The 288,358-nt window shown below is 38.5% G+C and overlaps 5 protein-coding genes, 1 long non-coding RNA gene, 1 other non-coding gene and 3 pseudogenes across 14 annotated transcripts in view; 7 read left to right on the top strand and 3 right to left on the bottom strand.

The window, feature by feature from the left end:
- The first annotated feature begins 55,920 nt into the window (after window positions 1–55,920).
- On the top strand, window positions 55,921–56,007 carry LOC143870655 (small nucleolar RNA Z159/U59). Its single transcript, XR_013245488.1, has one exon. It is a non-coding gene; the product is annotated as a small nucleolar RNA Z159/U59 (small nucleolar RNA).
- A 52,810-nt stretch (window positions 56,008–108,817) lies between these two features.
- On the top strand, window positions 108,818–110,208 carry LOC143861398 (mediator of RNA polymerase II transcription subunit 32 pseudogene; annotated as a pseudogene).
- Window positions 110,209–113,076: 2,868 nt separating this feature from the next.
- On the top strand, window positions 113,077–115,167 carry LOC143875571 (universal stress protein A-like protein; annotated as a pseudogene). Its single transcript, XR_013250218.1, has 4 exons — window positions 113,077–113,260; window positions 113,512–113,612; window positions 114,511–114,632; window positions 114,791–115,167. The product of XR_013250218.1 is annotated as a universal stress protein A-like protein (transcript).
- Window positions 115,168–117,429: 2,262 nt separating this feature from the next.
- Window positions 117,430–135,642, top strand: LOC143848690 (chloroplastic import inner membrane translocase subunit HP30-2-like). Of its 3 annotated transcripts, none has more exons than XR_013235843.1 (8): window positions 117,430–117,781; window positions 124,746–124,861; window positions 129,828–129,954; window positions 133,650–133,799; window positions 133,918–133,979; window positions 134,060–134,126; window positions 134,896–135,036; window positions 135,211–135,642. XR_013235843.1 is itself a non-coding variant. In XM_077357998.1 (6 exons), exons 1-6 carry the CDS (start codon window positions 117,506–117,508, stop codon window positions 134,088–134,090), a joined length of 762 nt encoding a protein of 253 aa, XP_077214113.1. In that variant the 5' UTR covers window positions 117,432–117,505; the 3' UTR covers window positions 134,091–134,342. The 3 variants fall into 3 exon arrangements, 1 of the variants encoding a protein (XP_077214113.1); XR_013235697.1 differs by having other exon boundaries at window positions 134,899–135,036; window positions 135,211–135,641; XM_077357998.1 differs by lacking the exons at window positions 134,896–135,036; window positions 135,211–135,642 and having other exon boundaries at window positions 117,432–117,781; window positions 134,060–134,342.
- A 2,626-nt stretch (window positions 135,643–138,268) lies between these two features.
- On the bottom strand, window positions 138,269–140,034 carry LOC143847869 (beta-glucosidase 3-like). Its single transcript, XM_077356953.1, has 4 exons — window positions 139,949–140,034; window positions 139,749–139,863; window positions 139,536–139,641; window positions 138,269–138,703 (listed from the first exon to the last, which is right to left on the bottom strand). Exons 1-4 carry the CDS (start codon window positions 139,985–139,987, stop codon window positions 138,490–138,492), a joined length of 474 nt encoding a protein of 157 aa, XP_077213068.1. The 5' UTR covers window positions 139,988–140,034; the 3' UTR covers window positions 138,269–138,489.
- Window positions 140,035–141,751: 1,717 nt separating this feature from the next.
- On the bottom strand, window positions 141,752–145,665 carry LOC143847025 (beta-glucosidase 31-like). Its single transcript, XM_077356051.1, has 9 exons — window positions 145,216–145,665; window positions 144,682–144,745; window positions 144,502–144,560; window positions 144,334–144,409; window positions 144,071–144,142; window positions 143,798–143,885; window positions 142,624–142,879; window positions 142,311–142,426; window positions 141,752–142,182 (listed from the first exon to the last, which is right to left on the bottom strand). Exons 1-9 carry the CDS (start codon window positions 145,660–145,662, stop codon window positions 142,092–142,094), a joined length of 1,269 nt encoding a protein of 422 aa, XP_077212166.1. The 5' UTR covers window positions 145,663–145,665; the 3' UTR covers window positions 141,752–142,091.
- A 586-nt stretch (window positions 145,666–146,251) lies between these two features.
- Window positions 146,252–179,797, bottom strand: LOC143860915 (uncharacterized). Its single transcript, XR_013239938.1, has 3 exons — window positions 179,349–179,797; window positions 178,687–178,804; window positions 146,252–147,045 (listed from the first exon to the last, which is right to left on the bottom strand). It is a non-coding gene; the product is annotated as an uncharacterized LOC143860915 (long non-coding RNA).
- A 1,286-nt stretch (window positions 179,798–181,083) lies between these two features.
- On the top strand, window positions 181,084–232,673 carry LOC143874164 (uncharacterized; annotated as a pseudogene).
- A 4,032-nt stretch (window positions 232,674–236,705) lies between these two features.
- On the top strand, window positions 236,706–267,672 carry LOC143892425 (endoribonuclease Dicer homolog 2-like). 4 transcript variants are annotated; one of them, XM_077353649.1, is made up of 22 exons: window positions 236,706–236,969; window positions 237,079–237,256; window positions 237,400–237,513; window positions 239,472–239,606; window positions 244,753–244,837; window positions 245,012–245,076; window positions 246,088–246,228; window positions 254,425–254,544; window positions 254,633–254,765; window positions 255,036–255,135; window positions 255,478–255,670; window positions 255,768–255,928; window positions 256,963–257,181; window positions 257,292–257,524; window positions 257,772–258,046; window positions 258,145–258,587; window positions 258,713–258,816; window positions 261,965–262,161; window positions 262,582–262,791; window positions 264,930–265,343; window positions 266,648–266,926; window positions 267,033–267,672. In XM_077353649.1, the coding sequence occupies exons 1-22, from the start codon at window positions 236,809–236,811 to the stop codon at window positions 267,378–267,380; spliced, it is 4,308 nt and encodes a 1,435-aa protein (XP_077209764.1). In that variant the 5' UTR covers window positions 236,706–236,808; the 3' UTR covers window positions 267,381–267,672. The 4 variants fall into 4 exon arrangements, with proteins under 4 accessions (XP_077209764.1, XP_077253532.1, XP_077210431.1 ...); XM_077397417.1 differs by having other exon boundaries at window positions 254,416–254,544; XM_077354316.1 differs by lacking the exon at window positions 246,088–246,228 and having other exon boundaries at window positions 254,416–254,544.
- A 12,466-nt stretch (window positions 267,673–280,138) lies between these two features.
- Window positions 280,139–288,358, top strand: part of LOC143859581 (hsp70 nucleotide exchange factor FES1-like) — a 13,591-nt gene continuing 5,371 nt past the window's right edge. Inside the window, exons 1-3 of one of the 2 annotated variants that reach the window (XM_077370402.1) lie at window positions 280,139–280,398; window positions 281,679–281,770; window positions 284,247–284,403. In XM_077370402.1, coding sequence (XP_077226517.1) covers window positions 280,158–280,398; window positions 281,679–281,770; window positions 284,247–284,403 — 490 coding nt within the window. In that variant the 5' untranslated portion in view covers window positions 280,139–280,157. The remainder of the gene's footprint in view (window positions 280,399–281,678; window positions 281,771–284,246; window positions 284,404–288,358) is intronic. The other variant, XM_077371018.1, reaches the window with a different exon arrangement.

Genomic DNA, 288,358 nt, shown 5'->3' with positions numbered 1-288,358 from the left:
TGGGAGATTTGGGCTTCAATGGGTTTTTACTAGAGGGTTGACATATTTTCTTAAAAGTTGGATGATTGACCCTTGGAGGAGGAGGGGAGGATCTTACGAAGTGTTGTGATGCTAGCCACGATATGGGCTACCTAGAAGGAAAGCAATGATATAATTTTTAGGGGCTTAGTCAAAAGCTCATAAAACTTGTCTATGAAAATCATTTATCTGACTATTACCTTGGTCAAGATCCACAATTTCTTTGGTTTATCTCGAGAATAAGGAAGTCCCCGCTCCTCGGTGGACTCCTCCTATGCAAGGGTATTTGATGCTCAACTTTGATGGATCGAGAGCCTGGGTAATCCAGGGCCAGTAGGTGTGGGAGGAGTTCTTAGTATGGTTGGAACTTGGGTCGGACGGGTCGGGTTTTCTAGAACCCTACCCTACCCAAGAAATTATCTCGGGTCGGGTCGGGTTTATTTGGAGAAAACCCACGATTCATAAACCCGGCCCAACCCGAGATAATTTCTCGGGTCGGGCCAGGTCGGGTCGGGTTTTTCTATACTGTCGCATTGAGCCTCATGCAAAAGTATATTTTTCACTCCAAATTGTCCTAATTCACCCTATACCTGCTTTAAATCTAATTTAAACGTGTTGATTTAAACATGTTTAGCTATATTGTCGCATTAAACATGTTGTTTACATTATTTACAGTTTACAGTTTGTATTTCCTCAACCACCTAAATGAACTTTTCTTCAGTATTTATCCACAAGTAGAATCTTGGAATTAGCTCATGTCACATCTGATGCCCAACATGTAACAATCTCTGTTACTCAAACTTATAATGTCAAAGAAGATACCTCTTTTCAGACAAGGATACTACTTGTCCACATACGGAGATTGATTTACAAATACCATCATATTGATTCACAAAAATGCTATAAATCATACAAATTGATGCAAGAACAATGAAACATATAAAGAAAGCCTTGTATAGGATATCCATAAGTATGCTATGCAAAAGAAGCGAAACATCATACAAACATCCAAGAAAAATACTCCAAAAAGTGGACAGGGTTAAAAAGAAGGATACTCCCTAGCCACTGAGAATCCTACAAAATTATTCAAGTACACATTAAAAAATCAGAAGCCAGAACAGTATAAAGGGATCAAACTTCTCAACAATGCTAAGGCCCTGTTGTGGATAAATAGAGAAGAAACAGATGCAGGGGAAGATACATATTAGATCCTCAAATTCTCATAAGCATCTCCTTTATCTTAAACCTCAGAAATGCCAGAGAACATATTTGAAAAATAAGAGACTCCGACGAGTGAGGTTTGAAAGAAAACCTAAGAATAAGAGGAAGATAGAAAACAAGAAAAAGAAAGAAAAAAAAACAGAAAAATAATTTGAATCTTTGATACCCCAAAAGCTTCGATAAATAGAAGATATTGGCTGGAGAGAGAGAGAGAGAGAGAGAGAGAGAGAGAGAGAGAGATTTCTGCATCAAATAGAGTTTTTTCAACCCATAAATCTCCATTGCGGAGTTTTCTAACCCGGAAAAGTTTTCTAAACACCATGCAAACATTCAGATCTCTTTTTTCTCACATTTTTACTACTCTCTTTTCCCCTCCTCGTTGAAAAATCCCGTGGTAAAACAGTAAAAACATGCTTCAGCCATTTATCATCTTTTCAGTAACCAATCCTCCTTCAAGATCTACTTTCTTCAGTAAGTAACAATGAATCCAAGCCCTAATTTTCGTCTTCTCACTCTTCTTCCATCTCTTTCCCCTTCGAACTTGCACTTAATTAATAAAGATATTACATTAAGAGAAACATTGGGGCGGTAACCTTGGGAAATCCCTTTCATCTGATGTTGATAAGCATTGACAAAGAGAGACAAAGAGAGAAGGCAGCGGAGAGAAAAGGAAATTTGACGTGTAGATGAGATCCAGGAGCGTGTGACAAATTTCCATGTACGGTTTCAGAATGTGCATAGATCAGCGAACAATGATGCAGATAGTCTCGTCTGAGTGGGAGCAGGGAAAGAGGCTCTTCAGATTTTTTATTACTTCCCCCCTCGGGGGCCTAGTTTATTTTCACGTGACAAATTCAGCAGTCCAGATCGTCGATCCGTTAGAAATTGTTGTGAATGAATGCATCCCGAAAGCCAATCATCAGAGGGCAAGGAGAACACATCAGCATCTAGATCAATGGCCGGCGTGATTACTACACTTGAAGAAATTAGCTAGAGTTTTAGTTTTTGTAGGATTTTATTTGTGATCTTTTTGGGGTTAGTTTTAGAGAAGTTTTAGGAAATAGTAGAGATACATTAGGATTTTAAAATTGATTTTTAGTGTGGACGAAATTCTCACCTTAGTAGTTCGTCCAAGGAGATAAGTTGGAGAAATTTTATGAATTTATTTATTTCCTAGTTCTAGTTGGATTAGCATAGTGGTTTAGTTTGATTAGGATTTTTATTTTCAGAAGTTTATAAATAGCTATTGCTGTAAACAATTTCATTATCTTTTATTGGAATTAAAATTTGAGTTGCTTTGTTACAGATCGAAAACAACTTCGGTAGAAACAGTATGGAAAGACTTGGTAGCTAGGAACATAACAGAGAACATGACCTTTGATATGATAGAATGGAAGAAAATGATCCACGTAGAAGAACCCAACTAGAACCAGGATTAGAGCTGGGTAGTTCCTTTTATCTTCTTCAGGAATTTTTTTCTAAAGGATTCATTTAGCCGACCCAAACTAGTTTGGGACAAAGGCTTTGTTGAGTTGAGCTGAGTTGAGTTTGTTGCCTTCCGAGAGTTGCCTAAAGGAGCCATCTACTGCTCGTTTTGCCGCATCAAGAAGAGCCATCTGCTGCTCTTCTCTTTCATTAAATTCAGCCCACGTATCCAGTGGTGGAACCACATATAGCGTGGGGGGCCACTCCCCCCCCCCAAATTTTTAGTGTAAATTCCAAAGTGATATGGCCCTAAAAATCGTAAAAAATTGATTCTGTCTTATCCCATAATTGAGTTTTCCGGAATTGCCCTTTTACCCCCCTTTAATTTTCCATTTTTTTGGAAGAGGGCAATGCCCTTATTGGTATTTCTCTAATAACTCTCTCTGTGCAAGTCCAAATATTTGGGATTTCCTTCCAACAATATGCTCTGCTTCTCTCACCCTATCAGAATATCTCTCTTTCTTTCCCACTCTCCCTCAATCTTTATCTCTATCTCTCTCTCACACTCCCAACCTCCACCTCTAATCCCACAGAGACCTCATCTACTCTTGACTCTTCTCTATTCATCTTTTTCTAAGGTTCCTTTTTTTACTTTCTGGCTGTAAAACAGGGTATCTAAATTGTGGAAACAAATTTTTTTTTCCAGAGAAGCCACGGTGCCACCATCAAGTAATGCATATACTTGCACCCTATTTAAATCCCCTTCTTTTGGTATAATGCGCGTATCTTAAATTAAAGTCCTTTATAAGCTACTAGCCTACTAAAATGGCTCATCAAGTCATCTTGCAGAGTCCAACGACCAATGAGCTATAGTAGAATTCTAGAATGAAGAGGTACACGGTATAAAAAACAAGGGGGTGTAAATATCAGTCACTAGATGTGGATATACAAACAAACAAGGGAAAACTAAATATTAGTGGCAAGTTTCTGCATCTCTGTTGAGATCTTCAATTAATATTTATATTTATTTCTAAAATTTGTGCATGATGCAAAGAACAGACATATAGAGAACATTTTGATATTATCTTGTGATCATCTTTATCGAAGACTCCATCTAATTTTTTTCGTGGTCTTTATCTAATGAGGAATGCTAGACTCACATGAGCCCTTGCAAAAAATGAGGGAAGGGCGCCCTCATTGGTCAAAATCAATTTAGGATGCACAGAAAATCACGGTCATAACTACCATAAAAGAGTTTTGACCAATGAGGGCACCCTTTCCCTGATTTTTTGCAAGGGCTCTTGTAAAGTTATTTTTCACGAAAAAAAATTCCAAAATAAAAAAATTGCAGAGAAAATTACAATTTTCAGACAATTAGTGTTTAGTTAACTAAATATTTTTTTAATTTAGTGTATATCAATTGTAATTTGAGAGCCAAGTTGTATATTATCAATTTAATAACACCAATCAGATAAGATTCAAATAAAACATGACATTAATTTCAGCAACAGAAGTCCATTTAAAAAAAAATAAAAAAATCAACACAAGTCAAAACTAATGCATAAAAGAATCACAATTGATAATCATTAAATTCCGGGTACTGTAAATATATAATTTTTTGCCCCCCTCCAACACCAATGACCAATGCAGGCAAAGTGTAAATTAGTCCCCCCAAGTGTAAATTCCTGGCTCCGCCGCTACCCCCGATCACCACCTTCTAATTGCAACCCCAAGCCCTTTAAGACCACCCTTGTACCCAAGCTGCTCCCTTTATGACCTTTAAGACCACCATTATCGTCAACCTTAATAAATCATAATTAACCATAATCTCTCTCTCTCTCTCTCTCTCTCTCTCTCTCTCTCTCTCTCTCCCCTTTCTAATGAGCTCAACAATCAAAGCTAACTCAACTTCCTAGATTGAACACTTACCAACATGCTCTACTCATGAGATGAGGTGATCTAAGCTTTGTTGCCCGGGATGCTACTTTACACCAAAATCAGCCATCCTCTTTTTGTGGGAGGCTAAAATTAATAGCGGAAGGTATCATAGGTTGTGAATGAGACACAATATTCCTTTCTTGATTTATATATTTGAAACTTTCTTATGAACTGATGGCAAGTTTGTACTTTGATTCCCAGAGTGAGGCAGAGAAAAAAGTGGGGTAGGCTTTAAGTAGTAAAGCTACAATTTGTACTCATCACGTAAGTTCTAAGAGTGATTTATGGATTAAGTATTTACAATATGTAGCCCCCATCCCCTGGGCTAATTCCTGTATTCCTTGACTCAACGTTGGCTTAAGCACGGTACTATGGCTAAATTCTTCCCTCCTCTCATTAGAGGGCAAGCTGGGAAGCTCGTCTCTGAAACCGAAGAATATGAGAAGATGCGCCCTCTTGCTACCCATATGCTCCCTGAGCACCCTCCTGCTGAAATCGAAGAACATGAGAAAACTGACAATCTCCCTCACTGCTAGGTTAATATATGAGAGAAGAGAAACCTGGTGGCGAAGATTACCATAGGGAGGGTAACAGAGATCCTGCGAAAAATAAAATCGAACGAGGCGTGTTTCGATCCAGAGGTGGTCTCATTAGGTTCCTACCACTTCGGAAAAACCCATCTCAAGCGACTTGAAGAATACAAGGTCACGGCAGTGCATCTATATACTGAATCCAATGGCAATGTGAAATTGGTAGAGCCATTCTACAAGGAATTGTTAAGGGTGGTGGATCAAGTTAGGGAGTGTTATGATGAGAATGTCAAGATATCATCGGATGAGGAATTCGCATGGATGATGTTGAAGGATGGTTGCTTTCTTCTGGAGTTCGTAGCAGAAACTGTAGAAAACAAAAACAAGTTATTGTTGAGCAAACATGACCAGTCTTTAGTGGTGAGGGTCATGATGCTATTGGAAAACCAGCTCCCATTTGTGCTTCTTACAACACTGACGTCAGTAAAGGAGAAGGTCTGGAAAGAAGGAAGAAGAGAACTGATGCAGGACCGTTTGATCGGATCGTCGAAGCGAACGCTGCGTGGTTGGACCATCCCAAGAGGGCCCACAACTAGTGCTTACCATGCTGCATGGACGTTCTATGTGTTTCTAATATTAGGAGCATCATTTAGATTCAAATTGATTCCTACAAGGCCATCGGCTGTGCTTGCTAATATTAGAACCGTTACCACTACGAAGGTGCATGGGAGAAAAGCAAGTGCGTGCACGTGAAAAGGTAAGTGCATGTGAAGGGGCAAGATTTCTACACGACACTATTATTAGCCTTCGTGTCATCAGCAACATTCTATATTAGTTTTGTCAACTTTACAAAACAAATTGGTGTAATGGTCTTATAGGATAGCTTCTAAATTATTGTTTTGGTATTTTAGGATAGCTTCTAAATTATTATTTCTTGTTTTTCTTTACTTGGCTAAAATAGAATTTATGCATTGTAAAGGGTGGGACGGCTGCATTTTGGGGTAGTTTTTTGAACGTTGAATGAAGTGAATGTTTTATGAGAAAAACATTGTTCTTGAATCTTGGAGTTTCCTCCAAAATGTGGTTTGCTGCTAGCACCATGATTACTTTTATTCATACTCTCTTTGCACAAATCTCGTGTTGCTACTTGTATGTGGTTCCGACGTTAGTTGGTATCAGAGCAAAGGATGCCACCGAAGCGCTGTACACGACGTTTGGAGGAGATCGCCACTCCTGCAGGATCTCAACCTGATCTAGCTATGGAGAACGATCAACTTTGACTACAAGTAGAAGATTTGACGCAGATGATTATGCTACACGAAGCCAGCATCCAAAAGGACGATGCCTATGGGTCCGAGGGTGTCTTCGAGAATCCACTTTATGACAAATTTCCTCGGAGAGGACCACAAGCACAATATGAAGATAGGAGTATGGATTATCGCCGATGGGAGATGGGTTTGAAGATTGAAATGCCCGAATTCTATGGCGGCGTTCAACCTGAAGATTTCATCGATTGGTTGTAAACCGTGGAGCGGATCTTTGATTTAAAAGATGTTCCTGAAGATCGAAAAGTGAAACTAGTTGCAATCAAATTGCGTGGCCGAGCATCTTCCAAGTGGGAACAACTCAAAGTGAATCGCGAATGACGAGGAAAGCCCAAAATTGTTGAGTGGGAAAAGATGAAGAAGGCGATGAAGAAGACATTCCTCCCCTTCAACTACATGCAAACGATCTATGATAGCCTTCGAAATTTGAAACAAGGGAGCCATTCCATGGTGGATTATACGAATGAGTTCTATCAACTCATCACTAGGGCTGATTTGATGGAGACTGAAGAACAACAAGCCTCACGCTACATTGGAGGCTTGCGGCAAAACATCCAAGACATGCTTGCCCTCCATTCACTTTGGATGGTGGAGGAAGCATATCCTCGAGCTATTGCAGCAGAAAAATAATTATCCAGGAGAGGAACCGGGGTTGGGGGATCGTGGGACGGTAAGCCATGGCCAGCCCCAAGAAAATTCCGTTCAATCCACAACTCGGCCAACAAATGGTGAAAGGGGACAGCAAGCTTCACGCCCCTCCCATGGTGCTACAACCAATTCTGGAAGTAAGTGGAACAATTTTGGCCCAAGCAATAGTGGTCAAAGGGCGAGATCGGGTCATTGTTTTAGATGCAATGAGCCATGCCACCATGCATCGGAATGTCGCTCCAAAGCCAAACAATTGATGATTGAGGACGTTGGGGATGTCGTTTATGATGAGGAGGAAGATGAGGTTGATGGAGATGATCTTGTCTATGGAGATACGGGAGAGGCCTTGATGATTCGAAAGATCCTTTTGGTGCCCAAGCAAGATGTGGATGAAGATTGGCTACGTAGTAACATATTCCATACAACTTGTACAATCGGCGGAAAGGTGTGCAAGTTAATTATTGACGGAGGCAGCAGTGAGAACATCATCTCACACGAGGCGGTAACAAAGTTGAATCTCAAGCCGGAACGACACCCCAGGCCCTACAAGCTTTCTTGGTTTAAGAAAGGAAACGAGGTAACCGTGTCGACTCGTTGTTTGGTCACTTTTTCAATTGAAAAACGTTATTTCGATAATGTTTGGTGTGATGTAGTTGCCATGGATGCTTGTCATCTTTTATTGGGTAGACCGTGGCAATTTGATCGTAGTGTTAATCACAATGGGAGAAAAAAATACATACACATTTATTAAGGACAATGTAAAAATCACTCTCGCTCCCATGAGAGATGGTAGCTCGACCAAACCCGCAATGGGGGAGGCCAGTAACTTGCTATCTATAAACAAATTCATGGAGGAAGTAGAGGAGAGTGGAGTGGTGTATGCATTGATCGATAAAAATGGTTCCTCACCCCAACCACCACATGATGTGGTAAAGCCCTTCTTAACCGAGTTTGTTGATATTATGCTAGAAGAGCTTCCATCAGGCCTACCTCCCATGCGTGACATACAACACCAGATTGACCTAGTTCCAGGTGCATGCTTACCGAACTGACCTGCATACCGTATGAGCCCACAAGAACACCAAGAGTTACATCGGCAAGTAATGGAGGCCATGAGCAAGGGACTAATTCGAGAAAGTATGAGTCCTTGTGCCGTGCCGGCTTTGCTCACACCAAAAAAGGATGGGTCTTGGCGCATGTGTATTGACAGTTGTGCCGTTAATAAGATAACTGTGAAATACCGGTATCCGATTCCTCGACTTGATGACATGCTTGTTCAAATCGCGGGTGCAAAGGTCTTTTCCAAGTTGGACCTAAGGAGTGGATATCACCAGATTCGGATTCGCCCTGGAGATGAATGGAAAATTGCTTTCAAGACACGTGAGGGCCTTTATGAATGGTTGGTGATGCCGTTCGGGTTGTCGAATGCGCCTAGCACCTTTATGAGGTTTATGAACCAAGTGTTGCGTCCTTTTGTTGGACGGTTTGTCGTTGTCTACTTTGACGACATCCTGATTTATAGCCCCTCAACGGACTCCCACATGCAACACTTGCGTGAAGTGCTGGATACTTTGCGACGAGATAAGTTGTACCTAAACCTTAAGAAGTGCACTTTTATTGCTAATCAAGTGCTCTTTATTGGTTTTATCATTTCAGATGCAGGTGTGAAAGCTGATCAAGACAAGGTGAAAGCCATTTTAGAGTGGCCAGTGCCGCGTTCACTTCACAAAGTCCGTAGTTTTCATGGACTCACTTCTTTTTATCGGCATTTCATTCGTGATTTCAACAGTCTTATAGCACCTATCACCGACTGTATGAAGACAAATAACCCTTCACTTGGACATCTGCAGCTGATGATAGCTTTCGGCTTATCAAAGAGAAGATATCTACAGCTCCAGTTCTAGCATTGCCAGATTTTGAGAAAGTCTTTTAAGTGGATTGTAATGCTTCCCATGTGGGCATTGGAGCCGTTTTGAGGCAAGAAGGAAGGCCGGTTGCTTTTTACAGTGAAAAACTGAGTGGTGCAATATTTAATTATTCTACTTATGATATTGAGTTTTATGCTATTGTGCAAGCATTGAAGCATTGGCAGCACTATCTAGTGCATCGGGAGTTTATCTTGTTTTCTGATCATGAGGCGCTCAAACATTATCAATGGCCAACAAAAGCTCAATCGAAGGCATGCAAAATGGGTTGGGTATTTACAGGAGTTTGCATTTATCATCAAGCACAAGGCTGGCACTAGCAATAGACTGGCCGATGCCTTGAGTCGTCGAGTGGCTCTACTTATTACGATGCAGGTCGAGGTACATGGATTTGATGTTTTTCCTGATCTTTATGCCGACGATCCAGATTTTGAGCTAATTACATGGAGAGACTAGCAGGAAAAAGAGATGATTATCACATCCATGATGGATTTCTCTTCAAGGGTGTTTGATTATGTGTTCATGATTGCTCTCTACATGAGAAGATTATCGTCGAGCGTCATGGTATGGGACATTTTGGACACGACAAAAGCTACGCTATGATTGATTCCCATTTCTTTTGGCCTAAGTTGCATCGTGGTGTCACCAGGTTCGTTGAGAGGTGTTATGTTTGCCAAAAGTCGAAGCGTGTAGTTACTAATGCCGGGCTTTACACTCCTCTTCCCGTGCCTACTGCTCTGTGGTTAGACGTGAGTATGGATTTCGTTCTTGGTCTTCCTCGCACACAAAGAGGAGTTGATTCCATCATGGTCATAGTCGATAGATTCTCAAAGATGGCACATTTCAACGCGTGCCGCAAGACCATGGATGCATCCAACGTGGCGAATTTATATTTTAAGGAGGTAGTTCGTCTTCATGGAGTTCCCAAATCAATCACTTCAGATCGAGACCCGAAGTTTATTAGCCATTTTTGGAGGACTCTTTGGATGCTCATGGGAACTAAGTTGTGTTTCAGCAGTGCATATCATCCTCAAACGGACGACCAGGCTGAAGTAGTCAATCGAAGCCTAGGCAATTTGTTACATTGCTTAGTTGGAGACAAACCAAAGCATTGGGATTCCGTACTTCCTCAGGCAGAGTTTGCGTACAGCAGCTCGCCAAATAGAACAACCAACCGTAGTGCATTCGAGGAAGTATATGGCACTAATCCGACTATTGTACTTGATCTTGCCCTTATCCCTAATCAGCGGAAGATACATGCGAAAGCAGAAGAAGTGGCCAATCATATCAAATCAACGAACAAACAAGTACGACTTCAGATTGAGAAGAGCAATGCAAAATATAAAAGCGCAGTTGATTTACATCGGCGAGAAGTGGTATTTGATGTCGGCGGTTATGTTTGGGTTGTTCTTTCGAAGGAGCGTTATCCGGCTGTAGACACCCCATTTTGACCGTGCCCTAAACCTCTTTGTGTAAATAGAAAACCCTTCAAATCAAGGAATTAGGGGACAAATTTCACCCTAGGATAGGTTAGGGTCCTAACTATGTCCCTGCAAAATTTCATCAAAATTCTAGCAAAAATGCCTAATAAGACGAGCCGAATTAGAATTGTAGTGCGAAAGGGGAGTGAAATATCCTGTAAGGCAGCCAGTTTTTATACTAGAGCAGAAAGGGGGGCGCATTATCCCTGTAATGTCTCCCATGAAGAGTTTTATTTGAAAATATCCCTCATTTAGTTAAAATACAACATATACATGAATAGGGGATTGTCCAAGGTAACTTAAGGGGCGAAAAATTTCTTTTAGTTAATTTTCATTAAACTTTTTTCCAAATGACCACCCTTTTGCAACCAAAACCAAAGCAAAATTTTTGAAAAGGGCTTGTCCTATAAACTAATGGGTGACAAAAAATTAAGGAAAAACTCTATAATATCTCAAAATTACGGTTTAATAATGTTTAGGGTAAAGAGACCATAACTCTCTCAACCCATTGAATTTTTTGATGAAGTTTTTTCTATGGAAAGAGAATTTGACGACCTCCGAATGGTAGAAATTTTCCCACTTTGGCACTTAAAATGAGAGAGTTACTGATGTTTTATCAAATAACTAACTATATTATCTCAAAATTACGGTTTAATACTGTCTAGGGTAAAGAGGCCATAACTCTCTCAACCCATTGAATTTTTTTAGATGTTTTTTCTGTGGAAAGAGAATTTGACGACTTTCAAATGGTAGAAATTTCCCCACTTTGGCACTTAAAATGAGAGAGTTACTGATGTTTTATCAAATAACTCCCTACATTATCTCAAAATTACGGTTTAATACTGTTTAGGGTAAAGAGGCCATAACTCTCTCAACCCATTGAATTTTTTAGGATGTTTTCTTTTCTGTGGAAAGAGAATTTAACGACCTCAGAATGGTAGAAATTTCACCTGTTTGGCACTTAAAATGAGAAAGTTAATGATGTTTTATCAAATAACTCCCTACATTATCTCAAAATTATGGTTTAATAATGTTTAGGGTAAAGAGACCATAACTCTCTCAACCCATTGAATTTTTTGATGAGATTTTTTTCTATGGAAAGAGAATTTGACGACCTCCGAATGGTAGAAATTTTCCCACTTTGGCACCTAAAATGAGAGAGTTATTGATGTTTTATCAAATAACTCACTATATTATCTCAAAATTACGGTTTAATACTGTATAGGGTAAAGAGGCCATAACTCTCTCAACCCATTGGATTTTTTTAGATGTTTTTTTTCTGTGGAAAGATAATTTAACGACCTCCGAATGGTAGAAATTTCACCACTTTGGCACTTAAAATGAGAGAGTTATTGATGTTTTATCTAATAACTCCCTATATTATTTAAAAATTACGCTTTAATACTGTTTAGGGTAAAGAGACCATAACTCTCTTAACCCATTGAATTTTTTGATGAGATTTTTTCTGTGGAAAGAGCATTTGACGACCTCCAAATGGTAGAAATTTCACCAGTTTGGCACTTAAAATGAGAGAGTTATTGATGTTTTATTAAATTGCTCCCTATATTATCTAAAAATTGCGGTTTAATACTATTTAGGGTAAAGACACCATAACTCTCTCAACTCATTGAATTTTTTGATGTGGTTTTTTTTCTGTGGAAAGAGAATTTGACGACCTCCGAATGGTAGAAATTTCACCCCATTGGCACTTAAAATGAGAGAGTTATTGATGTTTTATCAAATAACTCCCTATATTATTTCAAAATTACGGTTTAATACTGTTTAGGGTAAAGAGACCATAACTCTCAACCCATTGAATTTTTTGATGAAGTTTTTTTCTATTGAAAGAGAACTCTGAATGACAGAAATTTCACCACTTTGGCACTTAAAATGAGAGAGTTATTGTTGTTTTATCAAATAACTCCTTATATTATTTCAAAATTACGGTTTAATACTGTTTAGGATAAAGAGACCATAACTCTCTCAACCCATTGAATTTTTTTATGAGGTTTTTCTCTGGGGAAAGAGAATTTGACGACCTCCGAATGGTAGAAATTTTACCACTTTGGTTCTTAAAATGAGAGAGTTAGTGATGTTTTACCAAAAATTTGAAATCGGAAGTTAATGAATGTTTGGGAAGAAATGAAAAATTAAGTCATTTGAGCAAAATTTTGATAAATAAAAATGATTACTTAATTAAACAGTGCAATATCCTTGGGAAAGAAAAAGCCTTGCAAACACAAACAATGAATTAAATGAGAAATTCAAACTTATTTTTGAAAATGAAGAAAAATTAAAAGCTAATTTATCTCAACAAACAAATCGCTTTGAAAGTCAATTAAATAAGATTAAATTAGTTAATAAAGAACTCTCATTAAAGAACCAAAGATTACAAGAAAATAAAGACAAACATATATGTTCCCATATGTATTCTTGTGGTTCTAGTTGCTCTTCATCTACCCTACTTATTCATGTTCATATTGTGGTAGATTAGGGCATCACAAATGTCAGTGTAGGCTTAGATTTATGAAATCAAGCAAGTTTATTTGGGTAAGAAAAGATGCACTCCCGCAAACAAACTTGGTCGGAACCAAAGTAATTTGGGTTCTAAAATCCTCCACTCAACTCATTGTTTGAAATCATTAATATATGGGATTGTGCTTCAATTGCTATATCATATGAATTCTAGATATTTTATTCTTATGCAATATAATCTTTATACAACAATATATATTTTGATAAGAACAAAAGACAGTACAGACTTGACAATCGACGGGTTTCCCGGGGTACTGTATCCAGCACTTCGTATTGTATCTAACATGGATGTAAAAGGTAAACTTTCCGAATTTTGAGGTACTACAATTTAATTCTCTTTTTCTTTCAGTATTTTTACAATTTGAAAATTGCATTTTCTATATTTAAATATATGTATGGATGAATTAGCTCATCAGGCATCTTGGTATATGACAGTGACAAACCTTCGTGCATTCAAATTAAATAGCTAGAAAAAGAAAAATGATGTGACAAATCACCTGTTATGCAACATTCCTCTTGAAGAGCCCATACGAATTTGAAACAATCTTGCAAGGCTCGACAATTTGATCCTCAACATTTGTAGGCATGAGACAAGTTGATAAGGATCCACCATTACCCGACGACCACTCAAAGGTATCACGTTTCCTTGAAGACTCGTTTTAACGGATGAAATGCGAGAGTACGTGAGCCTGTAATAGCAAATAATTGTAGCTCACATAAGATGAACAGGAGTTTTATTGGATCCAAGTGTAATTGGAAGCTAAAACTCACATTGCAAGCTGCTTTTAGAATGTCATCGGACTTAGCTTGATCCTTGAACAATGCATACACATTACCCTTTGAAGGATTATATGTGACTATGTATCGTTCTTCTTGTAATAAAAATAATCATATAAATGGTAATGTTAATGGTCTCTAAAGAGGCCTTAATGTCCCATTTGCATATAAGATTAAATAACAATAATCTTAAATGAAAATACGAACAGATTCCCTAAACTACAACTCTGTTTAACTTTTAAACAATAGTACATGAGAATTATACCTTAAACAAGGGTTCTATGGCAAGGAATGAAGCTGGCTCCTGGAATGCATCCCTAAACCTCGGTCCTGCAAAACAGTTAATACAAGCTTCATAACTCTAGGCCTAGAAATCATCACTAACAATAACCTCTTTCTTACATACATACCTAGAATGATAGGCCTATCTTGTGACCATGGAAACGTGAAGATATTTTCCTTTGAATTCCCATCTTTCAATGAGGGAACACATCCTACAAAAACAGATTAGATAGGAAAGAGAGTTATCAGAAATAGAAAATCCAAAACTAAATCAAATCCACATGACTGCAATCCCCACGAGATAATCAATAAAATAATAAAGGAATGATATGCTGTTTTCAAAGTTGAACATGGCAGAAAATAATAGGGCCATTCAAAAAAACATGGCAGAAAATATCAAACTTCAAACTTGAAAAAAGAAGAAGAAAATACCAAATTTCAATCCTGAGAATATATCATAAAAAAATGAATGCCTTTTTGTGCTTATTTGTGAGGCCTTCCATCGTTAATCACTTTCCTAAATGAAACTCAAATATTTTAACCCATTTCTAGTTCTGAATTATCTTCAGAAGCCAATTAGCTAGCCTAGTAGTTGAGTTACAACCTCAGTAAACCAAAATACAAATCATTCTTTAAACCGCCCATAAACAATTCCAAAATGAAAGTTTCTCGAACCCATCTAAATCATGTCATAGGTGCAGTTTGTATTCACCTAAATTCTTATCAATGAAAAAAAGCAACTGTTTAAAAAAAATTTCTCCAACTTGAGGCTTGCCAATCCCTTTGCAACATCACCAAGACTTCACCAGAGGGTATTTTTTGGCCCTATTTACTCCATTTTTCCGGTACCAATTCTTTGATGTAGCTGCTGTAGGAGTGGATTGTTTGTCGCTTATTTAGGGGCTGCATTAGAAGTCTAAATTAAGGGAGGGGTGACTGCCACCAAAACAAAAGGGGCATAAATCTCAGCTCAATAGGCAGAAATGTCTCAAGAATTGTATTTAGGTAAAATAGGAATAAATCAATATTACATAAACAGTACAAGAATAAATTCTAGAAGTGAGAAATCTAATAAAATTAATGTTTTCTCCTAATAACCATTTCAACATGTGTTCAGCATTGCAGTTCTTTTAAGATAGGGATGCCCCTGTTATTTAGGCTTCTGATGTCAATTATACAAGTACATGGAACTTAAAAGACCGAACCTACCTGTCTTAAGGAACGATTCCACTGCCATAGTGAATCTTGCCCGGTTCAAAGTATGCAAAACAACCGACTTAACCTGGAAAAAAACATGGAGTGACAATTATGAGCAGGTTTTAATCTAAACATTTTCATCAATAGACTTTCAATAAAATATAAGAGATAAAGAACAAAAGAGAACCCAAATAAGTAGATGGACAAACCTCCTGATATGAGCTGAAAGCATATCCCCACGACAGGAGTGCAAAAGTAGTCACCAAGGAAGGATTTCTTTTCGAGATCATGATACTCAGTCCAGTCCCCAACTTTGCATGACAGAAATTTCAAGATGGAATCACTACAGTAGCTACAACTGAGTAATAGATAATATTTTTTTGAAAGTTCATAATATTGTAAGCACCCCATTTTGACCAAACCCTAATAGAGTCGTTAGGGTGGAAACCATATCAAACTAGTGTTTTAATGTCCCGAGCTTGTTCCTAGAATAGGTTATGGTCTCATTTAGGTCCCCGTAAATTTTTGTCCGAATCCGTCGCGGTTTGCCTAGCAAACGGACGAGGTTTGTAGTATAGCGTGGTGTAGGAATAAGGGTGGCGATTTAGCCAGAAATAGGGGTGCGCTGGAGCTTGGAAAACCAGTTCAAACTTTCCGTAATGGGTTGTCCAGGGAGATATAGGGGGCATACGGATTAGTGTGTAACTTAATTAGGGGGTGTATTATCCTGAACCAGAGCAATTTCGTAAATAGTGAAGATTCTTTTCTTCCTCTCCAAGTCACCATTAGGCCCTAAGCTAGGTTAGTGAGAAGTTTAGGACTTTGATCCCAACCCTCGAGCAAAAAGGTGATTTGAAGGGTCGGGATCAAAAGAAGGAGAAGATATTTTACAAAGATTTTTCCCCAAAAATACATAGATAGGGGCTGTCCAAAGGACAAGGGGGCATATATCATTATTTTTAGAGGTCCATCTCTTACTCAAGCCCCCCTCAGCTGGTATAAAAAAGTTTCAAAAATGCACTAGAATGGGCTGTCCAGTAGAGATAGAGGGGGGTTCGAATTTATGTTTTTCTCCATTTTATAAAGCCCCAACCGATTAGGGTTTGAGGGGAGGTTTTCATTTTACAAGAAGGCACAGAGTGAGAGAGAGAGAGAGAGCAAAGGGAAGAAGAAGAAGAGAAGCCTTTTCTCCGACCACCCCCTACCGGAATCCGACAACCCCCATCCCTCTACCTCCGATCATCTTCTCGGACCCCACCCTTTTCTCTGTCTTCATCTTCATCTCTCATTACCCACACCCCCATCTCCATTAATTCCGGCCGGCCGCCATTAAATCCGGCAAGCCCCATCCAACCTCCACCCCATTCCCATTTCCCTATTTAATCCGGTCCTCTACCCATCCAAATCACCATCCCCTTCTACCCTCATCTCCATTAACTCCGGCCGGCCACAAACTCTATTTTCTCTGGTGGGAAATCCCAATCTCCGGCCGGCGAACTCCCATTTCTCATCAACTCCGGCCGCACCTCTATCAAAACCCCTCTCTCAGCCACCTCCCAAGCTGCTATCCGCGCCCATCTCCTCCCTCAAAACCCCATTCTCGCCACCTCATTTCTTTCCCCAAATACCATCAAAACTCACTTCAAATCCCCCCATTTTCGTGAGAAGCAGAGAGGAGGGATCGAATTTTTCGCCCAAAAATATCCTAGCAGAGGGAGAGGTAGAGAGGAGAAGAAAGAGAGATAGACCCCCAACCTTTTCTTCTCCGGCAACCCCATCGGAGCTCCGGCCAAATCCGTGCCCCCATCTTTTTCTTCTTCTTCATCTTCTACCTCCAGCCACATCCCCCATTTCTCTTCAACCCACCTCCACCATTTCCTTCCTTCACCTCCATTTCTCTTCACAACTACCATAAAGAACCCACATATACTAAACCCATCTCATTTACCACACCATTAATTCCGGCCAACCTTTAACCACCTTCATATTCATCTCCATTTTGTTTAGAAAATCAGAGAGAGAGAGAGAGAGAGAGAGAGAGAGAGAGAGAGAGAGAGAGAGAGAGAGAGAGAGAGAGGTCAAAGAGGAGAGCTTCAAAATCAATTGGGGTTTCTCCCGTTGTCTTTTTGTAAAAAAAAATGAAAAAAAAAATCTGTTGTTATAAGCGAGAGAAAGGAGAAGAAGAATCAAAATCAGTCGGAGATTGAGTTGCAGATGCCTTGGTGGTCTGAAATTAACTGAAAGATAAAAGGTTTTGCATTAGTAAGGTATTTCGTTTGAATTAGATCCTTGCCAATTACTCTTCCATTTCATTTCTAACAGCAGTTCAGGTAACACTCTTTTGTTGTTCATGGCATATGGCATGTTGATTACTTTGTATAGAGTTTTGCTACAGGTTAAAAGAATTTCATGGCATGATGGTTTGTGTCAAGAACCTTGAAAAGTTAGGTATATATTTTAGACTTTAAAAGAAAAATGTAGCTTTCGGTGTTATATTTCATCCATCCCTTGAAAACCGTGAGATATACACGACTTAAATGCATGGATTTAAAAGAAGTTTGTTGTCTTTTGATCTCTTGGGAGAAGTGATACCCATACTACCATATTTCGATATTGGAGCTCTTACTATTATCACTCTCTTTCAATTTGCTTTCCCAAAGTCAGTAGAATAATCAAGATACTACTATCATTTTTAAGGATCATTAAATCAGTGGGTTGTAGCAAACCAATCAAAGGGTTGATGAGTTGTTATTAATTTTCTTGTCAAATTTTAGTAGGCATCATATGAACCGATTGATTTTTCTCATAGGTTAAAGAGGTTTTTACCTATTATGCAATCAATAGAGACAAACAAGGTGAGTGAAAATATTAGAAGGTTGGAATAATTTTGAAGGTTGTTTGGGTGGTGTGAGCTGAGATGGTTTGGATGTGAGTATTGAAGCATAGTGTTACTGGTATTGACACTACCATGTTATAACAATTACACCAGTTCAACTTGTACTATATAAGGTAGGGTAGGGCAAGTTTCTCTTTATTATCCATTTGTTTTAAATGATACTATTATGTATGTATTTGATTTTTCTTCCTTCCTAAATAGTTCGTGACAATTTCTCTTAGTTACTACTTGATGAATCAACTAATTTACTTTGTTTTCTTTTGGGACCCTTCTATGTTTGTCTTTAAGATTTTTATCGGAATATAAGATTAATATCATTGCTGCAATTATTTGTTAATTTTTGAGAATTTCTTTGGGAACATGTCTCTTTATTATTTCCCCTACTCATTAAAGGTTAATTTTATCCTTTTCGTTACCCAATTTATTTTTATTGCCGGGCGATGAAGGCGCTAGCCCAAGCCCATCCTGTAGAGACTTGCTCAATCCGAGTTGAGTCTCCCCTCTTTACTTGGTGGACTTTCGAGTCTTTTAGACACCTTTAGATAGATTTTTTTCCCTCATTTAGGGGACCATTGTGGTCTCATTAGCAAGTTCCATTAGGAGCCATGCTTTGTCTCATTAGGCCATGGTCCTTTGGAATTAAGCCTCATTTAGAGCCTACCCTCAAGGAGGTTGCCTTGATTTTGACAGATAGTGTACCCATAGGAGGCATGCCTTGCCTCATTTATGGAGCCCCTATTTGGAGACAAGCTTTGTCTCATTTAGAGGGTTTCCATTTTTAGAAGGCTTACCCAGTCTTCTTCAGGTAGTGTTATTAGAGAGTCTTTGACTCAGTTGTCTTTAGGTGGTTATTAGATTTGCTTGACCCTGAGTTTTATACTATATGGTCTTTAATAAAATAGTAGGATTTGATCATTTGTTTTTTTTTTTTTTTTTATAATTTTGAATACTGTACAATAAGATGGTAAAACATAGTTTTGGTTTAAAAATTATTCTTAGGGCCCCTCATATGCCTATTCGAAGGTAGGCTCATGTCATATGTTGATTCCGAATCATAGGTTTGAATATCTAACTACTATCTGTATAGAGTTTGACTTAGAATTTGTCATGTCATAATTTTTCCCATTCTTGATTTACTTAGGACTACATGTTTGATTTGGTCAGAATCTTCAAGAGAGTCTAGATTAGTCATTAATATAAAACATATCATTGCAAGGGCAATGATAGCGCTAGCTGGAGCCTACCCTTTTAGGAGACAAGCTATGTCTCAATAGAAAAGCCCATCTTTAGGGGACTTGCTCTGTCCAAGTAGTGCTCCCCTCCTTTATCTTTAGACTTGCCCAGTCTTTAGAAACCCTTAGAAAAATCAAACCCCTTTTAGGAGACGAGCTATGTCTTGTGTAAAAATGTCACACCCTTTAGGGAGACATGCGTTGTCTCATAAATTTAGTCTGTCAATTACCCCATCTTATTTATCATTACAGGGCAATGATAAGGTTACTTAAAGCCCTCCATAGGAGACATTCAGTGTCTCATTAGAGTTAATTGTTCTTCCTGTAGGAGACAGGCTTTGTCTCATTGGTCATAGATATCCCTTCTTTTACGAGACTTGCCCAGTCTCACAGACATCATTCTTTGTTTCTTCTTCTTCTAGAAGACATGCTTTGTCTAGATAGCACCCCTCTCTTAGAATTACCGATAATTCATTAGCATAGGAGTCTGTCCTTAGCCAAAGAGTCAGTTTTTTTAGCATACGAGTCAGTCATATAGGAGTCTGTCCTATCACCATAGGGAGCTAGGTTGCTGTCCAACCTTTCATCAAGTCACGTGGTTCTGTCCAATCATTGCAAGGCATAGGATTCTGTCCAACCCTTGCAGAGTCGTGATTCTGTCCAAACCCTCCGCAAAGTATATGATTCTGTCGAACCTTTGCGCGATATTAGAAGTCTAGTCTACCCTTATGATGATAGGATTCTGTCATCTTGAGTAAAAAACATAAAAAACACATTAAAAACATCTGAAAAATTCAAAAATCTCAAAAATCTTGAGTCATTAGGAATAGTTAGGGAAGTCTTTTTTGAACTACGTTTGCTTGATCCCTTTCCACAAGGTACGTAGGCAGCTTGGGATCCTTATCCCAAGTTCAGTCAAACATTCGAAAATAAACATTCAAAAAACAACAGTTTGTTCATTCTTTCCATCAATGTCTTATTGAGGCATTTGCGAGGCCAGAAAGGTTTTAGGTTTTATTTTTATTAATTCATACAAACAAAAATCTATTGACATGACAAGCTTTGTGATGTTAAAGAAAAATTTAAACATTTGATCCCAAAACCAGAAGGTTAACCTTTAACAATGGAAATATGAATGCTACCTCTTTATCTTCTGTAGCTCCTTCCATTTTCTTTTCAAGTTCCTTGCGCTCTTGTTCAAAATTTCTTTCGAGAACTTCTATCTGTATTTTTAAACAGCCAAAAATGATATCAGCATAAATGCACCATACGTGTACCAAGTTGAGAATAGTTCAAATCAAGATAATTGGACAATGCATAGATAAACAAAAACTCCAGATATTTGACAACTCATGTCAGTAATAGCATTCAGATTAAAATAAATCAGCATATAGAAACCATCTAATACCTTTTCTATTTTCTTCTTTAGCTCTTCATTCAAATCATTTAGTTCTTCTTCCTATTTGATCATTTGTGCCACTGAACAAATACAAAACAAAGAAGAACATTACCTTTGTAAGTTTGAAGTCATTGTCAAATTTGATGATGTTAATGTTCTTCTTTGCTTTGTATTTGTTCAGTGGCACAAATGACAAAAAAACAAGAAGAACTAAATGATTTGAATCAAGAGCTAAAGAAGAAAATAGAAGATGTATTAGATGATTTTTATATGGTGATTTATTTTATTGTAAATGCTATTACTGACTTGACTTGTCAAATATCTGGAGTTTTTGTTCATCTATGCATTGTGCAATTATCTTGATTTGAACGATTCTCAACTTGGTACACGTAGGGTGCATTGATGCTGATATCATTTTTGGCTGTTTAAAAATACAGATAGAAGTTCTTGATAGAAATTTTGAACAAAAGCGCAAGACACTTGAAAAGAAACTGGAAGGGGCTACAGAAGAGAAAGAGGTAGCATTCATATTTCCATTGTTAAAGGTAAACCTTATGGATTTCGGATCAAATGTTTAAATTTTTCTTTAACATAACAAAGCTTGCCATGTCAATAGATATTTTGTTTCGATGAATTAATAAAAAGAAAACCTAAAACCTTTCTGGCCTTGCAAATCCCTCAATAGGACATTGATGGAAAGAATGAACAAACTGCTGCCATTTTTAACAAGCAGGGTAAACGGTTGGTCGAGCTAGAAGCTCTCTACAAGGAAGAACAAGTCCTTAGGATGCGATATTTCAATACAATCGAAGGTTGGCATTTACAGTATAAGTTTATTCATATATGTATTATTGTTTATCATTCTGCATTTGTACGTCATACTTATGTACATCATAGCTATTTTTCCTATGGCTTACCCAATGCACGTGATTTACGGGTGATTGCGTGCATCCATAGGGATTAGTCCTGCCCTAACTGCGGTAGGGAAATCCTATGTCATAAAAAAAGTTATTTTCCCATTTTTGTCAGGACAGAGTACTTATGTTTGTTATCTTCATTCTCACCTTTAACATATTTGGGCCACATTCCTGCCGATCTGAAGGGCAAAATCAGAGTTTATTGTCGCTTGCGGCCTCTTAGTGAAAAAGAGATTGCACACAAGAAAATGAATATTCTTTCAAGTATTGATGAGTTTAGTGTCGAACATCCTTGGAAGGATGATAAGCCAAAGCAACACCTCCTCTATGATCATGTTTTTGACAGTGGTGCTTCTCAGGAAGATGTTTTTGAGGATACAAAGGTAAGACCTATTGAGGGTGTGACTTTCTATGAGACAAAGCATGTCTTTCTAAAGGGTGTGACATTTTTACACAAGACATAGCTCGTCTCCTAAAAGGGGTTTGATTTTTCAAGTGTCTTGCGCTCTTGTTCAAAATTTCTATCAAGAACTTCTATCTGTATTTTTAAACAGCCAAAAATGATATCAGCATCAATGCACCCTACGTGTACCAAGTTGAGAATAGTTCAAATCAAGATAATTGGACAATGCATAGATAAACAAAAACTCCAGATATTTGACAACTCACGTCAGTAATAGCATTCGGATTAAAATAAATCAGCATATAGAAACCATCTAGTACCTCTTCTATTTTCTTCTTTAGCTCTTCATTCAAATCATTTAGTTCTTCTTCCTATTTGATCATTTGTGCCACTGAATAAATACAAAGCAAAGAAGAACATTACCTTTGTAAGTTTGAAGTCATTGTCAAATTTGACGATGTTAATGTTCTTCTTTGCTTTGTATTTGTTCAGTGGCACAAATGACAAAAAAGCAAGAAGAACTAAATGATTTGAATCAAGAGCTAAAGAAGAAAATAGAAGATGTATTAGATGATTTTTATATGGTGATTTATTTTAATGTAAATGCTATTACTGACTTGACTTGTCAAATATCTGGAGTTTTTGTTCATCTATGCATTGTGCAATTATCTTGATTTGAACTATTCTCAACTTGGTACACGTAGGGTGCATTGATGCTGATATCATTTTTGGCTGTTTAAAAATACAGATAGAAGTTCTTGATAGAAATTTTGAACAAGAGCGCAAGACACTTGAAAAATCAAACCCCTTTTAGGAGACGAGCTATGTCTTGTGTAAAAATGTCACACCCTTTAGAGAGACATGCTTTGTCTCATAGAAAGTCACACCCTTTGGAGAGACTTCCATTTTCTCATAGAAAGCATACCCTTTGGAGACATGCTTTGTCTCATTAGTGAGTCAACCCTTTAGGAGAATATCCAAGTCTCAGGTAAAACACCCATTATTAGTGGAAGACTAATTTAGTCTGTCAATTACCCCATGTTATTTATCATTGCAGGGCAATGATAAGGTTACTTGGAGCCCTCCATAGGAGACATTCAGTGTCTTATTAGAGTTAATTGTTCTTCCTGTAGGAGACTAGCTTTATCTCATTGGTCATAGATATCCCTTCTTTTAGGAGACTTGCCCAGTCACACTGACATCCTTCTTTGTCTCTTCTTCTTCTAGAAGACATGCTTTGTCTAGATAGCACCCCTCTCTTAGAATTACCGATAATTCATTAGCATAGGAGTCTGTCCTTAGCCAAAGAGTTAGTTCTTTTAGCATATGAGTCAGTCATATAGGAGTCTGCCCTATCATCATAGCGAGCTAGGATGCTGTCCAACCTTTCATCAAGTCATGTGATTCTGTCCAATCATTGCAAGGCATAGGATTCTGTACAACCCTTGTACAGTCGTGATTCTGTCCAAACCTCCTGCAAAGTATATGATTCTGTTCATCCTTTGCGGGGTATTAGAAGTCTGGCCTACCCTTATGATGATAGGATTCTGTCCTCTTGAGTCAAAAACATCAAAATCACATTAAAAACATCTGAAAAATTCAAAAATTTCAAAAATCTTGAGTCATTAGGAGTAGTTAGGGAAGTCTTTTTTGAACTACGTTGGCTTGATCCCTTTCCACAGGGTACGTAGGCAGCTTGGGATCCTTATCCCAAGTTCAGTCAAACCTTCAAAAATATAAAAATTCTTCAAAACCTTTTCAAAAAGATCTTCCCCTAGAGTTAGGAGTCTGTCCTAGATGTTTGGGGTGTCTTAGAGTTAGGAGTCTATCCTGATTGTGTTTGTTCTAGAGTTTGGAGTCTGTCCTAGCTAGGAGTATGTTACGCCTCTGTCCGGTCAGTTGGCGATCCACATCGCTGATTGATGACTAAACTAGGATGCGCTAGTGAACCCATTGTTTTCCCTAGGGACACAGCCTAGTTATACATAGGATGTAGGACCCACCTGCATTAGACTAGGTTAATTTGTATGTAGTTACGGCATATATGGTGTCCTAAAAATCCACAATTCACTTGAATCTAGATAATTGCAAAAGAAGCTTTAAGAACAGGTCAAGTCTTCTAGGTCGAGTATAGGATAGCAGTCCTAGATTGGTTAGGCATCATAGTTTAGAATAGGGCGAAGAACTACGTTGCCTTGATTCCTGTAAGAGGCGGGGATACGCAGGCTTATTTGGATGAACATCAGATCATTTAAAGACTCGGGCTTAAGCATTAGAGTCTGAAGGTCTGTTGTTAGCACTTTAATGTTTGTGTTTGTATATTGATGATGATTTTTGCATAGGATCATTATAGTGTGTGTTCATTTCTTGTTTTACTTACATGCTTAGCTGTCGAATTTTTCTGCTTATTTGTTTTACTCACATGCTTAGCTGTAGCTTTATCCTGCTTTCTTGTTTACTTACATGCTTAGCAGCAACACTTACCTGCTTTCTGTCATTTAGTTTATTCTTTATTTCATTTACTGTATTCTTAATTCATTTTATGATTAACTGCTAGTTTTAGATTTCTCATCCTGTGCAGACTTTATACTTTTAGCTGTAGCATGCATGTGTTTGCCCATCATAACTTAGACACCAATTAGGCATGACATTCATAACCTAGCTATTCTTAGGTGACATTTCTTTCATTCATTTTGTGTGTGTTTATTATTCATCTCCGAGATAGACGTCTTCTCGGAGATATATGTTCCCATTTCACATGATTTTCACCAAAAACTCTTTAAAATCAATAAATAAATGGCATAAGAGACCAGCTGCTTGCACTTGGGCGGATGAGGTGCTCTTCGGACCTTCCAAATTCGTAACCAGGCACGAACCTTTTGTATCTCTGGTTATCCATTGCAACAGAGCATAGTATGGGATCCATGGCTAACTTCCTTGGATGACGACTCTTCTTTGTTTAAGGGACGTCTCGAATCCGGGCAAATTCCCGAATCGAGAGGTATTTCACTTTACATCGCCACTCATGCTGTGAAGGACATTCTTTCGAGAGTTCCTTGGTAAAGCTCTCATTCACGTGGATGATGTAGAGACTTTCTGGGGTCTCGTTCCCCACCTCTCTCGGATCGGGGTCCACAGTGACGTGACACAACATATAACTATAGAGAACAAAGTTTAAAAAAAAACTCTGCAGATGGTTTAAACAAAGTACCTTCAAAGGGAAAGAGAATTTATTGTGTCACGCCTTGAAATCTTGAAGCGCTGATAAGTTGCTCTAGGAGCGAGTCCTGGATTATTTTCTGACCTATAAATTGTGAATGTCTTGCCTGAACCAGTTTGCCCGTATGCAAATATGCACACATTATATCCATCAACAGCTGACTGAACTAGATACTGCACAATATTTACAAGAAAAACATAGCCCACTCGATGTCGTGTGTGTGTGTGTGTTGGGTTGGTGGCGGGCAATAATGGAACATAGCCCACTCGATGCTTAAGTGAGCTTTAATTTGATTTAGGCCTTTACTTGATAGGAACTTTTGAGGCATGAACAAGCATTTCTATTATTACTTTCTAGAGCTAGTGCTAGGCATAAAGTCCCTAGTTCAGAATATAATTGCAGGGTACATACTGATCCCTCCAGCACAATCTGTCAAAATAAAGCAATTGTTGATAATTTATATCAACCAAGTAATCATTCTACCTGTAGACAGTGTCTAGCAAGAAAACAGCTTCATATAATGTAGACATTTATATGTTTCTATGGTTGCTACTGAGACTAGTAAAAGACATTAAAGAAAAAACCACTTCCGACTTTAGTGACGTAACACAACATATAACTACAGAGAACAAAGTAAAAAAAAAAAAAAAAAAAACTCTGGAGATGGTTCAAACAAAGTACCTTCAAAGAGAAAGAGAATTTATTGTTGTCAAAACTTAAAATCTTGAAGAGCTCATAAGTTGCTCTAGGAGCGAGTCCTGGATTGCTTTCTGACCCATAAATTGTGAATGTCTTGCCCGAATCAGTTTGCCCGTATGCAAATATGCACACATTATATCCATCAACAGCTGACTGAACTAGATACTGCACGATATTTACAAGAAAAGCAATCTTCAGTTCAAAATTGGTTCAGTTACTATCAATAGTAGTGAACAAGAAGGCCTGGCAAAATTTTGAACTGGGAAGGATATTACTCTGATGTCAGTGAATTGTTGAACCACAGTAGGTCTTACCTTTGTATCCTAAAAAACATCTTCCTGAGACGCACCACTGTCAAAAACATGATCATAAAGGTGTTGCTTTGGCTTATCATCCATTCAAGGATGTTCGACAGTAAACTCATCAATACTTGTAAGAATATTCCTTTCCTTGTGTGCAATCTCTTTTCCACTAAGAGGCCGCAAGCAACAATAAACTCTGATTTTGCCCTTAATATCGGCACGAATGTGGCCCAAATATGTTAAAGGTGAGAATGAAGATAACAAACATAAGTACTCTGTCCTGCCAAAAATGGGAAAAATAGTTTTTTTATGACATAGGGTATTCCTACCCCATTTAGGGCAGGACTAATCCCTATGGATGCACGCAATCACCCGTAAATCACGTGCATTGGGTAAGCCATAGGAAAAATAGCTATGATGTACTTAAGTATGGCGTACAAATGCAGAATGATAAACAATAATACATATATGAAGAAACTTATACCGTAAATGCCAACCTTCGATTGTATTGAAATATCGCATCCTAAGGACTTGTTCTTCCATGTAGAGTGCTTCTAGCTCGACCAACCGTGCACATTGCTTGTTCAAAATGGCAGCAGTTTGTTCATTCTTTCCATCAATGTCATGTTGAGGCATTTGCGAGGCCATAAAGGTTTTATATTTTTTTTTTTATCAATTCATAGAAAGAAAAATCTATTGACATGGCAAGCTTTGTGATGTTAAAGAAAAATTTAAACATTTGATCCCAAAACCAGAAGGTTAACCTTTAACAATGGAAATATGAATGCTACCTCTTTCTCTTCTCTAGCCCCTTCAAATTTCTTTTTCGAGTGCCTTGCGCTCTTGTTCAAAATTTTTTCGAGAACTTCTTTCAGTATTTTTAAACAGCCAAAAATGATATCAGCATAAATGCATCCTACATGTACCAAGTTGAGAATAGTTCAAATCAAGATAATTGCACAATGCATAGGTAAACAAAAACTCCAGATATTTGACAAGTCAAGTCAGTAATAGCATTCAAATTAAAATAAATCACCATATAGAAACCATCCAATACCTCTTCTATTTTGTTCTTGAGCTCTTCATTCAAATCATTTACTTCTTCTTCCTTTTTGTCATTTGTGCCACTGAACAAATACAAAGCAAGGAAGAACATTAACATCATCAAATTTGACAATGATTTCAAACTTAGAAAGGCAGAAAAAGAAAATTACCAATTTCAGATTCCCTTATCTCTGCAGATTTTAATGTTTTTTCAAACCCTTTGGTACAAACCCTAAGTTTCTTTATATGCTGAGTCATTTTCTCACATTTCCCCTATAAAATTAATTACAACCATATAAACGGAAGAATACAAAGCAAACAGAAGGCACATTAAAAAAATAACAAAAATCTGACATTCAACCTTGTGATCAAACTTGTTCTTCCCATTCATCTTTTCATTTAAAAGCGATTCAACATCATTTGTATTTTCATCGCTTCTGCATTATGAAGTCGTGCCAAGATCTGGACTAGCATCAAAGGCCCGGCGACTCCGGGTGTTGTTGGCCGGGCCGGCCAACAAGATTCCTATCTTTCTCCGCTTTGGTAGCGGAGTCTCAAATACCTTGGCATCGTTCTTTTCTGCCCCAATCTCTACGAGATCTTTCTTCTTATCACAGTCGCCCGATGTTGGATTTGGTAAAGCCGAAGAAGATAAGGGTATGTCTTTCTTCAAAGAAGTGGGGATCGGGAGCTCCATATGTGGTGCCGTGAAAGGGTTTTTTCTGTGGTGGTGGAATTTTTGGGACTAAAAGAAATCAGAGGTGGGACTGGAGCAGAACGTGATCTCCGGCGTGAGACAAATCTTCTTAACTGTGGTTCTTTGTAGCTCCCGTTTCATGTTCCCACAACAGAGGAATGGGTCGGAGAAGAGAACCGCTTCTGAGCACCCACAATCGTCTCAAATAGGGTTCATCATGTGGGATAAAAGACGACAAAAGACCAGGTGGGTTCCTCTGTTGTGGGACAAAAGACCAGGTGGGTTCCTCTGTTGATTTTTGCAGTTCGTTGTAGCTCCCTTCATCTCCTTTATGTCAGGGACCGATTTCTTTTAGTCTCAAAAATTCCACCACCCCAGAAAAAACCCTTTCACAGCACCACAAATGGAGCTCCCGATCGCCTCTACTTTGAAGAAAGACATGCCCTTATCTTCGTCGGCTTTACCAAATCCAACATCGGACGACTGTGATGAGAAGAAAGATCTGGTAGAGATTGGGCAGAAAAGAACGATGCCAAGGTATTTGAGTGTGGGACATGATCCCGCGAGAGGGGCGTGGGGCGCGAGCCGCCGCGCGCTCTCCTTTGGTCTCTCGTTCCCACGCGATTGGCGTGTGCATTTTAATTATTGATTTGAATTCGTCTTTCCTGTGAACTTGGGATCACTAAGGCAATCCGAATTCCACACGAAAGAGATTGACAGAGTCGCCACCTAGATGTGGGATCTAGGACCCATAATTAACCAGAAATCTAGACTCGCTACCTGGTTACGAGAATGGAAGGTATGGGGAGTTATCCACCACATGCACCATTCTTGTCCGATAATCGGTCTTCGATTCCAAAAGCTAACTCTTTTAAATTTATTTTAAATGGCTCATTCAACTCTATGTTAATGTGCGAACTAAGTGACATGCATCCTAGAATCTAATTTCAATGTGAATCCTAGATGTGTATCTTGATTTATTAATTTGTCTGGATTCATTCTAAGTGAAAGTTCTCCTAGAATTCTAATTTCATGGAAAACCCTAACTGATTTGATTAAGTATTTACAAGAAAATTAATATACAAAACACCACAATTTGTTGTGGTGCCGACTCGCGGGTGGTATGCCGTCAGACATCCAAGCTGCCTACGTACCCAAGCCTCACTGGGATCAGAGTCGACGTAGTTCGGTGCACCTAAGCTAAGCTACATATGCCTAACTCAACTAGGACACCGACTTAGACGGATTTGACTGTTTCAACAGTTTTAAGAGGAATTATTTAATTCAAGTTGAGGATTTTATTATCTTAGGATTTCATCTAAGATGCTATATGATTCTTATCTGAATGCAAGTTGTCCCTTAGACTAATGCAGGTTTTGCCTACATCCTAGTTTACTAGGCTTGTCCTAGGGAAAGATCGGGTGACTAGTGTAACTAGACCTATGGTACGGTTGCTATTCATAGCAAGCGTCCGTGATGAGGCTGGAATCCTAACTCTAGGACTCCCTAAAACCTAGGACACGGCACGACACCAGTGTTCCTAAATTGGGCTCTAATGGTTCTTAGATTGGAAACCATAATCCAATGGTTCCGAAAGACACAAGATAAATCGATTTAAGTTCTCGAGGTTAATGAGTTTCAGATTTCGAAGATTTTCAGTTTCTAGACATTTAAGGATTACCAATGGTTCTAGGGTTCACCAATTTCGGCCTTGAATGGCATCCAAAGGAGGGAATCGTGCGCTCTTTCCTTGTGCAATTTAATACTTAGGTTATAGCATCTTATTGCCTGGCAGAATCTCAGGATTTCCGTGGACACTAACCTCGGAGCCAACAACATGCTATAACTTAAATATTCAAATTGTCAAAGATCAAGTTGCAATTGGGATACGATTATGGATGCACGGGCCATTTTTCCAGGAAAATCTAAAGATCCTAAAATTTCTGTTTCAATGGATTAAGGAGTGAACATGTGACAGAATTTTAAAGTTCTTTAGGAATTTTTATATGATTTTCAATTAATTTCGAATTTTCCATGGATTTTATCAATTTTAAGCATATGAGCGGTTTTACAAGTGAAATTGTTGTAAATAAATTCGAAATGATTTGAAATTTCTACAGCAGCAAGATGAAAATGTATGTAGCTTACAGGATGAGTTTTGCATATTTTTACATTAAATTCACATTTAATCTTGATTAAACCATTAAATGTCCAGATTGCACAATTAACACATAAACTAGTAGAAATATAACTCTAAATTCTATGAAATTTCTACAGAAATACTATATGAATCAAAATAGCATGCAGTGAGATTTTCATGAATTTTAGAAATTATTTACTACCAATTTCGGATTTTACAATTTCCAGACCAGATTATAAATTAACACTACATCCCATATTAAAACAGATCCAAATCACACGAAAATTTTACAGTAACAAGTAATATGGAAGATAAGACTACTGTAAAAATGTTATGAATTTTAATGATTATCTGATGTTAGTAAAAATTCTCCTAAAATCTGATAAGTTTCAAAGAAAATATTAAATAATATACCAAATAAACTCCAAAAATCTTTACAAATTCATGGTAAAATGAATCAGTAACATATTATGTTCCCACGAAATTTCATTAATTTTAGAATCTGTTTGGTATATAATTTAATTTTTCTTCGTCAAAAGATGTTTTTTGAAGAGTTTTCCATTTTTAAAACACAATTTGCGGAAAAAATCAGAAAAATTCGGAAAAATACAGAAATATTTTGAGAACAATGCACCTACCTGTGGTGAAGATCTCCGCCCAATCCAAAAAAATATAAAAAATCCTGCCGCCGCCGATCCGCTCCGCCGTCTTTCGCTTTCTCTGGAGTGTTTAGAGGGAGTGATTGAGGGAGTGAAGAGATAATGGAAGAAGAATATTAGGGAGAGGGATGGAAAAATATATTGAGGAAAGGGATTGGAGGGAGTGATTAGAAGAGATAATGGAAGAGAAAGAGATAATGGAAGATAAATTTCTTTTTTTTTTTCCTCTTCTTATGGATGGGAAGGGAGATATATATAGGGAGAGAAAGAGAGAGAGAGAGATATGTTGGTGGAGAGCTCATCATGTTGTCCCTCTTAGTGGAGAATCCATCATTATTGTTCTTAGTGGAGGGCCCATCATGTTTCTTAGTGGAGAGTCCATCATTATTGCTCTTAGTGGAGGGCCCATCATGTTTCTTAGTGGAGAGTCCATCATTATTGCTCTTAGTGGAGGGCCCATCATGTTTCTTAGTGGAGAGTCCATCATTATTGCTCTTAGTGGAGGGCCCATCATGTTGTCTTAGTGGAGAGCTACCATCATTGCTCTTCATAAGAGGCCTCACAAGAGGCCCCACTGAGGCCCCACAACGCGGGCCCCACAATGTGGGCCCTCGGTTGATTCGATTTTAAACAAATGTTCAATGCGGGCCCACCAAACGAGTCCAAATTTAATCAAAATGCATCATGCGGCCCCACCAAATGGGTCCAACTTTCTCGATCCAAATTTAATCGAAGCACCCAATGCGGGCCCACCAAACGGGTCCCAATTCTCTCTGGTTTAGATTTTTCTGAATAATCATTCTCAACATTTAGCGGGAAAATACGAAACACGACGGAAACGACCAAAAATATTTAGAAATGTAACAAACGGATGCGGGAAAGAAAGACATTGGAAAACCGACGGAAAACAAACCCTAATTTCTTTATCGATTAAGGTAGAGCAAAATGGGGTGTCTACAGATGCCCCTCTTTGGTAGAGATGACGTAGTCATCGAATACCAAAGTCAAAATGACAGAGCCATTTTGCGTAGCTTTAATCGACAAAAGACTCTACACAAACGGAACTTAGACGCAAACATTTACTACCTAATGCAAGGCCCTAAATGAAATCCTAGAATTAGAACATAATAAGAAATCCTGATGCGGTGCCGTTCACAAACGGGCAACGAGAGAATGAGATACCACTTTCGAATGGATTCCGAACAGAAAGAACAAAGATCGTTCTCAAGCGGTTTTTTTTTTTTTTTTTTTTTAAAAAAGAAAAAAGAAAATGAGACATCTTTCACAAGCGGGCTCAAGGAGGATAAGAGACCATTCACAAATGGATTCAGAAAATGAGGTACCGTTCACAAACGGGCTCAAGGAGAAGACGAGACCATTCACAAATGGACTCGAAAATGAGGTACCGTTTACAAACGGGCTTAAAGAGAACACATGACCATTCACAAATGGACTCGAGAAACGAGGCACCGTTCACAAACGGGCTCAAGGAGAACATGAGACCATTCACAAATGGACTCAGAAAATGAGGTACCATTCACAAACGGGCTCAAGGAGAATAAAAGACCATTCACAAATGGGCTCAGAAAATGAGGTACCGTTCACCAACGGGCTCAAGGAGAAGACGAGACCATTCACAAATGGATTCGAGAAACGAGGCACCGTTCACAAACGGGCTCAAGGAAAACATGAGACCATTCACAAATAGACTCAGAAAATGAGGTACCGTTCACAAACGGGCTCAAGGAGAATAAAAAGACCATTCACAAATGGGCTCAGAAAATGAGGTACCGTTCACCAACGGGCTCAAGGAGAAGACGAGACCATTCACAAATGGATTCGAGAAACGAGGCACCGTTCACAAACGGGCTCAAGGAAAACATGAGACCATTCACAAATAGACTCAGAAAATGAGGTACCGTTCACAAACGGGTTCAAGGAGAATAAAAAGACCATTCACAAATGGGCTCAGAAAATGAGGTACCGTTCACCAACGGGCTCAAGGAGAAGACGAGACCATTCACAAATGGATTCGAGAAACGAGGCACCGTTCACAAATGGGCTCAAGGAAAACATGAGACCATTCACAAATAGACTCAGAAAATGAGGTACCGTTCACAAACGGGCTCAAGGAGAATAAAAAGACCATTCACAAATGGGCTCAGAAAATGAGGTACCGTTCACCAACGGGCTCAAGGAGAAGACGAGACCATTCACAAATGGATTCGAGAAACGAGGCACCGTTCACAAACGGGCTCAAGGAAAACATGAGACCATTCACAAATAGACTCAGAAAATGAGGTACCGTTCACAAACGGGCTTAAGGAGAAGACGAGACCATTCACAAATGGACTCGAGAAACGAGGCACCGTTTACAAACGGGCTTAAAGAGAACACATGACCATTCACAAATGGACTCGAGAAACGAGGCACCGTTCACAAACGGGCTCAAGGAGAACATGAGATCATTCATAAATGGACTCGAGAAATGAGGCACCGTTCACAAACGGGTTCAAAGAAACAAGATAGCTTCAACAACGAAGAATTTAGAGATTTTTCATAAACTTGAATTTGACGTAGGATTGGATTTGATGAATTTTTGATTTTTCAGAAATAAGACACCGTCCACAAACGGGCTCAAGGAGGACATGAGACCGTAAATGGACTCAGAAAAATGAGACACCGTTCACAAACGGGTTCAAGGAGAAGACGAGACCATTTACAAATGGACTCGAGAAAAGAGGCATCGTTCACAAACAGGCTCAAAGAAACAAGATAGCTTTGATTGATGAATTCAATAACGAAGAATTTAGAGATTTTTCATGAACTTGAATTTGACATAGGATTGGATTTGATGAATTTTTGATTTTTTTGAACTTAATGAAATCGAGGATGTTATAGATCGTGCCTGACAAAGATATCGGAAACTAGGACTTTGACGAATGATGAAACGGCAAACCGAAGAACCATTACTAACAAGAATGGATTAGAAACACTTTTATGAAACTTCAACAAGATTTTTCTCAAAGAGACTGCTGGTCTTGTCTTTGGGGATTTGGATGACTGAAACCTTGAACAAGACACTTGAAATTGGTAATCTAGAACAACGGCTCTCTTGGATATAATCATGGAAAAGTGGGACTTGCCTCTTGATAGGTGTTTAGATAAACATTTCTTGACCAGGAAAGTATTTAACTAACTGGAAGGAAATTCTGAATTTTAACGGTTCATCTTTCTGAGAAATTGGCTCGACCATCATTGCATCTGAGGCTCTTCCAAGCTTAAGATGCCTTCCTAGGGTATGATCTTTTTACGGAAGCTGGGCTTTCTGATGTTTCTACTTCTGAATTCTTCTGGGTTGATCATCTTTGAAATATAGCTGTTTGACTAGATTCTCGAACTTTTTCAGGTACAATCGCAGGGAGCTGACAAAGCCGGGCCTCCTTCACCGAGACAGTTGCATCATTTTGGACACAAGGACGACGATTGACTCTTTTTAAAGAGAAAACTTAGATAAAAGACACTACTCAAAGGATTGAGGAGCTCTGAAGGAATGAACATAGAATAACAACGATTGATTAACTACACTGACAGACACAGTAATGCTTCTGACTTAGTTAACGTTTTATTTGGTAAGTCTATCCTTTCAAGGAATATTTTTTTCAATTGGTAAACACTGGACTTTTTCCTTAAAACAGTAATGCCTCAATGATTTAATTACAACTCCTAGGATTGCTTAGCTCCAATGCCCCCAGTTTTGAGGATGTCACTTGAATTTGTTTGAACTTCAATTGATCTTCAGTCCTGATACCGGCTGTAACCTTCTTATAAATTTGCTTGAACTTCAGTTGATCTTCAGTCTTGATACTGGCTGTAGCCTTCTTATAATGATTCTCTTACCGTGACCAAGTCACCTCTTCAGGGTTTTTAACTTGGCGGACCGTGGTAGCCTTAACTTTTGCCTGAACCGTCTTTCTAGGTTTTCGATTCAGCAGGCTATCCCCTTAGCTTTTGCCTAAGCCGCCCTTTCGGGTTTTCAACTTAACAGGGGAATGATCTTAAATTTTGCCTAAACCGCCCTTTCAGGTTTTCAGTCTAGCAGATCTTCAAACTCCATTTTTTTTTATTCATCATCATTTTTTTTTTTTTTTCGGGACCTAGATCATTAGTTCTGAACACCGGAAGGACTTTATAGGTAGGATAGGGCTTTTCAAAGAATGGCTTAAGGTTCAACAAAGATTTTGACCGAACCTGTGAATAGGTTGCCTACATATCCCAAGGTAGGAATCAGGTCGTGTATAGTTCAGGGCGAATGCCCCTAGTTTGAAGATAAATTGTTCGAAAGTTTATTGATTTTTCTTTTTTTTTCTTCTTTCTGGAATAATTGACTTCTCTTCTTTAGGAACTTGTCCCCTTTTTTTTTTTCTGAAAGGATTGAATTTCTTTTTTTTTTTTGGATTGATTGAATTGCTTTTCTTTTTTGAATTGACCGAACTCAGTTTAACCGAGCTGCCTACGTACCCCAGTGTAGGGATCAGGTCTCGCGTAGTTCGGGGCGAATGCCCCTAGTTTGATGGGTTTTCAAGAAAATTTCATTTAGGCTCGAAGGGTTTGCAAACCAGTATTCTTTTGACGTTGGGTTCTGATTTTGGGATTTATTCGGCCAAAGGAGGCCTTCCGATGTTCAGATTGGGAGTCGATCTAGTTTACTAGAGTCCCTCTGGTACTGATTATTTATTTTTTTATTTTCTTTTTCTTTTTTTTACGGAGTTTGACGGCATTTCCAGGTAAGAGATAATAAATCTTCTTCTTTCAAGATTCTAATACGTGCCTTCGACTTTCATAGAGCGAAACTTGTTCTTCGACATCCTCCATCTATGGATTTGTAACTCTTGATATCTGATGATCACTTTTCAATGCTTGCTCTTGAACTTCTTATCTCGAATTTGATGGCTTCATGTTATGAATTTGAGAACCAAGGTCATTGATTGGTAATATGAAAGTTGTTTCCACTCCATGCCCCTTGCATAGCATATGATATTCACTTCATTCTTTCTTGAACCTTCTATCTGGGTCTTTCTCTTGGCATTAATGGTAACACTTACCGGACCATCTTTTTATCCTCAAAATGGGTTTACCAATTCTTCACACTCTTCAGAGGGTAATGTATTTTCAATCGGCATTTACTGGATCAAGGTTTCAGTGCCAGTGTTTACCACTTTAATTTCATCTTTGAAAGGCTGAGATTGGCGCTCCTCCTCTTGTTCAAGTAATCGTTGTGACTCAAGTGGAGTTTCGTCAATTTTGTCCTCATTTGATGAGGGAGTCTTATTTTAAGATCAGAAGCACACTTAAGAAACAGACACCAATGAACTTTTGGAACTGAAATTTTTATTTAAAGAAATGGCTATTACATCTGATGACCTATCCTGAACATTCTTAGGATTCACAACTCTAAATAAAAAAGAGAAGCAGAAGATATCTTGCCTGGACTAGGCATTGACCTTGAAATGTAAGACCGGACTCAACAATTGTACTGACCATGATTACTGATTCGCATAGGGGAACGCCCCTAGTTCAAGGATTATGATAGTGAACTCTGAAGGACTTAGCAAAATATTCTTGAAAAAGGTTGCCCTTAGAGTAAGAAAAGACCAAGGGTACAAGCAAGATTGGATCATCTGGACCAGGCATGATCAGATCATGAGATTGCATAATCGAAAGATTGTGAGATTCTGCTCCTGCCAGTTAGGGGATGGCATGAAGATACGATCGAATCGTATGACAGAAGAATGAAAGACGCACGATCAAGAGATTAGATGAGATAGTATAAGATTGCTTTCAACGGATAGATCATGAATGACTAATCCTATGAGATCTTTGGAAATGATGGGATTTATATCCTAACCCCAAAGGAAAAGTTTTTAGTCTTCGCACATTTTAACAGTGTTACCTGAAGGCATCAACCCTAATCCTAATCTAGCGGAGTGGAGAGAGGATCTCGACTCATGACTTTGTTTGTGTACCTAGGACCGATCGTAGCCATTAGAAGATGGTCTACGGCCTAATCTAGACACAAATAGGTAAGATATCCTAAACTAGGCTCACACATGTGGTGCACATGTGTTCGTATACTGCATGCATGTGTGGGTTAATCTAGGGGTAAGGCCAAGAGTCCCCTTAGCGCGAATCCATGTTCGATATACTGTACCAGTGTCCGGCGTATCAGTACGTGAACAAGAGATCCGTTTACGCACCATAAAGGTACTAGGCTAAGGGTGGAATGCTTCTCTAGCACAGAGGCACCAGGTGATGAAATCCCAGTCAACCATGCTAGATAACACTCCGGGTTCCTAAAATAGGACGTGTGTGCATGTGAAATGCAAGGGTTTAGATGCAAGTGATGTAAGTGTGTGCAATAAGTTCGCGCAATCTATGATGCCTTCAGGTTTTGTTAAATTAAGTTCGAGTAAAATGTGATGAGAAAATAAAACGAGACAAACTAATCTAACAAGTATAGAGTTTTTATGAGCCAGTTAAATTAAATTCAAATGAATTATCTTTTGAAATTTTAATGAAGTTAGGTGGTCCCCAGCAGAGTCGCCAGACTGTGGGACATGATCCCGCGAGAGGGGCGTGGGGCGCGAGCCGCCGCGCGCTCTCCTTTGGTCTCTCGTTCCCACGCGATTGGCGTGTGCATTTTAATTATTGATTTGAATTCGTCTTTCCTGTGAACTTGGGATCACTAAGGCAATCCGAATTCCACACGAAAGAGATTGACAGAGTCGCCACCTAGATGTGGGATCTAGGACCCATAATTAACCAGAAATCTAGACTCGCTACCTGGTTACGAGAATGGAAGGTATGGGGAGTTATCCACCACATGCACCATTCTTGTCCGATAATCGGTCTTCGATTCCAAAAGCTAACTCTTTTAAATTTATTTTAAATGGCTCATTCAACTCTATGTTAATGTGCGAACTAAGTGACATGCATCCTAGAATCTAATTTCAATGTGAATCCTAGATGTGTATCTTGATTTATTAATTTGTCTGGATTCATTCTAAGTGAAAGTTCTCCTAGAATTCTAATTTCATGGAAAACCCTAACTGATTTGATTAAGTATTTACAAGAAAATTAATATACAAAACACCACAATTTGTTGTGGTGCCGACTCGCGGGTGGTATGCCGTCAGACATCCAAGCTGCCTACGTACCCAAGCCTCACTGGGATCAGAGTCGACGTAGTTCGGTGCACCTAAGCTAAGCTACATATGCCTAACTCAACTAGGACACCGACTTAGACGGATTTGACTGTTTCAACAGTTTTAAGAGGAATTATTTAATTCAAGTTGAGGATTTTATTATCTTAGGATTTCATCTAAGATGCTATATGATTCTTATCTGAATGCAAGTTGTCCCTTAGACTAATGCAGGTTTTGCCTACATCCTAGTTTACTAGGCTTGTCCTAGGGAAAGATCGGGTGACTAGTGTAACTAGACCTATGGTACGGTTGCTATTCATAGCAAGCGTCCGTGATGAGGCTGGAATCCTAACTCTAGGACTCCCTAAAACCTAGGACACGGCACGACACCAGTGTTCCTAAATTGGGCTCTAATGGTTCTTAGATTGGAAACCATAATCCAATGGTTCCGAAAGACACAAGATAAATCGATTTAAGTTCTCGAGGTTAATGAGTTTCAGATTTCGAAGATTTTCAGTTTCTAGACATTTAAGGATTACCAATGGTTCTAGGGTTCACCAATTTCGGCCTTGAATGGCATCCAAAGGAGGGAATCGTGCGCTCTTTCCTTGTGCAATTTAATACTTAGGTTATAGCATCTTATTGCCTGGCAGAATCTCAGGATTTCCGTGGACACTAACCTCGGAGCCAACAACATGCTATAACTTAAATATTCAAATTGTCAAAGATCAAGTTGCAATTGGGATACGATTATGGATGCACGGGCCATTTTTCCAGGAAAATCTAAAGATCCTAAAATTTCTGTTTCAATGGATTAAGGAGTGAACATGTGACAGAATTTTAAAGTTCTTTAGGAATTTTTATATGATTTTCAATTAATTTCGAATTTTCCATGGATTTTATCAATTTTAAGCATATGAGCGGTTTTACAAGTGAAATTGTTGTAAATAAATTCGAAATGATTTGAAATTTCTACAGCAGCAAGATGAAAATGTATGTAGCTTACAGGATGAGTTTTGCATATTTTTACATTAAATTCACATTTAATCTTGATTAAACCATTAAATGTCCAGATTGCACAATTAACACATAAACTAGTAGAAATATAACTCTAAATTCTATGAAATTTCTACAGAAATACTATATGAATCAAAATAGCATGCAGTGAGATTTTCATGAATTTTAGAAATTATTTACTACCAATTTCGGATTTTACAATTTCCAGACCAGATTATAAATTAACACTACATCCCATATTAAAACAGATCCAAATCACACGAAAAGTTTACAGTAACAAGTAATATGGAAGATAAGACTACTGTAAAAATGTTATGAATTTTAATGATTATCTGATGTTAGTAAAAATTCTCCTAAAATCTGATAAGTTTCAAAGAAAATATTAAATAATATACCAAATAAACTCCAAAAATCTTTACAAATTCATGGTAAAATGAATCAGTAACATATTATGTTCCCACGAAATTTCATTAATTTTAGAATCTGTTTGGTATATAATTTAATTTTTCTTCGTCAAAAGATGTTTTTTGAAGAGTTTTCCATTTTTAAAACACAATTTGCGGAAAAAATCAGAAAAATTCGGAAAAATACAGAAATATTTTGAGAACAATGCACCTACCTGTGGTGAAGATCTCCGCCCAATCCAAAAAAATATAAAAAATCCTGCCGCCGCCGATCCGCTCCGCCGTCTTTCGCTTTCTCTGGAGTGTTTAGAGGGAGTGATTGAGGGAGTGAAGAGATAATGGAAGAAGAATATTAGGGAGAGGGATGGAAAAATATATTGAGGAAAGGGATTGGAGGGAGTGATTAGAAGAGATAATGGAAGAGAAAGAGATAATGGAAGATAAATTTCTTTTTTTTTTTCCTCTTCTTATGGATGGGAAGGGAGATATATATAGGGAGAGAAAGAGAGAGAGAGAGATATGTTGGTGGAGAGCTCATCATGTTGTCCCTCTTAGTGGAGAATCCATCATTATTGTTCTTAGTGGAGGGCCCATCATGTTTCTTAGTGGAGAGTCCATCATTATTGCTCTTAGTGGAGGGCCCATCATGTTTCTTAGTGGAGAGTCCATCATTATTGCTCTTAGTGGAGGGCCCATCATGTTTCTTAGTGGAGAGTCCATCATTATTGCTCTTAGTGGAGGGCCCATCATGTTGTCTTAGTGGAGAGCTACCATCATTGCTCTTCATAAGAGGCCTCACAAGAGGCCCCACTGAGGCCCCACAACGCGGGCCCCACAATGTGGGCCCTCGGTTGATTCGATTTTAAACAAATGTTCAATGCGGGCCCACCAAACGAGTCCAAATTTAATCAAAATGCATCATGCGGCCCCACCAAATGGGTCCAACTTTCTCGATCCAAATTTAATCGAAGCACCCAATGCGGGCCCACCAAACGGGTCCCAATTCTCTCTGGTTTAGATTTTTCTGAATAATCATTCTCAACATTTAGCGGGAAAATACGAAACACGACGGAAACGACCAAAAATATTTAGAAATGTAACAAACGGATGCGGGAAAGAAAGACATTGGAAAACCGACGGAAAACAAACCCTAATTTCTTTATCGATTAAGGTAGAGCAAAATGGGGTGTCTACATTGAGACTCCGCTACCAAAGCGGAGAAAGATAGGAATCTTGTTGGCCGGCCGGCCAACAACACCCGGAGTCGCCGGGCCTTTGATTCTAGTCCAGATCTTGGCACGACTTCAGAATGCGGGAGTGTTGAAAATACAGATGATGTTGAATTGCTTTTAAATGAAAAGATGAAGGGGAAGAACAAGTTCGATCACAAGGTTGGATCTGAGATTTTTGTTATTTCTTTTATGTGCCTTCTGTTTGTTTTGTATTATTCTGTTTATATGGTTTTAATTAATTTTATAGGGGAAATGTGAGAAAATGACTCAGCACATAAAGAAACTTAGGGTTTGTATCAAAGGGTTTCAAAAAGCATTGAAATCTGTAGAGAAAAGGGAATCTGAAATTGGTAATTTTTTTTTTACCTTTGTAAGTTTGAAATCATTGTCAAATTTGATGATGATCTTCATCTTTGCTTTGTATTTGTTCAGTGGCACAAATGACAAAAAAGAAAGAAGAACTAAATGATTTGAATGAAGAGCTAAAGAAGAAAATAGAAGATGTATTGGATAATTTCTATATGGTGATTTATTTTAATTTGAATGCTATTACTGACTTGACTTGTCAAATATCTGGAGTTTTTGGTTATCTATGCATTATGCAATTATCTTGATTTGAACTATTTTCAACTTGGTACACGTATGGTGTATTTATGTTGATATCATTTTTTGCTTTTTAAAAATAGAGATAGAAGTTCTTAAAAGAAATTTTGAACAAGAGAGCAAGGCACTTGAAAAGAAACTGGAAGGGGCTACAGAAGAGAAAGAGGTAGTATTCATATTTCCATTGTTAAAGGTTAACCTTCTGGTTTTGGGATCAAATGTTTAAATTTTTCTTTAACATCACAAAGCTTGCCATGTCATTAGATTTTTGTTTCTATAAATTAATAAAAAGAAAACTTAAAACCTTTCTAACCTCGCAAATGCCTCAACAAGACATTGATGGAAAGAATGAACAAACTGCTGCCATTTTGAACAAGCAAGGTGCACGGTTGGTCGAGCTAGAAGCTCTCTACAAGGAAGAACGAGTCCTTAGGATGTGATATTTCAATACAATCGAAGGTTGGCATTTACGGTATAAGTTTCTTCATATATGTATTATTGTTTATCATTCTGCATTTGTACGCCATACTTATGTACATCATAGCTATTTTTCCTATGGCTTACCCAATGGACGTGATTTACGGGTGATTGCGTTCATCCATATGGATTAGTCCTGCCCTAAATGGGGTAGGGATGCCCTATGTCATAAAAAAACTATTTTTCCCATTTTGTCAGGACAGAGTACTGATGTATGTTATCTTCATTCTCACCTTTAACATATTTGGGCCACATTCGTGCCGATATTCAGGGGAAAATCAGAGTTTATTGTCGCGTGCGGCCTCTTAGTGGAAAAGAGATTGCACACAAAGAAAGGAATATTCTTACAAGTATTGATGAGTTTACTGTCGAACATCTTTGGACGGATGATAAGCCAAAGCAACACCTCTATGATCATGTTTTTGACAGTGGTGCGTCCCAAGAAGATGTTTTTGAGGATACAAAGGTAAAACCTACTGTGGTTCAACAATTCACTGACATCAGAGTAGTATCCTTCCCATTTCAAAATTGTGCCAGGCCTTCTTGTTCACTAATATTGATAGTAACTGAACCAATTTTGAACTGAAGATTGCTTTTCTTGTAAATATTGTGCAGTATCTAGTTCAGTCAGCTGTTGATGGATATAATGTGTGCATATTTGCATATGGGCAAACTGGTTCGGGCAAGACATTCACAATTTATGGGTCAGAGAGAAATCCAGGACTCGCTCCCAGAGCAACTTATGAGCTCTTCAAGATTTTAAGTTTTGACAACAATAAATTCTGTTTCTCTTTGAAGGTACTTTGTTTGAACCATCTCCAGAGTTTTTTTTTTTTTTTTTTTTTTTTTTTTTTTTTAAACTTTGTTCTCTGTAGTTATATGCTGTGTTACGTCACTAAAGTTGGAAGTGGTTTTTTCTTTAATATCTTTTACTGGTCTCAGTAGCAACCATAGAAACATATAAATGTCTACATTATATGAAGCTGTTTTCTTGCTAGACACTGTCTACAGGTAGAATGATTACTTGGTTGATATAAATTATCAACAAATGCTTTATTTTGACAGATTGTGCTGGAGGGATCAGTATGTACCCTGCAATTATTTTCTGAACTAGGGACTTTATGCCTAGCACTAGCGCTAGAAAGTAATAATAGAAATGCTTGTTCATGCCTCAAAAGTTCCTATCATGTAAAGGCCTAAATCAAATTAAAGCTCACTTAAGCATCGAGTGGGCTATGTTCCATTATTGCCCGCCACCAACCCAACACACACACACACACACACATGACATGAGATACACGAAACTAATATTTTGACCTTCTTCATTCACCATGGTTTTAGATTTCGACCGAAATATGAAATTTCGGGTTTTGGTTGAGACCGACACCGAAACGGCCAATACCGGAAGTGGTACTTTATTTTACCTAAATTTCGAGAATTTCGGTCAAAATTTCTGTTTCCTGCATTTCTGTCCAAAATTTTAGGAAAATGTTATATTTTATTCATCGTGTCCATCTTTTTTTTTCATCGTGCTATTCTTTCCTCTTCTCTTCTGCTCTATGTATAGCAGAAGAGAACAGGAAAGAATATTTTGAATTATTTGAAAACTCTCTGGATTTAACACATTGAGTATTGCCATATTTACCGTTTAGCACCCTCCTAGATATTTACCTATATTGGTAAAATCGTCCTTTCTTAGGGTATTTTTGCCCTTTCAATAGCTTTCACTTCAAGTTAATCTGATTTATAATTTGGCAGAGATTTTTTAAAGATTTTTTAGGCCCTGTCCGACTTAACAGAAGACGTGTCCTTATCTCTCTTCCATCTGTCCCAGAGAACCCTCTCTCCACAATACCCATGAAACCCTAGCTCTTTCTCGATTTCTCTCGTCTCGCTCCTTATCTTTATCCCACAGCCATTGTTAGTGCCCTCCTTTGTCTTCCCTCTTTTCTCCTCCCTCTATATAAGACAAAATGGCCTTTTGAGTATAGTCAGTCTTTTGAGTATCCCGGTTCAGGCATGAAATCCGGCAAGAGGTGTGGTTGGGCGTTGGCTTTGCCCTCTTTCTTCTAATCAATATGCAAGTTGCAAAACCCTAAACAAAACTTACTGTAGACCGCATGTCCTGGCCTCTCTCTCTGCCGATCACTAGATTTTTTGACAAATAAGTCCTTAGACCCAGCCGGGCTGAACAAATAAGGTTTCTCCATCATGATCTCTTCCTCTCTTTATTCACTTCCTCATTGGATTTAGATTTTCTCCTCTTTAATCGCTCCATATATGTATCTAGATTTATTCTTCTTTTTCTGATGATTCATTTATATCTTCTTCGTATCGTTTTCCCATTTTTGTTCACTTAGATGTAGGTCATGGTGCGTTACTCTCTCCCTCTATATATATGGTAAAAAATATATGGACTTGGTGTTCTTAATGGTCTCTCATTTAAATATAGACACTGGAAATCAAATTTGTTATAGAATTGGTAATATCTGCTTGATCGAATCTCATAAAAATATAGACGCTGAAAATCAAGGGAATAATAACAATTTTACTTGACTTCAATTACAGAGACTGAAGAAACTCTTGGTCTGATAATCATCATTATCTGGCAAGATGTTCATCAGTCAAAATGTATTGAGCAATAACAAATAATGCTCTGGTTTTAGGGCTTTCTCAAGCATGAATTCTGTTGTGTCCTAGGATTTAAGACATTGTATGTTTGGCCCTGTTTAGTGTATGCACAATAAAAAAGAAAAGAAAAAAGAACTTAAATATAACTGTTCTGCTGATGTAGTTTTTCAAGGTACACATGAGCCTTGTGTAGAGGTTGTCACAGATTATTGTGGTTGTTATATGTATACTTAATTGATTCTATGCTTTGTTAGTCTTTCTTTTGGTGCTTTTTACATGGGTTTGTTTGATTTCTCCTTCCAATGGCATAGATAAGGGTGGAAGTCTGATGTGTGTTTTCAGAGCATATAGATATATTAATATGCTATAGGGGATTACACTACTTTGTTCCACTTCCTGAAAGTACAACGATTAAGGCCAGAACTTAGAAATTACATTTCTTTTGTACAATTTATTGAATTATCATCAAGGTATTTTTCATCCCACAAATGGAGAACCTAGGCAATTATCCTTGATAAGTTAATTGTCTTGATTTCTGTGAGTACATTGTTTATTTTGACTTGAATCTGTATGTTGGGTCTGTCTTTTTTTTTTCTTTTGATGTTCAGACAATTCTTTCTATGAAATTTATATTTATACGAGTCATGTTTTCTTTGAAAAACAAAAAATTCATCAGAGGGTCAAAACTTATGACCTTAAACTCTTCATAGGTTCTAAGTGCCATTTCCCTATTTCTCTTTCGGCCTTTAGTTTCAGATTTTAGTGAAGGTCTATATATCGGCACCCTACATCAGGAATATCTGAGAACATTTTGGAATATTGCCTCACATACTGGCATTGGGTCTTATATAACAAATATATCTGGACATTCAAACCTTGGTTAGAGCTTCATTCATTTAGATCCCCATCTCCTTTTGTTTTGTTCTCAGATATTGATTATTATTTAGAGGTAAAAAGCGCCTTTGGTATTTTCTATATTGGATAATTTGAACTCTAATTTCTATAATGGTCATCATCAGTTTTTTTGCATTTATTTTTATTCGGGGCCAGTAGAGGAGACCATTTTCAATCTCTTATTTTCTAGAGATTTGTATATTAAAAGTTATGCATCGCACGGGGTTTTCTACTAGTGTGTGTGTGTGTGTGTGTGTGTATATGCCCATGCCCACAAACTATCATCAAGTCCAATGCATGGGGACATGTACTATTTTGGTGTTTAGAAACTCAATTTCGAATCTTGGTTTATAAATTGAATAGCAAAACTTCTCCTGCCTGCAGCTTAGTTTTGTGGATCTTGCCGGCTCAGAAAGGGTGAAGAAATCAGGCTCTTCTAGTAATAAACTAAAGGAAGCTAAAAGCATCAACAAGTCCCTCTCAACCCTCGGGGATGTGATCTGTGCTCTGTCCTCCGAGGCAAAACATATACCTTACAGGAACCACAAGTTGACGATGCTATTGAGCGACTCCCTTGGAGGCAATGCTAAAACTCACGTTTGTGAATGTCTCTCCAGCGGAGTCAAACTTGGACGAGACCCACTATGCACTGTTTTGATCTTCTCGTTAAATAGTTGTTGCTCAATGTTAGATTAATAGTTTCTTAGATCTAATGTGGCAAAGTTACGTAGGTTTTAAAAAAATGTCTTCTCATGTTGGTTTAGGTACGCATCAAGAGTTTGCTCCATCGTGAATGATCCGAGCAAGAATGTCTCATCAAAGGAAGTCATCCATCTAAAGAAGTTGCTTACTGGAAGGAACAAGCAGGAAAGAGGGGCGACAATGAAGAGCTAGAAGAAATCCAGGAAGAACGGCCAACGAGCTCGAAGACATAACCGTCACACCATGTAACTAAAAATATTCCAAAGCATTCGACATTCTATTAAGTCATGCAAACATGAGGGGGACATAAAAGGTTTCGAAGTATGTCTAGAGTACAAACACGCCCAAAATATCTCATTTCCAATATGAGACGATATCATAATTTTTGGTTATGATAAGGTAGAGAAAGTCTACATTCTCCAAGGTATTTTAGATGGTTTGAATTTTGAAGTGTTTAGAGACTAAGTTGAATACGTGGAATTCTTTTCAGAAAAGAAGCTGAATATGTGGCAGAGTTTTGTGGTGGGAGTCAATCTAGAAGACGTAAAAATCAAGGCCCTTTCCAATAGGGTTTGGTGTGAAGTTGGTGGACTTTCGATCATCAGTCTTAGTTTGCCCCTTTCCAATAGGGTCGGTGTAGACACCCCATTTTGACCGAACCCCAAATAGCTTGGTTCAATTAGAAACCCTATTAGACTAGTGTCTTAGAGTTCCAAATTTGTTTTTAGGATAGGTTGGGGTCTCATTTAGGTCCCTCTGAAGTTTCGTCTGAATCCGTGAGCGTTTGCCTAGCAAACGAGCGTCATAGTATCGTAGTGTAGCATGGGGTAATATGGGGAGTGAGTTGTCGCAATAAAGGTGTGTCATTACCAATTCCATGTCCGATTGCAATAAAGGTAATATTCATCTCCGTTTTTTACATGGGATCACCCCTTTGTATAGTTGAAAATAGCCTTGAATATGCACATAAGGGGGCTGTCCAGGTGATTTTTGAGGGGAGGTTAAACATATCATTTCATGCATATATTAATTGAAAGGGGGGTGGATTAGCCCGTCTGGGCAGCGGCTAATTCGCGCGCCCATCAAGATCTTGTGCGCCCATCAATTTGAAAGTGCCAATATCAATAACCACAACTAGGTATAACAGCCGGCGAAGAAAAAAAAATGGGGTGGATCTCATTTTCGTTGGAAAATTTTGAAGGAAAATGAGAGTGAGAAATTTCCAACATCTTTTAAACCCTAGCTTTTCTCCTCTAAATCTCCGGTCAGATTTGCCGGATTCCGGCTGGTTTGTCAACAATCATATGTGAATCTCAAAGCTTAAACTTGCTTTCTCTAGTTTTGCTTCCTTTAAACCTTAGAAAAAACCTTGCGAGTTGCGAAAACCTTGTTCCCTCCGATCATTCACCATTTTTTCCGACCATCCAAGGTCAGATCTGCTACTTTGCCATCTCCCTCTCAACCATCATCGTCATTACCACTCTCAAAACCTCATTTCTTTCACCTCCAAGCTCACCACCATCAAAGCCCTAACCAAATATATTGTCTAAGACCCTATTTCTCAGATCCGATCATTTCTTTCTCCTATCACCATCATTTCTGAGATCGGAGCGCCGTTGTCGCGTTCGTCTTCTTTGTCAAATACTTCACGATCTTAGTCGGATCTAGTGATTCTACAGAATCCGATCACCTCCGAGATTACTGTACTTCATTTTCGTCAGATTCCGGCAGCATTCATCTCTTATCTAGACAGAGCAGATTACTTGCACTTTGATCTGTGCATAGCTTCGATTCTCACTTGATCTTTCCAATTAATTTTGCCGAAGCACAGGTAATTGTTTATTAGCTATCATTTTGTAAGGATGTTGTTTTGATTATGTTTGATTTTGCTGGATGAGGTATGAAGTATATTGATGAGTGGATAATAAGGATCTACAGATTTTAATGAATTCTGTTAGAAGTCATACTGTTGAAATGGTAATTGAATGTGATCCTTTTAGTTTTGCGTTGATAGAAACATTGTTCAACGTTGAAAATATATTGCGGAAGTATGTTTATATGCTTTGCTCTTGATTTCTATGAGCTTTCTCCCTATATTCAGGGCAGGTATTTCTTAGTGTATATAGCTATTTAAAATCTCTCTTGTTTTGTCTTTTTCTTCTATTGACACCCAACAAATGGTATCGATTCATCTATATTTTGACATGCAGGTAGGTTCTCTTATTATCCATAGGCTTTAGGTTATGATGTCCATACCACTGGTCTTTGTCTTTTCTCTGATTAATATGTGTGGAATGATACCAGGATGGCTATGTTTAGGTGTGAATAATTTATTTGGTTTATTTCCTGTGGATATATGTGAACTGATATTGAATTGATCAGATTATTTTTATGGACATACAATCTATCTAGTTTGTCTCTTATGGATGCATTTGGAATAACATCAGATAAATAATGCTTGGGTCTATATAAAGCTTGTTGGTTTATCTTCTATCACTACATGTTAAACGATATTAGGTTGGCTATGTAGAGATATGTATACAGGTCATTTGATTTCTCTTTTACTGATGCGTGTGAGATAACATAAGATGGACAATACTTTGAACTATATAAAGTGTTTGTCTAGTCTTTTTTTTATCAGTTTGTATGGACTAATATCCTTTTGTTGAGCATATAGTTTATATGATTTCTCACTTGTTGGTGCATATGAATTGATATGAGAGATATTTCACATAAGAATTAGTGATGCTTATATTGAGCTTTAACAGTTTAAAGGTTAGCCACTTGTTTTGTATAGCTCATAGTGACTGATTTTTTTTAGAGTCTCTTTTGGCATCCTTTGGAATAAGATCCTAGCTTGGCTGTTCTATATTAGATAAACTTTAGGGCCGGATCATGGTTTTCTATTGCTATAGTGGTGCTGAAAGAATTTGCTCAAAATGGATTTATCCGATTCCTGATATTCGCGTTCTCTTGGCTGCTTATTTCTTGATTTGAAAATGGAATTATTGAGTGGATATCTTGGATGTTTCCTGTTATTTTTATTGGATGTTGTTTTTGGGTACCTATACCTCAACAGGTTACTTGTGTGGTCATTTCCTTTGGGTATGCAAATTATTTTCTCCTCCACTTATGGTGGAAATGATATTCACTCTTAATTTTTTCATTAGGCCAATCATTTCTCATGTGTCAATACCTCATTTTGTCATTTTGTACTATCATTGGGTGGCCCAAATGAGAAGGTGAGGCAATTGTTTCATAGCTTTATTTTAGCATTTTTATCAATTGGGTGCCAGTTCCCTTAGCTCCAAGTATCTCAACTTGTTGATGCCATTACCTTGTTCAAATGGTCTTATTGAGTCAGCTTCTCTTCTCTGCCCAAATTAATTCTTCATTATATTTGGGGTTATAGCGGTTTTTGACACTTGAACCTGGTAGTATGTGAGTTCAGAATTTTATTCTTTGTAAGTTGAAGCCTTGGATTTGGAGCCTTCTTTATTGATCCCTGCCTGTTTGGATTGTTCGGGTGAGATAAATCCATTAAGAGTTAAATTTCTTCCCATTTAAACCCATGCTTATTGGAAAAATGGCAGTAATTATTTTTATATTCTAAAACTGTTAGTAATAGTGCTACCATGATTAATTGTTGGATAAGCTCGGTCTGCAAATTTCGTACTATATCTTAGACCATAATGACCGTGTACTTAGGCCATGGCAAAGGGTACAAAGGCTGCTGTGATGAGGAAAATCTCAATAACGTATGAGCAGATTGAGTTTCTATTCCAGGGTGCTAGCACATGTGTTCTGATAGTTTATATATTTGTTTGGCTCCTTAAATGGAGTGGAGTTGGATCAATTGTCCAAATAAAGTGTGGCCTACAATAAGTGTCGATGTTTTTACTAATGTTTAGAATAATTGCATGTTCTGATCTATTAATTACCTTGTTTATATAAAATGGCTATATGTCTCTATTTATTCATAGTATATATGGACAGATGTGATTGTTTTATATCGTTGTTTGAGAGAAAGAATGGTGTATCTTATTAAAAGAAAAGTTGACATACGTTTAGTATAACTACATATTGATGTTCGGCAGTTAAGGGAATCTAGGTGAAAAATAATCATTATAGGGGATTTATTCAGTCTTTGTAGTGTTTCCCTTTATTCTTCTTTGCAAGGCTTGTTTCACCTCTTAGATAGATATTTCTAGTCATTAGATTTTTTTTATTGCAAGGGCGATGAAGGAGTTATCCCAAGCACATCCTTAGGGGACTTGCTCAGTCCAAGTAGTGTTCCCCTTCTTTGTATAGTAGACTTAGTCTTTTGAAGACCCTATCCCGGGCCCCATCTTTAGGGGAACTTGTTTAAGTCCTATGTACCTTATTCTTTACTCATTTTAGGAGACTTTCTGAGTCTTTTAGATATCCCGTTTAGGTATTAGATTCCCTTGTCATTTCAAGACAAAGGCGATGAAGGCATTAGCCCAAGCCTATCTCAGTCTTTTAGAAACTTTTTAGACATGTAATTTTAAAAACCATTAGTCCCTGTCATTGCAAGGGCAATGAAAGAGTCATCTAGAGCCCTCACTAGTAAGGCAAGTCTCTTTGGGAGACAAGCCTCATTTAGAGCGTACCCTTAGGAAGGTTGCCTTAGTAGAGAGTACTCGTAGGAGGCATGTCTTGCCTCATTTATAGAGTCCCTCTTTGGAGACAAGTCTTGTCTCGTTTAGAGAGTTTCCCTTTTAAGAGGCTTACCCAGCCTTATGTTAGAGCAGCTCCTTCTAGCGAACCTTTGACTCATTTGCCCATCATTCTTTGGTAGCGTTAATAGTGAGTCCTTGACTTATCTGTTCCCATACTTTTTATAGTGTTATTAGGGAGTCTTTGACTCATTTGCTCATTCTTTAGAGTGTCTTTGACATACTTATACTCCATCTTTAGTGTGCTTGTTTAGGAGTTTATCCCTTAGTTTTAGAGTTTATCTTTTAGATAGGTGTTTGTCTTTAGTGTTGTTGCAACAATCTAATGCTAGAGACTATCTTAGTCATATTAGAGCTTTGCTTGTTTGGGATCTTAGATCATTTTCAGTGTTCTTGGGATACTAAATTACCCGGTATAGGGGTTTTCCCTGTTAGCCCTAGGGTGTTGCTTTGTGTATTCCCTTAGGTCTTTGACCAAAAAGGTGAAAACATTTAAAAATCCAAAAACCATCTAAAACATTTAAAAGTCCAAAAACATTAAAAACATTTGAAAATCAAAAGCGTTTAAAAACCTTAAATCATCTAAGGTGTTGAGTGTTTTAGGAGTGTAGTTTAGGAAAGTTTGTTTCCGAACTACGTTGGGTTGATCTTCTTCCACGAGGTACGTAGTGCAGCTTGGGATTCTTATCCCAGGTCCAGTCAAACTTTGTAAATAGACTTTGTAAATCTTTCAAAAATCATTCAAAAAACTTTAAAACATTATTTTAAAAAAGTTCTTCCTCTAGAGTTAGGAGTTTGTCCTAGATAGAGAGTTTTGGAGTTAGGAGTTTCTCCTTGATATGTTGTTTGATTGTTGTGGTTGTTGTATGTTTGTGTTAGAGTTAGGAGTTTGTTACGTCTCCGTCCGGTCAGTTGGCAATTCACATCGCCGACTGATGACTAGGTCTAGGATGCGTTAGTGATCCCATTGTTTTCCTTAGGACACCAGCCAAGTCACACATAGGTTATAGGAATCACCTGCATTAGCTTAGGGCTAACCTGCATTTAGTTAGGGCATATAAGGTGTCATAAAATCCATAATTCACTTGAATTTAAATAAGCGTCTAGAAGCTTTAAAAATCAGCGTAGCCTTTTAGGTTGAGTCTAGTTTAGTGGTCTAGATGTCTTAGGTATCATAGTTTAGAATAGGCACGAAGAACTACGTTGCTCTGATTCTCGTGGAGGCGGGAATATGTAGGCGGCTTTGGATGAATACCAGACCATCTAAAGAATCGGGCGAAATCGTTTAGAGTTTAGGGTTTGTTGTGTTGCGTCGTGTGTGGTATCAAGTTGTATTGCATGTTTTGTTGTGTTTTCTTACTTTCATGTACATACTTTATATCTTTAGCTGTTGCATGCATGTGTTTACTCACCAGAACTTAGACACCAGTTAGGCATGTCACTCATAACCTAGCTGTGATTAGGCGACACTTTTTTCATTTATTTTGTGCATGCTTATTATTTTGCCCCCGGGTCATGCATGTTTAGGTAGACATCCACTCGGGGATATTTGTTCCTATTTTACATGATTTTTGCCCAAAACTCTTCAAGGTTAATAATAAATGGCATAAGAGACCAAGTGCTTGCACTCGGACGAATTGGGGGTGCTCTTCAGACCTTCTCCTTTCGTAATCAGGCACGAGCCCATATATATTTCTGGTTATCCATGGTATACAGAATATTTGTTTTTGGGGTTCCATGGCCTATCCATGGATGGCGACTCTGAGTTTATTTTAGGTACGTTTTGGTTTGAGGATTTTTTCTTGGATCATTTATCGCTACTCGTGCTATGCTATGAGGGTGGCATCTGTTTCGAGAGTTCCTTGGTAGAGCTCTCATTCACACGTGGATGATCCAGAGGCCGCTGAGGGCTCATCCCCCACCTCTCTCTCGGATCGGGGTCCACAGGCTCTCTGAGTGTTTGGATTTGTGCTTGTCTTAGACAAGTTACAATGTGGTTAAAAAACAAAAAAAAGAGAGAACTCTTTGAGTCTATGATTCATCCTTGTTTAAATGAATAGTTTGATCTGGGTGGTTTTTGCTTTTTGAGCAGTTGTTATGTTTGCTTTGGTTTAACCTTGGTTTAAAAAAAAAGGAAAGTGTGTTGTGTTTTATGAGTGCTTACTTGTAATAATAGCCCTTGTGGATTGGTTTAGATAGTTGAGTCACGAGTATTAGAGAGAGGCTATCTCTTTGAGATGTTATAATTGCCGTGTCAAGAGTCAGTGAGAGGCTATCTCTCTTTTGCTTGCAGTCTTTGAGTTCTGTAGTGTCATTTTAAGGCTTTGCCCTTGTGAATGTTGTTCTTAGAACCGAAAAATCCAAAAATTTGTTTGCTTTATTTTCAGGTCGATCAAAATGTGTTGTCTTTTCAGCTTTGGCATTTCCGTGTCAAGCACGCTCTGCCAAAGAGGGGCATCTGTAGACACCCCATTTTGACCGAGCCCTAATAATTTGGTTAAGGTTGAAACCCTAGTGAATTAAGGTTTTTTGAGTTCCAAATTCTACCCTAAGCTAGGTTAGGGTCTCACCATGATCCCCATAAAATTTTGTCGAAATCCGAGCGCATTTGTATAGCGAGCGAATTGAGACAATGAGTTAGTGTAATAAACTAGAAAAGGGGGTTGTCCATGGGAAAAAAGAGGCAAATATATCGTTTTTGCATAAAGGGGAGGTGAATTAGCCTATCCGAATCCGAGCCAATTTCGTGCGCCCAGTACATTTTGTGCGCCCCTCAAATTCGGTGTGACAATATCCGCAGCCATTTTCGAGTATAAAAAAAAACAACGAAAAAAAGGCGGAGGATCTCATTTTTTTCTAGAAAATTTGAGAAGAGAGAGAGAGAGAGAGAGAGAGAGAGAGAGAGAGCCCCAAATCTACCAAAACCCTAACCCTTCTTATCTTCATCTCCGGCTTAATTCTTGCCGGATTCCGGCCAAATTCTGGCCGGCAATCTCCATTCCTTGCTACTATTTCATCCTTGACATTCTCTCCCCTACAAAGTTGATCTATTTAAAGCCCTAACTCGTTTTTTTTTAGACTCTTAACCTCTAGATCCAAACCTTAACCTTGTTATAAAACCGAATCTTGAGTGATCTTTCATCATTGTTGATCATCTATCAGGGAGCAAATTTTAAGGAAGAAGAAGGTAAATCAAAGCAAGAATCACTCCTCTGAAAATTGCAAGTGGATCTTGTTTTAATCTTCTAAAAGAAGAAGGTAATGGCATTTAAATCCTACTGGACTTTACAATTTTCATGGTATATAGTTATTTTCTTTTATGGATTTACTCAATACTGTGTGATTGGAATTTTCCTTTGAGGTTATGTTAATTCTTCCACGCTCTGTGGTTATTTTGGCACTTGATGAAGCATTTGATGAAATTTAGCTATGGCCGGTCTAGAATCAGTGCAAGAGCTTCGTGATCTATAGAAATACTCTTACTGGGCATTTCCTTTGAGGATTTATAGTCATGGTTTTGGATGGGATGTCGATTACTTAAGAACAACTAATTTGACTTCTGATTTTGTGATAAGATATTCTTATTTGGGCTGTTGATGTGGCACTCTCTTTGTAACAACCCACTCTATGGTGTATGTGCTATAGTTGCGAAGTAGTTATCAAGTAGTAATTTATATAGGATTGTGGATGTTAGTTTTATTATGTGTCATGTTAGTGGGTAGAGTTTGTGGGTTAATGGGCTGTTGATGTGGCACTCTCTTTGTGCTTGTATTTAAGTTCTTGTATTTGAATGAAATGAGAAGACGAGAATTTTAAAGCAAAGGAACCTTTGTAGGAGAGTCATCGTTGTTGTGCCCTTGTAATTTTCTTAACTTACCAAAATATCCCATTCTCTCATATTGTTGTGCCCGTTTTGGTATTCATTCATAGTTGTTGCCCCTCATCCCAATGCTACTTATATTTGCTCAATATACATTACATTATATTTTTTTATGCATATCGCTCTAAACTCTACTGAACTAGCTTTGCTACTTATATTTGCTCAATAAACATTACATTATATTTTTTTATGCATATCGCTCTAAACTCTACTGAACTAGCTTGTGTTTCTCTGTTGTTCTGTTATAGTGCCATATAACAGAAATTGTACAATTCTACGCAAGTTTCAGAGGGATATCTATTTATAATGCATCATACTGTTTACATCATTGTACTAACAAAGTACAGCTTTATAGGGCTGTTTATTTCAAGAAAGCTCTATTTTCTGTAGTCATTGTACAGACTAGAGGCACAACAGGACTGCAGTCAAGAACCCAACAGCAAATTGCAAACACGAGAAAAGTCTTGAGATGAATAACTACATCAGTGGCTTAGAATTCCTAATTGTATATTGGATCTCAACAACCACTGAACCACTTAAAGCCTTACATCTAATCTGATTTGGGATTGGTAACACTAACTTTAATTGATAAAGTAAAAGGCTCTAAATTTAAAAAAAAGAAATACAATTAGGAAAAATAAAAAAAGCATTAACCATTCAAAAAAAAAAAAAGCACTAAATTTAATTGAAATTTAGACCCTTTATGCTCCTACAAGTTCTCCAAGGAACTTGTGAACCCTAGGTTTGCACCAATTTCATAGGCTCTAGCTAAACTCAACCCACACTAAAATATAGAAACTCATCAGGTACTCTTCCCAACCCAAGAAAGGAACATGGGCCGAGTACCTGCATTAAACTCATCAAGGTACCAATATTTAGGTCATTGGAATTTTGTCTCTTGGACCTAGACTACTTATCTTTTTTCTTTGTCTTTCATTTCAATCCATCAGATAGACATGTAGGATTGTCTTATGATTGTGCCATCTTTTTTCCGTGGCTCATGTATTATAGGGGTTTACCATGTGGATACCATTAAAAAACACGGAAGGGTTTACCATTCGACTGCAGAAAAGTACAGTGGATGTTAGGCTCTTCCCTAACAACCACGCAGTTGGCCCCGCATGTGGCACATGGGCATTATTGGGCCCCATGTGGATTTATTCAGTTTTATCTTGTTATTGATTGACTTTTGATTTGAAGACAATATAGTGATATTTCTGAGTTCACTTGACTTTCTTAACACTATAAATAACTGTTAACTTTGTTTCTCTACGAGGATGACACAGAGAGAATTTTAGTTCTTCCGTGGTAATCCATGCGGAAAAGCGTATGGAGACTTGAACTGAAGAGGTTTAAAATAACGATGTTGTGATGTTTTCCTTCTATTTATTTTTAGAGTGGTTGTCTATCAGTGAGACTTGATATGTATGCCTGATTTCCATTGATGACATTTTTTATTTTTGAAATAATGACATGATCCTCTCAGCTCTTGAAATCTTAACTGATTCTTTTTTGTCATTCTTCTCCCTATTTTCCTCAATGCTCTTTGTATATTTTCATAATATTTAATTCTTGGATTTTCATTGCTCTCTTGCAATCGTTTGTCAAATTCGCTTCATTCTTGAAATGATGAAGTGATCCAATCATCATCTTACCCATTAGATTTAATTCTTTATGAGAATATTGGACATGTGTTATTTGTATTTAGCCTAGATGTGAGGATATCCACACCAACATATGTTTTTTAACCTTTTACCATGACCTACTTACCTAACATCCCCATCCCCCCCCCCCCCCCCCCCCAAATTCTATCATCTTTCCCCTTTTCCTCCATCTCTTTTTATCTCATTGTCCCGTTCTTTGTCCTCTTCTCTTCTACTCTTTCTCCCTTACATTTTCGCTTCCCTCTCTCCCACTTGCTCCTTTGTTTCCTTTCAATTCTTTTCCCCTCTTACATCCGTGCATCCTTTTCTGCCCTGCTCTTAACTTTTCTCACCCCCTTCAATTGGGTTCATAAACCATTCCCCTCTCTATTGGGCATGTAAATTGTTCTCCCTCAGGTGGGCTTATAAATTGTTACCCTCTTCTACTTCGATTACTCCCCTCATGATCTTGACCTTGATCCTCCATTGCTTTATTTTCATTGTATTAACTAATTTCAGCCCATTTTCATCTCTACTCTAGCTATCTCTCTTCTCTCTCTTAGAGACCACTGCAACAGGACAACTTTACGCCCGTTGCGACATCACAGATACGGATCCATCATATTCTTTCATTAGCCTACCCATATTCCTTGTATTTTTATTTTTTGAATCTTTCTGTCCACCCTTTCTTTCCTATCACATCTCCTCGTACATCCATGCATCATTTTCCCCTCAGGTGGTTGTTTAGAGTGGTCGTTTATCAATGCGACTTGATATGTATCCCTGATTTCCATTGATGACATTTTTTATTTTTGAAATAATGATGTGATCCTCTCAGCTCTTGAAATCTTAATCATCACCGGGGGACGCCACTGATTCTTTTTTGTCACTCTTCTCCCTATTTTCCTCTATGCTCTTTGTATATTTTCATAATATTTAATTCTGGGATTTTCATTGCTCTCTTGCCATCGTTTGTCAAATTCGCTTCATTGTTGAAATGATGATGTGATCCAATCATCATCTTACCCATTAATTTAATTCTTTATGAGAATATTGGACATGTTTTATTGTTGGCATTTCCATTCAATGAGCTGATCTCTATTGGTGACTATTTTTTAAAAGCTATGGATCTTTTTGAATTTTCTAGTTGCCAAATGATTATTATGTACTGTTGTTTCATTGTGGGAATATATCTTACTATGAAACTGAGTTAGAAACCTTTTATTGCTCCCAAGTTTCAAGAAAATGACTCTTAAACTTTAGGTTCGCACGAAATGAGAAGTTGAACATCACATTAGTTTCAGCCTTGTCTGAATATGATGTTGAAATCCACAAATAGTTCTGAGGGAGTTGGTTTTCTCCTTTGTATTGCTAATCATAACCCATAGTGCCCTCAAAAAAAAAAAAAAAAAAAAACACTTGTCTCGTTTTGTCCTTTGTATTGCTTATCATAACCTCCTGTACACCTTTTCATTCATCTATTGTTTTCATTTGTTTCGTCAATAGTGAGGCGTCGTGGGTTGAAGTTGGCTTGTTTCTATTCTATATTATAGACATGCTTAGAATTGTTGTCCTGTTACGCTCGTCACCTTATGTACCACTTTGGGAAATTTATTCACTCCACTTGCTTTTTACTGCCATAACGTGTAGTAGGAAGTTCCTGGCCCTTGCTGAGTTGCTTCCCCGGTTTACCTCTTAACTTTCTCCACATTTATTTTTTAGTTGGTAAACTTGGTACAAGTCAGCTGCCCCAAGTTTGTGACACACACTTCCATCTAGTTTAGCCTCTCTCTGCACTTTGGCTGTAAGAATTACTTGCTTTGTCAGGTCCTCTAATCTTTGTTGAACAGCTTCCTTTAATTTTAGAGTCCTTTATTTTCAAAGAAGTTTTCTTTGAATGGTGAAGGGTGAGAATGGAACTATACCTAGTAATTATGGTGACAAAAAAAGAAAAAAAAAAGTACAACAAAAAATTTCTCTTTGGCGCAAAGAAATCTATGCCTACTTGCTTTATGAGGTCCTCTAATCTTTGTTTGACAGCTTGCTTTTCTTGGAGAGGCCTTCTTTATTTCCCAGTGAAGTTTTGTTTGGATGGTGAAGGGTGATGATAATGGAACTATACTCATTTTATGGTGGCCCAGAAAGGGAAAAAAAAGTCTGTAGTTATGTAGGATGCTGAAATGTCTGTTTTATTACTCACTCAGTTCTTGCAACTGCAGAGCCAAATTTATAGAGAAAGACGGGTTTCACAACACCGGAAAATCCTCTTCTCAAATAGTGAAACCAAAGTTTACACTAGCCCAAGAACAACAACCAAAGTAGAAGAAGAACAATGCCCAAAAAAAAATGTGCTTCAATATATGAGAGAACAACAAAACATACAAGATAAAGAACACAAAAAGAAGAAAGCTTCAAGAGGAAAGCTTGCACACAAGAGCGCTTCAATGGAGCTGCAATAGAGGTCTAGGTAGTGGAGAATCTCTACAAAAGTGAAGTAAATGAGAATTTTGCTTGGTCAAGGAAAGTAAAGAGAAGATAACTTAGGTAGGAGATAGTGGGTATGAGAAAGTGGGGACTTTAATGCAAGGGAAGTAGTGGGTTTGGAGTTCCAAGTAAAGGTTTGAATTTGAAATAGGTAGGCAAAAAGACCAACATGCCCATGGACACAAAAGTACATATTTGCCCTCACTACAACACTCAAAATAAAAAATAAAATAAAGCTACCCAAAAAATACACTTTAAAATTTAACACTCCCCCTTAAAGTAATTTTTTGGAAACTACTCGAAGCTTATCCCGGAGTAGCTGAAATGGTCCTTTGGAAAGTGACTTAGTAAAGATGTCGGCAATATTCTCTTTGCTCCTCACTTCCGCTATACCAATTGTACCATCTAACACCTTTTCACGAATGAAATGATGCTCGATCTCAATATGCTTTGTTCTTGCATGACAAACCGGATTTGTGGCAAGTTTGAGCGCACTTTGGTTGTCACCAAGAATAGTCGTCGCCTTGTGGATAGGTAAATGGACATCTTCAATCAACCGCCGCAACCAAACACATTCTTGAGACGCAAGAGCGGCGGCCTTATATTCCGCTTCCGTTGTTGAAAGAGACACCGAGTCTTGTTTCTTACTACACCAAGAAACACCCGCCGATCCACACAAAAACACATAACCGGAAGTAGATCTCCGGTCATCCAAGTCCCCTCCATAGTCGGCATCGGTAAATCCATTCAACACAAAATCAACCCCTTTCTTGTAAAGCAACCCAAACTCAAGGGTAGAATTCACATACTTCAAAATTCTCTTTGCCGCTTCCAAGTGTGGTTTCCGTGGCGCTTGCATATAGCGACTAACAAGCCCAACGGAAAAAGAAATGTCCGGTCTTGTGATAGTCAAGTAGATGAGACTACCCACAAGAGCACGATATAGCCGTGCATCCGGAAGAAGCTTGCCTTCTCCCCGCCTTATCTTTATGTTGGAATCAAGAGGAGTAGAGGATCTTTTACTTTGATTCATCCCAAATCTTCCAACTAATTTCTCCGCATAGCCTTTTGTAGACACCCCATTTTGACTAAGCCCTAAACCTTCCCGGCTCATGCCAAATTCATCCGAATCTCAGCATTAGGGTCCCCAAGCTTCACCCTAGGCTGGATGAGGGTCTTTTCTAACCCCCTGCAAATTTTCATCGAGATTGGAGCTCGTTTGCCTAGTAAATGGACCGAAATAGAGTGTGTAGTGCAAATGAGGGGGTGGCCCACTAGGTTTTTCATTTTACCCCAAAATCCGTGTATTTGAAGGAAGATTCTAGTCATCCAAAGACCCTAAGTGCCCATGAATACATTTTTAGAAGCCTTAAAGCCCTAGAAATGTCCCGGCAAAATTCCAGAAAAATCCGCCAAGAAATTGCACAAAAGACAAGGCAAGTTAGTGCAGTTATCAAGCAGTAAGGGGTTGAATTAGCCAGTTGGAATCGCGCATTTGTGCGCCCATCAAGTGGTAGTGCAAATATCAATTGCCAAATTTTCTTATAAATAGCATTTTTAGCCTCATTTGAAAAGAAAAGGAAAAAAAAATTGAAAAATCGCAGAGAGAGGGCGAGATCTGTGCGAAAACCCAACTCCCTTCTCCTTCTCCGATCTCCTCTTCTCCGGCCAATCCACCTCCTCCAGCGAGCGTAAAATCCGGCCGATCCTCATGAAATACGGCAGATCTCCACGTTCCGGCTGACTATCTCTCTCAATCTCTCCAAGCTTCGGTCAGCCAGATCTACAGGAACTCGGGCAAGATCTTGTGAGTTCTTCTTCATTTTTTTTCGATTAACCCTCTCTTCATCTTCTCCGGCAACACCCTAGCTCCGGCCGGTCATCGTCAGAAGCATTTCCTTCAGTTTCTCTCTCTATTTTTGTCTTTTTCCAATCGGATCTCATCCAAACTCCGACAAGATCGTCGATCCGAGGAGATTCTGGCCGGAATCAGATCATCTCTTACCTTCTGCAAGTTTTCAATAAGCTTTTCATTTTGTTTACTAGTTCAAACCAAAAGAAAGAGAGATATCCCCCAAAAATTTTTTTTCCACCTCAAACCGTAATTTCGGCCATTTTTTTTCGATCATTCTCCGGTAGGTAGACTTTTCTGATTTTTCTTTCTTATTCTCACTGTTTCTCTTATCCTCTTGAATGAAACCTTAGCTAAGCTTTTGAATCTTAGATCCATCGCTATTTCATCTCCATTAGCAACCCTAACCTTTTCCCTTAGCTTCTAAACCCTATTTCTTCATTTTTCCTCGGAGGATTACACGATTTTTGTGGTGGATCATTATTCTGTAATAATCAAATTGAAGAGAATTAACGAGGGAAAAGAGAAGGGGAATTGCAGTGATTAGAGAAACTAGAGAGGAAAAGCCTTCCTCTCCAGTTGATTTGTCGGATATTCAATAGATCTACCTCTCATAGTCATCAATACTTTCAGCAGGTTTGTCTTTAATGTTTATCATCCTTAATTTTCATTAAAACCTAATGGATTACTGGTTATTTCAATTTGTTGTTGGAATTTCTATACATGCATGCTTCTATTATCTCCTTTCCTTTGAAAAGTCTTGAAAGAAGATTCAAATTTAGCTTTTATTGTCTCTGAATTGAAAACTTGATCTGTTTCTGCATTTGAAGTTCCTTGTGTTAGTACAATGGTCTTCTCTGCTTCAGTTAAATCAGTGGATGGGTTTATTTGAAAGTTAGGATATCTGCTATAAGCCTGGGTTATCATTTGCACTTAAAATCTATTGCATGCTTGATCTTTTAAGTTCCTGTGATCTAAAAAACAGCAGTCATGTCTTATATATATATATGTTATGTAAGTCAGTTCTATTGATTTAATGGTCACATGTTTAGCTTATTTTCTTTATTTAGAAAAATGAGTTCTAATGATATTATCTGACATGATAGCTGAATTATGATATTGTCTGAGTTGTTAAAGTAAAAAAAAAAAAAAAAGCTTGTCTTGATATGCTTATCAAGTCATAAGGACTTGGTTTTTGATCTAAGTACACAGATTTTTACTTGAATTTGTATCTTTGAATGGTGCAGGATAGGGAGCATAATAGTATTTTCATTATCTCCTCTTAATTCAATGATGGTTTTCCTGCTTCAATCCCCACTGTGCAACAATTTTTTCTATTGTTTCAGCCTTGTTATTACACCGTAATACAGCCCTTGTTTATGTATAAGATCAACCCATGAACTTACCTTTGTTTGTGTGCAAGATCAACCCAGCAATCAGCCCTTGTTTGTTCACCAAATCAGCCCTGTTTTGAGCATAGTTCAGTTCGTTTCAGCCCCAGTTTTTTTTTTATAGTTTAATCCGTCTTAGTCCAGTTTTAATACAAAATCTGTCCACATTTTGGCCCCACTGTTGGCACAAATCTGCTTATATTTCGCTCTCACAGTTTTTACATTTGAATCTGCACAAGTTGATGCCCTGTTATGTATAAATTTGTACAAATTGAAAATAGTATTTAATGTGTTTCTATAATCTGTTGGAAATTTAATACTTCTCTTTCATATCAAGCTTTGAGTTAGGGTTCGAAGACGATAATAAATGGATTTGTTTAGGTGAGATTATCTCAAAGTTTATTATACTCATTTTTTTTATTTAAATAAATTGTTTAATAGGAAGAAGGAAATCAGATGACTACTCTATTCGATATTATCGACATGAGTACTGTCTGATTTCAAGGAGGGATATGGAAATATTATCATGTGTATTATGATATCAGATGATTACTTTAGCATCATCTGATTTCATCCCCATATTGGGGTGTGTAGACACCCCATTTTGACTAAGCCCTAAACCTTCCCGGCTCGTGCCAAATTCATCCGAATCTCAGCATTAGGGTCCCAAACTTCACCCTGGGCTAGATGAGGGTCTCTTCTAACCCCCTGCAAAATTTCATCAAGATCGGAGCTCGTTTGCCTAGTAAATGGACCGAAATAGTGTGTGTAGTGCAAATGAGGGGGTGGCCCACTAGTTTTTCATTTTACCATAAAAACCTGGTATTTTAGGGTAAAATGAAAGTTATCCAAAGACCCCAAATATCCATGAATACATTGTTAGAAGCCTTAGAATCTCAGGAATCTCCCTGCAAAATCTCAGAAATTTTCGCCAAGAAATTGCACTAAAAGACAGAGCAAGTTGGTGCATTTATCAAGCGATAGGGGGGTGAAATAGCCTGTTAAAATCACACATTTGTGCAGATATCAGCTTGGAGTGCCAATATCCGCCCCATCCTTTTCTTATATAAAAAAAAATTCGTGTAAAATGAGGGAGAGAATTTCATTTTCTAGATCAAGAGAAGAGAAAGAACGAGAGAAAATCCCAAAATCCTTCCTCCGATTATTTTCTCCGGCTTAGCTCTAGCCAAATTCCGGCTATCATCTTCTCCGGCCTGTTGGCCGAAGTTCCGGTAAAGGATTTAAGCTTCAGAGAAAAGAAGAAAATTGGCAGAGAAAGAGAGATTTTTTTTCCCAAATCCCTTTCTTCTCCGGTGAGTCTCCGGTCAACCTCCGACCGAGCTCCGGTCCATCGCTGATCTTCTTCGAATTTTGATTTCTTCCTTGAATAAACACTAGATCCGTTTGTTTTCATCTTTTCTCATCTTTTAAACCCTAGCTCTCCCTTCTTCTTCTCTGATCTGCTCCGGCTCATGCTCCGGCCAGCTCCGATCTTCGTCTTCTCCGATCTGCTCCGGCCAGATCTACCGGAATTCTGATTTTTACCTTCATCATCACCGGATCTTCATCAAAGAGAGAGAAATCAGAGAAAAATTCATTTTCTAGAGAGAGAAGCTCTCGGTTTTCTAGTGAGAGAAAACAGATCTCGCTCATATTCCGGCAATCTTCTCCGATCAGAAATCATCTCCTCCTAGCTTCAATTGATCTCTTTCATACATAAGGAGCGAGGATTTAAGATCCAAAGAGGAATTCACTTCAAGATAGGTCTTTATTTTTTATATTTTGATTGTGATTATGATCTTGTTAATGTTTAGCTAATTGAATGTTTACTTGTGATTTTTTTTATGTTTGATAAATTATGCTTAAGTGATAGTCTGGGGAATGATTTGTAAAAAAAAATTCCTTCAATTTCATACTTGTTTCCTTCAATAGTTTTATAAGGTTATTGTTTTCTTTGAGTGAGTTCTGTAGACTTATGCTATAAGGATTTCATCTTGATAATCTACAGAGGAAGTTGTGTACGTAGTAAATCCATTCATTAATTTTGGATTTGAATTTTAGTATGAGATTCTATGTAGTTCAGAGAGTAATCACTAAACATATGTTAGAAAGAGCTGGAATATCATTTTTTATGGAAGTGTTTTGTTTAAAATGAATTTTTGATATAGGAAAGTGATAGGTTCTGTGCTGTAATGTTAGGTTCTGTATTGTAGGTATGTGAATGATAGTTTTGAATCCTTGAAGTGTAGTAGAATGTTAATATTGTCCCTGTTCTGGAATTTAGTTCTGACGCCTGATTTAGTATAATGTGTTAAAAAAAAAATCATTTGATGTTTCAATTAACCTGGAATCTTTGATTGTAGAGCTGTGAATGTAATAAGGTGTGAGTGTAGTAATATAAGAATATGAGATTTTAATTCAATTCCCCAACCTGTGTTCACTATTCAAGATATTAGTATGCAAATGTATAAGCTTTGAGTGTTTATTTCTTGAGAAAAATCTGGTCTCAAGTTTGGTTTATGTCTCAGAATTTCACATTTATTCATGCATATATTCTGAATCAGCCACTGTTTTGTATGGCTCATATACATGATTCAACTCCTGTTTTGTATGGCTCAAGAACATGATTTAGTCCCGGTCTGTTTTGCACATTTTAGCCCACGGATATACTCCCAGTTTTGGCATATTTCAATCCATGAGTTAGCTCATTTTTTTTTTTTTGTTTTTTTTTTTTTTTAACTCTAGATTACCTTTAAGTCTTGAAATTTGAACCTAGACAACTCACTTATGATGGTAATATTGTGATTGAATTTCTATTCATTTACCATTTCAGTTATAAAGAAAAGGGTTGAATTTGTTTCATCATGAGAACATGGCTTTGCAAATATTCATAGCCTTTCCCATTGTTTGCATCAAATCTTGCGTTCTCATTTTACCTATATTCCAAATGGGAGTATTCTATTGAAGCCATACTTTATAAGTTAATTGTATCATATATAAAGAAGCACTTCACTTCCTCAGGCAACACATTTTTAGTCTTTGTAATATTCACTATCTGAATGCATTTTCATCTTGTGTCTTTCATATTGTGAACCCAAAAATTCCTACATGCATAGCAAAACTTGATTTGTAGAGTCATCATTGGAAGAGAACAACATAAGGTGGTAGAGTCATCATTGGAAGAGAACAACATAAGGTGTTGCCAATGATTGAATTCACTATGGAATTCTTTTACCAACTCTCTTCCTCAATTGAAAGATATCTGATGCATAATTGGATTTCAAGTAGGTGTATTTTCTTTTGGTTTTGGCTTTGGTTACAAATGGATTTAATAATTAGTGTTCTATGATTTTAAATGATTACACTTTGTCTATCATCGCAGAGGCGATGAAGGCGCTAGCCTAAGCCCATTTTTAGATGTTTTTATTTAAATAAATTGTTTAAATAGGAAGAAGGAGATCAGATGACTACTCTATTCGATATTATCGACATGAGTACTGTCTGATTTCAAGGCGGGATGTGGAAATATTATCATGTGTATTATGATATCAGATGATTACTTTAGCATCATCTGATTTCATCCCCATATTGGGGTGATGTGTGTGGTTGGGAATAGAAGTGTTTGCTATTGTTTATTTTTTACTTTATTAGGCTATCCAGCGGCTGGTCTGGACTAATTAATGTTGTTTACCATCTTATGATTGCTATGTTCTTGAAAATTCTTCTTTGATTAACATTTGATTTATTTTTATAAGAATAGAATGAAATTTACAACTATCTGGTAGCCTTTTCTTCTCTCTTTGATAGACTAACACAGTCTTTTTAGATTTTTGTTAAATTTCTTTAGATGCTAGAATCTCCTATCATTGTAAAGGGCGATGAAGGCGCTAGCCTAAGCCCATCATTAGGGGACTTGCTCAGTCCAAGCAGCATTCCCCTCTTCTTTTGAAAAGACTTGACCAGTCTTTCATTTGTGTGTCCCTTGTACATTAGGAGCCTTATCATTGCAAGGGCGATGAAAAGATCATCTAGCGCCCTCTTTTAGAAGACAAGCTATGTCTCGTGCAGAGAAAGTCATCCCCTTTAAGAGATAGGCTTTGTCTCGTTAGGGAGTCGCACGTAGGAGGCTTGCTCAGCCTCATCGTTAGAAACTCCTTTCTTAGTTGAAGACCAACTTGGCCTGGTAGTTGTCCACACCTTTATTATCATTGCAAGGGCAATGGAGCCCATCTCTGTGTTTAGAAGACTTGCCTAGTCTCATTAGTACTCCTCCTTGTCTCCCCTTTTCTCTAGAAGACATGCTTTGTCTATATGTCATCCCCTCTCTTAGAGTCACCAGTTTGAGAGTCAATCCTTTAGCATAGGAGTCTGTCCTTAGCTAGAGAGTCAATCTTTCAAGAGTCAGTCCTATCATCATAGGGGTTAGGATTCCATCCAACCCCTCATCATATCGTGTCTTTCTATCCGCTCCTGCAAGGTATAGGATGCTGTCCAACCCTTGCAGATTTGTTATTCTGTTCTTCCCCCCCCCCCCCGCAAAGTATAGGATGCTGTCCGACCTTTGCGGGATTTCAGGAGTCAGTCCTGCCCTTATGATGATAGGATTTTGTTCCTCTTGTGTCAAAAATTCCAAAAATCCAAAAACATTTCAAAAATACTTAAAAATCCAAAAAAACATTTCACAAATACTTAAAAATCCAAAAACATCTCACAAAAATATTTAGAAATGTCAAAAACATCAAAAACATCTGAAAAATCGAAAATCTCAAAAACCTTGAGTCATTAGGAGAGTAGTTAGGAAATCTGTTCCGAACTACGTTGGCTTGATCCTCTTCCACGAGGTACGTAGTGCAGCTTGGGATCCACATCCCAAGTCCAGCCAAACCTTTAAAAGTAAACATTTCAAATATTCCCAAAAACATAAAAAACTTCAAAACCTTTTCAAAAAGATCTTCCCCTAGAGTTAAGAGTCTGTTCTAGATATTTAGGGTATTTTAGAGTTAGGAGTCGGTCTTGACTTGTATTGATATGGTGTGTCCTGTCGCGTGAGTGTCCCTAGAGTTAGGAGGCCTCCAGTCGATCGGTTAGACATTTAGTCGAACCGATGGCTAGACTAGGAAGCATATAGCCAGTCCCTGGTTTTCATTAGGTTGCATGGCCTAGATACACATAGGATGTAGGGCCCACCTGCATTAGCTTAAGGCTAATCAACTTGCATTAGTTAGGGCATATAGAGAGTCCTAAAAATCACAATTCACTTGAACTTAAACAATTGTGCAAAAAGCTTTAAAAATCAGTCGAGTCTAGTGGAATCGAGTCTAGGATAGCGGTTCTAGATGGTTAGGCATCGTAGTTTAGAATAGGGCATCGAACTACGTTGACTCCGATTCTTCCCGAGGCCGGGATACGTAGAGCAGCTGGGATGGACGGCCATCTTGGTCCGAGTCAAGTCCTGCATTAGAGTTTTAGGATTTGTCTTGTCTTGTTGTGTATAGAGTTTATTTGTGCTGTGTGTTTTGTTGTGTTTTCTTACTTTTACGTACAGATCCTATACCTTTTGCTGTAATATGCATGTGTTTGTACACCAGAACTTAGACACCCATTAGGCATGTCACTTATAACCTAGTTTTGCTTAGGTGACACATCTTTCATTTATTTTGTGCATGTGCGTATTATTCATCTCCGAGACATGCATGATTTGATAGACGTCTTCTCGGAGATATCCGTTCCCATTTCATGTGACTTTTGCCCAAAACTCTTCGAAATTATTAAGTAAATGGCATAAGAGACCAGGTGCTTGCACTTGGGCGGATGAGGTGCTCTTTAGACCTTCCGAATTCGTAACCAGGCACGAACCCTCCTTTTTATCTCTGGTTATCCGTTGCAACAGAGCATAGTATGGGATCCTTGGACCATTTTCCTTGGATGGCGACTCTTCTTTGTTTAAGGTACGCCTCGAATCTGGGCTAGTCCCCGAATCGAGAGGTATCTCCCTTTGTATCGCCACTCATGCTGTGAGAGGCACTTCTTTCGAGAGTTCCTTGGTAGAGCTCTCCATTCACATGGATGATCCTGAGACCGGTTAGCGTGTGGGGGATTCGTCTCCCACCGCCACCTCTCTCAGATCGGGGTCCACAGGCTGGCGACTCTGCTGGGGATCTTCTCTTTCGAGATATTGTCTAACTCTGTTAAAATGCCATTTTTTATTAATTTTGAAGACATTTGAGCTAAAATCATTTTAAATGGGAACCTTTTCCGTTAGAATGCCAGGGGCACCAAATAGATACAAAATAAAACAAGGGCTCACACACTCACTTTCATCCCTTGCATATATTATCTGTTTTGTGGTTACTTTTATGTTGTGTGGATCTACTATCAGGTTACTCTCGGAGAGATACTATGAGTAGGAGCCGTGAGGGCTATACCCGCCTTCTAGTGCCACCGCACCAGTAGTATCTCAACACCTGGACACCTTGTGTGTAAAACGGACATAGTTCGTATGCTGGGCGATAGTCACAACATACAAGTAACTATGCACCCGGCCAGGTGGACCTCGCGACATTATTCTCTCTATATATTGCATGGTCCTTTTGTTTGCATTTATGGACGAACATATGTGTTGCTTACACATGTGGAGCCTAGAGTTAGGGACCTTATCCTATTTTTAGACTAGGGTAGCTCACTTTATGTGGCTACAGACGCAGTCCTAGTACACTCACATGTATGTCATAAGTCGAGACTCTCTCGACTTCACTTGATTAGAATTAGGGCTGGTGCCCCTGGTTAGGATATATATGTATATATGTATATATATCTATATTTTGATTATTAGATTAAGGCCTTCATATTTAAAGAGGTTTCCCTATCTAATTCAAATCGATTATATCAATCTAGTTTTCAGATTTAGACCTAGCCTGTGACTCTTTCTTTGTCACTCTTTTGGCTATGGTTTATCTTTTGATCCATCGATGGTAAAATTTGATCCTTAGACTCGAACCTACTCATTTTGTGAGGATTCTTGGTCTAAATTTTACCTTTGATATCAATTCATTTTTCAAAATTTGGACCTGGTCAGTGGCTTCTATGTTGACACTCTTATGGCCACGGTCTATATTTTGTTCCATCAATGATAAATTCCATCCTTGCATTCCTTGATTTTTAGACCAGAACCTACTCTTTAGTAGGAGCTTCTAGTCTAAGATTGATCAAATATATATCCATCCATCATGCAGATTTTAGATCTAGTCCTTGACCATACTTTGTCATTATTATGGCCATGATCTATCATCTTTTGACTAACTGTTTGATCCATATCTTTTCACCCTTGTATCATATCGAGATCATTGATGGAAGAGTTTGATCCTGTTCATATCCTACCTGTATCCTTTGAGTATATGATTATTTGTCAATACCTTTCTTTTCGCAACTTAGCGTTTAGGGTTGACCCTATTCTTATCCTATTTATTTCCTTTGATTATCAGGTGAATCATCATGTCTAATGATAAATTGAAGAAGTGGTTGAATGATGAAAGAGGATATCGTTATGTAGAAAACCTTGCTGGTCATAACCTTGTTGCACTCCAAAGCTTACCCTACATCAAAATTGATTGGAATTTCCTCAATGCAGCCGTCGATTTTTGGCAACCCGATCTTCACGTATTTCGCTTTGGCAAGCAAGAAATGTGTCCAATCATTGAGGACTCGTATCATTTGTTAGGCTATGATTGCAAAGGTCCCCTAGTCAGGCTTGAATCTAAATTGGGATACAATACTAGTTTCAAGAAATTGTTTCCTGCGTCGCCTAACCCTGTCAGTTTCTTTTTAAATGATAAGGGCTTGTCAATTCCTCAAATGGTTAAAGTATTTTTTGATCTGGGGAAGTGCACTCGGGAGCATCAAACCAGTCGCATTCATGCTCTAGTCCTTTGTGTTTATGCCAGGTGGCTCCTTTTTCACCAGGGTGACAACACTTCCCCTGCACTTCTAGACTTTGTTGATCAAATTTCTAGAGGAAGTGATCCAGTGCCAACTATTCTCGCTGAAACCCTTAATGGATTGGACGATATTGCCAATAAAGTTTCTACTTCTTTCAAGGGTTCTCCAGTTCTTTTATACGTCTGGCTCTGCTTGAAACTTCGAATTCTCATACCTTCGACACACCATGAAATCATTTTATCCAAGCATAGGTCATGGGAGCACAAGACCTTCAAATTTACCAAATCGGAATGGACTGATTGGTTAAGTTCCCGTCAAGACGACCAAATTACTTGGAGGTTCTTCCTGAGTCATTGGGGAATAATCAAGACCAGAGCCAGTAGGGGTGTTCAGTTTCTGGGTTTAGAGAAAACTTCTTTCTATCTCCCAGATCGTATCTTCCGTCAATACGGAGGACTCCAGACTGAATGTCCTTGTTTGGGTTTTAAATCAGAGTATTATCGTCTGACACCAGTCCTTCCCTTTGAAAAGTTTAATTGTCATCTTACCAAAAGCATTTGTGAAGATTTGGTGCGTAAATCTGAAGATCTTTTGCATAGTATTCGAGATAAGACTCCTAGGGGGACAATTGGAGCAACAACACCTGGAGGAGGAATACATGCTGGAGTGTCCCCGGGTTATTATCAGTGGTTGATTGAGGAAATTGAAAATCGTCAGCTTAAAAGGGCCAGATTAGAGGAAAGAGATGATTGAGAATTTTCATCTATCTTTTGTCATGAACATCTGTTTATTCAGAGTTTCATTTGTCATGGCATCATATCTTTTATTTTACCTGTTTTTATCTTTGTAAATCGTTCGAACATCATCAATGAAATTTGTTTTTTTGCTTTATCTTATCTTATTGAACCAAAGTATATTATCTCGATTATCAATGCTTTAATCTAGTGATTATACTTCCATTTCAGGATTCCCGAGTAAGTAATCATTGCTTCTAGGAAATCCCGAATTTCAAAACCAACCTGGTCCCGTCAGACATCTGATTCCAGGCTGAGCCGACAATCCTTGTCACCCTTTTCTTTTACTTCTCCTCTATCACCTTCCTTGAATTTTCAAGAAATACTTTCACCAGTCCAACCAACCCCTGAAACAATGGCAGAGAATGGGCAAAATGGTATGGACACCAATGAGATGATGAAAGCTATCCTGTTACAACTGAATACCCTCAATGAGGAGATGGCCAAGTTGAAAAGTGACAGAGAATCTACTTCCAAAAATCCTGCACCTCAGCAAACCCCAATCATGCCTCGCCCACCTCCTGCGATGGCTCAACCTACTGTGTTGCCAGTCTATGACAATTCTGATGACGAACAGTATGAAGAAGAGAACTGTCTTCCCCATCTGGATAAAGGCAAGGGAATAGTCGATAGGTTGGATAAGATGGCCCAGGAGATGGAGAACATGAAAATGCAGGGTCCGAAAAAATTAAATATGGCTGAGTTTATGATAATACCGGGAATCGTGCTACCTCCTAATTTCAAGATGCCGGATCATGATAAGTATGATGGGACAAGATGTCCCAAGAGTCATCTGAAAGCCCTTATTCCTCTCTTACAGCAGCATGGGCTGACTCCAGAGCAGATTGCTCTTCTTTTCCCTAGATCTCTTACTGGAACAGCAAAGAAATGGTTTTTGAGCTTGAAAACCGAAGAGATCAGAACCTTGGAAGATGTTGCAAATCGATTCGTCGAGCAGTTTTCCATGGAAGAAGGGATAGATGTAACTAAGAGAGACTTGAAGGCATTGAAGCAAGGTCACAATGAGACCTTCACGTCATTCATTCGCCGATGGAGGCGAAAGGCAGCGCAGATGACTCACCGTTTGCCTGACTCAGAGCAGATCAAGATTGTTATGAAAAACTTATCATCTCAATATTATCACCACATGGCAATCCAGTACTTCATTGATTTTGATTTTCTAATCAAAACCGGAACTCAAATCGAGGATGCTTTGTCCAAGGGACTAAGATCAAGACCTTCGTCTGATGTGAGAGAAGGAAAAAGACCTATTGTGGCACCGAAGGAGGTGCACAATGTTAACTATGCCAGGCCTCCCAGTTATGCCAGACCACCGGGTTATGACCGACCGCAATCAAGAGCAGTGACCGAGGTCAGAAGGCCGATGGAAAAGAGGGTTTTTCGTCAGTTCGACCCCCTCCCTTACTCATTATCAGTGGCTTTGAAGAAGTTACTGAGAGATAAAAAGATTACTCTGTTGGAACCCAGAGAGCTTCCCAACCCTTTGCCCAAGTATTGGAGGAAGGACCAGTACTGCGATTATCATCAGAATTCAGGGCATTTGACTGACAAATGCATGGCTTTAAGACACAAGATCCAAGACATGATAGACGCAAAGGATCTTGCCGTTGAAGCGCCTAACGTCACTCGAAATCCATTACCTACACATGCAGTCCCTCCCCCGAACGTGTATGCCATTTTCACTGAAGAAATCCTCTTAGATGACTCCCGTATTTGTGCGGTTATTTCTGATAGACCGTATGTTTTGAGATGGGATGATGAAGATGAAGCGACCGAAAACAAGAAACCTTACATACTGTCCGCTCTAGATGAAGGATTAACAGGATCCTCTGAGTGTTCTTGTTCTTATGTCCTCGGGAGTGAAGAGGAGGAAGAGATGAAAGAAAAGATCCCTTATGTTTTAAGATTGGAAGAAGAAGACTTGTTGCTTCCGGAAGATCAGTGTGACGAGCTCCGCCATGTCACACGAGGTGGTCGTGTTTTCAAACCTGCAGAACTCAGAGCTGAAAATCCTGCCGAAGTTTTAAGAGCTGCAGAGAATCTGAAACAGAAGCAGACTGTGGATGAAGGGGAAGAAAATTTGTTGAAACAACTGAAGAAGACACAAGCTAATGTGTCCATCTGGGGTTTACTAATGGCATCACCGAAACACAGACAGGTTGTGCTTCGAGAATTAAATGCCTCTCAAGTATCAGTTGAAATTACCCCCGATGAGTTGGTCAATCTCGTGGCGATGGCCAGGGTTTCTAGAACGTTGTCATTTACTGATGAGGATCTGCCTCCAGAAGGAAGAGATCACACAAGACCTCTCTGTATCACCATACTGTGCAACAAGAAGAGGATCCCCGAGGTATTAGTGGATAATGGGTCAGCTTTAAATGTATGTCCTTTAAGCACCGCCACTACCCTGGGATTTGGGCCAGCCGATTTTATCCCGTCGGAACAGGGGATATTGGCATATGATGGAACCAGAAGAGATGTCATCGGGACACTCGCCACAGAAATCGAAATAGGAGGTGAATCTTTCGAGATAGAGTTTCAGGTTCTTGACATCAAAACATCTTTCTTTCTTCTTCTTGGCCGGCCGTGGCTTCATAAAGTTGGAGTCGTTCCTTCCACACTTCACCAAAAATTGAAATTCGTCCGAAACAATCGGGTGATCACAGTGCGAGGCGACCCTGAGCCGGAAATTGGTCAAATAACATCTGAATTGAGCACTGAAAAATCAAGAGATGTTAGTTTAACCGGATTTTCATTAGAAGTCTCTACTATCACCTTTAAGGAAGCAATGAATGAAGAAATAATGTTTCTCTCAAGCACAAACACCCAAGTAGTAAAGATAATGAGAAAATATGGTTATGTCCCAGGAGCTGGCCTGGGAAGAAATCTGCAGGGCCCAACTGAGTGGCCACAGTTGAAAGCAGTTGATGGCTTATTCGGGTTAGGATATCAGCCAACCCAAAAAGAGGTTCAAGAAATGAGAAGGTATCTGTTGAAGTGGGCTGAGTGCCGTCGTCGGGGTATAGAATTTCTGACAGGACCGTACAGCATGGTTATGAACGGCCGATTCAGAAGAGAAGGGGCAGACTGTCCGTTCTATGGTTTTCCTGAGACCTGGTGTGATGAGACTGGGAAGAGGCTTCCAGGGTTAGAGATCTTCTTCACAGATGAGTTATCAGAAGATTTCTACAGTGAGCAGATTGCCTTGACAGCGATAGCAGAAAAACCAGCTACAGATTGGGCGGAAAATTTGGAGCCACATCTCCTAGACTCCCTGTATCAGGTTGAGGCCCCAATCATCGCTATGATTGGAGGAGATGTGCCTTTCGTGAGCCCCAAAGATTGCATTACTCCAGCTACTGGACCTTTAGACAATTGGACCGCACAGGTTATACCCCGAGTAGTCCTCCAGTATAGCCCAGTTCTTTCAAAAGAGTCAGTCATTTCAAAATATGTGTCAGTTTCTGAGTTCAACCCAAAGGCTGTCATTTCTAACTTTTCTTTTGATGCAGGTACCATAGGAGTTGGAGTGGTTCTCGGAGATGGTGAAGAGTCAGTCCCTGTCGAGTCTCAGTCAGAGGATGTTTTCGCTGATTCTTCATTTGTACATAGTCCTGTCTATGTTGATACTGATGTCGACATGTCATTTCATTTGAATTCTGAGTCTGTAACGCCCGCTGTGGGTGAATCATTCGATGTAATCATCAATTCCGCAAAAGAAATAAAAGATTCATTTGTGTACGATCCTGTCTTTATTTCTAATTCTGTTTCTAATTCTGCTTCAAAGCCTGATCAAGTAATTAATAATAAACAAGACTCCCTCTCGAACGAGAAAGCCGACGAAACTCCCCTTGAAATCAAATACATGATTCAACAAGAGGAGATTCGCCGAGCAAAACCACTCGAAGAAGAAATTGAAACTGTAAATATAGGTGATGAAACCTTAATTCGGGAGATTCGAATTGGCAAAACTTTATCTCCTGAAGAGCGCGAAGAATTAATCACCTTGCTAAAAGAGTTTAAGGAGGTCTTTGCCTGGTCTTACGATGACATGCCGGGATTGAGCGAAGATATCGTCCAACACAGATTACCTCTAATCCCTGGTATCAAGCCGAAAAAGCAAAAACTCCGAAAACTCAAGACAGAATGGGAGTTAAAGGTTCATGATGAGGTGAAGAAACTGCTCGAAGTAAAATTCATTGAAGTAGTGGAATATCCCGAATGGCTTGCAAATATAGTTCCTGTGCCCAAGAAAGATGGCAAAGTCGGGATGTGCGTTGATTTCAGAGATCTGAATAAGGCGAGCCCAAAAGATGATTTTCCTCTTCCGAACATCGATATCCTGGTAGACAACACTGCTGGACATGCTCTGTTATCCTTCATGGATGGGTTTTCAGGCTATAATCAGATCAAGATGGCGCCTGAGGATATGATGAAGACGGCATTTATTACTCAATGGGGTACGTACTGTTACCGAGTAATGCCGTTTGGTCTCAAGAATGCTGGTGCTACTTATCAAAGAGCTGCGACTACTCTTCTTCATGACATGATTCATAAGGAAGTCGAGGTCTATGTAGATGACATGATTGTCAAAGGCAAGACTCGGCCAGAGCATACAATTGCTTTGAGAAAATTCTTCGAGCGAATCAGAAAGTATCAACTTCGTTTGAACCCAAATAAATGTGTATTTGGGGTTACATCAGGAAAGTTGCTTGGTTTCATGGTCAGTGAAAGAGGAATTGAAGTGGATCCTCAGAAGATCAAGGCAATCCAAGAAATGCAGCCACCAAAGACAGAAAAGCAGATCCGTGGATTCCTTGGCAAGGTACAATACTTGAGGAGATTCATATCTCATTTAACTATGACGTGTGAACCCATCTTCAAATTATTGAAAAAGAATTCTTCCAAGAGATGGAATGAAGAATGTCAGGAAGCATTTGAAAAGGTCAAGCAGTGTTTGTCCTTGCCTCCTGTCCTATCCCCAGTCATTCCTGGTCAACCATTGTTGATGTATTTATCCCTCACGGGTACAGCAATGGGTTGTATGCTTGCTCAGCAGGATGCAGGATCGAAGAAAGAAAGGCCCATTTACTACATTAGCAAGAAAATGCTAGAGTACGAAATCAAATATACTGTTTTGGAAAAGACGTGTCTAGCATTGGTGTGGGCAACTCAAAGGCTAAGACATTACCTTTTGTCGAATAAAATACTTTTGCTCTCACGGATGGATCCGTTGAAGTATTTGTTCGAGAAACCCGCTCTTACTGGAAGAACAGCCAGATGGTTGCTATTGTTATCTGAGTTTGACATCACATACATCACTCAGAAATCCATCAAAGGACGGGCTATTGCTGAGCAGCTAGCTGATGCTCCTGTTGAGGAGAATGCTTTTCTGAAGGCTGAGTTTCCTGATGAAGAGATCATGGGACTTGAAGAAGAGATTCCAAGTACCAGATGGACAATGTACTTTGATGGAGCTGTTAACAATCGAGGACAAGGAATAGGAGCAGTGCTTGTATCTCCCAAGAAAGAATACATCCCGATATCCATCAAATTACAATTCAAATGTACAAATAACATGGCAGAGTATGAAGCTTGTATCGCAGGACTTGAGGCAGCTTTAGCTTTGAAAATCCGAGAGATAGATGTATTTGGAGATTCTATTTTGATAATTTGCCAAACCAACGGTAATTGGAAGACAAGAGAATCAAAATTGATCCCATATAATTTCTATCTCGAATCTCTGGCTAAGAAATTCAAAAGTATCACGTTTACTCATCTGTCGAGAACTAAGAATCATTTTGCAGACGCCTTGGCTACCCTAGCCTCGATGTTGGATATTTCTGAGACAATGGAGGTCCAGCCTTTAGCTGTCAGGTTGCAATGGGCTCCCACGCATGTAAATGTCATTGAGATATCAGCACGATGTCCAGATGGAAAACCGTGGTATACAGATATCAGAAATTTCATTTCAGGCAAGGGGCATCCGCCTGAAGCTTCCAGCAAGGAGAGGAAAACCCTTCAGAAGTTTGCTTCCAACTTCATCATCTGTGGTGAAGAATTATACAGAAGGTCATTTGACGGGATTCAGCTTCTGTGTGTTGATGAGGATCAGGCTGCAGAGCTCATAGAACAAACACATGAAGGTGTTTGTGGCCCTCACATGAACGGTAAGATGCTATCAAGGAAAATCCTTAGACTTGGATTTTATTGGCCCACAATGGAAGCAGATTGCTTCGCATTCGTGAAGAAATGTCATAAATGCCAAGTCTATGCGAATCTTATTCATGTGCCTCCGTCAGAGCTGCATTCAATGACCTCGCCGTGGCCATTCTCAGTATGGGGGATTGATATCATTGGCAAAGTCTATCCTAAATCGTCAAGTGGACACAAGTACATCTTGGTGGCCATTGACTATTTCACGAAGTGGATAGAGGCTGCTTCGTTCGCTTCCATAACTTCCAATACGGTTGCGAAGTTTATCCGTATGAACATTATCTGTAGATATGGGGTACCTCATGAGTTGATTTCTGACAACGGTTCTCATTTCAAGAAAGAGGTAGTACACCTGTGTGAAGAGTTCAAGATAAAGCATCACAAGTCATCTCCTTACAGACCGCACACAAATGGTGCTGTGGAGGCAGCTAATAAGAACATCAAGGTTATTATTAGCAAAATGACAGAAACTTATAAGGATTGGTCGAATAAACTCCCGTATGCTTTGTGGGCTTACAGGACTTCGATTAGATCCTCTACAGGTGTAACTCCGTACTCTCTAGTTTATGGAATGGAAGCTGTCCTCCCTGTTGAGTTGAGAGTCCCATCTCTAAGGGTTATGATGGAAGCAAATCTACCAGAGTCTGAGTGGGCCAAAGCCAGACATGATGAATTGCAGATGATTGATGAAAAGAGGCTCAGAGCCTTATACCATATCCAAGGGTATCAGAGAAGAATCGAAAGGGCATTCAATAAGAAAGTCAAGGTTCGAGACCTGAAACCAGGAGATCTCGTCTTGAAATCTCATCGAGCACCGGTGTTCGATCCCAGAGGAAAATTCAGGCCAAACTGGTCTGGTCCATATATCGTTGATGAAGTCCTGCCTGGAAAAGCCGTGAGACTCCTCAACGAAAATGGTGAAAAATTAACAAAACCTACAAACCTGGATCAACTAAAGAAATATTATGCTTGAATGCACCAGGAGGCCATCCTTGATCGATCAGAGCCAAAAGCTAACAACCCAAAAGTCAAATACCATTTGCAAACACCTTGGGTCTAAAAAAAAAAAAACCCTTCATTCTTTGATAAACTCAAACCAGGGGCATCTTTTATGACATAAAAGATATTGAACTTGAACTACGTCATGACCTGATTCCTTTTTACAGGATACGTAGGTAGCCTGATCAATTCAGGTTCGGTCAAATCCTTCAAATCTTCAAAAAAGAAAGAAGCAACTAAACAATCCTTACAACCCTTAAAGGGCGAACTACGCGGACCTGATTCCCATTTTCTTTGGGGATACGTAGGCAGTCTGGAGGGCCAGATTCGGTCAAATACATAAAAGAAACCAAAAGTTTAACATGTTTGAACCCAAGCCTACCTAAAAGCCCTTCTAGTGTATTTTAAGTCCAGTTTTGTAGAGAAACAGAAAGAAAGAAAAAATGATGGAGTTTTAGACCTGCTAAGTTGAAAACCCGAAAGGGCGGCTTAGGCAAAAATCAAGGTGCAGAGCCTGCTGGATAGAAAATCTGCAAGGGCAGACAGTCCAGGCAAAATATAAAGCATGCGGTCTGCCAAATCAAAAACCTGAAAAGGCGATTTGGTCATGGCAGTGACTTCAAAAGGACAAAACCTCTGAATGCCAATAAGACTTTCCTTTCTCCTGAGACATTACTCTGAAGTCTGAATAAGCGCCAGTAGAGATTCTTCTGACACTCTATAAGCTAAGGAGTTAAGACTAAGCAAACCAAAGGGATAATAACCATGACGGAAAACCTGAAAAGAGGGATGAAATACCTTTAAATACGGTTTTTGAAAGATTCTAAGAAGTGGTAGACTATACCATTTTAAAATACTTATCAGGCTGAAAAGCAGATTCAGTTTCTCTTAGAATCCAAGTCATATCATGGTCAAAGTCCTCTTTTGTTGTTAGCCACAGTTCATTCCTTATCAAGTCAGGGTTAAAACTCCAAAAACCTTGTAGGGGGAATCCTGTGTGGTCCCTTTAAGGTTGGAGTAATGAAAAAATGATTAAGTTGTGGATCCTCGAAAGTGATACAGAGCAGAGCAGAGCAGAGTTCAGAAGGATGGTACTCAGACCATTCAAAGTATTGGCAGCTGACGAAGAGAGAAGAAAATTATCAGATTCAGTCTGTTACATATAAAAAGATTTGTAACTTCAAACTTCAAAAATTCAGGAAATGAAACCCCTTTTTACCTTTTTCCCTGTGTTTGCTCTCCTATGAATTTGTCATGGAAGTAAATTCATACTAGGGGCATCTTTTATAACCTGTTCAGGTTATAAAAGATATCAAGTAAACTCTGATAATTGAGATAACTATTTTCATTAAATGAAGATAAGAAGAGCTTCAGTAGAGCTTTAGTCAAATTCCTCTGAGAGTCTTTCTTATCATCTTATTGAAAACCTATCTCATAAGCCCCAGTGGAGTGTCTATCCACAAAATATAAATAAATCAAGCATTCAGATTAAATCATCTGCATCTGTGCATAAACCAATCAAGCCTCCGAGCTAAAAATCAAGCTTTTATGTATAAATTCTTTGCCTCCGAGCATAATTCTCTGCCTCCGAGCATAAATTCCTTGCCTCCGAGCATAATTCCCTGCCTCCGAGCATAAAACCTTGCCTCCGAGCATTAATCCTTGCCTCTGAGCATAAAACCTTGCCTCCGAGCATAATTCCTTGCCTCCGAGCATAATTCCTTGCCTCCGAGCATAAAACCCTGCCTCCGAGCATAAAATCCTTGCCTCCGAGCATAAATCCTTGCCTCTGAGCATAAAACTTTGCTTCCAAGCATAAATCCTCGCCTCTGAGCATAAAACCATGATTTTGAACATAGAAACAAGCCTCTGTGCAAAAACTCAAGCCTCCGAGCTAAAATTCCCTAGCATCTAAGCTAAAACCTTTCAACCTCCGTGCATAAACCATTTGCTTCTGAGCATAAAACCATCCGCCTCTGAGCAGAAAACCAACATTCCTAACAATACAACCCTCTTATAATCCAACCTTCACCAAGTCATTTTCTCCCTCCCGTTCTATAAATCAATTTTGGGGCTAGTCAAAATGTGACGTCTGTTCAACTTTGACATCCGCGCGACAAGCACGCTCTGCCAAAGAGGGGCATCTGTAGACACCCCATTTTGACTAAGCCCTAAACCTTCCCGGCTCGTGCCAAATTCATCCGAATCTCAGCATTAGGGTCCCAAACTTCACCCTGGGCTAGATGAGGGTCTCTTCTAACCCCCTGCAAAATTTCATCAAGATCGGAGCTCGTTTGCCTAGTAAATGGACCGAAATAGTGTGTGTAGTGCAAATGAGGGGGTGGCCCACTAGTTTTTCATTTTACCATAAAAACCTGGTATTTTAGGGTAAAATGAAAGTTATCCAAAGACCCCAAATATCCATGAATACATTGTTAGAAGCCTTAGAATCTCAGGAATCTCCCTGCAAAATCTCAGAAATTTTCGCCAAGAAATTGCACTAAAAGACAGAGCAAGTTGGTGCATTTATCAAGCGATAGGGGGGTGAAATAGCCTGTTAAAATCACACATTTGTGCAGATATCAGCTTGGAGTGCCAATATCCGCCCCATCCTTTTCTTATATAAAAAAAAATTCGTGTAAAATGAGGGAGAGAATTTCATTTTCTAGATCAAGAGAAGAGAAAGAACGAGAGAAAATCCCAAAATCCTTCCTCCGATTATTTTCTCCGGCTTAGCTCTAGCCAAATTCCGGCTATCATCTTCTCCGGCCTGTTGGCCGAAGTTCCGGTAAAGGATTTAAGCTTCAGAGAAAAGAAGAAAATTGGCAGAGAAAGAGAGATTTTTTTTCCCAAATCCTTTTCTTCTCCGGTGAGTCTCCGGTCAACCTCCGACCGAGCTCCGGTCCATCGCTGATCTTCTTCGAATTTTGATTTCTTCCTTGAATAAACACTAGATCCGTTTGTTTTCATCTTTTCTCATCTTTTAAACCCTAGCTCTCCCTTCTTCTTCTCTGATCTGCTCCGGCTCATGCTCCGGCCAGCTCCGATCTTCGTCTTCTCCGATCTGCTCCGGCCAGATCTACCGGAATTCTGATTTTTACCTTCATCATCACCGGATCTTCATCAAAGAGAGAGAAATCAGAGAAAAATTCATTTTCTAGAGAGAGAAGCTCTCGGTTTTCTAGTGAGAGAAAACAGATCTCGCTCATATTCCGGCAATCTTCTCCGATCAGAAATCATCTCCGCCTAGCTTCAATTGATCTCTTTCATACATAAGGAGCGAGGATTTAAGATCCAAAGAGGAATTCACTTCAAGATAGGTATTTATTTTTTATATTTTGATTGTGATTATGATCTTGTTAATGTTTAGCTAATTGAATGTTTACTTGTGATTTTTTTTATGTTTGATAAATTATGCTTAAGTGATAGTCTGGGGAATGATTTGTAAAAAAAAATTCCTTCAATTTCATACTTGTTTCCTTCAATAGTTTTATAAGGTTATTGTTTTCTTTGAGTGAGTTATGTAGACTTATGCTATAAGGATTTCATCTTGATAATCTACAGAGGAAGTTGTGTACGTAGTAAATCCATTCATTAATTTTGGATTTGAATTTTAGTATGAGATTCTATGTAGTTCAGAGAGTAATCACTAAACATATGTTAGAAAGAGCTGGAATATCATTTTTTATGGAAGTGTTTTGTTTAAAATGAATTTTTGATATAGGAAAGTGATAGGTTCTGTGCTGTAATGTTAGGTTCTGTATTGTAGGTATGTGAATGATAGTTTTGAATCCTTGAAGTGTAGTAGAATGTTAATATTGTCCCTGTTCTGGAATTTAGTTCTGACGCCTGATTTAGTGTAATGTGTTAAAAAAAAAATCATTTGATGTTTCAATTAACCTGGAATCTTTGATTGTAGAGCTGTGAATGTAATAAGGTGTGAGTGTAGTAATATAAGAATATGAGATTTTAATTCAATTCCCCAACCTGTGTTCACTATTCAAGATATTAGTATGCAAATGTATAAGCTTTGAGTGTTTATTTCTTGAGAAAAATCTGGTCTCAAGTTTGGTTTATGTCTCAGAATTTCACATTTATTCATGCATATATTCTGAATCAGCCACTGTTTTGTATGGCTCATATACATGATTCAACTCCTGTTTTGTATGGCTCAAGAACATGATTTAGTCCCGGTCTGTTTTGCACATTTTAGCCCACGGATATACTCCCAGTTTTGGCATATTTCAATCCATGAGTTAGCTCATTTTTTTTATTTTTTATTTTTTTTTTAACTCTTGTTTTGATACAGTTCAGCCCCAAGAATTGGCCCCTGTTTTGCATAAGTTCTGTTCATTTGTTCTTTGTTAATGAGTGAGTGCACTGTATTGATTCAAATTTATTGTGACTCTAGTTTACCTTTAAGTCTTGAAATTTGAACCTAGACAACTCACTTATGATGGTAATATTGTGATTGAATTTCTATTCATTTACCATTTCAGTTATAAAGAAAAGGGTTGAATTTGTTTCATCATGAGAACATGGCTTTGCAAATATTCATAGCCTTTCCCATTGTTTGCATCAAATCTTGCGTTCTCATTTTACCTATATTCCAAATGGGAGTATTCTATTGAAGCCATACTTTATAAGTTAATTGTATCATATATAAAGAAGCACTTCACTTCCTCAGGCAACACATTTTTAGTCTTTGTAATATTCACTATCTGAATGCATTTTCATCTTGTGTCTTTCATATTGTGAACCCAAAAATTCCTACATGCATAGCAAAACTTGATTTGTAGAGTCATCATTGGAAGAGAACAACATAAGGTGGTAGAGTCATCATTGGAAGAGAACAACATAAGGTGTTGCCAATGATTGAATTCACTATGGAATTCTTTTACCAACTCTCTTCCTCAATTGAAAGATATCTGATGCATAATTGGATTTCAAGTAGGTGTATTTTCTTTTGGTTTTGGCTTTGGTTACAAATGGATTTAATAATTAGTGTTCTATGATTTTAAATGATTACACTTTGTCTATCATCGCAGAGGCGATGAAGGCGCTAGCCTAAGCCCATTTTTAGATGTTTTTATTTAAATAAATTGTTTAAATAGGAAGAAGGAGATTAGATGACTACTCTATTCGATATTATCGACATGAGTACTGTCTGATTTCAAGGCGGGATGTGGAAATATTATCATGTGTATTATGATATCAGATGATTACTTTAGCATCATCTGATTTCATCCCCATATTGGGGTGATGTGTGTGGTTGGGAATAGAAGTGTTTGCTATTGTTTATTTTTTACTTTATTAGGCTATCCAGCGGCTGGTCTGGACTAATTAATGTTGTTTACCATCTTATGATTGCTATGTTCTTGAAAATTCTTCTTTGATTAACATTTGATTTATTTTTATAAGAATAGAATGAAATTTACAACTATCTGGTAGCCTTTTCTTCTCTCTTTGATAGACTAACACAGTCTTTTTAGATTTTTGTTAAATTTCTTTAGATGCTAGAATCTCCTATCATTGTAAAGGGCGATGAAGGCGCTAGCCTAAGCCCATCATTAGGGGACTTGCTCAGTCCAAGCAGCATTCCCCTCTTCTTTTGAAAAGACTTGACCAGTCTTTCATTTGTGTGTCCCTTGTACATTAGGAGCCTTATCATTGCAAGGGCGATGAAAAGATCATCTAGCGCCCTCTTTTAGAAGACAAGCTATGTCTCGTGCAGAGAAAGTCATCCCCTTTAAGAGATAGGCTTTGTCTCGTTAGGGAGTCGCACGTAGGAGGCTTGCTCAGCCTCATCGTTAGAAACTCCTTTCTTAGTTGAAGACCAACTTGGCCTGGTAGTTGTCCACACCTTTATTATCATTGCAAGGGCAATGGAGCCCATCTCTGTGTTTAGAAGACTTGCCTAGTCTCATTAGTACTCCTCCTTGTCTCCCCTTTTCTCTAAAAGACATGCTTTGTCTATATGTCATCCCCTCTCTTAGAGTCACCAGTTTGAGAGTCAATCCTTTAGCATAGGAGTCTGTCCTTAGCTAGAGAGTCAATCTTTCAAGAGTCAGTCCTATCATCATAGGGGTTAGGATTCCATCCAACCCCTCATCATATCGTGTCTTTCTATCCGCTCCTGCAAGGTATAGGATGCTGTCCAACCCTTGCAGATTTGTTATTATGTTCTTTCCCCCCCCCCCCCCCCCCCCCGCAAAGTATAGGATGCTGTCCGACCTTTGCGGGATTTCAGGAGTCAGTCCTGCTCTTATGATGATAGGATTTTGTTCCTCTTGTGTCAAAAATTCCAAAAATCCAAAAACATTTCAAAAATACTTAAAAATCCAAAAAAACATTTCACAAATACTTAAAAATCCAAAAACATCTCACAAAAACATTTAGAAATGTCAAAAACATCTGAAAAATCGAAAATCTCAAAAACGTTGAGTCATTAGGAGAGTAGTTAGGAAATCTGTTCCGAACTACGTTGGCTTGATCCTCTTCCACGAGGTACGTAGTGCAGCTTGGGATCCACATCCCAAGTCCAGCCAAACCTTTAAAAGTAAACATTTCAAATATTCCAAAAAACATAAAAAACTTCAAAACCTTTTCAAAAAGATCTTCCCCTAGAGTTAAGAGTCTGTCCTAGATATTTAGGGTGTTTTAGAGTTAGGAGTCGGTCTTGACTTGTATTGATATGGTGTGTCCTGTCGCGTGAGTGCCCCTAGAGTTAGGAGGCCTCCAGTCGATCGGTTAGACATTTAGTCGAACCGATGGCTAGACTAGGAAGCATATAGCCAGTCCCTGGTTTTCATTAGGTTGCATGGCCTAGATACACATAGGATGTAGGGCCCACCTGCATTAGCTTAACGCTAATCAACTTGCATTAGTTAGGGCATATAGAGAGTCCTAAAAATCACAATTCACTTGAACTTAAACAATTGTGCAAAAAGCTTTAAAAATCAGTCGAGTCTAGTGGAATCGAGTCTAGGATAGCGATTCTAGATGGTTAGGCATCGTAGTTTAGAATAGGGCATCGAACTACGTTGACTCCGATTCTTCCCGAGGCCGGGATACGTAGAGCAGCTGGGATGGACGGCCATCTTGGTCCGAGTCAAGTCCTGCATTAGAGTTTTAGGATTTGTCTTGTCTTGTTGTGTAAAGAGTTTATTTGTGCTGTGTGTTTTGTTGTGTTTTCTTACTTTTACGTACAGATCCTATAACTTTTGCTGTAATATGCATGTGTTTGTACACCAGAACTTAGACACCCATTAGGCATGTCACTTATAACCTAGTTTTGCTTAGGTGACACATCTTTCATTTATTTTGTGCATGTGCGTATTATTCATCTCCGAGACATGCATGATTTGATAGACGTCTTCTCGGAAATATCCGTTCCCATTTCATGTGACTTTTGCCCAAAACTCTTCGAAATTATTAAGTAAATGGCATAAGAGACCAGGTGCTTGCACTTGGGCGGATGAGGTGCTCTTTAGACCTTCCGAATTCGTAACCAGGCACGAACCCTCCTTTTTATCTCTGGTTATCCGTTGCAACAGAGCATAGTATGGGATCCTTGGACCCTTTTCCTTGGATGGCGACTCTTCTTTGTTTAAGGTACGCCTCGAATCTGGGCTAGTCCCCGAATCGAGAGGTATCTCCCTTTGTATCGCCACTCATGCTGTGAGAGGCACTTCTTTCGAGAGTTCCTTGGTAGAGCTCTCCATTCACGTGGATGATCCTGAGACCGGTTAGCGTGTGGGGGATTCGTCTCCCACCGCCGCCTCTCTCGGATCGGGGTCCACAGGGTGTTGTTTGTGGTTGGGCATAGAAGTGTTTGATATGATTTTCTTTTGCTTTATTAGGGTATCCAGCGGCTGGTCTGGACTAATTAATGTTGTTTACCATCTTATGATTGCTATGTTATTGAAAATTCTTCTTTGCTTAGCACTTGATTTATTTTTATAAGAATAAAATGAAATTTACGATTATCTGGTAGCCTTTTTCTTCTCTATTTGATAGACTAACACAGTCTTATAGATTTCTGTTAAATTTCTTTAGATGCTAGAATCCCCTCTCATTGTAAAGGGCGATGAAGGCGATAGCCCAAGCCTTTTATTAGGGAACTTGCTTAGTCCAGATAGCACCCCTCTTCTTTTCAAAAGACTTGCCCAAGTCTTTTAGATGTGCATCCCTTAAATATTAGAATCCTTTCTCATTACAAGGTTAATGTTAGTGCTAGTTGGAGCCTTCTTTTAGGGAGACAAGCTATGTCCCAGCATTAATGTCAAATCCATTTAGAGACAGGCTTTGTCTCATTAGAGTGCCAACCTTTTTAGGGAGACAAGCTATGTCTCACGAAAACATAATCAAATCCTTTGGAGACAAGCTTTGTCTCATTTAGCGAGTCATACATAGGAGACTATCCAAGTCTCAAATAGAACGCCCCTATTAGTTCAAGACCAACTTGGTCTGTTTGTTTGCCTTACCTTTCTTATCATTGCAAGGTAATGGAGCCCATCTCTGTGTTTAGGAGACTTGCCTAGTCTCACTAGCACCCTATTTATATCCTTTTCTTTTAGAAGACTAGCCTAGTCTCATTGGCACTCCCCTCTTAGGGTTGTGCATTAGGAATCAGTCCTTTCATATTTGAGTCAATCCTTTAGCATAGGAATCTGTCCTTAGTCTAGAGAGTCAGTCCTCTTGTATCAAATTCTATCATCACAGGGGTTAGGATTCCATCCAACCTTTCATCATATCGTGTCTTTCTATCCGCTCTTGCAAGGTATAGGATACTGTCCAACCCTTGCAGAGTCGTGTTTCTGTCTTTTTCCCCCGCAAAGCATAGGATGCTGTCAGACCTTTGCGGGATTCCAGAAGTCTACCCTACCCTTATGATGATAGGATTCTATTCTCTGGTGTCAAAAACATTTCAAAAACACTTAAAAATCCAAAAAACATCTATAAAAAAAAACACTTTAAAATTCAAAACATCTAAAAAACCAAAAATCTCAAAAATCTCGAGTCATTAGGAGTAGTTAGGAAATCTGTTCCGAACTACGTTGGCTTGATCCCTCTCCAAAGGGTACGTAGTGCAGCTTGGGATCCATATCCTGAGTCCAGCCAAACCTTCAAACTTAAACATTTCAAACACCTTTCAAAAATACAAAAAACTTCAAAACCTTTTCAAAAAGATCTTCCCCTAGAGTTAGGAGTTTGTTCTAGCTATTTAGGGTGTTTTAGAGTTAGGAGTCAGTCTTGATTTGTATTGATGTGGTGTGTCTTGTCGTGTGAGTGTCCCTAGAGTTAGGAGGCCTCGAGTCGATCGGTTAGACATTTAGTCGAACCGATGGCTAGACTAGGAAGCATATAGTCAGCCCATAGTTTTTCTTTAGGTTGCATGGCCTAGATACACATAGGATGTAGGGCCCACCTGCATTAGCTTAAGGCTAATCAATTTGCATTAGTTAGGGCATATAGAGAGTCCTAAAAATTACGATTCACTTGAAGCTAAGCAATTGTACAAAAACTTTAAAAATCAGTCGAGTCTAGTGGATCGAGTCTAGGATAGCGGTTCTAGATGGTTAGGCATCTTAGTTAGAATAGGTCATCGAACTACGTTGACTCCGATTCTTCCCGAGGCCGGGATACGTAGAGCAGCTAAGATGGACGGTCATCTTGGTCCGAGTCAAGTCCTGCATTAGAGTTTTAGGATTTGTCTTGCTGAGTCGTATATATAGTTGATTTGTGTTGTGTGTTTTGTTGTGTTTTCTTACTTTCATGTACAGATCCTATACCTTTGGCTGTAACATGCATGTGTTTGCACACCAGAACTTAGATACCAGTTAGGTTTGACACTTATAACCTAGCTACTTAGTCGACACTTTTATTTCTTTTGTGTGTGCTTATTAATCATCTCCGAGACATGCATGATTAGATAGACGTCTTCTCGGAGATATTCGTTCCCATTTCATATGACTTTCGCCCAAAACACTTCAAAATTAATAAATAAATGGCATAAGAGACCAGGTGCTTGCACTTGGGCGGATGAGGTGCTCTTTAGACCTTCCGAATTCGTAACCAGGCACGAACCCTCTTTTATATCTCTGGTTATCCGTTGCAACAGAGCATAGTATGGGATCCTTGGACCCTTTTCCTTGGATGGCGACTCTTCTTTGTTTAAGGTACGCCTCGAATCTGGGCTAGTCCCCGAATCGAGAGGTATCTCCTTTTGTATCGCCACTCATGCTGTGAGAGGCACATTCTTTCGAGAGTTCCGTGGTAGAGCTCTCCATTCACGTGGATGATCCTGAGACTGTTAGCGTGTGGGGATTCGTCTCCCACCGCCGCCTCTCTCAAGATCGGGGTCCACAGGCTGGCGACTCTGCTGGGGAGTTCTTGGAACATTGCCTAACTCTGTAAAAATGCCATTTTTTACTAATTTTGAAGAAATTTGGGCTAAAATCATTTCAAATGGGAACTTTTTCCCGTTAGAATCCAGGGGCACCAAATTGATACAAAATAAAACAAGGGCTCACACACTCACTTTCATCCCTTGCATATATTATCTGTTTTGTGGTTACTTTTTGTTGTGGATTTGCTATCAGGTTACTCTCGGAGAGATACTATAAGTAGGAGCTGTGAGGGCTATACCCGCCTTCTAGTGCCACCGCACCAGTAGTATCTCAACACCTGGACACCTTGTGTGTAAAACGGACATAGTTCGTATGCTGGGCGATAGTCACAGCATACAAGTAACTATACACCCGGCCAGGTGGACCTCGCGACAATTACTCTCTCTATATATTGCATGGTCCTTTTGTTTGCATTTATGGATGAACATATGTGTTGCTTACACATGTGGAGCCTAGAGTTAGGGACCTTATCCTATTTTTTTTAGACTAGGGTAGCTCACTTTACGTGGCTACATACGCAGTCCTAGTACACTCACATGTCTGTCATGAGTCGAGACTCTCTCGACTCCGCTAGATTAGAATTAGGGCTGGTGCCCCTGGTTAGGATATATATATATATATATATATATATGTATATATATCTATATTTTGATTATTAGATTAGGGCCTTCATAGTTAATGAGGTTTCCCTATCTAATTCAAATCGGTTATATCAATCTAGTTTTCAGATTTAGACCTAGCCTGTGACTCTTTCTTTGCCACTCCTATGGCTATGGTTTATCTTTTGATCCATCGATGGTAAAATTTGATCCTTAGACTCGAACCTACTCATTTTGTGAGGATTCTCGGTCTAAGTTTTACCTTTGATATCAATTCCTTTCTCAAAATTTGGACCTGGTCAGTGGCTTCTGTGTTGACACTCTTATGGCCACGGTCTATATTTTGTTTCATCAATGATAAATTCCATCCTTGCATTCATTGATTTTTAGACCAGAACCTACTTCTTAGTAGGAACTTCTAGTCTAAGATTGATCAAATATGTATCCATCCATCGTATAGATTTTAGATCTAGTCCTTGACCATACTTTGTCATTATTATGGCCATGATCTATCATCTTTTGACTAACTGTTGTCAATACCTTTCTTTTTGCAACTCAGCGTTTAGGGTTGACCCTATTTTTATCCTATTTATCTCCTTTGATTATCAGGTGAACCATCATGTCTAATGATAAATTGAAGAGGTGGTTGAATGATGAAAGAGGATATCGTTATGTAGAAAACCTTGCTGGTCATAACCTTGATGCACTCTAAAGCTTACCCTACATCAAAATAGATTGGAATTTCCTCAATGCAGCCGTCGATTTTTGGCAACCCGATCTTCACGTATTTCGCTTTGGCAAGCAAGAAATGTGTCCAATCATTGAGGACTGGTGTCATTTGTTAGGCTATGATTGCAAAGGTCCCTTAGTCAGGCTTGAATCTAAATTGGGATACAATACTAGTTTCGAGAAATTGTTTCCCGCGTCGCCTAACCCTGTCAGTTTCTTTTTAAATGATAAGGGCTTGTCAATTCCTCAAATGGTTAAAGTATTTTTTGATCTGGGGAAGTGCACTCGGGAGCATCAAACCAGTCGCATTCATGCTCTAGTCCTTTGTGTTTATGCCAGGTGGCTCCTTTTTCACCAGGGTGACAACACTTCCCCTGCACTTCTAGACTTTGTTGATCAAATTTCTAGAGGAAGTCATCCAGTGCCAACTATTCTTGCTGAAACCCTTAATGGATTGGATGATATTGCCAATAAAGTTTCTACTTCTTTCAAGGGTTCTCCAGTTCTTTTATATGTCTGGCTTTGCTTGAAACTTCGAATCTTCATACCTTTGACACACCATGAAATCGTTTTATCCAAGCATAGGTCGTGGGAACATAAGGCATTCAAATTTACCAAATCGGAATGGACTGATTGGTTAAGTTCCCGTCAAGACGACCAAATTACTTGGAGGTTCTTTCTGGGTCATTGGGGAATAATCAAGACCAGAACCAGTAGGGGTGTTCAGTTTCTTGGTTTAGAGAAAACTTCTTTCTATCTCCCAGACCGTATCTTCCGTCAATACGGAGGACTCCAGACTGAATGTCCTTGTTTGGGTTTTAAAACAGAGTATTATCGTCTGACACCAGTCCATCCCTTTGAAAAGTTTAATTGTCATCTTGCCAAAAGCATTTGTGAAGATTGGGTGCGTAAATCTGAAGATCTTTTGCATAGTATTCGAGATAAGACTCCTAGAGGGACAATTGGAGCAACAACACCTGGAGGAGGAATACATGCTGGAGTGTCCCCGGGTTATTATCAGTGGTTGATTGAGGAAATTGAAAATCGTCAATCTAAAAGGGCCAGACTGGAGGAAAGAGATGATTGAGTTTTTTTCATCTATCTTTTGTCATGAACATCTGTTTATCCAGAGTTTCATTTGTTATGGCATCATATCGTTTATTTTACCTGTTATTATCTTTGTAACTCGTTCGAACATCATCAATGAAATTTGTTTTTGCTTTATCTTATCTTATTTGACCAGAGTATATTATCTCGATTATCAATGCTTTAATCTAGTCATTATACTTCCATTTCAGGATTCCCGAGTAAGTAATCATTGCTTCTAGGAAATCTCATATTTCAAAACCAACCTGGTCCCGTCAGACATCTGATTCCAGGCTGAGCCGACAATCCTTGTCACTCTTTTCTTTTACTTCTCCTCTATCACCTTCCTTGAATTTTCAAGAAATACTTTCACCAGTCCAACCAACCCTTGAAACAATGGCAGAGAATGGGCAAAATGGTATGGACACCAATGAGATGATGAAAGCTATCCTGTTACAACTGAATACCCTCAATGAGGAGATGGCCAAGTTGAAAAGTGACAGAGAATCTACTTCCAAAAATCCTGCACCTCAGCAAACCCCAATCATGCCTCGCCCACCTCCTGCGATGGCTCAACCTACTGTGTTGCCAGTCTATGACAATTCTGATGACGAACAGTATGAAGAAGAGAATTGTCTCCCCCATCTGGATAAAGGCAAGGGGATAGTCGATAGGTTGGATAAGATGGCCCAGGAGATGGAGAACATGAAAATGCAGGGTCCGAAAAAATTAAATATGGCTGAGTTTATGATAATACCGGGAATCGTGCTACCTCCTAATTTCAAGATGCCGGATCATGATAAGTATGATGGGACAGGATGTCCCAAGAGTCATCTGAAAGCCCTTATTCCTCTCTTACAGCAGCATGGGCTAACTCCAGAGCAGATTGCTCTTCTTTTCCCTAGATCTCTTACTGGAACAGCAAAGAAATGGTTTTTGAGCTTGAAAACCGAAGAGATCAGAACCTTGGAAGATGTTACAAATCGATTCGTCGAGCAGTTTTCTATGGAAGAAGGGATAGATGTAACTAAGAGAGACCTGAAGGCATTGAAGCAAGGTCACAATGAGACCTTCACGTCCTTCATTCGCCGATGGAGGCGAAAGGCAGCACAGATGACTCACCGTTTGCCTGACTCAGAGCAGATCAAGATTGTTGTGAAAAACTTATCATCTCAATACTATCACCACATGGCAATCCAGTACTTCATTGATTTTGATTTTCTAATCAAAACCGGAACTCAAATCGAAGATGCTTTGTCCAAGGGACTAAGATCAAGACCTTCGTCTGAGGTGAGAGAAGGAAAAAGACCTATTGTGGCACCGAAGGAGGTACACAATGTTAACTATGACAGGCCTCCTAGTTATGCCAGACCACCGGGTTATGACCGACCGCAATCCAGAGCAGTGACCGAGGTCAGAAGGCCGATGGAAAAGAAGGTTTTTCGTCAGTTCGACCCTCTCCCTTACTCCTTATCAGTAGCTTTGAAGAAGTTACTGAGAGATAAAAAGATTACTCTGTTGGAACCTAGAGAGCTTCCCAACCCTTTGCCCAAGTATTGGAGGAAGGACCAGTACTGCGATTATCATCAGAATTCAGGGCATTTGACTGACAAATGCATGGCTTTAAGACACAAGATCCAAGACATGATAGACGCAAAGGATCTTGCCGTTGAAGCACCTAACGTCACTCGAAACCCATTACCTACACATGCAGTCCCCCCTCCGAATGTGTATGCCATTTTCACTGAAGAAATCCTCTTAGATCACTCCCGTATTTGTGCGGTTATTTCTGATAGACCGTATGTTCTGAGATGGGATGATGAAGATGAAACGATCGAAAACAAGAAACCTTACATACTGTCCCCTCTAGATGAAGGATTAACAGGATCCTCTGAGTGTTCTTGTTCTTATGTCCTCAAGAGTGAAGAGGAGGAAGAGATGAAAGAAAAGGTCCCCTATGTTTTGAGACTAGAGGAAGAAGACTTGTTGCTTCTAGAAGATCAGTGTGACGAGCTCCGTCATGTCACACGTGGTGGTCGGGTCTTTAAGCCAGTTGAGCTCAGAGCTGAGAATCCTGCTGAAATAGCCCGAGCATCAGAAAATCAGAGGCAAAGACAGACTGTAGAAGAAGAAGAAGACAACTTGTTGAAACAATTGAAGAAAACACAAGCTAATGTTTCAATTTGGGGTTTGTTGATGGCATCCCCAAAGCACCGACAAGTTGTACTCCGAGAGTTTAACGCATCCCAAGTGTCAGTCGAGATTACTCCTGACGAACTAGTCAGTTTAGTTGCCATGGCAAGGGTCTCCAAGACTTTATCCTTCACTGATGAGGATTTGCCTCCGGAGGGTAGAGATCACACTCGACCTCTCAGGATTACCATACTGTGCAACAAGAAGAGGGTCCCCGAGGTATTAGTGGATAATGGGTCAGCTTTAAATGTATGTCCTTTAAGCACCGCCACTACCCTGGGATTCGGGCCAGCCGATTTTATCCCGTCGGAACAGGGGATATTGGCATACGACGGAACCAGAAGAGATGTCATCGGGACACTCGCCACAGAAATCGAAATAGGAGGTGAATCTTTCGAGATAGAGTTTCAGGTTCTTGACATCAAAACATCTTTCTTTCTCCTTCTTGGCCGGCCATGGCTTCATAAAGTTGGAGTCGTTCCTTCCACACTTCACCAAAAATTGAAATTCGTCCGAAATAATCGGGTGATCGCAGTGCGAGGCGACCCTGAGCCGGAAATTGGTCAAATAACATCTGAATTGATCACTGAAAAATCAAGAGATGTTAGTTTAACTGGCTTTTCGTTAGAAGTCTCTACTATCAACTTTGGGGAAGCGATGAATGAAGAGATAATGTTTCTATCAAGCACAAACACCCAAGTAGTAAAGATAATGAGAAAATATGGTTATGTCCCAGGAGCTGGCCTGGGAAGAAATCTGCAGGGCCCAACTGAGTGGCCACAGTTGAAAGCAGTTGATGGCTTATTTGGGTTAGGATATCAGCCAACCCAAAAAGAGGTTCAAGAAATGAGAAGGTATATGTTGAAGTGGGCTGAATGTCGTCGTCGAGGTATAGAATTTCCGACAGGACCGTACAGCATGGTTATGAACGGCCGATTCAGAAGAGAAGGGGCAGACTGTCCGTTCTATGGTTTTCCTGAGACCTGGTGTGATGAGACTGGGAAGAGGCTTCCAGGGTTAGAGATCTTCTTCACAGATGAGTTATCAGAGGATTTCTACAGTGGGCAGATTACCTTGACAGCGATAGTAGAAAAACCAGCTACAGATTGGGCAGAAAATTTGGAGCCACATCTCCTAGACTCCCTGTATCAGGTTGAGGCCCCAATCATCGCTATGATTGGAGGAGATGTGCCTTTCGTGAGCCCCAAAGATTGCATTACTCCAGCTACTGGACCTTTAGACAATTGGACCGCACAGGTTATACCCGGAGTAGTCCTCCAGTATAGCCCAGTTCTTTCAAAAGAGTCAGTCATTTCAAAATATGTGTCAGTTTCTGAGTTCAACCCAAAGGCTGTCATTTCTAACTTTTCTTTTGATGCAGGTACCATAGGGGTTGGAGTGGTTCTCGGAGATGGTGAAGAGTCAGTCCCTGTCGAGTCTCAGTCAGAGGATGTTTTCGCTGATTCTTCATTTGTACATAGTCCTGTCTATGTTGATACTGATGTCGACATGTCATTTCATTTGAATTCTGAGTCTGTAACGCCCGCTGTGGGTGAATCATTCGATGTAATCATCAATTCCGCAAAAGAAATAAAAGACTCATTTGTGTATGATCCTGTCTTCATTTCTAATTCTGTTTCTAATTCTGCTTCAAAGCCTGATCAAGTAATTAATAATAAACAAGACTCCCTCTCAAACGAGGAAGTCGACGAAACTCCCCTTGAAATCAAATACATGATTCAACAAGAGGAGATTCGCCGAGCAAAACCACTCGAAGAAGAAATTGAAACTGTAAATATAGGTGATGAAACCTTAATTCGGGAGATTCGGATTGGCAAAACTTTATCTCCTGAGGAACGCGAAGAATTAATCACCTTGCTAAAAGAGTTTAAGGAGGTCTTTGCTTGGTCTTACGATGACATGCCGGGATTGAGCGAAGATATCGTCCAACACAGATTACTTCTAATCCCTGGCATCAAGCCGAAGAAGCAAAAACTCCGAAAACTCAAGACAGAATGGGAGTTAAAGGTTCATGATGAGGTGAAGAAACTGCTCGAAGTAAAATTCATTGAAGTAGTGGAATATCCCGAATGGCTTGCAAATATAGTTCCTGTGCCCAAGAAAGATGGAAAAGTCAGGATGTGCGTTGATTTCAGAGATCTGAATAAGGCGAGCCCAAAAGATGATTTCCCTCTTCCGAACATCGATATCCTGGTAGACAACACTGCTGGACATGCTCTGTTATCCTTCATGGATGGGTTTTCAGGCTATAATCAAATCAAGATGGCGCGTGAGGATATGATGAAGACGGCATTTATTACTCAATGGGGTACGTACTGTTACCGAGTAATGCCGTTTGGTCTCAAGAATGCTGGTGCTACTTATCAGAGAGCTGCGACTACTCTTCTTCATGACATGATTCATAAGGAAGTCGAGGTTTATGTAGATGACATGATTGTCAAAGGCAAGACTCGGCCAGAGCATACAATTGCTTTGAGAAAATTCTTCGAGCGAATCAGAAAGTATCAACTTCGTTTGAACCCAAATAAATGTGCATTTGGGGTTACATCAGGAAAATTGCTTGGGTTCATGGTCAGCGAGAGAGGAATTGAGGTAGATCCTCAGAAGATCAAGGCAATTCAAGAAATGCAGCCACCAAAGACAAAAGCAGATCCGTGGATTCCTTGGCAAGGTGCAATACTTGAGGAGATTCATATCTCATTTAACTATGACGTGTGAACCTATCTTCAAGTTATTGAAAAAGAATTCTTCCAAGAGATGGAATGAAGAATGTCAGGAAGCATTTGAAAAGGTCAAGCAGTGTTTGTCCTTGCCTCCTGTCCTATCCCCAGTCATTCCTGGTCAACCATTGTTGATGTATTTGTCCCTCACGGATACAGCAATGGGTTGTATGCTTGCTCAGCAAGATGCAGGATCTAAGAAGGAAAAGCCCATATACTACATTAGCAAGAAAATGCTAGAGTACGAAATCAAATATACTGTTTTGGAAAAGACGTGTCTAGCATTGGTGTGGGCAACTCAAAGGCTAAGACATTACCTTTTGTCGAATAAAATACTTTTGCTCTCATGGATGGATCCGTTGAAGTATTTGTTCGAGAAACCCGCTCTTACTGGAAGAACAGCCAGATGGTTGCTATTGTTGTCTGAGTTTGACATCACTTATGTCACTCAGAAATCAATTAAAGGACGAGTTATCGCTGAGCAGTTGGCTGATGCTCCTATTGAAGAGAATGCTTTTCTAAAGGCTGATTTTCCTGATGAGGAAATCATGGACATTGAAGAAGAGACTCCGAGTTCCAAGTGGCTTATGTATTTTGACGGAGCTGTCAATAATCATGGTCAAGGAATAGGGGCAGTTTTGGTATCTCCAAAGAAGGAATACATCCCGATATCCATCAAGTTGCAATTTGAGTGTACCAATAACATGGCAGAGTATGAAGCTTGTATCGCAGGACTTGAGGCAGCTTTAGCTTTGAAAATCCAAGAGATGGATGTATTTGGGGATTCTATTTTGATAATTTGCCAAACCAATGGTAATTGGAAGACAAGAGAATCAAAATTGATCCCGTATAATTTCTATCTCGAATCTCTGGCTAAGAAATTCAAAAGTATCACGTTTACTCATCTGTCGAGAACCAAGAATCATTTTGCAGACGCCTTGGCTACCCTAGCCTCGATGTTGGATATTTCTGAGACAATGGAGGTCCAGCCTTTAGCTGTCAGGTTGCAATGGGCTCCAGCGCATGTAAATGTCATTGAGATATCAGCACGATGTCCAGATGGAAAACCGTGGTACACAGATATCAGAAATCTCATTTCAGGCAAGGGGCATCCGCTTGAAGCTTCCAGCAAAGAGAGGAAGACTCTTCAGAAATTTGCTGCTAACTTCATCATCTGTGGTGAAGAGTTGTACAGAAGATCCTTTGATGGGATTCAGCTTCTGTGTGTTGATGAAGATCAGGCCGTAGAGCTTATAGAGCAAACACATGAAGGTGTTTGTGGCCCTCACATGAATGGCAAAATGCTATCAAAGAAAATCCTTAGACTTGGATTCTATTGGCCCACAATGGAAACAGATTGTTTTGCATTCGTGAAGAAATGTCATAAATGCCAAGTCTATGCGAATCTTATTCATGTGCCTCCGTCAGAGTTGCATTCTATGACGTCGCCGTGGCCATTCTCAGTATGGGGGATTGATATCATTGGCAAAGTCTATCCTAAATCGTCAAGTGGACACGAGTACATCTTGGTGGCCATTGACTATTTCACGAAGTGGATAGAGGCTGCTTCGTTCGCTTCCATAACTTCCAATACGGTTGCGAAGTTTATCCGTATGAACATTATCTGTAGATATGGAGTACCTCATGAATTGATTTCTGACAATGGATCTCATTTCAAGAAAGAGGTAGTGCACCTGTGCGAAGAATTTAAAATCAAGCATCACAAGTCATCTCCTTACAGACCACAGACAAATGGCGCTGTAGAGGCAGCGAATAAGAACATCAAGGTCATAATCAGTAAGATGACCGAGACTTATAAGGACTGGTCGAACAAGCTTCCTTTTGCCTTGTGGGCTTACAGGACTTCGATTAGATCCTCTACAGGTGTAACTCCGTATTCTCTAGTTTACGGAATGGAAGCTGTCCTCCCTGTTGAGTTGAGAATCCCATCTCTAAGGGTTATGATGGAAGCAAATCTACCAGAGTCTGAGTGGGCCAAAGCCAGACATGATGAATTGCAGATGATTGATGAAAAGAGGCTCAGAGCCTTATACCACATCCAAGGGTATCAGAGAAGAATCGAAAGGGCATTCAATAAGAAAGTCAAGGTTCGAGACCTGAAACCAGGAGATCTCGTCTTGAAATCTTATCGAGCACCGGTGTTCGATCCCAGAGGAAAATTCAGGCCAAACTGGTCTGGTCCATATATCGTTGATGAAGTCCTGCCTGGAAAAGCCGTGAGACTCCTCGACGAAAATGGTGAAAAATTAACAGAACCTACAAACCTGGATCAACTAAAGAAATATTATGCTTGAATACACCAGGAGGCCATCCTTGATCGATCAGAGCCAAAAGCTAACAACCCAAAAGTCAAATACCATTTGCAAACACCTTGGGTCTAAAAAAAAAAAAAAAACCTTCATTCTTTGATAAACTCAAACCAGGGGCATCTTTTATGACTTGCGTCATAAAAGATATTGAACTTGAACTACGTCATGACCTGATTCCTTTTTACAGGATACGTAGGTAGCCTGATCAATTCAGGTTCGGTCAAATCCTTCAAATCTTCAAAAAGAAAGAAGCAACTAAACAATCCTTACAACCCTAAAAGGGCGAACTACGCAGACCTGATTCCCATTTTCTTTGGGGATACGTAGGCAGTCTGGAGGGCCAGATTCGGTCAAATACATAAAAGAAACCAAAAGTTTAACCTGTTTGAACCCAAGTCTACCTAAAAGTCCTTCTGGTGTATTTTAAGTCCAGGCTTGTAGAGAAATAGAAAGAAAGAAAAAATGATGGAGTCTTAGACCCGCTAGACTGAAAACCCGAAAGGGCGGTCTAGGAAAAAAATTAAGGTCTTTCACCTGCTAAGTTGAAAACCCGGAAGGGCGGCTTAGGCAAAAATCAAAGTGCAGAGCCTGCTGGATAGAAAATCTGCAAGGGCAGACAGTCCAGGCAAAATATAAGGCATGCGGTCCGCCAAATCAAAAACCTGAAAAGGCGATTTGGTCATGGCAGTGACTTCAAAAGGACAAAACCTCTGAATGCCAGCAAGACTTTCCTTTCTCCTGAGACATTACTCTGAAGTCTGAGTAAGCGCCAGTAGAGATTCTTCCGACACTCTATAAGCTAAGGAGTTAAGACTAAGCAAACCAAAGGGATAATAACCATGACGGAAAACCTGAAAAGAGGGATGAAATACCTTTAAATACGGTTTTTGAAAGATTCTAAGAAGTGGTAGACTGTACCATTTTAAAATACTTATCAGGCTGAAAAGCAGATTCAGTTTCTCTTAGAATCCAAGTCATGTCATGGTCAAAGTCCTCTTTTGTTGTTAGCCACAGTTCATTCCTTATCAAGTCAGGGTTAAAATTCCAAAAACCTTGTAGGGGGAATCCTGTGTGGTCAATGTCTCTTTAAGGCTGGAGTAATGAAAAAATGATTAAGTTGTGGATCCTCAAAAGTGATACAGAGCAGAGCAGAGCAGAGTTCAGAAGGATGGTACTCAGACCATTCAAAGTATTGGCAGCTGACGAAGAGAGAAGAAAATTATCAGATTCGGTCTGTTACATATAAAAAGATTTGTAACTTCAAAAAATTCAGGAAATGAAACCTCTTTTTACTTTTTTCCCTGTGTTTGCTCTCCTATGAATTTGTCATGGAAGTAAATTCGTACTAGGGGCATCTTTTATAACCTGTTCAGGTTATAAAAGATATCAAGTAAACTCTGATAATTGAGATAATTATTTTCATTAAATGAAGATAAGAAGAGCTTCAGTAGAGCTTTAGTCAAATTCCTCTGAGAGTCTTTCTTATCATCTTATTGAAAACCTATCTCATAAGCCCCAGTGGAGTGTCTATCCACAAAATATAAATAAACCAAGCATTCAAATTAAATCATCTGCATCTGTGCATAAACCAATCAAGCCTCCGAGCTAAAAATCAAGCTTTTATGCATAAATCCTTGCCTCTGAGCATAAAATCTTGCATCCGAGCCTAAACCCTGCCTCCGAGCATAAATCCTTGCCTCCGAGCATAAAACCTTGCCTCTGAGCATAAATTCCTTGCCTCCGAGCATAAAACCCTGCCTCAGAGCATAAAATCCTTGCCTCCGAGCATAAATTCTTGCCTCCGAGCATAATTCCCTGGCCTCCGAGCATAAATTCTTTGCCTCCGAGCATAAATCCTTGCCTCTGAGCATAAAATCTTGCATCTGAGCATAAACCCTGCCTCCGAGCATAAATCCTTGCCTCCGAGCATAAATTCCTTGCCTCTGAGCATAAAACCCTGCCTCCGAGCATAAAATCCTTGCCTCCGAGCATAAATCCTTGCCTCTGAGCATAAAACTTTGCTTCCAAGCATAAATCCTCGCCTCTGAGCATAAAACCATGATTTTGAACATAGAAACAAGCCTCTGTGCAAAAACTCAGGCCTCCGAGCTACAATTCCCTAGCGTCTAAGCTAAAACCTTTCAACCTCCGTGCATAAACCATTTGCTTCTGAGCATAAAACCATTCGCCTCTGAGCAGAAAACCAACATTCCTAACAAACCAACCCTCTTATAATCCAAGTCATTTTCTTCATCCCGTTCTCTAAATCAATTTTTGGGGCTAGTCAAAATGTTACGTCTGTTCAGCTTTGACATTCGCGCGACAAGCACGCTCTGCCAAAGAGGGGCATCTGTAGACACCCCATTTTGACTAAGCCCTAAACCTTCCCGGCTCATGCCAAATTCATCCGAATCTCAGCATTAGGGTCCCCAAGCAAAATTCTTGATTGGAGCTCGTTTGCCTAGTAAATGAACCGAAATAGAGTGTGTAGTGCAAATGAGGGGGTGGCCCACTAGGTTTTCATTTTACCCCAAAATCCGTGTATTTGAAGGAAGATTCTAGTCATCCAAAGACCCTAAGTGCCCATGAATACATTTTTAGAAGCCTTAAAGACCTAGAAATGTCCCGGCAAAATTCTAGAAAAATCCGCCAAGAAATTGCACAAAAGACAAGGCAAGTTAGTGCAGTTATCAAGCAGTAAGGGGTTGAATTAGCCAGTTGGAATCGCGCATTTGTGCGCCCATCAAGTGGTAGTGCAAATATCAATTGCCAAATTTTCTTATAAATAGCATTTTTAGCCTCATTTGAAAAGAAAAGGAAAAAAAAAATTGAAAAATCGCAGAGAGAGGGCGAGATCTGTGCGAAAACCCAACTCCCTTCTCCTTCTCCGATCTCCTCTTCTCCTGCCAATCCACCTCCTCCGGCGAGCGTAAAATCCGGCCGATCCTCATGAAATCCGGTAGATCTCCACGTTTCGGCTGACTATCTCTCTCAATCTCTCCAAGCTTCGGTCAGCCAGATCTACAGGAACTCGGGCAAGATCTTGTGAGTTCTTCTTCATTTTTTTTCGATTAACCCTCTCTTCATCTTCTCCGGCAACACCCTAGCTCCGGCCGGTCATCGTCAGAAGCATTTCCTTCAGTTTCTCTCTCTATTTTTGTCTTTTTCCAATCGGATCTCATCCAAACTCCGACAAGATCGTCGATCCGAGGAGATTCTGGCCGGAATCAGATCATCTCTTACCTTCTGCAAGTTTTCAATAAGCTTTTCATTTTGTTTACTAGTTCAAACCAAAAGAAAGAGAGATATCCCCCAAAAAATTTTTTTCCACCTCAAACCGTAATTTCGGCCATTTTTTTTCGATCATTCTCCGGTAGGTAGACTTTTCTGATTTTTCTTTCTTATTCTCACTGTTTCTCTTATCCTCTTGAATGAAACCTTAGCTAAGCTTTTGAATCTTAGATCCATCGCTATTTCATCTCCATTAGCAACCCTAACCTTTTCCCTTAGCTTCTAAACCCTATTTCTTCATTTTTCCTCGGAGGATTACACGATTTTTGTGGTGGATCATTATTCTGTAATAATCAAATTGAAGAGAATTAACGAGGGAAAAGAGAAGGGGAATTGCAGTGATTAGAGAAACTAGAGAGGAAAAGCCTTCCTCTCCAGTTGATTTGTCGGATATTCAATAGATCTACCTCTCATAGTCATCAATACTTTCAGCAGGTTTGTCTTTAATGTTTATCATCCTTAATTTTCATTAAAACCTAATGGATTACTGGTTATTTCAATTTGTTGTTGGAATTTCTATACATGCATGCTTCTATTATCTCCTTTCCTTTGAAAAGTCTTGAAAGAAGATTCAAATTTAGCTTTTATTGTCTCTGAATTGAAAACTTGATCTGTTTCTGCATTTGAAGTTCCTTGTGTTAGTACAATGGTCTTCTCTGCTTCAGTTAAATCAGTGGATGGGTTTATTTGAAAGTTAGGATATCTGCTATAAGCCTGGGTTATCATTTGCACTTAAAATCTATTGCATGCTTGATCTTTTAAGTTCCTGTGATCTAAAAAACAGCAGTCATGTCTTATATATATATATATATATATATATATATATATATATATATATATATGTTATGTAAGTCAGTTCTATTGATTTAATGGTCACATGTTTAGCTTATTTTCTTTATTTAGAAAAATGAGTTCTAATGATATTATATGACATGATAGCTAAATTATGATATTGTCTGAGTTGTTAAAGTAAAAAAAAAAAAAATGCTTGTCTTGATATGCTTATCAAGTCATAAGGACTTGGTTTTTGATCTAAGTACACAGATTTTTACTTGAATTTGTATCTTTGAATGGTGCAGGATTGGGAGCATAATAGTATTTTCATTATCTCCTCTTAATTCAATGATGGTTTTCCTGCTTCAATCCCCACTGTGCAACAATTTTTTCTATTGTTTCAGCCTTGTTATTACACCGTAATACAGCCCTTGTTTATGTATAAGATCAACCCATGAACTTACCTTTGTTTGTGTGCAAGATCAACCCAGCAATCAGCCCTTGTTTGTTCACCAAATCAGCCCTGTTTTGAGCATAGTTCAGTTCGTTTCAGCCCCAGTTTTTTTTTTATAGTTTAATCCGTCTTAGTCCAGTTTTAATTCAAAATCTGTCCACATTTTGGCCCCACTGTTGGCACAAATCTGCTTATATTTCGCTCTCACAGTTTTTACATTTGAATCTGCACAAGTTGATGCCCTGTTATGTATTAAAATTTGTACAAATTGAAAATATCATTTAATGTGTTTCTATAATCTGTTGGAAATTTAATACTTCTCTTTCATATCAAGCTTTGAGTTAGGGTTCGAAGACGATAATAAATGGATTTGTTCAGGTGAGATTATCTCAAAGTTTATTATACTCATTCCTTTTATTTAAATAAATTGTTTAATAGGAAGAAGGAAATCAGATGACTACTCTATTCGATATTATCGACATGAGTACTGTCTGATTTCAAGGAGGGATATGGAAATATTATCATGTGTATTATGATATCAGATGATTACTTTAGCATCATCTGATTTCATCCCCATATTGGGGTGGTGTTTGTGGTTGGGCATAGAAGTGTTTGATATGATTTTCTTTTGCTTTATTAGGCTATCCAGCGGCTGGTCTGGACTAATTAATGTTGTTTACCATCTTATGATTGCTATGTTATTGAAAATTCTTCTTTGCTTAGCACTTGATTTATTTTTATAAGAATAAAATGAAATTTACGATTATCTGGTAGCCTTTTTCTTCTCTATTTGATAGACTAACACAGTCTTATAGATTTCTGTTAAATTTCTTTAGATGCTAGAATCCCCTCTCATTGTAAAGGGCGATGAAGGCGATAGCCCAAGCCTTTTATTAGGGGACTTGCTTAGTCCAGATAGCACCCCTCTTCTTTTCAAAAGACTTGCCCAAGTCTTTTAGATGTGCATCCCTTAAATATTAGAATCCTTTCTCATTGCAAGGTTAATGTTAGTGCTAGTTGGAGCCTTCTTTTAGGGAGACAAGCTATGTCCCAGCATTAATGTCAAATCCATTTAGAGACAGGCTTTGTCTCATTAGAGTGCCAACCTTTTTAGGGAGACAAGCTATGTCTCACAAAAACATAATCAAATCCTTTGGAGACAAGCTTTGTCTCATTTAGCGAGTCATACATAGGAGACTATCCAAGTCTCAAATAGAACGCCCCTATTAGTTCAAGACCAACTTGGTCTGTTTGTTTGCCTTACCTTTCTTATCATTGCAAGGGTAATGGAGCTCATCTCTGTGTTTAGGAGACTTGCCTAGTCTCACTAGCACCCTATTTATATCCTTTTCTTTTAGGAGACTAGCCTAGTCTCATTGGCACTCCCCTCTTAGGGTTGTGCATTAGGAATCAGTCCTTTCATATTTGAGTCAATCCTTTAGCATAGGAATCTGTCCTTAGTCTAGAGAGTCAGTCCTCTTGTATCAAATTCTATCATCATAGGGGTTAGGATTCCATCCAACCTTTCATCATATCGTGTCTTTCTATCCGCTCTTGCAAGGTATAGGATGCTGTCCAACCCTTGCAGAGTCGTGTTTCTGTCTTTTTCCCCCGCAAAGCATAGGATGCTGTCCGACCTTTGCGGGATTCCAGAAGTCTACCCTACCCTTATGATGATAGGATTCTATTCTCTGGTGTCAAAAACATTTCAAAAACACTTAAAAATCCAAAAAACATCTCAAAAAAAAAAAAACACTTTAAAATTCAAAACATCTAAAAAACCAAAAATCTCAAAAATCTCGAGTCATTAGGAGTAGTTAGGAAATCTGTTCCGAACTACGTTGGCTTGATCCCTCTCCAAAGGGTACGTAGTGCAGCTTGGGATCCATATCCTGAGTCCAGCCAAACCTTCAAACTTAAACATTTCAAACACCTTTCAAAAATACAAAAAACTTCAAAACCTTTTCAAAAAGATCTTCCCCTAGAGTTAGGAGTTTGTTCTAGCTATTTAGGGTGTTTTAGAGTTAGGAGTCAGTCTTGATTTGTATTGATGTGGTGTGTCCTGTCGTGTGAGTGTCCCTAGAGTTAGGAGGCCTCGAGTCGATCGGTTAGACATTTAGTCGAACCGATGGCTAGACTAGGAAGCATATAGTCAGCCCATAGTTTTTCTTTAGGTTGCATGGCCTAGATACACATAGGAGGGCCCACCTGCATTAGCTTAAGGCTAATCAATTTGCATTAGTTAGGGCATATAGAGAGTCCTAAAAATTACGATTCACTTGAAGCTAAGCAATTGTACAAAAACTTTAAAAATCAGTCGAGTCTAGTGGATCGAGTCTAGGATAGCGGTTCTAGATGGTTAGGCATCTTAGTTAGAATAGGTCATCGAACTACGTTGACTCCGATTCTTCCCGAGGCCGGGATACGTAGAGCAGCTAAGATGGACGGCCATCTTGGTCTGAGTCAAGTCCTGCATTAGAGTTTTAGGATTTGTCTTGCTGAGTCGTATATATAGTTGATTTGTGTTGTGTGTTTTGTTGTGTTTTCTTACTTTCATGTACAGATCCTATACCTTTGGCTGTAACATGCATGTGTTTGCACACCAGAACTTAGATACCAGTTAGGTTTGACACTTATAACCTAGCTACTTAGGCGACACTTTTATTTCTTTTGTGTGTGCTTATTAATCATCTCCGAGACATGCATGATTAGATAGACGTCTTCTCGGAGATATTCGTTCCCATTTCATATGACTTTCGCCCAAAACACTTCAAAATTAATAAATAAATGGCATAAGAGACCAGGTGCTTGCACTTGGGCGGATGAGGTGCTCTTTAGACCTTCCGAATTCGTAACCAGGCACGAACCCTCTTTTATATCTCTGGTTATCCGTTGCAACAGAGCATAGTATGGGATCCTTGGACCCTTTTCCTTGGATGGCGACTCTTCTTTGTTTAAGGTACGCCTCGAATCTGGGCTAGTCCCCGAATCGAGAGGTATCTCCTTTTGTATCGCCACTCATGCTGTGAGAGGCACATTCTTTCGAGAGTTCCTTGGTAGAGCTCTCCATTCACGTGGATGATCCTGAGACTGTTAGCGTGTGGGGATTCGTCTCCCACCGCCGCCTCTCTCAAGATCGGGGTCCACACCTTTTTGAGAAACTAGCACATTATCCTTCAAGGTCTCCACCTCCAAGCCAAAAAAGTGACTTAGCTCTCCCAAGTCCCTCATCTCAAAACGAATAGATAGCTCCTCCCTTAGCTTTGCAACCTCAACATCATTGTTGCCGGTAACTATCATGTCGTCGACGTAAAGAAGCACAATAACAAGCAAGCCTTGGTCTTTCTTCACAAATAAACTAGAATCGGAGTTAGATGCAAAATAACCACAAAATTGCAAGTATTCGACAATCTTACCATACCACGCCCTTGGAGCTTGCTTCAACCCATAAAGAGCTTTCTTGAGCTTGCAAACATGAGTCGAATGATCACTTGAATTATAACCCGGCGGTTGCTCCATGTAGATGTCTTTGTCAATCTCACCATACAAAAATGTATTTTTCTCATCAAGTTGAAATAATTTCCAACCATGACAAGCGGCCAATGAAATTACAACTCGAACGGAAGTCATCTTGGTAACGGGACTAAAGGTCTCCTCATAATCCTCTCCATACTTTTGAGAGAACCCTCTAGCCACCAACCTTACTTTGAATCTATCCACACTCCCATTCGCTTTCCGCTTCAATTTGTACACCCATTTACATGCAACTGGATTCACATCTTTGGGCTTAGGAACAAGATCCCAAGTCTCATTTTTCACAAGTGCCTTCATCTCCTCATTCATAGCATCTTTCCATTCTCTCACCCCTTTTGCTTCATCAAAGCAATAAGGCTCATTATCATCAAATGGACCGGAAAGAAAACAAGAATAAGTGCTCACCATGTTTTCATCCCGATACCGTGCCGGCTTGATAATCTTTCTTTTTGATCTTCTAAGATGTGATGCACTACACTCTTCTTCATTAGTTTCTTCATTTTGCTCATCTTCTTGAACGTGACATGCAACATCACTCCCCCTATCACCTTGCTCCCCCATCGGCAAAGAAGAGGAAGACCAAAATTCCAATAGAACATTTGGTGTCACCGGCAAGTTCATTGTTGCTTGAGGCTCAACCTCAACAAGGATGTGCTCAACTACACCCACACCATTAGTGGAACCACCATCCAAAGCATAATAAGAAGAAACTTCATCAAACACAACATCTCTTGAAACAATGGACTTGTGAGTTGTAGGATCCATGCACTTCCAACCTTTCTTCCTTTCATCATACCCAATGAAAATACACTTCTTCGCCTTAGCATCCAACTTGGTTCTCCTTTCATCCGGCACATGCACATAGCAAATTGAACCAAAAACCTTGAAATGCTTGACACTAGGCTTCACTCCAAACATCAACTCATAAGGAGACTTCATATTAATCGGACTAAGAGGCACCCGATTAATCACATAAGTTGCACATGCCATACCTTCCGCCCATAAGGCCTTGGGTAAGTTCTTTGCATGCAACCAACTTTTACAAGTTTCCACAAGATGCCTAATCTTCCTCTCCGCGACTCCATTTTGTTGAGGCGTATAGGCACAAGTGAGATCCCTTTGTATACCATGATCACGACAAAATATAGAAAAGTCATCAGAAGTAAACTCCCCACCATTATCGGTTCTCAACCGCTTGATCTTCTTGTGAAGTACACCTTCAATGGTCTTCTTGAACTCAACAAACTTAGGCAATGCATCGGATTTCTCCCTTATAAAATATTCCCAAGTGAATCTAGTAAAATCATCAACAAATAATAACATATAGCGGAAGCCGGAAAGTGAAGGTGTCCTACAAGGTCCCATTACATCACTATGGATAAGCTCCAAGGGAGCCTTGCACCTTGAAAGAGACTTGTCAAATGGAAGATGATGTGCATTACCATATTGACAACCCTCACACACCTTTCCACCACCAAAAGAATTCAAATTTGGTAGCCCATTCACTAGATTCTTAATCACCATGACCTTCAATTTATCCATGCTAATATGACCCAATCTAGCATGCCAAATTGAAGCGCCATCATTTGTACTCATTTTATCAACATATAAAGTTGAAGCCCATAAAACAAATAAATCTTTAACTCTCTTACCGGTATAGACAACATCCGCCTTCAAGCTTGAAATATTCCGAAGAAATTTCATCTCCTTAGGCCCGAACAAAACATAATTTCCCTCATCAACCGCATTTGCGACCGAGAAAAGATTCTTCTTCATACCGGGAACATGAAACACACTCTTAAGTGTAATAGGATCCTCATTTGCACCACCAATAGTAATGACCCCTTCTTTCTCTACCGGATGTATAGTGTTGTCCGCCGTGATAATAGCATCGTTGCCTTCATATTTTCGGAACTTTGAGAACTTAGATTCGTCGCCGATCAGATGATGCCCACAACCAGAATCAACAATCCAATCATCCTCAAAATTGATGGATGCCAAAGCACCCACCGTAGTAGTTTCCGCCACGAAACATCTACCCCAATCTTCTTCATTTTTTCGGTCATCAACTTTTTCGGCTGCATTGCCATCCTTCAATTTTACACGACAATTCTTTTGTATATGCCCAAGTTTACCACATCGGTAACACATAATACCCTTTCGATTTCCATTACTCATAACAGATGATCCACCTTCCTCTCCACCTTTACTTGGAATATTTTTCTTCTCTTTATATTTGTTGGAAGGCTTCTTGTTGCTTGAAAATAATGCTTCTCCTTCACTCCCGGATATTGAACAACCCGCCATTTGTCTAGCTAAAGACTCTTGTGAAGCAAGAAGATTCTCAAACTTCACCAAAGAAGGTTGCCGATCCCACCCTTGAATCGACGTAACATAAGGAATATACTCTCTTTTCAACCCACGAATAATATGCCGCTTCATTCGTGCCTCCGCAATAGGCTCTTCCGGATCCAATAAAGAAATCTCCGAACAAAGATTCTTAATCTTCAAAAAGAATTGAGAAATAGAGAGACCACCTTGTGTAGTATTTGCCAACTCATTCTCCAACATTTGTAGACGAGCCATATTCTTCTTGTTAAGCAATCCATCAAGGGTAATCCAAATCTCACTTGCCAATTTACACCCAATGATGTGCTCAAACAAGTCATGCGAAATAGACCGCTTCAAAAGAAAGTCGGCCTTATCATTCTTCATCCTCCACGCCTTCAATACATCGGCATTTTCTTGTGTATCATCCAGAGCCACATTTGCATCTCCACAAACAACATCCCATAAATCTTCTCCCACAAGATAAGACTCCATACATGTTCTCCATATCTTGTAATTTGATTGATTTAGCAACTCAATGCCGAGTCCGCTAGCCCTTCCACTCATATCCATCTTCAAAGCACCGATTGAACTTCTTTACCAAGGATATCTTAACAAGCACCAACTTCCACCCTTGTGGCTTTGATACCATATAGAGAAAGACGGATTTCACAACACCGGAAAATCCTCTTCTCAAATAGTGAAACCAAAGTTTACACTAGCCCAAGAACAACAACCAAAGTAGAAGAAGAACAATGCCCAAAAAAAAATGGGCTTCAATATATGAAAGAACAACAAAACATACAAGATAAAGAACACAAAAAGAAGAAAGCTTCAAGAGGAAAGCTTGCACACAAGAGAGCTTCAATGGAGGTCTAGGTAGTGGAGCATCTCTACAAAAGTGAAGTAAATGAGAATTTTGCTTGGTCAAGGAAAGTAAAGAGAAGATAGCTTAGGTAGGAGATAGTGGGTATGGGAAAGTGAGGACTTTAATGCAAGGGAAGTAGTGGGTTTGGAGTTCCAAGTAAAGGTTTGAATTTGAAATAGGTAGGTAGTGGGAAACGATGGAGCAAACATGTGTGGCTCACACATGTGCAAGCTAGGCAAAAAGACCAACATGCCCATGGACACAAAAGTACATATTTGCCCTCACTACAACACTCAAAATAAAAAATAAAATAAAGCTCCCCAAAAAATACACTTAAAAATTTAACAAAATTATCCGTTTCTTTGAATGAGCTAGGGGCCCAGGAAAAAGCCAAAGCTAAGACAAAATATCTGCAATCTCAAATTGCAATTAGCAAGGCGTGGATCATTTGATGGAGAGCACTGTAGATGCACTGAACAGTGCATATCAAGAGTTTGTGGGTACTGCAGCGGGTGTGCTTGAAGCCAAGGAGCTATCAGGTGGGCAAACAGCAATAGATGCTGCTCTAGAGAACTTCAAGCAGCGGTGGGAATTGTTTAGGGTTGCTTGTGATCACACGGAAGAGTTTGTGGAGTCTGTGAAGCAACGCATAGGCTCAGAATGTCTTGTGGATGAAGCAACTGGCTCTGTTGCTGTCAGGCCGGGACAGCCTACTGCTGGTCTTCCCCCAATCAGTGTGGTTCATTTGGAACAGATGAGTAAAGCTGTGCAATGGCTTGTTATACAACTCCAGAATGGCTCTGGAACTGCCAATGGGCCACTCACTCTCTTACTTCTGTTCCTTTCGATGCCAGATTCTCTGAAGATGCACCCCAGTAGGTAGGTATGTACCTGTGCAATTTAGTGTTCCTTATTGTGATAGTACATGTAATTGTTTGAAATCATTAGTTTTTGATAATATAATAAGTTTCCTGTTGTTTGTATAAATATCATGACAATTTTCTGTCTCGTATTTATTGCAATGTAAGTTTTGGTTTTATCAGCATAAGACTGAAATAATGTTGAGTGGCACACCATCTAGGGAATTAAAATTTTAAAGTGGTTCACCATATAGGAAATTGAATAACTTTTGAATTGTAAAGATGCATAATGAAAACAGACTTATTGGTTATTTCCACAATTTCTTATATTTGAAAGTATCGTTTAGTTAGTAAAACTTTCAAATTTTGTTATGGAACTGCTAGGAAGACGGGAACCTGTTTTCCCAGAAAAGATTATGCTCAAAATTTTGACACTTGCGCCACACTACAAGGAAGTAGTGTGGAATCCCTCCGCCTGAAGCGAGATACTTCCATGCTGGTCTCACACAGCCTCCAATGATGACATTTATTTACAAACATAATCATTATGTGGGGGTATTCCAAGCATTTTAACCTTTTGACATCATTTCCAAATTGGGTCTGTTTTAAGTCTTTTCTTTTGTTAAAAATGAATTGTAGCTCGTTTATTGAAATGATTTAATGTTATAAATTGTGTAGGAAAGGCTTAGAATTCTGCATAAGGAAAATATTTTGGAGGTTAAAATAGTCTATCTATATGATGTAAATACATTTTTTGCTGTTTGTGAATAGTAGGTGAGTCAGTTATGAAAATTTAAGGAATATTACTCTTCCCTTTGCTGTTTTCTGCTTAAGACAACACTGTATATCTTGCTCTCCCCTTGTATCCCATGAGAGAGCTTTTCCTAGGCAAGAAACCACTTCAAACCATTTTAGGAGGATTTTAATTCCCTTAATTTGCTCTGCCTCAGCCATGATGAAAATGAATGTCGTTTGTGAATAGTAGGTGAGTCATGTTTCCAACTCCTATGGAGACGCATTCAATCACCTCAGGATTTAATTCTTTTTTTTTTTTATAATGGCAATGGGATAATTTTTACTCTCTTATTCATATAGATTTTAATTTTAATGTTAAATTAAAGAAATAAAAATAAAATAAAATCCGCACAAGTTATATTTGAAATTTAAGATGAGTTTTTAAGCTTAGAAAATTACACTAGTGTGCTCGTTAAGTAAGATGAAGCCTGTGGGAAGCACATTTCCCTAAATTTGGGAAGTAAAGAAGAATTTAGCTTCCGAAGTGAGCTTCATACTGTGGCGTGCTTTTGTTTGTCAAACGTGACCGCATCAACTGATAAAATTGGGTAGCTTATGTAGTTGCTATGCCGAATGTTTTTTTCGAAGCAAATTGGATAAAGCCTGGTAGATCATTACTTTTTTAATAACAAAAAAGATCCCGGTGGATCACAACTTTTTCTAATACCAAATTGGTGCAAGGATTCACAAAGCTGGGTTGGAAATTGAGAAAACTAACTAATATTTTTCGAAAAGAGGATTCTGTTTCACCTCTAGTCGCGATGGGAGGTGTGACCGTGTGAGATAGGCCTTTTTTTTTGATCGGTTGAGATGGGCCTTGCTTTTTGCTAAACTTATTTCAAAGATTTAAGTACTATACGCGGTGTTTTCTTTTGCGGATTTGTTACATGCAAAAGGGAGGAAGACAACGGCCTCGAGCTTGGGAGATCAAAACAGAACTATAGGCTATTCTCCCTGCGATGAAAATCTAGAATTTTTTTTTTTTTTTTTGAAATATGACAGAGTTATATTATATTATAATTCATACGGAATTGACATAAGATAGGGACCAGGAGTTCCCTCTGCTTTACACTGTATGGGACCCAAAATTCTAGAATTTCATTTACATGTCTTGCTAAATATTGTATGACTTTTTTAATAACGAGAAAGATTATGAACAAGCTACAATTGCTTTAGAGCTAAAGGCCTTCCGGAAGGAAAAAACAGGTAGGAGAAGGCCCATCACAACTGGAGGCAGAAAGAAGTGCCTGGATGAGGCCCACCACAACTGAACTAGTCCTGAAGCCCACCAAGCAGGCTCATTTCATTTCCTCTGTTTTAATTATTTCCCTGATGTGTAAACACCTGTGCCTATACATTAATAGCAAATCTTGAGGTGGCCTGTTGTCCAAATATGTAAATGCAAATAAAATATGACATTAATAGTTGAAGAAAAGCATACAAGTACGTGTCAAATTGAGTTAGTAGCTAGGGAGTATGCATTTTGATGTGGTTCTCTATACTCTTTAAATACATAAGCATAGAAGAACATGCACTGTTTTTGGTTTGATTTCATATATGTTATCACTTTGGCTTGCAAATGTAGCCATCAAACGCAGTTACAAATTATCTTGATAGTCTTCCCGCCATACATTTCATGGCCCACTGTTATTTGTCTGGTTGTAGAGAGGGGGCTTACAAGTGAATGGTTTAGAGATTTTCCTGGCATTTCTAAATGTTTAGTCTAAGAGAAAAGTCCCCTATCGAAGACAATGTCATTCTCTCTCCCTTGAGTGTGACTGGGTCTTCGTCCAAAAAATAAACATGCGTAGAAACAGAAAAGAGAGAACCACCCACTACCCCACTCTCCGCAAGAAGAAGAAAAAAACAAACCATTCTCTCCGAAACTGCAAAATTACAACAAACAGTTACTGTTGAACGAACTTTTACTGCAAAAAAGGTAAGAAGAAGCTCAAAAACCATCACCGGGACATCTTTGACTTTTTAAACACAGACGTGGGTCTGCTTGCTCTTCCCAGTTCCAGTCCTTGAAAGCCCATAACAAGATCTTTAATTTGTTTTCCCTTGTTTCTAAAGATAAAAGAGAGTGAGAATGGAGGGATCGAGGAAGAAAGTTATTATGGTGGGAGTGGATGACACCAAGGAGAGTTTCTACTCCTTGGAATAAACTCTCGACAATCTCCTCTTGCCCTTGTGCAATGATACCTCCCACTTCAAGCTCCTGTTGATCCATGTCAAAGTCCCAGCTCTCTCTGTCCTCCGATTCTCCGGACCCGGTAAGATAGGGGTGCTAATATCAAAACACCAGGTGTAGATATCAATTCCTTTATTCTCATTTATTCGGCAGTTCAGTTATATATGAAAACTAAATGATTTCGAATGTGTGTACAATATTCCATTTCTTCCCCTTAATTTCAAGGCAAGCCCTATTCATTTTTTCTGACTTTTTTTTAAAAATTAACTAAAATTACATTACAGAAAAAAAGAAAAAGAAAAAGAATTTAATTACATGCAATGTATGTAGCAGCAACTGGATTCGGAGACGTTGTTACAAGGGTTGAAAATGATATAAAGAAAGCTGCTGTCTCCATCGTAGAAAGAGCTAAGGAGGTTTGCCGTAAGAGATCAGTAAGCTCTTCTTCCTCTCATCTTTGCATGTAATTTGATTAGTTTAAAAATGACTAAACATTTTCAATTTGGATATATCTTGTATCATTCCCTGTTTTAGTAATTTGATTATGTTTGGCTGGTCAGGGAGATGTCATAGCCTAAAAATTACAGTTGTAACCATTAGAATGGAGGAATTAAACATCGACTGGCAGCTTCTTAGTATCGGTCACAAATATCTGTATTGGGAATTTTTTCGGAAAGGATGTATATGGGGATGTTTTATCACTCCCCTAAATAATAAATATAAGGCAGTGATAAATCGACCCCTTTTTAACGTAAAACGTTAGAGGATTGAATAAAGTTGCCATCTTCTGTTAAGCACCGTACAAGTGTACAACTCACACACCCTAACATTTTACATTAAAAGGGGTCGATTTAAGATATATGGGGGTCGATTTATCACTCCCCTTAATATAATATAATTTATAAATCAATGCATGTGAGCTTGTGCAATACGCGTCTAGGCATTTTCACTTGATGATCATCACCATCACTGATATCTGATCAAGGGTTGATGGCTACACGATCCCATAAATATCGATCACCTTCATACAAAATATCTAATGCCCATGCACTTTTACACTATTAAAACAGGGAATACTATCTGCACTCCTTTGTGTTGATAATGAGACTCCTCCCTTAATTTGTTTTGCACTTCTCTGATCTGATGCTATAGCTATTTGGTAGTTGTATTAGCCTCCAACATCCCATTAGAAAGTTTAAATGAAAAAAGAAGTGCGGGGATTGTTAAAAAAAAGAGTGTATAATTCCCAAAGGGGGCATTGTACTAATATTATATTTGCCTCCTTGCTATTATTGGTACCAGTAACAATATAATGGGTGTTTTCTCTTGCAGATTTCGGACTTTGAAGTGATAACCGGCGAGGGGGATGCCAGGAATGTGCTTTGTGATGCTGTGGAAAAGCACCACGCAGACATGTTAGTCATAGGCAGCAATGGCTATGGTGCCTTCAAAAGGTATGCACTTACTTTTTCGTTATATATAGCTTGGAACAAATCAAGGTTTGAAAATGGTACTTAGCGACTAAACGGAAGGACCCAGAAGCATCCACAGTTGATTAGGGATTACTATCTTAAGAAAGAGTAAATCTTGATTATTGGCTTCTCTTTTGTAGGGCTATTCTGGGGAGTGTGAGCGACTACTGTGCTCACCATGCTCATTGCAGTGTCATGATTGTGAAGAAGCCAAAGCATCACACCAACCAGCATCACACCCACCATTGAGAACATACTCGCTCTCAAGTATCTGTTCAATGTATGGCTTTTGAGTCTCCCTGGCAAGAGAAGCTCCAATAACCCATGGAGGCATAATAGTTTTCTTCTCTATTACTTCTCTTCTTAATTTATTTGATTTGTAAAGCATTGTTAGGATTTCTCTATTATTAACTAATTTGGTATGAGGAGTGCTCTAAAACTGAATTTTGTTTAAGAGCTTAAGACTGATGGCCATTACAATGCTTAATTATATTTAATTATGATGGAATTTCGATAATATGAGAGGGACGCTTGAAAGATAAGGTTTAATTCTTGGAAACTAGCATAACTCTACATTACTTAATTATATTTAGAGAATGGGAAGTGATATTTACGCCCCTTTTGATTACTAGGGACACCCAATGCCGGTGTATCAATGACTGAAGGGGGGCTAATGTACTTGACGTTAGAAGAATCCAGTGGGTTTGATTGATTGCCACGTTCACTGGCGCTGGGTGTCCCTGGTGATCAAAAGGCGCGTAAATATCACTTAGAGAATATGTGAATTTTGGGGTGGCACAATCCAATTATATTTAGAGAATATGTGAATTTTGTGGTGGCTCAAATCTTTGGATCATGTCTGCTATCAGTGCTTGTTTACTCGACATGGTTTGACTAACTAAAGGAATAGCATAAAAAATATGCTACTTAATACATAGTTTCAAAACTCATCCATGTCATTGTCAACTCGCCTGAGTCAACTCCCTTTTACCTTTGGCCACCTTCTGTTTCAAGTCCACATTTTGCCCTACAAAATCCATCAAAGCTAGGGCTGCAACTCGAGCCGGGTTTTACCCGACCCGCATTGACCCGACCCGAAAATAACCTGGGTCGGGTTCAGGTTTCATGGGTTTCGGGTCGAGCCGGGTTTAGCATTCAAAAGCCCGCATGAATCTCGGGTCGAGCCGGGTTTGAAGGGGCCCGATCCGACCCGACCCGAGTTACATAAGTTATAGTATGTACATTTTTTCTATTGTTAGTTACAAGTTAAAAGTGAAAACCCACGCACGCACTGTTATTGTATGTGAGTGTAATTTCTGCTTCTATGAGTTGAGTTGATTCAAGCGTTTGATTCAGCATTGTTTGATTGTAATTACAACATTGTTTGATTACGGCATTGCTTGATTCAAGTGTAATGTGAGTGTAATTACATCATTGTTTGATTCAAGTGTAATGTGAGTATAACTTCTTCTATGAGTTGAGTTGCCTTGCCAAACAAGAATTTTCTTTAAAAAATTGCGTCAACGTGAAAAAACCCGACCCGACCCGACCCGACCCGAGATTTATCATGGGTAGGGCCGGGTTTGGGAATCGTGGGTTTTCCGAAAAAAAACCCAACCCGACCCGACCCGAGATATTTCTCGGGTAGGGTTGGGTTCTCCAAAACCCGACCCGCCCGACCCGAGTTGCAGCCCTAATCAAAGCTCCCTTGACTCTTTCAAGTCCACATTTTGCCCCACAAACCCATCAAAGCTCCTTTGATTCTACCGTCGTATCAACCTGAATACTTGATTGCACCGTACTGGGTCAACTATAATATTCTTTGGCCGCTTTAGGGTTAGCATCCGCGTTTTAAAACACTAGACTTAATATATTCATATTTCTATCTTTGAAGTCGAGTATTATTTGAGTTCAACTCATGGAATAAAAGAATAATCTCCTATAAATATGATCATTTTAGGTTCATATTTGTCCTTAAGAGAACGATAGTATGGGTACCTGCAAGGATGACATGCACAAGTCGAGAAATGATCCAAATATTTTTGTCAGGATTGAGTCTTCTTGCCCAATGGTCAAGGACTCAAGGCTTCGTTCTTCAACTTGGAGGCCGAAGGTTCAATCCCAGCTTATCAACCAAAAAAAGAAGGAAATTAAGTCTATGGAGATGGGTACTAACTGTTTTTTTTTTCGTGTATCTAAACGAGTCCTAGTACCACTTTGTCAAAATAAAATGAACTGGAAAGGGTTCATTTTAGATATGACTTGAAATAGTAATGAAGCAAGCATCTTTTGAGTAGTTTAGAAATATGTAGAACCAATGGGCAGTGCACATGGCTTGCCATAACTAGCTGTTCGAGTTAATATTCTGGTTTGGTTTACTTAGGTGGACCGACCGATCTGCTAGCATTCTAAAGTATCTACAAAACTATTGCATCTAGAGTATCTACAAAGCTAAGTTATAAGAAAACATTATAAAACAAATTGGATACCCCCACGTTTCTTTTAATCTATTTAACCATGGACAACCTTCCGGTATAAAAATAAAAATAAATAAATAAATTGTAATCAAGGAAATGGTTTTCTAGGAGATTAACAGGTAACACATGATTGGGTTGTTAATCTTGTGGGACCCATGAGTCAGATGATCTTAATCCCTTATCAAACCCTGTGTCGAGAAAATTCAATGGTAGATCGTTTGTAGATTTGTGACGCATTATGGACCCATCAGATAAACGATCCTCATCATTCTAGTGTAAGAGTGAATTTAGCCTGAACCCCAATTTCCCCAAACGCTTTAATCCATTTACAGCCAGCGGTAGGATAGGAAGAAGAGGTTGTTGTTGTTGTTTGGAGGCATGGAAGGGAGAGGGGGTGTGGTGAATAAGAGCATGCCTCCTCCTCCTCCGAACCCAATAGCCCAAGTGCAAACCCTGTTCAAGGAGTTGGAGAATGGGTTCAGGACGTGGCTTGCCAAACAGTCGTTGCCGGTGGAGGCCGCGGTGGTGACCGCCACCAGCGCCGCTCAGGGCGCCGCCATCGGAACCTTTATGGGAACCCTAACCCCCGACGTCTCACCTCCACTACAGCCCGCCCTCAATCCGCAAGCCATAGCTTCTCTCAAGCAAGCCCAGGTTAACAATTCCTTTACTCTAACTTCTCTTATTATTATTATTATTTTTTTTTTTTTGGTCTTCTTATGAGAATTTGAGAACATGGGTTATTCTTGGTTTTTGCTTTTATCTTTGAAGATGTAGAAGAAACAACAACAACAATGAAATGTCAGCTTGTTAGTTATTTGACCGTGGATTGTTTGCTACTTCTTGTCTCTCTGTTTCCCCCCTTTTTTCATGTAAATGCAGATATTTTATTTTTTTCCCTCTTGAATGATTGGATTAATGAGTTTATGATTCACAATTCCTCGGCTGTGGACAATTGAACATCCATCTCTTATTTAAGAATGGGATTGTTTTAGCGCCAATTTTAAATATTTTGTTACTGAGTGAATTTTGAGGGCATAGGTTCCTTTAACTGCATATCAATATCTAGTTTTAATATTCATCTTGGACAAAATGCATGAAATGAGACTGGTGATGTGGGTGAGTGACCTGTGTCAGATTCAACTTAAGTTGAGGATACAACCAGTAACTAGAATTGTACTTGACATTATTTTCTAATCACTTTGTAGATGTGCGTGAACAATTCACTGGTGAGGGGGTCATGTTGTTCCCTCCTGATTCTCTTAGCAAAGCCCTCAGTATCTTTTCAAGAGAATAAATGTGCACGGCCCGAGTATATAATTTTACTATCTCGTATAAAGTCCCAGCTCTCTCAATTTTGAGGGATTCTAAATCAGACATATGATTATGTCTCAATAGACTATTACAATGCGCTTCTTGAGGGGCCATGTTGTGCTCTCTCTATTCTTTTAGCAAAGCTCTCGGTATCTTTTCAAGAGAATAAATATGCACGGCCCGAGTATAGAATTTTACTATCCCGTATAAAGTCCCAGCTCTCTCAATTTCGAGGGATTCTAAATCAGACATATGATCATGTCACAATAGAGAATTACACTGCGCTTATTGATTGGAAACGCAAACATTTAGCAGAAGTGATATGTTCTAAGGCCAAAGCCATCTGATCCTTGTCAAACAGCCCTCATTTTTTTTCTAAACAAAAAATATTTCCATGTCAGTTACATATTGATGTGGTTATCAATAAATACCATAGTTATTCTTTAGTGCTATACTTAGTTATAAATTCCGTTCCGGTCGCCGTTCCGTTTTGGCTACCGGAACGGAACGTTTCGGTGTTCCGGTCGAAACTTTCCGTTCCGGTCAAAAAAAATAGTTAAAAATGCCCTCTGTAATTTTTTGGATTTTTTTTTTTTTATTTCGAATTTTTTGGAAAAAGACGAAAAATGCCCTCCCAACAACTATAAAACGGTCATAAAACGAGGGCAAATCTGTAAAATACACTCCCCAACAGCCTTAGTGGCATTTTTGTAATTTTTTTGAATTTTTTTCGAATTTTTTCGAATTTTTTTGAATTTTTCTGCATTTCCGGCCGGAACAGGGAATTCCGCCCATTCCGGCCGGAATTCCACCGGAAACCGGAATTCCGACCGGAACGACCGGAACGGACCGGAATTCCGGCCGGAACGGAAAATATGCCCATTCCGTTCCGGAATCCGGTCCGGAACCAGAATTCCGGTCCGTTCCGGCCGGAACGGAACGGAATTTATATCTATGGTGCTATATGTAGTTCTAATCTAGATTGTAGTTTGGTTTGGTTTCCAAAGAATAGTATAACGAGATTCTTTTGTTTCGGTCATTTGTATATGGTATGCATGTGTAATAGAGTTTGTTTCTTTACATTAAAAATAAAACAGTTTTGGAGCACTATTGCGGTAGTATTCTTTTTAAATATTTGTGTAGGAGTCACTACACCTAAGGGGTAAGAGTGGGGGCTTGCTTGATCTATTATCTTCAAAAGAGACCTTAAAGGGAGCAGTCAGATAGAGACATAGAGTCCTTTCTTAGGTTGTTTTTCCTACATGAAAGATCTTCTTCCTAAAGAGATTCGATTTAGAACTATTATATGTCAAAGGTCCAATATTTAAAGAATTTCAGAGGATTTCCCTAACTATGTCCGTGTCAACAAACAATTTGAAATACTATCACACCCACTTTTAGGTCTACATAGGGTTATTTTTTGTTGGGCTGTAGGACTAAAGCATTCTTACGATGGACCATCTAAATGGTTGGAGTCAACTCGTTCTTAGTATATACATCATGTGGTACTCATGTACACGGTTTTAATTGTCAGTTTGGACCCGAATGAAATAGAAGTATTCCGTGGAAGTCTATGGAAATCCTGTAAAATTCATAGAAGCTTATGAAAGTTCAAAGAAATAATGAAATTTTAAGATAGAACTTTAGGAAATGTTAGAATAAGCACAAAAACACACCTCAAAACCATCACATAAGCAAGACAACCATCCATAATGGTTTAGCAAGATCTAAGTTATAGAGAGCAACTATGGGTACATTCCTAGTAACTTGTCATCCGACGGACCATCTAAATAGTTGGACCCAACTCATTCTTAGTATATACATCATCTGGTACTCATGTACAAGGTTTTAATTGTCGGTTTGGACCCGAATGAAGTAGAAGTATTAGTAGAAGTCTATGGAAATCGTGTAAAATTCATAGAAGCTTATGAAAGTTCAAAGAAATATTGAAATTTTAAGGAGGAACTTTAGGAAATGCTAGAATAAGCACAAAGACACACCTCAAAACCATCACATAAGCAAGACAACCATCCATAATGGTTTAGCAAGATCTAAGTTATAGCGAGCAAGTATGGGTCCACTCCTAGTAACTTGTCCTCCAATGCCAGGTTCTAGTTTGGAAGAATGACAGTTTGGAGGGATATCATCAAGCAAAACTACAACTTCCAGATGGGGATATTGAAAGTTTATAAGGGTGACAGAATCAAGTTTTGCCACGACACCTGGTGCTGAGATAACCCTCCTTAGTGTCTCCTTCACTGACATTATATTGGTAGTTGTTGATAAGGATGCATTTGTTAAAGACTACTTCAACTGGGAGGGAGGTCGTATAGCATGGTCAAGGTCGTATATAGAAATTGATCGAGTGGCAGCACTCTTGGATCGGTTGTATTCCTGCTATATCAAGAAGAGTAGAAAGGATAAACAGGTTTGGATTTAGGACTTCTTAGGGATCTTCTCGATTGCTCTACCATCACATCTCTCGTTGCCCTCAATCCTCGCACTTGGTCAGAGTGTGGCACATCCTAGCCCTTCTTAGAGTTCGTGTCTTTGGGTGGACGGCCTTTCTAAACAGAATTCTCACAGCGAATCGCCACAATTTCCCTTTGTGCATTGAGGCAGGGGAGTCAGTGGCCCATATTTTTATTCATTGCAGGTATGCTAGAGCTATCTGGTGCCTTATTCTCAGGAGATTTGGGATAATGTAGGTCTTCCCCTCTAGTATGGCCGATCTTCTAGGTAGTTGGGCCTTGTCCTGTGGAAAAGCAAATGTAAAATCCTGTGAACCTATCTCTTCTAGCTACTATTTGGGTGATTTGGAAGGAAAGAAACAACAGAGTTTTTCGAATCTCTGCTAAAAGCCCGTTCTTTATGTATTCTAAAGTTATTTCTCTATGCATTTTCTGTGCAAAGTCTCTTCCGTGCTTTAGGTTCATCACTAGTACCGACTTATGGCGTCGATGGCAGGAGATTTGCTCTAGTGGAGAGCTTAGAGATCCTCCTCGCCCTAGGTGGTCGCCCCCTCACCTTAGTATGTTTAAGTTAAATTTTGATGGCTCCAATTTTGTTAGTCAAGGTCCATCCAGTGTTGGTGGGCTCCTTAGCGACGAGTAAGGATTAAGTGGGATTTTTCTGGTCCGATCGGCCGTGCAAACTCTAATGAAGCCGAGCTATGAGCAGTCCTTCATGGTATCAGGCTTGTGGATGAGAGTGTCATGCCAATCTTGGTGGTGGAGGGGGTCTCCCTCAATGTTATCAGGTGGTTGCTGGGGAGTCATACCCCTCCTTGGAGGTTCGCGCACCTGATGGATGAGATTCATGATCGAGGAGTCCGCCCTTGCTCAAGAGGGGGTTGGTAGGCCTCGTCTGGAGGTTTTTTTATTTTCTACCCTCTTGAGGCAGTGCAGCGTTATTATTTGTTTGTTCTCCCTTTACGTTCTTTGTGACCTTGTCACGGTCTTCTCAGTCGTGTCTGTATTTTTGCTCCTTGTCAATTTATCTTGCCATTCACAAAATATTGGTTTAACCAAATCAAACACCTAGTGACATGCCCTATTGCGCTTGTCGAGAATAGCAAAGCTCATTCTAAATATAATGTTTTGAAAGTTGATGATCACGCCATTTCTTTTACTTTTCACCGCACACATCTTATTAATGGAATGACATTAATATTTCATGGATATATGGGTTTTTTTTTGGTTATGTGGGTGCACCGCAAAGAACCAAACTTCAGACTTCGGTTCGGACTTCCACTTTGGTCCGCACGAAAGTCGACATGTGTCGGTGGAAGTTTAAAACCATGTTCATGACAGAATTCCATTCGCCACCAATTTATCTATTGTTCGATTAATTTTATCTTCTCCACTTTTCATATTCAGTATGTGATATGGTGCTTCATTTTTGTTCTATCAGAGGCGCATGCCAAAGGATCCTTTTACTATTTAGATGTCATATTCGGTTCACCCCCAACTTAAGAAATCAATTTTAACAATCTCCCCTAAAGTGTACGAGGGGAGCTTTGCTTCTGTATAGTATAGTTACTTGTGGCACACACATTTCAATGAGCCAGTCTAAAAACTGCATTGTTTGGACTACCACGTCTGTCTGATTAGAGCTGATGGGTCATTGTCTAAAATTGTATTGATTGAGACAATCCTAACTTTACGACTGAAGAACTTGTGCCTATTAAGTATGAGTTGTTAATTGTTTTAGGTGCAAACGTACAGGTTCACATAGTTTCTTGTAATGTAGGAGCAATATATGGGTCTTAAGCCCACAAAACAACATTGATTCCCGAATCAGCATAAACTTATCATAAATAGTCAAATATAACAATTATTTTTAAAGAAATGCTAAGCTTAAGAGTTCAACCATCAAAGAAACTAAATTCATCCAAATCATGTTCCATACAATAATTCTTCAAAAGTGACAACAACTATGTAATGAAAAAACTCAGATGTCAGTAAAATCTGTCCTAGAAAATCATATCTGAAATAAAATACTAACTATAACCCAAACAATGCTAATGGGGTAAGTAAATAAGGGGGTGGTTAAAGGATCAAGGTAGGATGTATGGTGAGAAGGGAAAGGCTGATTAGGTTAAATCGGGGTGTAAAAAGTGATAGAGAAAATTGCTTTGAGAGGCGGCTGTCAAGGAGGCTACCCTTGAAGGATCTTTTTCCAGGCTTGTTTCTAGTGACCATCTCGGTCATGGTCTTTCATTTTAGTAATAAAATTATCTATCATTGAAAAAAATGGAGAGTTGACTCCCTCCTTTTAGACACATCCAGAAGTGCAAATGATTTAGCAGATACTTGCAACGGAAGAAGTCGGCCTCATGGATCTTCGCATGGGGATTCCTTTCTCATTTTATAAATGAGGGTATTTTTTGTAGGGTGGACTATTTTTCTAATGTGACAATATTTTAGTCTGTGGCATGTTACAACAACTTTTGGCGTGGGGTCATTTCAACTCGGGGCTTGTGCTTTAAATTTCAAGAAGTATGTGTATGTGCTTGCGTGCGTGCAGGGATGTTGTTCGTGAGCTTGAGCTCGTCTATGCTTATATGAGCTTGAGTGCCCAAACGCATGGGTCCCCCATTTTTTGTGGTGATCCAAACCATTCATTTGCAAGGCCCCATCATAGATAGGGTGTGTACCAAAAATCAAGTCCATTGGATCATCCTAACCGCTCCAAAAGTGGAGGGCAAAAATGGGGAGATTTGTCGACAAACAGTGTCTGTCAATTTTCCCCTTCATTTTGGATGGGTTAGGATGATCCTATGGACCTGATTTTTGGTACACACCCTATCTACATAAAGTCCTTCCAAATGAATGCTTTGGATCACCCCAAAAAATGTGGAACCCATGTTTTTGTGGCACCCTAGCTCATATAAGATATATAAGCTCAAGCTCACAAACAGTTTTCCCATATATGCGTGCGCGCGCGTGTGTGTGTGTGTGTGTGTGTGTGTGTGTGTGTGTGTGTGTGTGTGTGTGTGTGTGTTTGTGTGTGTGTGTGTGTGTGTATATATATATATATATATATATATATATATATATATATAGAGAGAGAGAGAGAGAGAGAGAGAGAGAGAGATGGCGCATATAGCTTATATGCGCTTTGAGTGCACAAAACTCATGTGGGCCCACATTGCTAGGATGATCCAAAGCATTCATTTGAAAGGCCCTTACGTAGATAGGGTCTATACTAATCTGTCCATTTTGAGCTCCAAAAATGGATGGGTTAGGATGATCCTATGGAGCTGATTTTTTGTTGACTCCCTATCTATTTAAGGGCCTTTCAAAAGAATGCTTTGGATCATCGGAAAAATGTGGGCCACACTGTTTGTGCACTCAAGCGCATTTAAGCTTATATGCGCCTGAGCGCACAAACGTTTTTCTTATATATATATATATATATATATATATATATATATATATGATGCCCGACCGTCAAAATGTAAAAGGCGGAAGGAGACAAAACCTGCTGCCTTGGTTTTTTAACCAAGGAAAAGTAAAAAACGGTGCTTTCCCTTGGATTAAAAATCAAGGGAGAGAGGGTTTGTCTCTCTCCGCCCTTTATTTTGACGGTCGGGCATCATATAATTTCTCTCTCTCTCTCTCTCTCTCTCTCTCTCTCTCTCTCTCTCTCTCTCGCTCTCTCTCTCTCTCTCTCTCTCTCTCTCTCTCTCTCTCTCTCTCGCTCTCTCTCTCTCTCTCTCTCTCTCTCTATATATATATATATATATATATATATATTCCTTCTATTGTACATTTGAGTATCATTACTTTTTTAATTGCAGGCTCTTGCATATGGTCCCTTGGTGCAAGCCCGCAACTTTGCTGTCATGATTGGTGTAAATGCAGGGATATCTTGTATCATGAAGAGAGTAAGAGGAGTGGAGGATGTCCAAACTAGGTAGATGACTCGTAATTCTCCTATTATATTTTTCTCTTCCATTCAATTTGTCTTTTGTTTTTTGGGTACTGAAGTCGATTAAGGAAGGTCTAACCAGTTACACATAAGATGCTGGACAAAATTAGGTCTCATTACCTCTTTCATAGAAAAGGTGTTCATTGCCACTTGGGATGAGGGCATTGCCCATTCAACATGACTAATCCTTTAGTAGTCTGTAATAATTTGTTAACTTACCAACTTCTCCAAAAGCTTAAGCTGTTGGAGAAAGGCGTTATTTATCTTTTATACTTTAACACTCCCCCTCACGTGTGGCCCACTTGGCAAACACGTGGCAGATGTGGTCCCACTTTGGGCCGACCATCGCATGTGGATTTTTTGCTATCTGGGAGGCTTGAACTCGAGACCTTTGGCTCTGATACCATGTTAACTTGCCAACTTCTCCAAAAGCTTAAGCTGTTGGAGATGGCGTTATTTAATCTTTTATACTTTAACATAATTAAACTAAAGCTTTACATAAATGGAAGAAAATATTTTTAAAGAGAAAGGTTAACTAAAGTCTTGGATGGGAGTATACAGTGGATGGGAGAAAGGTTAACTAAAGTCTTTAGATGGGACAACAATCAAAACCAAAAATTGCTACTTATTGTTTCTAAATCTATTGTGTAGTGAAAGTCGTAGGAGTACAAAGATCTTCATTGGAGACTGTCCAAACATGAGATAACAATCAATGGAAAAATTACTATTAAAAAAAAAAAACAATCAATGCCAAACTTTGTCTTTTATTGCTTTGCTGTGTAAGTCTTGAGCTTTCAATTTTTCCAATAGAAAGACTTTGAACAGGAGAAATGGATGGTCTAGCATTTGTGACCCTTTCCATGATGGGGGTAACCTTAGAACAGTGATGTTTCCAGAATTGCATGGACTTCGTGGGGCTGTTTGATTGTAGGATAGGATAACCCATATAAGACCTTCTCCTGGATTGCCTTCAATTCATAGATAGGTTGTTCTGTATAAGATCTTTCCAATGCAATTTATGTCCCTATCCTTATTTGTTTGGGACAAATTATTATTCTGGGGTAGATCTTATCCTTGTCCAACAGTGGATAATTCATATCCTGGAATAGATCTTATCTAGGAGAACCTGTCTTACAATAAAACAGTCCTTTCAAATTAGTTACTTTTTATGTCTAGACACTACTCATGGTCTTCAGCATCTTGGTGTCTAGCATTTGTTTGAAGATATATAGTTGCGAAAAAAGCCATCTAGAGTTGCTTCCACCAGTTGAGATTTTATTGACTATCAAACTTGCTATCCCAGATTCTATGTATAACATGTCTCTTTCATCACTTGAGATTTTATCAAATATCAAACTTTGCTATCCCTAATTCTATGTATAACATGTGAACTGTGAAGCTTTGGCAGCTGGCTTGGCCCACTTGTTGATGGAAAATCACTAGGTGCAATATTGATGATGTGGGCATTGCATATGAAATCTTTATTTTATAAATTACAAGAACATAATTCAGTGACATGTACAAAAATAGGGAAGACTTCATGCGAAAACTGGATTTCACCCAAATGATATATTGCCTCCTGTTCAGAAATTTTACTTTGTGAATCAGAACTTTAGTTGTTCAGATGGCAGAGTTTACACCCAATGACTAAACCGGAGATATTTATACAGATTTTAGGTATTGGAAGCAATACTTGAATTATACAGCTTTCCCAAGTTATTCTCTATAGCTAATTGTTGGACTCGAAATTTTACAAAAAGGGTATAATAGTAAAATCCCTTATTAAAGTAAGAAGAGAGAGAGAAAAGGGTTGGTTACGCATCACGTTATTCCCTAAAGTAAAATGATAGGGAATGAAATAACTCTCGTGAAGGAAAGAGTGAGTCATCCAGTTTTCAAAAAGGAAGAAGTTACGTAACTCCCCACAAAAGAGGAAGTGGAGATCATGAAGATAAGGGGTGAGGCGGCAATTGCCAACCACTTCAAGAGAATTCTATAAATAGATAGAAGATCCTTTAGCAAAGAGATCGGATCTTCTGGGAGAAAAAGCTACTCAAAAGGAGAAACAGAAGAAAACGAAGAGAGAAAGGTGAGAAAAGATTTGGGGCTAACAATTTCTTTTTTTTCCTCTTTCTTTCTTTTGCAGATTTTCTTCGGCGAAGAAGACATTTCTCTTTCATGAGAAGGATGGAGAAAATTCCTTTAGAATCTCTTCCAGAGACTTTCTGAAGGTCCCTTTAGGATCTCTTCTCTGAGACTCCCTAAAGGGAGAAGACCTTTCTCTTCCGGGAGAAAGATGATAAAGACAGTGGTTTTCCCAAAAGAAAGAAGACATTTCTCCTTTGGGAGAGGAAGAAAATCCCCTTAGAATATTTTTCCAGAGACTTTCTAAAGATGATAAAGACGGCAGTTTCCCTCAAAAGATAAAGACGGTGGTTTCCCCAAGCGAAAGAAGACCTTTCTCCTTCTAGAGAAAAAAGAAAATCGCTTTAGAATCTCTTTCCAGATACTCTCTAAAGGTCCATTTAGGATCTCTTCCCAGAGACTCCCTAAAGGGAGAAAACCTTTCTCCTCTAGGAGAAGGATGATGAAGATGACAGTTCCCCAAATGGAAGATGAAGAAAGTTTAGGAAGATGAAAAAAGTCGTCAGTATAAAGAAATACCATCCGAAAGGATCTGTCAACAAAAATCAGATCTTTTTGAAAGATAATTAATTAAAAGTTGTATTTAGATAGGAAACCTCTTGATGGATAATCAGAGTTATTTTATTTCTTCAAGAAATGTAATTAACAGCCAATAAAGCCGGAAGTGTACGATCCCTACCTCAACTCAACTCAACTCAACAAAGCCTTTGTCCCAAACTAGTTGGGGTCGGCTAAATGAATCCTTTAGAAAAATTTCATGAAGCAGGTGAAAGGGATCTACCCAGCTCTAATACTGGCTCTAGTTAGGTTCTTGTACGTGGATCATTTTCTTCCATTCTATCCTATCCAAGGTCATGTTCTCTCTTATGTTCCTAGCTATCAAGTCTTTCCTCACTGTTTCTACCCAAGTTGTTTTTAGTCTGCCCCTACCTCTTTTTACTCCAATTTGGCACGAGTCGCCTCTTCTCACTGGAGCATCCAAAGGCTGGAGCATCCAAAGGCCTACATTGGATATGTCCAAACCATCTTAAGCGGTGCTCTCTCATCTTCTCCTCAATTGGTGCCACCCCCACCTTTTTACGAATGTCTTCATTTTTAATTCTATCTAACCTTATGTGGCCACACATCCATCTAAGCATTAACATCTCCGCTACACTCATCTTATGCATATGCTGCTTCTTAGTGGCCCAACATTCTGAGCCATACAGCATGGCTGGCCTCACAGCTATCTTATAAAACTTTCCCTTCAACTTGGTAGGGATTTTATGGTCGGCTAAATGAATCATTTAGAAAAAAAATTTCATGAAGAAGGTGAAAGGAATCTACCCGGCTCTAATCCTGGCTCTAGTTGGGTTCTGCTACATGGATCATTTTCTTCCATTCTATCCTATCCAAGGTCATGTTCTCTGTTACGTTCCTAGCTATCAAGTCTTTCCTCACTATTTCAACTCAAGTTGTTTTCGGTCTGCCCTTGCCTCTTTTTACCCCATCAACTTGGCACGAGTCGCCTCTTCTCACTGGAGCATCCAAAGGCCTACGTTGGATAAGTCCCTACCAAAATTAATTTTGGTACGATCCCTACCAATTAATAAAACCTCTTCTCGCAAGAGGGAAATTTGATCTCAATGCATTTTATGTGTGTGATTTTCTTTTTCATGCATATGAAATTTGTTGTGAACACTAACTGATACTGGTAAGCTCACTATATATTTGAAAATTTGGTAGTTTGGGCACCAAGACAAGTATTGCACATGACAGATTTGGCATTATTTATAGTTTCGTATCTGTCTTGTGAGAAGAGCAAGGGAAGCACACAACAATCCATGTAAAAAGATAGGATGGGGAATGCGGTACCCAACTTCCCAGGCCCTGCAGGGTGTGACGCTATTTTTGTCAGATTACTAGAGACTACGAACAATATGGCATCTGTCTGTATCACCCTCTTAACTTTATACAATATTTTAATAGTATATTGCTTTTTTTTCGATGATCTATACACTTTCTGTATCTTGTGCTTTAATGAAATAATACTTGCTTGATAATGTGACAATTAATATACTTGTATATGATAATGTAACTATTAATGCGAAGAGATGACTGTACAAACAGGTTAGATTCCCATGTTTCAACAGCTGCTCTGCCTGACCCCTTATGCCCTTCTCCAACCATGGTCCACAACATTTTGTCCATGTATAGCACGCCAGTCACTTGAATAAACCTATAGGCCAGTTCAGAACCAGTATCAGAACGAAGATCCTCCTAGTTTTTTGCAGCACAACATAAATTTTTGTGTTTGTAATGGGTTAAAGAAACAAGTCGGTCGATAGATCATGGATCACCTGCGACTCAGAACCAATCTTAGCAAGAATCTTCTCTCGCGGTGCCCGCCCCCGCTCCCGCCCCCGCATCCCGTGCACAGTTGAAGTTGTTCCTTCGTACTGTGCACAAGGACAACGGCAATTGGGGTTTGGAGGCCTCTACTTGTTGGGTTCAGGCATTTGAGTTGGAGAAGTGTCTCCATGTGTGCTATTCATCTACATAGTGTTGAAGTCCTGTTCCGCAGAGACTGCTGGACATAATGAATTAATGTTTCAATAATTTTATTGCATGGAATTAATTACTATCTACTGCTCCTTTCAATAATATATGTCTGTGTGTGTGTGTGAGACACTGTGTGTGTGTGTGTGTGTTCAGGGTCACCAAGTATTCCCTGTAGTTTAGAATTTACACTGGTGAAATTTAACTTTGTCAGCTTAATTTCTTTTTATTAAACTCATATAATTGCTTCATAATATTATTATTGCAGTATGGTGGCAGCTTTTGGTTCAGGAGCCATGTTTTCACTAGTCAGTGGCATGGGAGGGCCGAATCAGGCAGCCAATGTCATCACATCAGGACTTTTCTTTGCACTTGTTCAAGGTGGCATTTTTAAGGTCAGCATTGTGCAATCGCATTTCCAAGTTTCAAAAAACATAATTTAGCATCGCAAGTCTGAATGTGTCTTCTTTTATATTTTCAGAGAGGGCCTGAACTCTTCCTTCAAAGAGGTCCATCCCCTCTAGTAAACCTGCTTTAGATGGGAGCTTAGATGGTGCTCCTCCTGCTGAGGAAGAGCCCCCAAGAGTGGGGCTCTTTTCATCCTCGTCTGGCCTAAATCTTCTAGCCTGAGACTAGAGCCTTGGTAAACATTGGCACAACTCGTAACTTTGTATCGAAGGAGGCCCAAGCCATTAGGACTTCAACTTGCAAAGGAGACTACATCAAAAAAGAGGTTAGAACAAGCTCCCGAAGATGAAGGGTGACTGGAAATGCTTCAATTGCAAATACCTTAACTTTAGATGGAGAAACAAGTGTCGGTTCTGCAATACTGGAAAAGATTATGGGAGATTTTGGAGACCTAAATAGGAGGAATGTTCTGGGGGACAGTGGCCGGACTCGGGGGTATCACAATCAGCTCCATAAATGGGATTTCGACTCTCACCATCTCAGGCAATGAGGTGGTGGAGCGAAGTAACCTTTTAAAATCTTGCTTGGTTGGGAGACCATTGAACGACAAATGGAGTCTCTTGGACATTTGGAACTGAGCTAGGTTTCATTGGAAAATCCCATCCCTTCCAAAACCAGGGATTTTTGGGCATAACCAGATACTATTTATGTTTACCAGTGCAAGGATGGCATCCAAAGTTTTGGAGATGAATACAAATGCTTGTGGATCCTTTCTCTCCGCTATTTCAGCGTGGAGCCCGGTTATTAAACATGAGAAAAAGGCGGTCTGGATTAATTTCTCAGGAATCCCTCTCCATGTATGGGCGTCTTCAACGGTAGAGGCTTTGCGTGGGTTATTTGGAAAAGTTTTAAGAGTTAAATTGGATGGAATGACTGTGGCTTCGGCACTGATCCTCCCCTTGGATATAATCAAAATAGGATCTTTTGTCCATATTCGGGTTCAGGAAACCGTTTTTAGAATTGAAGTAGATCTTCGGGACATCAAATCCCTCCAATCGAAGTTACCCTTTCAGGTTCCATCCTTATCTGAGCCCATGGCCATGGAGCCGGTAAAGTTGGCCGTTCGAGAAACCTTAGGGGAGTGTAGGCGTTCCAGTAAGCAATCCAATGTTGACGAGTTAGGAAATCGGTTTGAGATTGTTGGATCAGGATCAACTCAGTTGAGTAAACTCGGAGACACTCCTTTGCAAGGATACAATCAGTTTTTGAATTCCAAAATTCAAAACATAGAGTCAGTCCGAAGTGGATATGATGAAGCTTTAGCTGATGTCAAGGCCAGAAATCGCTGTGCGAATGTCACCTCCATCTTGAAAAATCGAAAAAGCAATAAAGTACAGAAACTGCTACAAAATCTTTTATGTAATCTCTTGGGTCATGACTCTATCCCCCCTAAGCTTCCAAAGTTAGGCTTTTCCCGCACGTGTCAGTACTTAAAGATTTTGATGGGATGCCAAGCTTGGAGAAAAGGCCTCTCTCTCCAGGTGTAGCTTCCGTGGGTATTTTCGAAAACATATTTTATAGCCAAATTTAAGCTAGATGCATGTAAGGTTAGTTTTCTTGAGAAGGGTGTTCGAGGTGAGGAATGAATATTACCTCTTTTTTCTCATTTAGGTTGTTCCAGCCGCCAACTATTGGCGGTGGGCTCTTATACCTAGCTCCAGGTGTATTGTTAAGTCTCCTTGATTGCTTTTTAAGTCAAGGTTTAATAGGTAAGGTTTTAGGCAACCTTAGGCTGAGAATTTTAGGGGTGAATTTTGGGCTTTGCTCTCTAAGGTGACTTTTGAACAAAGAAAAGAGGAATGAATGATGAAGAGCCTCTTGAATCGTGCCCTGGTAATTGAGGACGCAATTTTTTTTTAGAATTAATGGTGTTGCACTCCATTATTGACAAGATGAGAGGAATGACTTACGTTGATGAAGAGGCAATTGGCAATTTTTTCCTCAACTGCATTGGTCGCCGACCAGAGGATAGAAGGCATCGAAGCAACGTTTGGCACGCCGTTAGGGATACGGCCCCAGCCATAGTACAAAACATGATTGAATCACGCTCATCCCCTGGATTTCTGGAAAGGTCAGTGGGAGAAGACGAAGAGTTTTTTCCTTCCTCTTTTCTTCAGGGATTTCTGGATGGGCTTCAAAAGGCTTCGCGCTAAATGAAGGAAAGGATTTTAAGATCTTTGTTGAAGATCACAAAGTTTGGTATTTTGTTTTGCCTGGTAATTTGAAGGGAAGATAAGGGGGAATAGGTTTGGTTCTTTTGTTACTACCTGGAGTTATCTCCTAGGCCTTCATACGATGTAATTTCATGGGGGCCTCCTGGTCCCTTTCTTATGTAATTCTCGTATAATCTATCAATATCTTTTGTCATCTTTCAAAAAAAAAGTTTCAAAAAACATAATTGAATGCATTTTTTTTTTATTCATTAATATCTCGATTATTGGCCTGGACAATGAATTTCACCTGTTTATAATCTACTCAGTCTCTTTCTAAAGCCAGGGATTGCTCTTCATAAATAATTCCAGTCAAGGCTCTAATTCCAGTTAAACTTGTATTTTACATTTAAACATGAATTTTTCCTTAATGTTATTTCAATTTACATTTTTCCTATACGATATATAAGCGGAAATAGTGCTTAGGTCGGCATATTTCATGAATTTTTCCTAAACGATAATTCAATTTACAATTATAATTTCTAGCATTTCCCAGATTAAACCCGTATTTTACATTTAAACATAAGTTTGACAAATAATTCGTCAATTTCTCATATTATTTGATTCAAAATTGCTGAAAATACGTTGTAGTAAAAACTGAACTCACATCCTAAACTAGCAAACGCATGCACTTAGCCATCCTTCCATGATTTTTGTTGTGTTGTATTGTGAAGAATAAGTATATATGTATATATAATAGACATGTTGTGAATAGAAAAACACCTGCCATTTCTCTGAATTTTTCACAAAGAGTTCTGAAGCATTTCCCATATTTTCAGATAAGTTGCCTTGCTGAATTATTCCCGAATCCAAGCTTTGTAACTGTGGTTGTGCTTAATATATGATGTTCTGTTATGTGTGAATTATCACTACCCAGTCATTTTATTATTATCAAAGAAAAATGATCCTTACATTTGAGAGGGCTCTAGGTCCAAGGGCCAGCCCAGCAAGACTATTGGTTCCTGTCCTCAATAACAAGTAATATGAAGCTCCCTGGCTCTGTTTCTTCTCTTTTTTTTCCCTGGCTCTTTTTCTTTTACACCCTTAATCAGCTTTTGTATGTATGTCCTACTTTTCTACTTTTTGGCACCTCGGATGTTTCAACAGTAGTTTAACTTGGGCTTATTTGGATGATTTTTTAAATAGGCATTCCTGCAATTTTCAACAATACCTACATTTAATTTTGGCATGCATTTCTGTAAAACCTCAATCTAGAACTCGAAGAGTGGCATTAGCATTCTTGAAAATTGTATTACTTGCGAAGGTGCTTTATATCTTAATTATTATAAACTTTGAGCCCCCCTTTCTTTTACAATCTGATCTGTTGCTCTCAGATCCTCTCGAATCATCCAATTGGCAAACTTAAATTAATGATATCCATATGAAAATTGATTCTCTTTTCGGTTGCACAGCTCGGTCAGAATTTCTCTCAGCCACCTGCAGAAGACATGTTTTATGCCAGAGCTAGATGCATGCTGACTAGCCTTGGCCTTCAAAACTATGACAAGAACTTCAAGAACGGGCTGCTGACAGACTCTCCTTTACCACTGCTTACAGATAGTTAAGTGAAACTCTCCTTGTTTCGTTTAGTCTTTTACCATGTAGAATAATCCGAGTTCTTTACCAGTCACAAAGAGAAGGCAAAGCTGAGATCTTTTATCTGCCTTGATCTGTTTCAGTGCTCTCAGAGAAGTGAAAATCCTACCTGGACCTAGGCTTCTCATTCTCGATCACATTCAAAGGTGGGGCATGCATCCTATATCTGTTACTCCTGCTTAATCTTTTTCCCTTTTGATTTTTGTTGACTGTTCTGCATCCTCAGGGACCCAGAGCTGTCAAAAGAAAGGCGGTGAAAAGCTTCTGGTCCTACTTACCTTGTTCACATCTGGGTTTGTTTTCCATCAACTATTATTTTGTATTGAGAAATCTTTAACATTTTATCCGATTGCTCGCAAACTAAAACGCAACCCTGAAGCCTGGATGGGAACAATTCAAATCCTAACTTTGGCTTCAAACAATTCAGTAGTTCCTAACTTCCTATTGCTATATGGTAAATATTTCAGCTTAAAAATCATTCAAAAAACAATATTTCAGCCTAAACGAAATTCCGTACTTCATTATATATGTAGCAGGACTCCTTTCTCCGATGAAGAACAACAAAAACTTGGAAAAAACAATATTAGAAAACTTGGTTTCTCTATTCTGGTACTTAGCATTTGGCCTCCTTGAGGCCATATGCAAAGTATAGAAATGTCGGATCAGTGGAGCCTTCTTTCCGGTATCCAAATACCATGGTCCTGTCATCATGAATGCTCTCGCCAATGAAGCTGAAAATTTCAAAAACACAATGACTAGATTTAGTTACCGCAAAGCCTGATTTATTAATAGAAACCAGACTCTACAAGGAAAATACTTACAATTGAAGGCCCTTTAGCATGCAAAGCAAGTACTTAGTTGCACCCTCGTTGTTCTTGAACCTTTCCTGTTTTCCCTCTGATCACTTGGGTGTAAGAAGCTCAATGTAGCGCTTGACATATGACGAGAACTGCTTCCCAACACATGAGATCAAACACTTCTAATCAATCCCTACACTACAAACAAAATCAAGCAGCGTAGGGAAAATGGTTGATTTATTGTTTCTGTTGTTATTGATTATAGCAGATAAGTGTCTGCAAATGTCGACCACTTTAACTGCTTGGTCATCAACACCTCTGTCTTCAGCTCCTTCTCCAAATGGGTTTGAACCAACATTTACATCTATGGACTATGGCTACTTGGACAACCCACTTCTTATTAAAGGTACACTTGTAAATTGCAAATCCAAAATATATTGACACAGCTTGTTTGTTTGTGCTCACTCTTAGATCTATAGAAAGCAGAACAGGAATGAATAGATATATCCTACATTAGAAGTGAACACAGACCTTTTCTTGAATCTCCTATAACATCCCATTTTTGGATTTCTTTGAACAGAAACGAATCCGACAGACGCGCGTCACCTGAGATGGCTTATGATTTGTTCATCCTTTGTGTAGCTTATGATTTCCCAATCGGCCAAGTTATATCAATATGTAGACAGATGGGCCTTCAATCCACAACCTGCCCAAAATGCAGCAGCATTTCCGTTCTCTCGTGGTGATGTGTAACAGAATTTTGATAAAAACCGTTCTGAGACAAAGCTTCTTTTTTTTAAAAAAAATAAAATAAAAACAAGTGCCGTATCCATCATCACAAAACATGGTGTGCGGTAGAAAACCATAGATAGAATATTCAGTGTATGATGATAATAGAAATGGCACTGAGATTAGACATGCCACTATATCCGTTTGTCTTAGGCGTGAATAGCGACTCAGATAAAGACAAATGACATAGATGGCCCGCTTGTTTCAGAAAAGATGGTTTAGTTAGTGCTTTTTTTACAGCTCGTGTGATTACCATTCTTCAACGGTTCAACCAACGTACCTCATTCTGTACGTGGACAGGTGGAAAGGTATTTCTCTTCGGAAAGCCTGTTCCTTTACATTTTGTTTCTTAGAAAAGTATTTCTCTGGTTTTGATGATTGTTACCCGAATAATAAAATTAAATACATCCTTTATGGTTAATTGGGCCCACATGTATGCTAATGACTTGCATATTAGTCATACAGAGATGGCATCATATCAATGAGATTTGCTAGGCAATTTCACAGAGAGCCATTTCGCTTTTCACTTTTGCAAGAAAGAACATGCGCCTCGTATAGAATTGAGCACGTGGGGCTGTTCTTTCCTGCAAATGTGAGCTGCGACATGGCTTTCCACAAAATTGCCCAGCAAATCCCAACAAAAAATAATAATGAACCTTACACATCAGTTAACCAACATATAAATTAAGGAATTGCTAGCGTCTATTGCAAAAGGCTTTTCGGACCAAAAGACAATAGACCTGACCAGCCACCTAGTGAATGATGTTTGTCTTCATTCATGAGGTGGCTGGCCTGATGCATGAAAAGCCTTTTGCGATGGAGCTCAGCAAATCCCATAAAGTAATTAGTTGTATACTAGTGGAACTCCATAGAACCAAAAGACAATAGACCTCACACATATACTAGTCAATGATCTGCTAGTATGCATAATATGTAGGTCTTATTGCCCGAAAATTAATCAGACCCATGTGTATGGCAATTAGTTATATATTAGCGTGTCTACATTGAGGGCCTGCTGACCAAAAAAGTATGGACCCCATGTATGGTAATCACTCCCCTAATTTATTAGTCGGGCTACGTTGAAGGGCTCACCAAATATCTCCTCTGTGAGCCTCACCAGTAACTCATTACTCTACCTATTAGTAGATTATTGATCCGTAAAATGTGGTTTCCATAAATAGTCCTAACTTTGCCTACACCCTGCCATCCGAAAGGTTAGGATCCTCGTGTGGTCACTGTTTTTTGGGGGACAGCCTATCAACATTGGGGATTGAAAAAAGGAATGGTTTATAGATCATACATTCATGCCGGGACCACTGTACTTTAATCATACAAATTCTCCAATATTTAAAAAAAATTGGTAAATAGCCACAAATAACAAGAGAGCAAATTTAGGCCCAAGTCTATCAAGCAAGGCCCAACAGGTTAGTAAATAACGGATCATTATGTTCCGATATGGATGTCCCTTAATGATCCCTTTGAAACATTGAACAAATTAGAGAATGAAATGCTATGTCGGGGCTTGAAAGGTTACTCAAATTGGACAACCTTTCCTAAATTTTACGTTGTTGGGAGTTCTTTGGTGGCTGTGACATAGAAGTTGGTAAGGTCATATAATTCTAGTGCTTTCCGTTCAGTTTTTGGCATGAATTTCAGTGCTAACCGAAACTGAAATTTCCACTGAAATCCCAAAATTTTGGCCAAAATTTGGTAGAAAGGCGTGAGATGTTGGTTTTCGGCTGAAATTCTGTAAACAAATTTTTAAAAAAATAATATTTTAACTAAAATTTCTCTGAAATTTCGGCCGAAATTTGGTACATTTCGGCCATTTCGGCCATTTCGGTTTCGGTCTTGACCAGATCTCGGTCGAAATTTAAAGCCTTGACTATGCCAACCCGCAATAGTAGAGAAGATATATTGATTCAAGTTTTGTTGTCTATTTTAATGCATGAAAAATTGAATCCAAATGCTGGATCCATGTGCTGTTTTTCTCCTAGTTAAAACTTCTAAAGCAACAATTTGACATGCAAACCATTTAATCTAAAAGCCTAAAACTAGGTTCTCAATAATTTTTAACTTTTATTTTGGATTTTTGGCAAGGAACCTTTTTGTATGCCATTTGACAAGGTTCAGCACATCACAGTTTATTAGAATGTTAAAATGTTTGTTTATCTTTTATTACTGAAAATTATAGATTCTTTACTTGGTCCTGATAAATGGCATCAGAGATTAGTATAATTGATTGGAGAATCCATGTTACTTAACTGGAAAAGCTTGAGCTGAGGATATATATTGGCATGTGCTCTCACCGCCTGAGCGCTTCCTCTGGAGACGCCTTTTCTCTGCATTTTCTTTACTAAACTCTACTGTCACTCACAAAAGGATTTAACTCTAGAACTGAACCTTGCTTAAAAGGCAAAATTGTCTAATTTTGTTCTTCAGATTTTCATAATTTGGGGAGGGAAATTTGAATTTTTTATGGGGTTCTACCACCTACCAAATTCATTAAGAAAAACAGGACCACAATAAAACTCAGTAGATTTCCTTTGACATGATCTTTGAGTGTTTTCATCATTTTAGTAAGAATAACGGAACATAAAGCATGTACAAGTATGAACTTTGCACACGCAGCTGTGTTCAAAAGCAGCATGCACCGGTTCAGCCAAAAATTGCACTTAGAGGTAAATTCTACAACTGTCACTCATAAAAGGATTTAACTCTAGAGCTGTACCTTGCTTAAAAGGCGAAAAAGCCTAATTTTGTTCTTCAAATTTTCATATTTTGGGGAGGGAAATTTGAAATTTTGATGGGGTTCTCCTACCTATCAAATTCATTGAGACAACAGGACCGCCATGAAAACTTAGTAGATTTCCATTCACATGATCTTCGAGTATTTTCATCATTCCAGTAAGAATAACTCACACATACAGCTGTGTACGAAAGCAACATTCACTGGTTTGCGCTTTGAGGTCTTGGCATGAAAAGTACCATCTCTGCCTTTTCACTACTTATTACTCTGTGCGTTCACTTTTTCTAACATTTATTGTACCGACTGAAACGGTAGAAATGTCTAGGAACTGTATAAGTAACTGGATTTTCTCGTATCAAGTCCGGTCTTTTCAAGGAAGCTTGAATACCAGTGAGCAGACAGCCTGGGGTACCTCTTACGATCCTTGTCATGGAAGTCGACTCCATAGAGACCGTAACGAGTGGTGTATCCAGTTATAAACTCAAAACAATCCATAAAGGACCAAATGAAGTAAGCCCTCGCATTTGCTCCATTCCTGCACATAAATTTTCATTCATAAACAAATAAGAGTTACAGTAATAATTGACAACTAGTTCTGCTTTCCCTTTTGTGTGACTGAAAAATGATAGTGGTTTTCTGTGATCCAAATGACATATAATGTGCCTTTTCCAGAACAGTTCACTTATGGAAAGAACATCCAATATTCCACAAAGCTAATCATGGTAAGAAGATTGCAAGAAATTGTTTCATGCATTCCTTCAGCAGTAATTCAGATATAGGGTTTTTTGTGAACTGTGAGTATAACAGAGAGAATCAATGGAGCTGGAAAAGTACAAGAGTGTTTCCACTCGCAACCAAGAGCTAGGAATTTAATTAACTGCTCTTTAAATGCTTCTTCCAAGTTACACTTCTACTATTGCACAGTTTATATTTTCCTATAATACTGTTTATAAGGTGTAGGCTACTTAACCCACCGAGGCGTTGGCTCTTCAGCATAAAGTCACGGGTTTGCTCCCTGTTGACGAGTGTTTGAATCCCGCCCCCGACTTACCTTATACACGTGGTGAGTGGGTCGTTGCGTGTATCCGTAGGGACTAGTCCTACTCCCGAAGGGGGTGGGGACATCCTACGTCATCAAAAAAAAAAAAAAAAAAGGTGTAGGCTACTGGTTCAACATGATCTATGTTACCTAGTTTTCTGATGAAGTCTAGTAGAAACCAATTTCAATAGAAGAGATTCAAAACAAAAATCAAACTATTAAAACAAAGCAATTCCTTGAGCTAGTTCAACATTTCTAGAAAAAAAACTCACAGCAACTCTAGTTTCCCTAGATCATTATTGGAGGTCTGGGATAGGGATGAAAATACCTAATTGACAGAAGCAAGCTTTCAATGTATGCTTGTAAGTATTCAGATCGCTCAGTATCATCACGGGCGTTAGAGGGAGTGGAAGAGTCGCTAAGCTCCATATATCCTGATTGCCATAATAATCTCAATCAGGACCAAATTTAGCTTTACTATTGGTCAGTTTCAGTGTCACCATCAGTATCTTTATATTCTCAAGCATTTTTTGCAGATTACCGTTTTCATGGATTACAACTGTAGGATTTCCGTAGTGCAGTTTTATATATTCCAGCAATCTTTGCATAGCCCATGGAGTTACAGGCGCCTCAAAGGCTTTCAGTCTGCGAAAATCCTGTAGAGGAATTCAATTGTGTCAGTCTGCCACCCTAAATTCGAAGAAACACAGCTGCTAGCAATCATTGATTCTATGATCTTACCTCCCAAAGCAACCCACCCGCCACTGCATAAAAAAACATGATTTTTAATCACCTGTTAGTTCGTGATTTAATGAAAGCAACATAACTCCAACTAAAATTTACTAAATGCAACACCAAAGAACCACACAGGTATTAGGATCCCAAGAAATATCAGTTTGCTATATGATCTGTTAATGGCCTGAAAACAATCCTATTCAATCCACCAAAATTATATTACTTGTCGGGTAAAAAGAAAAAGAAAAAGGAAAAGAAACTCTAATTGAAGCTAAAAAACTCAGGGAATGAAATAACGGAAGGGAACTGATAAAAATCATTGGTTTTCGACATGTTTGGATGTTTGTAAATAATAAAAAGTAAGACTCAGAGAAATGTAATTCTATTCTTCTCTGAAAAGCTAACCAGCTATCCATCTCTAAATGACACAACAGCAGCGGCAGCAGAAGAGCTAAGAAGCCTTTAGTTCGCTAAATAGAAACTTAACATTTCCTTCAACAGTATCTTTATAGAACGAGATCAAGAAATCAACGAGTCTTAAAGAAAGTCTTTTTCATCCCAAGTGTTGGATATTGCTCAGCAGTTTTCAGAGGCGAACTTTCTCGACGGGTAGTCCAGAGGCCATCAAAACCTCTCTTCCTTCAGATGGATCTTGATGTCCTCTTTTTACACATCATGAGTGGAAATCAGATTGAACCGCTACTACAAGAAGGGTCTGTGGCCCATGGGGAAACCGCCCCTTTAGGGAAAGTGAAGCTGAATTTTAATGGCTCGAGTTTCGATAACCCTGGCCCGACAGGTATTAGTGGTCTTCTGAGATCGGCAAACTGGGGTACGATTTGGGGTCTCTATGGTTCATCAGGTATCAAACTCTAACTAGGCTGAGGTGCAGGCAATCCTTTACAGTGTAAAGCTCGTGGAAAAATCACAGTTGGATCAGGTGATCGTTGAGGAAGATTCCCTCAATGTGGTCAGGTGGCTGAGAGAGGACATCAAACATCCATGGAGAATTGCAGACACTATTGAGGAGATACAGGATATTATGGAGGGACATGGTGCCATGATCACTCATATTTGGCAGACAGCTAACTCAGTAGCAGCTCTAGCCCGTGAAAGGGTGAGCAGGGAGACAATCCAGCTACTTGATCAGGCCAACTGAGTTGGAGTTCTCCACAGTTGGCATCCTTCCCTTTGACTACCTGCTGTATTTTTCTTTCCATGTCTTTCTTTTCTTTTATTTTCTTTTTCTCACGTCAATTTTGTAGCTGATCACCTCGGTCACAGGGTCTCCCCCCCCCCCCCCCCACCCTTTATTAATAAAACTTCATCGTCCAAAAAAATTTAATGAGAAGCTCCAAGAAATTATGAACAATATGGTGTGTTGCTGACGGGAACATTAAAAATTTCTTGAAACAGTACTGTCATATTAAAATATAAAAAAATACAAGAAATTACAAACGATGGTGGGATGCTGAATCAAAATTAATAATCTTAAAAATTGGGTTCTTGAGTCCATATTTACCAACATGGGAAGGTAGATGAACAGAATAATGTCTGGTATGAATGTGAGAAACCAGGAAGATGTCAAAAGGGGAAGTAAAAAATGCGTCAAACAGCAACCAGAATGCCTTGAAACTGCAAGTGATTACTTAAAAAAAGCCATCTCCAAAATGTGTTTATCTCCTTTTACGAGTGAAATGACTGAAAAATGCGAGACATGACTCCTTAAATAAAAGATAAAATGATAATTTTAGAAACTTATTCGTCTCCATTTCACATTTCACCTTGAAAGTGTACCTTACTATGAAACTGGTTTCCTTACCATTTGTGTCCAAGTCCATTTGAGATAATCCAAGATTGGTGTCAATGTCTTAACAAGAGGGCATGGGTATGAAATAGATAATATTACCTTCTGACTTCATGCAAAGAGTAAAATCTCAGAATTATATATCAGAACAGTAACTCAATTATCAGAAGTTTCAACAAGAAGTACAAAAATAAGCCATTTTAGGACCCAAAGCGTCTCACAGGATCCTCAATCCCAAACATAGTCTCGCTCTTTCTTATCTGAGTCAGCAGGCGCATCTTGCACATATAATGCCCAATAGTGATTTAAACCGATAAAATCAAGTGATCCCTTCAACATTTTTTATTCATTCTCACTGAATGATGGCAATCGAGATCCTACGATTGTTCTCATAGTGTCAGGGTAGTCCCCGTAGATTAGTGGATTCAAAAACCTGGTCCAATGAGTTAGACAACATATATGAGTAATAGATTTTCTACATCGCCAGTTCAATATCTATGTTTCCATCAAAAAAAGAAAAGGGAAAGAAGAAAATTTATGGTTCATGATCATTATACTCGCCAACCAATATGAAAATCCATCAATCTTTGTCTCGCAGCAATGTCCTCTGATGAGTCTGTGAGTGGTTCAGCCCACAATCCCAAAAGTGTAATCCCTATGTAGCCTTTTTGCTTTTCCTACATATAAAACATTTCTCTTTAAAAGCTGCCTTCAAAATTCGAAGGGGAATTTCAATATGTAACATCAAGTGCGTTTGTATCTTCCAAATTGTTGAAATGTTTAAGTCGAATACTGCCACACAAAGTTATAGAAGCAGAAGACTGGGGCATAAGAAGGGTAGGACAAAGAGATGAATGATTGAAGATGTTCTAACCTGATATTTTTCTCTATACAGTTGGACCGCCGCTGCATGTGATAATAAGATATTATGAGCAGAAGTATATACTTCCGTTGATGAGTTCCCCTTTGAGCAATTGAGACCAAAAGGATAAGAACATCGCTCTGGTGGAAAGATTCCAATATCATAACCAGCTATAGTTTGTATGTTGGGTTCATTAAAAGTGCTCCACGACCTCACCCTATCCCCAAATTCTTTGAAACAAATATCTGCATATGCTGTGAAATCCTGGCTGGAATAAAACGACAAACATCATCACCAGTTATGAACAATAATCAAGTCGAAAGGCCATGAATATTTTGTTTGATGTAATTCAAATTTTTGGATGTTCCAAACAAGTCTCCAAAAGATGCAAAATATATTCAGCAGAAATTAGTGAGACTTGTAGCTTCTTCTTTGGATTTTCAAATGGTTTCTGTTTGTCTTTCTTTTGCTCAAGTTGATGTAATGTAGATTTCAATTTTATCAGTCCATATGGTGGGGATTGAATAAATCTGTTTTCTTTTAGTTCCCACCACCAACCCAGTGTAGAGCAATCAAAATCTATGTTAGAAGAATGTGAGGATTAGGAGGTCACATTAGAATTGTTGAGGCAATGCAAGATGACGGGGCGGGTAGGGAAATTGATGAGTGGCAAAGTTTTAGTTGTAGAGAGAGAGAGAGAGAGAGAGAGAGAGAGAAGAGAGAGAGAGAGAGAGAGAGAGAGAGAGAGAGAGAGAGAGAGAGAGAGAGAGAAGGAAGGAAGGCTCCTGCCTGTCGGGGCTGAGGTTTTTTGCGAGGCAGCGTGTTGACAATTCTGGGCTTTTATGATTTCTTCTTTCGAGTGCTGTATATTAGTTGAGGGGAGCTTCCAACAGGTTTCTATTTCCTTTTCTTTCAAAGAAATTTTATATCAGTTTAGGTTCTTTCTCACAATCTCCAGTTCAATCTTGTTGTGATTATCTAAAAGGATATTACAACTGTGCTAGTTCAGTAAATCTTATTACTTAGGCCCTGTTCATTTAAGATTATGACAACCGATTGTGAGTCCAAAACCAATTATTGGACTCAAAATTACGTTTAAATTTGAGTCAAATAATCAGTTTAGCACTCACAATCGGTTGTCATAATCTTAAATGAACAGGGCCTTAGGTAAGAGGCAGCAGATTACATGAATTTTGTGCTCAGATATCCCCCATACTCATCTTCTAGTGCTTGGGGAAGATCAAAATGATTCAAAGTAACATGAGCCTCAATTCCTGTAAAATCCGGGAACACAAGCACTACCATTAGTACTAGCTTCAGGGATATTTGATCATAGTAAAATTCCAAAGTTGAAACTGTAGCAGAGACATACTATCTGAGAGCTATCAGATTGCTAATGAAATAACGAGGGATTGTAAATGAAATATTAGGAAAGAAGAGTAATGCTGCTATGAGGTACCATGGATGATAAGTTCATTGATGAGATTATTGTAGTACTGCAAGCCTTTGGGATTGACAGCTCCATTACCATCTGCAAGTAATTTGGCATGGAAAAGATCAAATGGGAGATTTAGCTACGTTTCTATGAATTGAGAATTAATTTTGGCTTTAGAAACACCAGCTCCTTGTTGGAAACAATTTACACGTCCATCAATCCAAACAAAAAACTAAGGGTACCTTAAAAAATTCATTTATAAAAAAACCAGTTGTAACAGTCCATACCAGGAATAAGCCTGGACCAGGAGATGGAAAATCTGTAGGCGTCTAAACCCGTCTCGTACATGAGCTTCACATCATCCTGCCATGATTAATACCAAGAATTCTTTTGAGAGATGATTTTTCTTCTCAATAGCTAGCTCATGAGGAAATCAACATGCTTTATTTTTTTACCTTGTACTTATGATACTGATCAGCAGCAACTTCTCCTGTGCTCTTGTCCAAAATTTTTCCTGCGAAGAAGCAGGACAAAAAAAAAGGAGGACTTGTTACAGGCAGTTTATGTTATTTCCAATTGAATTATCTCAGTAGCTGAAGACGTGCTACAGAGAAAGTGAGAGAATAAAGAGTGACCGGCGTTAGCGTAAGTGTCCCAGATACTGGGTTTCCTTCCATCCTCTGCAGCTGCTCCTTCAACCTAAAACAAAATCAAAACACATGCACGTCAGAAGATAAGAAAATGAAAAGTTAAATAGATTAGACCTTCCATTGAACTTCTCGAACTTGTGAGTTGAATGTCAACCATTGCCCTTTTTTACTTTAACTGTGTTTGGCCTGATAATTAATCAGGTGGTTAGGATCATCTGGGTGGGTGAGACTGTGCAAGAGCATCTTTGTATACCTCTAGAAATTATTTACATATAATCATATATCCAAACGGTTATGAAGTTAGGCATGATTATTTGGAATTAGTGCTAGAAATTATTTAATTAATGGGTTCCAAAGAGGCCTTAATGTCCCATTTCCAAAGAAGATTATTCTTATTGATCATCTATGATGTGGGCGGTGTTGAAATTGGGAATTGAGGGACTGCTTTGTCGTTATCTCAAATGGTCTCTAATGATCCTGGTGTAGCCTTTATGAGACGAGTTGTGGGAGAGAGAGGACCTGGTAAGCAGAGGAACCAGCACCGAAGATAAAGCCTGGTGGGAAGTCATGTCTGCTGATGCCAATGACGTTGCCATAATTTACTGCTACTGATACCACAAAGAGAAGCAGGTGGCGGCCAAGTCTCACCACATATGCTTCCACCTTGCTACTGCTCTGCCTCTCTCTCTCTCTCTCTCTCTCTCTCTCTATAAGAGGGAAGGAAACTTGGAGATGGTTGAGGCAAGAACGTTTATTAATTAGATATTTGCTGAAGGGAAGAAATATTGGGCCAGTAGATCGATTAGATATTTTTGTTGAAGAGAAGACTTTAAGGAGAAAACACCAAACTAATGATATGAATACTCGTACCAACCCACAAACAAGAGGAAGAAGGTCTAACGAAGGGAGCATCCTGTAATTACGTGACACTTGTTTTGGATTGACTATTGGTTGCCCTTTGCCCATTTGTTCTTGCTTTCTTCTTTGAAATTACAGGCCAGTCACCCTTCCAATCACACTATTTTTCTTTACTTAATGATTTGGATTGATTGATCTGTCTGATCCATGCTGTGGGACCCATTGCTGAGGTCACAATCGAACCAGACAAAAAGAAGTACAAAAAAAGTGGGTTTTGTAATTTACCTACCTCCATGAGTTATTGTAATTCCTTTTTTTCCTCTTTGTATCTCTTCATACCATCTCGGTTCTATTTTTTATATAATTCTGTCTTATTAAAAAAAAAAAGGAAAAAAAGTGGGTTTTGTCATATTTAATCTGTCATCATGAAGGATCTAGAAGCCATATGGAATCTGACTTCTCGCATGATTCTTCCATCTTCAATAGAATGCCATTATTGGTATCCACACTCCCTTGTCTCAATAATGGCATTCCACTCTTCATGCCAAGCCTTTTTAGTTAGCTTTTAGGAGAAATTAGATGGTGCCCGACGTGTAGGTGGTACGATAAAAGTACCACCCTTGATGTTTGATCCAACGTCTGACTCTTAAAACAATTTGACTGAAAAGATAGATGATAAGAGAGACATTTTTGGTAATCTCCATGTATGCTGATGAGCACAAGCACATCAAACAACTGGAACTTTCTTCCTCCAAGGGAAAATTTAAATATGGCTTGGAAAATACATTGCCATATCAGAGAAGATCTAGTTTTGATGAGAAAACAAACATAATCAGTCTCGCCTCTGCACTTCTGATCACTGACATCCGCAATCTTCTCTAGTATCAGGACAAGATTATCGAAGAATTCTGTTTGTTTCACCGCAAATATGTCTGAAAATCGATCAAAGCTCACACCAGCCAATTAGAAAAGAAAAGACAACGTGAGTTAGGCCATTATCATGGTAGTGCCAATATGAGCAGCCTCAATAAATAGCATAAGCATTAAGCAATGTAGCTCTTTAGCATTCTCTCCTCTCAACTACTGCCCAGCACCCACAACATGGCCTCAGTATTTTCATCATTCCATGAAGAAATTAAGGACCCATGATGCATGTAGAGGTATGGAGTATGGACATTGTGCACAGTACATGGGTAATATCTCATAAAGAACCATGTCCAAGTGGTAGGTACTTCCAAGGTGTTAACTTGACAGATAAAATGGAACATTTGAAATGTTTAGGAACTGTATAAGTAACTGGATTTTCTCATATCCAGTCTAGTATTTTTAAGGAAGCTGGAATACCAGTGAGCAGACCGCCTGGGGTACCTCTTACGATCCTTGTCATCGAAATCGACTCCATAGAGACCGTAACGAGCACTGTATCCAAAAAGAAGCTCAAAACAATCCACAAAGGACCAAACAAAGTTAGCTCTGACATTTGATCCATTCCTGCACATAAATTTCCAATCAGAAACAACTAAGAGTTGGACAACAGTAATTGACAACTCTTCTGCTTACTTTTTGTGTGAATGAAAAATGATAGTGGTTTGCTATGATCCAAATGGTATATTATGTGATTTGTCTAGAACAGTTCAGTCATGGAAAGCATATCATGCTTGCAGATTGCCTGAAATTGTTTCATGCATTCATTTCCTTCAGCAGTAATTCAGATGTTTGTATAATTTGTGCATTTGGAGTATAACAGAGGGCATAAAAGACTCTGGAAAAGTAAAATAGTGTTTCCGCCATCAAACAAAGAACTAGAAATTTAATAGACATTCTTTAAATGCTTCTTCCAAGTTACACTTCTAATATTGCACAGTTTGTATTTTCTCATTCTAGTGTTTATAAGGAGATGGCTACTGGTTCTTTTCAGATGAATTCTAGTAGAAACCAATTTCAACAGAAGTTATTCAAAAACAAAATCAAAGGATTGAAACAAAGCACTGCCTTAAGGGAGTCCAACTTTTCTGGAAAAACAAATTCACAGCAATTCTAGTGTTCCTAGAATAGAGAAATTATATGGTGGCTAACTGTGTAAAAACAAGGGCGGAGAGAGAGAAAATCTACCTAGAATAGGAAGGGGGGGGGGTTCTCTCTCCGACCTTTACATGTAAAGGTGTAAAGGTCGGCCACCATATAAAATCTCCCTATAATATTATTGGAGATCTAGAATAAGGATGAAAATACCTAATCGACGGAAGCAAGCCTTCAATGTATGCTCGTAAGTGTTAATTTTAAAGTGTATTTTTTGGGTTGCTTTATTTTATTTTTATTTTAAGAGATGTAGTGAGGACAAAATTTGTATTTTGTGTCCATGGGCATGGTGGTCATTTTCCCTAGCTTGCACATGTGTGAGCCACACATGTTTGGTCCATCTTTTCCTACTACTCACCTATTTCAAATTCAAACCCTACTTGAAACTCTAAACCCACCACTTCCCTAAGCATTAATGACACCACTTTCTCATACCTACTACCACTTACCAAAGCCCTCTCTACTTTCCTTAGACTAAGCCTATTCTCATTTACTTCTTTTTGGTAGAGATTCTCCACTAAGCAATAGACCTCCATTGAAGCTCAATTGAAGCTTTCTTGTGTGCAAGCTTGTAGTTGAAGAAGAGAGTCACCCTGCCCATATTTTCTCCTAGTTTTGAAGCTTTCTTCTCTCTTTTTGTTCTTGTCTTGTATTGTGTTCTTCCATCATATCTATTGGATTACATCTTGTTTGGGCATTGTTCTTCTTCTACTTTGGTTGTTGATTTTGGGCTAGTGTAAACTTTGGTTTCACTATTTGAGGAGAGCATTTTCTGGTGTTGCGAAATCCGTCTTTCTCTATATGGTATCAGAGCCACAAGGGTGGTAGTTGGTGCTTGTCTAGATATCCTTGGTAAAGAAGTTCAATTGGTGCTTTAAAGATGGATATGAGTGGAAGGGTTAGTGGACTCGGCAATGAGTTACTAAATCAATCAAACTATAAGATATGGAGAACATGTATGGAGTCTTATCTTGTGGGAGAAGATTTATGGGAGGTTGTTTGTGGCAATGCCGTTGTAGTTCCGGAAGATATACAAGAAAATGCCAATGTATTGAAGGCGTGGAGGATGAAGAATGCCAAGGCCGAATTTCTTTTGAAGAGATCTATTTCTCATGACTTGTTTGAGCACATCATTGGGTGTAAATCGGCGAGTGAGATTTGGATTACCCTTGATGGATTGCTCAACAAGAATAATATGGCTCGTCTATAAATATTAGAAAATGAGTTGGCAAATACTACACAAGGTAATCTCTCTATTTCCCAATTCTTTTTGAAGATCAAGAATCTTTGTTCGGAGATTTCTTTATTGGATCCGGAAGAGCCTATTTCGGGGCACGAATGAAGCGGCATATTATTCGTGGGTTGAAAAGAGAGTATATTCCTTATGTTACATCAATTCAATGATGGGATCGGCAACCATCTTTGGTGGAGTTCGAAAATCTTCTTGCTTTGCAAGAGTCTTTAGCTAGACAAAAGGCGGGTTGTCGAGAAGCATTGTTTTCAAGCAACAAGAAGCCCTTCAACAAATACAAAGAGAAGAAAAATGTTCTAAGTCAATGTGGAGATGAAGGAGGATCATCCGTTATGGGTAATGGAAACCGAGAGGGTATCAAGTGTTACTGATGTGATAAACTTGGCCATATACAGAAGAATTGCCGTGTGAAATTGAAGGATAGTAATGTAGCCGAAAAAGTTGATGATCTAATAAAACATGAAGGTTGGGGTAGATGTTTCGTGGCGGAAACTTACTACGGTGGGTGCTTTGGCATCCATTAATTTTGAAGATGATTGGATTGTCGATTCCAGTTGTGGGCATCATCTTACCGGCGATGAATCTAAGTTCTCAAAGTTCTGAAAATATGAAGGCAACGATGCTATTATCATGGCGGACAACACTATACATCCGGTAGAGAAGGAAGGGGTCATCACCATTGGTGGAGCGAATGAGGATCCCATTACACTTAAGAGTGTGCTTCATGTTCACGGCATGAAGAAGAATCTCTTCTCCGTGGCAAATGCGGGAAATTATGTTTTGTTCAGGCCTAAAGAGGTGAAATTTCTTCGGAATATTTCAAGATTGAAGGCGGATGTTGTCTATACCGGTAAGAGAGATAAAGATTTGTTTGTTTTATCGGCTTCAACTTTATATGTTGATAAAATGAGTACAAATGATGGCGCTTCAATTTGGCATTGTAGATTGTGTCATATTAGCATAGATAAATTGAAGGTCACGGTGATTAAGAATCTAGTGAATGGGCTACCAAACTTAAATTCTTTTGGTAGTGGAAAGGTGTGTGAGGGTTGTCAATATGGTAAGGCATATTGTCTTCCATTTGATAAGTCTCTTTCAAGGTGCAAGGCTCCATTGGAGCTTATCCATAGTGATGTAATGGGACCTTATAGGACACCTTCATTTTCCGGCTTCCACTATATGTTGTTATTTGTTGATGATTTTACTAGATTCACTTTGGTGTATTTCATAAGGGAGAAATCCGATGCATTGTCTAAGTTTGCTGAGTTCAAGAAGAACGTTGAAGGTGTACTTCAAAAGAAGATCAAGCGGTTGAGAACCGATAATGGTCGGGAGTTTACTTACGATGAATTTTCTATGTTTTGCCATGATCATGGTATCCAAAGGGATCTCACTTGTGCCTATACGCCTCAACAAAACGGAGTGGCGGAGAGGAAGATTAGGCATCTTGTGGAAACTTGTAAAAGTTGGTTGTATGCAAAGAATTTACCCGAGGCCTTATGGGCGGAAGGTATGGCTTGTGCAACTTATGTGATTAATCGGGTGCCTCTTAGTCCGATTAATATGAAGTCTCCTTATGAGTTGATGTTTGAGGTGAAGCCTAGTGTCAAGCATTTTAAGGTTTTTTGTTCAATTTGCTATGTGCATGTGCCGGATGAAAGGAGAACCAAGTTGAATGCGTAGGCGAATAAGTGTATTTTCATTGGGTATGATGAAAGGAATAAAGGTTGGAAGTGCATGGATCCTACAATTCACAAGTCCATTGTTTCAAGAGATGTTGTGTTTGATGAAGTCTCTTCTTATTATAGTTTGGATGGTGGTATTCCTAATGGTGTGGGGGTAGGTGAGCACAATCTTGTTGAGTTTTAGCCTCAAGCAACAATGAACTTGCCTGTGACACCAAATGTTTCAATGGAATTCGGGTCTTCCTCTTCTTTGCCGATGGGGGAGCAAGGTGATAGGGAGAGTGATGTTGCATGTCATGATCAAGAAGATGAACAAAATGAAGAAACTAATGAAGATGAGTGTAGTACATCACATCCTAGAAAATCGAAAAAAAAGATTGTCAAACCAGCACGGTATTAGGATGAAAATATGCTAAGCACTTATTCTTCTTTCTTTTCTGGTCCTTTTGATAATAATGAGCCTTCTTGCTTTGATGAAGCAAAAGGGGTAAGAGAATGGAAGGATGCCATAGATGAAGAGATGAATGCCTATCTGTAGCTCCTAGTTTCCCAAGGATGGATCTTACAGCCGCCGCCTTTCTCTCCACCATTCCTCATCTCAATCTCCTCATATTTAGTTCAATTGTTGTTACAGTAACTTCTCACCTCGTTACCCATTTTCCTCCTCCAGTTCTCTGGCAGAGAAGCTTGATGTTCTCTCTGTTTCACCACTTATTTAGCAGTTGTCATAACAGTATTTCACCCCATTTTACTATCCTCCTATGCATCGAATTGCAGCCTCCACTTCTCCTCAATCCTTTCCTTTGCCGTATAATCTTTTCCCCAAATCAAACCCCTAATTTCCTCGCCTGAACTCTCTCCTGTGGCTGGAACAGACCCTTTGCCAATCAGTGCTGTATTTATTTCTCTAGCATCTCTTGGACACTCCTGGACCAAGAGGCCGTTACATGGTCAAAACTTACACAATCAAGCTAGGGGTTCCAATACATCTTTACTTCATTCAGGCCAACCAAATTTCTATCAAATTTATATAACACTAATTTGGTTATACCAGACCCCATCTTTATCACCCTTAGCTCCATACCCTACAACAAACATCTATTAAACATACAAATCACAACCCCTACCTTTCATGGCATTGATAAGTATTTTACAATGAATTGTGATTTGTTTGACAGGATAAAATACCTACATATGTCCAAGAAAGCTAGGGGTTGTGGCTTGTGTGTGGATATATGGAGAGTATGAGACTAAGGGTGATGAAGATGGGGCTGGTAAAAGCAAATAAGTGTAGAAACTATCAAATGTGAAAGTAGGTTCCAAAAATGAAATATAGATGAAGGGGAACCCGTACCTTGATCATGCAAGTTTCGATCATGGTCTTCTTCGTAAAGGAGTTTCAAAGAGATGCTAAAGAAATAGCTACAACAACGATTACAGTTTATGAATTATTTCACTAAGCATGCCTGACGGGTGATTAAAAAATATTTCACTACGCCCATCGGTTACGGGATGATTTAAAATTATGGGTAAGGTCGATAGGTCCCTTTGAGATAATTAGTCGAAGACCTTCTGAAATAATCTAGACCAATCGATCTTATTTGATAGATAAGAGTGTAGAACATTTTCAGACAATCGGCATAACACTCCCCTATCTATAGCTCCTAGTTTCCCAAGGATGGATCTTACAGCCGCCGCCTTTCTCTCCACCACTCCTCATCTCAATCTCCTCATATTTAGTTCAATTGTTGTTACAGTAACTTCTCACCTCGTTACCCATTTTCCTCCTCCAGTTCTCTGGCAGAGAAGCTTGATGTTCTCTCTGTTACGCCACTTATTTAGTAGTTGTCACAACAGTATTTCACCCCATTTTACTATCCTCCTATGCACCTGGTCTCTTATGCCATTAATTTATTGATTTTGAAGAGTTTTGGGCGAAAATCATGTGAAATGGGAACATATATCTCCGAGAAGACGTCTACCTAATGTTTTTGGATTTTGAAATGTTTCAATGTTTTTGATATTTCGAATTACTGCTGTTTTGGGTTTTCAAGAGATTTAACCCTTTTAGCCAAAGGGAAACAAGGAAACAACTAGAAAGAAAAAGAACACTCCTATGATCCATAGCCTGGAGAAGTGTCAGATGAAACGACGGAACCCTTTTAGCCAAAGGGTTGTCCTAAACAAGCAAATCGGTGTCTCAAATAGATGATAGAATGGAAGGAATCCCAAGAAGGTGTGAAAACCTAAGAAGACTGAGCTAAACCTTGAGAGAAAGGACAAGAACTAAATCAGAAACGAATTCTTGCACTGCTCTTCTCTGAAGGAGTGTGCAGATGAGACCAAGCCTGTCTCTCAAATGAAAATGACTATTACGATTAATGAGACATAGCCTGTCTCCTAAAAGAGAAGAATCGACAAGAGAATGAGACTGGGCGAGTCTCCTAAAAGAAAAAGATAGGACTGGGAGAGTCTCCCTAAAAAGAATGATCGTCTAGTGAGACAAAGCATGTGTCCCTAAAAAGATGTGACGAGTTTACATGAGACATAGCTCGTCTCCCAAAGGGTGCGACTTTGTATCAAGACATAGCTTGTCTCCTAAAAGGATGGGCTTTTCTGCATGAGACATAACTTGTCTCCTAAAAGGGTGGGCTCTAGATAACTCTTTCATCGCCCAAACTCCCCTCAGACCAAAACCAATGCTCCCAACAAAACTAAATAAACAAACTTGAGCCCTCTCTCTTTTTGTTCAAACATACTTCGACATGAAAATCATGATAAGAATGCAACCCTAGAAGAAACCAACCTCAAGGTTTGTTTGAGTCAATATACTCGCACAAAATTTCCAGGTTGAAGTAACAGTAGATAGGATCCAAATTATACCTCTTAGATCACATATATGCGCATTCAAAGACATGAAAATTGAAATGGAACCAAAGTGGCAAAGTAACTACTAAATCCCACCCTGCGCTACCTTAGTATAGAAAGGCAGCGATTTCACTGAAACTACATAAGGGCTCTGACATGGAGATATTGACAAGATTGTACTGGGATGAAAGTTACCCAATAGCACATGAAATTTGTCTAGCATCCTCCCTGCAGAGGTGATTCAAAGATCATTTCCAAGAGGGTCCTGAATGGGGGAACCATGATTCTTATATCTAGACTCATTTGTAAAATATCCGACTATAAAGCATTAGTGATCACTCGAGTCATTTGATATGCATAAAAAACCGTTAATTGTCACTGGACATAAAAAACTATGGAGGTTTGGATTATCCCTAAAAAGAAAAAAAAAAATGAAACAACCGAGCTGATTCATACGATTTCTTATGAAGAAATGATATCGGCATACCTCTGTTTTAGCATCTCATGACTCACTTTGCCTTTTGTAGGGACTGTCAGAATACAATTGCTATTCTATAAAGAAAAACCCATACACACCAAAGAAGTGATCTGTTGTGGCCATAAAACATCAAGGCATGCCAATACCATTTTTCACAAGAAATAGAAGAGGGAAAATCTCTTGCGTGTTAGAAACATTAGTACTGCCACATTTTCCTAGTTACCCAAATTCACCTTGTATTCTCATTGCAACAGTTATGTGGATTCAAATACCATACAACCTAAAATGAACATGGAATCGACAAGCAGAGTTTGTGGAATTCACAAACATGATTGAGCAGCTATCAATATCAACAAGACACTAAGCAATAAACATGGCTGCATGGCATCAAACAATGGGACGAAATTTGTTGGGCACACGTATCTGTGAAAATCTAGTACTATCAAAACATCATTAGATCAAGGAAGACACTAGGACCAAGCAATCATAAAAGATTGTAATCACTGAAGCATTGGAACAATACAGGTGGGGAGTGTAAGAAGGGACATTTGGCATAACCATGTTCAAATAAGGACTCACATTCAACTTGCTTTAGCTTCTCCCATTTTTATTTCCCGAACCATCAACTTGCAGTATGAAAATGAAGTTGTGGATACCCTTTTATCTGAAAATTGAATTGAACTCTGCGTCCTACCTCCACACAACCTATTGGAGACCCTTGCAGTTCTAGAAGAATATTTGAAAGGGGAAATTCCTATAATGAAAAGAACACCCTGACCTCATTGGATCTTTGGATATGTCAATGTCAAATGAAGAGGAAACCAAAACCATGAATGCTATTTAGGTCTAGTATCTCAATACACATAATGCATTAGCTAGAAGTCCAATTGTTTTGCAATACTCTTTTAGATCAACTAAAAAAATTAATGAACATACTGAAATTCATTAGGATAAACATACAGAATTCTAATAATGTATCTAATGATTTGTCGACCTCCATATGATCCAAAAGAAAAAACAGCGAGTGAAATTAACTATCTCCCTGTACTAGAAATATCCAAACAATGATAACTATTTATGACCATAAACTAATTATGAAATGACCCTTGAATGCCTGTGCCATGGTTTATTTCTGAAAGCTGAACCAGATCAGTTACCCGAGGATGGAAATCCCATGTCTAAAAAAAACGCTCAATGTACAAGATCATGCCTGTTTCCCTAATTGATGTAAATGAGGATGTTTGTAAAAAAAAAAAAAATTATCAAACCTCATCTTGTAACTTCAACACTTAGACTTCACACAGGAGATGAAAATCCAAGTAACCCAAATCCTTCAAAAGACCAGAACCACAGTAAAGCCTTGGGGAACCTATCCTACTTCTTGGTTCAATATTGAGACTCAGAAATCATCAAACTGAAACCGGAGCCAAAGGCCAAGCCTTAACACCATCTTTTGTAAAAAAATAATAGAAATCAAGATGATATTGGTCCATGAGATCAAACATCAGGAAGACTCTAGAGGCTGAAAGAGAATAAATGAGGGGTCCAAAGCTGCCACTAATTCCACTTGGTAAAAAAAATCGAAAACTAGGCCCTCTTGATAATTTGCTGGAGAAGGAGCTACCTATGAATCTGATAATTCTATGCCAACAAGATTACATGTACACAATCGTGAGACTAAAAAAAAAAAGTTTGTGTACAGCTTCAAAATCTAGCAGATCAATCAAAACATGCGGACACAGAACTAGAGGAAACATGTAGATGGCCTCAAATTGAAGTGAACCAAATGTGATTTCTCAATAGATTAGAAAGTGACATTCTCACAGACCGAGTGTATAGAATCAAAACCTCGAAATTGAGATGAGGGCCAAGATTATAAGAAAAATCTTCATGTTAATAAAAAAAAATAGCACTGAAACATCCACCAGAGGACATGCTCACCAACAAATCTCATTCCAATGACTGTTAAAACTAAGATGCTCATCTGAATCTAAGGATCGAAGCAGCACAAATGATAAAACCAAAGAAGATGGGAAAATCATAATAAAAACATACCTTCTCTGGACAATGATATGGCCTCTGGATCGTATCTTGTCATCGCCCTTCTTCAACAAAACCTTGATCAAAGGTTAATGGCGCGAATAATGCTGATTGGAGCCACGGCAACGGCCAGAGAAGAAACTCTCTCTCTCTAGCTATGTCTCCTATCTCAATTTCAGATCTCTCTCCTCTAATTTCTGAACAAAATTCTCTCCCAGCTTTCTCTGATTTTTCTCAAATCCTTCTATCTCTTATAGCTCCACCGAAACCCTAGCTTACCTCCTAGATTTTTTGAAACCCTCTCTGCAATTTTCTTACCAAAAGTAACAGATGACATTGATGAAAATGATGAAAGAGACGAGTAGGTCTAGAATTTATAGATCAAAGTTAAGGTTTTGACTTAAAAAAACAAAAGAGAAATGAGAGAACTGATGCTAAAGATGATGGCAATCAAAGGAGATCTTGTGTATTGAACAAGATAGTGATGAAAACAAATAATCGGAGCTTGACCAAAGCACCGGCGAGCCTTGCCGGAGAAGAAGATGAATAGAAGAAAATAAAAGAGGGTTAGGGTTTCAACTTGGCATCTCTTTCTCCCTCTCTTTGATTCTCTGAAAGTTGATGATCCAATGATGGCTGCAACCTCGAACCTCGAAGCCCTCTTCTTCTTCTTCTTCTTCTTCTACTTCTTCTTCAGAAATCAAGATTCGACTCAAACCCTAACAGATCAGCCTCCTTCCTTTCACAAAAATTCTGAAAACCCTCTCCCACTCTATAATTTTTAATTAAGAAATCTCCCCAGCTCTCTCCCTTCTCTCTGATGCTCTCTCTATCTTACTAAGCTCTCTGCTCCTTTTCTTTGCTCTCAGATCAAAGATCTATGATCTGAGATCTCTCTCTCTAGCTGCTGAAAATTAGAAAATAAAGATTGGAGAAAAAGAAAGAGAACAAGATGATGGAGGTGATGTAAAACTATGAGATGATCGGAGCTTAGATCATGATTTAACGGAGGAGGGTTTGAGGATATTTTAAGAACAGCAGGCCTTGGATCCTAGGGTTATAAAAAACTAAAAGTAGCAAAGCAACTCGCGAAAATGTTTCTCCGGAAGCCGGCCGGAGTCTTGCCAGAATCGGACCGGAAAGGAAGGTTAGGGTTCTTATGGCTCTTCCCCTCCCCCTCTCTCTTGCTCTGTGAAAACGAGAATGAGCCCTCTTCCTTCTGAAACGAACCCTCTTGGCTATTTAAAGAGAAAGTGTAAAAAATTATTACCCTCCCCACATTCCTTGGACAGCACTTCTAGTAGTGAATAATGACTACTCTTTTTACATCACAGGGGTGGCTCGGGTAGGAAGGAGGTGAATGAAAAGACATAGTATATTTATACCCCTTATTTTCATGGACAGCCACCCTAGATATCTATTTCACCCCCCTTGACATGCATTTAGGCCCCTTTTCTTCTACTCTGGACAGCCCCCTATTTAAACCATTTCACTTTCCTTTTGACCTTAAGAAAACACCATAAGGACAACAATACTTTGCTAAAAGCACATACCAAATTGTCTTCCCTTATTAACCTGATGTATGGTTGATAATGACACCCTTCTTCTCGATAATACAACTTCTCTTTCTTTTTCATCGAACAACCCATTCTAGTGTATTTATCATTACTCTTTTGCCCTTCAGGGGCGGTTTCGGTTAGCAAACGGGCCTTAAAATGATGTTACATGAAATATTTTCTACACTCTCACAGACAAGGCGACATAGTGAAAACATCAAATAAAGCTTGCAGGTACACATTAGAGCTTAGGGGTATAGATAAAGCAATGCCAATACCAAAAAAAACTCAACGGTGTTTCGTAACTTTTTCCAAATTTTGGGAAAATCAAAAGAAGCTTAGGGCTTTCAAACAAAAGGGTACAATTGGGGCCAGGCATCATTTGGGCTCCAAAAAGGCTACAACAATGGTCTGCAAATGGACACTTTCGGGTACTCTTATATTTTAGGACTCAATTCATCAGAAGTTTTGGATTTCGGATCAAAATTGGTTCGGGAATCCTGAAACTTGATTCCGGAAATTTTATTTGATTTTGGGGAATTAGGGTTCGGTCAAAATGGGGTGTCTACAGGGGTTCCTGTACATCTTTACTTCATTCAAGCCAACCAAATTTCTATCAAATTTATATAACACTAATTTGCCTATACCAGTCCCCATCTTTATCACCCTTAGCTCCATACCCTACAACAAACATCTATTAAACATACAAATCCCAACCCCTACCTTTCATGGCATAGATAAGTATTTTACAATGAATTGTGATTTGTTTGACACAATAAAATACCTACATATGTCCAAGAAAGCTAAGGGGTTGTGGCTTGAGTGTGTGGATATATGGAGAGTATGAGACTGAGGGTGATGAAGATGGGGCTGGTAAAAGTAAATAAGTGTAGAAAGTATCAAATATGAAAGTAGGTTTCTAAAAATGAAATATAGATGAAGGGGAACTCGTACCTTGATCGTGCAAGTTTCGACCATGGTCTTCTTCGTGAAGGATTTTCAAAGTGATGCGAAAGAAATAGCTTCAACAATGATTACAGTTTATAAATTATTTCACTAAGCAAGTCTGACGGGTGATTAAAAAATATTTCAATAAGCCAATTGGTTACGGGAGGATCGAAAATTATGAGTAAGGTCGATAGGTCCCAATGAGATAATTAGTTGAACACCTTCTGAAATAATATAGACCAATCGATCTTATTTGATAGATAAGAGTCTTGAACATTTTCAGACGATCGGCCTACCACTCCCCTATCTATGGCTCCTAGTTTCCCAATGATGGATCTTACAGCCGCTGCCTCTCTCTCCACCATTGCTCGTCTCAATCTCCTCATATTTAGTTCAATTGTTGTTACAGTAACTTCTCACCTCGTTACCCATTTTCCACCTCCAGTTATCTGGCAGAGAAGCTTGATGTTCTCTCTGTTTCGCCACTTATTTAGCAGTTGTCACAGTAGTGTTTCACCCCATTTTATTATCCTCCTATGCATCGAATTGTAGCCTCCACTTTTCCTTTGTTGTATAATCTTTTCCCCAAATCAAACCCCAAATTTCCTCGCTTGAACTCTCTCCTGAGGATGGAACAAACCCTTTGCCAATCAATACTGTATTTTTATCTCTAGCATCTCTTGGACACTCCTCGATCAAGAGGCCGTTACATGGTCAAAACTTGCACAATCAAGCTAGGGGTTCCAATACATCTTTACTTCATTCAAGCCAACCCAATTTCTATTAAATTTATAGAACACTAATTTGCCTATACCAGTCCCCATCTTTATCACCCTTAGCTTCATACCCTATAACAAACATCTATTAAACATACAAATCACAACCCCTACCTTTCATGGCATAGATAAGCATTTTACAATGAATTGTCATTTGTTTGACACGATAAAATACCTACATATGTCCAAGAAAGCTAAGGGGTTGTGGCTTGAGTGTGTGGATATATGGAGAGTATGAGATTGAGGGTGATGAGGATGGGGCTGGTAAAAGTAAATAAATATAGAAAGTATCAAATATGAAAGTAGGTTTCTAAAAATGAAATATAGATGAAGGGGAACCCGTACCTTGATCTTGCAAGTTCCGACCATGGTCTTCTTTGTGAAGGAGTTTCAAAGTGATGCTAAAGAAATAGCTTCAACAATGATTACAGTTTATAAATTATTTCACTAAGCAAGTCTGACGGGTAATTAAAAAATATTTCACTAAGCCCATCGGTTACGGGAGGATCGAAAAGTATGAGTAAGGGCGATAGGTCCCTATGAGATAACTAGTCGAAGACCTTCTGAAATAATCTAGACCAATCGATCTTATTTGATAGATAAGAGTCTAGAACATCTTCAGACGATCGGCCTACCACTCCCCTATCTATAGCTCCGAGTTTCCCAAGGAAGGATCTTAGAGCCGCCGCCTTTCTCTCCACCATTGCTCGTCCCAATCTCCTCATATTTAGTTCAATTGTTGTTACAGTAACTTCTCACCTCGTTACCCATTTTCCACCTCCAGATCTCTGGCAGAGACGCTTGATGTTCTCTCTGTTTCGTCACTTATTTAGCAGTTGTCACAGTAATGTTTCACCCCATTTTATTATCCTCCTATGCATCGAATTGCAGCCTCCACTTCTCCTCAATCCTTTCGTTTGTCGTATAACCTTTTCCCCAAATCAAACCCCAAATTTCCTCGCCCGAACTCTCTCCTGAGGCTGGAACACACCCTTTGCTAATCAGTGCTGTATTTATTTCTCTACCATCTCTTGGACACTCCACACCCAAGAGGCCGTTACATGGTCAAAACTTGCACAATCAAGCTGGGGATCCAATACATCTTTACTTTATTCAAGCCAACCCAATTTCTATCAAATTTAAAAACACTAATTTGCTTATACCGGCCCCCATCTTTATCACCCTTAGCTCCATACCCTACAACAAACATCTATCAAACATACAAATCACAACCCCTACATTTCATGGCATAGATAAGTATTTTACAATGAATTGAGATTTTTTTGACAGGATAAAAAACCTACATATGTCCATGACAGCTAAGGGGTTGTGGCTTGAGTGTGTGGATATATGGAGAGTATGAGACTAAGGGTGATAAAGATGGGGCTGGTAAAAGCAAATAAGTGTAGAAAGTATCAAATATGAAAGTAGGTTTTAAAAAATGAAATATAGATGAAGGGGAACCCGTACCTTAATCGTGCAAGTTTCAACCATGGTCTTCTTCGTGAAGGAGTTTCAAAGAGATGCTAAAGAATTAGCTACAAGAACAATTACAGTTTATAAAGTATTTCACTAAGCAAGTCTGATGGGTGATTAAAAAATATTTCACTAAGCCCATCGGTTACGGGAGGATCAAAAATTATGAGTAAGGTCGATAGGGTCCCTATAAGATAATTAGTCGAAGACCTTCTGAAATAATCTAGACCAATCGATCTTATTTGATAGATAAGAGTCTAGAACATTTACAGACGATCGGCCTAGCACTCCCCTATCTATAGCTCCTAGTTTCCCAAGGATGGATCTTACAGCCACCGCCTTTCTCTCCACCATTCCACATCTCAATCTCCTCATATTTAGTTCAATTGTTGTCACAGTAACTTCTCACCACGTTACCCATTTTCCTCCTCCAGTTCCCTGGCAGAGAAGCTTGATATTCTCTCTGTTTCACCACTAATTTAGCAGTTGTCATAATAGTGTTTCACCCCATCTTATTATCCTCCTATGCATCGAATTACAGCCTCCACTTCTCCTCAATCGTTTCCTTTGTCGTATAATCTTTTCCTTAAATCAAACCCCTAATTTCCTCTCCTAAACTCTCTCCTGTGGCTGGAACAGACCCTTTACCAATCAGTGCTGTATTTATTTCTCTACCATCTCTTGGACAGTCCTCGACCAAGAGGCCGTTACATGGTCAAAACTTGCACAATCAAGCTACGGGTTCCAATACATCTTTACTTCATTCAAGCCAACCCAATTTCTATCAAATTTATATAACACTAATTTGCCTATACCAGTCCCCATCTTTATCACCCTTAGCTCCATACCCTACAACAAACATCTATTAAACATACAAATCACAACCCCTACCTTCAATGGCATAGATAAGTATTTTACAATGAATTGTGATTTGTTGAACAGGGTAAAATACCTACATATGTCCAAGAAAGCTAAGGGGTTGTGGCTTGAGTGTGTGGAAATATGGAGAGTATGAGACTGAGGGTGATGAAGATGGGGCTGGTAAAAGTAAATAACTGTAGAAAATATCAAATATGAAAGTAGTTTTCTAAAAATGAAATATAGATGAAGGGGAACCCGTACCTTGATCGTGCAAGTTTCGACCATGGTCTTCTTCGTGAAGGAATTTCAAAGTAATGCTAAAGAAATACCTTCAACAATGATTACAGTTTATAAATTATTTCACTAAGCAAGTCTGACGGGTGATTAAAAAATATTTCACTAAGCCCATCGATTACGGGAGGATCGAAAATTCTGAGTAAGGTTGATAGGTCCCTATGAGATAACTGGTCGAAGACCTTCTGAAATAATCTAGACCAATCGATCATATTTGATAGATAAGAGTCTATCATATTTTCAGATGATCGGCCTACGACTCCCCTATCTATAGCTCCTAGTTTCCCAAGGATGGATCTTACAGCCGCCGCCTTTCTCTCCACTATTCCTCGTCTCAATCACCTCATATTTAGTTGAATTGTTGTTACAGTAACTTCTCACCTCGTTACCCATTTTCCTCTTCAAGTTCTCTGGCAGAGAAGCTTGATGTTCTCTCTGTTTCGCTTAGCAGTTGTCACAACAGTGTTTCACCCCATTTTATTATCCTTCTATGCATCGAATTGCAGCCTCCACTTCTCCTCAATCCTTTCCTTTGCCGGACAATCTTTTCCCCAAATCAAACCCCAAATTTCCTCGCCTGAACTCTCTCCTATGGCTGGAACAGAACCTTTGCCAATCAGTGCTGTATTTATTTCTCTACCATCTCTTAGACACTCCTCGACCAAGAGGTCATTAGATGGTCAAAACATGCACAATTAAGCTAGGGGTTCCAATACATCTTGTACTTCATTCAAGCCAACCCAATTTCTATCAAATTTATATAACACTAATTTGCCTATACCAGTCCCCATCTTTATCACCCTTAGCTCCATACCCTACAACAAACATCTATTAAACATACATATCACAACCCCTACCTTTCATGGCATAGATAAGTATTTTACAATTAATTGTGATTTGTTTGACACGATAAAATACCTACATATGTCGAAGAAAGCTAAGGGGTTGTGGCTTGAGTGTGGGGATAAATGGAGAGTATGCGACTGAGGGTTATGAAGATGAGGCTGGTAAAAGTAAATAAGAGTAGAAACTATCAAATATGAAAGTTGGTTTCTAAAAATGAAACATAGATGAAGGGGAACCCGTACCTTGATCGTGCAAGTTTCGACCATGGTCTTTTTCGTGAAGGAGTTTCAAAGTGATGCTATAGAAATAGCTTCAACAATTATTACCGTTTATAAATTATTTCACTAAGCAAGTCTGACGGGTGACTAAAAAATATTTCACTAAGCCAATCGGTTACGGGAGGATCGAAAATTATGAGTAAGGTCGATAGGTCCCTATGAGATACTTGGTCGAAGACCCTCTGAAATAATCTAGACCAATAGATCTTATTTGATAGATAAGAGTCTAGAACATTTTCAGATGATCGGCCTACCAATTTCCTATCTATAGCTCCTAGTTTCCGAAGGATGGATCTTATAGCCACCGCCTTGCTCCCCACCATTCCTCATCTCAATCTCCTCATATTTAGTTCAATTGTTGTTACCGTAACTTCTCACCTCGTTACCCATTTTCCTCTTCCAGTTCTCTGGCAGTGAAGCTTGATGTTCTCTCTGTTTCGCCACTAATTTAGCAGTTGTCACAACAGTGTTTCACGCCATTTTATTATCCTCCTATGCATCGAATTGCAGCCTCCGCTTCTCCTCAATCCTTTCCTTTATCGTGGGAGGATATATGGATATATGTCTAAGAAAGCTAAGGGGTTGTGGCTTGAGTGTGTGGATATATGGAGAGTATAAGACAGAGGGTGATGAAGATGGGGCTGGTAAAAGTAAATAAGTGTAGAAAGTATCAAATATGAAAGTAGGTTTCTAAAAATTAAATATAGATGAAGAGGAACCGTACCTTGATCGTGCAAGTTTCGACCATGATCTTCTTCGTAAAGGAGTTTCAAAGTGATGCTAAAGAAATAGCTTCAACAATGATTACAGTTTATAAATTATTTCACTAACAAGTCTGACGGCTGATTAAAAAATATTTCACTAAGCCAATCGGTTACAGGAGAATCGAAAATTATGAGTGAGGTCGATAGGTCCCTATGAGATAATTAGTCGAAGACCTTCTGAAATAATCTTAGACCAGACGATCTTATTTGATAGATAAGAGTCTAGAACATTTTCAGACGATCGGCCTACCACTCCCCTATCTATAGCTCCAAGTTTCCCAAGGATGGATCTTACAGCCACCGCCTTTCTCTCCACCATTCGTCATCTCAATCTCCTCACATTTAGTTCAATTGTTGTTACAGTAACTTCTCACCTCGTTACCAATTTTCCTCCTCCAGTTCTCTGGCAGAGAAGCTTGATGTTCTCTCTGTTTCGCCACCAATTTACCAGTTATCACAACAGTGTTTCACCCCATTTTATTATCCTCCTATGCATCGAATTGCAGCCTCCACTTCTCCTCAATCATTTCCTTTGTCGTATAATCTTTTCTCCAAATCAAACCCCTAATTTCCTCGCCTGAACTCTCTCCTGTGGCTGGAACAGACCCTTTGCCAATCAGTACTATATTTATTTCTCTAGCATCTCTTGGACACTCCTGGACCAAGAGGCCGTTACGTGGTCAAAACTTGCAAAATCAAGCTAGGGGTTCCAATACATCTTTACAGCATTCAAGTCAACCCAATTTCTATCCAATTTATATAACACTAATTTGCCTATACCAGTACCCATCTTTATCACTCTTAGCTCCATACCCTACAACAAACAGCTATTAAACATACAAATCACAATCCCTACCTTTCATGGCATAGATAAGTATTTTACAATGAATTGTGATTTCTTTGACACGATAAAATACCTAGATATGTCCAAGAAAGCTAAGGGGTTGTGGCTTGAGTGTGTGGATATATGGAGAGTATGAGACTGAGGGTGATGAACATGGGGCTGGTAAAAGTAAACAAGTGTAGAAAGTATCAAATATGAGAGTAGGTTTCTAAAAATGAAATATAGATGAAGGGGAACCCGTACCCTGATCGTGCAAGTTTCGACCATGGTCTCCTTCGTGAAGGAGTTTCAAAGTGATGCTAAAGAAATAGCTTCAACAATGATTACAGTTTATAAATTATTTCACTAAGCAAGTCTGACGGGTGATTAAAAAATATTTCACTAAGCCCATCGGTTACAGGAGGATCGAAAATTCTGAGTAAGGTCGATAGGTCCTTACGAGATAATTAGTCGAAGACCTTCTAAAATAATCTAGACCAATCGATCTTATTTGATAGATAAGAGTCTATCACATTTTCAGACGATCGGCCTGCGACACCCCTATCTATAGCTCCTAGTTTCCCAAGGATTGATCTTACAGCCGCCGCTTTTCTCTCCACCATTCCTCGTCTCAATCTCCTCATATTTAGTTCAATTGTTGTTACAGTAACTTCTCACCTCGTTACCCATTTTCCTCCAATTTTCTGGCAGAGAAGCTTGATGTTCTCTCTGTTTCGCCACTTAATTAGCAGTTGTCACAACAGTGTTTCACCTCATTTTATTATCCTCCTATGCATCGAATTGCAACCTCCACTTCTCCTCAATCCTTTCCTTTGTTGTATAATCTTTTCCCCAAATCAAACCCCTAATTTTCTCGCCTGAATTCTCTCCTGTGGCTGGAATAGACCATTTGCCAATCAGTGCTGTATTTATTTCTCTAGCATCTCTTGGACACTCCTGGACCAAGAGGCCGTTACACGGTCAAAACTTTCACAATCAAGCTAGGGATTCCAATACATCTTTACTTCATTCAAGCCAACCCAATTTCTATCAAATTTATATAACACTAATTTGCCTATACTAGTCCCCATCTTTATCGCCCTTAGCTCCATACCCTACAACAAACATCTATTAAACATACAAATCACAACCCCTACCTTTTATGGCATAGATAAGTATTTTACAATGAATTGTGATTTCTTTGACACAATAAAATACCTACATATGTCCAAGAAAGCTAAGGGGTTGTGGCTTGAGTGTGTGGATATATGGAGAGACTAAGGGTGATGAAGATGGGGCTGGTAAAAGTAAATAAGTGTAGAAAGTATCAAATATGAAAGTAGGTTTCTAAAAATGAAATATAGATGAAGGGGAACTCGTACCTTGATCGTGCAAGTTTCGACCATGGTCTTCTTCGTGAAGGATTTTCAAAGTGATGCGAAAGAAATAGCTTCAACAATGATTACAGTTTATAAATTATTTCACTAAGCAAGTCTGACAGGTGATTAAAAAATATTTCACTAAGCCCATCGGTTACAGGAGGATAAAAAATTATGAGTAAGGTCAATAGGTCCCTATGAGATAATTAGTCGAAGACCTTCTGAAATAATCTAAACCAATCGATCTTATTTGATGGATAAGAGTCTAGAACATTTTCAGACGATCGGCCTACCACTCCCCTATCTATAGCTCCTAGTTTCTCAAGGACGGATCTTACAGCCGCCGCCTTTCTCTCCACTATTCCTCATCTCTTTGCCAATAAGTTCAATTGTTGTTACAGTAACTTCTCACCTCGTTACCCATTTTCCTCCTCTAGATCTCTGGCAGAGAAGCTTGTTGTTCCCTCTGTTTCGCCACTTATTTAGCAGTTGTCAAAACAGTGTTTCACCCCATTTTATTATCCTCCTATGCATCGAATTGCAGCCTCCACTTCTCCGCAATCATTCCCTTTGTCGCATAATCTTTTTCGCAAATCAAACCCCTAATTTCCTCACCTGAACTCTCTCTTGTGGCTGGAACAGACCCTTTGCCAATCCGTGCTGTATTTATTTCTCTACCATCTCTTGGAAACTCCTCGACCAAAAGGCCTTTACATGGTCCAAACTTGCACAATCAAGCTAGGGGTTCCAATACATCTTTACTTCATTCAAGCCAACCCAATTTCTATCAAATTTATATAACACTAATTTGCCTATACCAGTCCCCATCTTTATCACCCTTAGCTCCATACCCTACAACCAACATCTATTAAACATACAAATCACAACCGCTACCTTTCATGGCATAGATAAGTATTTTACAGTGAATTGTGATTTGTTTGACAGGATAAAATACCTACCTATGTCCAAGAAAGCTAGGGGTTGTGACTTGAGTGTGTGGATATATGGAGAGTGAGACTAAGGGTGACGAAGATGGGGCTGGTAAAAGCAAATAAGTGTAGAAAGTATCAAATATGAAAGTAGGTTTCCAAAAATGAAATATAGATGAAGGGGAACCCGTACCTTGATCGTGCAAGTTTCGACCATGGTCTTCTTCGTGAAGAACTTTCAAAGAGATGCTAAAGAAATGGCTACAACAACGATTACAGTTTATAAATTATTTCACTAAGCAAGTCTGATGGGCGATTAAAAAATATTTCACTAAGCCCATCGGGTACGGGATGATCGAAAATTATGAGTAAGGTCGATAGGTCCCTATGAGAGAATTAGTTGAAGAGTCTAGAACATTTTCGGACGATCGGCTACCACTCCCCCATCTATTGGTCCTAGTTTCCGAAGGAAGGATCTTACAGCCGCCGCCTTTCTCTCCACCATTCCTCATCTCAATCCTCTCTTATTTAGTTCAATTGTTGTTACAGTAACTTCTCACCTCGTTACCCATTTTCCTCCTCCAGTTCTCTGGCAGAGAATCTTGTTGTTCTCTCTGTTTCGCCACTTATTTAGCAGTCATCACAACAGGACTGAGGGTGATGAAGATGAGGCTGGTAAAAGCAAATAAGTGTAGAAACTAGAAAGTATCAAATATGAAAGTAGGTTTCCAAAAATGAAATAAAGATGAAGGGGAACTCGTACCTTGATCGTGCAAGCTTCGTCCATGGTCTTCTTCGTGAAGGAGTTTCAAAGAGATGCTAAAGATATAGTTACAAGAACGATTGGAAAAGGGACTCTTCGTCAACAAGAGAAAAAATTCAGATGGGGAAATTAGGAGTGAGATTAGGGAAAAAGATGGGGATAAAAGACAAGGAGACAAAGGGGAAATATTGGGCTAATTATCCAAGTTCTGAGCAAGGTCATTAGGCAGTTACGGGATATTTCATCCAGCCCATAGATTACCTAAGAATCTGAGTTCCAAGCAAGGCATATAGTTCGTTACTAGATATTTTATCAAGCCAATCAATTACCTAAGGATCTGAATTGTTAGTAAGGCTTGTAGGTAGTAATGAAATATTTTAACTAGCCCATGGATCACATTGAGTATATGAGTTATGAGTAAGGTCGATAGGTCGTTACGCGATATTTCACCCATCTCATCGGTTAGTTGAGGATCGAAATTCTTAGTAAGAATGTAAACATTTAAAACACAAAATTCTTTTAAGACGCATACTTTAAAGGTTGGGTTTGAATTTTGTATTTTTATAATTTTTATAATTTATAATTTTAATTTTTATAAAATAATTTTTACATTTTAATGAGTTTTTTCATTTTTTTAATTTTATGACATTTGCAAATTTTTTGGAGTTATTTTTTAATCAAATATTTTATCGTTTATGTCCGTATTTATATTGAGAGTTTTAATTTTGGGAGATGATTTTTTTCTTCCCCTGTACGATTATGTGCCCCCTTTTTAACGTGAATTGTTGCAGACTTTAACGCTGTTTGATGTCAAATCACGTCAAAAGGGGGAGCATAATCCTACGAGGGTGAAACAATCATCTCCCTTTATTTTTTATAAATTCAATTTAACATTTTTAACGAGTTTTTTAATCGTTGGCCATTAAAAGCATTTTAGATAAAAAATTTCTAAAGAAAATTAAATCATTGTTTTCTAACAAGACCAAGTTATAATAAATAATCCTAAAAATAACAAAAAAATACAAAGAATGAAAACATAAAATTGAGAAAAATCATTCAATCATTAAAACACGAGAAAAAATTAGTAAAAAAAAACATGAACTCAAAAAAATTGAAATAAAAAAATAAAATGCGAGATTAAAAATAACTAAAAAAATCTACAAATACCGTAAAAAAAATTTAAAAATTCCAAAAACAATCACAAGATTCAAATTTAATCTAAAAAGTTAGACGAAATTAACACAACAAAGAAATAAAATTAATTTAATTACAAAAAAATAATAGAAAATTTGTTGTAAAAGGCCAAAAAAAAACTAAAGCCATTTGAGTACCAAGAACTTAGAAAACGAAAACGAAAACAAAAATAATAGAATAATAAATGAACAATTAAAAATTAAGAAAATATAAGTGGAAGGAAAAACGCCCAAACAAGATTGTAAAATGCTTTAATTTTCAAAAACTTGGAAACTTTGTTTTAAAAGGCCAAGAAAACAAGTAAAGCACTTGAGTGTTAATAACATAAAAAAGGTAAAAAAAATAGAATAAAGAAATTGAATTTAAATATTTAAAAAAAATGGAAACAAAAACATCTCTATAGAATTCACCATAAAAACTTCGAGAAATGCCTTCTGCGATGGTTGTGACGAGTGAATTGTGAGATAGAAAGGTTATTTAGAATATTATAAATTTAAGTTTTCCTATATCTGTTAAATATCTTATAAATGTATTATAAGGGATTTTCCTTTCTCCAGACTTAAGTTTTTCATTTTAAAATCGTTTGCTTGCGACAATTGTCACATTTTAAAATGGTTGGCTTGTGACAACTGTCCATACTTCACTTTAGAAAAATATATTGTGGTAGTTCATTCATTTTTAATCTTGGATTAACTTATGAAAAATATGAAAAGATTATTTTTAAAAGCTATAATAATTAAGGTCAGAAAAATTGTATGTTTAGGCAAGTGCAGTATCAATAAATGGTAGCAAATGTTGCAACAGTAAGCCTATGTATCATATTTGCTAGCTTTCATGTTATGTATTTTTTTTCACTGGAAGTCTATTCACCATGTAGCATTCAAGCATCTAAACAAATATGTTCAATTACCACTAAACAGACGTCATACATAGACTGACATACATATACACACAGCCACAAGAAAACATGCATATAAGGATATGAAGAAGTAAAGTATAACCTAAGCAAGTGTGTTCGATTACCACTAAAAAGAGTGGCATACAAATATACACAGCCACAAAAAAATGCCCATCTAAGGATATCAAGAAGTAACGTATGGATACCACTTATGAAGAAGTAACGTATAGATACAATAACCAATACAAGTATATGATACTAGGACATGTTAATCGAATTGAAATAGGGAATATCTGCCTCAGAATCTCAACTCAACAAAGCCTTTTTCTCTAAACTAGTTGGGGCCGGCTGAATGAATCCTTTAGAAAATTTTCATGAAGAAGGTGAAAGGAATCTACCCGACTCTAATCCTAGCTCTAGTTGGGTTCGTCTACCTGGATCATTTTCTTCCATTCTATCCTATCCAAGGTCATGTTCTATTTTATGTTCCTAGCTATTGCCTGAGAATCTCAGATGGCATATAAATGCAGACTATGCACATCCATTTATGAACAATTAAAATTCACATAAAGTGAAACTGATGGATCAAATCAATAAAGAACTAAAAGATAAAACAGATTCTGCACACCTGTTTCGTTGATGTTTTAGTAACTACTAAAGGGCATCTTGGGTTATAAGATACATGGATTTTATAAAATGTTTGGCAGCCCTTGCACTTGCAATTCAGATGAGTTCCTATCTTGCTATTGCTAATCTTGAGAATTTACTACACAGCCCTTGCACTTGCAATTCAGAAGGAAAATATTCAAATCAGTAATAGTGAAGATACATTATACATGTGCAGAATATGATAAAACATACACAAAAGAAAGATTACTATGCACTGCTCGGCCAAGAAAATCATGCAAATGACATTCAATAATTAAATTAAGCAATTGATGAACATTCAATGATTAAACTAAGCGCATACATGGAAAATTTAGTACAAACTATGAAAATACATGAAAAGATTTTAGTAAAAACTGAGAGGTCATAGAAAATTTAGCAAAATCAAACAAATTACATGGAAATTTAGTAAAAAACTAACAAAATATATGAAAAAATTAGTAAAATCAAACAAAATGCAGGGAAATAAATTAAAAGAGATTTCTGACAGTTAGGACGGGCATGAGGTCGTCTCCTCTAGTCGCTCATCTGCTTGCTCATATTGGTTCCTTTTAGACCTTCATCTTTGTAGTGTGATGTTACCGCTTATATAATAGGGTTCTCCATCCTTTCTGTATTCGCGCTCTGAATCTGGCTGATTTTCCAGTTCTGCCTAGGTGCTTACATGACTATACAGAAAAGAAGAAAGCAAGGAAAGACTCGGTTTCTGATCTACCCTACAAATAACAATTTTGTTCACTTGTAGCTCTTAGACTTGAAGCAGCTTGAATTGCCCTCCTGTACTCGCAAGGAAAGACTTGGTTTCTGATCTACCCTACAAATAACAATTTTGTTCGCTTGTAGCTCTTAGACTTAAAGCAGCTTGAATTGCCCTCCTGTACTCGCTTCGTGAAAGAATTCTCTTCGATATGATATCCCGGTTCCGGCCCAAGAAGGCTAGCATCCATCGCAGAAGGCAATTCACGGATGCTCTGTTGCATGTCAGAGCAGCCCACCTCATGAATTAAGAAAAAATCTGCTGAAAAGTGAGCCTTGGTACTCGCTTCGTGAAAGAATTCTCTTTGATATGATATCCCAGTTCCGGCCCAAGAAGGCTAGCGTCCATCGCAGAAGGCATTTCACGGATGCTCTGTTGCATGTCAGAGCAACCACCTCGTGAATTGAGAAAAAATCTGCTGAAAAGTGAGCCTTGGTGGCTACTCTGACATGCAATTGCATTCGCAAAATGCCTTCTACAATGGATGCTAGCAAATCCCATATTAAAAACTAATACAATACAAAAACTGACAATATATATATATATATATATATGTGTGTGTGTGTGTATGTGTGTAAAATTTCGTAAAAACTAAGAAAATACATAAAAATTAGTAAAAACTAAGAAAATACAGATAAAATGTAATAGAAAATAACAAAATACATGAAAAATATTTTGTAAAAACTAACGAAATATAGGGAAAATTTTGTAAAAACTACATACATGGAAAATTTGGTAAAAGCTAACCAAAATATGTAGAAAATTTAGTAAAACTAACAATAGAAAATTAAATAGAAGACTTCAGCAAGTATTGTCAAAATACATGAAAAATTTAGTAAAAACTAACAAAATTCAGAAAAATTAGTAAAAACTAAAAACATACATGAAAAATTTAGTAACAAAAAGGTCATCAGTTTAGTGCCTTATTATTAGTAAAAACTAACAACATACATGAAAATTTTAGTAACAATTAACAAAAAGGTCATCAGTTTAGTGCCTTATTATTAATAGGGGAGAGTGCATGTCAAAAACATTCCATTTTCTATGGTTCATGACGAAATTATTAATGGAAGATCATTTCCCAAATAAAATATTTGAAAAAATTAGTACAAAAAACAAAATAGATGGAAAATTTAGTTAAAACTAACAAAAATAAATGAAAATTTTAGTAAATTCTAATAAAAAAATGGAAAATTTAGTTCAAACAAACATGCATGGAAGAGTTAGTAAAATTAAAAAATAAGTAAAAACATATATGTACATGGAAATTTTAGTAAACACTAACAAAGTACAACAACAAAATAGAAAAATCATAAGAACTTAACAACATACGTGGAAAAATTAGTAAATACTAATAAAATGAGTGTAAAAATTAGAAAAAACTATTAAAGTACGAACAAAAACTGAAATGGAATAGAAAATCTAGCAAAAACTAACAATATACCTAGAAAATTTACCAAAAAATAATAAATTATAAAAAAAACCAACAAAATAAATCAACAATTTAGTAAAAGCTAATAAATTAATAAAAAATTTAATAAAAATCTACAAAATATATGATAAATTTAGTAAAACTAGCAAAATACGAACAAAAACTAACATTGTATGTGAAATGAAATTTTTTTTAAGATAACAAAATAAATGAAAATTTTAGTAAAAACTAATAAAATACCAGGTGAGTTAAGACTTAAGAACTTAAAATACCATTAAAGTAAAAAGGGAATGAAACTACAAAAAAAATCCTTCAATAATCAAAACAAATGGCAAAAAAAAAAACCTTTTACCATCAAAACAAATGAAAATTTTTTGTTAAAAAACAAAAGAAAAACATGCAATATAAATACGGACATAAAAGATAAAAAATTAGATTAAAAACTTACTCCAAAAAAGTTGCAAATGTCACAAAATTAAAAAATGAAAAAAACTCATTAAAATGTAAAAATTAGTTTATAAAAATTAAAATTATAAATTATAAAAATTGTAAAAACACAAAATTCAAACCCTTTAAGAATGTAATCATTTAAACAAAGACGCATAATTATATGCATCTTGATCTTTAAACACTTACATGTTTACCTTCTTAAAGGGTATGAATTTTGTGTTTTTGCAATTTTTACACTTTTTAATTTTAATTTTTATAAAATAATTTTTACATTTTAATGATTTTTTTTTATTTTTTATTTTGTGACATTTGCAAATTTTTTGGAAGTTATTTTTTAATTTAATATTTTATCTTATATGTCCGTGCTTATATTGAGAGAGTTTTAATTTTTCATAATTTCATTATAACATTTGTAACGAGGATACCATTCAAAAAAAAAACATTTGTGACGAGGTTTCTAATCGTTGCCAATTAATAGCATATTAGATAAAAAAAAAATTCTAAATGAGAATTAAATCATAGGTTTGTAACAAGACCAAATTATAAATAATCCTAAAAATAACAAAAACATACAAAGAATAAAAACATAAAATTGATAAAAATCCTCCAATCATCAAAACAGGAGAAAAAATTAGGAAAAAAAATCAACTCAAAAAAGTTGAAATAAAAGAATAAATGTTAGATTAAAAATGCCTGAAAAAATCTACAAATACCATAAATTTTTTACAAAATCCAAAAACAATCACAAGATTCAAATTTAATCTAAAAAATTTAAACAAAATTAACACAACAAAGAAATAAATTTATTTAATTAACAAAAAAATAGAAAATTTGTTATAAAGGCCAAGAAAAAACTAAAGCCATTTGAGTACCAAGAGCTTCAAAAAGTAAAACAAAAATAACAAAATAATAAATAAACAATTAAAAATTAAGAAAATATAAGTGAAAGGAAAAGGCACAGACATGACTGTAAAATTACTACTTGAGTGTTAATAACTTAAAAAAGGTTATTTAGAATAGTATAAATTTAAGTTTTCAAAAGCTACTTGAGTGGCTGCTCTCTCATGCAATAGCCGGCTCGAGAATTGCCTTCTACGATGGTTGTGACGAGTGAATTCTGACATAAAAAGGTTATTTAGAAGAGTATAAATATAAGTTTTCCTATATCTGTTAAATATCTTATAAATGTAAATTATAAAGGATTTTCCTTTCGCCAGACCTAAGTTTTTCATTTTAAAATTGTTTGCTTGCAACAACTGTCTCATTTTAAAATGGTTGGCATGTGACAACTGTCCATACTTCACCTTAGAAAAATATATTATGGTAGTTCATTCATTTTTAATCTTGAATTAACTTATGAAAAATATGGAAAGATTATTTTTCAATGTTATAATAATTAAGGTCAGAGCCGACCCCAACTAGTTTGGGACAAAGGCATAGTTGAGTTGAGTTGAGTATAATAATTAAGGTCTGAAAATTTGTATAACCGGGCAACTGCAATATCAATAAATGGTAGCAAATGTTGCAACAGTAAGCCTATGTATCTATCGTATTTGCTAGCTTTCATGTTATGTATTTTTTTCTCTGGAAGTCTATTCACCATGTAGCATTCAAGCACCTAAACAAATATGTTCCATTACCACTAAACAGACTGACATACATATATACACAGCCACAAGCAAATATGCATATAAGGATATCAAGAAGTCATGTATAACCTAAACAAGTGTGTTCGATTACCACTAAACAGAGTGGCATACAAATATACACAGCCACAAAAAAATGCCCATCTAAGGATATCAAGAAGTAGCGTATAGATACCACTTATGACGAAGTAACATATAGATACCAATAACCAATACAAATATATGATACTAGGACATGTCAATCGAATTGAAATAGGGAATATCTGCCTGAGAATCTCAGATGGCATATAAATGCATGACAGACTACGCACACCCACATATGAACAATTAAAATTCACATAAAGGGAAACTGATGCATCAAATCAGTATAGAACTATAAGATAAAATTGATTCTGCACACCTGTTTCCACGATTGATGTTTTTAGTAGCTACTAAAGGGCATCTTGGGTTATTAGATATACATGGATTTTATAAAATGTTTGGCAATCTGTCTGGATCATTGCAATCATAAATGGTATAAAGTGTTTTAATTCAGAGGAGTTCCTATCTTGCTATTGGTAATCTTGAGAATTTACTACACAGCTCTTGCACTTGCGCAATTCAGAGGGCAAATATTCAAATCAGTAATAGGGAAGACACATTATACATGTGCAGAATATGATAAAACATAGAAAATAAAGATTACTATGCAGTTGCTCGGCCAAGAAAATCATGCAAATGACATTCAATAATTAAATTAAGCAATTGATGAACATGTGTCATTCTCATATTACACATCCAATCACCAAAACGGAGACCGTTAGCAAATAACGTGTGCAAAACAGAGACCGTTAGCAATCGAAACCAAATAATAAAAAAATTGAAAAGAAATTGATACCTCAACCAAATAAACAGCCAGTCATTGACTATCTGGAATGCAAATAACGTGTGGAAATCAAAATATATTGCAACATCAGTGCAAAAAATCCAAATGAAAAATCTAGTCAGCGACACAAAAATGCGAGCAATTTAATATTTGAACAAAACCCCAAATGAAAAATATACTCATTTTCATCAGCACTAAAATAGAGCAAAGCGAAAAAATTATAGAACTTCCACTCCCATTCATGAAACGAAAGAAAAGGATAAAATATTCGCTAAAAGAAAGTATAACAGAGCAACTAAAGGAGACAAAATAGAAAAAACCTAACAAAATGTATGAGATCTGTTATCGATAAAAAAAATGTTCCTTATGATGATGCTTGAAGAAAGGGTTTTTCTTAGAACTTGGGAGAATAAGATTGAGATGTTGAAAAGTCAGCAACGAAATGAAGACAACCCAGGAAACACTCCATGCTCTTGTAATAAAACCAATTATAAAACACTCATTACTCATTCGATCACCAAAACGGAGACCGTTAGCAATCGAATACAAATAAAACAGATATTGAAAAGAAATTGATACCTCAACCAAATAAACAGCCAGTCATTGACTATGTGGAATGCAAATAACGTGCAGAAGTCAGAATATATTGCAAAATCAGTTCAGAATCTAGTTGGTGACGCAAAAATGCGAGCAATTTAAGTATTAAAAGGAGAGTAACACCAAAAAATAGAAAGAAAATCGGATGAAAAAGTCTGTTAGGGGTGAAATTCGTCCATCCACTAAGCAATAGACATGTGGCGCCTAGCCTAATTTGGCAACCGAAATTGCCTTTTAGATAGAGAGGGCAAGAAGGTGCCCTAGGGAAAAGGCCGAACCTAGAACGACTCCTCTCCTAAAAAGCTTGGTGGTTCAAGATAGAAACCGGTTCCCATGAGGAAACTCGGTACTTATCAAGTTAAATAGGGAAACCGATTCCATAGGAAAGTTGATCAATAGGGAGAGACTCCCACATAGGGAAGTATCTTAAACTACCTAGGACTCCTCGTCTACAAATAAGACCCCCACGCTCAAGGCCAGGTATGCTCTCACACCCAAGTACTGTTACACTACAGAGCGGATTTTGGCACAAAAAAGCCCAAATGAAAAATCTACTCATTTTCATCAGCACCAAAAAAGAGCAAAGTGAAAAAATGATAGAACTTCCACTCCCATTCATGAAACGAAAGAAAAAGATAAAATATTCATTATAAAGAGAGCAGAGCAAGTCAAGGTTCTGATTACCATTCCAAAAAAAAAACAGAGCAAGTAAAGGTGACAAAATAGAAAAAACCTAATAAAAAAGTATGAGATCGATTATCAATAAAAAATGTGTTCCTTATGATGATGATTCAAGAAAGGGTTTTTCTTAGAGCTTGGGAGCGCAGAAGCTTGAGATGTTGCAAAATCAGAAATGAAATGCAATCCAAAAGGCACTCCATGCTCTAGTAAAACCCCAACAGGAAAAAAAAAAGGCATGAATAAACACAGAAAAGCATCCAATCAAAAGGTGAAACTATCTCCATCAGAGTCTATTATAACCTCCTCCCCATCAGAATGAGGTTGGGATTGTTCAATGGTAGCCACATCGGTGCAAGCCAAGTCTGATCACAGGAACATCAGAATATAGTCCTAGAAGCCAAATGCAGGCAACCCAAAAAACACTCCATGCTCTTGTAAAATCCTGCCTTCAACAGGAAAAAGAAAATAAAATCAAACGTTCAACATAACGGTAGTGGTACACTCCAGGTATTGGTACATCCCCAACTATAAGTAGGCTAAGAGAATAGTTTTATATAGAAGCCTCTAAGAAGATAAGCTGATAAGCATAGGGAAAAATTGAAGACAAACATGGACCAAAAAAATTTCATTCACTAGAATGAATTTCTCTGTGAAGAAAATAAGAAAACATTAAATAGATTCAAAGAAGAAGTGATCCAAAGGAAAGCTGAAAATGGCCTACAGGTTATAAGATTGGGGGTGTTTCTTGCTTGGACGAAGAAGAGTGGTTGAAGGAAGGATTGGGGGACAGAGATGTGAAACCTTCATGCACACCCCCAAGCTTTGGATAATTGGGGGGAAAACAAAGAAATTCATACGTGGGTTAAACTCTTTTTAAGAAAATGAGAATATAAGTAAATAAGTACAGAATAAGCGTATTCAAAGAAGAAATCCAAACAAAAACAGAAAATCCAGAGTCGTCCATCTCAGCGAGAGTTGGACTCAAAATCAAATCATAAAATATAAAACAAATAGTACCTAATTCATATACAACTTCAGGAATTGAACTGAATCCAAGAACAATTTACAACAACAATCACTTACCTTGAGCTATCCGAAATCGCCAAGAGAATCAAAAGAATTGCAAGACCGGACTCTTTCCGAGTCTCTTTATCTTAAGTGCCCGGTGAGCATCAATAAAGAATAAACATAGAAATTCATTGGGGGAAAACAAAGAAACTCATACGTGGGTTAAAATATTTTTTAAGAAAATGAGAATAAATAAAGAATAAACATATTTAAAGAAGAAATCCAAACAAAAACAGAAAACCTACAGTCATCCACCTCATCAATATTCAACTAGAGGTGTAAGTGTCCGATGGTGCCATCGTTCTCAAAACCAGTAAATACAATTAAAACAATAACACTCTGTTCAACACAAAACTATGGTTCTTTGAGAACCATGAAAACACCCATTTCCGGGTATCTGAAAAAAAAAGTGATCTTATCAGGTATTCCACAATCGTACATTCTCTTTCCAGTTTCCAGAGGAAAAATAAGAAGAGAGAGAGAGAGAGAGAGGTTTAAACCCTATTTTATACTAAGTATTGCAAATCCCTGACCAATGCAAACGGGTTTTTACAAGAACTCATGTGGGTTTTCAACGATTCCTACACCCTGGTAATCAAACACATGACTCTCTTAATGGATTACATGCATAACTCAATCAGAATGAAAATCAAAGCTCCAAATAAGATTTATAAATGGATTACAGTCATAATAATAATAAAAAACAATCAGAGTTTCAAATAATCAACCAACTATCGCAAGGGAATCGAACAGAGGGAAAAGAGATAAACGAGGGATATATACCAGAACTGAAAGTTTCTTCCTCTAGCTAGAGCATTCGAGAACTGAGAAGAAGCAATCTCCTGCACTTTCATCTCCGTTTTTGTGTTCGACTCAGGGCAGGGTTTTGGCAGCTGGAGGGCTAGAAACCAAATAAATGAATTCATGTAAATACAATGGACTTGTATATGGAAAAGGTGGAGATTCGAAAAGATAAATTATATAAAAAAATCCTTATTGAGTGGGATAAAGCTATAAAAGAGAAACGAAATTCGAACAGAACCCAAAAGGCAAGCGAATCCTAATAGAATTAAATTCAATCCGGAAAAAGGGGTGGGTTTTTTTTTCATTTCATATTTTTTTTTCTCTTCATAAGGAATACAAGGTTGAGGGAAGGGCGCCAAAACAGTAATATAAAATCAGATCGAGATCCTTTAGGGCGAGAAAATTCGAATAGTAGATTTTTCAGGAGCAGATTTAAAAAATAATGCTGGAATCTGTTACTAGAAGAGATGAGGTTGTGTGTTTGTAGAAGTCAATAAGAGAAGCGAGATCTTAGAAGAAGAAAAGCAGATCTGAGAAATTACAGTCTCGAGAATGCCAATTCAAATGACAATGATATTAAACAAAGCATTTTTTTGCATTAGTAAAAGGGCATCAAGAAAAAGAGAAGCAGAGGAGATTACCTTCGAGTTTGAGAAGCAGATCTTCAAATATTCCAGTCTAAAACCGAGTTACCGACAATAGTTAGCAGAGATCCTTCAGCTCCAAATCTTCGAGAATGATGAGGCGAAATTTTATGAAGAAAGTGTTTGGCGTGGGGTTTTGTTGGGTTAGGGTTTTGAGGGAGGGGAAAATGGGTGATCGGGGTTTTGTTGGATTAGGGTTTTGAGGGAGCGGGAAATGGGTGATCGGTGGTTTTGTTGGGTTAGGGTTTTGATGGAGCGGGAAATGGGTGATCGGGTTAGGGTTTGACGTGGGTTTTTTGTGGGGGGTAAAAGAAAGGCCGAGCTAGGGTTTTGAGGAACAGCATTGATGCAGATAGGAAGAGAGAGTGAGGGGAGTAGATTTTCTTCTCATAGCAAGGTTTTTGAGGAACACCATTGTTGGCGGGGCTTTTATAGGTTTGTTGAGAGAGAGGACACGAAGAAGCAGTACCGTTACACTATCCTTTTTTATGATGAAAAACCACGTCAACCTAAGTGCCAACTCAGGAACAACGTTCAGTACGGAAACGATAAAATTTCTAAAACGACAACTAAGAGTCGTAGTAATTACCGATCAAAAAAAAAAAAAGAGTCGTAGTAAGAACTGTTGAATTCCAATTTGAAATGAATTGTGTCCGTTGAATGTCTGGTAGTCGATCGATGAATGGTCTGTAATACTCCACGTGACAGAAACTTTCCTTTTACGCAAGTGCCAGCTCACCCGAGAATCGACGAACCCACATGTTAAGCGGGGTAAAATGATGATTGGTTCCAGCCCTTAAATTAGTGGTGAGTTAATAGAAAAGATCCAGCCTCCTTAAATTAATGGCAAGTTAAAAGACAAAAATCCTATCTCTTAGATGGGAGTCAAACAGATATGGACCCAATCTCTCATGCCATTCGTAAATAATTCCATTCACAATATAAAATACTGTGGATCCAATTTTGAATGACTTGAGCCATCCATTTCATAGGCTATAGGAGTAAGCAATATTTTTTATCCGGTCCATGACCTTACAATCACTTGCAGTTGGGCTATCAACGGACCCAATTAGATCTACATACATCTATGTCACATTACCCAAACCCCAATGACTAATGCATGCATTGTGTAAATTAATCTTGCCCCCCGTGTCAATTCCTGGCTCCGCCACTGACGGCACCTACTTGGGATACCACATAAAGTCATTATTCACGAAGGGGCCATTTGGATACGCTGATTTTAGAATCCATGTCTTTAATTTGAAAACAGTGTAACAGAGGGTTCATGATCAAGCTGCTGGATGTTGTCCTGACAGCGTTTCTTGGATTTTGAGTGAGAAATTCAGGTTTTAAAAATCCCTCCCGCATCCTACAATTTAAAAAACCGGGAAATATGAGAGGATCTGCTACTCTCATGCTAATGGAAAGAAGGGCGAGAAGTAAAAAACAAGTAAAAAACGACGGCCGGTCCTCTTCTTCTCTTGTCTCTTAGCTACAATTTTGAAGAAATCTTGGGTTCTAAAATCTGTGTATCCAAACGGCCCCGAAGGGTATTTTAAGAAAGCCCAACCAACTTTTTCAAAGATCCAAACCATTCATTTGTTGGGCCCCAATGTAAATAGGTCCTGCATATAAAATGATCTTCATGAGATAATGAGACAATCCTAACCCTTTGATCTATAAACAAAAGGCACCATATAATAACAGATCAAAGTAGGAAAACCTATTAACAATGGGCCAACAAATGGATGGTTTGTATTTTCGAACAAGCGCTGAAGCTGGCATTTTTGAGAAAAAAAATCCTTAGCGAGCGAATTTATCAGCTGCCAAACTTTAAATAAGAAGTTCGTGTGGTGCGCACAGGAGAAAGAGAGAGATGCTCACTCTACCGAGCGATTCTCTACCCGCCCAACTCGTTACTCGTTGCCCACTCCTCCTTTTTCCTCTCTCAGGGATTTTCCCAACTTGTCTCTGACAAGTAAGAAACCTCGTCCCTCTCTATCGATCTCTCTTTTTTTTATTCTCCAATTCTCTCTATTCTACTCCTTCTTAATTGAAAAAGATGTGAAATTTGACCTTTAAAGCCACGATTAAGCCTTTGTTACAAAAAATTGGAAAATTCAAAAGTAGAATATAGTGCCTATGCAATGGAAATAAAAGATAACTGTAAGCCCAATGGTTCCCACCTTGGCAATTCCCATCTTATTTTGATGATTCCAATACACAAGTGATTTATGATCACTAATGTGTTTGATTGTCTAAGTTGTAGATCACATTGGTGCTAAGACAACATTGCTTGGATTGAGGCCAAGAAGATCTCATTGAACCACATTATGAAGGCCAAAGACATCGGAGATCCAAGACGAATAAAGACTTGAAGAATCCATTGAAGATTAAAGTCCATTTAGATTGTATAAGATCCAATCTTAATTTAGATTTTAAGAGGCATAATTAAGTTAATCTCACACACCCTAAATGTTTATGAGATTGTCTTTGTGATGTTCCAACACTTTGGAACCCTTATAACTTAGTGTAAAGTTGGAAGCCCAAAAACAAGAATTGAAAAACTGCTTGTCATAGGCTTCTCGAAACTCCGAGACATTCCTCGGAGCTCCGAGAAATGATCCAGTAGCTTTTTTCATTTTCTGTTTGTATTCTCGGAACTCCGAGAAATATTCTCGGAACTCCGAGAACACTATAAAGGTCGGAAAAATAGCCATTGGGAATTTTCGCTGGAATTACCACAATGCCCCTGAACGGTCATATTTGGTGTTTTCTATAAATATGGCCATTCTAAACTTCAAGACCATCAATCCTAACACTCAAAAACTAAACTTGAACATCTTAAGAGTGATCAAAGCTTGTTTATGCCTCTCATCCTCTAAGATTAGGATTTGGATCTTTAGGCTCAAATTTGTACATCTTCTACATTTTGTAACCCTTGTGAGGGATTGTTTTTTAGTTCTTTCCTTCTTTATCAAGATTGTATTCGTGAGAGTGTTCGGAGAAGCGTAGCCCACTCTCCATGGTGAAGATTGCCACCAAGGTTAAAGGCGGTCGGAATTGTAATCGGCATTGATCTTCACCGAAGTTAAGAAGATCACATAGTGAAGCCATCAACGGGTTTGGTTGGTGGAGTGGAGTAGGCCTCGCGTTTTGAGGACCGAACCACTTTAAATCTCGGGTGCACTCTCTCTTAAACTCTCGCTCTTTATTTGCATTGCACCTTTAGATTTAACTTGTGTGCTTGAATTTCATTTGTGATCTCTTAATTTCCAAATTAGGTTTGAGGTTTTTAAAAGGTTAAAACTTGCTAGCAACCTAATAATTTTTCACTCCTCATTTGTTGCCAATTCGGGACCACCCTTGGATTTTCAATAACGACATCATATGCTTAGAGCAAGGCTCTGAAAGAATGATTTCTATTTTGGTGTAGGACTCATAACCCTAACCATAACTCTTTGATTCACTTGAGATTGTGATTACTATTTTCGTGTAGGACTCATAACCCTAACTCTGTTAATTCAATGGTTTAGATGAGATGAATGTGAAACAACCAATTACTCCAAAAGCTCAAGCTGTTAAAGTCATCATTTATACTTCACCACTCCCCCCTCACGTGTGGCCCCTCTTTTTTGGGTTGGCCATTCACTTGGCACATGTGGCCCCTTTTTTAGGTTGACCATACATATAGATTTTTAATATCAAGGAGTTGTTGGGTTTTGAACCTAGGACTGTCGTGAGGCAATAGGTCTTATACCATCTGAAACAACCAATTACTCCAAAAGCTTATGCTGTTAGAGTTGGTGTTATTGAACCATTTTTGCTTCAACACCACCCTCACATGTGGCTCCTCTTTAGAGTTGGCCGTACACATGGATTTTTAATATCAAGGAGTTGTTGGGTTTTGAACATAGGACATGTCGTGAAGCAATAGCTCTCATACCATGTGAAAAAACCAATTGCTCGAAAAGCTTAAGCTGTTAGAGTTGGTGTTTTTTAATCATTTATGATTCAACACCACCCTCACATGTGGCTCCACTTTAGAGTTGGCCGTACACATGGATTTTTAATATCAGGTAGTTGTTGGGTTTTGAACCCAGGACATGTCGTGAGGCAATAGCTCTCATACTATGTGAAAAACCAGTTGCTCGAAAAGCTTAAGCTGTTATAGTTGGTGTTATTTAATCATAATTTAGGCTTATTTATAAATGAGGAAGTTAAGGAATGCACCCTTAAGTTGTGCAATAGTATGTGAGAGGAAACTTTCCTTCAAGCACAGTTAGTTACGCCGTGCTCCGTACGAAAACTGCTTAAAATGAATTCATGTCATTGTTGAAATTACTTGCAGGTCCTACTCGGTAAGGCAGTTGGCAGCAACTGCATATGGTTCTCTGTGTTCTGTAGTGTGTTCCAGCCCTTTGGCAGCAAATGGGCGACATAATCATGTTATAGCAGGGGGTCTGGTCGATCGATTCATTGGTTGGGCTTTGCCCCTTCTTAGGGATGTTAGTACTGGAAATGGGACGGTTGGATTGGCATTGGAAGGCCTCCGGGAATTTCTTAATATTGGAGATACAGGTGGAATTGAGCGATATGTTTTGCCAATCCTCAAAGCATGCCAAGAACTTCTTGAGGATGAGAGAACCTCCTTGACCCTGACTTTAATTTCTTTCAAGTTTAGCCGGTGCTTTCAGCCTCATTTTGTTGACATTGTTGACCTGCTTCTCGGATGGGCATTGGTACCAGACCTTTCGGAATCGGATAGGTCCACTATAATGGATAGTTTTTTGCAGTTCCAGAAACACTGGTTGACTAACTTGCAGTTTTCACTGGGTTTGCTGTCAATGTTTCTGGGTGACATGGAGGTTCTACTTCAGGATGGAAGTGTTGGGACCCCACAACAGTTCCGACGGTTGCTTGCTTTACTCTCATGTTTTCTGACAGTTTTGCTGGTCACAGCTTATGGTATGCTAGAAATGAATCTACTTGATCAAATCCGTGAACCCCTTGCCAGGATGCTCCCTCAATTGTTGGAATGCCTTTCTATGGTTGGCAAGAAATTCGGGTGGTCAAAATGGATAAGAGAATCATGGAGGTGCTTGATTTTATTGGCTGAAGTAATGTGTGAAAGTTTTTCGACCTATTATCCTGCGGCCGTTGATATATTGTTTCAAAGCTCAAGGGAGGACATTCCATCCTTTCAGGTGCATGGAATGCTAAAAACAAATCTGCAACTATTGTCCCTACAAAAGCTCTGTCTCCTCCCATCGTCCGTTCAGAAGATACTGCAATTTGATTCGCCTTTATCTCAGCTGCGTTTGCATCCAAATCACCTTGTGACAGGGTCTCTCACTGCCACTTATGTATTCTTGCTTCAGCATCGGTGTAATGAAGTTGTTGGACAGGCCATGGATTTGTTAATTGAGGAGCTGCAGTTATTAAGGGGCATGCTTGGAAAATTTAGGGATCGTGTTAAGAGTTGGTCATGACAGTATTCGGGTCTCTAGTGTGATATCTGGTGAATCAGATGTGTATTCAGTTGGTGGCCAAGGATGCTCAGAACTTGAGTTGCTTGCTCTGATTAAATTTGATTTAAAAGTCTTGTTAGCTCGTGTGTGTTTGGGTACTGGTGGAAATTTGCTGAACCAGATAGACATTTCCACTTCCCATTATGAGAGATCAGTAAAACTCGCATCTTTTGTTTGTGAAAAACTGAATCCTTTTGATTTCCCCGTTCAAGAATGTGTGGAGTTGCAAGTTCATGTTCTGAGGGCATTACACAAGCTCAGTGAAGTTGAATACTTAAGCAAGTGGGCCATAGGTAAAAGTTCTTGGAAAACAGTTTCTATTGAAATTGATAGCAAGCATCAAGGCTGGATTGATTTTAAGAATGAGTATTCCGTTGTTATAATGGAGTTTTTAAGGAAGTACAGTGTCTACTTTGTTAGAGCTCTCCAGGTTTCTTCTTCTCTCACAGTTAAACTTGAAGCCCTAGAGTGGCTCTGTAGTTTCTGTGGGTCCATCATAACTATGCATAAGGATGTGAAACAAAAAGATTTTATTTGTGATATATGTGAGTGTGCTAGTATTAGCAGTAGCTTGCTTTTCTCAGTTCTCGATGCAGCATCTGATGGAGAGTTGAAAGTGAGGTCACATGTCGCATCAACTTTGGAACTACTACTACAAGCAAGACTTGTTTATCCGGGGCACTTCTACTCTATGGCTGAAATTGTCCTTGAAAAACTCGGTGATCCAGATATTAGTATTAAAAATGCATTTGTGAGGGTGCTTTCCAGTGTATTGCCAGTTACAATTTACACATGTGGTGCTTTTGAGGATCGTGGTGTTATTAGTTTGAGAAATAGACCTTATTTGCACTGGAAGCAAGTATTTGCTCTCAAGCAGCTGCCTCAGAAGCTTCACTCTCAGCAACTTGTTTCTATTTTGAGTTACATTTCACAGAGGTGGAAAGTTCCCCTTTCATCTTGGATCCAACGCTCAGTTTTTAGCTGCCATGGTACGAAGGACGACTTTGTACCAAGTCAACTAGAAGAGCTAGGAAACCTTGATCCAGATGGCCTATGGATGGATGTAAAAGTGGATGGAATTATGATGGATGAAATTTGCTCAGTAAACAATGTGGCTGCTGCTTGGTGGTCCATACATGAAGCAGCAAGGCATTGTATATCTGTTCGTCTTCGAACAAACCTTGGTGGGCCCACCCAGACTTTCGCAGCTTTGGAGCGCATGCTTTTAGACGTAGCACATGTATTGCAGCTAGATACTGAACAAAGTGAAGGGAATTTAAATATTGGTTCATCTAGTGCTCACTTATGACCAATGCATTTATTGTTGCATTTTGTCGAGGCTCTGAAGAAAAATGTGTATAATGCTTATGATTGGTCTTGTGTTTTACCAGCCGCAACCCGACAGAGTTCCTTGTTCTTTCGGGCTAACAAGAAGGTCTGTGAAGAGTGGTTTTGTCGCATTTGTGAGCCCATGATGAATGCTGGTTTAGCTCTTCATTCTCACGCCGCAACCATTCATTACTGCTTATTACGCTTACACGACCTCCGTCATTTATTAGCATCGGCTTTTAAGGACAAACCCCGGACACAAATAGCTGAGAATCTCCATAATATTAGAGCCAGATATTCTAGAGATGTCTTGAGGATCCTTAGGCATGCAGCCTTGGCCTTGTGCCGGAGTCACGAACCTGAGGCTTTGTTTGGTCTTCAAAAGTGGGCGGCGATGGCATTTTCGTCATTGTTTGTGGAGGACGGTCATATTATTTCCGGGGATATAGTGAGCTTGGGGGCTTTTTCATGGATGCCAGGACTTGTATATCAGGCCCAAGGGCAGTATGAAAAGGCTGCTGCTCATTAGAACTACAGGCCCTTCGTGGTAAGCATGCCGGGAAGAGTTATACTGGTGCTCTAACTACGGCAGGCAATGAAATAAATGCAATTCATGCCTTAGCACGCTTTGATGAAGGATATATCCAAGCATCATGGAGCTTTCTTGATTTGACACCTAAAAGTAGCAATGAGCTTACACTTGATCCTAAAATGGCCTTACAGAGGAGTGAACAGCTTTTGCAGGCAATGCTTAAAAGGAATGCCAAGGTAGATACAGTCCCTGAAATAGAAAAGGCCAAGTTGATGCTTGAGGAAGCTCTCTCTGTTGTTTCCCTTTATGGGTTGACTGAGGTAGCTGCCTATGCCACTCAGCTTCATTGTATCTTTGCTTTTGAAGAAGGTTGTGATCTGAACAACCAAGATGAATCAAAACTTTCATCAATATTGGGTTCACCACATCAAGTTTTGCAGGCTCCAATTAATAGTGTTCACCAAGATTGTAGTTCATGGTTAAAGATATTGCGAGTTTATCGTAATGTGATTCCAACCTCACCAATTACTCTGCAACTCTGTCAGAAGCTTATCAGATTAGCTCGTAAGCAGACAAATTTCATAATGGCACATCGTTTGAGTGATTTTCTAAAAATGATCTCCTGTCACATCATGAGGGAAAGCACACTGATTTTCTTATTACAAATTTGCAGTATGAGAATATCCTGCTAAATTATGCAGATAATAATCATGAAGAAGCTTTGAAAAATCTGTGGTCATTGGTGGGCCCTTTTATGCTGTCTCCAACAATGATAGTCTCTGAATCTGATAAATTGCTGAAGGCCAAGGCATGCTTGAAACTATCGAGTTGGCTGAAACAAGAGTATTCAAACAGAAATTTGGAAATTATTCTTTCCAAGATACGTGTGGATTTTTTGGAATCCAAGACATGCAATGATGAGAGCTTCACGTCTGAGGCAAATTATAGTCTGATTCTCGAGGAAATTGTGGGTACAGCTACCAAAGTGTCTACTGTTCTTTGTCCCAGTATGGGTAAGTCATGGCTGTCTTATGCCTTTTAGTGTTATAGTCAAGCAAGAGGCTCTCTTTCCACACCAGATTCTGTTCTAGAGTCATGCACTTTGTCTCCCGCTCTTCTTGCAGAGATTAAGTCGGACAGATTTCATTTGACCAAAGAAGAGATATCAAGAGTCAAAACAATAATTGCAAATTTTTTCCAAAAGAATAATCAAAACCATATCATTTGGCCTTATTCTGGTGAGCATTTGAAACACGAGACCTCTGACGTCATTGGTCCAGCAAGTAGTGTGTCTAATTCAAGCTGTGGCTGGGGCACCCGGAGTGGAAAACACTGATGGTGAATCTGCCTACACTACACTAACATCTCAATTACAGATGTGTTTCCTCTATGTTGAGGCTGACATAGAGAAAGATGAAATTTTGTCTTTAGTTAATGAATTGGTTGATATTTGGTGGTCGTTAAGGAAAAGAAGGGTTTCGCTTTTTGGACACGCTGCTCATGGTTATATGAAATTCCTCACGCATTCCTCCTCCAATCATCATAGAAGTCTCTCGGCTAGCGGCCATGCTGATTTTGTGAAGTAGAAGGCTGGAAACTCCACTCTCAGGGCGACATTATATGTTCTCCATATTCTTTTGAACTATGGAGTGGAGTTAAGAGATACACTTGAACCGGGTCTTCTAACAGTTCCTCTACTGCCTTGGCAGGTATACTTCAGTTTGTTGCTGTTCTAGAGCATCGAATTAAGAAAGAGGAGTTCTAAAATGAAGAGTGCCCTTGCAAAAAAGGGATGAAAGGGCGCCCCTGTTGGTTGTAAATCATCAAAATGCATTTAATGTTCTTTGACTTTTCATCCCATTTAATGCACTTCAGTGATTTACAACCAATGGGGGCGCCCTTTCATCCCTTTTTTGCAAGGGTGCCCCTCATTTTAGAACTCCTCATTAAGAAATAATAGTTTAATTATATATTGCCTCTGTTGTTCTCTTCTGCAGGAAATTACACCCCAGCTATTTGCTCGACTAACTTCTCATCCTGAGCAAGTGGTTAGAAAACAATTGGAGGGCTTGCTCTTGATGTTAGCCAAGCTATCTCCTTGGTCTATAGTGCACCCTACACTTGTTGATGTGAATGCATACGAAGGGGAGCCTTCAGAGGAGCTTCAGCACATAATGGGATGCTTGGTAATATATAATTATGTCCCATCTATATATTTTTTATTGGTGGAACCCTTTAATGGATTTAAGATCATTTATTGTCTTTTTGTGTGAATCCATTTGGATAAGTCATTTTCGAGCAAAATGTTCTCAAATGGTAGATATATTCTGTCGCCACTTTCATATACTTTGATTTATTGACTTTCTCAAATTAAGAATTTTTAGTATTTCGTGGTTGTAACTTTTTTACTTACTTTCATTCAATATTTTGTACATTCAGATTTGGTGTTCAAGACTCCTTGTTTTTAATCTGATTGGTTAGGAACTTACTAGTCTTCGTTGGCCAGAGAATATGATCCTCATGTTTCATGCAATTAATTAAACCATTATTTTTGCTGCTACAGCAGCGACTTCTTGGTCTGGGAGTTTCCTTTTTATACTATTATTGGGTGTTTTATCGATACTTATATCCGAAATATTCTGGATTGTAGCCAAAGCCTAATCTAGGTTAGGAACTGTAAGCATCGATGAGAACAATGGTATTGGGAGACAGAGTACTCCGACTGCTTTTCAAAAAGTGAAAGCAGCCAGAGAACTGCAAATTATTTTTCAGGAAACCCTTTTCTTTAACGAGCCGGCATCTGTATTTGAGACTAACCAAGATGTCATAAGCTGCTCATAATCTGGAGATGTTCAAGCATAGTTGGCAATACAATGTAGAAATATTAAGGCACGGACAGCAATGAGTGGCCCACGAGAAATATGGAAACCCCCTCCCCCAGCACACATGCACACTCCAAAAAAAAAAAAAAAATGAAAAAGAAAAAGAAGTTGATGATTTGATATCATATCCCTACGTTCACCACCGGAGTTGGTTGAAGACTTCACTTTTTTGGTGTCAGTGAACTGTGCCCACCTTAAAACCAGACTGTCAACATACTTGGCCAGGATATAGAATATTTCGATGACAAAAAACATACGTTACCGTTACAGTATAAAAGATAAATAACGCCTTTCTCCAACAGCTTAAGCTTTTGGAGAAGTTGGGTAAGTTAACATGGTATCAGAGCCAAAGGTCTCTCATTCAAACCTCCCGGAGAGCAAAAATCCACATGCGATGGTCGGCCCAAAGTGGGACCACATGTGCCACATGTTTGCCAAGTGGGCCACACGTGCGGGGGAGTGTTAAAGTACAAAAGATAAATAACTCCTTTCTCCAACAGCTTAAGCTTTTGGAGAAGTTGGTAAGTTAACAGATACATTTATCATTTCTCTGAAATTTAACTAAGCTATGGCCCCGTTTGACATTTATTGGAAGCACAACTGCAAATGATGACAAGAAGTGGAATATACATCAAATTGGTCATTCCAAAGGCAAATGGGGAGGAAGAAATATGAAGCAGTTGAAGAAGAATATGGCTTGAAGATATTTGAAATCATTAATAGCAGAGTTCTTGCTGAGGAAAAGTCAAATGTCCCTTAGTGCGTGTTTGGCGTACCGTTTAAAACACCGTTTGGCGTTTGAAACACCGTTTTGAGGCCAAACGGTCGTTTGGGAGTGTTTGGGTGTGCAACCACCGTTTGAAACGCCGTTTGAAACACCGTTTTGAACCCTCAAAACGGCGTTTTGCAAACGGAGGGGGGGAGGTCCGTTTGCAAAACGCCGTTTTGAACGGAGTTTTTGGGCTATGGGTTTTTACGTGTTTGCCCTCACCAAAACCCATTTTTACATATATATATATATATATATATATATATATATATATATATATATATATATATATATATATGCGTGCGACTTTATGCGTTACGTCAAATACCAAAAAAGTGAGGGTGTTAATATCATTCTTGAGGACAAAAATTTGTTAAATTGTTAATATTTAATTCAAAACAAGGGGCTGCTGATATCATTATATAATCTCTTAATTTTGATTTTTTAAAGACAAAAGAATTAAAAGAAACCCTAGTTTCTTACTTTCTTCATCTACTTTGCAAAGTTGCAAACCCACTCGTCCACCTCACTGCCTCAACGCCTCCACTCGTTCGTCAAATCCGGCTGTTAAGAAGAAGAAGGAGAAGAACCCCAAAGGTATATAGCCATTTTTTTTTTTTTTTGGCAATGATGTTTAATTTTAATAGTGTTTGAATGAGATCCTAATGACCTTTTAATATTGGGCCTAATGAGAGAGTAGTTGAGTTACATTGAAGCCAACCAAACAATGTCCTTTTTAGTCATTTTACCACTAAAACTCCGTTTTGGGGCATTTGCAACCAAACACACAATACCTCCGTTTGCCGTTTAAAATGCCGTTTTGATCTGGCCAACCAAACATGAAAACGCCGTTTGGCAAAACACCGTTTTGCAAAACGGCGTTTTAAACGCTATTTCAAACGGTACGCCAAACACACCCTTAATATTCAAGAAACCCAATACACTAGTCCCCTTGGCTGTGCCCTTTCTTGCTCTGCCACGAAATTCCAGAACAGTCCTAGATCAGATCTGCAGCCTTTAATCCTCAACCAAATCTATCCAATCGTTTCCCCATCCCATCGGTCACCATTACTTTTTTCCCCCTTCTATCGAACATTACAACCAATCCTATTGACTTCCCTGCAAACTATACTAGTCTGGTTGTCCCTACTCATCATCATCACAGTCCACCAAAACCAGTCCCAACAGTCCCCCAAATCAGTTTCATAAGTCTACCTGATCAATTCTATAGTCCCAGTCCCATATTCTTTGATCCCACATCCCTTCGCTAGACCCCTAAAACTTAGCTTTTACCCCTCATCTTCACTGCTGTGACTAAATTCATCAGATTTGAGCCTGGCTTCCCTAATCCGTCCTACATCACAACCTGTAGCCAAAATAACCTATCTAATAACACAATACTACGTGCTTTTGTGCCCGTAACCATTTTGACATAAGAATTGTGAGTAAATTCTTCCAATGGAAAATAATGCAATGTCAGCCGATTTATCCTTGTATAAGTTCTGTAATGTTACTTAGCTAGGTTGTGGAAAACCATGTTATCATAGAACAAAGAAGCTCCTGATTCTTTACATAGGTTCTCATTAAGTTAAGAACCCATGGATGCACATAAATGAACTCAGTTGCTTTCTTACCCTTCTAAATTGTCAATGCATATCCTTTCAATTTGATGATGCTCTTAAATCAAATCTATGCAGTGAACAACACTTGGAATTCTAATAATTTCTCTTTCCATCAATGTCTTCCCTATACTAACATATTCAGAATGGTTATTTGTGATTGTTAACTTACTAACTTCTCCAAAAGCTTAAGCTGCTGGAGACAGCGTTATTTATCTTTTATACTTTAACACTCCCCCGCACGTGTGGCCCACTTGGCAAACACATGGCACATGTGGTCCCACTCTATGTCACAAATGTCGTTCTCGGGAATTTCTCAGCAAGGGAAAATCTCGGGATATATTAAAAAAAATTATTATTTTCGGGTTTATATCGGGAAAAAAAAGGTAAAAATAAAATTATTTAAAAAATACATAAAAAATATTAAATTGAAGAAAAATATAAATAAAAATATCGGGATAATATCACGATATTATCGGGAGAATTTATGAGAAAATCTTGGGATTAGTTCCGGATTTTGTCGTTTTGTCAAAATGTCGCGATAAAAACGCTATATTTTGAAAATATCAGAGGCCGACCATCGCATGTGGATTTTTCCTATCCTGGAGGTTTGAACTCGAGACCTTTGGCTCTGATACCAACAATCTTACCAACTTCTCCAAAAGCTTAAGCTGTTGGAGAAGTTGCTAAGTTAACATGGTATCAGAGCCCTAGGGACAATCGTCAACCTCCATCTTCTCCATCTCCACCCAAAGCCAAATCCATCTACCGCCCCTGCCTCCAACCCATCTTCTTCCTACTCCACCCAACGCCAAATCCTCCATCCAAAGCCAACTCCATCCATCGTACCCTTACGGCAAGCCCTTCTACCCACAGTACCCTCCTTCTATGCACTGTAACTCCAATCCCCCCAACCGTAACCTCCCCCCCCCGTAACTAGACCTGGCAAAAAGCGACCTGTGCCCGCGGGTCGACCCGGCCCGCCCGCAAATTTGCGGGCACAGGTCTACGATTAGTGACCCGTCAAAAACTAACCCGCGAGTGACCCAACCTGCAAAAACACGGGCCGGGTCGGGTCAACCCGCGGGCACTCGCATTTTTACAGTATTATTTAATTTTTTTAGAATGTTATCATCACTGCTGTTTTTTATGAGGGAACTCCTCACTTTATAAAAAGTGCGGTATGGCCTGCACCATAGGATTATCCAAACCATCCATTAGATGGGCCATAGCCTAAATAGGTTATGCCCCAAAATTATTTCCATTGGTTGATTCTAACCCTCCGATCTATAGAGGATTAGGATCAACCCTCTAACATTCAGATTGGAGGGCTAGGATCATCCTATGGAAATGATTTTTGGAGCATAACCTATTTAGGCTATGGCCCATCTAATGGACGGTTTGGATCATCCTATGGTGTGGGCCATACCATACTTTTAATAAAGTGAGAGTGCGCTCGTATGAAAACAGTAGTGTTGATAACATTTTCATCTGTTTTTTATTTTATAGTAATTTGCTACCAAGCTTCTCCAATGTCAATTTCTCGGCAAGTGTCAATGGTGGTGCAAAGATGCACAGATGGGCAAATGGTGATAGCAAAAGTAAAAAAGTAATCATTACACGGAAAAAAGTAAAATAGCTAAAGTATAAAGTTTTAAATGAAAAATTACCTAGAAATAGTTATAAAATTGTAAAATTACAAAAAAATACGAATAAAATATATAAGGTTATGACAATTACTGTAATAAACACAGACGGCAAACTCAGAATAATTATTACAATCCAACAAACTATATAAGGTTATGACAATTACTGAAAAAAACACACGTAAACTCAGAATAATTATTACAATCCCAAATTCAGGTTACCCGCAGGTTTACCCGTACCCGCCCGGGTGGGGTACGGGTACATGAAATGGCTACCCGCAGGATCGCGGGTATTTTTTACCCGTACCCGTTGGGTCCGTACCCGCACGGGTCGTACCCGTACCCGCGCGGGTTACCCGTTTGCCAGGTCTACCCGTAACTCCACCCTCCCCTCATGTGTGGCCCCTCTTTCTTTTGAGTTGGCCTATTGCATGTGGATTTCGCTATCAAGGAGGTTTGAACCCAGGCATTTGCCCCGTAACTCCCCGCACGTGTGGCCCATTGGCAAACACATGGCACATGTGGTCCCACTTTGGGCCGACCATCGCATGTGGATTTTTGCTATCTGGGAGGTTTGAACTCAAGAGTTTTGGATCTGGTACCATGTTAACTTACCAACTTCTCCAAAAGCTTAAGCTTTTGGAGAAGTTGGTAAGTTAACAGTGATAACCTCTGCTACTTTTTCTTCCCCATCCTTTATTTATAGATTCATCAACTGATTTTATAAATCATGTTCCTACTGGACTATTTACAAGAAAATTGATTAAACTTCTAATCTTGTCGTCGATCAACCAATTAAGCATAATAGTGCACTCATGTCCCCATCTCATGCATTTAAGGGGCTTAAAGTTGACCCCAAATGCTGTAACCGTCTCATACATAGGCACAAAATATGGACTAATTGAAAGAAAGGGCATTTTCATAAATAAATATCCCTATCTTTCTGCAAACACCAGTATGTTCCTCCTTCCACCTAGACATTAGAGTTGTCTGTCAAGCTTTGGTGGAGCCAAACTGATTAATTGGACCCCTCATCCTAGGTGGTTGGGAGGCAATGCCGCCAATGGGAGTCCCACTACCCGCTTCTTTACTTGGAGAAACAACTCTTAAAGTATCATGGTTTTAAATTTCCATTGAAATCGATGTGAAACGACCAGAACGTTTCCATTTACATTTCAGTGTGTGTTACATAATTATATTTATGTGAATTGCATATGAAATGTGGTGTATGTAATCACATTTGAAATGTAGTATGTTCTGTGTGAAACAACCAGTTACTCCAAAAGCTTAAGTTGTTGAAGAAAGGCGTTATTTAATCTTTTATACTTTAACACCCCACCCCCCCCCCCACCCCCCCCCCCCCACCCCCCACATGTGGCCCCTCTTTTGGGTTTTTTGGCCTACACGTGGCACATGTGGCCCCCCTTTTGGGTTTGGCCATTACACGTGGATTTTTGCTATGAGGAGGTTTGAACTCAGGACCTTTTGCTCTGATACATGTGAAACATCCAGTTACTCCAAAAGCTTAAGCTGTTGGAGAAAGGCATTATTTAATCTTTTATACTTTAACATTCTGAATTATCAGACATGCATCTCAGCAGGTGTATGTTGTTTTTAAACCATTATAGAGGGCTATCTTGCTTATGTGATGGTTTCTAACTATGTATTTGTGCCTATTCTAGCATTTCCTGAAGTTTCATCTTAAAATTCTATCATTTGCATATTTTCCATGCATTTCCTTGATTTTACTGGATTTTCACTGAAATTTCTAACAGAAACCGAAACGTGTCCGTTTCCACTGCGACCAATACTGAAATGGAAACGGAAACTGAAATCCAAATTTATAACATTGGAAAGTAGATATGTTCCTATATCACCTTCCAATAAACATGTTAGAATGGAAAATGGATTAGAGAAGAGAGGAAGAAGAAGACGAGTGGGGGAGAAGATGGTGAGATTCTCCACTAAGGAGCTGTCCCATGTAATGATGTATATATAGAGCCCAAAATAGGGCAACATAGCACAAAGACTACAATACCCCTCACTTATACACGTAATGACCCAAATGCCCTTACACTCTTCAACACTCCCTCTCAAGTTGGAGTGTATATACTATGGAACTCTAGCTTGCTACAAAGAAAACTACAACCAACAACTAAATAAGACCATACAACAAAAAAAGGTACAATAAGCTCATAAACACAGCCAGCTTGGTATAACACTCCCCCTCAAGCTGGTGTGGTGAATATATAATAAAATACTTAACAAAAAAAAGAAGAAGGATAGCAACGGCCACAGTGAATAGAATGGCATGCTCAATGGCCACCAAAGTAACAGCTCCCCCCAAATTAGTACGATGGCGAGAGCGATCACAACAGGGCCTCCCCCTGAATCAAAGCACGACGAACAAATCTGCATGCCAACGAGCAATGGAGGCGCCTCGGTAGGAAACCACAACAATCCTCAAACAAAATAAGCATGCCAAAGGCTGGCACACGACCAACGACGAAGCACCATGAGTATATATCAGTTGAACAACACATCGCCATAAGAAGAACTACCTACCAACCAACCAACCAACGACGGTCAACCAACCAACAGGGCGATATAAAGATTAGCCCACGACAACAACCAACCAACGACGGCCACACAGCACGTCGCCTGGAAGAAACAACAACAAGGCTAAGAGCAACACCAACGACCGGGCATATAGCCCCAACAACGACGAGGCCAAAAGCAATGCCAACAACCGGGCATATAGCCTCAACAAAGTGGATTGCAACGCAAACCACTGCAACCACAACAAAGGAGTAAAACTACGCCTAGCAACTACACGCACTATGTAGAAGCAGCATCAACTACATGACTCGCAAAGCGAGTCCACCAACAACCAACCACAACAACCAACCCAACTAATGAACCAACCAAGAACCAACAAACACCAACAAAACACTAACCAATCACCAACAAGCCAACCAACTCAACCAACGATGATCACAAACCAACCACAACTAACCAACCAACCAACAACTAAACAACAACAACTATAATCTCAACCACGATCAATCCAACCGACAAACCAACCATAAAGGCACAAACACAACCAACCAACAATGAATCCACACAAACAACCAACCAAACAACCCTTGTCCATCAACAAACCAACAACCAAACAACCAACTAAAAGACTACCAACGAAGACAACACCAAAAAAAGATAACACCAACAACTACATATTAGCACAACTACATGATAACACTCCCCCTCAAGTTGAAGACCGAATGCTTTCAACTTGCAACAAGAAAAAGGACTTTAAAGGCACAACACCTCTCTTAGACATTTTATCAAACACTTGGTGTGCATCTTTGACATCAACACAAAAGACATAGAAAACTATGGAAAGAGCAAGGCAACAACAAAACAAGGATGCAACACACTCCATCAATGGAACTACATGAGGGCTACAACACTCCCCCTCAAGTTGAGGCTGAAGGCCTTCAACTTGCAACGAAAATACAACCTTCAACACACAATATCCCTCTTGGACATTTTAACAAACACTTGGCGTACACCTTTGAGATCAATACAAATGCCATAAGAAACAATGAATATAGAGGGATAGAACAAGAATTGGGATGGAGTAGAAGGGGGATGAGACTTCAAACATGAAAGAAAGAAAGAAAGAAATGATTTAAACCATAAAGAGAGGGTAAAGAAACTAGAAAGAACCCAACAAGGAGATTTAGGGATTGAGAACTAAAAAAGAGAGAGATTTATGGATTTGGGACAAAAGAAAGAACAAGAAAGGAGCTTATAAATGGAAAAGAAAAGAAAAGCATAGATAAAAGGGGAATTTTCCTATTTTTTTTGTTTGGGAAATGGATGGATCTACAAATGATATTTACAAGAGGGGTTTGGGATTAGAGGTTCACAAGGGGTTTGAAGGTTATGGAGTTAGGGTGCAGAGAGGGGAAACCCAAAAAAATGAGTTTGGGTTTTGGGTTTTACGACAAATGAGAGGAGATGAGAATGGTTTAGGGTTTGGCGTAAGACAAGACTAGACGAGGAAGAGATGACAGCGAGAGAGACGAGATAGATGAAGATGGAAACTTGAAACTCTTCTTCTTCTTTCTTCCCAAAGGATCTTGCTCTGATACCATGTTAGAATGGAAAATGGATAAGAGAAGAGAGGAAGAAGAAGAAGAGTGGGGGAGAAGATGGTGAGATTCTCCACTAATGAGCTCTCCCATGTAATGATGTATATATAGAGCCCAAAAGAGGGCAACATAGTATAAAGACTACAATACCCCTCACTTATACACGTAATGACCCAAATGCCCTTACACTCTTCAACAAAACACAAGTTCATTTCTTAGTAAAAATAAAAGAGAAAAAAAGAGAAGAAGAAAAAAAAGAAAAAATTAGAATAGGCGGAAATGGAGAATCCGAGTGGGTCATCATTCCCTAAACAAACTAGGAAGCGTCCCTTGGATGTGTTGGAAGTGGAAGAAGCCTTAAGTAAAATGCGTGCCATGGTATATAATAATATTACCAATACCACGAGAAAAGATTAAAATTTTTCTGAAGAGGCAATGGAAACTCTTTAAGGAGGCAGCCAACAACCGACCGGAGACTTTTCATAACCTAACCAGAACATATAATGTAAAAGAATCCCACTCGCCGATGCACAAGCATCCATTCTTCGTCAAGTCTCTGGAAGACGAAAAGAAAGAGAGACTTCTTCGTTGGGAAAAAGATAGGGCGTCAGGGGTTAAGAGGTCGTCGGAAGCTATGCTTAGGGATGTTCCTTCGTCGGTTTTAACCGAAATAACCGACCGAACCGAATTTTGTCAGTTATTTCGGTTCGGTTGTTTAGCTATTCGTTTCGGTTTCGGGTTTTGATTCACTAAAATTTCGGTTACATTTCTGTCAAAAATAAATTCGGTTTACTCGAAAACCAAATTGTGTCCAAGGCGGTGTGCCAATATTAGAACTAGTGTGGTAAAATTTAAGTTGGAAGAAAGTGGTAGGAAGACATGCATACCTACACGCGTTACGATGCGGAACAATAGCAAAATAATGCCCATTTACACGCTGCCAAATCGCGGCGATTCTTGCCACGTGTCAAATGCCAGCGCGTATTTATCCAAACCATAGACTTTTTCGAGGCACTGGCAGGAGAAGCTACTATATAAAGGGAAATAATATATACCCTCCTTCTTCCCCGGGCCAACACCTTGTAGTGCAGAGAGAGTAGTCGTAATTAAACGTAGGTTTTTGGTTTCGATTTTCTCTTTTGGAATTATCAACACCCAAATTTTGTTGTTACATGATATATTCACCCTCTTTTTTTTACTTGGGACCATAGTTACCGGAAACTCCTTGGGTGGGTGGGAAACCTGTTTCCCATAAAACATGTTTCTCCCAGTTGGGAAACTCCTTTCCCCTAAAATGAGGGAAACACGTTTCGGAAACGTTTCCAAAATATGATACAAAATTGGAGATATGTTTCTGAAACACATGGGAAACATAGGAAAAACTTATGTAAATAATGTTAAAACGCGTGATAAACGTATGCAACACTCGTAGAAAGTGCATATGAAATGTGTAGGAAAAATGTGTGGAACTTACGAAAATCATTTTGGAAAAAACACATCATTTCCTAAGAAATTTCTCGTACGATTGTCTATCGTTCCTCATTTCTCGTTTCCCTTGTATTTTTTTTTCATGCGTTTCCCGTTTCCGTTTCACGTTTCGTTTCCCGAATTCGTTTCCCACCCTGGTAACTATACTTGGGACAGCCCCAACTCACTCAATAAAGCATAATCACTGGGCAGGGGCTGTCCCGAGTAAAAAATATTAGGTGAATATATATCACTTTAATCGACTAAAGTCACTAAACCCTCGGGCCCTTGGCTGCTCTCTCATTTTTCTTTCGAGTTTCGATGGTCTTGAAGACTCTTTTGGGTTTAGGCCTTAGGGTTTTGAGCAGAGACAAAGAAGATCGCGTCAACGACTCACCGGCCACCGCGATTCTCGGCTTAGCTAGATCTCGCCATCTCTAATCTCTCAACTCCGAGAAGGAATCAAGACTTGGTGACCCTCTTTGTGACTTTGTTCTTCCGAGTTCCGAGTCGAGGTTATTATTTTAGGGTTTGATTTTTTTTAATGGTTTATGTTTTTATTTTTTTTTTTTTTGACTGGTTGAGGGTTATTTGTGCTTTCCTTTTCTGTTATAATCGCACTAACCGAACAATCGAAATCATATTTCGGTTTCGGTTTAATTTGGGTATCAATACATTCGGTTACGGTTTCGGTTATTATTTTTATGTAACCGAAATATTTCGGTTCGGTTAATTTCGGCTACTTCGGTTCGGTTAAAACCGAATGAACAACCCTAGCTATGCTTAGTCGGAAAAAGGACGCCGGGGAAAAGATTCCGGATGTGGAGACTTTTGCATGCGAGGTTGAGCAGCTACTTTTGGAGCTAGGAAAATGCTCACACTAAAAGGTAAGTCTTGTGAAAAGTTTAAACTTTCTGGAAGGGAGTCAATCAATTACCTTGGTGCTTTTTCTGATGCCGGGAAGGAAGTGGAACGAATCAAAGTTTTTTGGTTTTTTGTGGTTTGGGGTATAATCATATAGAACTTACTCGATATATTGTAAAGGGGACCCCTGGTCCCTACTTCTTGTAAAGGAGACCCCTGGTCCCTAAGCTTATAGACGGTATGCTGTAACTCCCCCTGAGCAACAAACCCTGGTGGTTGCTCCATATACACCTCCTCCTACAAATCACCATGGAGGAACGCATTCTTGATATCAACCTGATATAGTGGCCAAGACTGATTCACGGCCAAAGAAATCAATACACGGATGGATGGAATCTTTGCCACTGGAGAGAATGTCTCAACATAATCAATCCCATAAGTCTGAGTAAAGCCCTTGGCAACAAGACGGGCTTTTAACCTCTCAACAGAGCCATCAGGTAGGTATTTGATGGTGAACACCCACTTACATCCGACTACCTGAGCACCTGGAGGAAGGGAAGCCAACTGCCATGTCTGGTTTTTGGCTAAAGCATTCATCTCAGCTTCCATAGCTGCTCGCCATCCCGAATCAAGCATAGCCTCTTGAGCAGAGCGGGGTATAGAAACCGATGACAAAGATGATATAAATGTGGTATACGAAGGAGATAACCGAGCATAACTTACCGCATCAGAAATAATGTGATGAGTGGTACGAGAACGAGTACGGTTCGCAATGGGGGCATCAAAAGATTCATCAACCTGAGTAGCATCATCAGAGGATGAGGGTAAAGGACCCACTTGCTGAGAAGAGATGGCAGGGCATAAAGGCTCAACTGAAGTAGTAAAACGCTTGCGAGTATATACCTGGAAGGGACGCTGAACCGGATCCGGTGGCAAACTGGGAACCGAAACCGGCAATGGCAACGGAGGAGGAGATACCGATAAAGAAGAGGAAGCAGGAAAGTAGGGAGTATCCTCAAAAAATGAGACATCAGCACTGATAAATTTGCGGCAAAGCTGAGGACTGTAGCATCGATAACCCTTCTGGGTTCGTGAATAACCCAGGAAAACACACTTGATTGCCCTTGGGGCCAATTTATCAAGTCCTGGGGTGAGATCCTGAACAAAGCAAACACACCCAAACACCTTGGGAGGTAACGGAAACGGATCCCCAGAAGGGTGTAACACCGAAAAAGGGGACCGATTGCTAAGAACTGAAGATGGTAGACGATTAGCCAGAAAGCAGGCCGTAAGCATAGCATCAGCCCAAAAAGATTTGGGAACATGCATCTGATACAGAATGGTGCGAGCTATATCTACAAGATACCGTATTTTTCGTCGGTAACACCATTCTGTTGTGAAGTGTGGGCACAATACGACTGATGAATAATTCCACGACTAGAAAGAAACTCCTAAAAACCGTGCCAATCAGAAAAATACTCATGGGCATTATCAGTACGTAAACATTTAAGGGAACATGAGTATTGATTTGTAATTTCAGCATAAAATAAACAAAATGTAGAAAACACCTCAGAACGATCCTTTATTATATAAAGCCAGGTCATCATGGAAAAATCATCAACAAAAATAACAAAGCACTTCCCACCAAACATAGAAGGAGTACGACATGGACCCCAAACATCAGAATGCACTAACTCAAAAGGACTACTGACACGACTAACAGAACGAGACAGGTAGGAAACACGATGGTGTTTTCCATACTGACATGACTCACAATGAAAATGACTAATAACACCAGAAACAACGGAAGAACACTGCAGACGCTCAGGAGAAGGATGACTGAGCCGACAGTGCCACATAAAGGAATCTGCTGAGGTACTAAACGCCGTGGGAGTGATAGCATCATCCAGGTAGTATAGGCCATCTGTCTCATGCCCCGAGCCAATCGTCTTCCCAGTCGTAAGGTTCTGAAAAACACAATAAAACGGAAAGAATGTTACTGAACAATTAAGGCGATTAGTATGCTGACTAACAGAAAGAAGATTGCAGAAAAATGTAGGAACACAGAGTACAGATGATAAGGATAAGTGGGATGTGGCTGTAACAGTCCCAGTGCCTAAAATAGGACATCGAGTCCCATTGGCCAAGGTGACCATCTTAGTAGGAGCACAAGAAGTAAAGGAACTAAGAAGTGTATTGTTACTGGTCATATGATGAGAGGCACCAGAATCAATAAGCCAGGAAGCGGAGTGGCTAAGGGAGCAAGATGGGTTGCTACCTTCTGTGGCAAGTTGAGCAGCCGGTTGTTTTCCTTTCTCCTGTAGGCGCAAAAGTGACTCATACTCAGTCCGAGAGACGAGCATGGTGTCTGAGGGAGCAGGAGTAGGTGCAACAGGTGTCTCAGAAGCGAAGTGGGTGGCTCGAGCGGGACGTAGCTCTGGATGGAGATCGTAACAGAAATCAATAGTGTGACCCTCCATGTCACAATGACTGCAATAACGTGAGCCACGACCCCCATAAGTACGGCCTCCCCCTGAATCTCGGCCAAAGCCACGGCCTTGTCCGCGACGATTGCGACCACGACCCCTAGCACGAGTGCCCCGAAAGGAACTAGACTGGGCAGCAAAGGCGGACTGGTCACCAGCAACAAAGATAGCCGGATCAAGACGTAGAGCGCGTTGAACGCGAGAAAAGATCTCATCCAAAGATGGGAGCGTGCCTAACCCAAGGATCTGCTGCCGAAGAGGAACAAACTCAGGCCCTAAGCCATCAAAAAACCGAGTAGTACGGAGCTCATTCTTCTGTTGAGCCAAAACCTTAAGGTCGGCGGATGGGGGATGATAAATATCAATCTGCTCATAAAGACCAACAAAATCCGAATAGTACTCAGCAACAGTCTTATCTCCACGCGAGATACGAAAGAAGTCACTGTAAACATCAGTGATCCGCGTGAGATTGTTGCTGCTGGAATAGAGTGTCTCAACACGCAACCAGACTGCCCGTGATGTATCCAGAAATAGCATGTGGCTCGCAATCTTTGGTTCCATACTTTGACAGAGAAGAGACTGAAGCTGGGCATCCTTCTGACTCCACTTATCATACCCAACATCTTTAGGATCCGGAGGATCCGTCATGATGAAACGTAACTTGCCCTGACCTAGCAAATAGAGGTGAACAGAACGACTCCAGACAGGGTAATTAGCACCATTCAATTTAATGGATGTCATAGAGGTCACCGACACCGGAAATGAACCGGAGGAAGAAGCTGATGGCAAGGCCATAATAAACACCAAAACTCAAATGGGATGTGGGTGAAGCAGACCAGACAAGACACACCACAACAATCACAGACAAGCACAGAAAATGGCAGCCAAATATAGGCAAGCAAATCACCACGAAACATAAACAATCAGAAGGAAAAATCACAAACATCCGCCGGAAGGACCCCGAAAAAACAAGCAGGAAGCCTCATACTTGTGGACTTACAACGAAACATAGAGACAAAGCTTAAGTCATCAAGTAGGAAGTAAAGAAAAATGTAACAAAGCGGAGCCGCGACCAAAAAAGGTGAGAAACGTAACGAGAAGATTTAGGGCATGAACACCCGACGGCTAAAAGAGAAGAACACTATCCTTATAGGTCAAAGAAGATGGGGAAAGATGTTACAAAAGAAGAAGGGAGAATGCGCAGGGGGGGGCAAACAGGGAAGAGTAGGGTTTTTCAGGGGGGCGCGCAGGGCAAACAAGGAAAGTTGGGTTTCCAGGGGGGCGCAGGGGGGGCAACCAGTGAAGATGGAGGAAGAAAGAAAAAAGAAGAAGAAGAAGAAGAAGAAGAAGTTAGGGCATGGGCATGGGCATGGGCTTCAATGGAAGAAGAAGTTAGGGCATGGGCATGAGCTTCAATGGAGGAAGACAAGAGGCCTTCAATGGAGGTCCCTAGGGCATCGAGAAACCCTAGGGCTCTGATACCATGTTAACAGAGAGATTTGAGAATGAATATTGTGTGTTAGCCTCCTTGACCTAACACACACACACACACACATATATATATATATATATATATATATATTTATTATGAAATGAATATGAAAAGACTATAATGCCCTTAGGCTACATAAGCTTATTCTAACAGTATCCTATTGGTATCTCAATGCATATAAGTAGATTAGATTGATGTATGCATTGTTATTTGATTATCTCATGTTTCTTTAAGACTTATAGTTGCTTAATCCCAAGATTTATTAGTTTGTTAAATGAATACCATATTTATTTTATTGTAATTTATGATTATTAATCAGTAATTTTATATGTACGTATTAGTATGGGCCCGTTTCTAGATTTGTAGGGGTTTTCGTGTTGGACACCTCGCATCTATTTTATCTAAATGATATTCCTCTTGCAGGTTTTCTGGCAGTGTATCAGCCATGAGAATGGTGGGCCATGTTCTAGGCTTAGGAGATAGGCATTTGGATAATATTCTGATGGATTTCTGCACCAGTGATGTCATCCATATAGATTACAACATATGCTTTGATAAAGGGAAGAGACTAAAGATTCCTGAGATTGTCCCCTTCCGCCTTACGCAGACAATTGAAATAGCTTTAGGATTGACTTGTATTGAAGGTACCTTCAGAGCAAACTGTGAGGCAGTTGTTAATGTTCTTCGAAAGAACAAGGACATCCTCTTGATGTTGTTGGAGGTATTTGTTTGGGACCCACTAGTAGAGTGGACCCATGACTATGGCCAGGATGAGGCAAAAATTGGTGGTCAAGAAAGAAAAGGGATGGAGTTGGCAGTTAGCTTGAGCTTGTTTGCCTCTCGAGTGCAAGAAATCCGTGTTCCTTTACAGGTATCGTTCTTCAAGACCTTAGCTTATGCTGTTCATTTGATTCTTGAGGAAGGTATGAAGCCTTCCTAGCAAGAAAATAGCTATCAAGTTAGCAACTACCTGTAGACACCCCATTTTGACCGTGCCCTAAACCCTCCCATGTTTGATCAAAACCCCATCAAATGAATGAATTAGGATCCCAAATTTCACCCTAAGCTAGGGTAGGATCCCATCTAGCTCCCTGTAAAATTTCGTCAAAATCCGAGTGCGTTTGCCTAGCGAACGAACCAAAGAGGTGTCCGTAGTGTAAACCAGAAAGGGGGTTGAATTTATCCGGTTAGGGGGGCGAATTTATCCTTGAAAGGACGTGTATGGCCGAATAAGACATGATTCGGGCGTGCGCCCATCACTTTTTCGAGTAAAACCGTGCGCTCATCAGGTGGTAGTGCCAATATCACTTCGAAAAATTCTTATAAAAAAGGATTTAAGTTCATTTTTTACAAAAAAAAAAAAAGAGATCTCATTTTCTTGTTTTAACAGAGAGAGAGAAAAGAAAGGAATTTTCGTCGGCTCTTCATCTTCTCCGACGATACTCACCGGAATCCGGCAAATCAAATCCTTGTTTTTACCTTGTTAAAGTCATCTTCTTCATTCCTGTACCTTGAACACCAAGATTATCTTCACTAGAACCTTGATTTTCCTCATTTGAAGCTTACAAAATTCTAGATCTGAGCATTTTCAAGTTTTTCTCAGGTCAATCCGCCAGAGCTCCGATCGTGATCTTTCCTTGCCGTTATCATTTACCTCCTCTTCCATCTCTCCCTCATCAAAGATCAAGATCCACACCTTAGAGCCTCAAATCTACTTCATTTTTTTTAAGGTCAAACCCTAACTCCAGCAAAACTCCATTAATTCCGACGAGAACTTACCGGATTCCGGTCAGCTTTCGTCAAATTTGACCAAGTTTCTTTTCAGCAACATAACCTTTAAAGTCGAATTCATCTTCTGGCTGCCATTGAAGTTAGCTCCATGACCCAAAAATCTGCAGAGAGTGGGAGCTGAACTAGTAGTTAGAGATTTGACAAACAAAAGAGCAAGAGAGATTCCTTGATTAGAAATTAAAGGGAGAGATCCAAGAAATTGAAAGTAAAGAAAGCTAGAGAGAGAGAGAGGGATTTTTGATCTCCTTCACCGGAGATCCGACCATCATCCGCCACCTACCTTCACCTCTTCACCATTAGATCCATCTCTTTCAATAGATCTTTGAGATCATCTCCCAAACCCATTTTCTCCGGTCATCCTCTCCGGTGAGCTCATCGGAGCTCCGTCCGGCATCTTCTTCTCCGGCAACACTCTAGCTCCGGCCGGCATCAACTTCACAGTTGTTTTGCTCCTCTACCAGCGTCAGATCTAAGCTCGATCTAACCCTTGCCAAGTTTCAAAAACCATAGATTCAACCTTTAAACCCTAAATCTATCCCTCTTCCTTCTCCGGCCAAGATCCGATCGGATTCCGGCAATTTTCCAGCCAGGTTCTTCTTTGATCAGAGTTGTGAAACCTTCAGATCTATAATTTTCCATCTTTGAAACCCCAGCAAAGGGGGATTTTCGTTTGGGTTGTTGGACCGAGCAGAGGAGAGAAGGAGAAAGAGAGAGAGAAAAGAGAGAATTCAGGTCAAACTCTAACCCTTTCATCATCTTCTCCGATTATCTTCTCCGGCGAGATCGCCGGAGCTCCGGCCAGTGTTCTTTCTTCTTGTTTGTGCTTACTCCTCATGTATTCACCTTGTTTTGTGCCATTTTAAAAAAAAAGCAAACCCTAGATCTACTTTTTTCCAAAGTCCTATATCAAGCTTAGATACTCTAGATCTAGACTCTAGCTGGTGTTTTTATTTCCGATCTATTGGATTCAGTGATTTCTCTGTCATTTTTTTTTATCTAACAAGAGGATTTAAACGGCTCAATAACCTTTGTAATCAATGGCCGAGCAATTGATTTGAGAAAAGTTCAGCTCGTGTTCTCTCTGCAGCTCCTGGAGAATGAGGCTTTCATGTTGTATTTTTCATTGTTTTACAAGATAAAGTGCTGAGAAAGACAAGAGGTAAGGTTTACAAGCTTCGGATCTCGGGTAATTCTTTTACTCTTTCCCTTCAATTCACTTTAAGTACTCTTATTTTTCATATATTTTTGCTTGCTTTGTTTTTTTATGACCTCAATTTCATGCTGTCCGGTTTTGATTTGAGAAAACAAGTGACAAATATGTGTTTGCTCAGGCTTATAATTTGTTTGATTGAATGCCTCTAGGTGTCAAATGTTTGTGTTCTATTGAGTTTTCTTGAGATATTCTAGATATATTGAGTGTGATTCTTGACGTCTGTTTACTCAAGCTTATAATCTGTTTGAGAAAGCTATTATGGAAATTCGATTCTTTGTTTGCATTATAAATAAAGACTCAATGATCATTTTGGAGCCTCCATGTCAGTAATGCTCAATAGACCTTTTGAATGTTTAGTAAAAAAGTATATATATACCAATATTTTCCTGTCATAGTGTCATTCTTTTGTGGTTTAAATTATCTATGAAGGTACTTTTACGTGAGAGTTTAACATAAGGATATGATTCATATCTTTGGAAATTGTTTAGCAATGTGAATAAAGATTAGTTTTAAAAATAGGATGCCCATGGGATCTTGGATTCGTAAAGCTTGGGCGATGAAGACGATAGCCCAAGCCCATCGTAAAGGGGAGAATTACGAAGTCTCAGTAATACCCTCTCCCTTCTCTTTCTTTCTATAGAGACTTCTTAGCCCTTTTCTTGTAGGGCGATGAAGGTAATAGCCCAAGCCCATCCTAGGAGACTTGCCTAGTCTCGTTAGCAATTTTCTCTATTCTATCTCTGTGTCTAAGAGACTTACCCAGTCTCATTCTCTTGCTAAACCTCCTCTTTGTGCGTCGTTTAGTTTTGGGAGAACACCTTACTCGGCTTGGCAACATACCCCTACCCTTATGGGTATTGGGTTGCACATTTGTTGCACCCTAGGGCTAGGTAGCTGTCCGGCCCGGCTGGGTGTTTTTCCTTTGCCAAATATGCACAGGGTCTCTTTTTTCCTTATTACTTGTGAGTTTTATTTTGGTTTGATAGTCCACTAGCATAGGAATCCGTTCTTAGTCTAGAGAGTCAGTCCTCTTATTCAAGAATCAAATTCTATCATCATAGGGGTTAGGATTTTATCCAACCTTTCATCAGATCATGTTCTTCTATCCGCTCTTGCAAGGTATAGGATGCTGTCCAACCCTTGCAGAGTTGTGTTTCTGTCTTTTTCCCCCGCAAAGCATAGGATGCTGTCCAACCTTTGCGGGATATCGGGAGTCTGTCCTCCCCTTATGATGATAGGATTCAGTCATCTCGTGTCAAAAATATCAAAAACATCTGAAAATCCAAAAATCTCAAAAATCTTGAGTCATTTAGGAGTAGTTAGGAAAATCTGTTTCCGAACTACGTTGGCTTGATCCCTTTCAACAGGGTACGTAGTGCAGCTTGGGATCCAAATCCCAGGTCCAGCCAAACCTTTAAAAATAAACATTTCACATCTTTCAAAATTACAAAAATATTCAAACCTTTTTCAAAAAGATCTTCCTCTAGAGTTATGAGTCTGTCCTAGATATTTAGGGTGTTTTAGAGTTAGGAGTCTGTCCTGATTTGTTGATATGGTGTGTCCAGTCGTGTGAGTGTCCCTAGAGTTAGGAGGCCTCAAGTTGATCGGTTAGACATCTAGTCGAACCGATGGCTAGACTAGAAAGCATATAGTCAGCCCATGGTTTTCTTTAGGATGCACAGCCTAGTTACACATAGGATGTAGGGCCCACCTGCATTAGCTTAAGGCTAATCAACTTGCATTAGTTAAGGCATATAGAGTCTTAAAAATTACAATTCACCTGAACTTAAGCTATCGTGTAAAAAGCTTTAAAAATCAGTCGAGTCTAGTGGATCGAGTCTAGGATGGCGGTTCTAGATGGTTAGACATCGTAGTTAGAATAGGGCATCGAACTACGTTGACTCCGATTCTTCCCGAGGCCGGGATACGTAGAGCAGCTGGGATGGACGGCCATCTTGGTCCGAGTCAGGTCGTATTAGAGTTAGGACTCATTTTTGTCCAGTCATGTATAGAATTGAATTGTGTTGTGTACTTTGCTGTGTTCTCTTACTTTCATGTACAGATCCTATACCTTTAGCTGTAGCATGCATGTGTTTGCACACCAGAACTCAGACACTAATTAGGTATGATACTCATAACCTAGTTATTTCTTAGGCGACACTTCTTTCATTTCTTTTATGTGTGCTTATTATTCATCTCTGAGATATGCATGATTAGATAGACGTCTTCTCGGAGATATTCGTTCCCATTTCCTATGACTTTCGCTCAAAACTCTTCAAAATCAATAACAAATGGCATAAGAGACCAGGTGCTTGCACTTGGGCGGATGAGGTGCTCTTCAGACCTTCCGAATTCGTAACCAGGCACGGACCCTCTTTTATATCTCTGGTTATCCGTTGCAACAGAGCATAGTATGGGATCCTTGGCCCACTTCCTTGGATGGCGACTCTTCTTTGTTTAAGGTACGCCTCGAATCTGGGCTAGTCCCCGAATCGAGAGGTATCTCCCTTTGTATCGCCACTCATGCTGTGAGAGGCATTTCTTCTTTCGAGAGTTCCGTGGTAGAGCTCTCCATTCACGTGGATGATCCATAGAGACTGTTAGCGCGTGGGGCACGTCCCACCGCCGCCTCTCTCGGATCGGGGTCCACAGGCTGGCGACTCTGCTGGGGATACTCTTTCGAGACATTGCCTAACTCTGTTAAAATGCCATTTGTTACTAACTTTGAAGAATTTTGAGCTAAAATCATTATAAATGGGAATTTAATCGCTTAGAATCCAGGGGCACCAGATAGGTGTTTAAAACAAGGGATTCACACATTGCACAGCATACATCATTTTGTTCTTTATTTTCTTTTATTGATTTTCTTATTATTGGCTCCACGGGATAGATATAATGCGTGCCTCATGGGATATCACTATCCAGATGGCGCTGTTGTATCTATTTCCAAGCTATGCGCCAGTGCTGCAGTCGTAAACACTCGGTGTACTTGTGTTTACAGCAGCCGGTGAGCAATGAAGCATACTGTATATAACACTCGGTGTACTTGTGTTGTATACTTAAAGTATGGATCATATGCATAGTACCTGATATATTGAGTCCGGAGCTCTACTTTCATTTTACATATATTATGTATATGGATATATTTGTTGATTTAGTAAAACCCAATTAGGATCTGCATGTGCTTATATATATATTGCATTCATATAAGGACGAACATGTGTTGCTTACACATGTTGGAGCCTAGATTTAGGAGCCATGTCCTATCCATAGATTATTGTAGTTCACCTTATGTGGCTACAGACGCAGTCCTAGTACACTCACATGTCTGTCTTGAGTCAAGCTTCTTGACTCTGCGAAATTATATTTAGGGCTGGTGCCCCTGGTTAGGATATATATGTATATATTGATTATTAGATTAGGGCTTACTCCTTTGTAATGTTTCCTATCTAATCCAATCAGTCATTTTCTTTGAGATTTAGATTTGGTCAGTGACTTCTATTTGTCATCGTTATGACCATGGTCTTTGTTCTGATCTTTCGATCATAGATCTGGTTCATACCTTGTATCATTGATCCTATATGTGCATTATTAGATTAGGGTTTACCTCTTAGTTAGGTTCTCCTTCGTAATCTAATCAATCATTTCTATTTTATCCATTCTGTGGATTATCATTAGATTATTGGTTCTTTATCCATAATCTATTCCTTGATCTATTGGTCTTAAAATTGATCCGTATTTTTCATTGTTAGATTAGGGTTTACCTCTTAGTTAGGTTTTCATTCCTAATCTAATCAATTATCCTTATCTATTCATTCTTTTAGATTATGATCAGATCGATGGCTTCTAATCATCATTCTTATGGTCACGATCTATCCTTAGATCTTTTGGTTGCAAATTCAACCCATCTCTAAATGTCGTCATTCATGATCATTCCCTCACATCCCTCCGATGACCATATTCTGTTTTTCACTCATGAGCCTATCTTGCCACCATCATTTGAGTGCAAGTATCCTTGCTGGGAGTTCTATACTACAGAGATTATTCATATACCCTTGAGATGACTTGTGGGGTCCCTTTGTGTGGCCGTCATGCTGCCAATTTTTACCCAACACATTTTCAGTGTGATCGCCATCTTTTGTGATTGTTGATGAGTCATGTGTTTATCTTACCATAATCCTTCTTCCAATTGTTATGCTGTTGGTTCTTACCCAAGGGAGAGATGTGTTTGTATTATCTCTTGTTTCAACTTGTGTACAACATTCAACGAGATTGCCTCATACTAAAGTTAGTGTTTGTCATTTCCATGACAGGAGTCAGACCTAACTGACTTCACCCATTTGTTGAACCAGTTTCCTTTCATTTTACCCAGCCAGGTCAACAGAACCTATACCAGGATTGGACTCTCCAGTCATACGTCATAGAGGAAGGAGTACTACCCATAAACTTTCAGTGCCAGTGCATTACTGATGAAGAAATGTCCTGTTTTGTTAGGTTTGTCTTTCATTGAGTGTACACCAACTTTTCTCTCTCAAAGTTGGTAAGTCTCATTGTGTCGATAAAAAAAAAAAAAGTGTGTCGTGTCTGTCAGTCTTCCTCATTTACAGCCAGTGTTTTATTTTCTGTCAAGCAAATGTAAAGCCTATAGAGGCATTCCAAGAATCATTAATGTACTTGGAGTTTTCAATTCAATAAAGCATTTGCTTTTGTATCTTCAATGTCTTGTGATTCACTCTTAGATTTAATGTTTAAATGATTAAACACACCCTTCTCGGATGAGAATGCAGACGAAATTCCCCTCGAGATCTGAAACATGATCAAATGAGAGGGAGAGCGTCGACCATAGCCACTCAAAGAAGAAATCAAAGCTGTTGATAGTGGTATTGAAATCCGAAACTCGGGAAAGATGGATTGGCAAAACTTTATCTCCCAAGGAGAGCGAGGAATTGATAAACCTGTTTATAGGGGTTTGAGATAGTCTTGCTTGATCCTATAAGGATAAACCAAGTGAACGCCCTGTTGTTGTGAAAAGCAAGACTCCTTCCGCTTTAGACATCAAGTCAGAAACTAAAATGCTCGAGAAATGAGCATCAGACATCCAGTCGAGCTGATGAGAAGACATTGAGAGATGACTTTCATAAAAGAAAGTCATAGACTTGATCCCCATGAAGAGCATTTGTGTTGTAAATCTTGGTGGGATTTGAAGTCATTGTATTCAGAGAGTGGGACAGTTCTTATATCCAAAGAAAGAAAATATTCAAGAGAAAGAAAGAGCACATCTAAAAGAAACAAGAGCCTGAGAAAGACAAGAAGGAGAAGGGAATGTGTCCCTTAGACAACTCCTTAGAAAAATCAAAGACCCAAGTGATGGAGTTTATGAGATAGATTGAATATCAGAATTGTCTCCGACATTTGGAGATTATCGAGAGTGATATAATCTTGAGCATTCAAGATATTCGAGAAGCGCACAAGTTTAAGTGGAGCACCGTGGTTGAAGTCTTGCTTGCAAATACCGCCAGACTCTCGAAAAAAAAAAAATTTCAAAGTCTTGAACCTTAAACATTCAAAAGCTTGTACATCAAAACACCAGGAGGCCATCATTGGACGTTTGAGCCTTTATAGCCAAAATCCCAACGTTTAAAAAAAAATCCTTTTGTGAGCCCTTTGAGCCAACATTTTAAAACCAAACAATTCTTTCAACTACATTATAAACCAGGGGCATTTTATGCACCCGAACTACGCGGACCTGATCCCCACCTCTTCAGGGGTACGTAGGCAACTTGATTAACTCAGGTTCGGTCAAACCTTTGGGGATAAAAGCTAAATCATCCCCCTTTCAAAATTTTGAAGCTTAAAAGCTAAACCATTCTTTGTTAAACCCCAAAGCGAACTACGCGGACCTGATCCTCCATTTTTGGGGTACGTAGGTAGTCTGGCAAGACCAAATTCGGTCCAAATCGTTTGAACTTCCGATATCCAACCCTTTTGAACCCGAGCCTACCTATAAAGTTCTTCTGGTGAAACAAGCAAAGGTTCAAGGCAATTGAAAAATAAAAACAGAAAGAAATGAAAAGAACGAGAGTCTGAAGACCCACTAGGTTTAAAACCCGAAAGGGCGGCCTAGAGTCATGCGTTTGCTAAGTAAACAACCAAAAGGGTTGGCTTATGCGAAAGTGAGGGTAGCGGTCTGATGGGTTGAAAATTGAAGAGGCAATCCAGTCAGAGGCAAAGACTTCCCACAAAAAGTGGGCTGATAAACATGGAAGGAGTTTCCTCGGTTATGAAGAACTCTGACGTTTGAATAGTGTGAGAATTTCAGGTAAAAGCTGAGGCAAATGGTTTGTTAGACCAGAAACCTGGAATGCAATAATCATGAGCTCCCACCAGAGGAAACTTGAAGAGATGAAGAAGCAATCACTACACAAGGCAGGATCTTTGGAATCCAAGTAGTGTCAGTGAGATTTACTTTGACTCCTTTATAAACTAGGGGCATTGAAACTGAGCAATCCGAAGGGGGAAAATAACCATGACGGAAATCCTGATGGAGGAAATTAGTGCCTCTTGACATGGTTTTCGAAATTATTTTGAGAGCAGCTAGCCTTACCATTTAAAAATACACATCAGGTCTAAGGGTGAATCAAAAGTGAGTCAAATCCCTTGAATAATGTACATCTTCTTTGATAGAGTCTTGGAAGTCTGTTCCTCATTCTTATCCATTTTCTTTTCAAGGTCCAAAGTTGTCTGGCACTGGGAGAATGGGTGTATACTTTCCAAAGTGAAAAAAAAAAATTCTCAGAATAGACCCTGGTTTAGGTACCAGAGAAAAGCGAAAAATATCCTCTTCAGACATGGCGAAGATGTCAAGTTTCAAGCAGTAGGTGGTGGAAAGAGTGAACCTCAAATAATAGTCAATGAAAAGAGAAATTTTCTGGCTCAACCATCATCCTATCTTTATTCCAAAGAAAGAACCCATGCAAATTCAAATTTCCTTACCTATCCTGGTTCCGTTCCCTTAAGACTCTTGTCATGGAATCACAATACACTAGGGGCATCTTTTATGACTTGCGTCATAAAAGATATCGAATGCACAAAGGCAATCAGTGCCAATATTTTCAACAAGTTGAGATAAGAGAGACACGAGCACGTTTTAAGCCAAATCTCTGAACTCTTCAAATGAGCCCTCTTTCTAAAAGAGTCAATTTCCAAAGAAAATCAATTTCCCAGAGGAGTCTAGAATTTGCTCCCGCAACCTTCAAAACCTCAGCAGAATGCTTTTCACTTGTCAAAGAAGGGCCAATATCCAAATCCCTGCAAGTTATTTGAGTCCAATTCTCAGCAAGGAACTCGTACTCCCAATTTCCTCGGCAAGAGGTGATCAGTCTAAAAAAAAAAAAATCATCATTCAAAATCAATCAGTTCTCAGCAATATCCTTGTCCTTCCAAGGCTCTTCGTGGTCTACATTCAGGTATACCATGGACCCTTGCTTCCTGAGTGGCTCTTTGTGATATATCCTTTCAGATATATTATGGACCCACTATTCATGGTCATTCCATTCATATCTTTTATATGCCATTGTTTCTGTATGCTGGGCTCTTCGTGGCTTATTGTCATGGACCCCAGATTCAATGCTTGGCTCTTCATGGTTTATTACCATGAACCCTAGATTCATTGTGTGGCTCTTCACGACTTGTCACCGTGGACCCTCGATTACTTCTTGGCTCTTCATAGCTTATGGCTATGGACCATTGATTCCTAGTTTTCTAACCTACCAACCACCTCAATATCTTTCTCGTGAGGCTCTTCGTGGTTTATTACCATGGACCCTCTATTCCTGTTTACCAAATTCTCCCTGAGAGCATTCACCTTGAGTGAAGAAATCAAATTCTCCCTGAGAGCATCCACCCTGAGTGAAGAACCATTTTTCTCCCTGAGAGCATCCACCCCGAGTGAAGAAACAAATTTTCTCCCTGAGAGCATCCACCCCGAGTGAAGAAACAAATTTTCTCCCTAAGAGCATCCACCCCGAGTGAAGAAACCAAATTCTCCCTGAGAGCATTCACCCCGAGTGAAAATACCAAAAATTCTCCCTGAGAGCATCCACCCCGAGTGAAAATACCAAAAATTCTCCCTGAGAGCATCCACCCCGAGTGAAAATACCATATTATCCCTGAGAGCATTCACCCCGAGTGAAGAAACCGAATTATCCCAGAAAGCATTCGCTCCAAGCTTAAAATCATCTTGTCTCCTGAAAGTATTCGCTCCAAGCGTAGAACTCAAATTCTTTCTGAAAGCATTCGCTCGAAGCGTAAAATCAATTGTTCTCTTTGAAAGCTTTCGCTCTAAGCGTAAAATCAATTTGTCTATTTTGAAAAAGCATTCGCTCTAAGCGTAAAACCAAAATTCTTCCCGAAATCATTCGCTCCAAGCGTAGAATCCAAATTCTTCCTGAAAGTATTCGCTCTAAGCGTAGAACCCAGTTTTTCCTTGAAAACGTTCGCTCCAAGCGTAAAATCAATTTTGTCTCGTTGAAAGCATTCGCTCCAAGCATAAAATCAATTCTTCCTGAAAGCATTTGCTCCAAGCGTAAAATCATTTTGTATCTTTAAAAGCATTCGCTCCAAGCGTAAAATCATTTTGTATCTTTAAAAGCTTTCGCTCCAAGCGTAAAATTATTTTGTATCTTTAAAAGCTTTCGCTCCAAGCGTAAAATCATTTTGTATCTTTAAAAGTCTTCGCTCCAAGCGTAAAATCATTTTGTATCTTTAAAAGCTTTCGCTCCAAGCGTAAAATCATTTTGTATCTTTAAAAGTTTTCGCTCCAAGCGTAAAATCATTTTGTATCTTTGAAAGCATTCGCTCCAAGCGTAAAATCATTTTGTATCTTTAAAAGCTTTCGCTCCAAGCGTAGAATTTAATATTTCCTTGAAAACATTTCGCCCCGAGCGTAGAACCAAAGTTTCTTCTTTGGGAGCATTCGCCCCGAGCGTAGGAACTATTTTCTTGAAGAGCATTCACCCCGAGTGTAAAGCCAAATTTTTTTCTTGAAAACATCCGCTCCAAGCGTAGATCCAATTTTTCTCTTTGAAAGCATCCGCCCTGAGCGTAGAAATCTGAGAAATACCAAAATCTTTCCAAATGAAGACCCCTGAGGCAACCCTTCCATTTCAAGACCCCTGAGGCAACCTTTCCAAATGAGGACCCCTGAGGCATCTCTTCCATTTAAAACCCCTGAGGCATCACTTCCATTTAAAACCCCTGAGATATCTGATCCTTCCAAAAGTCCAATATTCGCAAAATCATCTCCTTCATTCTTCTTTCTCTCCAATCATTTTTGGGCCAGTCAAAATGTGTTGTCTGTTCAGCTTTGACACTCGCGCGACAAGCACGCTCTGCCAAAGAGGGGCATCTGTAGACACCCCATTTTGACCGTGCCCTAAACCCTCCCATGTTTGATCAAAACCCCATCAAATGAATGAATTAGGATCCCAAATTTCACCCTAAGCTAGGGTAGGATCCCATCTAGCTCCCTGTAAAATTTCGTCAAAATCCGAGTGCGTTTGCCTAGCGAACGAACCAAAGAGGTGTCCGTAGTGTAAACCAGAAAGGGGGTTGAATTTATCCGGTTAGGGGGGCGAATTTATCCTTGAAAGGACGTGTATGGCCGAATAAGACATGATTCGGGCGTGCGCCCATCACTTTTTCGAGTAAAACCGTGCGCTCATCAGGTGGTAGTGCCAATATCACTTCGAAAAATTCTTATAAAAAAGGATTTAAGTTCATTTTTTACAAAAAAAAAAAAAGAGATCTCATTTTCTTGTTTTAACAGAGAGAGAGAAAAGAAAGGAATTTTCGTCGGCTCTTCATCTTCTCCGACGATACTCACCGGAATCCGGCAAATCAAATCCTTGTTTTTACCTTGTTAAAGTCATCTTCTTCATTCCTGTACCTTGAACACCAAGATTATCTTCACTAGAACCTTGATTTTCCTCATTTGAAGCTTACAAAATTCTAGATCTGAGCATTTTCAAGTTTTTCTCAGGTCAATCCGCCAGAGCTCCGATCGTGATCTTTCCTTGCCGTTATCATTTACCTCCTCTTCCATCTCTCCCTCATCAAAGATCAAGATCCACACCTTAGAGCCTCAAATCTACTTCATTTTTTTTAAGGTCAAACCCTAACTCCAGCAAAACTCCATTAATTCCGACGAGAACTTACCGGATTCCGGTCAGCTTTCGTCAAATTTGACCAAGTTTCTTTTCAGCAACATAACCTTTAAAGTCGAATTCATCTTCTGGCTGCCATTGAAGTTAGCTCCATGACCCAAAAATCTGCAGAGAGTGGGAGCTGAACTAGTAGTTAGAGATTTGACAAACAAAAGAGCAAGAGAGATTCCTTGATTAGAAATTAAAGGGAGAGATCCAAGAAATTGAAAGTAAAGAAAGCTAGAGAGAGAGAGAGGGATTTTTGATCTCCTTCACCGGAGATCCGACCATCATCCGCCACCTACCTTCACCTCTTCACCATTAGATCCATCTCTTTCAATAGATCTTTGAGATCATCTCCCAAACCCATTTTCTCCGGTCATCCTCTCCGGTGAGCTCATCGGAGCTCCGTCCGGCATCTTCTTCTCCGGCAACACTCTAGCTCCGGCCGGCATCAACTTCACAGTTGTTTTGCTCCTCTACCAGCGTCAGATCTAAGCTCGATCTAACCCTTGCCAAGTTTCAAAAACCATAGATTCAACCTTTAAACCCTAAATCTATCCCTCTTCCTTCTCCGGCCAAGATCCGATCGGATTCCGGCAATTTTCCAGCCAGGTTCTTCTTTGATCAGAGTTGTGAAACCTTCAGATCTATAATTTTCCATCTTTGAAACCCCAGCAAAGGGGGATTTTCGTTTGGGTTGTTGGACCGAGCAGAGGAGAGAAGGAGAAAGAGAGAGAGAAAAGAGAGAATTCAGGTCAAACTCTAACCCTTTCATCATCTTCTCCGATTATCTTCTCCGGCGAGATCGCCGGAGCTCCGGCCAGTGTTCTTTCTTCTTGTTTGTGCTTACTCCTCATGTATTCACCTTGTTTTGTGCCATTTTAAAAAAAAAGCAAACCCTAGATCTACTTTTTTCCAAAGTCCTATATCAAGCTTAGATACTCTAGATCTAGACTCTAGCTGGTGTTTTTATTTCCGATCTATTGGATTCAGTGATTTCTCTGTCATTTTTTTTTATCTAACAAGAGGATTTAAACGGCTCAATAACCTTTGTAATCAATGGCCGAGCAATTGATTTGAGAAAAGTTCAGCTCGTGTTCTCTCTGCAGCTCCTGGAGAATGAGGCTTTCATGTTGTATTTTTCATTGTTTTACAAGATAAAGTGCTGAGAAAGACAAGAGGTAAGGTTTACAAGCTTCGGATCTCGGGTAATTCTTTTACTCTTTCCCTTCAATTCACTTTAAGTACTCTTATTTTTCATATATTTTTGCTTGCTTTGTTTTTTTATGACCTCAATTTCATGCTGTCCGGTTTTGATTTGAGAAAACAAGTGACAAATATGTGTTTGCTCAGGCTTATAATTTGTTTGATTGAATGCCTCTAGGTGTCAAATGTTTGTGTTCTATTGAGTTTTCTTGAGATATTCTAGATATATTGAGTGTGATTCTAGACGTCTGTTTACTCAGGCTTATAATCTGTTTGAGAAAGCTATTATGGAAATTCGATTCTTTGTTTGCATTATAAATAAAGACTCAATGATCATTTTGGAGCCTCCATGTCAGTAATGCTCAATAGACCTTTTGAATGTTTAGTAAAAAAGTATATATATACCAATATTTTCCTGTCATAGTGTCATTCTTTTGTGGTTTAAATTATCTATGAAGGTACTTTTACGTGAGAGTTTAACATAAGGATATGATTCATATCTTTGGAAATTGTTTAGCAATGTGAATAAAGATTAGTTTTAAAAATAGGATGCCCATGGGATCTTGGATTCGTAAAGCTTGGGCGATGAAGGCGATAGCCCAAGCCCATCGTAAAGGGGAGAATTACGAAGTCTCAGTAATACCCTCTCCCTTCTCTTTCTTTCTATAGAGACTTCTTAGCCCTTTTCTTGTAGGGCGATGAAGGTAATAGCCCAAGCCCATCCTAGGAGACTTGCCTAGTCTCGTTAGCAATTTTCTCTATTCTATCTCTGTGTCTAAGAGACTTACCCAGTCTCATTCTCTTGCTAAACCTCCTCTTTGTGCGTCGTTTAGTTTTGGGAGAACACCTTACTCGGCTTGGCAACATACCCCTACCCTTATGGGTATTGGGTTGCACATTTGTTGCACCCTAGGGCTAGGTAGCTGTCCGGCCCGGCTGGGTGTTTTTCCTTTGCCAAATATGCACAGGGTCTCTTTTTTCCTTATTACTTGTGAGTTTTATTTTGGTTTGATAGTCCACTAGCATAGGAATCCGTTCTTAGTCTAGAGAGTCAGTCCTCTTATTCAAGAATCAAATTCTATCATCATAGGGGTTAGGATTTTATCCAACCTTTCATCAGATCATGTTCTTCTATCCGCTCTTGCAAGGTATAGGATGCTGTCCAACCCTTGCAGAGTTGTGTTTCTGTCTTTTTCCCCCGCAAAGCATAGGATGCTGTCCAACCTTTGCGGGATATCGGGAGTCTGTCCTCCCCTTATGATGATAGGATTCAGTCATCTCGTGTCAAAAATATCAAAAACATCTGAAAATCCAAAAATCTCAAAAATCTTGAGTCATTTAGGAGTAGTTAGGAAAATCTGTTTCCGAACTACGTTGGCTTGATCCCTTTCAACAGGGTACGTAGTGCAGCTTGGGATCCAAATCCCAGGTCCAGCCAAACCTTTAAAAATAAACATTTCACATCTTTCAAAATTACAAAAATATTCAAACCTTTTTCAAAAAGATCTTCCTCTAGAGTTATGAGTCTGTCCTAGATATTTAGGGTGTTTTAGAGTTAGGAGTCTGTCCTGATTTGTTGATATGGTGTGTCCAGTCGTGTGAGTGTCCCTAGAGTTAGGAGGCCTCAAGTTGATCGGTTAGACATCTAGTCGAACCGATGGCTAGACTAGAAAGCATATAGTCAGCCCATGGTTTTCTTTAGGATGCACAGCCTAGTTACACATAGGATGTAGGGCCCACCTGCATTAGCTTAAGGCTAATCAACTTGCATTAGTTAAGGCATATAGAGTCTTAAAAATTACAATTCACCTGAACTTAAGCTATCGTGTAAAAAGCTTTAAAAATCAGTCGAGTCTAGTGGATCGAGTCTAGGATGGCGGTTCTAGATGGTTAGACATCGTAGTTAGAATAGGGCATCGAACTACGTTGACTCCGATTCTTCCCGAGGCCGGGATACGTAGAGCAGCTGGGATGGACGGCCATCTTGGTCCGAGTCAGGTCGTATTAGAGTTAGGACTCATTTTTGTCCAGTCATGTATAGAATTGAATTGTGTTGTGTACTTTGCTGTGTTCTCTTACTTTCATGTACAGATCCTATACCTTTAGCTGTAGCATGCATGTGTTTGCACACCAGAACTCAGACACTAATTAGGTATGATACTCATAACCTAGTTATTTCTTAGGCGACACTTCTTTCATTTCTTTTATGTGTGCTTATTATTCATCTCTGAGATATGCATGATTAGATAGACGTCTTCTCGGAGATATTCGTTCCCATTTCCTATGACTTTCGCTCAAAACTCTTCAAAATCAATAACAAATGGCATAAGAGACCAGGTGCTTGCACTTGGGCGGATGAGGTGCTCTTCAGACCTTCCGAATTCGTAACCAGGCACGGACCCTCTTTTATATCTCTGGTTATCCGTTGCAACAGAGCATAGTATGGGATCCTTGGCCCACTTCCTTGGATGGCGACTCTTCTTTGTTTAAGGTACGCCTCGAATCTGGGCTAGTCCCCGAATCGAGAGGTATCTCCCTTTGTATCGCCACTCATGCTGTGAGAGGCATTTCTTCTTTCGAGAGTTCCGTGGTAGAGCTCTCCATTCACGTGGATGATCCATAGAGACTGTTAGCGCGTGGGGCACGTCCCACCGCCGCCTCTCTCGGATCGGGGTCCACACTACCATGAGTGTCATTTTAAATAAATAAATAAAAACTACCATGAGTTTCATGTTCTGGCAAACATTAAATCACAAAATATTGAAATTTCTTTCGAGTTTCCAAGCATCGTATTTTAAGATATTCTTATTTTGTGGCCACTTCTGTCAAACATTGAGTTTAGGTGGGTTTCTATTGTTCTATATAAATGTAGTTGATAACATGAATCACTTTAGTTTCTGTTTATTAATACTTGACTCCTAATGTGGGCCAACGAGATACTTTTCTTTCCAAATGGATGAGAATATGAATATGATGCCTTGGCTTTTCAACACTCTAAACATCAATGCTTTCCAATTCCGTTTTACAAGAATTTTGAGTGAAATATGTGGATAAACTATGCAGTTATTCATTTACTTACGGGGGTTGATATGCTGAAACTTTTGTCACTTAAAAAGTTTCACTTGTAACTAGTTATTGGACCCATATATCCTTAAGGTACATGATTCCTTTTAGAGTTTCTGATTCTATCGGTCTCTGACTGCTTACAATTTATATTTTCTTGTGGGACATGATGTCTGCCCACCCTTGTGTTAGAAGTGAGCTAGGGTTAGAAGAGAGGAAGAAGAGGAATGGAGGACGAAGTGTCTCCACTAGAGTGCTCCTAATGAATATTATATATATAGGCCCCAAATAGGGGAATAGTGTACAGAGGTTACAATACCCTCTAAACTATCAACAATACCTAATCTACCCTGCCCCAAGGGCAATAGTGTATAGAGGCTACAATACCCTCTAAACTATCAACAATACCTAATCTACCCTTACATGTTATTCAACTCTCCCCCTCATGCTGGAGTGTATGTGCTATGAAACTCCAGCTTGGTACAAAGAAAACTACAATAACTAAAATAACAAAAAGTACATAATCTCATACACATATCCGGTTTGGTATACCACTCATCCTCAAGCTGGTGTGGTGAATACATAAGGAAAGCATAACAAAAGATAACGACCACCATGAGAGTACTATCGTTGAGATCAGCGGCCACAAAAAAGGACCAGCTCCCCCCCTGAAGTAGTTTTACGACGAGAGCGATGATAACGACAACTATGAAACTCCAACTGAATGATAGCCCGGCAATGGCATCTACAAACCACGAAGGATCGAACGATGACACCTCGATAGGAAAATATCAGCGATCCATCGAGTAAAATAGGCACACCAAGGTTGCACACATGAGCAATGGCGAAGCACCACGAGTGGGAATACCAATTGAGTAACACAACATTAAGAGAAGATAACTATCGATAGGGAAACCATCGGAGACAAGGTCGACGGGGAAACCGTCGCTTGGAGAGAAGAAGAAAATGATAAGATAACCAACCAACGATGGAGAAACCATTGTTTGGTGACAAAGTCGACGATATGAACATCGTTGCCTGAAGATAAGAAGAAAATGAGGGAGAAGATTACCAACCAACGATGGGGAAACCATCGTCTGGAGACAAGGTCAACAGCATGAACAATCGCCTGAAGAGGAGCCGACCAACAATGGGGACACCATCGCTCGGAAAAGATAGGTCGGCGGGAAGAGACCGTCACATGTAAGAAAGCCAATGAACGATGGATATGGAAGCCATCACCCGGGATAAGGCATAAAGTCGAGAAGACAAAGACTAACTAGGGAGCATAACAACATTCCCCCTCGGGTGAAACTACATGAGTATGGAGATGACAACAAGACAAGAAAAGGCATGAAGACACACTGACACTCCCCCTTAAGAAAGGGCAACAAGGAAGACAACAAGACTAGATCACTCCCTCAGGAAAAAACAACAAAAGAAGAACTACATGACAACTCTCCCCTTCAAGTTGAAGGTCGAATGCCTTCAACTTGCAACCAAGGTTTTAAATCTCGGTTTCGGTTTCGGTACGAAATTTCGGACGAAATCTTGTAAAAATTGAAATTTCAAAACTTTCTGAAACGTTTCACCAAAATTTCCGAAATTTCATCGAAATTTTGTACTTCACCGAAACGTTTCACCGAAATTGCCGAAATTTCCGAAACGTTTCGGCGAAGTTTGGTACTTTTCCGACTCACTGTGAATTTCGTTTCGTTTTCCACCGAAACCGAAATTTCGTTTCGGCCGAAATTTAAAACCATGCTTGCAATGAAAAGAAGGCAAACAAGGCAGTACACCTCTTTCGGACATTTGACCAAACACTTGGTGTGCACCTTGGATATCTACACAAAAGACATAGAATAAAGAGAAAACAAAGATTAGGATGGAATAGAGAGGGAGGAGGATTTCAAAAGAGACTCAAAAAAGAAAGAAAGTGAGGATTTAAAACATAGAGAAAGAGATGAAGGAATGAGAAAGAACCCAACAAGAGCATGGATTTAGAAAAGAAAGGAGATTTAGGGATTTAGAACAAGAAAGAAGGGAATGTATGGATTTAGAACAAGAAAGAGGGGAAAAGAATGAATTTAGGAGAAAAGAAAGAGATTTATGGAGTTAGAACAAAAAAGAACAAGAAAGAGAGCAATTGAATGAGAAAAGATAGAAAATAATAGAGAAAGAAGGGATCCGTTTGTTTTTCTTGTTTTAGGAAGAAGGTTTAGGGATGGTGGTGAGAAAATATGGTCGAAAAAGGATTTGGGGTTTTGGGTGGAGATTTGGGGATGCCAAAAGGGATTTGGGAAGAAGATTTCTTCCCAAATGAGAATTCAAAAGAGAAAGAAAGGAAAGATTTAGGATTTAGGATTTAGGATTAAAGATTGAGGATTTTGGATTTGGAAAAGGGGATTTTGGGTTGAGAATGGGGGAGATTTGGAATTCACAGCAAGGTAGAGAGGGGAGAGTGTTTATGGCAAACAGAGGGGAGTTGGTTTTTTTTGTTTTGTTTTTGCTTTTGTTTTTGTGCACAATTAAGGGACAGCCATACACACACAGAGAGAGAGAGAGAGAGAGAGAGAGAGAGAGAGAGAGAGAGAGAGAGAGAGAGAGAGAGAGAGAGAGAAATTTTCGTGGAGAGGTGGGTTATGGCAAACCCAACCCATTGTGCGCAAATAGCAAAAGAAAAGGAAAAAAAGTTTGAGAGAGATTTTAGGAGAAGATCAGAGAGAGATTTTCGGGAGTGTAAAAACCCAAAAAATGGGTTAGCGCAAAATAAAAAAAAGGACTCGTAAGGAGAGATTGACTTGAGGAGAGATAGATGGCCTGAAATGCTTGAGATGGCTCTTCTTCTTTTCTTATTCCTTTTCCATGGATCTTTGCTCTGATACCATGTTAGAAGTGAGCTAGGGTTGAGAGTCTCCACTAGGGAGCTCTTAATGAATATGATGTATGTATAGGCCCCTAATAGGGCAATAGTGTACAAAGACTACAATACCCTCTAAACTATCATCAATACCTAATCTACCCTTACATGTTATTCAACACCTTGTTTTAATTATGCACTCCTCTTCATTTTATAATTTTCTAATCAAAACCACCGACCAAAAAAAAGTTCTTGACAAAATGAGGAGTGCCATTTTCAAAACAAAAGAAAAGCAAATGCTATTCCCCTTTCTCACCAGTATCATTAGCTTTCCGTTGCTATTTAGTACCATTCTAAAGATCACAACCACAAGTCTTGTTATTCAGATATAGAACCTTCACCTGTAATTTTATGAACCATTGCAAGTAGTGGTGCTTTAAAACTTTATTCGTAGATAATGAAGTACATAATATATCAAGAACTAATAACTTTGGAAAATTATTCACAAAGTGGATGGTTTTGATTCAAACTTGATACTGAATTACTATAACCATTTGCTTCATCCAAACTAGACAATCGTGCATAAATAGTGTTATTTACAGTTCGCTATAACCATGCATTTTATCAAACTAGACCAATAATGCATGCCATTCATTTATAATTCCTATACCAGACAATAACTTGACAAGATTGCACTATTTTTTGTAATAAATTTTCATAATAAATTAATCTATATTTTGTGTTGTTATCATGTGGCTAGCATACTTGTATCCACAGTTTGATTGTTTATCCATAGGAAACATGAATATTGACCTCTAAATTATATCTATTTGCTGCTTTCATTTATCTGGAATTCTGGACAACTTTCTTTAGAGATGTTAAGTATAGAAGATTTAATAACACCTTCTTCAACAGCTTAAGCTTTTGGACTAATTGGTTGTTTCACATGGTATCAAAGCAATTTCCCTCGGTTCAAACCTCCTTGATAGTAAAAATCCACATGCAATGGCCAAACCCAAAAGAGGTGCTACATGTGCCACGTGTAGGCCAACCCTAAAATGATGGCCCACATGTGAAGGGGAGTGTTCAAGTATTAAAGATTTAATGACACCTTCTTCAACAGCTAAAGCTTTTGGAGTAATTAGTTGTCTCACGAGACAAAAGACATGGTAAATAATAGAGACGAGTAACAGATGCAATTCCTTTTATAACTTCTAGTTTCGTTGTTTTTATCTGCAACTTTCAACTAGTTTGGGACAATGGCTTAGTTGAGTAGAGTTGAGTATCTGCAACTTTGTTGATAGTATATTTTAAAATTTAATTTAATACTCGATTTGTCTTTTTTAACTGTGGTCAGGATCACCATGATCTTTTGTTGACTACCTTACCGGCTGTTGAATCTGTTCTCGAGGTATAACGGAATAACACTTAAATGTTTTATACGTGGTAAGTTGCTAAATTTTATTGCCAAGTTGCCAACTGAAACTTAATATCTGTGGATTTCTACCAGAGGTTTTCAGATCTCCTAAACCAATATGAAGTTATCTCAGCCCTTTATTTCATGCCGATAAAGAGAGATCAAATCTTATTCTGCACGAGACATCAGCCAAGTCAATTGTAGCTGAAGCAACTAGTAATTCAGAAAAGACTCGTACGTCCTTTGATGTAAATGCCTGTGAGTTCACTCAAGCGAAAACATTTGGTTTGGATCACCAACAGTTTCCTCTCTCTCTCTCTCTCTCTCTCTCTCTCTCTCTCTCTCTCTATATATATATATATATATATATATATATATATATATATATATATGAGGAAAAGGAGTGTGCGGTTGACTGCACCTAAGCTTTGGTGCGGTCGAGGGCTTAAACACATGGGTCCCACACTTTTTGTGGTGATCAAAACTATTCATTTGCAAGGGCCCATCATATATAGGGTGTGTACAAAAAATCAGCTCCATTGGATCATCCTAACCCCTCCAAAAGTTGAGGGCAAAAATGGGCAGATTTGTGGCAAACGGTGTCTGTCCATTTTGCCCTCCATTTTTGGATGGGTTAGGATGATCCTATGGAGCTGATTTTTTGTACACACCCTATCTATGATGGGGCCTTGCAAATGAATGCTTTGGACCATCCTAACAATGTGAGCCCACATGAGTTTTGGGCCCTCGACCGCACCTAAGCTTGGTGCGTTCGAGCGCACAATCATTTTCCTCTATATATATATATATATATATTTATATATATATATATAGAGAGAGAGAGAGAGAGAGAAGTGTAGCTACACACTGGTGAGCTAACTTAGCTACATCGACGGCTTAAAATACAGTGGGCCCCACATTGTTTGGGTGATGCAAACCATTCATTTGATGGGCCCTCACATAGATTGGGTGGGCCCAAAAAATAAGCTCCATAGGATCATTCCAACCCTACGATTTGTGGAGGCAAAAATGGATGTGTAAAAACCTTCACAAATCTGTCCATTTTTAGCTCCACAGTTTGAAGGGTTGGGCTGATCCTATGGAGCTGATTTTTTGGGCACACCCTATCAATGTGAGGGCCTATCAAATGAATGGTTTGGATCACTCAAACAATGGGCCCACTGTATTTTAAGCCGTTGGTGTAGCTAAGTTAGCTACATGAGTGTGTAGCTTCACTTTCCATGTATATATATATATATATATATATATATATATATATATATATAGAGAGAGAGAGAGAGAGAAAACGGTTCCTACACATATGTGTAAAGAGTTCTCTACACACTAGCTTAAAATACAGTAGGGGCCCACATTGTTTGGGTGATCCAAGCCATCCATTTTAAAGGCCCTCACATAGATAGGGTGTCTACAAAAAATCAGATCCATAGGATCCCAACCCTACGATGTGTGGAGGTAAAATGGACGTCTTTAAACCTTCACAAATTAGTCCACTTTTTGCCTCCATAGTTCGAATGGTTAAGATGATCCTATGGATCTGATTTTTTGTGGACACCCTATCTATGTGAGGGCCTTAAAAATGAATGGTTTGGATCACCCAAACAATGTAGGCCCTCACTGTATTTTAAGCTAGTGTGTAGAGAACTCTCTACACATATGTGTAGGAACCGTTTTCTTATATATATATATATATATATATATATATATATATAGAGAGAGAGAGAGAGAGAGAGAGAGAGAGAGAGAGAGAGAACGGTTTCTACACACAAGTGTAGATAAGTTATCTACACACTAGCTTAAAATACAGTGGAGGCCCACATTGTTTGGGTGATCCAAACAATTCATTTGATTGGCCCACACATAGATAGGGTGTCCACAAACAATCAGCTTCATAGGATCATCCTAACCCTTCGAACTGTGGAGGCAAAAAATGGAAGGTTTATACACATCCATTTTACCTCCACAAATCGTAGGGTTGGGATGATCTTTTGGAGCTGATATTTTGTGAACACCCTATTTATGTGAGGGCCAATCAAATGAATGGTTTGGATCACCCAAACAATATGCCCTCCACTGTATTTTAAGCTAGTGTGTAGATAACTTACCTACACTTGTGTGTAGAAACTGTTTCCTCATATATAATAAGGAGGGAAGAGAGTTTCACTGTTATAGGACACGTGCCGGCCTTCCCTTCCCCCTTAGATATATTTTACGATTTAAAAATTCTCAAAAAAGGAAGAAAAAACGAAAAAGAGAGAAAATAATGTCAGAAAACTAAAAAAAGGGAATTTTGCTCAATTTTCCGCAGCAAAATCTCAGAGAAAATATATGAGGAACGTGTTCCTGAGCTCAAGCTCAGATAAGCTTATACGAGCTCGAGCTCAAAAACACATGTGGCCTCACATTTTTGGGGGGGATCCTAAGCATTTATTTGGAAGGCCCTTCCATGGATAGGGTGTGTACCAAAAATCAGCCCTATAGGATCATCCTAACCCTGCCAATTGTGTAGGGAAAAAATGGGCAGTAACATGGACGCACAGTGTTTGTCCATTTCCCCCTCCACCTTTGATTGGGTTAGGATGATCTTATATGTCTAATTTTTGGTACACACCCTATCCATGGAAGGGCCTTCCAAATGAATGCTTTGGATCTTCCAAAAAATGTGGGGCCACATGTGTTTTTGAGCTCGAACTCAGATAAGCTCGCGCTCAGATAAGCTTATCTGAGCTTAAGCTCAGGAACACTCTCCTCATATATATATATATATATATATATATATATATATATATATATATATATATAATGAAATGTCCCCTTCTCTATCTAAGCGGAATTGTAAAAGTCTATCTAATGGGCATTGCAAAAGCTTCTTCCAATTAGGAGAGAAATAGCTCTCTCTCTCTGTCTCTCTCACATTTTTACTATTAATTGGTTTTACTATTAAGAGAGAAAACAACTTTCTCTATCTCTCTCTCTCTCATGTTTTACTATTAATTGGCGTGTAAAAAATAAAGGAAGATTCAGCCACTTATTCCAAGGCCATTATTGGCATTATAATCAAAACGTGTTTATTGCTAAATCTCTCCATATATATCCTTTCCTTTTCCAAAAAGCTATTTACTCTCTCTCTTTCTCTCTCCTAAAATAATGTACTAGCGTATTGCTCATAACTCGGAACTATTCGTTTCCCCTTCCCCTTCCTCTCCCTCCCTGGACATCTACTCCCTCTACTTATAAGCATATCTGGATATGGGGTTTATCGAGAATTTTTTCCCCCTTGGATGCAGAAATGAGGCTGACTGAACAGTGGTTATTACTTTTCTCTCTTCATCTAGGGTTTTCAGGCCTCTCAGGTACTCCTTTCTCATCTAGGGTTTTTTTTCCATTTTTAATTACTTGAACTTTCCAACTAGAAACCATCGAACCTTCTTCTAACCTTATTTTTCCTCTTGCCCAGATTTCTTTTACATAACTTAAAAAATGATGAAAAGGGAGATTTTGAGCGCCTGGATCTTGCCTCTCATCTGAATAGGTTTTTTTTTTTCATTTTTATTACTTGATGGATTTAAGTTACTACATGTTTTTGATGCGGATATTGTGATTTATTTACATGTTATTTAGTTTCTAGGATTTTATTTCCATGTTATTTAGTTTCTTGGATTTTATTTTTCATGTTATTTAGAATTAGGAAATTTATTTATTTTCCATGGAATTTTAGTTTAATTGCCTATATAAAGGCCTCATGTATTAGGGATTCTTAGGTTTGGATGATTAATAAAGATTCATTGGCTTCTCCCCACTACAGGTTCTTCTCCTTCCTCTATTCCTCCTCTCCTTCTCCTTCTCCTATTCTCCCCCAGATTTCTTCTTCTTTTTCCTCTTTCTCGTCTCCTCTTCTTCCCCTATTCTTCTTATATTGTTCTCTCTCTCTCTCTCTCTCTCTCTCTCTCTCTCTCTCTCTCTCTCTCTCTCTCTCCTCTTCTTCTTCTCTTTTTCTCTCCTTCTATTTTTCTTCCTGGTCCTACATCAAATTTGGTATCAAAGCAAATGATCCAAGTCTCCGAATTTCGAGTCACGAATCGCCCATAAATTCCACAAAATCTGCTGCCCAGAAATTATACCTGAACATAACAACCTCTTCTCTCATATTTCAGCCTTTACCTAACCCACAGAACCTGTAGAAGACTCCTCCAAACCCTAATCTGAAACCCTAACCCTAAACCAAAACCCTAACCTTAGCCCTAATAGACCCCAAACCCTTTTCCCTCTCCACATCCGACATCAAACCTATAAATTTTAGCCCCTTAATTAGCCACCAATAGACCCTTAAAATTCAGCCATAATTTACCCTTCTAACCCTAATTTATTTCTCTCTATTTATCCAATCGAAACCTGCCTAAAGAAGCATCAACAAACCAGTCACAAACATCTTTCCCTTTAAATAGGTGCTCTGCCATCTTCCCAAAACCTGAAACAGTAACCACTAGCCCTTGTTTTCATCTAACCCATTATTCAACCTTCTTGCTTCAAGTGCCGACAACACTTCCTTCATCGTCAATCGATTGAAATCTGGCTGCAACACGATTTTCAGTCACCACTAGCTGGCCAGTTACTTTTGTGAATGAAAAGGGAAAGTCATTAGAGTTTATCTTTTCAAGGTGCCCTCAACGAAGCAACTTTTACTTGGTCGTGACTTCCGCTGCAAGTCTCTGCGAAAAAAAAAGAAAGAAAAAAAGTAAGTATAACTTCTTTTTTTGAAGGAAAGTGAGTATCGTAACACTCAGTAACTTTTTGCCTAAAGTTTCCATGGGCCCAAAGTAGACTCTTTTTATAGGTTATATTATAAAAAGGCAACCTCTGCTTTTCTCAGGTAAGTGGTACACGTGACCACTGGATAAAGTAGAAAGAAAAAAAAAAACCCAAAGTGTTAGTGGATATCCTTCCAGGTTACGTGTCTACATTGGAAATAATGTACAACAATAGGTAACACCGTACAGACCTGATGTACAAAGGAAGGAAAGTAACTTTTATTAGCTCATGTATTAGGGATCATTAAGTTTGGATGACTAATTGATTGATAGAGATTCTCCCCTCTAATTTCCTCTCTTCTTCTCCCCTCTAATTCTCTTCTAATTCTAGTTCTCTTCTCCTCTTCTTCTCTTCTTCCCCTATTCTTCTCCTACTCTTCTTCCCTCTCTTCTCTACTTCTCCTCTTTCTCCCCCTATCCTCTTTCTCTTCCCGGTCCTACATAAAATTTGGTAGCAGGCAGCGCCTTTTAGCACAGTTTCAGAGGTCATCTCAACTGTCGATCGCGTTCCATCATTCGATCAACAACTTCCCGACATCCGATCGACCTTCCGCGAGAGACCGTCACTTTCTTTCGCCATCAGCAGTATATCTAGCATATTATTAGCAATCAGCAGTGAGTATGGACACTACTTCGAGTATCGTTTGACATCCGTCGATTTTGGTCTGAACTCCAATCTAGGCTATCCGGGAGTCCGATTTATGATCCGCGACAAGCATTGTGTTCTTTTTGACATGACAGACAGATCATAAATTTTATTTTTCGATACCGATCCCAATGGCTCCACCAGTTGTTCCATATTTTGATGGATACGAGAATTAATATTTTTCTGCACCACGGGTTCCATATTTCTATGGTTATGATGACTATCACCATCCCTATTGAGATTTCGAGGATGCGTTTCTAGAATGGATCAAGGCACTTGCTGCATATCATAAGTACGATGGTTATGATCATCAAATAAACATTTGTTAATGTCAAAGATATAGTATGCAGAGAGGCCAGATCGAAATGACGATTCTTCGTACTAGAGCGCAATACTCAGGCAAGCCACCATTTCGTCTATGGGAAGAAGTTCATTATGAATTTATGAACATTTATGGATATCATTATCAACAAAGATTGAAACGTGAGCGAGCAACGTTTAAACAAAGATTGATGCATGAAGAAGCTGCTTGGCGAGAAAAAACCACTCAATGTACACAAAAAGCCTAAATTAAAGTAGCCACCAGATACCAAGAGCGTCGCACGCCTGAGTCGGATTTGCAAAGCCACTTCACTACTTTCCCCGTACCACTTGTTGATGATATTATTGAGGAACCAGATGTTAGTGTTGATAAGATCATTATAGTTAAGTCCTTAGTTATGTCAGATACTGAGTCCATGATGGAAGATACTGAGTCAGAGATGTCGGATATAGAGCCAGAGGGTCCAGTGATTGCTGAGGCCGACGTCGACAACCATGACGATTTAGAGATTTGCCCAGCACCAGTTGCTGAGCATCTAGAGAGACAGCTTGACACTCCATAGTCGAGACAGTTATTGGGGTAGAGCCATGTGAGGCTGATTCTTGAACAGAGTCGACCGAGCACCGTCATGTGTCAGAGGTGAGTGACTTGACTGATGAGCCATTACCTGAGACAGATGATCAAGAGCATATTGTTGAGGATTGCCCTATCTTTGAGCCGATTGATCAGATTGTCGATCTTTATGCTGACACAGAGGAAGAAGTAACGCAGTTTGATCAGAAGGTCTTAGTATTTGCAGAGATGGGTTCCTTTGGGCCAGATGAGACTACAAAGGAGCGTATTATCGAAACGTTTTGCCGATGCTTGTTAGAGATTGACCTTTTAGAATATGGGTTTATGCTACGCATGACCCTCACTCCAGTACAAGAGGAGTACATTGCTATATTCCTTACCGCATTACTTGTCAAGAGAGGTTCGATTCTTTATGGTTCTCCATGAATGATGTCTTCTATATCACTACTCTCGCGTTCTATACCACTTTCACAGACATCACGAGCGTTGTACAGCATTCCAGAGTTCGACGGATTACGACTCAGTGGATCGTGTACATATTTGATCCAAGAGGACTAGAACTAGAGGTCAAGTTCTTTTCAAGCGGGGGAGAATGATGCAGATATTATGATTTATTTACATGCTATTTAGTTTCTAGGATTTTATTTCTATTTTATATAGTTTCCAGGATTTTATTTTCCATGTTATTTAGAATTAGAGAATTTATTTATTTTTCATGGAATTTTAGTTTAATTGCCTATATAAAGGCCTCATGTAATAGGGATTCTTACATTTGGATTATTAATAAAGATTGAATGGCTTCTCCCCTCTACAGGTTTTTCTCCTTCCTCTATTCCTCCTCCTCTTCTCATATTCTCCCCTAGATTTCTTCCTCTTCCTCTTCTTTCCCGTCTATTCTTTCTCTCATCTTCTTCCCCTATTCTTCTTCTATTCTTCTCTCTCTTCTTCTATTTCTCTTCCTGGTCCTATATGAGTTTTAAATAGGATGCTTTAGTAGAATATGATGTTATTTAGGTTTTTCATGCTGAGTTATTAAAAATTTTACCATTCACAAAAAATTATCAACATTTGTTAAATTTATGGTTAGTTTCATGGGTGCATTGCAGCTCTAAGTCATCTAATTTGTGATGATCTCAGAAAGTACTAAAATGAATATTTAGTCCTATGTTTCATTGCATTGCTCCTCCCGTATGCTTTTTATTAATTTTGTCTGTTTTCTGCTTCCTTTAAATAGCAGGGACCATGCCGTGGTTACATCATATTCTTTGTTTGGTTGTGATTAACTTTTATTGATGGCGATTCCATTTGCTTATTTTTAAAAAAAAAAAAAAAAAAAAAAAAAACTTAACATGCACTTTATGTTTTTTTTCCTGAATATTCGTTTTTTGCGTGGACAATTACCTGTCCATGTCTAGATTTTTTTTATCTTCATGTGGCTCTCTGTTCTTTTTCTGAGATGTTCAGTATTTTGAATCTTTTGACAATTTCAGAGCTATCAATATTATATTTTATGGAATCGCTGTAATCTGGCAATTCTAAAAATTTGAGATTTACCCAAATAGGCCTTTATTCTTTGATTTTACCATCAGGCTGTGGAAGGTTTTGAGCTTTGTTTCATTTCCTAAAATCTGATTTTTTATCCTCAAAGCTTTAGGCTTTATTTTTTTTTCCATCTTTTTCTTTATTTCTTATGGGCTGTTGCTTTTTTTCCAAATATTTCCTTTGTAGGTGGGGATATATATTTTTTGTACAATCGTTCCTCATGGTAGTGTATATGTTGCTTCCAAATATGATTCATGCATTCCTAATTTCTGCAAACTTTTGTATATCCCTTTCATCTTGAAACTACTTATTTGAGTTTGGAATATTTCCTTTCACGTTTAATCAGATGTCAAGAAAACAACAGACTATATAAACTAAAGTTTGGACGCCATGCATTCATGGGAGGCTTCTTTGTTTTTTTTTTTTATTTCTTTGGATCTTGTTGCATGCTTGCGAGTCTTCTTTGGTGTAATTTTTGGCATCTATTGAGATTGCCCTCATGATTGTAGTAAGAAGCAGACTTCGCTTTCAAACTTTCATTTGCCCACCACACTCTACATGCGGGTAACTAATATTACTTTTCATGATCACTTTTTAATAGGTTGCCATATCACTTGCAAAAATCCTTATACAAGTGACAACACTAAGAACAACATACTACGGAAGCTTCTCCGAACAACCATTTATAGGAGCATTGAACAATATCCAAATCATTTATAGCAGCATTGAACAATATCCAAATCCAAAGAAAGTTCCCAGTATTTTTATTGTGAGAGTTGATTCAGGTATCAACCTTTGCAACTCTAGCTGTGTAAAGTAGAAGTGATGATGGAATTGATTGTGTCTCCACATATTTCAGTTCAAAGAATATATTGGTAGGACTGCTGTCACATTTTTAAGTATGAATATCTAATATGACAAAATTGGATTTTCAAAGGGCTCACTTTTTAGCAAACTTCAAAAGAACCTAGAATTTATCAGTCGACTCAATTCACCAATTCCCTATTTGCCATCAAATTCAATCTAAAAAATTACAACTATTACTTTTTTAAGCCTAAAATTTGCAGGTATTTAGTCTTAAGATATATTTTTTGTTCGCTCCATTTGATTCTTTGTTTTTCATTCCCGTGCGACGCACGGGTTTGCAACTAGTACCATTTTAAAATACAATGGAGCCACGTTATTTGAAGATCCAAACCATTCTTATTCAATGTGAATGGTAAAATGGATTTGTCCTATGGAGAATATTTTTGGGACAATGCTTATTTAAATTAGGGCCTAACAAGTGATTGGATTGGATCTTTGAACAAAGTGGGTGCTTGTGGAGGCATGCCTTTTTTTTTTTTTTTTTTTTTTTTTAAATAGTGAGCTTAAGCGTTGTGTTAAAACTTAAAAGAGATAGGAGATAGCGTGTTCTGTTTATGGGTTGAAAGCTTTACCACCCCCCACCCCCCATCCCCCACCCGTAAAGAGGGCGCATATGAGGACTTGTAAGGGGAAATTTTACTAGAGTAGTTTAAATGCTCCTCCACAAACTAAAAATTAAGGGATTTTTGTAGATTAGTCCCTACATGGCAAAATAATTGCTTATTAGTCCCTAAGAAAGGCATATTAGCTGAACAGCGCTTACTTTTAGAAAATATTTGCTAAAAGGTCCCTAAAACTTACGAACTTCATTTTTCTCCATTAAAAATTTTAAAATGGCAAATTTACGCCCAAACCCATTTAATCCGTTTTACGTTTTTTTGCCCTTCCAATATTTTCGAAAAAAAACTAGGAAATAAGCAACAATATTATCTCTTCCAACATTGACTTTCCCTTTAACATTCTCCCTTCTTCCTCTCTTAAGATTAGAAGCCAAACCCTAGTTCTTATTCCCATAACAGAACTAAAACCCTACCGTATTGCAACCGGTGGCCATCATCAAGAACACGGAGACCTCCAACTGTTTGAGATGGATTAGTGCTTCTCTTACAAAATGCCTTCTACTTAGGCATTTATGATGTTATCCCTCTAAATTAATCAGACATAATTCCTCAATGAAAAAAATTTCTATAGAAATACTTTTCCATCGGAGATATTTTCTTGCAATCCAACCAAGATAGGAATTTCTTAGAAAAGTTAGAAACGAAAAATATTCCTAAAATTTCTTACTTTATTATCTATGAAGAAAAGATAACTCAAACTGACCCTTTTTAATTTATTTTAGAGGGATTTTCAATTTATTTAATTTCTAAAATGATTTTTTTGTTAAAGGTTTTTAGATGAGAATATTAGAAGAGATAATATTGTTGCTTATTTCCTAGTTTTTTTTCAAAAATACTGGAAGTGAAATAAAAAACGCTAAAACTGATTAAATCGGTTGGTGGGTAAATTCGTCATTTTAAAATTTTTAACGGAGAAAATTGAATTTCGTGAGTTTTAGCGACCTTTTAGCAAATATTTTCTGAAAGTAGGACTATTCAGCTAATATGCTTTTCTTAGGGACTAATAAGCAATTATTTTGCCATGTAGGGACTAATAAGCATAAATCCCAAAAATTAATATATAATTTTGGGAAATGATATATTCACCCCCCTTTCTTCCCAATGCCAAACTATAGCAATCTAAATGGAGGAGTCATAATACCCGAGAGCGGGTGGCCGAAGGAAGGAGTTGGGTCGAATATGTCACTTGCCATTATTTATCCCTATGGAATATGTTTGCAAGAGATTTGTTAAGCTACATTTAAGAGTGGTGAGAATTAAGCTACATTTAAGAGTGATTTAGTTTAGCGTGGGTGGGTCTTCATTTGTTAGAAAAGGGTGAGAGAGTGAAAGGCGCGCATGGTCCCACCACGGTATGGTGACACCTCGGTATCTTGGTGAGCAAGCAAAGCGTTTCTTCTATTAAATGAGAGAGAGGGGGAGAGAGGGAGTCTGCGCAATCAGTCCTTTTGTTTGTTGCATCATCATCTGCTGTGCTGCGACCGTGAAATCGGGAATCTGATTCGCTCATTTTGAAATTTGAACGACAGCCAATGGAAAATCAGAGGAGCGAGGAGACGCTTTTTGTGGCTCAAGGGGGGGAAGGGGAAAGAGCTATGAATGTTATCGGTGACGAAGAAGATCGTAGGAAGCATCGGAAGCTTCTTTCCGTCTCTGAAATGGATCAAACGGATCCTGAAGCATTTGCTAGAAGGCCAGATTTTCTTCTTATATTATTGTCTTTTTCGAGGAGGGAGGAGGAGGAGGAAGATTCTTCATGTGTGTGACTGATTGTTTTTTTTTTTTTTTTTTGGGTAATGCAGTTATCAGATAGAAGCACTGGAGAAAGCGAAGAAGGGGAATACGATCGCGTTCCTGGAGACTGGCTCCGGCAAAACTCTCATCGCCATTATGCTCATTCGGGCTTATGCTCATCACCTCAGAAAACCATCCCCCTTCATTGCTGTTTTCTTGGTTCCCACTGTTGTTTTGGTCACCCAGGTAACTGAGATTTGATGCTGATGATGATGATGACGATGACGATGAGATAATGATTATGATTGGCTCGTTTATCTATTCTTATTTTCTTTACTGCACTCTATGATGCCAATTCTTATTTTCTTTTCTGCACTCTATGATGCCAGCAAGCTGAGTCTCTGGAAATGCACACTGATTTAAAAGTCAGAAAACTCTATGGAGCTATGGGGGTCGATTACTGGGATGCCACAACCTGGAAGAAGGAATTGGAGAAATATGAGGTGCTGCTTTTCTCTGTTTTTTTTATATATATATTTATATTTTCTTTCATTTTATGTTAATTCTCTCCCCATGTTCTTATAATCTTTTAAATCACACTGAGAATATTAATTTGCGTAAAATTCGCAGCTGCTTCCCCATCCATACCATATACTCATTTTGGGCAGTGCCATTTATTTTCTTTTTGCTAGAAATCCCATTTGAATATAATGATTTGTTTAGCTATATTTGTTTATTGTCATCTGGGTAGAGTACAAATCTTTCTATTCAATAGAACAAACATTTGGTTTAGTGTTTTAATAATAGTTTTATTAATTAATTGTTTGCCATTAATCAATACTTCATATTGTACACTGATTTTTCATTTCGAAATTAAAAAATCTAGTAAAACACCCATGATCAAATTATAAGACACTATACACCGATGTTATGAAATACGGTATCAAATTTCAACTCATAGTAGGGTTGAATTGAATCAAACTTTAAATCATGAGATTCATTCTGGTCTTAGTATATCCATTTCGATCCACATCCATTAATTAATGAGGAAGTTAGGAACCACCACGATCACCAGCATATGGATATTACAAATCAATAAATAATCAAGTCAATTGACCCATACGTACTGAATAGTCTCAAAAGATTTACAAGATACAAGTCCATATTGATCAATCATCAATATTTTTTTGATAGGTATGTTGGTATTAAATCCCCGACCTCAAGGTTAAAAACCAAAGCCTTAACCAATTGAGCTAGAGGCTTAACCCCAATCAATCATCAATATGCTAAACCTTCATCTTAATTCCTCCAACTCTTACGAAGACACCTGTGTTTATTTCCATGTATTGAGTTTTGTACACCTCATAATACAAGCACATATCATATTAGTAATTCATCATTTCAATTCATTATTTCGCTACTTCAAAACCATTTTAGATCAACACATAACTACACAATTATTAAAGCATAGTATTACAAAATGTACATTTTTACACATGTAGATTGATATACAACTTATTAAAGCATAATAAATACATAAAATTTTAATTTTTTCATGTTGATCGTTAGAGTCGGGGCATGTCTCATCTAATGCCATTTCCTCCGTAATAAAGCATTCATATGTCATCCAATGATGTATTATGGAAGCTTAGGTCTCTACGTCACTGCTTCATGAAAATTTTGTAAAGGATTCATTAGCCGACCCCAACTAGTTTGGGATAAAGGCTTAGTTGGTTTAGTTGAGTTGAGTTGAGTTGAGTTGAGTTGACGTCTCTACGTCACTGTTGGAAAACTCGATGGTCATTGACATAGTCTACTTAGTTTTGGCCTTATCGAGTCAATCACAAATTCCTTTGACTTGTCTCAGTCGTATGTTCATGTCAATTCCCCTGTGTGAGTGTTTTCCTATAGAACAACAAAAGCAAAATAGACATTTCACTACAAGTACTCTATTAAGTAAAGAGTAAATAACTATCTAGCATCCATAAGTTATAATTTTAGATTCACCTAAATGTCCTCTAAATGCTTGCAGCTAGTAGTAGTGCATGTCAATATGAGATATACAAGAACACTTAAATCTTAACTGCAGAACATTTGAATCTTGACTATTCTAAATTATAGTGTCTTTCCTTATTTATGGACTCCCTGGAATTCCTTGGCTTTTGCAAATTTTTAATTGGTTCTGCGATAACTTTTTTACTAACCTTTCAAAAGTTCTAAATTTATAAGGAGTTTTCTTGTTTTATATTAAAATTGTTTTTGTTATTGATTCTAACGTATGGTTGCAATGTATTTTAAATGTTTGGTTGTGCTATAAATTTCTTATATATTTTACTTACTTTGTTCTTCTATTAGTTACTATTGATCAACTTGCTTTCATTGATTTCTGTGCGTCTTGTACCTGTACACAATTTCCAATTGTGGCATTGTCCCCATTGACAACTGTGACCATTTCTTACAGGTCTTTGTAATGACAGCTCAAATTCTTCTTGATAACTTGCGGCATTGCTTTTTCATGCTAGACATGATTGAGCTATTAATATTTGATGAATGCCATCATGCAAGAGGTAGAAGCCCTTATGCTTGCATTATGACGGTGAGTTCTGGATTAATTATTTTCTTTTTCCCTCTTCTTAATATTTGTTTTTCCGTTGGAATATGATTAAGCTGGTAATATTTGATAATATTTGATGGACAACTTAATGCTAGAGTCATAGATCCTTAGGCTTGTTATGATAGCGTGTAACGGGTTAACTAGACACCCCTCTCTCTCTCTGTCTCTGTCTCTCTCTCTCTCTCCACCCCACTGTTAATAAATATTGGCCTTATAGATAGGCTAGTCCTTAATTAGTATCATGAATTACTATGTGAGTGGTCTTATGTTATTCTTATGATGGCCCCTTCTAGTGTGGAAGCTTTGATTCAGTGTACTTTGTATCCATTTTTTGATTTCTTATTTGGTGCGAGGTATTGTAATTAAACAATTATAATAATTTCTAATTTCTTAATATTGTTCATCAATTTTAATTTTTCATAATACTCTTATTTTGCTGAATACTTTTGGAATGCGATAGTGCATTTGGATTTCTTACAGTAACCTTATGTTGGCATGTTGGTAGTTATATAAATGCAGAGGTTTTATGGAAAATTAAAATCTGGTGTATTGGGTTTGATTTGCAAAGTATTTTAACGGCTAAGATGCTTCTTCATCAGTTTCTAGGAACATAAAATTATTAGTAACAACTGCAAGACTTGAAAGATATCAAAGATTTCGGTAAAATATAAGATTTGCTTTTCGTCATCTATGAGAATAGGATCCAGTGTTGACATTGTTGTGGCTCCTAGTTTATATGTTAAGTTTTCCTCTTATTTATGGTTTATTTTTTATATTTCTAGTTTTGTAGTAGTATGGATAATCAATTTTTTTGTCTCGTGTATGTGGTTTAAGGAAGTAGTGGATCTTTTCTTTCATTATTTGGTTCATGGAGGTAATGGGTATTTTCTTTCAGTATATTTGTTGAATATTATGCTAAGTTGTTTTTTATGTTCATCGTTCCCACTTCCTAGGTGGTCTCTCTAGTGACTAAAGCAGAAAAAATGATTTTTAATGGTTTTTATGTGTATGTATATGACCATATACATATAAACACACACGAACACACATCTATATCTACATCTATATCTATTTCCATATCTGTATCTGTCTGTGTGTATAACAATATTGGAAATGCTAATTGCTCAAATGCTTACCCTAAAAGGAAAAGGCAAGAATTGGGGTGATGGATAATTACACCCAAATTTATGGAAATTAAAGAAATATGCTCTGAATAGCCTCCCTCGAACAATAATCACGGGCATATCTTCTCACAGGCATGGATCTAGATTACTCTCATCTCTGCTCTTGGGGATGCTTCTTTTATGTTCATGATTTGTCTTTCAGTAGACAAAAATTCTCCTCATGTATCGTTGTTGGCTGTAGTGATCATTGTAAGTGATAGAAGTTTTTATTAACTGACTGCATGAAATGTTTGAATCTCACACCATATTTCTTTTGATGCGTCACACTTTAATGTCAATGGCAATGGTATCTTTATCATTTTGACCAGCCCCATATAAATATCAGCTATAACCTGTATTTTATTATGATTGAACAAAAGGAACTGAGTCGAAACTCCACAACTTCTGTCTTGTTCTTTCTCTACCTTTGTAATTGATCATATTCCGGAGAGGCGGGGGGGTTATCTAAGGCCCTTTTATCTAGCACCGCACAACAATCATACATCCCAATTTGGATGGCATTTATTAGCTGAAGGTAGCTTGGCTTGGTCCATAATCATTGAATATTGAGTACCGAGTACTGACTAGATGTCATGTTGCCTTCCAAAAACAAAGTGGAAACCACATTGATCTTCTTTTGATTTTTTGTACTGACTAGGTGTCATGTTGCCTTCCAAAAAACAAAGTGGAAACCACATAGATCTTCTTTTGATTTTTTGTTCCTACCACTAGTGTAATATCCAAAATATTGTCACCTAATGATCGTTCTTAATCTGGTTGGAGATTCAGATGCTATTTTATTTACTGTTTGGCCTTATAACTTGCCACGTCTACTTTCAGCAATGAGGCAAAACTACTGGAAGAGTCAAGTACAACCTTTGTTTATGTAACTGTGTGATGGGGTATTTTTTCACCTTCTTCTTTGACACAATTGTTTTTGGAGATCCAGATTTTGTTTCATGTAAATTGGGAAATGCTTGGACTCCTCTATCATCTAGATGCAGGAATGAAGCGTTCTTGGATCCTTACTATTAGCTTAATTTGAGGCCACTTGTTTTGATATGAAATTTTCTCTGATTGTATTAGTTTCTATGTCATTGGCTGAAGAAGTATTCTAGTACATGAAGGGATTTTAAAATTATATTTGATGGCTATTTGCTGCTTTTACTTCAATTCTTTTATCTTAATTCATTTGGTTTATTTGTTTAAAGTGTTATTAAATTGGTAATGGAACATTTATTGCCTGCTAAAAATAGTTATAAATGGGTTTACTCATGGAAAGTGATGTGGCTAATTTCTAATGGTGAGGATCTAGAAGTCCTTGACTATGTTTAGGATCATCTGTATGCCCAAGGTTATTGTTCATCAATTCCGTTCAACCACCTCTCCCTGAATGATGAATGGCATGGGGAAGCTTTTGTAAACCACTCAATGAATTGGAGGTTGTCTTTATATGCTCAAATGAAATTTGTTCTTTCAAACTGAGTTTTTTGCATGCTTTTAGATTTTTTTTTAATGGGCGTAGTTTTAGACGATGTTACCAAGCTCGCTACCCCTAATATCGTCTCGTGAGCTGGGTTGAACGACCCCAAACATGGTATGTTCACGATCCAGATTGCTGAAAATAGCAATCCCATCGTCTCGGACTACAACATACTCACATATTCAACTTTTCAATAGGGAATACTTTGGTGGACTAAGGAAATGCAGCTGCACCCTAGCTTATTCATTAGTTTGATCATTTATCATGTTCTTATATTTTTATTTCATAACTGGGTAGTTGTTTTTTGTTTGATTTTAGGACTGAGTATACAATATATGTTGTTGCTTTATTTTGTGTTATATTGAGATTTTTAAATTTCATATATTTTGGTTTGTAATTGAAACTTTTTTTTGTTGAATAAATGACATACCCCCATTACACCACATATCGGGCTAAGCATCGTACCCCGTACCTATTTCCGTACCGCATACAGGAGCGAACCACGTTTCAAACTTCTAGGTAACATTAATTTTAGAGAGTTGAAGATATGGTTATAGGCTCTTTCTATTTCCCCAATCAATCTCATATGCGGAGGGAAAATGATTTCCTTTCTATAAGTCACTCGTAAAAATGCTATTTTTTTACCCAGAATTTATCTAGGAACCTGGGGCGGCACCTGAAATTTTATTCATAGAAATAAAGAAGTATGAGAGGAGGACATGCCACCTTTCCTCTAAAACCCATACAAAATACTAAAGAAACCGCATCACAGTATAAAATACCTATTTAACTCGAACATTAGGAATACCGAGCTGCTCACATCTAACAGCCCCCCCTCATGCCTCTTGGGAGATCCAACCAGTTCCAGAAGGTATCATTAAGTCTAGTAGAACAGGCATGATTAGCCAACGAATTTGCAGCACAATTACCTTCTCTATACTTGTGAGATAGGAAGCAGTTCATACTAGAAATGAGAGCAATATATCTTTGAGAAAAAAATAGATAGATCATGGATGCGTATTGTTGCTTTTAATGAGATTAACCAGGACTTGGTTATCAGATTCAACCCAAATATTGGTGAGGCCTAAAGTTTTGTAATATCTCAGCCCATCTAATAAGGCTCTAGTTTCAGCTACCATATCTGAAGATATACCATAGAAATGAGCAAAAGCAAAAACAACCTTGCCAAGAAAATCTCTAACAATTCCTCCTCCTCCAGCCAAACCAGGGTTCTCTTCAGACACCCCATCAACATTAAGTTGATCCAATTAGGAGGCGGCTTGCAAAACCTCAAACCACTTGGAAGATCCAACAACTTGTAAAAATGCTAAAACGTCTTATTGTTGAAGTTTCCTCATGATGTAGCATGAGACAACTTGAAACTAAAATCACAAAAGAATATCAAAGAAGATTTGATTTAAATCAGTGCTTGAGTTGTTTGTACAACTTCTAGGAGCAAAAGCACACATAAATTCTTCTGTTCCTCAAACGATGAATTACGTCAGTCTTGTTTCTACATTGGAATTTGCTTATATAAATGGCTTCTCTATTTAACACTTTCTAACCATTGACTCCTAATTTTAGAACCAAGCCCCAACTCATTACAAGTTTTGAAACTCCTAATCTAGTTGTTGTTATAATCAAACAAATTTGCCCTTGATGTTTCTACCAATGTCTTAATTTTTTATCTCTTGAGATATACTTTTTGGTTTTCATTGTTTATGATTCACTTAATTCTCTTTGTTTTGTGTAAGCTCATTTGGTCTTTAGAGTCACATATTGATTGGCTATGTCCTTAGTCTCCAAGGGTTGCCTTAGATCTCCTATTGCTCATTATCAAGGAAGCACGGGTACTCCCGCACCCGTGTCGGGTGCGTACCCTTTTTATTTTTTTCAAAAAAGAAAAAAAAGTGGGTCAGGTGCGCTGGGGGTGCACACTCGACACGTTTTAAACCATTTTTCCTCTAAGAAAAAAAAACAAAAACCCGGGGGGGGGGGTAAAAACAACTAAAAAGACCATTAGGTCTTTTCCCCCCAAATCTCCCTCCTCTCTCCCCAACCGATTCTCTGTATTCGGCGTACCTGCAACGTACCCACACCCGTTTTTTTTTGGAAAATCACGTGCCCGTACCCGTGCTTCTTAGCTCATTATGTTTTCTCTTAATTCATTCAGCCTCTGCACAACATCTATTTGGGATACTCTCTCTTTAATCTTCTTGCCCCTCACTCATTTAGATTTCTCTAACTTGGATTGACTCCTTTGATTAGGTTTCCTTTAATTGCCACTCTCTCTTTGAAAAGTCTCTTGTTGGGGATTGTATGTTTTTAAGATCATTTGTTTAAATGGTTAGATTCTTATGCGAATCCCAATGTTACTTCGTTGTTTGCTTTTTCATTACATGTTCATTAATAGGAGTTCACGTGTATAGCTTGGGTTGCAATTTTTTTTTTTTTTTTTTGATGAAATTGTTTGGTTTGACAGGAGTTCTATCACCGACAATTACGCTCCAATTGTACTCCACTTCCAAGGATTTTTGGTATGACTGCTTCGCCAATAAATTCAAAAGGTAAAGTTGATATTTTAGTTGATTGACTTGATTCATTTTGAATTTGGATCCTTTTTTCTTGTTTTTATTTTGAATTGTAGTGGGTATTTACATTTTATGGCATTATTAGTATTTTAGCATTAGTTTATTGCATTTGATATTCAGGCTTAGTCATCTTTTTTTCTCCCATTGTAGCTTCAAGCTCGCGGGCTGGCTATGCAAAACAAATCAAAGAACTCGAGTCAATTATGAATTCAAAGGTTGGCTGTGTTTTCGCTGTTGTTATCTCAGTTTTCTTTCTGTTGTTATTATGTTAAATGAGATTGTGTTGTGAGCCTCATTTTTGTTTTCGTCCATTCTCTTTTATTTAGAATTTTTTCATTGATTCGTATAGCCTATTTTCGTTATGTTGTTATTGCAATTATTTTCAGTTTCTTTTTAGTTGTCAGTCTTTTCTAAGTTTGTTCTTGATTTATTCTGCCTTTGAGCATTTCCGTTCCATTAGGCCCTCTATAGTTGAATGGCTTGTGTGTAGCAGATTAATTTTTATAAGCTTGTCCAATATTGCTTTTGGGCAGGAGTCCGTTGGGTCATTGTGTATTTTGGCCTGTGTTTGGATGTCTAAACTTGTGCAGTATTGTTACTATTGCATTTTGGTGTTTATTTTGCTGCCTTGGTCAACTTGCACAAAGTGATTTTTGGGTTTGACTACCTACAAGGCTACAAGTGGAAAACGGTAGAATTGATTTCTTATCTTATAGATAATATTTCTGCAAAAACGTACTTTGTTGGACAATATTTTTCTAAGTTGTCTTTATGGGTTTCTATTTTTTTTTTTTTGGAATTTTCTTTTATGATTATTTGGTTTATAATCTTTCTTCTACTGTTCCATCTCTCTTTGTTGTGTTGAGATTTTAGCATTAATTTGGAACTTTCACCGGTTTACTTGCCGAATGATTATTTGCAGCTTTCAGTTTTATACAGTGGTTATATTATTGTCTTCCTGCTGGATACGTTTTCTTTTGGTTAATGTACTATTTTTTTTATTGGTCTGGTTAATGTACCATTTTATTAATTTGTATGCCTGCAATCAGAGAGTTCATTCTCTATTTTTTTGCTATTGTTATTATTTATGAAATTTATGGCTATTTGTATTCAATTTTTTGCTAAAATGCAAAAAATTATATTTTAATTATGATTTTTGAGCCCTTTCCTTCAATTCTTTGATTTGAGTATCAGCACCAACTTGTTATTCTTGCTCCATATTGAAGGTATATACTGTTGCAAATGAATCCGTGTTGGCCAAGTTTATACCGTTTTCTACTCCTAAGGTAAAGCTTTATAAACACGTGGACATACCATATGATTTATGGTTGTGCTTAGCTGATCATTTGAAGACTTTGAAATTTAAGGTACATTTCTTATCTTTAACCATAGGTTTTGCTTCTATATTTTCTCTCTCCTGTATCTTTTTCCTTGCCCATTAGTTTGGTTGGAATCTTGTAATAAAAAATGATTATATTTTTCTTGTCTCATTTGATAAAAAATGACTTTATTTTTCGTTGGCCATTAGCTACCATCTGTATTGTATTTGTTTTTGTTGAATAGGGTAGCATCTGGAATCTACTTGTCATGGTGAAGGGTGGCATGCTAGTATTTAGCATTGACCTGGGTTGTCAAAGTGGCAACCCTGAAGTAATCGGTCTGGTGGAATTATTTTATTAATCCCTTTGTGAGAAAGCGAATAAAGTTTAGGCTACTGATATTGGCACTACTGTGTTTTAATAATTGCACAAACTCAGTGTGTCTTTTCTTTTTTAATTGACTTCTGATAGCTTTTTGAGAACTGTAATGACCTTTTGTCAGCTGTTTAAACAATAGGACTTTGTGTAATTATCAAAACATGGTTGTGCCAACATCAGCAGCCAAAATTTATTAAAAAAAAAGAGCAAAAGAGAACAGCAAATGCTAGGAGTCCTGAAAACAGGAGAAGCTAAAGGCAAAAGATAGACTGAGCTGGAAGCAATCAGCTACTTAATGGTGAAGACATTTGACACAATCAAACTCTCCTTGCTAGTTCTAGATTTAGCCAACTCGTCTTCCGCGCTATTGGCAATAAGAGGGATGAGGTCGAAACTGATCTCCAGAGATATAAAATTAGCGAACCCCCATTGACTATTGCTTTTCTTTGAACGCGATTAATCTACCATTACCGCTCGGGCTTCAATGAAAAGGTGTGCAGCAGTTTCCCCATCGGATCTACACATAATACAACAACTAGCCAATCTGATTTGCTTTTGGGGGATGTCACACATGTTGATGCTTTCCGAAATGGCCATCCAGCTAAAAGCAACAACCTGGGAAGGGAGAGGGGAACTCCAAGCAAGTGCTCTTATGTGCGTTAGTCTGGGGTGTGACGATAAGAATAGGTAAGAAATAAGAATAAACCGTAATTTTTTAGGAAGTGTTTGATAAACACTTTAATAGGATATGCATGGGTCACATGGGAAGATAAAAAGAAAAATCAGACTATACCATATTTTTAAGAGATTTTATATGGTGCGACCGTGTGAGCCCATATGGTCCAGTATTTCAAAAATTATTGTACGTCCCACACCGTAGGATCATCCAAACCGTCCATTTGATGGGCCACAATGTAAATAGGTTGTGCCGGTTATGCACCAAAAATCATTTCATAGGATGTTCCCAACCCTCCAATCTAATGAGGTTTCCATATGTGAATGACTTGGCGGAGAAATTGACATTGGACTCCCAACTCGAATTCCTTTTATCTTGTGTCTGATTCAATGCCAAAAAGGATGAAACTAGACATTGTAGCTCTTACACCAAGTTGATGTAGTACATGTAGTGAGGATAAGGACATGAAACTGTTCTAAGGGTTGGTAGTTGATTTAGGGTAGTTGAGGGTGATTTTTACGGTTCTAAAATCAAGAATAACAATAAGAAAGTAAGGGTGATCAATGGATCACAAAATAATTTTCGAATCAGAAAAAACTTACTAAATTTAAGAATTGCCCATTGGATCGGCTGAGATCCAACAGTTGGACACATCTCAAATTTAGGTATGTGATAAGCAAGGAAGAATAATGGACAATATAAAAAGTATAATTTTCTGATTCGAAAATTATAATTATCTGACCACAAATCAAGGTCCATCTTTTCAATTTATAATTTCTACAGGATTATGAAAATTATGAGCCTAGGGTTTTTTTTTTTTTTTTTTTCTTTTTTTAATTGTAAACTGAATCTGAGGATTTTGGAGCTCAATTATCTAGGGTTAGATCTAACGTTCAAACACTTAAGTTCTGTTTGGGAAAGTGGATTTTAGAATCCAGGTTTTAGTTTGGAAGCAGTGTAAAATTCTGGATTTTACAATGTAAGTAGGTTGCAGATGTGGGGGAAGTATGTTGCAGACTAAGGGTTTAAGAAATCCAGGTTTTAGAAATCTCTCTCCATCTTGAGATTTCTAAAACCTGGAAACAATGACAGTCTCCTTCTCTCTCGCTCAACGGAAAGAAGGGCAAGAAATAAAAAAACAACGGACGGTCTCCTTCTCTCGTCTCCATCCAGGATTTTGACTAAATAATTTAGGACAGATTCTACCGTAGATTGTCTTATACCCCAATTATTGTAAAAAGAAATAGATTGTAATATTGATGCCTATGTGGCTAATTAACGTATGGGGACAAATTTCCAAATTTCTTGTATTTCAAGAATCCAAATAACATTTGTATTTTGTGCAATTAAATACAATTACAGCAACATTTTTAAAACACCATTCTGATTTACAGCTGTTGAATTTCGTACATTCAAGATTGAGAAAAGCTTTCCAATCATAAAAACCCACGTTCTAATTCAGTTTCTTGACAACGCACTCTGTGAATCACTGTAAACATCACATAATTTCAGTCCACTAATCTATACATCCACTAACAATTTGTGCAGAAATTACCGTCAAAGAAGAACACTTCCAAGGTGACTACACTTGTATAGTATTCTTCAAAGTCTTTTAATTTTTGGCAGTAGAAACCTGTCTGGAAGTTTTATCCCTTCAATCTCCATGTACAACCTGCATAACATGCGCACATGATAGAAAGTAGAGGTTCCCATACTTCCTTCTTATTCCTGTCAAACAAAAAATCCTTTCCTAGGTTGATTACAACCGTAGTTTGATTCTCCAAAACCTTGTAGATATCAAGTATTAAGGCTTCTCTCCTAGAAGTATCGTCCTGCCAAGGTTTTAAATTTCGGTTTCGGTTTCGGTCATCACGGAATGAAAATGTTTCAGTTTCGGTCATTACGGAATGAAAATGTTTCAATTTCGGTTGAAATTTTTGGTGGAAATCCTGTAAAATCATGAAAACATATGGAAACCTATGCAAATGATAGAATTTGTTAGATTATTACATGCTTGAAAGAGCGATAGAGTGTTGAAGAGAGAAAGAGAGATAGAGAATGGCGTATTAGAGAGAGCTTTTGATGTAGGACCAGGAAGAGAAATAGAAGAAAGGGGAAAAAGAGAAGAAGTAGAGAAGAGAGGAAAGAAGAGTAGGAGAAGAATAGGGGAAGAGGAGGAGAACTGGAGAGGAGAACTAGAATGAGAAGAAGAGAATTAGAGGGGAGAATCTCAGTCAGTCAATTAATCATCCAAAAGCTAACAAAAGAGTTGTAAAGAGGCCCATAAATAGGCAATTAACAACTTAAAAGATAAAAACCTACTAACAACCTAAAAGATAGAAACCTACTAAAATAAGAATTTCTAAAAGACTAAACTTCCTAATTCTAAATAACATGGAAAATAAAGGCCTAAAAACATAGAAAATAAATGCCTAGAAATCCTAATGGGCAAATATGCCACTTATTGACCTACTATCTACATCATTCTCCCCCGCTTGAAAAGAACTCGCCCTCGAGTTCTAATCCGCGAGGATCAAATATGTAGATGACCCACACAAGTAGTATGAGTCGTAATCCATTGGAGGCACTGCTGATGTCTAATGCTTGTGACAAACGTCAAAATAATCTCAAATGCTGGCGGAGTGATAGGGAAGAAATCGCCCATGTAGAATCATAAACACTCTGAAGAAGTAAACTGGCTGGGTAGATAGCAACGTACTCCTGAATCGGTGGGATCGGCATAACAACTATGGGTAGTACCAATCCATGACTATCATCTAAAAGGTCATCACCAATAAGCTCATCCGTGGGCATCTGATGCGGTTCAGTGATGTCAGATTGACAAATCACCTGATGATCGTCATGTACACTGAAATCCACTGTCTCAACCTCCACAATCATCTCGATCGTGACATCTACTACAAAAGCAATGATGTCACTGTGGTCATGTAATAATATGGAATCGGTATCCTCAATGAACTGCTCGTGCTCTGTATGATCTGGCAATGCCTCAACAGTCAGGTCGCTCGCTTCTGACTCTTGAGTCATGACGGTGCTCGATCGACTCTGTCAATGGATCAGCCTCACATGGCTCAATTACAATATCTTCCTCTACGTGGAAGTGTCAAGAGCTCTCTCTAGATGCTCGGCAATCGGCCTTGTGGAAATCTCTGAATCGTCATGCTCATCGTCGTCGGCCTCATCAGTCACTGTACTCTGTGGCCCTGTATCTGACATAATCATAGGCTCAACAACTAGAATGGTCTCATCCATTACCTGAGATGGATGTTCGAGCATCATCCTGAGTCAGCGCCGAATGACTTGACTTTTCAGCCATTACTTGAGACGGATGGTTGAGAGTATATTACGGAGGATTGCCCTATCTTTGAGCCGATTGAGCAGATTGTCGAGCTTTTTATTGACACAGAGGACCATCGTGGCAGTGTTGAGTCTCCCGTGGATATTCCGACAGAGGATTTTAGCACATTGGTCGACAACATTGAGCCAGATACGCCCCTAGCAGATGATTTTATGGATGATTCCATTGAGCCTGATGAGATACCAGCTGGTGTTGATCTTTTGAAGGATGGTCATGGATTGATACTTTCTGTTGCTCTGATACCAAATTTGATGTAGGACCGGGAAGAGAAATAGAAGAAAGGGGAGAAAGAGAAGAAGTAGAGAAGAGAGGAAAGAAGAGTAGGAGAAGAATATAAGAAGAATAGGGGAAGAAGAGAAGAAGAGGAGAGGCGAACTAGAATTAGAAGAATAGAATTAGAGGGGAGAATCTCAATCAGTCAATTAATCATCCAAAAGTTAACAAAAGAGCTGTAAAGAGGCCTATAAATAGGCAATTTACAACCTAAAAGATAAAAACCTACTAACAACCTAAAAGATAGAAACCTACTAAAATAAGAATTCTTAAAAGACTAAACTTCCTAATTCTAAATAACATGGAAAATAAAAGCCTGAAAACATAGAAAATAAATGCCTAGAAATCCTAATGGGCAAATATGCCACTTATTGGCCTACTATCTGCATCAGCTCTCCCTCCACACGAATATGTGTGCGTGTGACTGTTACAAAGACCAAAATACCCTTAATGAGTGTGGTGCATCCAGCACTCCCCCTCAAGTTGTAATGTATATATCATACATTCCAAGCTTGTTACAAGCATCCTTTAACTTATCAGGCCCTAATGGTTTAGTGTGCACATCTGCAAGTTGGTCTGCTGATCGAGTGAAAATAGTGCATCTCGCCAGTTTGAATTCTTTGATGAATGAAGTGGCAGTCTACCTCAATGTGTTTGGTTCGCTCATGAAAGACTGGGTTGGTGGCAATATGAATCGCAAACTTGTTATCAGAATATACTCGTGTTGGATCTGAAGATGAAAGTCCAATTTCGGATGGAAAAGAGAGTAACCAAATTAGCTCACTACTTGTATGTGACATAGCCCTGTATTCTGATTCCGCACTGGATTTGGACCTATGAGGCATGGGTACTCTCTGGAAGCCCACGCACCCGTGTTGGGTGCGTATTGGGTGCGGGTGCGCCTGGGTACTCCCTAGGTGCGTACCGGGTACACACCCAAACATCATTGGGAGGATGAGGGCGTACCCGGGCTCACCTGCACTCTCCAGAGGCCCAACGTACCCATATCCTATTTTTATAAACCCTCACTGTTGATCATCTTTAGCATGGAGATAAGATCGTAGGGGCCGTTTGGATACCCGGATTTTAGAATCTTGAATTTCGTCAAAACAGGTATACCCCTTTACACGAGGGATCAAGGGAAAAAGATCATTTAAATGGTACAAGACAGAGAATGGTGTCTGAGAAGACATAAGAGGGAAGATGGTTCGCTAGAAAGCAAGCCATTGGTGCTGCATCTCCCTAATAAATCTTGAGAACTCGCCTCTGAAACATGTGTACAAGTCATATCCAATAAGTACCGTAACTTCCTCTCAGCAACACCATTCTGTTGCAAAGTGTCTGCATATTAAGATTGATGTATGATGCCTCGTGAATCAAGAAATTGAGTAAAGCCTTTACAATTAGAAAATTATTGATTTGTATGCAAACAAGAAATGGAGTACTAGCCATTTCAAAAAAAAGAAATGGAGTACTTAAATTGATTCGCAAATTCAAAGTAAAATGATTTAAATGCATTGAGTACTTCAGACATATCTTTCAATAAGAATAACCATGTAGCATGAGAATAGTCATCAATAAAGAAAACAAAATAGCGAAACCCATATAAAGAAATAGTGCGTGAGAGACCCCAATTATCTGAATGAACAAGCTCAAATGGGCGCGACGATCTACGACTACCACGCGAAGGGAAGGACACCCGATGGTGTTTTCCCAACTCACAAGACTCACAGGGCAACTACTCAACAGAACTAGTTAGGAAAGGAAATTTGTGAAGCTTCTTTGCAAGAGGGTGACCAACTGACAATACCACTGATAGGCATCAACATATGTTCGAATAGCAACACCAGTGTGGGTCGAATCAAGGTAATGCAAGCCACCAAGCTCACGGCCCAAACCAATCCTTGTCCTAGTCTTTAGATCCTGAAAAAGACAATAAGATGGAGAGAAGGAAACAAAACAATTTAGAGATTTGATTAATTGACGCACTAATAACAAATTTACCGGATATGAAGGAACATATAGAACCGAAGATAAATTAATGTCATTAGATATGGACACCATACCTACGCCAGAGACAGGGGATTTGGTTCCATCTGCTAAGGTAATTGTGGAGGGATCCTAGAGACATCTGACTGGAACGATGAAATAATATGAGAATTACCAGTCTTGTCGTGAGATGCCCCTGAATCAATGAGCCATGACCCAGAGGTAGAACCAGAAAGAAAATAGGACTTGCTACCTGATTGAGCGAATGTGGCCGTAGACTAGTTGCCTTTATCACGGATGCACATAAATTCTGTCGGGGTTCCACGCTAAAGCAAATAGTCCCACATCAGATAAGAGAAATGAATGGGGACGGGTTATAAGGGAATGTGCACCCTCCCTCTAATGCCTAGCTTTTAGGGGTGAGTTCTACCTGGTTAAATTCCCTACAAATGGTATCAGAGCTCAAGGTGTGGTAACCTCGGTTTGCCTCCGAGGGCGGAAATGTCTCTCTGGGAAGATCTCGGAAACCCTGGTGTAGGATCTCGTGGTTCCCACGTCGCTGCCACGTGGAGGGGCGATATTGTCCACCTTGCTTCCACATGGAGGGGGAGATTGTTGGGGTTCCACACAAAAGTAAAATAGTCCCACATCGGTAAAGTGAGATGGATGGGATGGGTTATAAGGGAATGGGCATCCTCCCTCTAATGGCTAGCTTTTAGGAGTGAGTTTACATGGTTAAATTCCCTACATATTCCTCATAGTCATTAGAGGAATTTGTTTTCCCACACAAAAGTAAAATAGTCCCACATCGGTAAAGTGAGATGGCTGGGGATGGGTTATAAGGGAATGGGCATCCTCCCTCTAACGGCTAGCATTTAGGGGTGAGTTCTACCTGGTTAAATTTGCATGACTTTCTTTTCATCTTTAGAACGACTTAGTAATGGTTTCTTTCCATTTTAGGATCGCCAGAGCTAGATATTGAACATTTTTTTTTCATCTTGTTCATGACAATTGTCTTGTATTAATATGATTTTAGTGGATGTGTCTAATTGTGATTGTGAAGTGTACGCCCTTGGCTCTGTGAAGATGAAAGTCAAACTACTATCTTCACTATATATTATCTTTAAGCAACTTGGTATTTTAAAAAAAAATGGTACTATTTTCTTTGATGAAGTAACCTCCATGAAGGCTGTTTTATCTTTTTCTTTTATGTGTTACTATGGAACATTAGTTATTCCTGAAGAGTTCAAGTACACCTATTCAAATTAGAAGTAGGGGTATTGTGTCCCACTAATTTGTTGGAAAGAAGTGATCTGATTTTATTCATTTCCAAGGATTAAATTTTTGGTCAATCCGAGTTGTTTCAGTCGAGCTACTCGATTTTGACCCACCAGAAATGAGACGTACTTAGTTTTGCATTTGTCATGGCTAAAATGCCTAGGTTTCAGCTGTATTTTTTTGTCCTCTATCTTTGATTCTGACAGTTGACTTTTTTTTTCTTTGTTCAATATTCTAATACTTTATAGGCTTATTTGTTTAGCATATACAGGCTCTGCGACCATTGCAACTCAATGATAATGCGGAGGGGAGTACAAAGAAGAAAATTGCAAAGCTATTCTTGACTTTTCTGTTCTGTTTAACAGAACTGGGTGTTTGGTTTACTTTAACAGTATGGGTTCATTCTGAATATTTAGGTAATTGTGGATTGTTGAAAGAGCAGCTGGGCAGTTTCAAATTTATGATGTTTTTTGTAACAGGCAGCAAAGTCTTTATCGTCCAGTGAAACTGATATTTTCTTCTGGGGAGAAAGGAGGGATTTGCTTGGTGATAGTATAGTGAGAAATTTTAGCCGAGACATATTTCATGCGTTCTCCCAGTATGTACCATCAGGTATCATTTACTTTGAGTACTCTCTCTCTCTCTCTCTCTCTCTCTCTCTCTCTCTCTCTATTCCCAGATTCATCTGTCTCTAGCTGTTTGATTTATCTGTTTCTATATGTTGTTTTAAATAGCTTGTCTGTTTTGCAGTGGTTTCTTGTATATTATTCTACTTATGTTTAAAGCAGCTTTGCCGGCTTGTTTGGTTGTATTAACCTGATTTCTAGGCGTGTTGTAAAATCCCGTGGCTGATATTTACTTCTGTTTTTATCTTACACTTAGATCCAGAATGGTGTATTGGTGAAGACCTCGGAATGGATTTAGCTTCTGGATTTCTGACTGCAAAAGTTGACTGCCTCATCCAATCACTTATCGAATACAGGTGTAAAAGTTGACTTACTCTTCTTCTTCCTCTCTTACCTTATCCTCATTTCTAACATATCCATTTATATATCCACCTTGGATAGTGCCTCTATTGGGAATAGTGTTTATAACATATTCTATTTCAGTGATTGACCAAATCTGGGTTTCATATGCTTTTCTGTAAATTAAATTCTCTCCTGTCAGTGCTAGGGCAAGATAGGCTGCTTTGTTTTTCAGAACCAAGTCTATTTATCATTTGTAGTGAGCATGCATCACTATTTTGAGAAATATCTTTATTTTATCACGATGCCAATGGATTCCTCCATTATGCTAAGATTCTTGTTCATGGTTTTCTATCCAGGAGAGAGAAAGACTTGAGATGTATAATATTTGTGGAAAGGGTCATTACAGCCATTGTTCTTCAGTCTCTGTTGAGCCAAGTGGCTCAACTTTCCTGCTGGAAGACAGCTTACATGGCAGGGAATCATTCAGGGTTGCAATCCCAAACTAGAAAGGAACACATGAGAATAGTTGATGCATTCCGTGAAGGAACAGTGGGTTTTCTTTTGTTTGTTTTATTTTTATTTTGTTGGTATTGTTGTGCAATTTAGTGGAAAAAGATTTGAAAGCATCTGAATTATTTTTGTGCAGGTGAATATTATTGTTGCTACACAGATTCTTGAGGAGGGTTTGGATGTACAAAGTTGCAACTTGGTCATTAGATTTGATCCTTCAGCCACGGTTTGCAGTTTTATACAGTCACGTGGTCGTGCAAGGATGCGAGGATCGGACTACTTATTACTTGTCAGGAGGTGACATACTGTTCATTGTATTTTTCATTCTGTCAGAATTTATGAGTTCCTTATTGTAGTATTGTAGTTTTTTTTTTTTTTTTTTGGTAGGTAAGCTGGGATTGAACCTCCGATCTCCAGGTTGAAGAACAAAGCCTTGACCATTGAGCTAGAGGCTCAATCCCAGTATTGTAGTTTTTTTATTTGTAATTTGTTCATCCTACTCACCAGTTGTGACTTGTTTTTTAATGGGGCCATCAATATAGTTGTCTACTTGCTTTCTCTTTTTAAGTAACAAGGGTGAAGGGGAGAAGATCAAATATTGTTTTTATTTTCAATGGAGGGATGTGGATTTGAGGCTTGGAAGAGGCAATTTACCTGATTTTTATTTTTAATTTTGTAATATTATAGTATACTCGATGGATTGATCCTACACTTGTCATGGATTTATCCTGTTATAGTGTTTTCTCAGACAAGCTTGTCTGACAATATGTGATCACACAAGAATCTAGGAAAATCCTATTCTCCTTTTTCTTTGCATTTTCGTTTCTCCTGTATTTTTTCATACATTGTTGTTTATTCTTTCTTTTTTTCTCTTCTTGATATATAGCTGTTAGATATTTACATTTATAATAATTTTTTTTTTCGAAGGAGATTATGTATCTAATTTCTAGGAGGTTTACTATGACTCAACCGAATCAAATCCATTAATCATCAAGTTGATTCAGAAGATTATGAATTAAACGAATGAGTGTGCAATGCATTCATGTTGAGATGCAGAGTTGACTAGCATGTCCCTTGATGTGTTTCTAACTCAACTCAACAACTCAACAAAGCCTTTGTCCCAAACTATTTGGGAAAAATGGGTTTTTTAGTAAACCTGTTCCAGTTAAGAGATGCACTTTCTCAGTTGAGTTTGGATTCTGTTTTCTTTCTTTTTTGGGGTGGGCTGTAGTTATGTCTTTTTACTGTTCAGTTAGCTCATGTGATGTGTTATTCATGATATTATCTTCTGCTAAATCTAATACCTATCTTGTTCTTTTTTCTTTTTCTAGTGGGGATTCATCTACACTCTCAAGGATAACAAATTATCTTGCTAGTGGAGATATTATGCGAGAAGAGTCCATTCGACAGGCTTTGCATCCATGTACACCACTTGAGACTGGAATGTATTATGAGGATTTTTTCTGTGTTGAAACTACTGGAGCTACTGTCACGCTGAGTTCAAGTGTAGCTTTGATATACTTCTATTGCTCAAAGCTTCCTTCTGACGGGTTAGTTCTACGTATTTCTTGCAGTTGTTATTAGAAAGCTCTTGGACCTTGGTTGTTTTGTTTATTTAGCTTCTGCATGACAACTCACTTTCATTTTTTCCCATTGGTAGGTATTTTCGTCCATCGCCTAGGTTTGATATTGACAACGAGTCTGGATTTTGCACCTTACATCTTCCAAAAAGCTGCCCGATACAATCTGTTTGCATACAAGGGCAACACAATATGCTGAAGCAAATTGTGTGTCTGAAAGCATGCAAAAAGCTTCATGAGATTGGTGCTCTAACTGATTATCTGTTACCAGAGTCTTACATTGAAGAAGAAGAAGATGATACCCAAGAAAGTGGTAAATTCTGTTTTCTCAATGGTCTTGGCATAGTTTGAGGTTACTCCACATATTGTTCAGTTCTTTCTACTATCAAACTTGCATGTTTTCCGTGTACATGTTTATTACTCAAACTTCAGATCGGGAATATTTGTTGCGTTTCACTTAATTTTTTAACACTTTAATTTCTTGTGTTTCTGTTTTTTTTTTCTTCCAGTGGCTTGATGTGTCTCATACTAATCTTTTATCCTTACTGTTTTCTACCCAGGGACTAATTCATATGAGGACCAATATTTTGATTATTTCCCAGGAGAACTAGTTGGTCGTTGCCTATCCTTTTCTGAAAAGGAATTGTACCATTGCTACTCATTGCGCTTAAAGCAGGACTTCTACTATGATGTTCCCTTCAGAGACATTACTCTTCTCGTCAAGAGCGATCTCGGAATTGAGTTTGTAAGTACAACGTTTCAGATGGAGGTTCATAGGGGCTCTGTGACTCTGGGCATGGAATATATTGCTCCTATTTATCTTAGTGCTGACCAGGCAAGTCATCAGTTTTAATTGTGTTGCTGTGTGGTTCAGTAAATGGTGAAACTATATCTATCTGTTATGTGGTTGACTGTTGTATTGACTGTTTCCAGGTCCTTATGGCAAGAAGGTTTCAGGTTACTATACTCAGATTGCTTATGGACCATAACTTGAGTAAATTAAAGGATGCTTTAGATGACCATCTTCAGGAGGAATCACTTGCAAGGATTTCCTATTTACTTCTCCCCTCTATTTCTTCCAAAATTGATTGGGTTTGTGTTAGTTCTGCCTTATTTTGTTCCAACGTAGGTGGCTCTAGTTTTAAGGCTGGTGGCTATGGCATTCGGTGTTGTTCCTGTCCCAAGGAAAATGTTCATTTGATGCAAACGAGAGATAGTTCTTTATGTAGTTGTATGCTTAGGAATTCCTTGGTATTTACTCCACATAATGGGCGTGTATATTGCATTATTGGTATCTTAGATGACCTCAATGGAAACTCCATCATGAAGTCGAAGAGGGGAGAGGTACTTACTTACAACGAGTATTTCCAGTGCCGGTGAGTTCTTCTAACTCCTTTGCAATTGAAATTCAATCAAATTTTTGTTTATTGCATTTTTATTGAATTTTAATTTGGGTTAATTTGTGTTCTTATCAGTTTTACATGTCCTAATTTATCAACAGGTACGGTATTACTTTGTGTTACAGTAGAGAATCGTTACTTAGTGGGAGACAACTTTTTACGCTGCATAATTGTCTTCGGAGGCTCTCTGGTCAAAAGGAGAAAGGTGTGCTTGCTTCTTCTTATTTTGTGGATTCAAGTTCTCTTTCTTTCTGTCCATATAAGTCTATTTTGATTTTTAGGAGTTTGATCCATCTATTTACAACGATGTTTTTCGTTTAAACTTTCTTGCATACTAAACTTGTATATGTTTAGTTCGGTATGAAATAAAATCTCAATTCCTTCTTTAGATGTTGTTTCAAACTTCCACATCCACTTTCTCATATTAAATAAATTTGTATGATACTGTCTTGAGTCTTGACCCTTCCATGATTATCTTTTGGTGGCAGTCTAAAGTGGTACGGAATATATATTTTGCCTATTGAGCTCCTTTTCTCTTAAGCTTGTCTGATTCACATGTTATTGAGTGGTGTCACATGGTGATAGGAGTTGTAATTCAACCTACTAGGTTATTGTTTGTAAATGAGAAGAGGAAGAACGAAGAGAGAAGGGACATGAGTTGGGGAGAAATGGAAAGTGGATGGTGCGTAATGTAACCTTCTATCATTTTCTTGGGCATCATTGAGAAAAGGATGCATTTGCTTAAGTTTTGTGTGGATTAAAATGATACACAATTTTCTCAGATGAAGCCCCACATCTCTTCCTACACCAAGCTGCTGCTTTGGTAAGTACATCTGCAATTTTTCCTCCAGATATATTGTAGTAACAAAAATTTCCTTAACAACAATAAACCTTGTCCAATTAAATAATGTCACAATGAGATGATCTGGACTAAGCCATTTCCGAGTTACTTCAGTAGACGTGTAAATGTTTGTCTCTATGCTAGGAATCAAAGGCAGCCCTTGAGGGTAAAGCAGAGAGGACACAGAGGATCAAAGGCAGCCCTTGATGAATTCAGCTTTGGAAATCCGGGTCTGATTGACATAGGAGGAGTCCTTAGAGGTGATGGGGGATCGGTGAAGTGGGCTATCTTTGGACCCATTTGTGACTCGAGTGAGGCGGAGGTGTGAGTGAGTCACCAAGGTATAAAGTTTCTAGAGGGAGAAGATTTAGATATAGTGGTGGTGGAAGGGGACTCCCTCAACGTAATCCGTTGGCTAAGAGGATCACATGTGTTTCCCTAGAGGTTTGCGGATCTGTTTGAGGAGATTAAAGATATTTTGGGCAGTTCCAGTATCTCCTTCCGTCATATAAGGAGATTAGGTAATGTGGTGGCGGATAGGCTAGCTAGGGAGGGGGTACTGTCTTGACTCCTTTTGGTTTTTTCACTGTTTTTTATTTTTCTTGTTACTTTATATATCTCATGTATATTCGACCATCTCGGTCCTGTTCTTTCAATGAAATTTCGTCCATTAAAAAAAAGCAGAGAGGAAATAGAGTACGCACCCACCTCCACAACTTCAAGATGATTGGGCATGAGAATCGAGGAGGGCCCATATGAGAGATTTCCTAGCCATTAAGGGAGAGTATTTCCCTAGCCATGAAGGGGGAGTATTTTCTTTTGTTGTGAGGTCAAATTAGCTCTATTACCAATCCCTTACACCAGACCTTTATCCTCTTTGAAATCTGTCAGCGAACCTTTCGAGACTGTCGCAGATTTACTCCATCAGCCAACCATTTGTAACTGTCGCAGATTTACTCCATCATCTAATCACTTGTGACTCACATATTTACTGCACCCATTATCTGTCACCCTCTGCCTTGAAATAACCTGAAGCAGTTCTAAAGAAACCTTAGCTATTCTCCCTTAATATCAGTCCATCTCAACCCCACCCCTCCTCCCCCCTTCCGCCAAAGTGTCAACCCAGCAATCCACTCTTTGCACTATTCATTAGACCCTCCCTGCAAATCTACAGTTAAATTTCCCAACAATCTGACCTTATCCATGAACAAGAACCATGAACCTTGTTTCCTTTTAGACCTGTCATAAATCCTAGACTTTACCCTACACTTGTAACTCCCAGATCTCTCCTCAACCTGGCCTTGAAACCCATCCTATTCTGACTGCTCAGAAATTACAGACCTGTTCGGTTATCTGGGAAAAAGTCCTATTTACCCTAAGCTGTTTTGTTATTTCCCATTTTCCCTGCCCAAAATATCCATCCATTAGACACCGTGTAATAGGCTACCATTTCGCGTGGTTCGTGGGGCACTTGAGTCAGCCGCCGGCGCCCGGCTGCGTCTTGACCCGTATCCCATTTTTGGGCCAATTCCCCCTTCATACTACCAAAAAATGAGATTCTTGCCCAATCCGAGTTTGCTGCTCCAACCATTACAAAACTAATACCTATTCTATTTAGTACTTCTGGAAAAAAGTCCTATCTACCCTAAGCTGTTTTGTTTTTTCCCATTTTCCCTCCCCAAAATATCCATCCATTAGACACCGTGTAATAGGCTACCATTTTGCGCGGCTCGGGGGGCACTTGAGTCAGCCGCCGGCGCCCAGCTGCGTCTTGACCCCTATCCCATTTTTGGGCCAATTCCCCGTTCGTACTACCAAAAAATGAGATTCTTGCCGAATCCGAGTTTGCTGCTCCAACCATTACAAAACTAATACCTATTCTATTTAGTACTTCTGGTGCTTCTTCATACCTAGTGCTTTATGCAATCAATCCTACATCAATTGGTATTAGAGGTACACTTATTAGTTGTCTTGTCTTTTAGTCTTCCATCTCTCCACTTGCATGCATGTGGATGAGTAAATAAACATTTACACACATGGGTGTGTGTTTGTGCATAGTGTGGCTGTGGTTAGCATTGGTGTGTCAGTGTTTGTGTGCATATGTGTTGGTTGGATATTGCGGTGGGGGTGGGGGTGTCTTCTCCTGAACGAAAGAAAGTGTATCATGCCATAGAATATGGGGGCATGTCTTTACCTGGACCAAAGAATTTGTATGCATGCAGCAAATTTTTCTTAACACTATCTCCGCCTCTTAAAACTGATTATCCGTACAACTTCTTCCTGTCATGTTTATTTTGATGCATTTCCGTGATTTCTTATGTATATGCCTTGTAATACTAATATGTTAAAATAGTATTTAGTTATCATTTTGAATGTCAATTTAATAAATATTGCATTTTCATGCAGTGTTGTCCTAATTTTCATCTTTCTATTTTTTCTGAAATACACTCGCATTTTAATATTTATCGTCTTCTTTACAATTTATAATTCTATTTTCCCTTCCATGTTGCAGCATTGAGCAATGCTGATGTTGAATTGCCACCTGAGCTTTGTGTGGTGCTTATGTGTCCCATCACCATTAGTACATTGTACTCTTTCTCATTTGTTCCATCTATCATGCATCGCATCGAGTCTATGCTTCTCGCTGTCAGTTTGAAACAAATGCAAATGAATCATTGCACGCAAAATGTTGTTGTTCCAGCCATCAAGGTATGTCACTATTTTATCAACAGAAGCTTCTGAAATGATGTTAGTGATATTGTAACATTGTCAAGGTTAATTTGAAGCAGTCATCTCGCAGATTCCATTTTTTTTTGTTTGGTTTGCTGTACTTCAGTAAGGACTACAAGGTTTAAATTTTACATTTTTTTAATAGGTCCTATCGAATCTCCCTAGTGGGAGCCTTGCTGCAATCTTTTTTCCTTCATTCTCTAGTATTGAAATACAGTCTTCTGTTGACTTTTTGAATCTTCTCAACATTTGAGTTGCCATAAGTAATTCATGTTATAACATGAATGGATTTGTACTAAATTTGCAAATAATTTTGTTTACGCTGATCCTATTAAAGATTCCAATGAAGATGGGGAAATTGTTCTTTCAGGTTTGCTGACTTCTTTTTTTTCGTAATAGGTTTTGGAAGCAATTACCACAAAGAAATGCCAGGAGGAATTTTCGTTGGAGTCATTGGAGACACTTGGAGACTCTTTTCTCAAATATGCGGCTTGTCAACAGCTATTCAGAGATAATAAGTATCATCATGAAGGTCTTCTTAGTTCGAAGAAGGATAGAATGATATCTAATACTGCACTTTACAGTCTTGGGTGTAAGCGCGAACTGCCGGTATTATATTAACCTATAATTACAATTTATTGTGCTGTGTTGGTGACGTGTGGCCTCGTTATGGATAGATAGGAAAATGTGGCTAGGGAAGTGCAGTATTCGATATATAATTGATAGGATCATGCATGAAGAGAAATCTGGTAGTCCAATAAATGATACCAAGGAGAACCTCTTGAATTAGGCAGTTTCTCTTGTTGGAAAGCTCTGTAATAGATGCTTCACATGGTTGAAAGATTGTGCACAAATTAGTTGTTTTACCTTTCGAATGCCATTTAAGTGAAGAGGTCAAATTTGTTCTTGGAGTTTGAAGTAACAAGTTTATAGGGTTGAAGTTAATAAAGACAAAATGGTTGAAGCACACTGAGTATGTATGTGGTTCACCTTGAGGCTGAACAGAAATGTGTGATTTTCGTGTTAGGATCAAAATAAGAAGCCTAGGTCACGTTGTTGACCAAGATATGTCTGACATTGAGACTTACAATCTTCATATGACATGTTTGAGTCCTTGACTTGTCTCTTGAGTTCTGCACTCGCAAATTGGGTTTTAAACTTGTTTGATTTGTTAGCATTTTTCTACTTGGTAGTTTCTAACCTTAAACTAATAATCAAATATTATGATTCGTTATCACCTTTTGAAAAGCCTAGTTTTTTACTTAATAGTTAGTCTCTTTGTGATTCATACTTTAAAGAAATGGATTCACGTCATACTTTACTCTTTGTAAATTGTTTTTTTTTTTTTCGACTTTTATCTTTTTCTCTCTCATGATTATCTCTTTTTTAATAATTATCAAAACATATGCTCCTATTTGCCTCAAGTCTTACTCTTTGTTAATTGTTTTTTCCCTTCTTTATCCTTTTTTCTATAATCATCTATTTTTTAATAATTATCAAAACATACGCTTCTATTTGCCTCAAGTCTTACTCTTTAGTCTTTACAATACGCCCAAACCATGTTTTTGATTCTCACAACTGGTTATTTTATCAGCTGAATTCCATCATTTATTATTGCTGGTAAATCTCCGTACTCGATTATGTTTCTTGATATTTCCCCTTTTCTTTGCCTTGCGTTTTGAGGTGTACGCTTTGTACAATGTCTCAGTAAGTTCATCCTATAGTTATAAAATATATTTTCTTAGGATATTCTTATACTCAAAATGGTTATCGATGGTAATTTTCACTCCTAAGTAATTTGTGTCTCGATGTTACTTTTTTTAACATACATCTACTTGAACTTTCCTACTAAACCACCCTACTTACCTTCAACTTTCCTAGTAAACAAATTAAACGTCAACTCCACAGTTTGCTGTATCACAGCCAGAATATGAGAAACGCACAACAATCTCCACCTTGGCTTGTATTCTATAAACACTTGAAGGTTAACTCCAATGTGTACTCTCTAGAGCACAGCTCCACATATCGTGCACATAAGGTGCCCACCCCACTCCATGGGTTGCTTCGTCAATCATCAACAACTGTTGTTATTGGTCTAGTCCAAGCAATGCTTGATCTTGGTCCCTGTAACCGATTTTGTGAATATATCAGTTGCATTGTCATCTGTATATATCGTTTTCAAGTCGATGCTTCCATCTGCCACCCACTCTCTTATCTTGTGATGTCTCACATGTATATGTTTCGTCCTGGCATTAAATACTTGATTCTTCTCCAAATGTATGACAGTTCGACTTTCACGGTGCAACAAGTCTTCTCTCTGCTTCTGCCCTATATCTCGAACCAATACAGCTAACTAAATAGTGTCCTTGCCATCACTTACTTCCATGTAATCTGTCGTAGAGTACATGGTTTCATCTACTCTCAACAATAATGCTCGTAGAACTTTGTCGTGCAGCTTCATGCTTTCATCTTTGGTTTTAATCGGTCTACCACATAGTCAATATATCAGTTAATTGTGCTTGATAAGTGATATTTTCCATGTCTTTGGGATCCTTGATATTGCCTTTTGCTGTTATATTTTTCGAAAGAGATTTCTTATGTAATTCATCAAATTCATGTAATTATTGAATACTATCATGCTATGTTGGAATCATTAAAAAAAAAAAAAAAATTTATCATGCTATGTTGGCATGTAGGATTGTGCTGGCTATTACATATGACTCATTTGCCTTCATTCTCATTTGCAGGGTTATATTCGTAATGAGTGTTTTGATCCTAAATATTGGGTAATTCCCGGTGAATCTTCTGGATGCTTTGTAGAGGATGTCAAATTCTTTTCTACTTCAAAAAATATCTATAATAGGGGGACAAGGCATATAAAGAAAAAAACAGTTGCAGATGTTGTGGAGGCACTCATTGGAGCATACCTTAGCGAAGGAGGTGAATTGGCAGCTTTAGTTTTCATAGACTGGCTTGGTATGAAGGTTGATTTTGTCAAGGAATTACAAGATGGGACGCCATTTTTAGCAAAACCTGAGATTTATATACATATCACACATCTTGAATCGGTATTGAACTACTCATTTCGTGATCCTTCTTTGTTGGTTGAAGCATTAACGCATGGGTCATATCAAGTTCCCGATATCCCAAGATGCTATCAGGTATTTTTTCTGAACTTTGATCATTGTGATGTTTTCACTGGTTATATACTAATAATATTGTTAATTTGATGCTTGTGGCTGACAAGTTACTTATCCCTTGTAAGGGTGCTTTCTTATGTCAAGAAGTGTTGCTCGCTCTCATTTTGAAGCCCCAATTATCCACTATTTATCTGATGCGAGTTGGGGTGCACTTTGTTGTTGTCCCAATTTATTAGAATTGTTGTGGGCTGTTTTCTTGCCATTTTATTTTGTCAAGAATAATTTGTATTTATCATAAAATGAAAATAATAGTCGTAACATCTCCCTCCTCTTTTTCTGAAATGATCATCTTGTACTCGTTGCCGCTGCAAATGTCCATTTTTGAAGCGGGCCTCATTAGTTATATGGTTGGTTGTTTTTTCAGAGCAATTAATTATATGTTTGGTTCTCACCATCTACCTTATGGTTTGTGAGATGTATCTATTTACTTGTGCCGTATCCAATGTATGAGTTTAATAATTTGTCCAAATTCATCAATGATCACATTTATTTTATGAAAATGGTCTTCCATAGCTGTGTAAATGTCCCATTGTATAATAACTTATGATAATCATATGTCATGGAGCATCTTGCAAATGAGGTATAAAAAGGAATGTCTTGCTTTGGTCATCTACTCGGTGGTGAACCTACCCTTTTCTTAAAGAGTTATGCTATGGGTCGCATAACCTGGATGAAACCTTGGGATGATCAGTGATATTTGGCCATGTGTCCCGGTTGCTTGCATTCATGATGAAAATACACTGGCTAATCCCTGGAGGGAGTGCTACTTCTGTGTCCCTCCTATTTTATCATCATCCATAGTCTTATTTATGAATTGATTTATTGGAATCCTTCTTCTCCCTTTTGTCAATATCTAAGCTAGCATTTATATTTTTAGCCAGATTTAAGTGCACCCTAAGATAACGTAGCTGGGAATTGTCCCTTCTTCTCCCTTTTGTCAATATCTAAGCTAGCATTTATATTTTTAGCCACTTTGTATAATTGTATTCTGATTTTGAAATGTGTACATTTCACTAAGTGACTAGATTCTTTAAATGCCACACAATATACAAAGTGAACATACATTGACTTGAGAAATACATCGATATGCAGTCATATACGATCACAGTTAAACAATACTAAAAATACTGCAGAAATCTCAAAGTGCAATATATTTACAACTTAATGGAAGAATAGTCCCATATAGTAGTTTTTTCCTATCGTTGTGCATTGAATTGTTCATGCTTAAAATGTTGTTTGATGTGATATCTTTTGTTATGATGCAGCGCCTAGAGTTCCTTGGGGACTCTGTTTTGGACTATCTTATCACCATACACTTTTACAGTAGATATCCTGGACTGCCCCCTGGACTTCTGACTGACCTTAGGTCTGCTTCTGTAAACAATGATTGCTATGCACATGCAGCAGTAAAGGCTGGATTCAACAAATACATTCTCCATGCATCATCTGTGCTTCATGGTCAGATTACTACCTTTGTCCAAAATTTCGAGCAATCATTTGGAGGCTCATCGTTTGGTTGGGAATCTGGGTCAGCTGTACCTAAGGCAAGTCATCATTTTCAATCACTTTCAAATTTTTTTATGTGGTTTTCCAAGTCACGTGAACAATTCTCAGTTTCAATTACTTTTAAGGATTTCCTATTTTAAACAGGTACTCGGAGATGTAATTGAATCCATTGCGGGGGCGATTCTCATTGATTCTGGATTTAACAAGGAGGCTGTTTGGGAGAGCATAAGGCCTCTTCTAGAGCCCTTGGTTACACCAGAGACAATGAAATACCAACCAGTGAGAGAGCTTGAATTACTGTGCGGGAGTAAAGGATATGTGAAGAAATTCATCAAGACATCCAACAATGGCATTGCTGGCATCACAGCAGAAGTTGAAGCTCATGGAGTCATTTACAGGGAAACATGCACTGGTGAAAATAAGAAGACTGCAAAGAAGTTAGCTGCAAAAGCTGTATTAGAGACCTTGAAGAAATGCATTCCGGGAATCTGAGTTAGCAGTTGATGGGTGTCTCCAAAAGTAGCACTCCCCTTTTCAATTTATACTTTTCTAACGAGTAGAAAGCTCCTTTTTTTGTGAAAGATAAACTAGGAGAAAGCTATGTGCAAGGTCAATGACCCACACGGTTCGATGCATTCAAAGGATCCGTTAACTGGTAGGGTTTTAGCACAACAATTGAATCTGTACCTTGCTCATTGGATCTATATTCCAAGATCCGAAATTATTTTTGTTTGCGACAAAGAAGTAACCATAAAATCTGGAAAAATATAGGAATTTCACTAAACTTTGATGCAATTGCGGAGAATCAATAGTGCTTATACATGACACTTAGGTGATAATCATGGAATCAAATCTAATTATGGAAAGATATTTTTGTAATCCAACCTGGTTGCCTAATCTACCTAAATTGCCTCATCTAACCGACGTGCATGCGTCGGTTAGATGAGGTAATTTAGATGGGCCGTGAAGAGCCTCAATGAACTGGATTGGCCTCGAGCCTTAATGTGTGAGTCTTTAGGCCGGGTTTGATACTGCGCATGAGTTACTATTGACTAACTCCATGATGGGCAAGGATGAACGTCTGTGGGCGATGTCATAATCGATCCTCCTTGCCAGACAGATCCGAGCCAATACAATCTCTCCTTTACGACTGAGATTTGAGCCGATACAATCTCTCCTTTACGGAATCAGGAATCGATATCCTGATCTGATTCCTCGGATTCCCGTGTTTGCATCAGATTAGAGAGGGTGGAGATAAATCCGGGCGGAATTTATGCGGGAGTTAGGAGGGTCATCTGATACCCGCGACAAGAGGTGGTATTCTGATTCCGGAATCAAGGATAAAGAGAGTCTCTCTCTCTCTCTCTCTCTCTCTCTCTCTCAAGCAAGCAAGCAACCTGTTTGACATACCCAGTACCTCGTTCTTAATAAAGCTGTGTATAATTCCCTCATTTAAAAGTTTTTTGTTGATTCTGGAAAATGCTACCAATGAGATTAGCTACTAATGCTTAAACCAAACCATGTCACTATGGCATCGGCAAGAATGGTACAGTTTATGGCATGGAGGCCATAATCTGATTCAGGATTCTGATTTATGGGCTATATATTGGCTACTAGAAAGCACATTTGGTGCTGCTCTTTATGTCCCTCAACCTTCTTTTGATATTTGGGTTTTTCTGTTGTAGATTCTCATCATTCCATATCATTGAAATTTTGTGCATAAAGAATGCTATTTTGTTTCAAACTCTCTCTCTCTCTCTCTCTCTCTGTTAACTGGGCTAAAGACAATGGGATTAAAATAAAGTCCCACGTTAGTTGCTTGTTGTAATTTTTACGGTGGCAATGGCATTTATATAGTGTCAAATGTCTTAGTAATATATATGATTTTACATTTTAGTTAAAAAACACAAATATTATTGATTGAAATATTTATTGAAAATTTAATTTCATTCCAAACGGTCCCAAACGCTAGAATCGGAACCACGATTGATTTGATAAATTCTAGTGCTTACACAAACAATAGAATTGGAATCGTTATCCATTTACTGGGGGAATTGGAATTTGATACTGATACCAATTCCTAATTCTAGCAATCCAAACACACCCCAAGGGTTTTAATGGCTACCCTTTTGTCAAGTACAAAGAATGAAAGAAGAAAAATAATGCCTTCTTTCAAGGTAATACAACAAGATAGCTCACTACAAACTCTCACAAAGATATACACGTTTGAATCCTATTGTAATCCTTCATATGATAAACAATTGGAGACACAAAGGGTTTAAACACTAAAATATATGTCCAAGGGTATTCCAATAGTGTGTCTTGAAGGTTTGAGGGTGTAGAACCCCTTTATATAGAGCAACTGAACCAAAACTAGCCTTTATAGAGTCATTACGGATGATCCACGGTCGACCATTCGGCTAGCCATTGCACCTTTGATATGCAACATATCATCTCATGCAAAAATTTGTTTTTCCATATTTTGTCCGATTTGTATAGTTAACTTGTAAAATTCGTATTTCCCTCGTTTCTTATCTGATTTGGACGTTCTTGTGCTCTACGAAAATGTAAGAGGGTCTACTTTCTGATAAAAATAATTAAAAAATTATTTGAAAATTCCTAAGAGCAATTATCCATAAGACGATGGCTTTAGGTTAACCGAGCAAGTGCCAATTTTGACTTTTTCAATGTTTAAGCTCTTCTTGGCACTTGGGCTTTGGTCCACCAGGTTCCTTTGATATATTTAACTTATTTTAGTCTCATTTAAGATATATTGAATGCTTCTAATTAGGAATTTTTTAGATTAGATTTATACAATCTAACACAATACTTTGATTTTGAGTCTACAATTTGATCTTCACTCTTCAAGTATTGATCTTCCCTTCACGGATTTTCATCACTTACCTTTGATTCATTTGATTTTCGTGATAGCTTCACACATTGATCCATGTTTCCTTGACTTTGAACCTAGATGATTTTCAGCTTACACAACAAACATAAAAAATCACTTGCGTCTGGAATCATCAAAATAAGATTGAGGATTGCCATGGGTTGAACCATTGGGCTTGCAATCAGCAATAATTATCAACTTGAATAATTTGGACGGTGCATGAAATGTCCTCTCCTTTTCTTTGAAGGTGTATGGATCAAAAGGAGGGGTGCATCATGATAATATGGCTGTGTTATCAAGAAGAAGGATAGTTGGGTAAGGAAGACGATGAAAGAAAAGGGGTGCACTTCTCAAATCTTAGGTATGGATATTTCAGAAAAGACGAAAGAGTAGTGTAGTGAAAATGGAAGATGCTAATAACCTCTCTCTCTCTCTCTCTCTCTCTCAAGTCATTATTGTCTACACCACCACTTTAAGGAAGCTTCCAAACCTCTTTGTATATTCATATTTTCACTCCATCTGATCTCTTTGTTGCACGGTCGACAGATAAAAGGTGAGGTTAACACTTTTTTTTTTATACTTCATCTCCTTCACATGTCTACTATGGGAGAGACATTGCATAGAACAATTGCCGCAGGTGAGAGTTAGGAAGAAGGATTTCGAAAATGATGGTGCTTAGATCCTTGCCAATTTGCCATTATGGAGTCAAGTGGAAAGCCGAATGGCTAGATCGGACATGTCCAACGCGGTAGCACTTGTTGGAAAAGTGATATAAAATCACTTGGTAATATTTTCTTTTGGAGGGGCATTCTTGGAATGTGTTTATTATGTCTACTAAAGAGGGTTTTATCTTTAGTTGGGTGATTCTTCAAAAGAAGGGATTTTGGGGCTTTTCTCTACAAGAAAAGGGTTTTCTCTCTTCAAGGGTTTCTTCTTCTCTTGTAAGGGTTTTAATCCAAGGTTATTGGGGTTCCTTTTATGGTGTTTTTGGGTTTGTGAAGACATTGTAAAGAGGGAGTTGTGTTTTTGCTTGATTTGTAAGAAGAGGGTGTTGGTGGGGTTTTCATCATTGTTGGAGAGGTAAGGGCTTTAACCTTTGTTTGTAATTTTCCGTTGTTGATAGTGAAGTTTACTTGCCGGATTGCCCATGGAGTAGGCCAAAGTGCCAAACCACGTAAATCTCTTGCTCTCTAGTTTTCTTTCTTTATTTCCATACACTCTTGACTTGTACACATACTAGTTTGGGCTAATTCCGTAGGTTGCCGGAGGCTATTTGTTGTTAATTGGTTCGAGTAGTCTCCGATAACCAGATTTCTAGCGGCAGGGTCTTGCCGCAACAAGTGGTATCAAAGCATCCGGGTTTTGCACACAAGGTGTTTGTGGAATTATTTGTGAGAGGCAAAGTTTGAGAAGATGACGAGTCCTCGGTTTGAGGTGGAGAAGTATGATGGGAAAAAGAATTTTGAGTTGTGGAAGATGAAAATTCATGACTTGTTGATTCAAAATGGACAACATAAGGCATTGCTTGGAAAAGATAAGAAACCGGAAGCTATGGCTAGTGATGATTGGGAGGAATTGAACTTGAAGGTAAGGCCTACTATTCGCTTGTGTTTAGCGAATGAAGTTTTATTCAACATAGCGGGAGAAAAGACGGCCGCCAATTTATGGGCAAAGTTAGAAAGCTTGTACCAAAGAAATTTTCTCACCAATCGTATTTTCTTGAAGAGAAAGTTATACTCTTTGAGAATGAAAGAAGGCACAAACATATCCAAGCATTTGAATACGTTCAACAACATCATTTGCCAACTTGAAAGTGTTAGTGTGAAGATGGATTATGAAGATAAGGTGGTTACATTGTTGTGTACATTGCCGGATAGTTATGAAAATTTGGTCACAGCTTTGAGTTGTTCCAAGGATGATTCTCTTCGCTTGGATGATGTGTGTAGTGCATTGCTTGCCGATGAACACCGGAGAAAGGTATCATTGGAGAGTTCGGGTCGAGTTGAAAATGAAGCTCTTATGATAAGAGGGAGATCAAGTGAGCGTAGTAGCTCATCAAAATGGACTTTAAGAAGCAAGTCCAAGTATCGATCAAAATCAAGAGGCCGATATGACAAAGATGCTTATTGGAATTGTGAAAAAAAAGGTCACCAAAAGAAAGATTGCCGGTACAAGAAAGGTTTCCAAGAGGGTAAAGAGAAGCAAAATGTTGAAGTCAAGAATGAAGCCAATCAAGTTGAAGAGTCTATATCCGGGTTCATTGAAGATGAAGTGTTCATGGCTAATAGCATTCCCATTTTTTACCAAAATTGGATCCTTGATAGTGGTGCCACTCACCACATGTGTCCTCATAGGTTATGGTTTGCTACATATGAGCCATGTAACGGTGGTTCGGTTTTGATGGGGAATAACTCTACAAGTAAGACGGTGGGAGTTGGTACGGTGCGATTAATGAGGTTTGATGGGATGATGAGAACACTTGAGAATGTGAGGCTTGTACCGGAATTGAAGAAAAGTTTGATTTCACTTTCGGATTTGGATTCAAGTGGCTACAAATATACCGGGCAAGATGGGGTCCTTAAAATTTCTAAGGGTGCCTTGGTTGTTATGAAAAACATCCGGGTTGGAAACTTGTACAAGTTACTTGGAAGCACGGTGGTCGATGATGCACACATGGTGGCGAAAAATGATGAATTTCCGGCTCGGTTATGGCATAGACGGTTGGGTCACATGAGTGAAAGGGGCATGGAAATTTTGATGAAAAAGGGTCTTATCCCTAAGATTAGCATTGGTGAAAACGAATTTTGAGAGCATTGTGTCTATGGGAAACAACATAGACGGGTTTTCAAGGCATCAAGTCATACGAGTAAAGGTGTTCTTGATTACATACATTCCGATGTATGTGGTCCCTTGGAGGCGTCTTATGGTGGTGCCAAGTATTTTGTTACTTTCATTGACTATTTCTCAAGGAAAGTATGGGTGACAATGCTTAAGTCTAAGGGTGATGTGTTTATGGCTTTCAAGAACTTCAAGGCCGAGGTGGAGAAGACAATGGGCAAATGCATCAAGGTATTAAGGACGGACAACAGGACGGAATATGCCTCCAATGAGTTTGTTAAATGTAAGCCCAATGGTTCCCACCTTGGCATTCTCATCTTCTTTTGATGATTCCAATACACAAATGATTTTCTATCACTAATGTGTTTGATTGTCTAAGTTGTAGATCATGATTGTATAAAGACAAGATTGCTTGCATTGAGGCCAAGAAGCTCTCATTGGACTACATTCGGAAGGCCAAGACATCGAAGATCCAAGACGCATGAAGACTTGAAGCATCGCAATTGAAGATCGAAGTCGTTTTAGAAGGTAAAGATCCAATCCTAGTTTAGGTGTTTAGAGGCATAAATAAAGTAAATCACACACCCCAAAATGTTTAAGAGAATGTCCTTGTGGTGTTCCAACACTTTGGAACCCTCATAAACAATCCCAACTTGATGTAGAGTTGGAAGCCCAAATGAATAAGAAACAGAATTGAAAAAACAGCTGCATATAGGCTTTTCGGAACTCCGAGAATATTCTCGGAGCTCCGAGCTTGAAACTCCGAGAAATGGTCCAGTAGCATTTTTTCAACTTCTGTTTGTATTCCCGGAACTCCAAGAAAAATTCTCGGAACTCCGAGAACATTATAACGGGAAAAAATATATCCGTTGGTGAACTTTGCCAGAATTACGACTATGCCCTCAAACGGTCATATTTGGGTTTTTATATATATATGGGTATTCTAAACTTCCCAATAATCAATCTTAATACTCTAAAAACCTATTGGAATATTCTAAGCTTGTTTATGCCTCTCATCCTCTAGAATTAGGATTTGGATCATTAGACTCAAATTTGTGCATCTTCTACAAACCTTGTAAACCCTTGTAAGGGATTTTTTGTTCTTTCTTTCTTATTCAAACGATTGTATTCGGGCGAGTGTTCGGAGAAGCAGAGCCCACTATCCGTGGTGAGGATTGCCACCAAGGTTAAAGGCAATTGGAATTGTAATTGACACCGATCTTCGCCGAAGTTAAGAAGATCAACATAGTGAAGCCATCAACGGGTTTGGTTGGTGGAGTGGAGTAGGCCTCGCGTTTTGAGGACCGAACCACTTTAAATCTCGAGTGCACTCTCTCTTATCTCTTGCTTTACATTTGTATTGCACTTAGGATTTAACTTGTGTGTTGATCTATTAATCTTCAAAATTGGGTTAGAGTTTTCAAAAGCTTAAAACTTGTTAGGAACCTAATTTTCCCTTCTCATAAGTTGCCATTAGAATAGTACTCGGGCCTACCCTTAGAATTTCATTAAATTTTGCAAGGATGAAGGAATTGTTCGGCATTACATAATGGTGTATACTCCTCAACAAAATGGCGTAGCAGAACGCATGAATAGAACGTTGATGGATAGGGTTCGGGCTATATTGAGCAATGCTAGCTTAGAGCAAGGATTGTGGGCCGAAGCCGTATCAACGGCATGCTATCTTGTGAATACGTCTCATTCAATGGCATTGGATGAGAAGACACCAAATGAGGTATGGTTCGGAACTCCTTATGATTATTCCGATTTGAAAGTATTTGGTTGTGATGCATATGCTTTAATTCCAAGTTGTCATAGAACTAAACTTGATCCAAAATCAAAGAAATGTTTTTTTGTGGGATATGGGAAGAATGTAAAAGGGTATCGGTTGTGGGATCCAAATTCCCGCAAGATCATCATAAGTCGTGATGTGCACTTTGATGAATCCTCAATGTTGATGAGGGGATTGGAAAAGAGGCTTGAGAAAGAAAAGTCTATTGTTGAAGATACCCGTGAATTTCAAATTCAACCTTCAAGTTCTTCTTCAAATGAGGGTGTTACCAATGAAGATGTTCCCATGGATTTTAGTGATCAAGGTATAGAACCGGAAAATCAAGATGAAGAACCGGTTGATGATGAAGAGGAAGTAGTGGAATCTTCTCAAAGAAGGTTTTCAAGAGAAAGTCGTTTACCGGAACAGTTCAAAGATTATGTTGACCCTGGTACTCTTAGAACTTTGATAGCCTTGGATGAAGAACCAAGCTCGTTTCAAGATGCCATTAATAGAAATGATGCTCAAAGTTGGAAAGAGATTATGAAAGAAGAAATGCAAGCACTTCAAAAGAACAAAACATGGGACTTGGTAGAGTTGCCGCAAGGTAGAAAGGCAATTGGTTGCAAGTGGGTGTACCAACTTAAGAAAGGGGTAGATGGCAATGTGAAAATGTATAGGGCAAGGCTTTGCACAAAAGGAAGGCATTGATTTCTTTGAAATATTTGCTCCGGTAGTAAAGTTTGTCACTATTCGGTTGGTGCTTGGGCTTGTTGCAATGCATAACTTAGAGCTTGAGCAAATGGATATAAAGACGGCGTTCTTACATGGTAATCTTCAAGAAGAGGTGTACATGCTGCAACCGGAAGGTTTTGTTGAAAAAGGCAAGGTGGAGCTTGTATGCAAGTTGAAAAAGTCCTTATATGGACTAAAACAAGCTTCAAGACAATAGTACAAGACATTTGATTATTTTATGTTGGGTCTTGGTTATCAAAGAAGTGACTATAATCATTGCATGTATATGAAATTCTTTGATGATGGTACATTCATTATCTTAGTTTTGTATGTGGATGATATGCTCTTGGTGTCCAAGGACAAGACTAAGATTGAAGAGCTCAAGGGGTGTTTGAGCAAGAAGTTTGAAATGAAGGATCTTGGTCCGGCCAAGCAAATACTTGGTATTGAGATTCAAAGAGATAGAAGGCATGGAACCTTGTCACTTTCACAAAGGGGATTTGTGGAGAAAGTGCTTGACAAGTTTGGCATGAGCAAGGCAAAGGCGGTTAAAACCCCATTGGCATCACATTTCAAGTTGTCTTCCGATGATAGTCCAAAGACAAAAGAAGAAAAGGAGCTCATGGCTAGGTTTCCTTATGCAAGTGTTGTTGGGAGTTTGATGTTTCTAATGGTGTGTACTAGACCGGATATTGCTCATTCGGTTGGTGTATTAAGTAGGTTCATGGCTAATCCCGGAAAGATGCATTAGAAAGCGGCAAAATAGGTGCTTCGGTATTTGAGAGGCACAAGTGATTATTCCATTACTTTTAGCAAAAGTTCAGCATCAATTCAAGGGTTTGTTGATGCAAGTTATGCCGATGATCGTGATAGAGCAAGATCTACTTTGGGTTACGTTTTTCGATTTGCTAATGGGCCGATAAGTTGGATGTCTAAACTTCAAACAACGGTGGCATTATCAACTACCGAGGCCGAGTACATGGCGGCAACGGAAGCTTGTAAGGAAGTGGTTTGGCTTCAAGGTTTGATGGGTGAGATTGGCATTAAGTCAAAACCCATGGATTTGTTTTGTGGTAACATGAGTGCTATTTATTTGGCTAAGAATCCGGTTAATCACAGAAGGATCAAACATATATTCGTCCAATATCACTACATTCGGGAAGTCATTGAAAACGGAAGAATCCGACTGTTGAAAGTGGGAACCAAAGAGAATGTGGTGGATATGCTTACCAAGGTGGTTCAAGGAGAGAAGTTGGAGTGGAGCTTGACTTCTCTCGGTATTATGCCAAGGTGAATTTGGTGGTGTTGGCAATGGCAAGTAGTGATTTTCTATCAAGGTGGAGATTGTTGGAAAAGTGATATAAAAACACTTGGTAATATTTTCTTTTGGAGGGGCATTCTTGGAATGTGTTTATTATGTCTACTAAAGAGGGTTTTATCTATAGTTGGGTGATTCTTCAAAAGAAGGGATTTTGGGGCTTTTCTCTACAAGAAAAGGGTTTTCTTTCTCCAAGAGTTTCTTCTTCTTCTTCTCTTGTAAGGGCTTTAATCCAAGGTTATTAGGGTTCATTTTATGGCGTTTTTGGGTTTGTGAAGACATTGTAAAGAGGGAGTTGTGCTTTTGCTTGATTTGTAAGAAGAGGGTGTTGGTGGGGTTTTCACCATTGTTGGAGAGGTAAGGGTTTTAACCCTTGTTTGTAATTTCCCATTGTTGATAGTAAAGTTTACTTGTTGGATTGCCCGTGGAGTAGGCCAAAGTGCCGAACCACGTAAATCTCTTGCTCTCTTGCTTTCTTCCTTTATTTCCATACTCTTGACTTGTGCACATACTCGTTTGGGCTAATTCCGTTGGTTGCCGGAGGCTATTTGTTGTTAATTGGTTTGAGTAGTCTCTGATAACCGGATTTCTAGCGGCGGGGTCTTGCCGCAACAACACTGACTTGGGTTCTGACTAAAGACATTTGTTCCGGTAAGAACCGGGGAATTGGCAACAAGTGGACATTTTGCAAAGTCTGTCTTCATCCTCTGGCATCTTGTATGACGGTATGAGAAGCCCACAAGCTATTTGTGGGCGAATCTAATAGAGAGATAGGCAGGGAAGTGGGTTTTGGTTTGAGAAGCAGGGGCATAGGTTGAGAAAGTAGAAGATGACCAAGAGATTTGGATTTGTAAGGAAGAACGACGCAAGAAGAAAGGCAATGAGGAGCTAGAAAACAGAATACAGGACATTTCTAAAAATAGAATGCTTTGAGTTCCTAAAGAGAGCATTGCAATAGCCATTGATGATGACAGATTGGGGCCGTCCGGACGGTTGCATCAGCTGTCGTCCGTGGAGAATAACTCTCTATGGGTTTTGGTCAGTAGTAGGCCGGATTGTTGATACCATGAAAAAATTTAAGAATTTCACTAAACTTGGATGCAATTACGGAGATTCAATAGTTCTCATATCGAGGACTTATGTGACAAGCATAGAAACAAATCTTGATAACTATGGAAAGATAGTATTCTAATCTAACCTAGTTGCCTAATCTACCTAGATTACCCAATCAACCTGACCAATCTAATCCAACCTAGTTGCCTAATCAACCTATTTTCATAATCTACCTAGATTACCTCAACTTGACCAATCTACCTCCTAGATGATCCAATATAAATGGTGAGATCTTAACCCAACCCAATGGTTGGATCTCACATATTCCACCGTTGGATCATCTTGGAGGTAGATTGGGCATGTTTGAATAGGATCATCTTGGTTATATGTTGAGGATATCAAGCCATCAGATTGCATTAATTTGGTATCCAATCACAGGAGGGAAAAAAGAAAAAGGAGGAAGAATACCAATAGGACCAACACATCAATAACTGAATAATAATGATCAAGATTTCATGCAGAAAAAATTGAGAGAACGAGCATCCCTGCCATGCAAAAGTAGAAGTTACTAAACAGACTAGATACAAGGTATTGATTTGTTTATGCATGTAGTAACAAGCATTTGAGCAATAAAGTCCAAATCATGGGGTGGGGGATGAAATAGAGGGAAAAAACCACCGAGTTCCAATACTTGCATACCCTTGTGACATAAAAATGATCGAAATACCCACATATAGGGTAAAAATGGCTAGAATACACATGAGTCATGAAAAATCACTAAAATAACCCCATGAGATAAAAGTGATCAAAATACGCCGTATCGGGTAAAATGACCAGAATACCCTTATATCATGGAAAATGACCAAAATAACCCTGAGTCATGGAAAATAACTAAATACCCTTTATGACATAAAAATGGTCAAAATACCCCCATCATCATGGAAATACATCAGGTAAAAAGTGACCAAAATACCCCAGCATCATGGAAAATGACCGAAATATCCCCATGAGATAAAAGTGATCAAAATACCTCGAGTCATGGAAAGTGACTAAAATACCCTTATGATATAAAATGATCGAAATACCCCCATATAGGGTAAAATGACCGAAATACCCCTGAGTCATCTAAAATGACTAAAATACCCCCATGACATAAAAATGATCAAAATACGTCGTATCATGAAAAAATGACCAGAATACTCTTGCACCATTAAAAAGGACGGAAATGTCCCTATATATTGGAAGAAAATGACCAAAATGCCCCTGAGTAATGGAATATGATTAAAATACCTTTATGACATTTAGCCTCTGCAATATGTGGTTCAGGTACACTAGAAATAATACATCCTCCTTATTTACTTTCTATAATGAAACAACAAAAAGTAAACAAATGCATGGTAAGTAGATCACACCGAAATGGTTTACCCTAAAGTGGATTAATCCCTCGTATTTACCCTCACTGGAATAGACCCTAATAGAAAGTGTGCGGCAAGGTCAAACCAAAAGGTTATATATTCAAGTTTTAACTCAATTTTGGGCCAATGAATTTCATAGCACCCAAGAATTCCAGAGAATTTTAGTATGCATCAGTTTTTCCAACCTTGAGGCTCAATGGTAGAGGCTTTAATATTATTCCATAACATCCAAGAATTATAGAGAAAAGGGGAAAAAATAGTTTCAGAAAAGCATCGGTTAGTTTTTGAAAAAAAAAAAACTTTTGAATGTGGTTTGGATATCCATAAAAAGGAAAATTAAAGAAAAAAGAAGACAAACTATAGATAACACTTAGACTCTGCCTCGGTGATTTTCATAATACAACCAAGAAAGTAGGTGATGCGTTGATGCTTAAGCCAAGGCATTAAAATGCTTCTTAAGACTTATAATAGATAAGGTTTCAATTAACCCCAGCCGTTGAAAAAAAAAAAAAAAAAGTTTCAAATAACCTTAAGGCCACCTAAAATTTACCATTATATATAGTATGGAAAAGTGTAAGGTGTTTAATAACTATAAAGAAATTTGCATACTAGAGAAATTTACATTCATAAGGTGGGGAATGCTAGACTCACAAGAGGCCTTGCAGAAAAGGGAGTAAAGGACGCCCCAATTGGTCAACTCTCACTTAAGATGGCACAGAAAATTAGGATTATAAGTGTTAAGATATGTCAGATCTGACCATTGGTTTATGAAAGGGTGAGATTAGGTTTCCTAGATTGATTTTCTTTAGTTAAGATAATCCTTATCTTTAGGTCGAGAGATTAGGCTAGTTAAGATAAATCTTATCTTTTCTCTTTTCTTATGTTCATCTTTATATGTAATTGCTTATTTAAGCAATCTCTATTGTTAATGAAAAGACATCTGAGAAGAGTGGAAACCCAAGTGTCATAAAAATGGAAATTGAGCAATGGGCGCATGTAAATCTAGCATTCCTCAAGTAAGGTAGTTTATTTAAGGAAGGGTTTTAAAATTAAAATTTGTGGGTCAGTCGGATGAGGTTCCCGTCGTACAAACTGGTCCAGATAAACGGTCCAGATCTCAAGTGCCACGTATTGATTGAGACGCGCAATCGCTCATCTACAATTGCGATTAGCGGATGGTTGTATATAAATAAATAAATTATGGGTTAGTTCCTGATGCGAAGCAATTGTGTTGTTGTCTAGTAACATTATGGCCAAGGTTGTTTTCTTCTTCCTCTTGGTTTCAATGATGATGATGATGGGTTTGTGCATAGCAGAGCTAGCAAACAAGTCTTCTTCGGGAGGGTTATTTTGGGCGCCGGGCAAGGACGAGGAGGCAGCAGCAGCGGAGGAGGAGGCTGAAGAATTGCCCCCTCTCCAAGACAACAAGGATGATTTCCAGGAGGACCACTCTTTCCCTTCCTTCGACTCCATGTTTCAGTGGGCGATAGGTATACCCACCCTTTTCTTATTCAAATGAACTATGATTCCCTCCTAGTCCTCCTACTACAACTGTGTCTGTTATTTGCTTTCTTCTCTACAATTAAGGAACGACTGTTCCACTCTGGATACTTCCAGAAAATTGAACGAAATTTTACTATTCCGCTGAGATTCTCACTTGTATTTTTATTTCCTAATTTGATTCCTACGTATATGAAATCTTGTGATTGATCGCTAAAACACATAAACAAGAATTTTATTTATGTGGATGTGAGCTCGGCCAAGATTAAAACCCTAGTTGACTTGGGCGAGTCAATGATTAACTTTGGTAGTTTTTTAAACACTGAATTTAGGCGTATAATTCCAATGTTATGGGTTGCTAAATTATTTTCCATTCCATCTCCTTCCCCATGAATATGCTGGATGCAACCAACCCATTTTACATCTATTTTTCTCAATGGGAGAACCAGAGAAGTACCCGTATCAGACACATCTCAGATTCTAATACTTTGGGATTCTTTCTCACACTTCTAGATTCTTTTATCAATATTTTTTAAATACTACTACCACAACTTTACAATTTACCGCATGTTTTGAGCTATATCCATCCTAACAGTAAGTTTTTTATATGGAATTTAAGCATTATATTTACTTATTAACCTATTTAAAATTCCGATATATTACTCGTTATAAGTTATAACTTTATAATTATGTAAAAAACATTAAAATTCTAGAATTGATTAAACTATTTTGGCGAATCCACAAACCTTTCGTTTTTAGGTTTCCTGAATCCAATACTCGATATTCGTCTTGAATTCTGGCACTCATACCCATACGGATGCAACATAGAAACCAACTGAAATGGAAGATATGATTTGCTTGGACTCCTAAATCTTAGAAAAAACAACCAGGAAGGGATTTGCTTCCCTTTTCAGCAATTGTACTGAAAAGAACCTCCTTCAGAAACTTAATCCTTTTCAAAGGGGTTGAAAATTTACAAAAATTTTATCTTCTCTTGAGTTTAATCTTTGTGTTTCAACCTGCATGATTGAGTGCATCTTAATTTGATGGTGAACTTTGATTACTGATAATTTTTATCTATTTCTGCCACCATCCATCATATATGTTGAACATGACCTTTCAAATAAGAGCCCCATGTTGTAATAATTTTGAGGATAAGTCAGTCTTATAGCTATTGTTTTTCATTTTGATACTGTATTGTGTAATGTACCTTGTGTCTTTTATGTTGAAGTTAAATAATCCTTTTCCTTCTATTTTTCAAATGAACTAGGCCATTCTGATACAGAAAAGCTGAAGGAAACAGCAAATGATATTCAACGTCTGTCTGCAAATGAGCTGAAAAATCGTCAGTTAGAAATAAAGGTGAGAATTGTGTATGTATGTCCTGCATTAAGATAGTCTGTCTCATACCAATGCTCGTTGAATATTGTGAGTTTAGTAGCGCTAGTGGTACTATGATTATTGCATATTAAATATATTGATAACCGTTCAGTATTTCGGGAATAAAAAAGCTTTACCTCTATTGGAGGGGAATGCACTCTGTTCATGTGTGTATCACATTAGACTTCCCTTGGAGAGTTCTACTTGTAATTGCTTCCCCAGTCAGATATCCATTTTCTCCTGAGGTATGAGGTATCAAATGATGGTTTACTGTTGATATCAGTGGGATTTCTTAGAATATATTGTTTCATCTGCTATTCTCCTTGAACTTGACACCCCATTGTGTAGTACAATTATGCTATCTTAGATCCAAAAAAAGTGTCAATAATGGATTTTACCTTATCGCTCTTAAGTTGTTCTGTTAAAACGTTGAAAGCATGAAAACTAACATCAAAATAGTCGGATAGAGTCCTTAATCAGGTTCCTGTTTGTTCAAGTGTCTGTCCCTGTATTCATCTAGTACACTGGTCACTAATATGGTTTTTTGCTGTGATATAAGGTGGTGTTTTCACCAAAACGAGGTTTGCATAGACTGTACAATGTTAGAATTTCTTCAATGTGGTCCTTGGTGGCCCGTTATAAACCTGATTTGCATGGGCTCTGCAATTCCTTTAGCGTGATCCTTCTTGGCTTGTCATATTATTAGATGCTTTGAGTTTTTTTTTTCTTTCTGGATATGATATTCAGCACTATGATATTCAGATATGGACACGAACACGGATACATGCACAAAAAAGGAGATGCGATTTGGCATTTTCCATAATCCAAGATATAGATATGAATACGGGTATCTTATATAATGAGATAAAAAATAAGACATTTACATAATAACATATAACTTAACTAGATTTAGCTTTTTCCTAATGGTACTTAACTAGATTTAAGTTAGAAGATGGAATTAATAATAATTCTAAAATAGCACCTATGGGACTCACATATCTTAAGTTATAAAATAGTTACAAATATGAGACTCTAACAGGCAGACAACGTGATAGTTCGAAGAGAGTGACATTTGTTTGAAAAATGATAGTTATCTGACCAACAAATTATTCAGGAAGTATCTGGTACAAGTATCAGTTTCGTATTGTGTTTAACACAATACATTGGGCCTGCAGAAGTATTTGTTTACGGTAGATTGGTGCTCTTCGTGAATGGATAAAATCTATAGATGAGGATAAATGGAAGGTTCCTCAGAAAATCTCTCCATTGTGGTGGTATGGGGATTATTATGGAAACAAGAGGAATTAAGAATATTGGGGAATAGAAGTTTTGCTCCATAGTCGATGACTGACATTGAATTTTTTTCTCATCCAATTTGGGCCTTGCAAACAATTTTTATGAGTTTTAGTTTGTGGTATCTTACACAAGTGGAGGGAATTTGCTTTGATCTGTCCAATATGGATAATGTTGAGGCTAGATGGATACCTCTCACAATTTTAGTTCTGGAGGCAACCGGGCCCCACTACCATTTATAGGTGTTTGGGAACAAATTGTTTTAGGTTGTAAGGATTACTCCTGGCCCACTGGTAATCCTGATTCCAATGAACCTGAAGTGTGTGCTGCTGGGGGCTTTGTATTTTTATGGAGGAGTTATCTGGTCCACTTTGGGTGGAATACAATTCTGCTAATGGTATCTTGTAGGCTTTAATCCCAAAGCAGTTATGTAGTAATTGGCAAACTTCACATTGGAAATTTGGGACATGAATAGGCCTCTACTTCGTCTTAATTGCACATCTCTTGAAGCACGGACCAAATAGCAAGATGAACGGATAGAGATGTTCTTTGTGTTGGGATAGCAATTCCCCTTCACTAGTTTTTAGCATTTGTTTTTCTTTTTGGTCCCTTGTTTATGTATCTTGGGGCCAACATACTCTCTTCCATTGTACTCTTTCCTCTTTGATTTTATAGGTTTATGTTATCTTTCAAAAAAATAGAAAGAAAAAATTGTGATGGAAAGAGGAGGTTGGGCAAATTTTTCTATATTAACCGATTTTGGCCCATATATAAAAGTCCGAAGAATGGAAGAAAATGATCCACATAGAAGAACCCAATTACTTTCACCTTTTTCATGAAATTTTTCTAAAGGATTCATTTAGCCGACCCCAACTAGTTTGGGACAAAGGCTTTGTTGAGTTGAGTTGAGTTGAGTTGAGTATATGAAAGTCCGAAGAAAGCCCAAGGAATACCATGTTTACATCCAGAGAAATGCATGCCTATTCTCAGCATGATGGCTATTGTTTCTTGTGCATCTCAGTGTTGGATGTTAAATTTTAGACTGCCTGTTGTGTTTGTGTTTTGCTTTATATAGTAATTACATTTGAATCATACTGTTCACATGGATTATGAAAGTTAGGAAAATGTGCTTAATCGGGTTTTTTGTTGCTTTCTGAACAAGCAGGAATTGATGGAGAAGTTGAAGGTGCCATCGGATGCAGAATTGATGCAAATAGCAATAGCAGACTTGAATAATTCTTCCCTTTCTTTGGAAGATCGCCATCGTGCATTAGAGGAGCTTCTGATTCTTGTTGAGCCTATAGATAACGCGAATGGTAAATGTACTTCTCGAACATTTCTTCTTGTCATAGTTGTTTTTTTTTTTAAATATTGATGCTACCTTGTATTCCTTGGGGAGCATCGGTGTGGGTATTTCTTTTTCTTTTTCTTGTTGTGGGGAGCACTGACCCCAACCTTTCTCGTGAAGGAAGAAATGTCTTCATGTTCAATTGAATCTCAAGGAATAAATTATTCAATATGGGACCAAGCAAATAACTGAAAACAGATCTTACCTTGATGGGACTAATGTTGTTTGGGTACAACCTATTTAAGTTGGGGCCCAATAAATGAATGGCTTGGATTATCCAATTACTCTCCCCACTATTTAGGGTTTAAACTTTAAAGTTTAGGGTTTGGGTCATCCATTCGTGTAAATTTCTTTAAAACTATCGAATTGTGTGCATGATCTATTAAATCCTTATAATATAAAGTTTTCTTTAATTAATAAATACTTTATAGTGGTGAATTAATTTATACCATTAAATTTCTTATGTAAATTTCTCCATAGTTATTAGATGTAAACTTCTTATGGCCATTTAAAATCCTATAAATGTGAATTTCCCTTAAGTTATCAAATATCTTATAAATGTTTTTTTTTTTGGGAAGTGATATTTCCCACCTCTGACGGATAAAACCCTCCCCCCCCCCCACGCCACCCCACACACACACACACACAACGTTATCTGTTAAGTTTTAAAGGCAAAGAAAAACGTTAAAGGGGGTGAATTTATCCTCAAGCAGTGAGCCATTCTCACAGAAACCGTTAAAGGGGGGGGATTTTATCCATTTAACGCGGGGTGGGGGGTGAAAAATATCATTTCCCTGTAACTTTTGAACGTAAAAACTTAATTATGTCATAATCTAAATCGAAGGGTCTTTTTGTATTTTTGTATAATAATAGGAAAACTTTGCCTCTCGCGCAACCAAATTTACTTATTTTTTCGAATAGGTACAATTAATAGAAAAGCAAATGAGGGTTATTTTTCCACTATTAATCAAATATCATACAGGTGTATTATCAAATACTATACATGTAAACATATCTGATACATGTAAATTTCTTTGTTACATTATATTATCCCATCTTTATATTGTATTTTATTTATGGAATTAATGAATGAAGTAGTTTCCTACATCATCCCCCCCCCTGGGGATTTTATCCGCCAGGGGGGATATCATTTCCCTTTATGTATCCTACATTTATGGGGTTGTATACATTTAAGTTTATAATGAACCTTACAATTCTAGACATGCGCTCACCAACGTATTTTATTAGATGTTCGATGTCTTGCTTATGTGTTATTTTTATAGGTGTGTATTTTCGATGTCTTGCTTATGTGATTTTTTATAAGCATGTGTTTTTGCTTATTATAGCATTTTCTGAACTTTCATCCTAAAATTCTATCTTTTGCATTTGTTTCGCATACCCTTTTGTGATTGCTTATTATAGCATTTTCTGAAAGTTCATCCTAAAATTCTATCTTTTGCATTTGTTTCACATACCCTTTTGTGATTTATAGGATTTTCACTGAAATTTCTGACTGAAACCAAAAATTTTCCGTTTCTATGGTGACCAAAACCAAAACTGAAATTTAAAACCCAAGGTTGCCAGAGAGGGAAACGAAGCGGAAGCGGGAAGTGAAGTCTCCCGGGATGGTGGGAAGCAGGAAGCATGAAGGGAAGCGCGAAAGGAAGCGAAGGGGAAGCGTGTTTCCCATTTTTGTAATTCCCATAAAATTAAAACGATGGAATGCGACGGGGAAGCGCATTCCCATTTTGGGGAAGCGCGTTTCCCCCGCTTAGAAACATGATTCTCACTTTTTGGGGAAGCGTCACGATTCACAATTCTGAATCACGTATTGGGGAATCATGATTCCCCCTTTTGCTATGCGATTCCTGCTTCCTTGTTAAAACCATGATTCCCCCTTTTGCTATGCGATTCCTGCTTCCTTGTTAAAACCTTTAAAGTAAGAGCTATAGAGTGACATGACTCATGAGTGAGACTAGGGAGTGTGGATGTCAATTCCCTTGTATGATAATAGGCTAGAACGGAATCATGAAACCATGACCAAGGAACAACGCCTTGAGCTCTGTCAGCATCAAGCAGTGAATATATGATTAATGCCATGCGCCCTGGCTTAATGGCACCCAAGTGACCATCTCCAATATCCTATAACATGCAGCAACCATCTTTTCTATATGTACTTCCCCAAATTACAATGTCAAATCAAATGACAGCAAAATATCCTTTATCCCAGTGTTGACATGTTATTTTATGTGGTTAATGGCTCTCCAAAATGATGTGAACAATCCTGGTGCTTTTGTGAAGGAAAGTAGGAATCATCTTGAGGAGAAATGTTTAAAAACTTCAAGTCGATGTCGATTTAAGTATTGATGCAGTAATTTATTTCATTAACTTGGGTGAGTCAAAGGATATTTTGAATGACATGGTAAGGAGAATCTTGTACTTGGAAGAGAACCTTGAGCAAAGTAAAACTTAGTCAACTCGAGCGAGTTGGTGAATGACTTGGTGAGTTTTTAAACAGTGTTTTGGAGTATTTTTGTCTAAATGCGAACAATTTTGACTTGTCGACTATGTAGTTGATAATCTTTCAGAGAAAGGATTTGTTGAAGGGTATTGTGGTCGTTACGTGTATGATTAGAGGGTATTATAGTCTTTGTACCATTTAACTCTACTTGGGCTCTATATATACACCATATTACATGAGATAGCTCCTTAGTGGAGAATCTCACCCTCTTCTCCCTCACTCTTCTTCTTCTCCTTCTCCTTCTTTATCTTCTAACATGGTATTAGAGATAAGATCCTAAGGGAGGAAAAAGAAAGAAAGAGTCCCTCATCACCATCTCCATTTCCAACGGTGACCTCCTCTGGCGGCACCTCCATCGACCTCCACCACCTTCGGCCACCACCCCTATCTCCACCGTAGCCGTTAGTTCTCCTTTTTTTCCCAAACCCTAAACCCTAAATCCGAGAACCTTGAACCTAAATCTATGGAACCCATACTCAGACCCTAAATCCGTGAAACCCTGGCTCAGCCCTCAACCCTAAATCTGTAAATTCCACATCCTAAACCCTAAATTCATGAACCCCACACCCTAAATCCGTGAAACCCTTACCCTAAACCCTAAAATCGTGAACCCCACACCCTAAATCCGTAAAACCCTAACCCCTAACCCCTTCCCTTCTTGTGAGTTCCTAAACCCCTCCCTTTTTTTGTAATTACTATTTGTAAATCCATCCATTTTTCCACAACACACACACACAAAAAAAAAACCAAGCAGAAGATCCCTTCTTGTATATTCTTACTCTATCTATAAGTTCCTTTATTGTTCTCCTTTTTTCTAAATCTCTAAATCTCTTTCTTTTCTACATCTTAGTCCATTGTTGAGTTCCTTCTAGTTTCCACAACCCCCTCTCTTATGGTTTAAATCCTCCATTTCTTTATGGTCTTAAATCCCTTCTCCCCTCCCGTCCATCCGTCTTTGTCATTTCGTAATTTGTCCTAGTTGCGTTTTATGACATTTGTGTTGATGTCAAAGGCGCATGCCAAGTGTTTTATGAAATGTCCAAGAGGGATGTTGTACCTTAATGTTATTCTTTTCGTTGCAAGTTGAGGCCGAACCTCAACTTGAGGGGGGAGTGTTGAATGTTCCATGGATGGAGTGTTGTTCTGTTGTTGTCGTGTTGTATTGTTGTCATTTTCGCATGATATAGTTTCGTCTTCCTTGTTGGTTTGGTTCAATGTTACCTGGAACGCGGTTCGTTCCGGTACATGGTACGGGAACGGGTACGGGGTACGATACTAGCCCGGTACGCAGTACGATGGGGGTATGCTATGTTGGTTCGTTATTCGGGCCGCGATCAGTTTGGAGCGGTAATTTGAACTCACACACACTCTCTCTCTACACACACAAATATATATATATATATATATA

Source organism: Tasmannia lanceolata, unplaced genomic scaffold (genome assembly GCF_043159265.1).
Source record: "Tasmannia lanceolata isolate RefF3 unplaced genomic scaffold, GAP_Taslan_0.1 ptg000001l, whole genome shotgun sequence".
NCBI lineage: Eukaryota > Viridiplantae > Streptophyta > Magnoliopsida > Canellales > Winteraceae > Tasmannia > Tasmannia lanceolata.
This window is presented reverse-complemented; position numbering and strand designations above follow the sequence as displayed.

Excerpts from the sequence above, each read along its gene's own strand:
- LOC143848690 (XM_077357998.1), top strand. The coding sequence starts at position 117,506 with ATGGAAGGGAGAGGGGGTGTGGTGAATAAGAGCATGCCTCCTCCTCCT. Across the intron at positions 124,862-129,827 it reads GTGGAGGATGTCCAAACTAG|TATGGTGGCAGCTTTTGGTT; the intron begins GTAGATGACTCG and ends TTATTATTGCAG. Across the intron at positions 129,955-133,649 it reads TTCAAGGTGGCATTTTTAAG|CTCGGTCAGAATTTCTCTCA; the intron begins GTCAGCATTGTG and ends TCGGTTGCACAG.
- LOC143847869 (XM_077356953.1), bottom strand. The coding sequence starts at position 139,987 with ATGTTTTTTTATGCAGTGGCGGGTGGGTTGCTTTGGGAG. Across the intron at positions 139,642-139,748 it reads AGTTGTAATCCATGAAAACG|GATATATGGAGCTTAGCGAC; the intron begins GTAATCTGCAAA and ends TATGGCAATCAG. Across the intron at positions 138,704-139,535 it reads AGCTTGCTTCTGTCAATTAG|GAATGGAGCAAATGCGAGGG; the intron begins GTATTTTCATCC and ends ATTTATGTGCAG.
- LOC143847025 (XM_077356051.1), bottom strand. The coding sequence starts at position 145,662 with ATGGGCAAAGGGCAACCAATAGTCAATCCAAAACAAGTGTCACGTAAT. Across the intron at positions 144,746-145,215 it reads CTGGTTCCTCTGCTTACCAG|GTTGAAGGAGCAGCTGCAGA; the intron begins GTCCTCTCTCTC and ends ATTTTGTTTTAG. Across the intron at positions 144,561-144,681 it reads GGACACTTACGCTAACGCCG|GAAAAATTTTGGACAAGAGC; the intron begins GTCACTCTTTAT and ends GCTTCTTCGCAG.
- LOC143892425 (XM_077397417.1), top strand. The coding sequence starts at position 236,809 with ATGGAAAATCAGAGGAGCGAGGAGACGCTTTTTGTGGCTCAAGGGGGG. Across the intron at positions 254,545-254,632 it reads GTGTTTGGTTTACTTTAACA|GCAGCAAAGTCTTTATCGTC; the intron begins GTATGGGTTCAT and ends TTTTTGTAACAG. Across the intron at positions 257,525-257,771 it reads AGATGATACCCAAGAAAGTG|GGACTAATTCATATGAGGAC; the intron begins GTAAATTCTGTT and ends TTTTCTACCCAG.